This window comes from Heptranchias perlo, unplaced genomic scaffold, assembly GCF_035084215.1.
Source record: "Heptranchias perlo isolate sHepPer1 unplaced genomic scaffold, sHepPer1.hap1 HAP1_SCAFFOLD_56, whole genome shotgun sequence".
Classification (NCBI taxonomy): domain Eukaryota; kingdom Metazoa; phylum Chordata; class Chondrichthyes; order Hexanchiformes; family Hexanchidae; genus Heptranchias; species Heptranchias perlo.
Window position 1 is genome coordinate 3,509,442 of NW_027139581.1, and position 288,358 is coordinate 3,797,799.

General features: G+C 45.9%; 1 protein-coding gene, 7 non-coding genes, 3 pseudogenes and 3 gene segments (V, D, J or C); 2 read left to right on the forward strand and 12 right to left on the reverse strand.

Moving 5' to 3' along the window:
* Positions 1 to 3,471: 3,471 nt before the first annotated feature.
* Positions 3,472 to 12,238, reverse strand: LOC137315760 (zinc finger protein 615-like; annotated as a pseudogene).
* A 3,704-nt stretch (positions 12,239 to 15,942) lies between these two features.
* LOC137315687 (zinc finger protein 850-like) lies at positions 15,943 to 216,328 on the forward strand (annotated as a pseudogene).
* On the reverse strand, positions 44,360 to 44,442 carry trnal-uaa (transfer RNA leucine (anticodon UAA)). The gene has a single exon. It is a non-coding gene; the product is annotated as a tRNA-Leu (tRNA).
* Positions 54,304 to 72,727, reverse strand: LOC137315688 (Ig heavy chain C region-like). The segment is given in 7 exon segments: positions 54,304 to 54,754; positions 62,172 to 62,480; positions 63,499 to 63,819; positions 63,933 to 64,241; positions 70,711 to 70,760; positions 72,009 to 72,330; positions 72,618 to 72,727. Coding segments are annotated over 7 exon segments (1,749 nt in total).
* On the forward strand, positions 136,751 to 136,822 carry trnat-ugu (transfer RNA threonine (anticodon UGU)). Its single transcript has one exon. It is a non-coding gene; the product is annotated as a tRNA-Thr (tRNA).
* Positions 144,878 to 144,959, reverse strand: trnas-aga (transfer RNA serine (anticodon AGA)). Its single transcript has one exon. It is a non-coding gene; the product is annotated as a tRNA-Ser (tRNA).
* trnal-uaa (transfer RNA leucine (anticodon UAA)) lies at positions 145,631 to 145,714 on the reverse strand. The gene has a single exon. It is a non-coding gene; the product is annotated as a tRNA-Leu (tRNA).
* Positions 147,909 to 147,990, reverse strand: trnas-aga (transfer RNA serine (anticodon AGA)). Its single transcript has one exon. It is a non-coding gene; the product is annotated as a tRNA-Ser (tRNA).
* trnal-uaa (transfer RNA leucine (anticodon UAA)) lies at positions 148,654 to 148,736 on the reverse strand. Its single transcript has one exon. It is a non-coding gene; the product is annotated as a tRNA-Leu (tRNA).
* Positions 158,693 to 162,083, reverse strand: LOC137315714 (probable G-protein coupled receptor 139). The gene is made up of 3 exons (XM_067980223.1): positions 162,007 to 162,083; positions 161,899 to 161,918; positions 158,693 to 159,630 (listed from the first exon to the last, which is right to left on the reverse strand). The coding sequence occupies exons 1-3, from the start codon at positions 162,081 to 162,083 to the stop codon at positions 158,693 to 158,695; spliced, it is 1,035 nt and encodes a 344-aa protein (XP_067836324.1).
* On the reverse strand, positions 201,616 to 203,736 carry LOC137315716 (zinc finger protein 615-like; annotated as a pseudogene).
* Positions 216,329 to 243,628: 27,300 nt separating the features above from the next.
* On the reverse strand, positions 243,629 to 243,711 carry trnal-uaa (transfer RNA leucine (anticodon UAA)). The gene has a single exon. It is a non-coding gene; the product is annotated as a tRNA-Leu (tRNA).
* Positions 243,712 to 250,959: 7,248 nt separating this feature from the next.
* On the reverse strand, positions 250,960 to 270,070 carry LOC137315782 (Ig heavy chain C region-like). The segment is given in 7 exon segments: positions 250,960 to 251,420; positions 251,560 to 251,687; positions 253,694 to 254,023; positions 261,441 to 261,749; positions 262,768 to 263,088; positions 263,202 to 263,510; positions 269,980 to 270,070. Coding segments are annotated over 7 exon segments (1,425 nt in total).
* A 1,152-nt stretch (positions 270,071 to 271,222) lies between these two features.
* LOC137315761 (Ig heavy chain V region-like) lies at positions 271,223 to 271,932 on the reverse strand. The segment is given in 2 exon segments: positions 271,223 to 271,599; positions 271,887 to 271,932. Coding segments are annotated over 2 exon segments (423 nt in total).
* Positions 271,933 to 288,358: the final 16,426 nt, after the last annotated feature.

Here is a 288,358-nt window from a genome sequence, read left to right on the forward strand (position 1 = left end):
GATGGTTGCAAACGCTTCAGCCTTGTCTTTTGCACTCATATGCTGGACTCTGCCATCATTGAGGATGGGGATGTTCATGGAGCCTCCTCCTCCCGTGAGTTGTTTAATTGTCTACCACCATTCACGACTGGATGTGACTGGACTGCAGAGCTTTGATCTGATCCGTTGGTTGTGGAATCGTTTAGCTCTTTCGATAGCATGTTATTTCCACTGTTTAGCATGCATGTCGTCCTGTGTTGTAGCTTCAAAAGGTTGGCACCTCAAGATTAGGTACACCTGGTGCTGCTCCTGGCATGCTCTTCTACACTCCTCATTGAACCAGGGTTGATCCCCTGGCTTGTTGGTAATGGTAGAGTGACAGAAGACAGAGCTGGCTAAAGTGAACTGGGAACTTCGGTTAAGGGATATGTCAGTCGAGATGCAGTGTCAGACATTTAATGGGATATTTCATAACACTCAGCAAAGATACATTCCAGTGAGAAAGAAAGACTCGAGGGGAAGGACATACCATCCTTGGCCAACTAAGGAAGTTAAAGATAGTATCAAATTGAAAGAAAAAACATACAATTCCACAAAGATTAGTGACAGGTCAGAAGATTGGTCAAAATATAAAAAACAGCAAAGAATGACTAAAAGAATAATGAGGGAGAGATGTGAGTACCAGAGAAAGCGAGCTAGAAATATAGTAACAGATAGTAAGAGTTTCTACAGGTATTTAAAAAGAAGAGTAAGTAAAGTGAGTGTTGGTCCTCCAGAGAGTGAGTCTGGGGAATTAATAATGGAGAATAAGGAAATGGTGGATGAATTGAACAGATATTTTGCATCCGTCATCACTGTAGAGGATACAAATAACATGCCAGAAATAATTGTGGATCAAGAGGTGAAAGGGAGGGAGGAACTTAAAACATTTACAATCACCAGGGAAAGGGTCTTGAAAAAATATTAAATCTAAAAGCTGACAAGTTCCCAGGTCCTGACGGACTTCATCCGAGGGTATTAAAAGAAGTGGCTGCAGAGATAGTCGATGCATTGGTATTAATTTTCCAAAATTCCCCAGGTTCTGGAAGGGTCCCATCAGATTGGAAAATAGCGAATATAACTCCTCTATTCAAGAAAGGAGGGAGACAGAAAGCCGGAAACTACAGGCCAGTTAGCTTAACAACTGTCATGGGGAAAATGCGAGAATCTATTATTAAGGAGATTCTGGCAGGGCACTTAGAAAATCTCAATGCAATCAGGCAGAGTCAACACGGCTTTGTGAAAGGGAAATCGTGTTTGAATAATTTATTAGAGTTCTTTGAGGAAGTAACAAGCAACGTGGATAAAGGGGACCCTTTGGATGAGGTGCACTTGGATATCCAGAAGGCTTTTGACAAGGTGCCACATCAAAGGTGACGACACAAAATAAGAACTCATGGTGTCAGCGGTAACATATTAGCATGGATAAAGGATTGGTTAGCTAACAGGAAACAGAGAGTCGGCATAAATGGGTCATTTTCAGGTTGGCAAGATGTAACAAGTGGAGTGCCACAGGGATCAGTGGTTGGGCCTCAACTATTTACAATCTATATCAATGATTTGGATGAAGGGACCAAATGTATTGTTGCTAAATTTGCTAATGAGACAAAGGTAGGTAGGAAAGAAAGTTGTGAAGAGGACATAAGGAGTTCATAAAGGGATATAGATAGGTTAAGTGAGTGAGCAAAAATTTGGCAGATGGAGTATAATGTGGGAAAATGTGAACTTTTCCACTTTGGCAAGAGGAATAGAAAAGCAGTATATTATTTAAATGGAGAGAGATTGCAGAACTCTGAAGTACAGAGGGATCTGGGTATCGTAGTACATGAATCACAGAAAGTTAGTATGTAGGTACAAGAAGTGATTAGGAATGCAAATGGAATGTTCTCATTTACTACAAGGGGAATGGAATATAAAAGTGGAAATATTTTACTACAGTTGTTCAGGGCATTGGTGAGACCACATCTGGAATACTGTGTGCAGTTTTGGTCTCCTTATTTAAGAAAGGACATAATTGCTTTGGAGGCGGTTCAGAGAAGGTTCACTCGACTGATTCCTGGGATGAGGGGGTTATCTTATGAGGAAAGGTTGGACAAGTTGGGCCTGTATACATTGGAGTTTAGAAGGATGAGAGGTGATCTTATTGAAACACATAAGATCCTGAGGGGAATAGAAGGGATAGATGCTGAGAGGATGTTTCCCCTTGTGGGAGAGACTAGAACTAGGGGCCACAGTTTAAAAATAAGGGGTCTCCCATTGAAGACGGAGATGAGGAGAATTTTTTTTCCCTGAAGGTCGTGAGTCTGAGGAACTCCCTTCCCCAGAGAGCGGGGGAGGCAGGGTCATTGAATATTTTTAAGGCCGAGTTAGATAGATTCCTGATTATCAAGGGAGTCAAATGTTATAGTAGGTAGATGGGAAAGTAGGGTTGATGTCACAATCAGATCAGCCATGATCTTATCAAATGACAGATCAGGCTCGAGGGGCCGAATGGCCTACTCCTGCTCTTAATTCATATGTTTATACGAGTGAGGAATATGAACACCATGAGGTTACAGATTGTGTTGGATTCCAATTCTGCTGCTGCTGATGGCCCACAGCGCCTCACGGATGCCCAGTTTTGAGCAGCGAGATCTGTTCTGAATCTATCCCATTTAGCACGATGGCAGTGCCACACAACACGTTGGATGGTGTCCTCAGTGTGAAGACGGGACTTGGCTCCACAAGGACTGTGCGGTGGTCACTCCTACCAATACCGTCATGGACAGATACTCGCCTTGTTTGCTCTCCCCAATTGCATTACCTCACACTTCTCTGGATTGAATTCTATTTGCCACTTATCTGCCCACCTGACCAGTCCATTGATATCTTCCTGCAGTCAACAGCTTTCCTCCTCACTACCAAGCACACGGCCAATTTATGTATCATCTGCAAACTTCTTGATCAAGTCCTCCACATTCAAGTGCAAATCATTAATATATACCACAAAAAGCAAGGGACCAATAGTGAGCCTTGAGGAACCCCACTGGAAACAGCCTTCCAGTTGCAAAAACATCTGTCAACCATCACCCTTTGCTTCCTGCCACTGAGCCAATTTTGGATCCGACTGGCCACTTTCCCTTTGATCCCAAGTGATTTAACTTTTTTGACCAGTCTGCCATGTGGGACCTTGTCAAAAGACTTGCTAAAATCCATGGATACTACTTCAAACGCGTTGCCCTCATCGACCCTCCTCGTTACCTCCTCATAAGAGTCAATCAACTTAGTCAGACACGACATTCCCTGAACAAATCCATGCTGACTGTCCTTGATTAATCCGTGCCTTTCTAAATGACGATTAATATTGTCCCTCAGAATTGTTTCCAATCATTTGGCTACCACCGAGGTTCGGCTGACTGGCCTGTAATTACTCAGTCTATCCCTTTCTCCCTTTTTAAACAATGGTACACTGTCTTGAAAAGAAAGCTGATTTATTTGAGACTGATACAGAATATTAAACTCCAGCCCAGTTATAGGGGTTATTATCAGAAACAAACCCCAACTGTCAGAATGAACATGGTTCAGTCCTGGATGTGATTAACAGCAGAATCCAACCCCTGTGGTAACATGTGAACTCGCTGGTGTGACTGCAGGTTGGATGACTGAGTGAATCCCTTCCCACAAACAGAGCAGGTGAACGGTTGGTGTGTCAGCAGTCCGTTTGTGCTTTTAAAGCTCTTCCCACAGTCAGAACATTTAAAAGGTCTCTTATCAGTGTGAACAGGTTGGTGTTCAATGAGACTGGATGAACAAGTGAATCCCTTTCCACACACAGAGCAGGTGAACGGTCTCTCCCCCGTGTGAACTCGCTGGTGAATCAGCAGGGCGGATGACTGAGTGAATCCCTTCCCACACTCTGAGCAGGTGAACGGCCTCTCCCCAGTGTGAACTCGCTGGTGAATCAGCAGGGCGGATGACTGAGTGAATCCCTTCCCACACTCTGCGCAGGTGAACGGCCTCTCCCCAGTGTGAACTCGCTGGTGAATCAGCAGGGCGGATGACCGAGTGAATCCTTTCCCACATGCGGAGCAAGTAAACGGCCTCTCCCCAGTGTGAGTACGTTGGTGTCTCAGTAGAGCATTCCTGCTTTTAAAGCTCTTCCCACAGTCAGAACATTTTAAAGGTCTCTTATCACTGTGAACAAGTTGGTGTTCAATGAGACTGGATGAACAAGTGAATCCTTTCCCACAAACGGAGCAGGTGAACGGTCTCTCCCCAGTGTGAACTCGCTGGTGCCTCAGCCGGTCGGCTGAATGAGCGAATCCCTTCCCACACTCTGCGCAGGTGAACGGCCTCTCCCCGGTGTGAATTCGCTGGTGTCTCAGCAGGGTGGATGACTGAGTGAATCCCTTCCCACACACGGAGCAGATAATCGGTCTCTCCCCAGTGTGAGTACGTTGGTGTCTCAGTAGAGCATTCCTGCTTTTAAACCTCTTCTCACAGTCAGAACATTTAAAATTTCTCTTATCACTGTGAACAAGTTGGTGTGAAATGAGGCTGGATGTGCACGTGAATCCTTTCCCACACACGGAGCAGGTGAACGGCCTCTCCCCAGTTTGAAATCGGTGGTGTCTCAGCAGAGTGGATGACTGAGTGAATCCCTTCCCATATGAGGAGCAGATAAACGGCCTCTCCCCAGTGTGACTGCGTCGATGAGTTTCCAGCTGGGATGGGTAATTGAATCCCTTCCCACAGTCCCCACATTTCCATGGTTTCTCCGTGGTCCGGGTGTCCTTGTGTCTCTCCAGGTTGGACGATCAGTTGAAGCCTCGTCCACACACAGAACACGTGGACGGTTTCTCCCCGCTGTGAATGGTGCGATGTTTTTTCAGGCTGTGTCACTCGGTAAAGCTCTTTCCACAGTCAGTGCACTGGAACACTCTCACTCGGGTGTGTGTGACTCAGTGATTTTCCACTCACAATGAAGTTTGATCTTTTCCCACAGACAGAACAGACAAACATTTCTCCTTCCACATTCAAAGGCCGATGATATTCAGGTCCTGATGAATCGAGTGACTCGGTCAGATTGACTTGAGGTTTGGTTTGATTTTCCCGTCTGTGAATCCTCACCTTCCAATCCCCTGTAAAAGGAGTTTACAAAAGTCCTCACTGTAAATACAGGATAGAAATTCAGAACAGACAATTCTAGTTTCGACAGAATATTCTTCCCGCTCATTCCCCCAGACTGTAAATCCCCGTCCCACACACTCTCCCTCCTCCCTGTGCTGAAATCCAAACACATCGCACCATCCCCAACATATTTCATTCCATCTGAGTTTTCTCTCCCTCCCTCTGAAGGTGTTGACTCTGATTGGGTTCAGTTCTGCACTCACTGGTTCCCCTCTCTCCCTCCCCGTGAAGTTCTCTCCCCCTCTTCCACAACATCTCCCAATTTTGGTGTTGGGCTCTCCTTGACCCAGCTCCATTTTTCCTTCTTATATTCACTGACACACCCCGATTTCTCTATCAAAGAGACGCTCTCTGACCAGTTACCATTCCAACTTCCTTTGCAGACGTTCCCTGATCCGTCGTCATTTGGGTCTGGGGGGAGGGGTTTGGGGGGATAATGTTCACTGTTTTATATTGGGGTCTGGGGGGGATAATGTTCACTGTTTTATATTGGGGTCTGGGGGGGATAATGTTCACTGTTTTATATTGGGGTCTGGGGGGATATTTTCACTGTTTTATATTGGGGTCTGGGGGGGATAATGTTCACTGTTTAATATTGGGGTCTGGGGGGGATAATGTTCACTGTTTAATATTGGGGTCTGGGGGGATAATGTTCACTGTTTTATATTGGGGTCTGGGGGGATAATGTTCACTGTTTTATATTGGGGTCTGGGGGGATAATGTTCATTGTTTTATATTGGGGTCTGGGGGGGATAATGTTCACTGTTTTATATTGGGGTCTGGGTGGGATAATGTTCACTGTTTTATATTGGGGTCTGGGGGGGATAATGTTCACTGTTTTATATTGGGGTCTGGGGCGGATAATGTTCACTGTTTTATATTGGGGTCTGGGGGGGATAATGTTCACTGTTTTATATTGGGGTCTGGGGGGATAATGTTCACTGTTTTATATTGGGGTTTGGGGGGATAATGTTCATTGTTTTATATTGGGGTCTGGGGGGGATAATGTTCACTGTTTTATATTAGGGTCTGGGGGGGATAATGTTCACTGTTTTATATTGAGGTCTGGGGATAATGTTCACTGTTTTATATTGGGATCTGTGGGGCACTCGGTGTTCACTGAAGTCTGCGTCTCCTGCGCCTGCTCAGCTCACACTGTCCAACAATGGGCCTCTCCCACCCCTCAGCTCACACTGTCCAACAATGGGCCTCTCCCACCCCTCAGCTCACACTGTCCAACAATGGGCCTCTCCCACCTCTCTCTGTGAGGCTTTAAACAGATGGAACCCTGTGGGGTGGAGCAAACATTTCAACATTTGTTCGTGAAATGGGTGAATTCAGGACAGACAGCAGGGATTATTTGAGGAATAACACAGTGTGGTGATAAAGGGAATTCAGTGGGTGTTGTGTAGATGGATTGTCTAAAGGTGTTTGAGAAGGTGCCGCACAGGAGGCTTGTTGATAAAATTAAGGTTCACGGAATTGAAGGGAGTGGGGCAGCGTGGACAGGAAGTTGGGGAAAGGGCAGAAAACAGAGAGTCTTGGATAATGTATATTGTTCAGACTGGAGGGATGTGAACAGTGGTGTCCCCCAGGGTCAGTGTTGGGACCATTGCTCTTCTCAATACAGGGAAATGATCTGGGCTCGGGTATATAGGGCACAAGATGAAAATCTCCAGATAATTCAAATGCCACCAAGATAGGTAGTGTGGGGAACTGTGAAGAGGACTGGAAGTGGCTTCAGTGTCACGGACACTGGATAATAAATTGGACAGATAGATGGCAGATGAAATTTAATGCAGAGAAATGTGAAGTGATACATTTTGGGAAGAAGAATAGGGAGAGGAAAAGTGAGAGGCTCCGTTGATGAAGCTGTTCAGAAAATATATCCCAGATTTTAATAAATAGGGGTGAATAGTGTAAATCATTGGTTATTGATTGCTGCACACTGTCCCAAACACTCCCAGGGCAGGTACAGCATGGATTAGATACAGAGTAAAACTCCCTCTGCACTGTCCGAAACACTCCCAGGGCAGGGACAGCACAGGTTAGATCGAGAGTAAAGCTCCCTTGACACTGTCCCATCAAACACTCCCAGGGCAGACACAGCACAGGTTAGATAGAGGGTAAAGCTCCCTCTACAATGTCCCATCAAACACTCCGGAGGCAGTTAAAGCATTGGTCAGATACCGAGTAAAGATCCCTCTACACTGTCCCATCAAACACTCCCAGGGCAGGTACAGCACGGGTTATGTGCAGAGTAAAGCTCCCTCTGCACTGTCCCATCAAACACTCCCGGGGCAGTTACAGCACGGGTGAGATACAGAGCAAAGCTCACTCCACACTGTCCCATCAAACAGTCCCGGGAAGGTACAGCACGGGTTAGGTGCAGAGTCAAGGTCCCTCTACAGTGTCCTAAACACTCCCGGGGCAGGAACAGCACAGTTCAGATACAGGGTAAAGCTCCCTCGACACTGTCCCGTCAAACACTCCCGGGGCAGGTAAAGCACGGGTGAGATGGAGTGTAAAGTTCCCTCTGCACTGTCCCATCAAACACTCCCAGGGCAGGTACAATAAGGTGAGATAGAGTGTAAAGTTCTCTCTGCAATGTTCCATCAAACACTCCCAGGGCTGCGACAGCACGGAATAGATACCGAGAAAAGCTCCCTCTGCACTGTCCCATCAAACACTCCCAGGGCAGGGACAGCACGGGTTAGATACAGAGTAAAGCTGCCTCCACACTGTCCCATCAAACACTCCCAGGGCAGGGACTGCACGGGTTAGATACAGAGTAAAGCTCCCTCCACACTGTCCCATCAAACACTCCCAGGGCAGGGACTGCACGGGTGAGATACAGAGTAAAGCTCACTCCACACTGTCCCATCAAACAGTCCCGGGGCATGTACAGCACGGGTTCGATACAGAGGAAAGCTCCCTCGACAATGTGCCGTCTCACACTGCCAGGACAGGTGCAGCACGGGGTAGATGCAGAGCAAAGCACCCTCCACATTGTCCAAAACATTCCCAGGGCAGGTGCAGCACGGGTTAGATACAGAGTAAAGCTCCCTCTGCACTGTCTCATCAAACACTCCCGGGGCAGGTGCAGCACGGGTCAGATCCCGAGTAAAGCTCCCTCTGCACTGTCTCATCAAACACTCCCGGGGAAGGGACAGCACGGGTTAGATACAGAATAAAGCTCCCTCTGCACTGTCTCATCCAACACTCCCGGGGCAGGTCCAGCACGGGTTAGATACCGAGTAAAGCTCCCTCCACACTGTCCCATCAAACACTCCCAGGGCAGGTACAGCACGGGTTAGATACAGAGTAAAGCTCCCTCTACACTGTCCCATCAAACACTCCCAGGGCAGGTCCAGCATGGGTTAGATGCAGGGTAAAGCTCCCTCTACACTGTCCCATCAAACACTCCCGGGGCAGTTCCAGCATGGGTTAGATGCAGGGTAAAGCTCCCTCTGCACTGTCCCATCAAACACTCCCAGGGCAGGGACAGCATGGGTTGAGATTCTGGGTAAAACTCCCTCCACACTGTCCCATCAAACACTCCCGGGGCAGGGACAGCACGGGTTAGATACAGAGTAAAGCTCCCTCGACACTGTCCCATTAAACACTCCCAGGGCAGTGACAGCACGGGTTACGTACAGAGTAAAGCTCCCTCTACTGTCCCATCAAACACTCCCAGGGCAGGTACAGCACGGGTTAGATACAGAGTAAAGCTCCCTCCACACTGTCCCATCAAACACTCCCGGGGCAGGTACAGCACGGGTTAGATACAGAGTAAAGCTCCCTCGACAATGTGCCGTCTCACACTGCCAGGACAGGTGCAGCACGGGGTAGATGCAGAGCAAAGCACCCTCCACATTGTCCAAAACACTCCCAGGGCAGGTGCAGCACGGGTTAGATCCCGAGTAAAGCTCCCTCTGCACTGTCCCATCAAACACACCCAGGTCAGGGACAGCATGGGTTGAAATTCTGGGTAAAACTCCCTCTGCACTGTCCCATCAAACACTCCCGGGGCAGGGACAGCACGGGTTAGATACAGAGTAAAGCTCCCTCTACACTGTCCCATCAAACACTCCCAGGGCAGGTGCAGCACGGGTTACGTGCAGAGTAAAGCTCCCTCTGCACTGTCGCATCAAACACTCCCGGGGCAGGTACAGCACGGGTTAGATACAGAGTAAAGCTCCCTCTACACTGTCCCATCAAACACTCCCAGTGCAGGGACAGCACGGGTTAGTACAGAGTAAAGCTCCCTCTACACTGTCCCATCAAACACTCGCAGGGCAGCTACAGCACGGGTTAGATACAGAGTAAAGCTCCCTCGACACTGTCCCATCAAACACTCCCAGGGCAGGTACAGCACGGGTTAGATACAGAGTAAAGCTCCCTCTGCACTGTCCCATCAAACACTCCCAGGGCAGGGACAACACGGGTTACGTACAGAGTAAAGCTCCCTCTCCACTGTCCCATCAAACACTCCCAGGGCAGGTACAGCACGGGTTCGATACAGAGTAAAGCTCCCTCTACACTGTCCCATCAAACACTCCCAGGGCAGGTACAGCACGAGTTAGATGCAGAGTAAAGCTCCCTCTACACTGTCCCATCAAACACTCCCAGGGCAGCTGCAGCACGGGTTAGATACAGAGTAAAGCTCCCTCTACACTGTCCCATCAAACACTCCCAGGGCAGGTACAGCACGGGTTCGATACAGAGTAAAGCTCCCTCTACACTGTCCCATCAAACACTCCCAGGGCAGGGACAGCACGGGTTAGATACAGAGTAAAGCTCCCTCTACACTGTCCCATCAAACACTCCCAGTGCAGGGACAGCACGGGTTAGTACAGAGTAAAGCTCCCTCTACACTGTCCCATCAAACACTCCCAGGGCAGGTACAGCACGGGTTAGATACAGAGTAAAGCTCCCTCTACACTGTCCCATCAAACACTCCCAGGGCAGGTACAGCACGGGTTAGATACAGAGTAAAGCTCCCTCTACACTTTCCCATCAAACACTCCCGGGGCAGGTACAGCACGGGTGAGATACAGAGTAAAGCTCCCTCTACACTGTCCCATCAAACACTCCCAGGGCAGGGACAGCACGGGTTACGTACAGAGTAAAGCTCCCTCCACACTGTCCCATCAAACACTCGCAGGGCAGGTACAGCACGGGTTAGATACAGAGTAAAGCTCCCTCCACACTGTCCCATCAAACACTCCCAGGGCAGGTACAGCACGGGTTAGATACAGAGTAAAGCTCCCTCGACACTGTCCCATCAAACACTCCCAGGGCAGGTACAGCACGGGTTAGATACAGAGTAAAGGTCCCTCTGCACTGTCCCATCAAACACTCCCAGGGCAGGGACAACACGGGTTACGTACAGAGTAAAGCTCCCTCTCCACTGTCCCATCAAACACTCCCAGGGCAGGTACAGCACGGGTTCGATACAGAGTAAAGCTCACTCTACACTGTCCCATCAAACACTCCCAGGGCAGGTACAGCACGAGTTAGATGCAGAGTAAAGCTCCCTCTACACTGTCCCATCAAACACTCCCAGGGCAGCTGCAGCACGGGTTAGATACAGAGTAAAGCTCCCTCTACACTGTCCCATCAAACACTCCCAGGGCAGGTACAGCACGGGTTCGATACAGAGTAAAGCTCCCTCTACACTGTCCCATCAAACACTCCCAGGGCAGGGACAGCACGGGTTAGATACAGAGTAAAGCTCCCTCTACACTGTCCCATCAAACACTCCCAGTGCAGGGACAGCACGGGTTAGTACAGAGTAAAGCTCCCTCTACACTGTCCCATCAAACACTCCCAGGGCAGGTACAGCACGGTTTAGATACAGAGTAAAGCTCCCTCGACACTGTCCCATCAAACACTCCCAGGGCAGGTACAGCACGGGTTAGATGCAGAGTAAAGCTCCCTCTACACTTTCCCATCAAACACTCCCGGGGCAGGTACAGCACGGGTGAGATACAGAGTAAAGCTACCTCTACACTGTCCCATCAAACACTCCCAGGGCAGGGACAGCACGGGTTACGTACAGAGTAAAGCTCCCTCCACACTGTCCCATCAAACACTCGCAGGGCAGGTACAGCACGGGTTAGATACAGAGTAAAGCTCCCTCCACACTGTCCCATCAAACACTCCCAGGGCAGGTACAGCACGGGTTAGATACAGAGTAAAGCTCCCTCGACACTGTCCCATCAAACACTCCCAGGGCAGGTACAGCACGGGTTAGATACAGAGTAAAGGTCCCTCTGCACTGTCCCATCAAACACTCCCAGGGCAGGGACAACACGGGTTACGTACAGAGTAAAGCTCCCTCTACACTGTCCCATCAAACACTCCCAGGGCAGGTACAGCACGGGTTCGATACAGAGTAAAGCTCCCTCTACACTGTCCCATCAAACACTCCCAGGGCAGGTACAGCACGAGTTAGATGCAGAGTAAAGCTCCCTCTACACTGTCCCATCAAACACTCCCAGGGCAGCTGCAGCACGGGTTAGATACAGAGTAAAGCTCCCTCTACACTGTCCCATCAAACACTCCCAGGGCAGGTACAGCACGGGTTCGATACAGAGTAAAGCTCCCTCTACACTGTCCCATCAAACACTCCCAGGGCAGGTACAGCACGGGTTAGATACAGAGTAAAGCTCCCTCTACACTGTCCCATCAAACACTCCCGGGGCAGGGACAGCACGGGTTCGATACAGAGTAAAGCTCCCTCTGCACTGTCCCATCAAACACTCCCAGGGCAGGTACAGCACGGGTTGAGATTCTGAGTGAAATATCCTGAAGCCCCGCCCACTCTGTACCTGTAGCAAGGTGGCCGCGCCTGCGCCGTGACGCTACCACATCCTGTACCAAGATGGCCGCGCATGCGCAGTGACGCTCCCTCCTCCTGTACTAAGATGGCGGCCGGTTCCCCCGGTAACCCGGCCGATCTCCGGGGAGAAATCCCGCAGTTGCCGTCCGGCTGCTCACACTCGGGATCAGAGGATCCGACTCGGGTCCTGCGGCCCCGCTCCATGTTTATAAGCCGTGGGGCGCGGCCTCCGCCCGGTTTCTGAGTGTCCTGTCCCCGGCCCCCCGCCTACCTGCTCCCGACCCTCCGACTCCGTCTGGCGACCGCGCGGACCCTTTCCCGCGCCTGCGCGCTGGGCTCCTGGAGACGTCAGAGCCGAGGCCCCGCCCTCACCCACTGGCCCCGCCCCCTCATGGAGCTGCTCCCTCGCGCGAGGCCCCGCTGGTTTTGGGCGGAATGAGACCGCGCGCTGTTCCTCCTGCCACTGCCTGTGGGAATGGGGCTGATATTTAAAGGGACAGGCACTCCCCTTTGTTTATAGTTAAAGGGACAGTCCCGTTTCTCTTTGAATGTCAGGGGATTTCATTAACGGTGCTCCTATTAACAATCGGTCCGTTCTGTCATTAGTGCAGAGATTAGGAACATTTAATCATTATGAACAGGAGGAGGCCATTCAGCCCCTCCAACCTGTTCCGCCATTTAATTGTATCATATCTGATCTGTATCTTAACTCCATCTACCCGCCTTGGTACCATAACCTTTAATACCCTCGCCTCTCAAAAATCTATCAATCTCAGATCTGAAATTTTCACTTGACCCCCAGCCTCGACTGCTCTCAGGGAGAGAGTTCCAGATTTCCACTGCCCTTTGTGCGAAGAAGTGATTCCTGACATCGCCCCTGAATGGCCTCGCTCTAATTTTAAGGTTATGCCCCCTTGTTCTGGACTCCCCCACCAGAGGAAGTAGTTTCTCTCTATCTGCCCTATCAAATCCTTCAATCACCTCGATTAGATCACCCCTTAATCTTCCAAGCTCCACTCAAAACAAGCCTAGTCTATGCAATCTGTCAGTATCACTCTGGTGAATCTGTGCTGCACCCCTTCCAAGGCCAGTATATCCTCCCTGAGGTGCAGTGCCCAGAACTGAAGGCAGTCTCCAGATGGGGTTTAACCAGAGCTCTGTACAACTGTAACATCACTTCCACCCCTTTATATTCCAGCCCCCTTGAGATGAAGGCCATCATTCCTTTAGCCTTTAAAATTATTTTTTGTAACTGTCCACTAGCTTTTAGTGATTTCGGTACTTGGACCCCGAAATCTCTCTGCTCCTCCACAGTTTCTCGCTGCTTGCCGTTTGGTAAATACTCTGATCTCTGTCTTTGGTTCAAAGTGGGTGAATTCACATTTCCCCACATTCAACTCCACCTGCCACCGTTTTGACCACTCACTGAATCTATTATTGCCCCCTTGCAACTTTCTGCTCCCATCTACACTATTTACTGTGCCTCTTTACTCACTGTCATCAGCAAACTTGGATACATGGCTCTCCATTACTTCATCAGAGTCATTTTACTAACAAATGTTGAACTGTTTGCTCGACACCACAGGGTTTCATCTGTTTAAAGCCACAACTGAAAGGTCCAGTTTTCTTCTGGAGTTTTATCTTGAGATGAATCAAGTTTCAAAAATTCGGCAGAGATCCAGACACGGAGCGAGATCCGGGCTCAGACCCTCCGCCGCAAGTCCCACCCCTCACACACTCCAATTGTTTGGAGGACCAACCGCCCGCTCGGTCCTCCAGTCCCTCTCCGCTCTTCCTATTGGTCGGGAGCGCATTTGCTCCGGGTTGACGCTGGGATTGAAGGTCCTGAGCTGCAATTGGAAAATAAACATCAATCCAGCCCGTCAGTTCCAATGTGTAATGAGACTAAATTATTAACAGATTTGTGGAAATATACATTTCCCAAAGTTTTTTCGAGGCGAGGCGGTGCGCGCCTGCGCTGTGAGTGTTTCTGACGGTTTAATGGCGGTCTCCATTACCCAGCGTGCCCCGGGCTCTCGGGTTTATTTTTATTTTATTTTATTTCCGCTCCGCCCTCCGCTGCTCCAAAAGCGCTTTTCCCCCGCCCCCAATCTCAGTCCCATCAGAGAAACTGAGGGTCGGGGCGGAGCTCCAATGGCGGCGGTCCGTCCCCAGACTGCACCGCGCTCCGGAATGTCCCCTATCGATCTGAGAGGAGCGCAGTGCGCCGGCGCAGGAGAGGCTGATTGTTGGTCAGTGTGAGCTGAGCATGCGCGGCCCGAAGGGTCTGAGGCAGAGAGCGCGGTTCGAGCAGGTCAGAGGAGGTGTGGAGAGAGCGGGTTAATAAAGGGCGGGGATCACAGGGCCCAGAAACACCGAGTGTCGGGCCCAGGACCCGAGAGAAAACAGGCGGCATCATCCCCCCTCCACTACCCGCCGCTTCCCGGGATCGGGCCCGACCCAATCTCCGCTCGAACTGAACCCGCACAGTCAACAACAACTTGCATTTCTGTCGCGCCTTTAACGGAGCAAAATGGGTCAAGAGGGTTCACAGGAGCGGGAAGAGGGGAATGAGGAGAGATTAGGACAGGGCACCGAAAGCTGGGTCAAAGAGGGAGGATTGAAGGAGGAGAGAGAGGGGGAGAGGTTCAGGGAGGGAATTCCAGAGCTTGGGGCTCAGACAGCTGAAGGCACGGCCCCCAATGGTGGGGCGAAGGGAATGGGGGAGGAGCAAGAGGCCGGAATTGGGGGAGAGCAGAGATCTGGGAGGGTCGGAGGAGGTGACAGAGATAGGGGAGGGTCGGAGGGCTGGAGGAGGTGACAGAGAAAGGGAGGGACGAGGGCTGGAGGAGGTTACAGAGATAGGGGAGGGGCGGAGGGCTGGAGAAGGTTACAGAGATAGGGGAGGGCTGGAAGAGGTTACAGAGATAGGGGAGGGTCGGAGGGCTGGAGGAGGTGATATAGATAGGGGAGGGTCGGAGGGCTGGAGGAGGTTACAGAGATAGGGGAGGGTCGGAGGGCTGGAGAAGGTTACAGAGATAGGGGAGGGGCGAGGGCCATGGAGCAGGTTACAGAGATTGGGAGGGGCGAGGGCCATGGATGGATTTGGACACAAGGATGAGGAATTTAAATATGAGGCGTTGCTGGACCGGGAGTCACTGTAGGTCAGTGAGCACAAGGGTGATGGTGAATGGGACTTGGTGCGAGTTAGGATATGGGAAGGACAGTCAGCACCTTCAGGGGAGGAGAGAGAGAGGAACCAGTGAGTGTGGAACTGAACCCAGTCAGAGTCAGCACCTTCAGGGGAGGAGAGAGAGGGGAACCAGTGGGTGTGGAACTGAACCCAGCAGAGCAGAGGGAAAAATGTTGGAGATGGTGCAATGGGTTCAGATTTCAGCACAGGGAGGAGGGAGAGTGTGTGGGACGGTGATTTACAGCTTTTGAGGCTCAAAAGATGAAAAAATGATCCAGAAAAACTAGAATTGTCTGTTCTGAATTTCTATCCTGTATTTACAGTGATGACTTTTGTGAACTCCTTTTACAGGGGATTAGAAGGGGAGGATTTGCAGACGGGAAACTCAAACCAAACATCACGTCAAGATCTGACAGAGTCACTCGATTCATCAGGACCTGAAAATCATCAGCCTTTGAATGTGGAAGGAGAAATGTTTGTCTGTTCTGTCTGTGGGAGAAGATTTGAAACATCAGTGTGACTGGAAAATCACCGAAACTCTCAGACCCGAGTGAGAGTGTTCCAGTGCACTGACTGTGGAAAGAGCTTTAACCAGTTACACAGCCTGAAAAAACATCACACCGTTCACAGCGGGGAGAAACCGTCCACGTGTTCTGTGTGTGGACGAGGCTTCAACTGATCGTCCAACCTGGAGAGACACAAGGACACCCGGACCATGGAGATACCGTGGAAATGTGGGGACTGTGGGAAGGGATTCAATTACCCATCCCAGCTGGAAACTCATCGACGCAGTCACACCGGGGAGAGTCCGTTCACCTGCTCCGTGTGTGGGAAGGGATTCAATTATCCGTCCCAGCTGGAAACTCATCACCACAGTCACACCGGGGAGAGGCCGTTCACTTGCTCTCTGTGTGGGAAGGGATTCACTCAGTCATCCGCCCTCCGAACACACCAGCTTATTCACACTGCGGAGAGACCTTTTAAATGCTCTGACTGTGGGAACAGGTTTAAAAGCTCGGAGGGACTGATTCGACACCAGCGAATTCACACTGACGAGAGACCGTTCAGTTACTCTCACTGCGGGAAGAGGTTCAGGCAGTCATCCACTCTCATTGCCCACCAGCGTGCTCACACTGGGGAGAGACCGTTCACCTGCTCCGTGTGTGGAAAGGGATTCATTCAGTCACAGCACCTACTGACACACCAACTTGTTCACACTGATAAGAGACCTTTTAAATGTTCTGACTGTGGGAAGAGCTTTAAGAGCAAATGGGAACTGCTGACACATCATCGACGCACTCACACTGAGGAGAGGCCGTTCACCTGCTCCGTGTGTGGGAAGGGATTCACTCGTTCATCCCACCTTCTGACACACCAGCCAGTTCACACTGGGGAGAGGCCGTTCACCTGCTCCGTGTGTGGGAAGGGATTCACTCATTCATCCCACCTTCTGACACACCAGCGAGTTCACACTGGGGAGAGGCCGTTCACCTGCTCCGTGTGTGGGAAGGGATTCACTCATTCATCCAACCTGCGGAGACACCAGCGAGTTCACCTGTGACTTCCGGGGTTGGATTCTGCTGTTATTGCTGCTGTTAATCACATCCAGGACTGAACCATGTTCATTCTGACAGTTGAGGTTTGTTTCTGATGTTAATAACCCCGATAACTGGGCTGGAGTTTAATATTCTGGATACATGTTAAATGAGGCAGAAGATCAGCCATGATCTTATTGAATGGTGGAGCAGGCTCGAGGGGCCATATGGCCGACTCCTGCTCCTATTTCTGAACTGCTGGTTCAACACAACAGCAGTGATTTGCTGTCCAGATAAAGAAAGACCTGCAGTGTGTTTCCAAGAGTTCCCTGTTTTATTGATCAATTTATCCAGTGCCGTTAACATAGTAAAACGTCCCAAGGCTCTTCACAGGAGTGATTAACAAAATAAATTTGACACTGAACCACATAAGGAGATATTAGGACAGGTGAGCAAAAGCTTGGTCAAAGAGGTAGGTTTTAAGGAGGGTGGACTAGATTCAGTAATGAGTAATGAGCCCAGACTTAGTTAATAATCTAACAGTAAGGGAACATTTATACATGAGCCCACACAGTGAGTGACAGCAGGATTATCCACTGTGGTAGGCATCACGGTCGAGTCCAGTCCTGCCCTCAAATGACAGCCATAAATTTCCCAGTTGAGGTCACTGGATCTCCTTCGAGAGCAGGGTTACTCTTATTTAGCCCAGTGGTACTGAGGCCAATTCCAGCCCCTGAACTGCTGCCTTGGCTGAGATCAAGGATTGGACTTGCGATCTTCCATGTCAGTAGTGCAGAGGGTTTTAAACTGGGCCGGGGGTTAGAACAGAATATTTTGAAACAAATGTCATTCCACCTTTAAACAAAAACATCGACACACAGTAGAAAAATCTGAAGTCTTTCAAAATGAAACAAGTGAGTCAAATGGATCTTCGAAAATAGTGAGAGATTTTAGAAAGGCTGAACTCACTAAAATAGACAGGTTTCCATTCACTGCACTGAATACAGAAGGAAGCGACTGTTAATAGGGACCCTGTTAGTGAAGGATGAAGCAGTGTCTGGCCCTTGATCATAGAATCATTGAATGATAAAGCACAGAAGGAGGCCATTAGGCCCATCATGCCTGTGTTGGCTTTAGGAAAGAGCTATCCAATTAGTCCCATTCTCATGCCCTTTATCCTGCAAATTTATCCTATTCAAGTATTTATCCAATTCCCTTTTGAAAATTATAATTGACTCTGATTCCCCCACCCTTTCATGCAGTGTATTCCAGCTCTAAATAAATGGCTGCGTTAAAATATTCTCCTCATCTCACCTCTAGTTCTTTTCCCAATTACCTGAATGCTGTGTACTCTGGTTACTGATCTCCTGCCACTGGAAACAGTTTCTCACCATTCAGTCTATCAAGACCCTTCATGACTTTGAACACCTCGATTAAATCTCCCCTTAACCTTCCCTGCTCCAAGGAGAACAACTCCAGTTTCTCCAGTCTCTCCATGTAACTGAATCCTATATCCCTGGTACCAGTCCAGTAAATCTCCTCTGCACCCTCTCTCAGGCCTTGACATCCTTCCTGAAGTGTGCTGCCCAGAATGAACACAATACTCCAGCTGAAGCCTAACCAGTGTTTTGTAAAGATCTGGCTTAAATATTTACAATCGATATCAATGACTTGGATGAAGGGAGCGAATGTATTGTTGCTAAATTTGCTAATGAGACAAAGGTAGGTCGGAAAATAAGTTGTGAAGAGGACATAAGGAGCCTGCAAAGGGATAGAGATATGTTAAGTGAGTGAGCAAAAATTTGGCAGATGGAGTATAATGTGGGAAAATGTGAACTTGTCCACTTTGGCAGGAGGAATAGAAAAGCAGTATTTTATTTAAATGGAGAAAGATTGCAGAATTCTGAGGTACAGAGGGATCTGGGTATCGTAGTACATGAATTACAGAAAGTTGGTCTGCAGATACAAGAAGTGATTAGGAAGGCAAATGGAATGTTGGCGTTTATTGCGAGGGGAATGGGGAGGGGCCGTGAGAGACACTCAACACGGCTTCCGGAAAAGAAGGTCGCGTCTTACAAACTTGCTTCAGTTTTTTGATGAAGTTGCTGGGTCAGTGGATGAGGATAATCCGGTTCACATTGTCTATCTCAGGGGGGTCAAACTCATTTTCTATGGTGGGCCTGATCCGATCTCCTGACACTTGGCCTGGGCCACATTCATAGAATAGAATCATAGAAGTTTACAACATGGAAACAGGCCCTTCGGCCCAACATGTCCATGTCGCCCAGTTTATACCACTAAGCTAGTCCCAATTGCCTGCACTTGGCCCATATCCCTCGATACGCATCTTACCCATGCAACTGTCCAAATGCATTTTAAAAGACAAAATTGTACCCGCCTCCACAAAGAAGGCTTCAGCAAAACTTATTGCACTAGAAATAGATCAAGATGAACGATATCGGTCCTCACAGCACACAGAAAAAACGAGGCCTCGAAGTTTCTCTGAGAATGACAGGCCTGAACTCGAGTTGGAAAACACAGTTGGAAAACATTGATCAATTGAACCAGACTGGGCGGGGCCTGAGGTGCGAGTTGGTGAAGGAAAAGTGGCGACCAGTGAACTTCGCTCCCTGTCTGAGGGCCCGGGCACTCGGGATTCTGTATAATTTATTCATTGATTTTGTTTAATGTTTATTGTCCCTCCGGCCCCAATCTCGATGCGATGACGAAATTTCTGTTCACCGATTCGGACCTTCAATGGCGGAGAGTTTACCCAGAATCCCCCGCGGCCCAGAACGTGCCCTATCAGTGACTGCAGGAGCCCAGTGCGCAGGCGCGGGACTGGGCGGTGCTCTGAGCATGCGCGGTGCGAGTGGTGGAGACGGACTGAGGGAACAGGCGGGTCGGGATCCGGTCGGAGACGGTGGGCGCGGGGGAGGAATTGGACCCATGGGTGGGCAGGGAAGCTTCAGAAACACCCGGTGTAGGCCTCAGGCCCCGAATAAGAGACCACAGGCCCCGTGTTTACACCGCGGTGACAGGCCCGACCGGCGGCCGCCCGGGTGAGCGGGGAGCTGGCCGCCATCTTGGTCAGAGTTCAGGGTTCACGGCGCATGCGCGGCCATCTTTGCTCAAGAGTGGCGGGGTTTCAGGGTCCCAGTGACCGGGAACAACGAGTGGGCGGGGCTTCAGGGTCCCAGTGACAGGGAACAAAGAGTGGGCGGGGCTTCAGGGTCCCTGTGACCGGAAACCAAGGGTGGGCGGGGCTTCAGGGTCCCAGTGACCAGGAACAAAGAGTGGGCGGTGCTTCAGGGTCCTAGTGACTGGGAACAAAGAGTGGGCGGGGCTTCAGGGTCCCAGTGACTGGGAACCAAGAGTGGGCGGGGTTTCAGGGTCCCAGTGACCAGGAACAAAGAGTGGGCGGGGCTTAAGGGTTCCAGTGACTGGGAACAAAGAGTGGGCGTGGCTTCAGGGTCCCTGTGACCAGGAACAAAAAGTGGGCGGGGCTTCAGGGTCCCAGTGGGCGGGGCTTCAGGGTCCCTGTGACCGGGAACAAAGAGTGGGCGGTGGCTTCAGGGTCCCAGTGACCGGGAACAAAGAGTGGGCGGGGCTTCAGGGTCCCAGTGACAGGGAACAAATAGTGGGCGGGGCTTCAGGGTCCCTGTGACCGGGAACAAAGAGTGGGCGGGGCTTCAGGGTCCCAGTGACAGGGAACAAAGAGTGGGCGGGGCTTCAGGGTCACAGTGACGGTGGACAAAGAGTGGGCGGGGCTTCAGGGTCCCAGTGGCAGGGAACAAAGAGTGGGCGGGGCTTCAGGGTCCCTGTGACAGCAACAACGAGTGGGCGGGGCTTCAGGGTCCCAGTGACAGGGAACAAAGAGTGGGCGGGGCTTCAGGGTCCCTGTGACCGGAAACCAAGGGTGGGCGGGGCTTTAGGGTCCCAGTGATCAGGAACAAAGAGTGGGCGGTGCTTCAGGGTCCCAGTGACTGGGAACAAAGAGTGGGCGGGGCTTCAGGGTCCCAGTGACTGGGAACCAAGAGTGGGCGGGGTTTCAGGGTCCCAGTGACCAGGAACAAAGAGTGGGCGGGGCTTAAGGGTTCCAGTGACTGGGAACAAAGAGTGGGCGGGGCTTCAGGGTCCCTGTGACCAGGAACAAAGAGTGGGCGGGGCTTCAGGGTCCCAGTGACTGTGAACAAAGAGTGGGCGGGGCTTCAGTGTCCCAGTGGGCGGGGCTTCAGGGTCCCTGTGACCGGGAACAAAGAGTGGGCGGGGCTTCAGGGTCCCAGTGACCGGGAACAAAGAGTGGGCGGGGCTTCAGGGTCCCAGTGACAGGGAACAAATAGTGGGCGGGGCTTCATGGTCCCTGTGACCGGGAACAAAGAGTGGGCGGGGCTTCAGGGTCCCAGTGACAGGGAACAAAGAGTGGGCGGGGCTTCAGGGTCCCTGTGACCAGGATCAAAGAGTGGGCGGGGCTTCAGGGTCCCAGTGACTGTGAACAAAGAGTGGGCGGGGCTTCAGGGTCCCTGTGACTGTGAACAAAGTGTGGGCGGGGCTTCAGGGTCCCTGTGACTGTGAACAAAGAGTGGGCGGGGCTTCAGGGTCCCAGTGACCGGGAACAAAGAGTGGGCGGGGCTTCAGGGTCCCAGTGACTGTGAACAAAGAGTGGGCGGGGCTTCAGGGTCCCAGTGACTGTGAACAAAGAGTGGGCGGGGCTTCAGGGTCCCAGTGACTGTGAACAAAGAGTGGGCGGGGCTTCAGGGTCCCTGTGACTGGGAACAAAGAGTGGGCGGGGCTTCAGGGTCCCAGTGACTGTGAACAAAGAGTGGGCGGGGCTTCAGGGTCCCTGTGACTGGGAACAAAGAGTGGGCGGGGCTTCAGGGTCCCTGTGCCTGTGAACAAAGAGTGGGCGGGGCTTCAGGGTCCCTGTGACTGTGAACAAAGAGTGGGCGGGGCTTCAGGGTCCCAGTGACTGTGAACAAAGAGTGGGCGGGGCTTCAGGGTCCCAGTGACAGGGAACAAAGAGTGGGCGGGGCTTCAGGGTCCCAGTGACTGTGAACAAAGAGTGGGCGGGGCTTCAGGGTCCCAGTGACAGGGAACAAAGAGTGGGCGGGGCTTCAGGGTCCCTGTGCCTGTGAACAAAGAGTGGGCGGGGCTTCAGGGTCCCTGTGACAGGGAACAAAGAGTGGGCGGGGCTTCAGGGTCCCAGTGACTGTGAACAAAGAGTGGGCGGGGCTTCAGGGTCCCAGTGACTGTGAACAAAGAGTGGGCGGGGCTTCAGGGTCCCTGTGCCTCATTTATTTTCCTCTCACTCTGCTCCCAGGGGGTGGAGAACTGAACCCGACCAGAGTAGAGGGAGGGAGGAAACTGGGAGTGGAGGGAAGAAATGATGGAGATGGTGCGATGGGTTTGGATTTCAGCACAGGGAGGAGGGAGAGTGTGTGGGACGGGGATTTACAGTCTGGGGGAATGAGCGGGAAGAATATTTTAACAAGGGATCTGCTGAAACATGAACGAGTTCACACTGTGGAGAGGCCGTTCACCTGCTCCGTGTGTGGGAAGGGATTCACTCAGTCATCCACTTTGCTGAAACACCAGCGAGTTCACACTGACGAGAGGCCGTTTATCAGCTCCGAGTGTGAGAAGGGATTCACTTGTTCATCCCACCTGCTGACACACCAGCGAGTTCACACTGGGGAGAGGCCGTTTAGCTGCTCCGTATGTGGGAAGGGATTCACTTGTTCATCCCACCTGCTGACACACCAGCGAGTTCACACTGGGGAGAGGCCGTTTACCTGCTCCGTGTGTGGGAAGGGATTCACTCAGTCCTCCCACCTGTTGAGACACCAGCGAGTTCACCTGTGATGCAGGGGTTGGATTCTGCTGTTATTGCTGCTGTTAATCACATCCAGGACTGAACCACGTTCTTTCTGACAGTTGGGGTTTGTTTCTGATGTTAATAACCCTGAGAACTGGGCTGGAGTTTAATATTCTGGATATATGTACTCCAGAGGGGCTATGATCGAGGCTCTGTGGAACTGAAGCATAAATTCCTCCCCTTTTTATTCCAGCCCTCGAGATAAAGGCCAACATTCCATTAGTCTTTGTGATTACTTTTTGTATCTGGGCACTAGCTTTTAGTGATTTGTGTACATGGACACCCAAATCCCTTTGCTCCTCCACAGTTCCCAGTCTCTCACTTTAAGAAAATACTCCAATGTTTCCTTCTTGTATCCAAAGTGGATGATCTCACACTTCCCCACACTGAACTCCATCTGCCACAGTTTTGTCCACTCACTTAATCTGTCCCTTTGTAACTTCCTGCTCCCATCCACACAACTTACTGTGTCTCCTAACTTAGTGTCATCTGGAAACTTGGATATAAAACTCTCTCTTCCTTCATCCAAGTTATTGATAAATATGGTGAAAAGCTGAGACCCCAGTCCAGATCCCTGGGGAACACCACTTGTCACATCCCACCAATCAAAGAACGTTCCCTTTATCCCCACTCTCTGTCTCCCACCTCCCAACACAAGTCACAAGGTCACTTTCAATTTTGTGCACTTTTATTTTTGCGAATAATCTCTTGTGCTGAACCCTATCAAATGCCTTCTGGAAATCCGCACAGACAATGTCCATCGACACTCCCTGTCCAGCCTGTTAGTGACCTGAAAAAACTCATCTAGATTAGTCAGACATGACCCACCCTTCACAAATCCACGCTGACTCTCTTTGATCAGCTCAGACTTGTTCAAGTCCTCAATCATTCTGTCTTTGGTGATAGATTCCAGTAACTTCCCCACTCCTGACGTTAAACTGACAGATCTGTCGTTTATTTTTCTCTCTCTTCCTCCTTTCTTAAATATTGGAGTGATATTTTCATATCCAAAGGCACAATTCCCGAGTCCAGAGAGCTTTGGGAAACTATGACTAATGTTTCTGTAATTTCCCCACCTGTTTCCTTTAATACCCTGAGGGAAAACCGTCAGGTCCTGGAGATTTCATTCTTTCTTTGCGGTTATTTATTTATCAATTTCCAGAGATAATTGATTCATATTTTAATATTAAACATTGATTATCAGATGGGTTTAATTTGTATTCTTTTAGTTACTTTTTATTGCTCACTTTAGTATAATTCACCTGTTTCTTTCTTTTATTGAATCAGTTTTTATTAATTTCCTTTTTATTGCTCACTCCTTTCATACAAACCTCAGATTCCCCAGTCTAAGTTCCCTCGGTTAACTCGAGGTTTTCACCACCACCACTGTAACTGGAAGATCAACTTCAGGTAACTACTGGGGAGATCACATGACGGGGCACCGGGGAGATCACGTGACGGCGCACCGGGGAGATCATAAGAGATAGGAGCAGCAGTAGGCCATTCGGCCCCTCGAGCCTGCTCCACCATTTAATGCGATCATGGCTGATCTGATTTTTACCTCAACTCCACTTTCCCGCCCTTTCCCCTTATCCTTTGACTCCTTTGCTGATCAACAATTTGTCTAACTCAGCCTTGAATGTATTCAATGACTCAGCCTCCACAGCTTTTGGGGTAAAGTTTTCCAAAGAATCACGACCCTGTGGGAGAAGAAATTCCTCCTCATTTCTGTCTTAAACGGGCGACCCCTTATTCTCAGACAATGACCCCGAGTTTTAGATTCCCCCTGAGGGGTAACATCCTCTCAGCATCGATCCTGTCGAGTCCCCTCAGAATCTTTTATGTTTCAATAAGATCTCCTCTCATTTTTCTAAACTGCAATGTGTATGGACCCAACCTGTTCAATCTTTCCTCATAAGACAACCCTTCCATACCCGGGATCAACATCGTGAACCTTCTCTGAACTGCCTCCAATGCAAGTATGTCCTTCCTTAAATAAGGGCACCAGAACTGTCCGCAGTACTCCAGGTGTGGTCTCACCAGCACCCTGTACAGTTGGAGCATGACTTCCCTGCTTTTATACTCCATCCCCCTAGAAATAAAGGCCAATATTCTGTTTGCTTGCTGCACCTGTATGTTGACTTTTTGTGTTTCATGTACGAGGACACCCAGATCCCTCTGTACCGTAGCATTTTGTAGTATTTCTCCATTGAAATAATATTTTGCTTTTTTATTTTTCCTCCCAAAGTGGATGACTTCACATTTTCCCACATTATATTCCATCTGCCAAATTTTTGCCCCTTCACTTAACCCGTCAATATCCCTTTGCAGACACTTTGTGTCCTTATCTCAACTTGCTTTTCCACCTATCTTTGTATCATCAGCAAATTTGGCCACAAGACACTCTGTTCCTTCATTGAAGTCATTGATATATATTGTAAATAGTTGAGGCCTCAGCACTGAGCCCTGCGGCACCCCACTAGTTACAGATTGCCATTTTGAAAATGACACTTTTATCCCGACTCTTTGTTTTCTGTTAATTAGCCAATCCTCTATCCATGCCAGTATATTACCCCCAACACCATGAGCTCTTCTCTTGTGCAGTAATCTTTTATGTGGCACCTTACCGAATGCCTTTTGGAAATCCAAATATACTGCATCCATTGATTCCCCTTTATCCACCCTGCTCGTTACATTCTCAAAGAACTCTCATCAATTGTCAGACATGTTTTCCCCTTCATAAAACCATGTTGACTCTCCTTCATTGTATTATGAGTCTCCAAATGTCCTGCTACTACTTCCTTAATAATGGATTCTAGCATTTCCCCCAATGACAGATGTTAGGCTAACTGGTCTATAGTTACCTGCTCTCTGTCTCACTCCCTTCTTGAATAGGGGTGTTATGTTTGCGGTTTTCCAATCCGCTGGGACCTTTCCAGAATCTAGTGAATTCTGGAAGATTACAACCAATGCATCCACTATCTCTGCAGCCACTTCCGATAAGACCCTTGGATGCAAGCCATCAGGTCCAGGGGACTTGTCAGCCTTTGGACCCATTAGTTTACCTGGTACTTTTTCTCTAACCGGTCTCTCTCCGGTGAGACTGTGCCGGTGTGTCAGTAAATGGGATGATCGAGTGAATCCCTTTCCACACAGAGCTGGTGAACGGATTCTCCCCATTACGAAGATTCTGGTGTGGCAGTAGGTGAGATGAGCGAGTGAATCCATTCCAACACTCAGCTGGCGAACGGCCTCTCCCCGTGTGACTGGGTCGATGAGTTTCCAGCAAATGAATCCCTTCCCACAGTCCCCACATTTGCACTGTTGATTCCCGGCACATCTGTGTTTGTGTCTCACGGGATAGACGATTGGCTGAAAGGATGTTCACACACAGAACACGTGACCGGTTAGTCACCGCTGTGATTGGTGATTTTTCCTTCTATATCCAAAGGCCGATGATATTCAGGTCCTGATGAATCGAGTGACTGTCAGACCTTGACGTGATGTTTGGTTTGAGTTTCCCATCTGTAAATCCTCCCCTTCTAATATCCTGTAAAAGGAGTTTACCAAAGTTCCTACTTTAATTACAGGATAGAATTTCAGAACAGACAATTCTAGTTTCTTGTCTCCAGTTTCAAATTCTACTGTCACATTTTATTTGATTTCACTCCTGTGAAGCACCTTGGGATGTTTTACTTCATTAAATGCTCTGTATAAATACAAGTTGTTGGTCTTTCTGTAGAATATTCTGTCCCCTCCTGTCCCTCCTAATCTGTAAATTCCCCATTCTGCACACTCTCCCTCCTCCCTCCATCCTTACTGTCTGAAATCAACATTCATTACACCATCTGTGATTTTGTATAAGAAGATAAGAACATAAGAAATAGCAGCAGGAGTAGGCCATTCGGCCCCTCGTGCTTGCTCCGCCATTCAATATGATCATGGCTGATCTTCGACCTCAACTCCACTTTCCCGCCCGATCCCCATATCCCTTGATTCCCCTACAGTCCATCATGAGGTCAGAATTGGGGATGTTCGCTGATGATTGCACAGTGTTCAGTTTCATTCGCAACCCCTCAGATAATGAAGCAGTCCGAGCCCGCATGCAGCAAGCCCTGGACAACATCCAGGCTTGGGCTCATAAGTGGCAAGTAACATTCGCGCCAGACAAGTGCCAGGCAATGACCATCTTCAACAACAGAGAGTCTAACCACCTCCCCTTAACATTCAACGGCATTACCATCGCCGAATCCCCCACCATCAACATCCTGGGGGTCACCATTGACCAGAAACTAACTGGATCAGCCATATAAATACTGTGGCTACAAGAGCAGGTCAGAGGCTGGGTATTCTGCAGCGAGTAACTCACCTCCTGACTCCCCAAAGCCTTTCCACCATCAACAAAGCACAATTCAGGAGTGTGATGGAATACTCTCCACTTGCCTGGATGAGTGCAGCTCCAACAACACTCAAGAAGCTCGACACCATCCAGGACAAAGCAGCCCGCTTGATTGACACCCCATCCACCACCCTAAACATTCACTTCCTTCACCACCGGCGCACCGTGGCTGCAGTATGTACCATCCCCAGGATGCACTGCAGCAACTCGCCAAGGCTTCTTCGACAGCACCTCCCAAACCCGCGACCTCTCCCACCCAGAAGGACAAGAGCAGCAGGCACATGGGAACAACACCACCTCCATGTTCCCCTCCAAGTCACACACCATCCCGACTTGGAAATATATCGCCGTTCCTTCATCGTCGCTGGGTCAAAATCCTGTAACTCACAACCAAATAGCACTGTGGGAGAACCTTCACCAGACGGACTGCAGCGGTTCAAGGAGGCGGCTCACCACCACCTTCTCAAGGGCAATCAGGGATGGGCAATAAACGCTGGCCTTGCCCGCCACGCCCACATCCCATGAACGAAAAAAAAATGAAAACCGTGCTGTCGTTGCCCTGGGAATGTTTTATTGGACAGTGTAGAAGGAGCTTTATTCTGAATCTAACCCGTGCTGTACCTGCCCTGGGAGTGTTTGACGGGACAGTGTAGAGAGAGATTTGCTCACATATCCTCTCCATCACCAAGACCGCCTACTTCCACCACTGTAACATTGCGCATCTCCAGCCGACTTGACTTCTCCAATGCTCTCCTGGCCGGCCTCTCATCTTCCACCCTCCATAAACTTGAGCTCATACAAAACTCTGCTCCCCGTATTCCAACTCGCACCAAGTCCTGCACATCCGTCACCCCTGTGCTTGCTTTTGGTCGGTCTGGGAACACCTCGATTTTGAAATTCTCATCCTTGTTTCCAAATTCTTCCATGGTCTCGCCCCTCCCTATCTCTGTATCCTCCTCCAGCCCCACAACCCTCCGAGATTTCTGCCTTTCTCCTAAATCACTCCACCATTGGCGGCCGTGCCTTCAGCTGCCTCGGCCCTCAGCTCTGGAATTCCCTCCCTAAACCTCTCCGCCTCTCCGCCTCTCTCTCCTCCTTTAAGACGCTCAATAAATCTTACCTCTTTGACCAAGCTTTTGGTCACCTGTCCTCATATCTCCTTATGTGGCTCAGTGTCAAATTTTGTTTGATTATCGCTCCTGTGAAACGCGTTGGGACCTTTTATTGTGTTAAAGGCGCTATATAAATGTAAGTTGTTGTTGTTGTATGTTAATTGCTCTGTGCCTGACCTGGGAGTCCCGGACACTGACAAGAGGTGCTCTGACTGATTAAATGTCCCATTTCCAGGCTCTGACATCCATCACCTCGATGAGCACAAAGATTCACCTGAAGAAGGTCACACAAATCCATCAGCTTCTCCCCGGACACAGATACTGAGGGACAGGGAGTTTCCGGGACAGTGACAAGTCTTACTCAATAAGCTATAAATTGATCCTGGACCTCTTAGAATCATAGAATTATAGAAAATTTACGGCACAGAAGGAGGCCATTCGGCCCAACGTGTCCGCGCCTGCTGAGAAACGAGCCACCCAGCCCAATCCCGCTTTCCTGCATTTGGTCCGTAGCCCTGCAGGTCACAGCTTTTCAGGTGCACATCCAGTTATTTTTTTACATGAGTGAAGGGTTTCTACCTCTACCAACCTCTCAGGCAGTGAGTTCCAGGCCCCCACCGCCCTCTGGGTGAAAATATTTTCCTCATTTTCGCTCTAATCCTTCTACCAATCACTTTAAATCTATGCCCCCTGGTTATTGATCCCTCTGCTCAGGGAAATAGGTCCTTCTGATCCACTCTACCTAGGCCCTGCATAATTTTGTACACCTCAATCAAATCATCCCTCAGCCTCCTCTGTTCCAGGGAAAGCAACCACAGACTATCCAATCTGTCATCACAGCTAAAATTCTCCAGTCCTGGCAACATCCTCGTAAATCTCCTCTGCACCCTCTCTCGTGCAATTGCATCCTTCCTGTAATGTGGTGACCGGAACTGTGCGCAGTACTCAAGCTGTGGCCGAACTAGTGTTTTATACAGTTCCAGCATAACATCCCTGCTTTTATGTTCCATGCCTCAGCTAATAAAGGAAAGCATTCCATCTGCCTTCTTAACCACCTTATCTACCTGTCCTGCTACCATGTCTAACGAAGCTAGTTGATTTTTTTGAGGAGCTAATTAATGTGGTAGATTAGGAGTGTCAATGGATGTTATTTATATGAACTTCCAGATGACATTCGACAAGGTTCCACATAAGAGTCTGTTCACAAAATCGAGAGTGCATGGAATTGGAGGCAATCTATTGACTTGGACAGGGAATTGGTTATGAGGTAGGAGACAGAGAGTGGGGATAATGGGTATGGACTCAAATCAGCAGGATGTGACTAGTGGTGTCCCCAGGGATCTGTACTGGGGCCTCAGCTTTTCACTATGTTCATAAATGACTTGGATGAAGGAATAGAGAGCCGTGTATCCAAGCTCGCTGACGACAGTAAGTTAGGAAGCACAATAAATATTGTAGATGGGAGCAGATAGTTGCAAAGGGACGTTGAAAGATTAAATGAATGGGCAAAACTGCGGCAGATGGAGTTCAATGTGGGAAAGTGTGAGGTCATCCACTTTCGACCGAAGAAAGATAGATCAGGGTATCTAAATACTGAGATGTTCACAACTGTGGAAGAGCAGAGAGATTGTGGGGTCCAAGTCCAGAAATCAGTAAATGCTAATGGACAGGTACAACAAAATAATCGAAAAGCTAATGGAACGTTGGCCTTTATTTCAGGGGGTGGAAAACAAAAGGGTGGAATTTATGTTCCAGCTGTGCTGAGCTCTGGTTAGACCCCATCTCGAGACTCCATTCAGTTCTGGGCAGCGCACCTCAGGAAGGATATATGGGCCTTGGAGGGGGTACAGCACAGATTCACCAGAATGATACCCGGGCTAAAAAGGTTAAGTTACGAGGACAGACTGCACAGACTAGGCTTGCATTCCCTGAAGTATAGAAGATTAAAGGCTGATCTCATTAAGGTGTTTAAGATGATTGAAGGATTTGATGGGGTAGATGGGGAGAAACTATTTCCTCTGGTGGGGGAGTCCAGAAGAAATGGGCATAACCTTAAAATTTGTGGTAGTCCGTTCAAGGGTGATGTCAGAAAGCATTTCTTCACACAAAGGGCAGTGGAAATCTGGAACCCTCTCCTCCAAAAAGCTGTTGACGCTGGGGTGAGTGGAAAATTTCAAAACTGAGATTGATAGATCTTTGCTCGGTCAGGGTATGAATGGTTACAAATCCAAGGGGGGAAATGGAGGTTAGATACAAGTCAGCCCTGATCTAATTGAATGGAGGAAAAGGTTTAACGGGCTGAATGGCCGATTTCTGTTCGAATGGAAACGTAAAATTATAATTAAAAGATGATTCTCTGGTCCTCACTCCATGGGCTGCATGTGTGCCCCGCCCCGCCGCGTTTGTGTGAACACATGAAACAAGAGCCTGGCGGACGGGAGCTTCATCCACCCGCCCCAGGCCGCACCAGAGGACTGAACGGGGCTAAAAACGAGCAGGAATCAAGCGGGACTGATCTCCGCGGACTTCCCCACCTCGACCGTCCCTGTTAGTCACTAAATCAGGGCGGTGAAAGATGAAAACTGGCCTCACTGTGTTTGTATCACAGAGATGAGGGGATTGGGCAGAACACCAGACCAACACCTTGTGATGATGGAAAGTCTTCTCATTATTTAATGAATTTAACAATTCCAGTCAAGGGATATTTCACCACATTCTTCAACTCCTCTCTGAATTTAGTCTGGGTCACGGCATAAATACACGTGTTGGTGCAGCAACTCAGGAGCTGGAGCATAAATCCCAGTTCTTGTACAAATTCAGAAAGAGACACAGGAATAAAGTCTAACAGATACAATCGGTTCCATACAAAATACAACAGAAACACCGCCCATAACAGGATAAAATTCCCCGATATAACAAACAGTAAAATGATGGATTTCCTTCTCTTCTCCATCTCTGGGTCACTGGGACTCTCCCCACTGCTGTGGGCCCGGAGTCTCCTGCGGACTCTGCTCGACACTAAAATGTGTCTGACGGTTAAAGCATTGAGGAGCAGAATCAGAACAAATGGAACAAATGGGGTTACAATATAATGAAGGAATACAATTACTGTCCACACCTGTGAATAACGAACATCCAATGATACAAAACAAAACCAGGGAGAATTACTCATCCAATATTCACCTCCAAGCATAAAGTACCAGAAAGTGTTCTTCACACAGAACAGCACACTCACTGTTCCCAGAACCACAGCCGCCGTTTTCTCGGTGCAATATTTTGTTTTCAGCTTCTGGCAACAAATCGCCACAAATCGATCAAAGGTGAAAGTGACTGTGAACCAGACTGAACAGTCTGTGGCTGCGTAAAGCAGGACGGCGTGGATATTACACACTTTAAAGTCCCATATGAACTGAAACTGAGTCCAATAAAGAATATGAATTTGCCTGAATATCAGATCAGTGATAACGACCAGTAGATCCGCCGCTGCCATGGACACCAGGTAACGGGTGACACATTTGGAGAGACCGCACCTTCCTCCAGACAGGATCACAATCGTCACTAAGTTCACTGTAAGGAAGAGAAAAACAGGGAATTGTACTTCAGACTGAGAGTAAAACCAGCAGCCTGGTCGCTCATCCCTGGGAACATTCTACTAAATCTCCTCTGCACCCTCTCCAAAGCCTTGAAATACTTCCTAAAGTGTGATGCCCAGAATTGGAGACAATTGGACAGCTGAGGCCTGACCAGAGATTTATAACCAGTGGTTAGTCCACTCTTGGAGTGTTGTGCACAGTTGTGATCTCCATTAATAACAAGGGTTTCGAGGCACTGGACTGAGTTCAAAACAGATTTACAATGATAATACCAGAACTGAGAGGATATACTTATCAGGAGAGGCTGAACAGGCTGGGACTCTTTTCTCTCCTTTTTTTCACTTGTGGTGTAGTGGGGGGACAAAACTAGTGGTCATAAATATAAGATAATGACCAACAAATCCAATAAGCAGTTCAGGAGAGACTGAGTTACCCAGGGACTGGTTAGAATGTAGAGCTCGCTACCACAAGGAATAGTTGAGGCGAATAGAATAGATGCATTTAAGGGGAAGTTAACTAAGTACAAGAGGGAGAAAGGAATGGAAGGATATGCTGATAGGGTGAGATGAAGTAGAATGGGAGGAGGCTCGTGTGGAGCATAAACACCGGCATAGACCAGTTGGGCCGAATGGCCTGTTTGTGAGCTGTAAATTCTATGTAATTCTATGTAACCCGAGTTTAGGAATTTTTAAATTGAGGCTTCGCTCGACCGGGAGCCAATGCAGGTCAGCAAGCAGAGGGGTGATGGGTGAACGGGACTTGGTGCGAGTTTGGATGTGGGCAGCAGAGTTTTGGATGAGCTCAAGTTAATAGTCGAGTCCGGAGGTAACAAAACCATGGGTCAGGATTTCAGCAGTAGATGGGCTGAGGCAGGGGCGGAGACGGGCAATGTTCGGGAGGTGGAAGTCGGCGATCTTGGTGATGGAGAGGATATGGGGTCAGAAGCTCAGCTCAGGGTCAAATAGAACGCCTACTGGTCCGGTTCAGCCTCAGACTGTGACCAGGGAACTGGATGAAATCAGGAGCGAATGAACGGAATTTTTGATGGGGTTCGAAGACAATGGCTTCAGTCTTTCTAATGGACGAAACTTCTGCTCATCCAGGACTGGACGTTGGATTCGCAGTGAAGGGGTCGAGAGAGGCGGTGGTGAGAAACAGCTGGGTATCAGTTCCATGTGGAATCTGACTTTGTGTTTTCGATGTTGTCACCGAGGGGAAGCTTGAATATGTGACATAGGAGGAGGTCAAGGATTGTTCCTTGTGAGACACCAGAGATGACGGTGCGGCGGCGGTAAGACAAATCATTGCAGGAGATTCCCTAGCTAATCCTGAATTGATAGGAATGGAAGCAGGCGAGGGCAGTCCCACCCAGTTGGACAACGGACGAGAGGCGTTGGAGGTGGCTGGTGCGGACACCCGTGTCAAAGGCTGCAGACAGGCCAAGAAGGAAGAGGAGGGATAGTTTTCCACGGTCAGGCACATGGGATGTCATTTGTGACTTTGATTCGGGCCGTCTCAGTGCTGTTACAGCGGTGGAAACCTGATTGGAGAGGTTGCTGATGCATTTGCAGGAAAGATGGGCACAGATTTTGGAAACGACAACACGTTCAAGGAGAGGAAAGGGAGCGTGGAGATGGGGGCAGTAATTTACAAGGACCGAGAGGTCATGGATTTTTTTTGAGGATGGGGTGATGACGGCAGATTTGAAGAGGAGACGAGAGAGAACCGTGAATGAAAGGGTTAAATTTGCCCCTTTGGACATTACATTTGGACATTGTAGGTTTAAACTGCAAAGGCAGCAATGTGCAGAAACTTTGAGAAGCTTCGGTTTTCAACAACAATTGATCTGAATGAAAGCAACGATCAGGAGAAGCTTCGAAAAGCTTCAAACTGGCTTTTGATTCTCAAAACAACTGATAAGAACCTGAACAGATAACAACTTGGAAAAAACAATGCTGAAACAGTTAGAAACCCTTGGGAAAGACAATTCAAGTTACTTGTTCACAGGTAACAGGAGTTTTAAGGTCTGCTGGTTATAGTTAATGACACTGATCTGTGGAAACCAGCGCTGACAGTCAGATCACCAATACACTCTGAAATATTGGACAATATCCAAGAATGATTCAGCTCCAGGCAGCTGTTTTACTCTATGAACACATATTTCTGATCCGATACTAGGGTTCAGTGCAGAGAGCAGACGGCAAACTGTTCAATAAAGAGAATCGTCCACCAACATTCCTTGTGGACGAGACTCAAATAACAGGCAAATCCTAAAAAATGACCATCAGTTGAAGAAAGTTATGAAAAGGAAATGGTGTTCATCGAACTGGGGCAGTGAATCGGGAACTGTTCACATGTTACATGAAGGAAACAAGGTGCATTACCAGACACTGAACAAGAGGATTACACTGAATACAATTAATAACCGGGTCAAAAGGACAAGGACAGTAAATACAGTTAAACATGGTTTACAGAATTAATTGCTGAAATAATGACTTACCAGGAACACCAACAGCAGCGAGGAGCGGATAGTAAATCTTTTGTACATCATGAAATGCCCACAGAATCCGAAGCTCAGTTGGAACATACCAGAACATGATATCATTATCTGTGCGATCCAATGATAACTGTTTGTACTGGAGGCCAAGCTGCATCAAACACTCTGCTGTGACGCCTTGAAAACAGTCCGTATTTGTGGCCTGAGGGAACTCTCCAGTGAGACAATTAAACGACACATTGACATTAATTAAGGTCAGTAAACAAACAAGTCGGGTTAATCCCTTAACACCATCACTCCATATTGAAAATAACAGGTAAACAAGCATTTTACTGATGTGAAGTGAAGCTACCAAAAGGTCTGAATATTACTTAAAGAAAATGATGTAAAAAAAGAAAATAAGAATCCCGCAGTCTTACAGTGCTGATGTGAAGAGAGAGCAGCTTCACTGACAGAGTTCAGATTATTTCTGTGAATTCAGCCGGCAATTTCAGAATTTTTCAAATACGTTTTCTGGGGTGGAGTTCACAAAAGTGCAAAAGAAAACAAGGATAGATTGAAGCAGATAAAGTAATGGTCAGTGAGGATACATGGGGGCTGATAATATGGTGGTCAGTAAGGATACATTGGGGCTGATAATATAATGGTCAGTAAGGATACATGGGGGCTGATAATACAATGGTCAGTAAGGATACACGGGGGCTGATAAAACAATGGTCAGTAAGGATACATGGGGGCTGATAATACAATGGTCAGTAAGGATACATGGGGGCTGATAATTCAATGGTCAGTAAGGATACACGGGGTCTGATAATACAATGGTCAGTGAGAACACATTTGGTGTGATAATGCAATGTCCTTTACGGATACATGTGGGTGACAACTGAATGTTTTGTAAGGATTCTTGAATGCAGGTAATGCAATGATCAGTAAGGAAACACGGGGTTTGCTCATGCAACGGTCAGAAAGAACATAGTTGTGTGATAATGTAATGGTCAGTAAGAACATAGCGGAATGATAATGCAGTAGTCAGTAAGAATACCTGGGGTTTATCCGACAATGGTCAGTAAGGATACGTGGGGTATGATACTGCCATGGTCAGCAACTGGAAATGGGGCAGATAAAATACTGGTCACTAATAATGTGAAGGCGTGATAATACAACGGTCAGTACGGATACTTGAGATGTGATAATGCAATGGTCGATAAGGATACTTGGATGCAGATGATACAATGGTCAATTATGATACATGGGGGTTATAATACAATGGGCAGTAAGGATAGTTGGGGGCTGATAATGTAATGGTCAGTAAGGAGAGATGGGATTGATAATACAATGGTCAGTAATTATACATGGGGTGTGATAATGCAATGGCAGTATGGGTACATCGGTGGTAATAATACAATGATCAGTAAAAATACACGGGGGTGATAATACAATATTCATTAAGGAAACATGGGGCCGTTAATTCAACAGTCGGTTAGAATACATGGGATCTGCCATTTACATGCTCATTTAGGATATTTTACGCAAATAATGCAATGGTCAGTAAGGATACATGGGGGCTGATAATAGATTGTTCTGTAAGAACACATGGTGGTGGTAACACAATGGTCAGTAAAGATACTTGGACACAGATATTACAATTGACAGTGCGAATACATGTGAGTGATAATGCAATGGTCAGTAAGAATACATGACTGTTCATTATACGATGGTCAGTCAGGATACATGGGATTGATAATACAATGGTCAGTAAGGATACATGGGATTGATAATACAATGGTCAGTAAGTATAAATGGGGGTGATCAGAGAATGGTCAGCAAGGACACATATTGTGTGATAATGCAATGGTCAGTAGGAATACTTATGGTCGGATAATACAATGGTCAGTAAGAGTACCTGGGATGTGTCAGTGCAATGGTCACTAAAGATACTTGGATGCAGATAATACAGTTGTCAGTGAGAATATATGTGGGAGAAAATAAAATGGTCAGTAAGAATATAAACAATTGTCAGTAAGGATACATGTGGTGTGCTGATACAATGCTGAGTAAGGATACATGTGGAAGATAATGTAATGGTCAGTAAGAAGATATGACGGTGGTAATGCAACAGTCAGTCAGAATATATGGGAGCGATAATACAACGGACAGTAAGAATACATGGGAGTGGTAATAGAATGGACAGTAAGTAAAGATGGGGGCTGATAATACAATGACCAGTAAGTATGAATGGGTGCCGATAATATAGTGGTCAGTGAGTATACATGGGGCTGATAATACAATGGTCTGGAAGGAGACATGGGGGCTGATAATGCAATGGTCAGGAAGGAGACATGGGGGCTGATAATGCAATGGCCAGGAAGGAGACATGCGGGCTGATGATACAATGATCAGTAAGGATACATGGGGAGTGATAATAGAATGGTCAGCAATATACATGGGGGCTGATAATGCAATGGCCAGTAAGTATACATGGGGGCTGATAATAGAATCGTCAGTAAGCAGACACGGAGGCTGTTAATACAATGGTCATAAGTATACACGGCGGCTGATAATAGAATGGTCACTAATATACATGGGGGCTGATAATATAATGGCCAGTAAGTATACACGGGGGCTGATAATACAATGGCCAGTAAGTATACAGGGGGTATGATAATACAATGGCCAGTAAGTATACAGGGGCTGATAAGACAATGGTCAGTAAGTATACAGGGGCTGATAATACAATGGACAGTAAGTGTACAGGGGCTGATAATACAATGGTTAGTAAGGATAAATGGGGGCTGACAATACAATGGTCATTAAGCACACATGGGAGTGATAATATAATGGTCAGTAAGGATACATGAAGGATGATAATACAATGGTCATTAAGTATACATGTGAGTGATAATAGAATGGTCAGTAAGTATACACGGCGGCGGATAATACAATGGTCTGTAAGTGTACACGTGGACTGATAATACAATGATCAGTAAGGACACATGGGCACTGATAATACAATGGTCAGTAAGGACACATGGGGTCTGATAATATAATGGTCAGTAAGGATACATGGATGCTGATAATACAATGGTCAGTAAGGATACATGGGGGCTGATAATACAATGGTCAGTAAGGATACATGGATGCTCATAATACAATGGTCAGTAAGGATACATGTGGGCTGATAATACAATGGTCAGTAAGTATAAATGGGGACTAATAATACAATGGTCAGTAAGGACACACGGGGGCTGATAATACAATGGTCAGTAAGGATACATGGGGGCTGATAATACAATGGTCATTAAGGACAGATGGGGACTGATAATACAATGGTCAGTAAGGATACATGGGGACTGATAATACAATGGTCAGTAAGGACACATGGGGTCTGATATTACAATGGTCAGGATGCACACATGAGGCAGATCTTGCTAGAAATCGCTCGGAGCGTCGAATCAACGGTCACCGCCGCTCCTTCGATTTAAATTAACTAAATTACTGACGGCGGGCTTTTCTGCGTCGAATTGTTTGAATTGGACCATGAATCCAATCCTGCTCTGTCCCCCGAGCCTCTGAGCAGCGTTGGTTGCCGCGGCTGGAAATGTCTGAGAGGAGAAGACACGCCCACAAAATCTGTCAGGAAGTGAAGTCACGCCCACAGCTCCAGCCTTCATTGCTCAAAGAGGTGAGCAGACTTTTCATTGAAAGTTAGTGTTCTGCATGTAATTGTAAATTAAAAAAATAATCTTTTTATAAAAAGCCGAACTTAAATGAACCGTTTATAAAAAGCAGTGGAATCTTAAATAAACAGTCTTTAAAAAGGAGTGTAAAATAAAATGAACTGTTTTTGAAAAGGCTGTTTTTACACTGAGAAAAATGATGGAACAGCAAAAGATGAATGAGAAGAGGTGAAACAAATGTTGTGATGAAGACCTCTACACACTCCTCAATGAGGTTGAGGTGAGGCTTCGGCGGCTTCTGGGGAACGGAAGTTTCGGGCGGCACAGAAAGTTAGCGTGTTGGTGTGGAAGGAGGTGGCACAGGTTCTGAGCACGAACAGCACCGTGTCACGGAGAGCGGAACAGGGCCGCAAAAAATCAATGATTTAATGCAGTCGGCCAGGATATATGGAGAGTTTTAGAAATTCAAAAGTTCAGATTTAAATGTGCTGAGTTTAACGAATGCATAAACACAGGTTGTTTCTGGGTGGTGTGGTCAAGGTTCAATCTAATGGCAACTGGTCGTAAAACTCAGTTGCCATTGTGGACGGGCCTCACTAAATGCTTTTCGAGATCTTTTATCCCTACTCCAGAGATTTGAGGTGTTACAATTAGTGAATTAGACCCTGTCTCCAAACCCCCAACTTATCTCTCTCACACAAACAAGCACAAACTGATTTTTATTGTTTAATGTCTTTTGGTGAGAGGTCGAAGACCGGCGGCGGTTCAGCCTTTATGAGGGAGATGACCGAGCATGAAGAAAGGGCCACTCAGCTGCAGGGCAACAATTCCAGTTTAGTGCCTGGTGTCCGATCAGACACTGGAGCGAGGAAAGGTGAGTTTGACATTCCTCTATTGGCCAGCTGCATGTTTAAAACCTGCGTGTTGTCTGAAGGATGGGAAAAGGAGATTCGAGTCTGACCATGCTCGTGCAGCGTGTGGGCGTCTGTGATGTGACCGATGAACATGCTTCACCAGTGGAACATTTTGTTCTTCCTTCCCACAGGTTCACAGCCGTCTGAGGACACTCGGGCTGCAGAAGGTGGTGAGTCGGCGGCGGCAGAGGGTGATGGTGTTTGTGCTGCAGAGGGTGATGGTGTTTGGGCTGCAGAGGGTGATGGTGTTTGCACTGCAGAGTGTGATGGTGTTTCAGCTCCTGACCCCACCTGCCACCCTCAGGGTGTTGATGTGGGGGGAGCGCTTGACCATGAGGAGCCTCACCTCACCGCCTCTCCAACTCCAGGCCCCTCTGGCTCTGTGCGAGACACACACAATCCCCCTCTCACAGGCAGCCGCCAGCTGAGTCCGACCTGTCGGGGTGTGAGGAACCGTTGGTAGTTGGGGTAGATGCACCCCAGTCCCCCGTGAGGCGAAGTAGACGTCATCCCCATCCCCCTCCTCCCCCCCCCCCCCCATGTAGATGATGAATTGGGAGAGGACATCAACGGTCAACAAGTGAGACGATTGACGGCTGATGAGAGCGACAAGTACCGTGACTGTTACGTCTCCATGAGACAGGAGATGAAGGATGCTGGACAGAACATTAGCGCCAAGCTGGCCCAGACTGGACAGAACATTCGCGCCAAGCTGGCCCATACTGGACAGAACATTGCCCAGCTGGCCCAGACTGGACAGGACATTGCCCAGCTGGCCCATCTTGGACAGAACATTGCCAAGCTGGCCCATACTGGACAGAACTTTGTCCAGCTGCCCCATACTGGACAGAACATTGCCCAGCTGGCCCAGACTGGACAGAACATTGCCCAGCTGGCCCATACTGGACAGAACATTGCCCAGCTGGCCTATACTGGACAGAACATTGCCCAGCTGACCCATACTGGACAGAACATTGCCCAGCTGGCCCATACTGGACAGAAAATTAGTGCCAAGCTGGCCCATACTGGACAGAACATTAGCGCCAAGCTGGCCCATACTGGACAGAACATTGCCCAGATGGCCCATACTGGACAGAACATTGCCCAGCTGGCCCAGACTGGAGAGGACATTGCCCAGCTGGCCCATATTGGACGGAACATTGCCAAGCTGGCCCACACTGGTCAGAACTTTGTCCAACTGCCCCATACGGGACAGAACATTGCCCAGCTGGCCCATACTGGACAGAACATTGCCCAGCTGACCCATATTGGGCAGAACCTTGGCCAGCTGGTCCATACTAGACAGAACATTGCCCAGCTGGCCCATACTCGACAGAACATTGCCCAGCTGGCCCACACTGGACAGAACATTGCCCAGCTGACAAATATTCACCAGGCTCTCGTACATTTCATGGAGTTGAATGCGAGCACGGCTGTGCTGCACCTGAAGCCCGTGACACCCCCCGTGCCACCTCCTGCCGCAGACAGATTGCAGGCCCAAGAGCCAGGAGCTATTCCTGCACCTAACGCTGCTTTTACTCATGTCCCCGTGGAACAGCAGCACCCCAGCTCCGAACTCCCTGATTACAGCCATTTTGTAAGACACAGATTTCGTGCCCTTGGCTCAAGAGGGGCTCGATCACAGGGAGGGATGGGGGCCTGGAGGAAATAGGATGCTCCTCGAGGACAGAGTTCACCTCCTCTTGTTCAGAGTGTCACAGCGACCCTCGAGCATGCCGCAAGGGGGCGTCTGTAAATCTTATTGCTGTTTGTTCGGTTGATGTTTTGGTTGTTTGTTTTTATTCGCTTGTTGATATTTTGTCATGTGATGAATCTCTTCTGATTGTTTGTGTGATAATTTTTGTTGCTGCTGCTGCTGCCCTTCAAACTTAATCAGAAGTCATTTGTAATTGTTCGAAGATTTTCTGAATATAAACCATGTTAACATCACAAATGCTTTCAAACAACAAAATTAATAAGTTAACCTAATTTTTATTTAAAGTTTTGCACTACACACCTCAATGTTCACAATAAAGTTTTGCAACAACTAAATACCTCAAAATGTTAATGTAAAGTTTTGCACTAATGTTTTGATGCTGCAATTAAGGCTCACTGTTTCACTTTCAATCTTGCTTGTCCTGTTATCTGCTTTCCTGGGAGGGGGCGGGGAGGCAATTACCCATTTTCATCGATGTCAAAAAGCATCAGCCACTGGGTGCTCTCCCGCTGCCCTGTCTCCTGCAGCCACGGTTTCCCCGGGGGTGGGGATGGGGAAACCAACAATGGCCCCAGCAACATCCGGGTTGTCATCCTGCATCTCATCCATTCCCAGAGGCATCTCGTCTTCCTGGTCAAAGGTCAGTCCTTCCCGCAGTGTAAAGTTGTGCAATGCGCATCAGACAACCACAACCCTGGACATCTTGAGAGGTGAGTACGGCAAAGTTCCCCCGACCTGTCCAAGTATCGAAAGCGTGATTTCAGCTCCACCGATTCTCCTCTCCATGACTTGGCGTGAGCACACGTGGGCACGGTTGTTCCTCTCCTGAGCTGCACTATTGGTCCTGCGGTCGGGTGTCATCAGCCACGGCTTCAGCGGTTAGCCCTTGTCACCTGATATCCATCCAGATCCATGCTGCTCTCCGGTGAAGGTATCATTGCAAGTCTGAGTGGCGAAGGACGAAGGCATCATGGGCACTTCCCTTGTGATCTGTATTTACATTCATGATCCACAGGTCGGCATCGCAAAGGATCCTCACATTTAACCAATTTGTGGTTGTCTGATGCGCATTGCACAACTTTACACTGCGGGAAGGACTGACCTTTGACCAGGAAGACGAGATGCCGCTGGGAATGGACCCTTCCTGTTGATTTAAGTGACAGGTGCCTCATTGGGTGCCTTCCATGTCACATGGAATCCGTCGACAGCCCCCTGCAATCTGGGAATCCAGCGATCCTGTGGAACGCGGTAAACCTTTCCCTTTGAGAATCCAGCGATCCTGTGGAACGCGGTACACCTCTCCCTTTGGGGAATCCAGCGATCCAGCAGAACGCCGTAGACCTCTCCCTTTGGGGAATCCAGCGATCCTGTGGAACGCGGTTGATCTCTCCCTTTGGGGAATCCAGCGATCCTGTGGAACGCGGTACACCTCTCCCTTTGGGGAATCCAGCGATCCTGTAGAACGCCGTAGACCTCTCCCTTTGGGGAATCCAGCGATCCTGTGGAACACGGTTGATCTCTCCCTTTGGGGAATCCAGCGATCGTGTGGAACGCGGTAGACATCTCCCATTGGGGAATCCAGCGATCCTGTGGATCACGGTCGACCTCTCCCTTTACTGCGCTGGGGACATGTCAAGTTTGATCAACTGGGAAACCGCGCGGAATATCGCGCCTGTGACCTCATGAATCCACTCTCGCAGGCCTCTGGGTGATTGTGTATCTGTGACCTGATGAATACAGACTCCCGCAGGGCTCTGGATAATGGTGTGTCTGCGACCTGATGAATTCAGACTCTCACAGGGCTCTGGGTAATGGTGTGTCTGTGACCTGATGAATTCAGACTCCCGCGGGGCTCTGGGTAATGGTGTGTCTGTGACCTGATGAATTCAGACTCTCACAGGGCTCTGGGTAATGGTGTGTCTGTGACCTGATGAATTCAGACTCTCACAGGGCTCTGGGTAATGGTGTGTCTGTGACCTGATGAATTCAGACTCCCGCGGGGCTCTGGGTAATGGTGTGTCTGTGACCTGATGAATTCAGACTCTCACAGGGCTCTGGGTAATGGTGTGTCTGTGACCTGATGAATTCAGACTCTCACAGGGCTCTGGGTAATGGTGTATCTGTGACCTGATGAATTCAGACTCTCACAGGGCTCTGGGTAATGGTGTGTCTATGACCTGATGAATTCAGACTCTCACAGGGCTCTGGGTAATGGTGTGTCTGTGACCTGATGAATTTAGACTCTCACAGGGCTCTGGGTAATGATGTGTCTATGACCTAATGAATTCAGACTCTCACAGGGCTCTGGGTAATGGTGTGTCTGTGACCTGATGAATTCAGACTCTCACAGGGCTCTGGGTGATGTTGTGTCTGTGACCTGATGAATTCAGACTCTCACAGGGCTCTGGGAGATGGTGTATCCGTGACCTGATGAATTCAGACTCTCACATAGCTCTGGGTGATGTTGCACATGTCACCAGGGCCTGACTGAAATGACCCACATGCCACTGACGAGGCCCTGCAGGAAGTAGAAGGTGGCTGAAGGTCCTCTTGTAATATCTCACAGAGGCGGCCGATTGCCTCCTTACTGAAACGAAGTCTTCACACAGATATCTCTTCCGATAATAATGTGCTTTCAAAAGGCTTTTGATAAAGTGCCGCATGGTAGGCTTATCATCAGGATTGCGGCCCCTGGAATAAAGAGAGCAGTAGCAACATGGATACAGAATTGACTAAGGGACAGGAAAGAGAGATAACTGGTGAATGGTTGTTTTTCACACTGGAAGGAGGTGTCCAATGGCGTTCCCCAGGGGTCGGTGCTGGGACCACTGCTTTTCTTGATATATATTAATGACTTGGACTTGGAAGTCCAGGGCACAATTTGTAAATTTGCAGGTAACACAAAACTTGAAGGAGTCGTAAAGAGTGCGGAGGATAGTGATAGACTTCAAGGGAATATGGACTGGCTGGTGGAATGGGCGGATACATGGCAGGTGAAATTTAACGCAGAATAATACGAAGTCATACATTTTGGTCGGAAGAATGAGATGAGGCAATATAACTTAGAGGCCAAAAGTCTAAAGGGGGTGCAGGAGCAGAGAGATCTGGGGGTGTATGCGCACAAATCGTTGAAGGTGGCAGGGCAGGTTGAGAAAGTGGTTAAAAAAGCATACGGGATCTTTGGCTTTTTTAATCGAGGCACGGAGTACAAAAGTATGGAAGTCATGACAAAGCTTTATAAAACACTGGTTCGGCCTCAACTGGAGTATTGTGTCCAGTTCTGGGCACCGCACTTTAGGAAAGATGTGAAGGCCTTCGAGAGGGTGCAGAAGAGATTTATTAGAATGATTCCAGTGATGAGGGTATTTAGTTACGTGGATAGACTGGAGAAGCTGGGGTTGTTCTCCTTGGAACAGAGACGGTTGAGGGGAGATTCGATGGAGATCATCAAAATCATGAAAGTTCTGGACAGAGTGGATAGAGAGAAACTGTTCCCATTTGCGGAAGGGACAAGAACCAGAGGACATCGATTTAAGGTGATTGGCAGAAGAACCAAAGGTGACATTAGGAAAATGCACTGCCCGAGGGGGTGGTGGCGGCAGATTCAATCATGGCTTTCAAAACGGAACAGGATATGTACTTGAAAGGAAAAAAATATCAGGGCTGCGGGGATTGGGATGAGCTGGAATGCTCTTGCATGGAGCCGGCACGGACCGAATGGCCGAATCGCCTCCTTCCGTGCTGTCTCCTTTCCATGTTTCTCTCATTCAAATGGAAGAGGAGTGACAATGAGCAGTATCAAAATGGAGCAACTACCAGGAGTGGGGTTCGAACCCACGCGGGTATAAACCCATTGGATCTTAAGTCCAACGCCTTAACCACTCGGCCATCCTGGTCTCTTCACAGTTTGGTGTGGTGTGTAATATTCTTGAGTCTCACTGCTTCATTTTCATTGTCAGTCAAAGTCCAGGATGAAATGATGTGTGGAGCGGGGAATGTGTGACAGAGAGAAACTCTGAGAAGCGTTGAAGAAGTGACACACACGCTCAGACACATGACACACACACATACAGCCAGGTACACCTCTATGTGTGAGTGTGTGATGTGTCTGAAAGTTTGTTGAACTTTCCACGGGCCACTGTTGAAAGACGACTCACTGTTCACATTTCCATCTCTCTGTTAGTTAAGATCCAGAATAAAGTGATGTGAGGTGCGAGGAAAAGAGTGATAAAGAGAGACACTCAGAAAGAGAGAGAGACACTGGGACAGAAAGAGACTCTCTCGGTCTGTCTGAGTCTGTGTCAGTCTCTCTCCCTCCATCTGTCCAATACCCGCAGATTTGAGAATCACAGGGTCAAAGAAGGAAACAGATTGGAACACATTGAGCCTGTGTCCTGTTTCAAAACCGACTCCCAGGAAAACGGCTCCGGTAGAATCGTTAAATGGTCAAAGTTTTTCCGGCGAGTTTGACCTCCTCCCTGAGATGGGGAGACACGGGGACGTGGGGCGATTAAAAGGCTTCAGAAAAATCATTTCGAATTGGATATTCTCCATCGTGGTGAGATATCCCTCCTTATCCAGGGATTTAGCTCCCCGACGGGGAGGGAACATTTTTAAGAGGCCGACTACAATTTTTAATCCTTTGCCTCGCTTCTTCTTCAAAAACGACAGAGAGAAATAGAGCAGAAAAAGAATGAAACAGGTGATTATCATTTTCAGAATATTATTGAGCGGCGACTGTTTGGGGACTGAATTCTTGGGGCCCGTCTGTTGCAGAGCACAAATGTGTTCCGAACTGTTTCCTTCTTGGACCCTGTGATTCTCAGAGAGAGACAGAGGGAGAGAGAGAGAGAGAGAAAGGGGGAGAGAGAGAGACAGAGAGAGAGAGACAAAGACTGATCCTGAGAGATTTAACGATTAAGCCTCTGTTTGCAATGTACCTGTATGTGTGTGTCTCACTTTTTCTAACGTTTTCTGAGTGAGTCTCTGTTTCTCTGTCTTTCTCTCTCTGTCACTCTCTCCCGCTCTCCCCACATCACTTTATTCTCGACCTTGACGAACAGAAAGATGGAAATGTGAAAGGTGAGTTTTCTTTTAACAGTGGCCCGTGGAAACCAGGGTTCAATTTCCCGTCTGGGAGGTTACAGTTTTATTGCCTTTAAAAGCTTCACTTTCATTCCTCTTGCAATTTATCTCCAAGAGGAGGTTTACCAGAAAGATCCCACATACAACAATGAAATGGATGGCCAGTTAATCTGCGTTTTGGTGGTGTTAGTTGAGGGAGGAATGATAATTTCCTTAATAATGGATTCTAGCATTTTCATTTTAGACACACACATACACAGCCAGGTACACACGCAGACACTGATATACAAACAGATACACACACAAAGGTACACACACAGAGAGACAGACACGTACGTGTAGATTGAAAAACAGAGATGAAAGGTCATCAAATAAATGGTTAAAATAGATTCACTGAACTTTCAAGCGTGTCTAACGCCATCTTGGGTGAGTGTCCATTATGGATTTGTACCGATTCCTCGGTCGTCTATATCCCCGCTTATCACGAGGGAAACCTGGGTTCAATTTTTCGACGGGGAGGTTATAAATGTGCTGCCTTTAAAAGCTTCACGTTCATTTCTCTTGCAGTTTTCTGAGTGCTTCTCTCTCGTTCTCGCTGTCACTCATTCCCCCGCTCCCAACAGTGTTTTACTCAGGACCTCTGACTCACAAAGTAGGTTAGTAAGTTTGCAGATGACACCAAGATTGGTGGCATTGTGGACAGTGAAGAAGGTTATCTAGAATTGCAACGGGATCTTGATAAATTGGGCCAGTGGGCCGATGAATGGCAGATGGAGTTTAATTTAGATAAATGTGAGGTGATGCATTTTGGTAGATCGAATCGGGCCAGGACCTACTCCGTTAATGGTAGGGCGTTGGGGAGAGTTATAGAACAAAGAGATCTAGGAGTACAGGTTCATAGCTCTTGGAAGTGGAGTCACAGGTGGATAGGGTGGTGAAGAAGGCATTCGGCATGCTTGGTTTCATTGGTCAGAACATTGAATGCAGGAGTTGGGATGTCTTGTTGAAGTTGTACAGGGCATTGGTGAGGCCACACTTGGAATACTGTGTACAGTTCTGGTCACCCTATTATAGAAAGGATATTATTAAACTAGAAAGAGTGCAGAAAAGATTTACGAGGATGCTACCGGGACTTGATGGTTGACTTATAGGGAGAGGTTAGACAGACTGGGACTTTTTTCCCTGGAGAGTAAGAGGTTAAGGGGTGATCTTATAGAAGTCTATAAAATAATGAGGGTCATAGATAAGGTAGATAGTCAAAATCTTTTCCCAAAGGTAGGGGAGTCGACAACGAGGGGGCTTAGATTTAAGGTGAGAGGGGAGAGATACAAAAGGGTCCAGAGGGGCAATTTTTTCACTCAAAGGGTGGTGAGTGTCTGGAACGAGCTGCCAGAGGCAGTAGTAGAGGCGGGTACAATTTTGTCTTTTAAAAAGCATTTGGACAGTTACATGGGTAACATGGGTATAGACGGATATGGGCCAAGTGCAGGCAATTGGGACTAGCTTAGTGGTATAAACTGGGCGACATGGACATGTTGGGCCGAAGGGCCTGTTTCCATGTTGTAACTTCTATGATTCTATGATTCTATAAAGTGATGGAAAATGACACAGAGCCGCAGAACTGGTCCAGTTATCAGCCGTCGCTCAGTGGGCAGCACTCTCGGCAGCGAGCACACAATCTGCTCAAAGAAGGCTTGTCTTTCACATTTCTATCTCTTTGTCAGTAAAGATGAAATGATGTGCGGAGCGGGGGAAAGAGTGACAGAGAGAAAGAAAGAGAGAGAGACACTCTGAAAAGCTTTGAAGAAGTGAGACACACCCAGATAGACACACAGCCATCATAGAATCTTAGAAAATTTGCGGCACAGAAGGAGGCCATTCGGCCCATCGTGTCCGCGCCATCTGAGAAATGAGCAACCCAGCCGAATCCAACTTTCCCGCATTTGGCCGGTAGCCCTGCAGGTCACGGCTCTTCAGGTGCGCATTCAGGTATTTTTAAAAATGAGTTGAGGGTTTCTGCCTCTATCACCCTCCAAGGCAGTGAGTTCCAGATCCCCACCACATTCTGGGTGAAAAAATGTTTCTACATTTCCGCTAATCCTTCTACCAATCACTTTAAATCTCTGCTGCCTTGTTATTGAAGCCTCCGCTAAGGGAAATAGGTCCTTCCTATCCACTCTATCTAGGTCCCTCATAATTTTGTACACCTCAATCAAATCACCCCTCAGCCTCCTCTGTTCCAAGGAAAACAACTCCAAACTATTCAATCTGTCTTCATAGCTAAAATGCTCTAGTCCAGGCAGCATCCTAATAAATCTCCTCTGCACCCTGTCTATTGTAATTACATCCTTCCTTTAATGTGGTGACCAGAACTGTGCTCAGTACTCAAGCTGTGGCCTAACTCGTATTTTATACAGTTCTGGCATAACCTCCCTGCTTTTATATTCTATGCCTCGGCTAATAAATTGTAAACAATTTTACAACACCAAGTTATAGTCCAGCAATTTTATTTTAAATTCACAAGCTTTCGGCTAATAAAGGAAAGTATCCCGTCTGCCTTCTTAACCACCTTATCTACCTGTCCTGCTATCTTCAGGAATCGGTGGACATGCACTTCAAAGTCCCTCAATTCCTCTACACCTTTCAGTATCCTCCCATTTATTGTGTATTCCCTTGCCTTGTTTGCTTTCCCCAATTGCATTACCTTTACACTTCCCTGGATTGAGCTCCATTTGCCACTTATCTGCCCATCTGACCAGTCCATTGATATCTTCCTGCTTTCGTTTTCCAAACTTCACTGGATACAACCATATTGCCAGAGGATTGGAGGACTGCTAATGTTGCACTGTTGTTTGAAAAGGGACCGAAAGATAGGCCAGTCATTCTCACCTCGGTGGTGGGCAAATTATCGGAATCAATTCTGAAGGACAGGATAAACTGTCATTTAAAAGGCACGGACTAATCAAGGACAGTCAGCACGGATTTGTTAAGGGGAGGTTGCGTCTGACTGACTTGAATGAATTTTTCGAGGAGGTGACAGGGAGGATCGATGAGGGTAGCGCAATTGATGTAGTCTACATGGATTTTAGCAAGGCTATTGACAAGGTCCCACATGGAAGATTGGTCAAAAAAGTAAAGGCCCATGGGTTCCAAGGGAATGTGGCAAATTGGATCCAAAATTGGCTCAGTTGCAGGGAGGAAAGGGTTAACGTCGACGGGTGTTTTTGTGACGAGAAGGCTGTTTCCAGTGGGGTGCCGCAGGGCTCCTGTATTAGGCTCTTTGCTTTTTCTGGTTTACATTAACGATTTGGGCTTAAACGTAGGGGGCATGATTAAGAAATTTGCGGATGACACAAAGATAAGCCGTGCGGTTGACAGTGAGGAAGAAAGCTATAGACTGCAGGCAGATATCAATGGATGGTCAGATGGGCAGAAAAGTGGCAAATAGAATTCAATCCGGAGAATTGTGAGGTAATGCATTTGGAAAGGGCAAACAAGGCAAGGGAGTACACAATAAATAGGATGATACTGAGAGGTGCAGAGGAATTGAGGGACCTTGGAGTGCATGTCCACAGATCTCTGAAGGTGGCAGGACAGGTGGATATAGTGGTTAAAAAGACATACGGAATGCTTACCTTTATTAGCCGAGGCATAGAATGCAAAATCATGGATGTTATGGTAGAACTGTATAAAACACTAGTTAGGCCACAGCTTGAGTACTGCGCACAGTTCTGGTCACCAAATTACAGGAAGGATGGAATTGCACTAGAGAGGGTGCAGAGGAGATTTAGTAGGATGTTGCCAGGATTGGAGAATTTTAGCTCTGATGACAGATTGGACAGGCTGGGGTTGTTTTCCTTGGAACAGAGGACGCTGAGGGTTGATTTGATTGAGGTGTACAAAATTATGAGGGGCCGAGAAAGAGTGGATAGGAAGGACCTATTTCCCTCAGCGGAGGCGTCAATAAGCAAGGAGCATAGATTTAAAGTGATTGGTATTACTTTTAGGATTAGAGCGGAAATGAGGAAAAAAAATTCACCCAGAGGTTGGTGGGGGTCTCGAACTCACTGCCTGAAAGAGTTGTTTGAGGCAGAAACCCTTAACTCATTTCAACAATACCTGGATGTGCACCTGCAGAGCTGCGGACCAAATGCGGGAAAGTGGGATTAGGCCGGGTGTCTCGGTTCTCAGCCAGCGCAGACAGGAAAGGCCGAATGGCCTCCTTCTGTGCCATAAATTTTCAATGCTTCTATAAACAATAAAATGTATTGAGATATTGGAGCAGACTGTAAATATTGTATTGGACATTGAAATTCCTCCAAAGCCGATGAATGAGATGAAGTGATAAAATAATGGGGTCACACTGGAACATAACAGGGGGTTGAAATTAAAGTAAAGAGGGGCATAGATATTTGGATTTTCAATGTGCAGGGTTAGGTTCCTTTGAGTTAAAAATTAAATTGGGCTGGGGGGAAATAATACTCAGCAAAAAATTATCCATAAGGTGGATATTAGCAACAGGATAACTGGAGAATCTTTAAAGTCCATGACTTCTTGATAATATGGCACACCTTAGTTTCCTGTACAGGGTATTATGATTTTCTTTGTCTATATCATAATGTATAATATTAACCAAATGAAACTTGGAGCAATATGTACATGTCTTTCTGTGCTTATGTAAATCTGATGATGATAAAATATAAACTCGGGATGATCTTAGGCAGTGTGGTTTCACTCAGGTTCAAGAGGAGGGACTTTAAGAATATGGTTTAAAACTAGTTAAGTGTCCCACCTCGCATAGCTCGCATAATGCCCGAGACATTTAGCAAGAGGGTGATGTTGAGGGGGGCATGGTTCAGCATCTCAAGAGATGTGGTAACCAAAGACCTCCGCATTCCTCAGAGGAACAAATAGCTTGTAAACAGCGATAAAGGTTAATAACTACTCATATCGGAATCACGTGGAAGTAATTATTGGAGGATTAAAAACCCCTTTGTTGCCACAGTAACAGAAAAATCTGCTAATATTGTGTATCATTTGTCGTTCGGGTTCTAATTATTTGTGGTGCATTGACCACATTAAACAGCTGACTGTTCGCAAACTTGGCGCCCGATTTGACCCTCAGCTGAGCTTCCAACCTCATGTCGTCTTCATCACCAAGACCGCCTACTTCCACTTCCGTCACATCGCCCGTCTCCGCCCTTGCCTCAGCTAACCATGTCTTTGTTACCAATAGACTCAACTATTCCATTGATCTCCTGGATTATCTCGCACGTTGCACCCTCTGTAAACTTGAGCTCATCCAAAACTTTGTTGCCCATAACCTATCTCGCACCAAGTCCCGTTCACCCATCACCCCTGTACTCGCTGACCCACATTGGCTCCCAATCCAACAATGCTTCTATGGCCTCACCCCTCCCTTTGTTTGTAACTTCCTCCAGCCCGAAAATCTCCTGGGATCTCTGTTCCTCTTGCGCATCCCCGATTTTAATCGCTCCACCATTGGCGGTCGTACCTTCGGCTGTCTACGCCCTACACTGTGGAGTTCCCTCCCTAAACCTCTCTGCGTCTCTATCTCTCTCTCCTCCTTTAAGATGCTCCTTAAAACCTTCCTCTTTGATTAAGCTTTTGGTCACCTGTCCTGATATCTCCTTATGTGTCTTGGTGTCAAGTTGTGTTTGATAATCGCTTCTGTGAAGCGCCTTGTGGCGTTTTATTGCGTTAAAGGCGCCATATAAATGCAAGATGTTGTTGTTTGTATTGTTAACAGAATTTAGCATGTGACTGCGGCGGACCATAACGTGAGAGGAGACTGCGAGGTGCGCCTGGTGACTGCACAGTCATTTCGCCTCTGGAGCTTGACATGAAAAGATAGAGGTCGCTTTTCTCTGATGGGACACTAGGTGGCGCAGTGGGTCCTTAACTGAAGGGTCCTGGGTTCAAACACAACCCAAACAGGACGGATGCAAAATATCTGTCAGGGAAAAAGAATTGATATCGGCAAAATGTAACAATGTGGCTTAATCTTGGAGAAAGAAATTCAGCAAAGTCCAAATTAGTCCATTTGTCATTCAAGATTTATTAACAATTTAAAAGTTTACAATTTACAAAGAAGTTTTAAAAAGTTAACACGAACTGAATGTAACAACTCAGTGTCACATTGAGAATAGAACAGAGCCGGTCTGAGCTGCCAGCTGTCTGCACAACTGCAACAGACAGCAGAGAAGGAAAACAGAGGCTCAACATAAAGGGAAGGAAACAATTGTGGATAAGAAATGAGAAAAAATATTTATTTACACATGAATTATTAAAACAAAGGTGAAAGGGGACTCAAACTCTAAGAATCATTTACATTATAGCGATGGTTATCTCACACATTAATAAACATTTCAATCAGAAAGACGGAAATCCCGTTGATGTTTTTCTCAGCTATAGATGTCGATATATTAACTGACGGCGTTTCACTTTGAGATGTTAATAAACAGATGTGCAAAATCCGAAATTCAACCGATCACTTTACCTGTAAAAGAGGGATAAAAGAATGAAGCAGATATTTAGTGGTCCGTGCATTTATCTCAGGGTTTTTATGAATGAAACTTTTAGAGGCTTTTCAAACCGCTTCATTCAGATCAAAGTGTCACTGGATTGAATCTTCTCACCTTCACCAGAGTGACGACAGCGCTGTAGAAAATGCTCAGGAAGAACAGAATGATGAATGTGGAAGCGGTTGTCCAGATGTTGCCGCTCTCTTCCTCATAGTCTTCGACCCAGACCTGGTTTATGGAATCTACGGGGATGGAGAGGAGGAAATATATTCAGATCGTTTATTAAACCAGGATATATTATTATTATTTATTTCTTTCTTTCCTCACTGTATTATTTTGGTCTCTAATTTAATTTCCAAGGTGTATCTTTTGTTCAGTTAATCCCGCTCAGTAATCTGTCTCTGTTCCTAACTTCACAGCCTCGCTTCCTTTATGATCCTCATACATTCCGTGTTGGTAAAGGTGATTTTTTTTCTTAATTGTCAGACACTAATGTATTTTCAATCGATTTCGTAGATCGATCATTCGGGGATATTATGGTGAGATATCGAGGGATGTTCAGTGATTTATGTCGATTATTTTATCGATAGGTTTCGATATCTCCTATTTGACGGCTGGCATGGTGCTGGGTAAGAGATCGGATGTTAGTTCCAATCTTGGTCGTTTATTTGTGATGGAAATACTTTGAACATTATCTATCTGTATCAGTTTCCAACTGAGATAATTGCTTCAGTGCATGTATAGGGAGCAGGAAGATGTTATGGTATCAAAGTTTCTCAGAATACCAAGAACTGGGTTTTAGAAAATCGGTCCATTTCTTGTATTTTTAACGATCAGTTCAGTGAGATTAGTTAGTTTTCCCACTTCAGGATATGAAAGTGGCTTTTCCCGGCTGTCAGAAATTCGGACAGCTCTGGGCACGGCCTGTGACAATGAACGACCACCTGCTCTGGAATATTGATCTCCAGCGGTTTCCAATGTGCTCTGTTTCAGGGACAAAGTGTGGGTGCAATCGTTATCACCTCAAAGACTAGGTCAATGTAGTTTAGATTATTGACGCTAAACCTCTCATCTCAAGTTTAGTCAGGCAATGTTTTCTCAATCCCCCTGAATAGATATTTTTATTCATAAATAGTTATTTAATAAGTTGATTTATTTGATGTAAAGCGACGTTTATATTTGCAGACCATGTGGTTCTGTTATTTAGAAACTGACTGCCCGCTGGTCCCGGGGGTTCGTGGACAACAGAAGGGCAGTGTCTGTCTCTCTTTCATGAGGACAGGAGAGATGGTCTGTGCCGACCAATGCCCTTCCGTCACTACTGTCTACATTCAATGCAGTGAAGATAGAAATGCAACATTTTATTGGATAGAAATGATCCTCTGCATGTTGCTTTAATGGTCTTCTGTTAAATTAGTTGGAGTGGCCTCACAATAGTTCCCAACGGGCATCATCTAACAGCGCAAAACTGGCTTCAATCGGAAGAAATCGGTGTAATGACGAAGAGAAGCCGCAATGTATTGTTTTTGTGGGAATTGGAAACAGCCATTGTGTTGTGTTTGGAAGCGGTTTTCTTATATTAGGGTTAAGGGGTCTGGTAGTGGAAGCACCTTTAGTCTGCATTTAGCTTGTGCTGTAAATAAGCTCGAAGGGCGGAATATCGAAGGTTAACGGGTGATTTGAATGAGATTTTTAAGATTTTGAAAGGAATTGATAGGGTAGATAGAGAGAAGAATTTCCCGCTGGCGGGGGAGTCTAGGACAAGGGGACATAACCTTAAAATCAGAGCCAGGCCATTCAGGAGAGACGTTCGGAAACATTTCTTCACACACCGGGTGGGAGAAGTGTGGAACTCTCTCCCACAAAAAGCAGTCGATGCTCAATTAATAATTTTAAAGCTGATTTATTTTTGCTAACCAAGGGTATTAAGGGATCTGGAGCCAAGGCGGGTGGATGGAGTTAGGATACAGATCAGCCATGATCTCAATGAATGGGGGAACAGGCTCGAAGGGCTGAATGGCCTCCTCCTGTTCTTGCGTTCCAACGGAATGTTGGCGCATTGGGTCTCCAAAGGGAACATATCCTGCTCCCGACCAACAAAAATAATTCAATTCCCATACATTTGACTCGTTAACAGAAAAAGGGTCTTTATTTGCTGTTAATTAAGGAATGGAAATGAGATAATCTCATTGACAAGAATTCACGGTGTCCATCAGTACAAGGGAAATGTTCACAAAACTCGGTTTACCGCTCGATTTATTAACCGTTCTGCTCATTATCTTCAAGGGAATGGCTTCATGTCCGACCACACAGGAGTAAGAAGCACCGCTGGTCCAATCCTCCGTCTTAATGGATAACATGCTGTACATGAAGAAGGAGCTACTCTCGTTCTCCGCCATCACCTCAGTGTTCTTGTAGCCGCTGGAATTCAGCGTCTTGTTATTAACGGTCCACTTGACAAAGATCTCTCTGGGAGAGAAACCTCTCACTAAGCAGGTGAGGGTCATAGACCGCTGAGCGGAGATTTCTTCTGCTAACGGGAGGAGGACAAACACAGACGGTTCCTGTGGATTTGGATCTACAGAAAAAAATGTTTGGATATTAATAAGTGAGAGGCGATCATAGAGGGAATAAAGCGCAGCTTTAGGTTGTGAAGATTCACTTTGCACTCCGAGATATCGTCCCCTTGCCTAATTTTAAAAACTCTGTTTGTTGCTTTGTGCACGAGTCACTTAAGGTGACATCTCTCCTCTCCTCTACGTGCCTTGAGAAGGCCATCGTTTGAGAAATGTAACTGAGTGGCTTGTAGATAATTTGAGAGGACAACTACATCGTCCTGGAGCAAAGCCACATGTGGCGAAGATCGCATAGGGGTGATAGCCTCCCTTCGGATATGGACAGTGAAAGGACAATGGAAAAAGAGTTCGGATTTTTAACGGTCAGTTCAGGAACATAGGAACAGCAGGAGGCCATTCAGGCCATCGAGTCTGTTCCGCCATTCAATTATAACATGGCTGATCTGTTTCTCAACTGCATTTACTCGCTTGGTTCAATATCTCTCAATACCCTTTATCACAGTATCATAATATAGTACAGCACAGAAGGAGGCCATTCGGCCCAACGTACCTATTCCGGCTCTTTGAATGCGCTATCCAATTATTCCCATTACCCTGCTCTTTCCCGATAGCTGTCTATTTTTTCCCTTCAAGTATTTAACCAATTCCCTTTTGAAAGTTACGATTGAATCTGCTTCCACCACCCTTTCAGGCAGAACATTCAGATCATTACATCTCGGTGCGAAAAAAATGTTTCCTCATGTCGCCTCTGGCTCTTTTGCCAACCACTTTAAATCTGTATCCTCTGGTAACCAAACCTTCTGCCACTGGAAACAGTTTCTCCTTATTTACCTGATCAAAACCCTTCATGATTTTGAATACCTCCATAACATCTCCCCTTAACATTTTCTGTTCCAAGGAGAACAATCCCGGCCTCTCCAGTCTCCAAATAACTGAAATCTCTCATCCCTGCTGCCATTCTAGTAAATCTCGTCTGCACCCTCTCTAAGGCCTTGACATCCTTTCTAAAGTGTGGTGCCAAGAATTGAACACAATACTCCAGCTGAAACCTAACCAATGATTTATAAAGATTTAGCGTAACTTATTTGCTTCTGTGCTCTGTGCCTCTATTACAAAAGCCGAGGATCACATATGGTTTATTAACAGCATTCTCAACTTCTCCTTCCACCTTCAAAGATTTCTGTACGTACACCCCCAGGTCTCTCTGTTCCTGCACTCCCTTTAAAATTCTACCATTTAGTTTATATTGTGTCTCTTCATTCTTCCTCCCAAAGAATGCATCACTTCATACTTCTCTGCGTTAAATTACATCTGCCATGTCTCTGCACATTTCACCAGTTTGTCTATGTCCTCCTAAAGTTAGTTACTATCCTTCACATTATTTACATTTCCGAGTTTCGTGTCATCAGCAAACTTTGTAATTGTACCCAGTATACCCAAGTCCATGTCATGCTGATTCCTGGAGAACACCACTCTATACTTCCCTCCAGTCTGAGAAACTATCGTTCAACACTACTCTTTGCTTTCTGTCCCTTAGCGACAAAGGAAAGAAAAGTGGATGAGTTCCTGCGGTCAGTGTTTCAGGAGCGAGGGAGGAAGTTGAAAAGCAAGACCTCAAAGGTAGTAATCTCTGGATTACTCCCAGTGCCACCCGCTAGTGAGTCCAGAAATTGGAAGATAAGGCAGGTTAATTCGTGGCTGCAGACATGGCTCAGGATGGATGGCTTCAGAGTCTTGGGGCAGTGGGACCAGTTTTGGGACCGGAGTGCAAGGGTGGTGGAAGCAGATTCAATCGTGGCTTTTAAAAAGGAATTGGACAAATACTTCAAGGGAAAAAATTGCACTGGTACTGGGCAAGCGTAGGCTAAATGGGACTAAGTGGATTTCTCTTATAAAGAGCCGGCAGGGGCACGATGGGCCGAATGGCTTCAATCTGAGCTGGAACCATTCTATGATTAGACAATTTTGTATCCACGCTGCCGCTTTCTCTTTAATCCCGGGGGCTTTAATTTCGCTTACAAGTCTATTATGTGGTACTTTATCAAATGCCTTCTGGAAGTCCATATACACAACATCAACCACATTACACTCATTAACCCTTCCCGTTACTTCATCAAAGAGCTCAATCAAGTTATCAAACACGATTTTCCTTTAACAAATCCGTGCTGAATTTTCCAAGTGCCAATTAATTTTGTCCCGGATTATTCTCTCTAAAAGTTTCCCCACCACCGACATTCGGCTGACTGGTCTGTAACTGCCGGGTTTACCTTTTTGAACAAGTCTGTAACATTTGCAATCCTCCAGTCCTCCGGTGCCATTCCCATATCTAAGGAGGATCGGAAATTGTGGTGAGAGCCTCCGTAATTTCCACCCTTACTTCCCTCAGAAACCTCGGTTGCATCCCATCTGGACCGGGTGACTTTTCTACTTTGAGTACTGCCAATCTTTTAAGTACCTCGTCTATCTATTTTTATCCTATCCCATATCGCTACTGACCCCCTTTTACTGTTACAGTGGCAGCATCCTTTTCTCTAGTGAAGACCAATGCGGTGCATTCATTTAGTACCTCAGCCCTGCCCTCTTCCTCCACAAGAAGATCTCTTTTTTTTGTCCCTAATCGGTCCCACCCTTCCTTTCACTACCCTTTTACAATTTACATCTTTATAAAAACGTTTGGGTTCCCTTTTATGCTGGCCGCTAATCTATTCTCATATTCTCTTTGCCGCTCTTATTTCCTTTTTAAATCTCCTCTGTACTTTCTGTATTCAACTTAGTCCTAAATTGTATTATGTGCCTTACATTTGTCATAAACCTCCTTTTTCTGTTTCATTGTAATCTCTATATCTTTAGTCATCAAATGAGCTCTAGTTTTGGATGCCCTTCCTTTCCCCCTCGTGGGACTGGATGTGAACCATTTCCTCATTGAAGGCCTCCCATTCTTCAATTACTATTTTGCAAACCAATCTTTGATTCCGATCCCTTTGTAACTCACTGAAATTAGCCCTCCTCCAGTTAAATATTTTCACATTAGATTGTCATTTTCCATGACTATTCTAAATCTCATGATATTATGATCACTGTTCCCCAAATGCTCCCCCACTGAATCATGCTTCACTTCATTCCCAGAACTAGATCCAGCATTGCTTCCTTCCCCGCTGGGCTGGAAACACATTGTTCAACAAAGTTCTCTTGTACACATTTCAGGAATTCCTTCCCGTCTTTGCCCGATACATTGTTGCTGTCCCAGCCTATATTGGGATAATGGAAGGCCCCCCATTATCACTAATCTATCGTTCTTGCATCTTCCCGTAATTTGCCTGCAAATTTGTTCCTGTATCTCCTTCCCATTATCTGGTGGCCTATAGTACACACCCAGTAGTGAAATAGCTCCTCCATTGTTCTTTAATTTTAACCAAATGGATTTTGTCTTTGACACCCCCTCACCTTTATCATCACTTTCCAGTGCTATAATAGTTTAATTGATCAATACTGCCACACCTCCTTTCTTTCCTTCACTATCTTTCCTGAATACAGTGTAGACAGGAATATAAAGTACCCATTCCCCCCAACCTTTGAGCCATGTCTCTGCCATTGTCTCTATATCACAGTCCCATGTGGCAACTTGAGCCTGCAGCTCACCAACCTTATTTACCACGCCACGTGCATTTACACACATGCACTCCAAGCTCATCTTAGACTGCCTAATTTCCCCCTGTCTGATCCATCCTATTTCTGAAGTACTCTTTGCTCAAGTGCTATTTGTCCCTCCCAGTCCTCTGTGCACCTTGCTTCTTCTCTATAATGTTTCATCCTGGTGCCCACCCTATTGTCAAATTTGTTTAAACCCTCGCCCATAGCAGCAGTTAACTTCCCAGCTCTGTTGAGGTGCAACCCGTCCATCTTGATCGGATCCCTCCTGCCTCACAACTGCTCCCAATGTCCCAGGTATCTGAAACCCACACTCCTGCACCATTTCTCCAGCCACGCATTAGCAAATCTTATTCGGCCAGTCCTATACTCACTAGCGCTTGGCTCTGGGAGTAATCCAGATTTTACTACCTTTGAGGTGCTACTTTTGAACTTCCTCCCTAGCTCCTGAAACTCTGACTGCAGGAACTTTTCCTTCCTATGTCATCGGTTCCCACATGGACCATGATTTCTGGCTGTTCCCCTTCCCTCCTCAAAAGGTCCCGCATCTCTCAATGTTGTCCTTTACCCTGGCACCAGGGAGACAACACACATACAGGACTCATGTTGGCCCTTGCAGAAACGCCGGTCTATCTCCCTGAACACAATAATATAAGAACATAAGAAATACGAGCAGGAGTAGGCCATACGGACTCCCGAACCAGCTCCAACATTCAATAAGATCATGGCTGATCTTCAACCTCAACTCCACTTTCCAGCCCGATCCCCATATCCCTTGAATCATAGAAACATAGAAAATAGGAGCAAGAGTAGGCCATTCGGCCCTTCGGGCCTGCTCTGTCATGAAAATGATAATAGCCGATCGTCTAACTCAGTGCCCTGTTCCTGCTTTATCCCCATATCCCTTGATCCCTTTAACGTTAACACATATATCGATCTCCTTCTTGAATACATCTGATGACTTGGCCTCTACTGCCCTCTGTGGTAGAAAATTCCACAGGTTCACCAACCTCTGATTGAAAAAATGTCTCCTCACCCCGGTGAGAAGTGGTATACCCCGTATCCTGAGTCTGTGACCCCTGGTTCTGGACTCCCCAGCAATCGGGAACATCCTCCCTGCATCAAGTCTGTCTAGTCCTGTTAGAATTTTGTATTTTTCGATGAGATCATCTCTCATTCTTCTAAACTCTGGTGAATATAGGCCGAGTCATTCCAATCCCTCCTCATCCTGCCATCAATCCTGCCATCCCAGGAATCAGTCTGGTAAACCTTCGTTGCACTCCCTCCATGGAAAGGACATCCTTCCTCAGATAAGGAGACCAAAACTGCACACAATACTCCAGATGTGGTCTCACCAAGGCCCCGTATAACTATAGTGAGATATCCCTGCTCCTGTACTCAAATGCTCGCTTTTAGCGACTGGTGTGCAAGGACACCCAGGTCTCGTTGCACCTCCCCTTTTCCCAAACTATCACCATTCAGATAATCATCTGCCTTTCTGTTTTTACAACCAAAGTTGATAACCTCACATTTATCCACGTTATACTGCATCCGCCATGTTCTTGCCCACTCACCCAACTTGTCTAAATCACTCTTTGCATCCTCCTTACAGCTCTCATTCCACCCCAGCTTGGTATCGTCTGCAAACTTGGAAATGTTACATTTAGTTCCCTCATCCAAATCATTGATATATATTGTGAATAGCTTGGGCCCAAGCACTGTTCCCTGCGATACCTCACTAGTCACTGCCTGGCACCCGGAAAAAGACCCGTTTATTCCTATTCTCTGTTTCCTGTCTGTCAAACAATTCTCGATCCATGCCAATATATTCCCCCCAATCCCATGTGCTTTAATTTTGCACACTAACCTCTTGTGTGGCACCTTATCAAAAGCCTTCTGAAAATCCAAATACACCACATCTACTGGTTCTCCCTTATCTATTCTGCTGGTTACATCCTCAAAAAACTCCAGTAGATTTGTTAAGCATGATTTCCCTTTCATAAACCAATACTGACTTTGTCCATTCACGTGAATGCCTTCCAAGTATTCTGTTGTCACATCTTTCATAATAGACGATAGCATTTTTCCCACTGTTGATGTTACGCTAACTGGTCTGTAATTCCCTGTTTTTTCTCTCCCTCCTGTTTGAAATAGTGGGGTTACATTTGCCAGCCTCCAGCTGTAGGAACTGTTCCAGAGTCTATAGAATTTTGGAAGATGATCACCAATGCATCCACTATTTCAAGGGCCACTTCCTTTATTACTCTGGGATGCAGATTATCAGGCCCTGGGGATTTGTCAGCCTTTAGCCCAAATAATTTCCGAAGCACATTATCTTTTTACCAATAATTCCCCCAGAGTCCAAAAATCTATCTATCTCAGCCTTGAATATATTCAACGACTCAACATCCACATTCCTCTGGGGTAGAGAATTTCACAGATTCACAACCCTCTGAGTGAAGAAATTCCACCTCACCTCAGTCTTAAATGGTCGACCCCTTATCCTGAGTCTATGCCGCTTAGCTCCAGCCAGGGGAAACAACCTCTCAGCATCTACCCTGTCAAGCCCCCTCAGAATCTTATATTTTTCAATGAGATCACCTCTCATTCTTCTAAAATCCAGAGAGTATAAGGCCATTGTACTCAATCTCTCCTCACAGGACAACCCTCTCCTCCCAGGAATCAATCCAGTGAATCTTCTTTGCACCGCATCAAAGGCAAGTTTATCCTTCCTCAGATAAGCAGACCGAAACTGTACGCAATACTCCAGGTGAGGTCTCAACAAAGCCCTGTACAATTTTAGTAAGACTATTGAACCCCCTATAACAACTGCATTTCGCTCGCTCGCAGTTCAGCCGAGTCTCCCGTGGTGCAGTGGATTTGCTCCGGATTGCACGTAATCCAGCAACAAACTATTAATCTCAGTTTTGAAATTTCCAATTGACCTCCAGCCTCACCAGCTTTTTTGGGGAGAGAGTTCCAGATTCCCACTGCCGTTTGTATGAAGAAATGTTCCCTCGCATCACCCCTGAACGACCTAGCTCTAATATTAAGGTTATGGCCCCTTGTTCTGGACTCCCTCAGTTTCTCCGGTGTCAGCCAGCGAATTTACAGGATTATTGAGTTCAATTTCGCTACTTGCCATGGTGGGGGTAAAAGAGTTTCCTCTAATCCAAGCTCTGCAGAGGGGACCGAGAAGTGAGAAAAGCCTTTCGTTCGGAATAAAAGAGTTTCCTCTCCATTTTATCCATTTACCAACTTTATTGTTTATTCATTCCCGGGATGTGGGCGCCTCTCGTGAGGTCGGCTTTTATTGCCCATCCATAGTTGTCCTTGAGAAAGTGATGGTGAGCCTTCTGCTTGACCCGCTACAGTCCGTATAGTGAAGGTACTCCCACAGTGCTGTTAGGAGGGAGTTCCGGAAATTTGAATGGGACAATGAAGGAATGGCGATATTTGCCCAAATCGGGATGAGTTGTGATTTTAAGGTGAACTTGGAGGTGATGGTGTTCCCATGCACCTGTTGGTAGGGGCCGCGGGTTTGGGAGGTGCTGCCAAAGAAGCGTGCACGAGTTGCTGCAGTGTATCCTGTAGATGGTACACATTGCAACCACAGTGAGCCGGTGGTGGAGGGAATGAATGTTTAAGGTGGTGGATGGACTAAACTATGCCATGGGGATAGACTATGCATATATTTAATGAATAGAAGTCATGTACACGCACTGAGAAGATTCACAATGTGACACTTGTTGCTGCAACCTCACTGCTCACCTCGTTCCTTGTGTATGGACGCTCTTTTAGGAGTTGGAAGATCCTGATGGCTCACCACGCAATAGAACGTATCCCCACTCAGCCACGCTTGTGTCGAGATGTCTACTTTGCTGATCAGGCTGTCGGAGCCCTCGCCAGGTTGGACGGCAATCTCTGATTTTAAAGGCTGCTGTTCTCTGGTCCAGGACACGTTGACCCCATTCGGAGCATCAGACACGACACAGGTCAAAGTCACCGTCGCCTCCAGTAAAACCTGTTCTTGTGATGGTGGCAGAATTGTGACTTCTGGTTCACCGGGTGGAGGACAATCTGTGAGAGGAAAATAAATGTGAACCGATCTATTCTCTGGAGAATTGTGAAGCGAACGTTCAGCCTTTATTTGATTAAAGACAAGGAAAGTCATTTTTACTTTGGGCGATATGGACTCAGCCTCCCATTATACAGTGCGCCTGATTTTCCGTGCCACTAATCAGGAATGTGACCATTGGTGACTCCCCCATTCCCTGGAACAGTTGTGTTGAAGCACAGCTCTGATGCTCTACTTGCGCACCGCCTGATTTCGGCTCACTGAGAACAAAACTGGGACCAGGATCGCAGACTGATCCGATGACATGTGCGCAGAGGAATCCCTTCTGGGGCGGGGCTCTGGAACGTCTGCAGTGCTCACTGAACTGTAACAGAGGCAGAGAGAGTCAGGCCGTCCAGGAGAAGGAAGCAAGTAACTAGATACTCGGTAAAGAAAGAAAGAACTTGCATTTATACAGCGCTTTTCATCACCTCAGGACGTCCCAGAGCGCTTTACAGACAAAAAACTACTTTTGACGTGTGGTCACTGTTGAAATGTTGGAAACTCAGCTATCAATTTGCTCACAGCAAGCTCCCACCAACAGCAATGTGATAATGACCGGGTAATCTCTTTTAGTGATGTTGGTTGAGGGATAAATATTGGCCAGGACACAGGGGAGAACTCCATTGCTTGTCTTCTAGATATTGCTGTGTGATCTTTTCCTTTCACCTGAGAGGGCAGATCGGGGCCTCGGTTTAACGTCTCAACAAGATGGCACCTCCCATAGTGCAGCGCTCCATCAGTCCTGACTGGGAGTGTCAGCCTCGATTTTATGCTCAAGTCTCAGGAGTGGGATTGAACCCACGACCTTCTGACTCAGAGATGATCAATAACATCAATGATATGTTCCTAATAATTGGTGAAAGAAGTTATCAGTCCCCCCACACACCCTCACCCCCACCCCACGGAACACTGACTGTAAATTTCGGTAGAATTTGGCACTTAGATGCATCTGGCCTCAGCTCCCGGTTTGCCTCTTACCAGGAGAACTGGTGATATTTTTGCTCTGGATGCTCTTGCTCGCTTTGTGAGTGACGGAGCAGGTGTATACCGCACCGTTGAACCATTCCCTGGAGGTGATTTCCAGCCGACTACTGACGCTGAAGTTGCCGTTCTCTTCACAGGGAGGAGAGGTGACGAACCCGGACTTCACGGGCAATCCGCCCTTCAGCCACTGCACGTCGATGGGTTTTGGTCGGAATTCGGATATTAAACACACGGCCGTTACATGTTTGCTGGATAAGATTTCCTGAGGTGAACTTTGCGTGAGGATAACAGTTGGAGGGACCGCAGGCAATCTTTCTATGGGAATTCAAGGAAACAAAGGAGATTTCACCATTTCAAAATTAAATAATTCTGTATTGGAAAATTCTGTTATCTTTTCACATCTTGGTCGCCATCGAGCTCACACTAACCTGGAATGGGCAGACTCACTGTCTCCCAGGCAGAACCGCTGTGCCGAACAACGCAGTAGACTTTGCTGCTCTCCATCTCTGACTGGGGGATCGTTAACTGGCTGCTCAGGGTGTAGGTTCCCTTCTTGTTGAACACTGACGGGTAGGTCATGAATCCACTGGTGATGCTTTGGTCATTTTTGGTCCAGGAAAGGATGGCTTTTTCGGGAGAATAGTTCATCGCCAAGCACCCGACCGTCACCAAACCTTCAGTATTGGGTTCTCCACAGGACGATAGCAGGGCGAAGAGTGTCGGAGTAGACGGTTCAGCTGTGAAAGAGGAACAAATTGAACACAAAAGTGAAACTCCGCGATCACATTTACATGAAACGCCCTCATGTTTTGAATATCCGCCAGAATCTGCACCAATTGCATCATTTGAGGATCACAAACAACAGTGAAAAGTGAGCCTCTGCTAATTGTGAGGCCTGACTTGAAATGGGCTCACCGAACCCCAGTCTGGTGCATCCGAAAGTCCGGAGACAGGAAAGTCCATTCGGCCCATCAAGCTCCATCCACCCAGACTCAGTACAAGGAAATTGTATCATTGACTTCGCCGAACTCCTTGTCGCCACTCCAATGACGAGGACATATTTTCTCCCCTAACTGTTCTCAAGTAAAGTTCAGGCAAAAATATTAATATCACAGGTCTGGAAATTCCCCCAGGCTACTCCCTGTAAACGGAGTTTCCACTCCACTTCCCACAAAGTCTCGCAGGCGGAGCGGGAGCAGCTCTGACGAATTTCTCGGCATATAAGTCTGAATATCCATCGAGGCCAAGAGGGGGCTGGATAAAAAATCAGGCGTATACGTTTAGAGGAACTGTGAGCAGCAGGGATGGAAAGTTGGTTGATGGACAGGAAACACAGAGAAACGGTTAACGTGTCCTTCAGATTGGAGAACGGCTGGAAAGTGAAGTCCTCCTGGTGTCAGTATTCGGGGCACTTCTGTTTACATACATTCCATGGTTTACACTTGGCGACAGGGAATAAAATCTCGAAAGTTGCTAACGACAAAAAAGTACATGATTTGGCAAGCAGCGAGGAGGAATGTAAAAGTCTTCATGAAGACAGAGGCAGGATAGGAGAATGGGCGGGCATGTGGCAGATATAATTTAATTAGTGTGCAGAATGTGGGACTGTATACTCAGGGATATGAAACTAAGTGTTCGGATGTGCAAACAGATCTAAAGTGTGAATATATAATTCTAAAAATGCGATTGTACGCCAAAAACATCTTGCAATTATATAGCCCCTTCAATGTCATAAAATGTCACTGAGGCACAGAAGGAGATATTGGGACAGCTGAACAAATGCTTGGTCAAAGAGGTAGGTTTAAAGGAGATTCTTCAAGGAGAGGGAGAGGTAGAGAGGCGGCGAGGTTTAGGGAGGGGATTACAGAGTTTAGGGCCAAGACAGCTGATGGCACGGCCACCAATGGTGGAGCGATTAAAATCGAGGATACGCAAGAGGCCAGAATTGGTGGCCTCGGAGGGTTGTACGGCTGGAGGAGGTTACAGAGATAGGGAGGGGTGAGGCCATGGAGGGATTTGAAAACAAGGATGTGAACTTTAAAATCGAGGCGTTCCCGGACCGACAGCCAATGGAGGTCAGCGAGTACAGGTGTGATGGGTGAACGGGACTTTGTGCGAGTTAGGATACGGGGCAGCAGAGTTTTCGATCAGCCCAGGTTTATGGAGGGCGGGAGATGGGAGGCCAGGAGAGCATTGGAATAGTCAAATCTAGAGGCAATAAAGGCATGGATGAGGGTTTCAGCAGCAGAAGAGCTGAGGCAGGGGTGGAGATGGGTGATGTTACGGAGGTGGAATTAGGCGGTCTTGGCGATGGAGCAGATATGTGGTCCGAATCTCATCTCAGGGTCAAATAGGACGCCGAGTTTGCGAACGGTCTGGTTCAGCCTCAGAGAATGGCCAGGGAGAGGGATGGAGACAGTGGCTAGGGAACGGGTTTAGTGGCGGGGACCAAAGACAACGACTTCTGTCCTCCCAACATTTAGTTGGAGGAAATTTTTGCTTATCCAGCACTGGATGTCGGACAAGCAGTGTGACAAATCAGAGAGAGTGGAGGGGTTGAGGGAGGTGGTGGTGAGGTAGAGCTGGGTGTCGGCAGCTTCCATGTGGAATCTGACTTTGTATTTTCAGATGATGTCGCCGCGGGGCAGCATGTCGATGAGAAATAGGAAGGGTCAAGGATAGATCCTTGGGGGACTCCAGAGATAACGGAGCGGGAAGAGAAGTCATTGCGGATGGTTCTCTGGCTACGACTGGGTAGCTGAGAATTGAACCAGGCGAGCGCAGTCCTACCCAGTTGGATGACGGAGGAGAGGCTTTGGAAGAGGATGATGTGGTGAACCGTGTCAAAGGCTGCAGACAGGTCGGAAAAGATGAGGAGGGAAAGTTTACTCCGGTCACAGTCACATAGGATGTCATTTGTAACTTTGTCAAGGGTCATTTCAGTACTGTGGCAGGGGCGGAAACCTGATTGGAGGGGTCCATAATGGAGTTATGGGAAAGATGGTGACAGGGGTTAGGGAGACGACAACACATTCAAGGACTTTGGAGAGGAAAGCGGGGTTAGAGATGGGGCGGTAGTTTGCAAGGACAGAAGGGTCATGAGTGGGTTTTTTTAGTTGGGGGGGGGGTGATGAGGGCAGATTTGAAGGGGAGGGGGACAATACCTGAGGAGATGGAACCGTTAACAATATCAGCAAACATGTATCGTTCACAATATAAGCTAACATTGGGGCCAGGAAGGGAAGTTTGGTGGTCAGCAGTTTGGTGGGAATAGGGTTGAGGGAGCAGGAGGTGGTTCTCATGGACAGGATGAGAAGTGAGATATTTAAATTCTTCTTTGGCAGTAGCGCAAAATCGACGATAACGAATTGCACCTCATTTTGCAATCCACCCAAATTTCTTTTCCATTTAAGTGAAGAGGAATTTGTTCAGTGTGGGTATGATTTCGGGGCATGAATCCGACTTGGGCAGTGGACAAAGGGGCGGTATCGAATCGGCCGCCTGTTTCTCGCCCCTCCTTATATTCACTCCCATTGAAGTATAACGGGAGGCTGGTGCAATACTGCCAGTTGTGAGCTACCGCCCATTGAGTATCAATTCATCCTTGTCTGTGGTGCAAAATGGGCGACAGCCAATCGGTGCCCCGTTTTGCACTGCCTTAAATCGAAAAGATGCTCGGGCAGGGGGAAACGAGCTGCCGATTGGCTGTCGTTGACATTGCTTTTCTCTCTCAGGGTCGAAAGAACGGTGTATAGAGAAATAATGTCACCTCTTAATGTGAACCCTTTCTCTCTCATGGTCAAAAGAACGGTGTATGGAGAAATAATGTCACCTCTTAATGTGAACCCTTTCTCTCTCATGGTCCAAAGAACTGTGTGTAGAGAAATAATGTCACCTCTTAATGTGAACCCTTTCTCTCTCATGCTCTAAAGAACGGTGTATAGAGAAATAATGTCACCTCTTAATGTGAACCCTTTCTCTCTCATGGTCTAAAGAACGGTGCACAGAGAAATAATGTCACCTCTTAATGTGAACCCTTTCTCTCTCATGGTCTAAAGAACGGTGTACAGAGAAATAATGTCACCTCTTAATGTGACCCCTTTCTCTCTCATGGTCTAAAGAACTGTGTGTAGAGAAATAATGTCACCTCTTAATGTGAACCATTTCTCTCTCATGGTCTAATGAACGGTGTATAGAGAAATAATGTCACCTCTTAATGTGAACCATTTCTCTCTCATGGTCTAATGAACGGTGTATAGAGAAATAATGTCACCTCTTAATGTGAACCCTTTCTCTCTCATGATGCATCGAGCAACTTCTCCCATTTGCTTTCTTGCTGTAATCAAATATTGGGCCAAGTTTCGCGGTATTTACTGTTTACTCCTAATGTCCCAACACTTCAAGATACATAAATAATAATATCAACAGCAATAATAAAGGTATCACTAATAATGTGGTAGTAATAATATTATTATTAACAGCAATAATAATAACTATTAATAATGTCAGCCAAGAAACGCCTTGCAAATGCGGGTAGGACCTTTGGACCAGAACTGTTCCCTGTCCTATTCTCCCGCCGCCCTCAACACATCTGAGTCCGGGGTCTCTGTATTCTTTGTTTACCGCCTGGCTCGGGTCTCAAATCACCAACACAGATGAGCTGCAGAACCTCGATTTGCTAAAGTAGCGCTCTTCCGTTTCTTAAATGATCTGTGCTATAGCCTCGTCTGCAGAGAAACTGTTCAATAAAACACTAAAGGTAGATTTTTGTCTTCGCTGGCTGGGTATTAAGGATAATCTCAGCTTCGCGCTGAACAACAATCTGGGGAAGGGGGAGGGGGGGAGGGAAATCTGATCGGGAAAAAATAGACGTCACTCACAGAATCCACCTGATCTTCCTCCTATTTAAACTAATGGAAGTAAAATCGGGAGAGTTTTGTAGCAGGTGTGCAATCCTCCCCACTCAAATTTCCTCTCTGTGCACAGAGCAGGGATTGTTTAACGCCCAGGCGGGAATCTATATCTTGCACACTTTAACTTCGAAATGTGGAATTCAGTATAATTCAAGTTTAACTGAAACTACACAAGGATCCGTGTAAAACAGAACATCGCTTCGTTTAATTATCAGAGACCCTGAATATAACGGAGCAAATGGAGAAACGAGCCTTTAGGTTCGAACTTCTAACTTCGACGGGAGCGTAATTCAGGGAAAACCAGGCGTTGTGTAATTCGGAAAGCCCATCCGCTACCGCCCGTTTTACGCCCCGCACAAGTTGAATTTTACCTCCAGAGTGCTGATAATAAATTAATGTTGATATTAACGTCATTTTAGTGAAACAAATCTGTTTGAAGTTTAAAATTGTTTCTAGTTTCCTTCCAGCCTTACGAGGTCAGTAGTTTTTAAAATTTAATGAACTAATGTAATTTAATTAAACGAAGATCATTTCAACAATTCTGCTTGATTTCCAGCAATATTCGCATCGCTGCCTCCAACCTTATAATTTCCCCCACTCTGCCTAGTTTATTTCTTGTCTATTTCCAACCTTGTGAAGTCTGAAAGTTCTTTGGTTGAAATATATTGGTGGTAATTTTGACTTGGTGGGACAGTGTAAAACTGGTGATTCACGTCATTGGAAATAAAAGCCGGGAGAGATGTTAAACGGACTGTCGACTCCCCAGCACACGTTTCGCACTGTCGCCAAAATCAAAATTACCCCCATTCATTTTAAAAATGTTGTTTGGCTTCTATAACAGTTTATCTCTTTCTGCCTATGAATTTGCACAATTCTTTAGTAAAGCCTGTCTCACTGCCTAAAAGAGATAATATACAAAGAGCCAACATTTTTGGACAGTTTACTGACAATAAAACTTCCTCCATTGAAGAGTAAGTACTTAATAAACCAAGAGCTATTTTAAATTGAAATCTATCCAGCCACAGGCTCCACATTGTTCATTAATTAAATATAATATATAAAATCATCAAGACCAAACCAGGATACAGCAACTAATTAAAATCTGCAGTGAGACCTTTTGGAGCTCAATCACAACTGAGTAAGAAACACGGTGATTTGTGAAATTAATTGTAACATAATCGATTTATTTTTCTCCCATCTCTGACATTTTCTCCTGACGGTGTTGTGTATGGGACATTTGTGGAAGGCGGTTTGTGTTTAATTGATTATATTGTAAGTTAACATTGATATTAACTGATGCTGTATTAAATTATAATCAAATCCAATATTAATTTTAAACCTGCTTCTGCCCACAACCTTGTGCATTGTGGAAATGTTAACAAACTTTTCGTGACAGATATTCAATATGAACGTATCGAATATTATACTAATAGATGAATACATTAGTTTTATGTAAATAAAGGCACAGAAATGAGTTTTAAATTATGAAGTGAGTTGTAATGATTTGGAATGCAGTGAAAGGGCGGTGGAAGCAGATTTAAAAGTAACTTTCAAAAGGGAATTGGATAAATACTTGAAGGGAAAAAACAGGACTCTGAGAAAAGTACAGGGGGATGGAACTGATTGGAAGCTCTTTCAAAGAGCTGGCAGAGGCACGTTGGGCCGAATGGCCTCCTCCTCTGCTCTACATACTATATGATACTATGATGCATCGAGCTTCTAATAATTTTATGCTCTGTCTCTGCACAATTAGAATCTCTGTAGTTTTCTGAGCTCTCTGAAACAATACAGACTCTGCGGATTTTCACAGTGTCTTTCACATGATGGAGTCAGGAGTGGATTTTTAAGCAGTTTTCTACACGGCCGAGCGAGTACTCTACACTCATAAAGAATTTCAGTATATCCTGAAAGGAGCCCGATGTACATGATCTCGGACTGAGCCCAAAGCACTTGGGACAACATTATAACCGAGAACTGCATTAGCCAGATGTTGTCAAATTAAACATTGCAGAAACAAAAATAAACACAGATCAGCATCAGGTTTCTGGTATCAAATAACCCATACTCGCAGATAAACAAGATCCCACAATAATCAAGGAGAAATGCAAGAGTGATACAGCTGCTTTGATCTATAAAATCTCAGATGCACAATCAAAAGTTACATACCAATAAATCTAAGGAAACAGTACCAACTTCACAGGATTGTGGAAATAATTAACTATTAAAACAACACGAAATACAAGATTAAACATACAAATTAAATACTGCAACTAAATTAGTGCATGTTTCTTACCTGCAGTCACCGTCACCATGGTCCCTTGTCCCCAGTAGCCCCAGTAATCACTGTGTTACATTCCTTCATCTGAGTCACACAATAAGGGGCTCTGCATTCGGTACAGAAAATAGTCTACATTATTTTAAGTTTTGACATTCCAGAGGCAAGGTAATGTTACGATAGATTTATGTGATATTAAAAATCATTATATATAGTAACAAATGGTTCCATTTGATTGTTTATAAATTACTTTGATATTTGCGATCTCATACATTAGTTGATGAACAAGTTTCCAAATCGCCAACAATTTCGTGAATATTTTTTATAGTTGTCCTGCTTAATCCTCGCCAGGACTGCAGTGCGAGATAGCAATACATGAATATTACTTTAATATATTCGCAGTTGTATTCCAGCCGGAGCACTGCCCCAGTTTCACCCCATGAATGTTGAAAGGGTTTTTGTATTGACAGTTAATGCTGTGCCACCCAGGTATACACCATGATACACACCGTGTCAAATACTTCTGCCAACATATAGCTTTCGTATGTAGATCTAAATTCCAAACAGCTTACAAAAAACTCGACTCAGATTCACCAGTGGATGCATTAATGTGATGCTTGTATCAGTATAACTTGTTATATGTTTATAAAAAGCCACGTTTTAGTGTTGAGACACACAACCAGTCTTTGCATGGAATTTAAATTCGTCAGTTCAATTTACACTTTATAGCTGGTTTTATAAACTTGGAGATATTTCTGACAGTGATATATATGGAATGACACTAATGTTGCTGTTCATGATGGTTTTGTGATCACAGATTTCAGCAGGATCCCGCTCAGTGTTACTGTATGACGAGATGTCGATATGAAGCACTGTGGATCCACTGTATTATCACAATGACACACGCCAGCACAAATACTGCACTCGCTCTCTGTTCAGCACTGTCTGTCAAAATTCACTTTCAAAAAACCCTTATTGGGACTGCAACCGGACTAGAAATTCACTCAGGGTGAGAGAAAGAGAACACATCTGTGCACATCAGCGACCAGTGGTAGAATATATTGAAACAAGCATTAACTTCAAATTTCCATTCCTCACACATCGAAGTGCTGGACACCAGCAGAGTCCCTTCTCCTCATTATTACAACAACAGTTCATATTTTAGATCAGTTAACTGTCCTTAAACAAGATGCTTTGGGAAGAAATACCGTCTATTTGAAAGTACTGCAATTAACATTGCACTTTATTTAATTACTAACCGTCAGGTTATATTTGGAACGGTTGGATTTCTCCTCCTGTTTTTGTACAGGTCCAGCCCCGGACCCCCTCCCCGTGGGTATCCTGCACAGTAATACATGGCGGTGTCTTCGGTCTTCAAATTAGTCATTTTCAGATAAAAGGTCGTGCTGTCTTTGGAAGGGGTGAATCGATCTTGAACTCCGGGTGCGTAATAATTCGTGGATGTGGGCGTATAATAGCTCAGTAACCACTCCAGCCCTTTCCCAGGAACTTGCTTAACCCAAGCCATGTAATAGCTGTTGACATTGAACCCACTCACCGAACAGGACAGTGTCTGAGTCTCCGTGGGCTTTGCGGTAACGGAATCCGATTGAGTCAGCACGATGTTGCATTGGACATCTGAGAGTGGGGGGAAAAGATCGGATGTCATTAAAACAGGCAAAATTAAAGATGGTCATAAAAGTAAAACAGAATATTTAAAAGCGAGAACTGGGTTTATCATCCATCTTCTCGTTCTTTTTGTACAATATCTTGAACGAATTATTGAAGGTTTAATTTTGTTGTCATGCTGGAGAACTGATAAATCGGTTCTTTCCTGACGTATTTGCAATTTCGCTAAGATAATCTTCACAGTGCAATCAGAGGAATTTCCCCCACCCTGAGCTGAAAAGGGAAAGAATACTCACAGGTAAAGTAAGACAGAAGTAAACAGAGGTAGAAGCCAAGCGCCATCGTTTGCTTTCTTGATCAAACTCTCTGCTCCCCAGAACAGCCTCCTGATTGCTGACCTGAAGCCGAGCGCTCCACTATTTAAACTGCCTGGAGCTCCGTGAGCTAAAGCCCGGGGCTGGAAATCATCCGCCTCCTTCAGCAGTAGTTTGGCTCCTCCTCTCTTTTCCTTTCTCAGCTCAACGATCTGATTTTCGATCATCAAAAAATTAGCACCAATAATCCATTTTCTGTGCTCACCTCTCAAAACTAGATTTGCTTTGCATTGGCTAGTTATCGATCTAGATAATACAGTTAATCCAAAACAATTTCAGTTTAAAGATAGTATATGGAGTCTGATTCTCCCACATTTTTAATCCCTATTCAGTTGGTGTCACTGAATCGAATGCAAAAGGAGAGAGGAAGTGATTATTATTGTACCAATTCTATCGGATGTTCAACAAATTTTGGGAAACTATTGCCTTTATTTTCAGGTATCAGATATCGTTTCTATGCAGTTCTTTACTTAATGTGAGCTCTCCCCATCACTCGGGCCCCTGATACTAACTTTACTATCGGTAGTGGGGTAAAGTTACTCATATTGAACGATTGTAAATTGTGAAGCAATCCACCTGTCTTTGCAGGAGATTACACAGTTTCTCCAAAACTGTCTCCCTCAGAATTAAATTCTCAAATGCCTTGCTTTCTAATGAGAATTACCATATTGCACATTGTAAATGTCCTTAATACTGCAAAATTAAAGACTATTGAAAAGTGTGAAACAAAAAAATAAACGTAGACATTGTTTTATTAATGTTAGATAGATTTTTAATTTTTACAAGGAAAGTGAGATTATTAGTTCACATGTTCTAGTTAAAGGTCTGATCTTTGATTCATTGTTGGATTAATCAGAGATGCAGCTGTTTTGGTTCCAGTGAACGTGACTCCCAGCGCTGGGTAGAATTCGTGTTGTGGGCAACAGTTCACTTGTTTCCAAATCTGTCTCTCTCTCTCTATTTCTCTCTATATCTGTCTCTATCTGTCTGTCTGTGTCTCTCACTCACTCACTCACACACACACACGCACACACACACACACACGTATATCTATTTCTATCGCAGAAACTGGACATGTAAATTCATTTCAAAATTTACAGCGCCTCTTCTAACTTTTGATTCCAATTACAAATCAACGGAACTGAATAATTACCAACAGATTCTGCACTATGTGCAATTTAATTACACAATCAATGGATGTATATAAACGTATTCTGTGTGTATATATTAAATATATGATATTATACATGGTACGTTCCCTGGATATACATATATATATATATATATAATTTTTAAAAATTTAACTTGAATGCAGTGTTGGAATTACAGTCAGACCAGATCTGTTTGTAACTATATTTCACCGTCTCAGTGTTCGTTGCTGTTGTTCGCTTTGATTATACACGAACAGCTTTCAGTATTCCCGAGTCCTGTAAAGAAAGAATAATTTCATAAAATGCTTGTATTTTATCGGTTATTCTGTTCCTCATATCAATAACCGCCTGTATATTTTTGTGGAAGTAGCACATCTTCCCCAGCCTACTGCCGGATTATAGTAGGTTATGGAAAATATCAAGGCTAGAATGGTCTGTACTCGGGATTGAAAATTATTTCAATAATATCTCAAGGTTCTCACATTCTATAATCGCATTTTATGATATTGTACAGGGGGGATTTGCAGACAATTAGACTTTAGATGTTATCGCATGTAAAAGACGTGTTTTTGCTGAGTAGTTAAACCTCGTTTTGTTGAAACCCAAACTCAAGCCATATCTGTAAAACATTCCTTGGCGGGAAGTCCGTCTTACTGTCGTCAGGAAATGGCGAAAACTCACAATGTAATTTACAAGAAGCATCTGCGGGTTCTGTGGAGTAAATCAATGAGCTGTTTCCTGACAACTGACCGCAGAGCTGAAAGCCGAGTTCAACCTCCATTCATTGTGAGTAAAGCCTAAAGGTACACAGATCTACCCAGCAACAATTGATACTGACTTCACAACGCACCCCATTGGTTATAATAAGTTGTACTGAGATCAATTTTTAAAGCCAGAATTATTGCTCATTGATTGAGGCATTTTCATAAATTGCTGCTGTCATTACTTTTATGGCCGTGGACGGAAGTTAGCTCAGCGCTTCAGTCACCAAGCCGGGCCGAAAACCGGTACAGAAGCTATAATTATGCTCAATGAAGTTGTTAGGTAATTGATAGGTAATTGAGATGGATGGACGGACGGACCAATGGATGGATGGATTGCAGGACGGGTAGATTTGGATCGATTTGTGGGATGTAAAAGGTGCTTATGTCCATTCACATTTTTGCATGAATTTTGTTTCCTAGACTGAGGTCGGCCCCTCATCACTGGCGCTGCCTGAATCATTCCCCCAATCCCTCCTGATTTGCAGGATAATACGGCCTCCTCCAATATCCACATCCAATTGCCTGAGTTGCTCTACCTATTCATTAAGAGAAGGCTGAGGATTTCCATCCGCTTCTTGTAACTCTAGTCTGATCAGGGCAAATCTTCATCAGAAAGAGATGAAGCGGAAATCTGACCGGGGTGAGGAGAGACAGAGTCTCAGACATGCAACATGTATCAATTTGTGTTTGACAAAAGGTCTCACAATGTCTTTATTTGAATTCACTCAATTACAACAGAAACGTGGTCGGTCTTTACAACCCTTTCTTTCTCCATGTTTCCCTTATTCCCATTTTACTGTGAGACTGGTGCAGTTAGACTGTCTGTTGAAAGGATTACTTACGAACAGCTGCCTTAATTCTTTGCCTACCTGTTTAATAAGCATATAATGTACTTCTTCCATTGCTCTCCGTCTCAAATATCCCATCTAATTCATCACAATCTATTTCCTTCAAATAAAATATAAAATTCTGTCACATCTGCTCTAAGCCTGAGTTCACTCATGAAAATAGCTCCAACTCCTTCAGCCCAGCCTGATACCTAAATACCCTGAGACTGGGTGCCATTTTATTGCCCTGGTCTGCACCTCCTTCGGACCATGATATTCCCCTCTATATCCATCTCTATATTTCTTCAATATTCCCCCTCTTCATTCCTCTCTATAATCTACTTTATATTCTCCTCTATATGCCCCTCTCTATTCCCTCTTTACCCCCTCTACATCACCCTCTATATCCCTCTCTAAATACCCCTCTATCTCCCCTCTCTATACCCCTCTAAATTCCTCCTCTCTAATCCTTTCCATATTATCTCGATTTCCCCTCTTTCGTCCCACCTATATTCCCCCTCTATATGCCCCTCTATATTCCACTCTTTTTCGCCCCCTATATTCCCCTCTATATTCCCTCTATATTCCACTCTACATTCCCCTCCATTTTCCTCTCTATATCCCCCTCTATATTCCCCTCTATATTTCCCTCTATATTTCCTCTATATTCCCATCTGTATTCCCTTCTATATTCACCTCTATTTCCCCCTCTATATTCCCTCCATATTCCGCTCTACATTCCCCACATATCCCCTTCATATCTCTCTCTATATCCCTCTCTGTATCCCCCTATAAACTCTCCTCGATATCCCCCTCTCGATTTCCCCTTATACGCCCCTCTATTTCCCACTCTAAATCCCCCAATACGCCCCTCTATAAGGCCCTCTATATCCCCTCTATAATCCCCTCAATATTCCCTCAATATTCCTCTCCCCGTTCCCCTCTGTATCCCCCTCTATTTTCCCCTCTATATCGCCCACTATATCCCATCGACATTGCCCCTCTATAATCCCCCTATATTCCCCCACGATAATCCCTTCGATATTTTCCTCTACATCACCCTCTATATCCCCCTTTATATCCCCCACTATATCCCCTCTATATTCCTCTCGATATTCCACCTCTATAATCCCCACGAAATAACCCTCTATATCCCCCTGTATATTGCCATCTATATTCCCCTCTATAATTCCCCTCTATATTCCCCTCTATCTTCCAGTCTATATCCCCTCTATATCTCCCTCTATATTGCCATCTATTTTCCCCTCTATAATACACATCTATATTCGCTCTATATTCCCATCTATATCCCCCTTTATATTCCACTCTATATTCCCACTTTATCCCCCTCTATATTCCCTCTATTTCGCTCTCCTTATTCTCCTCTATATTCCCATTTATATGCCACTCTATATTCCCTCTATTTCGCCTCGACATCTCCCTCAATATCCTCTGCTATATCCCCTCTACATTGTCCCCTCTATAATCCCCTCTATTTCCCCCTCTCTATATCCCCCTCTATAATCCGCTTTATATTCCCTTCTACATTCCCCTCCATAGCCCCCTCTATATCCCCTTCTATAACCCCCTCTATATCCCCCTCTATATCCCCCTCTATGTTCCCATCTATATCCCCCTCTATATTCCCCTCCATCATGTATGGGCACCAGTATGAATGCAATTCTCCAAGTATGACTTTGTCAAGAACTTGTAGAAAATTAGAAAGTGTTTTGAGTGAGTCCATAAGGGAAGACTATTTCCTCCATTTGGGGAGTCAGTGATGAGGGGTCATCAATTTAAATTGTCTATAAGAGAATGAGGAAGTGACTTGACGGTCTGGAGGTCGGAAGAGAAATAATTGGTAAAGATACTCTGGTTACAATAAGGTAGGCAAGGTTGACCGAAGCAAGGTGAATCCCGCCAAGCTGGACAACAGAGGAATGGCGTTGAAGGATGATGGTGTGATTAAGGCATGTGGATCATAGTCACTGCACTCAGTCACACCTTCATCTTTCTCCCCCTGTTGGTGTCTCTCAGAATCGTTCACTGTACTCAGTCACACCTTTATCTATCGACCTCAGTTGATGTCTCTCTGTATCACTGTACTCAATCACAGCTTGAGCTATCTCCCTCTATTGGTGTCCTTCGAGCCTGTTCCGCCACTACTGGGATCAGAAAGATGGGCTGCAATTACCGTTTCTGTCTGTAATCCTTGTATTCCTATGTACCTATAACAGAGCATACGAATTTCAAATGTCCACTTGAAATGTTACATCCTGAAAAAAGTCAAGAGGTTTGACAAGACAGGATCTGTCCCTCTCCAAATTCCTGGGCTGACACTTCCTGGAGAATTTCGGTACAGCCTCTTCTCAATGTTGTTCTTTCTGGTCCCTTTCAATGATTCTGCTGCAATGCTGTAAAATTAGTTTGCCGAAAGCTAACAATTTGTTTTGTCACCTTCCTTGAAATAGGTCCGACATTGGCGAGTTCTCGTTGCAGTGGAACCTCTCCTGCATTTATTCACTCATTGATTATTACTGTCAACCATTGATAGATCTTGGCCCAGGAGTAATGGTATTGTGAAGTTGGGCCGTATCTCCGACGTTGCGGGATTTCTGCCAACGACAAAGAGGTGACTCTTACCGCTGCCGATTTTCCGCCTCTCGAGATCATTTACAGAATTGTTGGCAGCTCTTTAACCTTTATTGTTGAGGGGGATATAGAGGGAGGGAACACTGGGGTTTGACCTTGGCCCCGCTCAAGCTTTGGAGCCTGAAGTTTACAACATTTGTCCCTGCGGATTTATCGGCTTTGAACCTATAAAGAAGGTCCATGAAAGTTAGATCAAAGTCATTGATTTGCAGAATATCTTTTTATGAGTTCGCTGCTACGAGTAGCTTTTTAGTGATTTTGTTTTCCACGAAATAATGATGACGAACCATTCCCTTTGAAATTGAGCTGCATTTCTATTAATGTCCCGGGCACGCATGCGCACGCTCACACGGGGCCGACAAAGAGCTGACTCTCAGCGACACCGATGCAACCTTTAGAACATCCATTAGGTGCCGCGCCAGACCAAACCAAGTGATTTTCTCCCGCTGCAGCTCTCAATTCGCCGGACAGCAGGGCAGCTGAAATGTGAAACAGGAGGGAAGGGAATCTCCATCCCTCAGACACGCTTCTCTTTGTTTCAATCAGTTTGAACAGATCCCAAAAGATATTACTGAGATTGCGGCATGTGCTTCACGTTGATCAATTTTGGTCAAGCTATTTTCTTCATAACAGTGCACCCTGCAATATCTATCAATCTGTGTATCTGTGTAATATATCCTTCACATAGACACAGACACATATAATATATAGATAGACAGATAGATAGATAGATAGAAACATAGATGGATAGATGGATGGATAGATAGATAGATAGATAGATAGATAGATAGGTACATAGATTGATAGATGGATAGATTGACAGACGGACGGATTCTAATATAAATATAGATATATATATTTGCGAGGGTGGGAGCAGATAATAATTTTTGGTTGGACGCATACGTTTATTCTTGTCAATAGCTATCAGCAGCTGCGTGCAATTTGTAATGTATCTCCTATTATGTCGTAATATTCGCGTTGAAAGGCTGGGGATGCAACAATCTTCCAGAGACGATTGGGGATTGAGGGGGACTATAGAGGAGGGACAGCGCTATTAGTGCTAAAATCTGTTGTGTGAAAGTTTACTAATGCACACTTGTATTGTGCTGTGCCAATTGATCGCAGTTGTTTTTATGTTAAGGATCTTTTTCCTGCAGTATTTTCTAAATAGCTAACACTGATTCTGTGAGGCAGAGCCCGGAACTGTGCACTCACAGCACCGCCGTTTGGGCTGCTGCAGGGTCCTACACCCCTCAAACTGCTCTAACTCTCATCTGGTTCAGAGGAACAACTGAAAAGAGCACAATCAAAGTGTTTGCTTTTTGTAATAGTGTGTGTGAGTGGACAACAAATATCATTCTTAATGGTTAAAAGTACATTCCACATGGATAAATTATTATCTTCACCAATTATTTTCAGCATTTTTTTTTCTGTTATTAATAAATGTCATTGCAGATCGTTTATATCTTTAACATGTTTTTATAACTCTTCGTCAGAAAACGATGTCATGCTGACCATTCTGTTACCAAGGCAAGCTTGTCCCAAGTATTCTGTTGGAAAAGTGATGAGATCACACAATGAATAGCTGAACCTATCCTAGAATCATATAATGTGCGACACTGAAGGCCGCCGTTTGGCAATAGCGGCGCTTCCTCTTCAAATGTGCCTTCGGATCTCATGTTCCTGCGATTTACGGTGTATTTTTGATATTTTTCCTCTCAAATACTTAACCAATTCACCTTCAATCGTCGAGATGGTTAAAACAATCCAGGGACCTTCTGCATGAAAAGAAATCTCCCAGCACATCCTCCTGCTCTCCTCGTGATAACACTGATCCCATACCGCGTGAATGGCCAACCAGTGGAAGCAATCTTTTATTATTTACCCTTTGTGCTCTATGATTCTCGGATGATCTCTAAAACTGTGTTGCTGTTTGGAACATACTATCTATCAATATTTTTTCACAAAAATGTGTTACTTCACATTTCCTTGCATTCAACAGCATTTGTCACCTCTCTCCTCTTTCTACTAACCGGCCTATGTCCTGTAATCTTCTGAATTATTTTTCATAGCTTTGGGATTATAATTTGGAACCATCAGCAAACTGTGATAGCATTCGTCTTTTGTCGATATCCAAACCATTTGTGTAAATGTCAATAAAAACAGAAAAAGAAAAGGGGCCCGAGCACAGATCCCTACAGTCTGCCACTGACCACATCATGTGAATGCAAAAACAAAATCCAGTTACCCCTACACTTTCACTTCAGCCCCTCAGCCACCGCTCTGTCCAGATAGCCACATTCCCTTTACTACCATGTGCCTTGCTTTTTGCAAAAAGTCTCTTATGTGACACCTCAGGAAACGTCTTCTAAAAATCCATAGATAAAAACAGGCCCTTTCCCTTCATCTGTGCTCCAGTTGAAATCCTCAAGCACAACCTGTACTTGATCGATCCACGCTGTCTGTCCCTGATCAGCCCACGCCTTTCTCAGTGTTCATTAATATCATCCCGTATAATGGACTGCAGCGGTGAAATGTTCCTCTTTAATGTTCCAGGGATAGAGTATTCACTGGGGACGGTGCATTGAGGGAACTCAACGCCTGCTACCATGGAGTCTCTCTGGTTTCTTGTCAAGTGATCATCTCAGCATCACACAAAAGTTCCTGATATAAACCTGGAGTGTGTGATGATTTGTGCAAGTGATGGTAAAAATGAAAGTAAGATTAATAAGTGTGTAATTCTCTCACTTAATTATTTCCGTTGATGAAGGGAATGCAACACTTGCTACTATCGAGCGACTTTCGGACTATTTCTGTTTCCACAGCCTTTTTTTGACCATTACCTCCACTATTTCCCTCGCAACCTCTTCCAATTTTTTGGATGCGGAACTACAAGGGCCTGCTGATCCGTGGCAGACGAAATTCAACGCAGAAAGGTGTGAAGTGATACATTTCTGTGGGAAGAACTAGGAGAAGCAATATAAACTAAAGGGCACAATTCTAAAAGGAGTGCAGGAACAGAGAGATCTGGGGGTGCACAAATCGTTGAAGGTCGCAGGGCAGGTTGAGAAAGCAGGTTGATAAAGCATAGGGGATCGTGGTCTCTATAAATAGAGGCATGGAGTACAAAGGCAAGGAGGTTGTGATGAACCTTTATAAAACACTGGTTGGACCACAACTGGAATATTGGGTCCAGTTCTGGGCACTGAACTTTAGGAAGGATGTGAAGGCCTTAGAGAGGGTGCAGAAAAGATTTACTAGAATGATTCCAGGGATGAGGGACTTCAGTTACCTGCATTGACTGGAAAAGCTGCGGATGTGCTCCTGAGAGCAGAGATGGTTTAGAGGAGATTTGAGAAAGGTATTCAGAATCATGAAGGCTCTGGAGAGAGTCGATAGAGAGAAACTGTTCCCATTGGCGGAGCGGTCAAGAATCAGAGGACATAGATTTAAGGCGATTGGCAAAAGAACCAAAGGCGAGATGAGAAAAAACGTTTTTGACACAGCGAGTGGATGTGATCTGGAATGCACTGCCTGAGGGGGTGGTGGAGGCAGATTCAATCATGGCCTTCAAAAGGGAACTGGATAAGTACTTGAAGGGAAAAACATTTCGGGGTTATGGGCATATGGCAGGGGAGTGGGACTCGCTGGATTGCTCTTACAGACAGCCGGCACGGACTCGACGGGTCGAATGGCCTCCTTCCGTGCTGTAATCTTTCTATGATTCCATGATTATGAACGTAGATATTGCCTTCACTTATTTGCCCTATAACTTGTAGAAATGGACCAAAAACAATTGTTGTTTGAATTCGTTGAGACATTTGCATTTCTCTCTCTCTCTTTATTCTGGGTTGTGTTGGGGGAACATGTGGTGCTGATTTTCGGTGCTCAACACTCTAATCTGGGACTTCTATTTCTGTGATTATTTACATAAGCGCCTTTGGTTTCGGTGAAATGTTCACGGCAGCAAACCCAGATCATCAAAGTCAGTTATTGATTTGTTTGAACTCACAAATAGGTTTTATTTTCAGAATATTGACAGTTTGGTCCGAAGAAATAGAAATGTCTCGAACAGTGGCATCAGTGGCTGTTTTGTTCAATTAGAACAGATGTTATTTGTATCAAAGGGGAACACGATTAAAATTAAGAACCCAGTTCGGCTGCAGAAATCAGTCGAACATTCCGAAAGAGGCTGGTGTTCCTCTGGATGTCAACTTTGTGGAACTTTTAACCCATGTAAAGTAAACAGGTTAAAGCAATGACCAGAGCAATGTTCTACAGACGCATTAATCTCTGAGCTTTTAACATATCGCAACTTGTATTTTCAAATGTTGACATTTAAAAAGAAAGACTTGCATTTATATAGCGCCTTTCATGACCTCCGGACGTCCCAAAGGGCTTTGCAGCCCATGAAGTACTTCTGAAGTGTGGTCACTGTTGAATGTCGGAAATACGGCAGCCAATTTGCGCACAGCAAGATCCCACAAACAGCAATGAGATAATGAATACTGAACGAGAGGGATAGAGGGAGCAATAGAGAGAATGGGAGAGAGTGAGAAACGGAAGAAGTGGGAGAGACAGAAGGAAACAGACAGAGAGAGGGAGAGACAGGGAAAAACAGAGATGGAGAGAGAGAGAGACAGGGGGAGACAGAAAAGGGAGATAGGGGCAACAGTGAGAGAGAGAAAGAATGAGAAAGGTAGGTGGAAACAGAAAGGCAGAGGAAGAGATGGGGAAACAGTTAGGGAGAGAGCAAGATGGAGAAAGATACAGCAGCCAATTTTTGAACAGTAAGATCCCACATGGAGCAATGAGATAAATGACCAGATGATCTGTTTCAGTGATGTTGATTTAGTGATAAACATTGGAGCAGGAGAAACCCCCTGCTCTTCTTCAAAATAGTATCATGGGATTTTTCACGTCCACCTGGGAGGACAGACAGTGCCTCAATTTATCGTCTCATCCAAAAGAATGCACTTCCGACAGTGCAGCACTCCTCCGGTACTGCACTGGATTGTCATCCAATATTGGGCTCAATTCTCTGCCTTTGGCCCATATCCCTGAACACCTTTGGTTGCCAAAAAGCTATCTATCTCAGATTTAAACTTAGCAATTGAGCTGAGATAGATTTGTCTTACACTGACCCGTTTCCTCAACTACTTCTTACAACATTCTAACCACTCTTTGAGTAAAGAAGTTTCCCCTGAATTCCCTATTGGATTTATTAGTGACTATCTTATATGTATGGTCCCTTGTTCTGGACTCCCCCGCAAGTGGAATCATCTTCTCCATATCTACCCTATCAAACCCTCTCATAATCTTAAAGACCTCTGTCAGGTGACCCCTCAGTCTTCTCTATTTTACAGAAGAGAGCCTCAGCCTGTTCAATTTTTCCTGAGGTTCAACCTCTCGATTGTGGTATGAGCCTAGTGAATCTTTTCTGCACCTTCTCCAGTGCCCCATAGCCTTTTTATAATATGGAGATCAGAACTGTTCATAGGACTCCAAGTGTGGTCTAACCAAGGTTCTATACAAGTTTAACATAAATTTTCTGCATTCCAATTCTACTCCTCTAGAAATGAACCCCAGTGCTTGGTTTGCTTTTTTATGGCCTTAATAACCTGCATCACTACTTTTAGTGATTTGTGTATCTTTACCCCCAGGTCCCTCTGCTCCTCTCCCCCATTTAGATTCTTATTTGCCAAGGAGTATGTGACCTCCTTATTCTTCCTATCTAAATGTACCACCTCACACTTCTCTCTATTGAAATTCATTTGCCAATTACTCGCCCATTCTGCAGGTTCCTGTTTTATGTCGCAGGAGTGCTGTCCTATCGGAGGGGCAGTCCGGATGGAGTGCTGCACTGTCGGAGGTGCCGTGTTTCTGATAAGAGTTTACCCAGCTGGGTGTAAAAGATTCCCCGGGACTATTGGAGGAAGAGATGGGAAGTTCTCCCTTGTGTCCTGGGCCCAATATTTATCCTTCCACTGCAACAGATTATCTGGTCATTTATCTCATTGCTGTTTGTGGATCCTTGCTGTGCGCAAATGACTGCCGCCTTTCCTACATTACAACAGTTCAAAGGTACTTCTTTGTCTGCAACGCGCTTTGGGCCATCCTGAGGTCGTGACAGGCGCGATTTTACATGCAAGTCTTTATTATGGTTTGAATGAGTTCAAACAGCCTGCATCGAGGCCATCAAAGGGCTCAGATGTTGCATTTCCACATCTATGTGGGAGAAACATAAATTAAAGAGAAAAAGACGGAAAGACACACGCACATATGTGCTACAGACACTCCTCTCTCTCCCTTAGTGGCAATTTTACATTGGCCATTTCCGGTCACCGAGTACCTAACTGGAGGAAATTGTCTTTTTCCTAATCACCTTTTCAATGCAATTCATAATTTTAAAACTTTTGTTAAATTTCCGTTTAGGCTTATCTTCTGCAGTGGAAATAGTTGCAGATTCTAATGTATCTCCTCACACGATAGCGTGCCGTGCCTGGTATCATCCTGGTGAATCTACACTGTATATTCTGTATGGCTTTGGTGTCCTTTTTACAATGGGACTCCCAAAACGATGAAATAAAAACAGAAAATGCTGGAAATACTCAGGAGGCCAGGCAGCATCCGTGGAGAAAGAAACAGAGATAACGTTTCAGGTAGATAGACTTCTTCCAGTTCTGACAAAAGGTTGTCGACCTGAAACGTTAACTCTGTTTCTCTCTCCACAGATGCTGCCTGACCTGCTGAGTATTTCCAGCATTTTCCGTTCATATTTCAGATTTCCAGCATTCGCAGAATTTTACTTTTGATTTCGCCCAAAACTATGAGATGTTTAATGTCCACCCGAACCACCAGAACAGGTACATAGGATGCCAGTTTAATGGGCTATTCGAGTAACCGCACCTCCGTCTATGCAGCTTTAATAATGAGTGCTCTAAGTTCTAGGTCAGAAAGTTGACATCAGCCCAGAACCTCTGATGCGGAGATCATAGTGGTAACTACTGATGGTCACACAAAGAGCCAAACTCAAGTTACTTTATTTTTGTCGGTATCATAGAATCTGCCAATTTACAGCAGGGAGGCAGGTCCTGTTTGGTGCTACTGGCTGTTCACCTGGAATTGTTTACTGCAATCCCATTTTTCTGCCCTTTCCCTATATCATTTTTATAGCCTCCATTTTTAAAAGCCTCTCAATTTCTGTGTGGCCATTCCCGTGCCTCCCTAACTGTTTCTCAATGTATTCATGTATCTCCTTTACCCATCACTATTTCTGTGTCACCTCTGTCTTTCGTTCTTTCTATCCATCTATTTCTTTCTTTCTGTCTTTCTTTCTTTAATTGGTGTTTTATTCTCGACTCAGTATCCACTCTTGGCAAAGCGTTTTACTTTATGATTAACCTTCTTTACCAACAGATTTTTTTCTGTCCCCTGTTCTTCCAGTGACAATCTTCAGCCGATCTCCCCTTTCACTGAATGTGTTAAAACCAAGTTCATATTTTATTCTTTAAACTGAAATGGAGGTAAATACAGTTTTGAACTATAATGGAGATATTCCGGTTATCGAGCTGTTCGGGTCAGCCCGCCCACAGAGACAGGAAGTCTGTTCAGGTTGAAAACATAAAGCTGCTGCCTTTGATTTCATTCTGAGTCAACACACTTCCTGTTTTTCTGCTGCCTGCTCGAAACCACACATCTCACTTCTGAGCAAAAAATAAATACAGGAGCCATAATCTGATGGCAACATCTTACAGCGCGGTCTAAATATGGCCGCAGGGTCGGTGCAGAAGGACAGAGATAAGCATTGCGGTGATATTTGCAAATGAGCCATTCTCTGTTCGAGTCTCCATTGAGGACATGACTGGCGGTATCTTTGGAAACAGTCACTCAGCTTCCTCTGGTATCTGAAGCAGTGACCTGATGGTTCGCTGCCTTTCATTTCATGTCTTTCTCTCTATTACTTATTTCTCTATTCCTCAGCTTTTTTCCCTCTCGCTCCCTCCTGACTCTTTCTATTTTTAAGTCCCTTTCTCCCTCTTTTTCTCTTTCTTAGTTTTTCCTTCTCTGTTTGTCCCTCGTTCTCCCTGTATTTCTCTCCATCTCAGTGTATCGATTCCTTTGTCTCCCGAACTGTTTCTCTCTGTATTTATATCTCGCCTTGTCCCATCACCATTTCTGTGTCTACCACTGTCTTTCATTATTTCACTCTCTCTCTGTTTCTGTCACTATTTCATTCTTTCTTTCTTGTATCTTTTTGCCTCTGTCGTATTTTTTTCTATCCTTCTCTCCCTAACGCTCTCAGTATCTCTCTGTCCTTGTTGCTGTATAATAAACTGAGGCCCGTCTGCCCTCTCAAGTGGACATAAAGATTTCCGCGGCATATTTAGGGAGGTTCTCTCGCTGTCCTTTCCAACAGATACAAAAAGTAATCACAAAGGTTATTGGAAAGTTGGCTTTTATCTCAAGGGGACTGGAATTCAAGGGGGTGGAAGTTATGTTCCAGCTGTACAGAGCTCAGGTTATACCCCATCGGTGGTACTGCATTCAGATCTGGGCACTGCAACTCAGGAAGGATATATTGGCCTTGGAGCGGGTGCAGCGCAGATTCACCAGAATGATACTTTTTCCCATTCCTGGGATGTGGGCATTTATTGCCCATCGCCAGTGGGTGCGGGGCGGGGGGTCTTCTTCTTGAACCGCTGCAGTCCTATTCGTTCTTGCTGTCTGATACAACTAAGTGGCTCGCTCGGCACTTGACAAGGCAGTTAAGAGTCCACCAGGTTGCTGTGGGATTGGAGTTGCATTTGGCCAGACCGGTAAAGGGCGGCAGATTCCCTTCCCTAAAGGCCTTTAGGGAACCAGTTGGGTTTTTACAACAATCCGATAGCTTCATGGTTACTTTTACTGAGATCAGATTTTCATTTAGTGTTTAAACAACTGAATTCAAATTCTCAATCTTTCATATTTGAACTCATGTTCTCTGAATTAATCGTCCAGCCCTCTGTATTACCAGTACAGGAACATAATCACCACACTACCGTGCCCCTAATTATTACACTGCACCCTCTTTCTGCTGTTGTAACGCAACCATGCCTTCATTATTGTTGTTATTTTTATTATTTTTATTACTATTATTCGAATAGATTCTGTCTCTCCTTCATTACACTGGACCCTGGCCTCTGTTATTACTATGATATCAAAACCCTCTGCCCTTGTATTTCAGTGGTTCTTTGTTGTTGTAACAGTAAACCCTCCCTCTGCTCTTATTGCACTAGACCCTGTTCTGTTTTGTTACACTAGACCCTGGGGTAGATTTTAGTTGTCATGGCCTGGAACTAAAGTCAGGCGGGTTCTCCAAAGGCCGTGCGATCCATTCAGCAGATTAGCTCCCAGGTAGTGATGACGGAAGTCTTCCCCAATCTCTGCTATCGTTACACTAAACATCCTGTCTGTTAAACCAGAGGATGAGTTTGTGAATTTTATCGGAGAACAATGCATCTGTTATTGTTACTGTCGACAATTCTTACACCAGACCTCCCTTTGTTGTGGTTACACTAAAAACCCTGGGAGTAATTTTCACCTTCATCGCCTGGATAGTAATTCATTTCCTGTGAACAAACACCATAATCTGTTTAATCTCTGTTCATATTACACTAAGCTCTGCCTCAATTATTAATGCACTAGACCATGTCTCTGTTTATACTGCACCAGGCCCTGCCTCAGATATTACTGCACTCGACCCGGTGTCTTTTTATATTACACTGCACCCTGTCTCAGTTATTACTGCCCAACCATCTTCAGCAGCTTCATCAATGACCTTCACTCCATCGCAAGGTCAGAAATGAGAATATTCGCTGATGATTGCACAGTGTTCAGTTCCATTCGCAACTCCTCAGGGAATGAAGCACTCCTTTCCCGCATGCAGCAAGACCTGGACAACATCCAGGCTTGGGCTGATCACTGGCAATTAGCATTCGCGCCAGACAAGTGTCAGGCAATGACCATCTTCAACAAGAGAGAGTCTAACCGCCTCCACTTGACATTCAACGACATTACCATTCGGTGGCCGAATCCCCCACCATCAACATCCTGGGGGTCACCATTGACCAGAAACTTAACTGGACCAGCCGCATAAATACTGTGGCTACAAGAGCAGGTCAGAGGCTGGGTATTCTGCGGCGAGTGACTCATCTCCTGACTCCCCAAAGCCTTTCCACTATCTGCAAGGCACAAGTCAGGAGTATGATGGAATACTCTCCACTTGCCTGTATGAGTGCAGCTCCAACAACACTTAAGAAGATCGACACCATCAAGGACAAAGCAGCCCGCTTGATTGGCACCTCATCCACCTCCCTAAACATTCACTCCCTTCACCACCGGCGCACAGTGGCTGCAGTGTGTACCATCTACAGGATGCACTGCAGCAACTCGCCAAGGCTTCTTCGACAGCTCCTCCCAAACCCGCGACCTCTACCACCTAGAAGGACAAGGGCAGCAGGCACATGGGAACAACACCACCTGCACGTTCCCCTCCAAGTCACACACCATCCCGACTTGGAAATATATCGCCGTTCCTTCATCGTCGCTGGGTCAAAATCCTGGAACTCCCTTCTTAACAGCACTGTGGGAGTACCTTCACCACACGGACTGCAGCGGTTCAAGAAGGCGGCTCACCACCACCTTCTCAAGGGCAATAAGGGATGGGTAATAAATGCTGGGCGAGCCAGCGAAGCCCGCATCCCATAAACGAATAAAAGGAAAGACAAGGTGTCTGTTTATATTACACTGCACCCTGCCTCATTTATTATTGCACTCGACCAGGTGTCTGTTGAAATTACACTGCATCCTGCCTCAATTCTTACTGCATTAGACCAGGTGTCTGTTTTTATTACACTACAGCCTGCCTCAGTTATTCCTGCACTGGACCCTGACTCTGTTTATATTACACTGCATCCTGCCTCAATTCTTACTGCATTCGACCAGGTGTCTGTTTATATTACACGACAGCCTGCCTCAGTTATTCCTGCACTAGACCCTGTTTCTGTTTATATTACACTGCATCCTGCCTCAATTCTTACTGCATTAGACCAGGTGTCTGTTCATATTACACTACACCCTGCCTCAGTTATTCCTGCACTAGACCCTGACTCTGTTTGTATTACACTGCATCCTGCCTCAATTCTTACTGCATTAGACCAGGTGTCTGTTTATATTACACTACACCCTGCCTCAGTTATTCCTGCACTAGACCCTGACTCTGTTTGTATTACACTGCATCCTGCCTCAATTCTTACTGCATTAGACCAGGTGTCTGTTCATATTACACTACACCCTGCCTCAGTTATACCTGCACGAGACCCTGTTTCTGTTTATATTGCAACAGACCATGTATCATAGTATGATAGCACCATAGCAAGTACAGCAAAGGACGCCATTCGGCCCATTGTGCCTGCGCCGGCTCTTTGAAAGAGCTATCCAATGATCCCATTTCCCAGCTCTTTCGACATAGCCCAGTAATTTATTTCCCTTCAAGTATTTATCGAATTCCCTTTTGAAAGTTAATATTCAATCTACTTCCACCACCCTTTCAGGCAGCGCATTCCAGATATGTAACAACTCGCTGTGTCAAAAAATGATTCCTCATGGCGCTTCTGGCTCTTCTACTGATCACCTTAAATCTGTATCCTCTGGTTACCGACCTTTCTGCCATTGGAAAGAGTTTCTCCTTATTTACTCTATCAGAACCGTTCATGATTTTGAACACATCTATCAAATCTCTTCTTAACCTTCTCTCTTATAAGGAGAACAACCCCAGCATCTTCAATCTCTTCACATAACTGAAGTCCCTCACCCCTGGCACCATTCTAGTAAATCTCTTCTGAACCCTCTCCAAGACCTTGACATCCTTCCTTCAGTGTGGTGCCAAGAATTGAACGCAATACTCCAGCTGCAGCTTACCGAGTGTTTTATAAAGGTTTAGCATAACTTTCTTCTTTTTGTACTCTCAGCCTCTATTAAAAAAGCCCAGGGCCCCATATGCTTTTTAAAAGCCTTTTCAACTTGTTCTGCCACCTGCGAAGATTTGTGTGCATACACCCTCGGTTTTGTCTGTTCATGTACCCCCTTTAAAATTGTATCATTTCGTTCATATTTCTTCTCCTCATTCTGCCTACCAAAATGTATCACATCACACTTCTCGACGTTAAATTTCATCTGCCATGTGTCTGCCCATTTCACCAGTGTGTCCTTGTCCACCTGAAGTCTGTTACGACCCTCCGCATTGTTTACTACATTTCCGAGTTTCGTGACATCAGCAAACTTTGAAATAATACCCTCTACACCCAAGCTTAGGTCATTAATATATTACAAAAAGTAGTTTGATGTCTCAGTTATTAATGCAATAGACCATGTCTCTGTTTAAATTACACTGGGCACTGTCTCAGTTATTATTGCAAGAGGCCATGTCTCAATTTATGTTACATTTCCCCCTGTCTCAGTTATTACAGCACAAGATCATGTCTCTGATTATATTATACTGGACCCAATCTCAATTATTACTTCACTGGACATATGTCTCAGCCATTGCTTCAGTAGACCACGGCTCAGTTAATACTCCACTAGGCCATGACTCTGTTTATATTACACTAGGCGCTGTCTCAGTTATTACTGCACTCGACCATGTTCTGTTGATAATACACTACATCTTGGCTCAGTTTTCACTGCACTAATCCACGTCTCTGTTTATATTACACTGGACCATGCCTCAGTTAGTACTGCAATAAACCATGTCTCTTTTTATAATACACCTGACGATGTCTCAGTTATTACCTCAATAGACCATGTGTCATTTTATATCACACTAGATCCTGTCTCAGTTATTACGGCATTAGGCCAAGTATCTGGTTATATTACACGAGACCATGTCTCTGTTTACATTATACTAGGCCCTCGCTCAGTTATTTCTGCACTAGTACATGGCTCGGGTAAGAAAAAAATGGTAATAAGACAAGTATGGCTAGAGTACAAACAAATGTTAAGATGTCTAAAAATGCGAGAAAGACCAATTTAAAGGCACTGTATCTGATTGCACGTTGCATTCGTAATAAGGTAGATGAATTAACACTGCAAATAGATGCAAACGGATATGATATAACTGCAATTACAGAGACATGGTTGCAGGGTGACCAAGGCTGGGAGCTGAATATCCAAGCATATTCAATATTTAGGAAGGACAGGCAAAAATGAAAAGGAGGTGGGGTGGCGTTGTCAGTAAAGGATGAAATCAGAGCAACAGTGAGAAAGGATATTGGCTCAGAAAATCAAGATGTAGAATTAGTCTGGGTAGAGTTAAGAAGCATCAAGGGGCAAAAAACACTGGTGGGAGTTGTCTATCGGCCTCCAAACAGTAATGGTGATGTAGGGGATGGCATCAAACAGGAAATTAGAGGTGCATGTAACAAGGGTACTCGAGTAATCATGGGTGACTTTATTCTAAATATAGACTGGCCAAACCAAATTAGCAATAATACTGTGGAGGATGAATTCCTGGAGTGTGTACGAGATGGTTTCTTAGACCAGTACGTTGAGGAACCAACCAGGAAACAGGTTATCCGAGATTGGGTATTGCGCAATGAGAAGGGATTAATTAATAATCTTGTTGTGCAGGGTTCTTTAGGGAAGAGTGTTCACAACATGATAGAATTCTTCATTTAGATGCAAAGTGAAGTAGTCCAATCAGAAACTAGGGTCCTAAATCTAAACAAAGGAAACCACGATTTTATGAGGAGTGAGTTGGCTGTGATAAATTGGGAAGTTTCATTAAAAGGCATGACGGTGGATAGACAATGGCTAACGTTTAAGGAACGAATACATGAATTGCAACAATTATACAATCCTTCCTGGCGAAAAAACACAAAACGAAAAGCGGCACAACCATGGCTAACAAAAGAAATTAAGAATAATATCATTAAAATTAGTATCCATATAAAGTTGCAAGAAAAAGTAGCAAGACTCAGGATTGGGAGCAGTTTAGAATTCAGCAAAAAATGATTAAGAGATTGATTAAGAGGGGAGCAATAGATTATGAGAGTAAACTTGCAAGGAACATCAAAGTGGACTGTAAAAGCTTCTGCAAGTATGTAAAAAGAAAAAGATTAGTGAAGACAAATATAGGTCCCTTACAGTCAGAAGCGGGATTATTTATAATGGGGAACAAGGAAACGGCAGAGCAATTAAACAAATACTTTGGTTCTGTCTTCACGGAAGAGGACACAAATAACTACCCAGAAATGCTAGGGAACTAAGGGACTAGTGAGAAGAAGGAATTGAAGGAAATTAGAATTGGTAAGAAAATAGTGCTGGAGAAATTACTGGGACTGAAAGCCGATAAATCCCCAGGGCCTGATAATCTTCAACCCAGAGTACGAAAAGAGGTGGCCATGGAAATACTGGATGCATTAGTTGTCATCTTCTAAAATCTTAGAGATTATTATCAGTTCCTGCTGATTGGAGGGTTGCAAATATAACCCCACTATTTAAAACAGGATGGATAGAGAATATAGGGAACGACAGACCGGTAAGCCTAACATCAGTAGTAGGGAAAATGCTAGAGTCTATTATAAAGGTTGTGATAACAGGACACTTAGAAAATGTCAACGGGATTAGGCAAAGTCAACATGGATTTATGAAAAGGAAATCGTGTTTTGCAAACCTACTGGAGTATTTTTGAGGATGTAACTCGTAGAATAGTTAAGGGAGAACCAGTGGATGTGGTACATTTGGATTTTCAGAAGGCCTTTGATAAAATCCCACATAAGCGAAGAGTGTGCAAAATTGAAGAACATGGGATTGGTGGTAATATACTGGCATGGATTGAAAATTGGTTGAGAGGAAACACAGAGTAACAATAAATGGGTCTATTTCGGGGTGTAGGCAGTGACTAGTGAGGTACAACAGGGACCAGTGCTTGGGCCCCAGCTATTCACAATATATATCAATGATTTGGATGAGGGAACCAAATGTAATATTTCCAAGTTTGCTGACGACACAAAACTGGGTGAGATCGTGAGTTGTGAGGTGGATGCAAAGAGGCTTCCAGGCGATTTAGACAAGTTGAGTGAGTGGGCAAATGCAGTATAATGTGGATAAACGTGAAGTTATCCACTTCGGAAGGAAAAACAGAAAGGCAGAGAATTATTTAAATGGTGATAGATTGGGAAATGTTGGTGTACAAAGGGACCTGGTTTTTTTGGTACACCATTCACTGAAAGCTAACATGCAGGTGCAGCAAGCAGTTCGGAAGACAAATGGTATGTTGGCCTTCATTGCAAGAGGTTTTGAGTACAGGAGCAAGGATGTCTTACTGCAGTTATACAGGGCCTTGGTGAGACCACACTTGGAGTATTGTGTGCAGTTTTGGTCTCCTCACCTAAGAAAGGGTATACTTGCCATAGAGGGAGTGCAGCGAAGGTTATCCAGACTGATTCCTGGTATGGCAGGACTGTCGTGTGAGGAAAGATTGGGTCGACTCGGCCTGCATTCACTCGAGTTTAGATGAATGAGAGGGGATCTAGTTGAAACGTAGAAAATTCTGACAGGGCTAGATAGTCTGAATGCAAGGAGGATGTTTCCCCTTGCTGGGGTGTCCAGAACGAGCGGTCAGAGCCTCAGGATACGAGATAGGACATTTCGGACTGAGATGAGGCGAACTTTCTTCACTCAAAGAGTGGTGAACCTGTGGAATTCTCGACCTAATAAGGCTGTGGAGGCCAAATCCCTGAATATATTTAAGAAGGAGCTAGATTGATTTTCAGACATAAAAGGCATCAACTGGTATGGAGAAAGAGCGGGAAAATTGTATTGAGTTAGAGGATCAGCCATGATCATATTGAATAGTGCGGCAGGCTCGAAGGGCCGAATGGCCGATACCTACTCCTATTTTCTATGTTTCTATGTTTTTATGCCTCTGTTATACTACACTAGACCATGTCACTGTATATAATACACTAGGTCCCCTCTCATTTATCACTGCACTAGACCATGTCTCTGTTTATATTATACTAGGCCCTCGCTCAGTTACTTCTACACTAGAACATGTTCTTGATATACTACACTGGACCATGTCACTATATATATTACACTAGGTCCCCTCTCATTTATCACTGCACTGGACCAAGTCTCTGTTTATATTACACTAAGCCCTGTCTCAGTTACTTCTGCACTCGGCCAAGTATATGTTGATATTACACTCGGCCCTCGCTCAGTTATTTCTGCACTAGAACATGCCTCTGTTATACTGCACTAGACCATGTCACTGTATATATTACACAAGGTCCTCTCTCAGTTATTTCTGCACTGGAACATGCTTCTGTTATACGACACTAGACCATGTCACTGTATATATTACACGAGGTCCTCTCTCAGTTATTACTGCACTAGACCATCTTTCAGTTATTACTGCACTTCACTATGTCTCTGTTTACATTACACTCGGCCCTGTCTCCGTTATTGCTGCACGAGGCTGTATCTCAGTTTATATTACACGAGACACTGTCTCAGTTCTTACTACACAAGACCATGTCACTGCATTTGTTACACTGGACGATGTCTCAGTTATTACTGCAACAGACCATGTCTCTCTTTACATTACACTAGACCAATTCTCTGTTTACATTACACGAGAACATGCCTCTCTTTATATTGCACTAGACCCTCTCTGAGTTAGTATTAAATTAGACCATGCCTCTGTTTATATTACACCAGAACATGTCTCTGTTTATGTTATACTAGACCCTGTCTCATTTATTACTGCATTAGACTATGTCTCCGTTTCTAATACTCGAGACCATAATCTTAGTTATTACTGTACTGGACCATGTTCCTTGTTATGTTACACTGGTCTCTGTCTCAGATATTACTGCACTAGTCCATATCTGTTTATACTGTACTAGATTATGTCTTCGTTTCTAATGCTCTAGAGCACGTCCCTCGTTGTGTTACACTCAGCAATGTCTCAGTTATTACTGCACTAGTCCATGCCTCTGTTAATAGTACACTATAGCCTGACTCATTTATTGCTGCACCAGACCATGTCTTTGTTTATATTGCACTAGACCATGTCTCTGCTTATGTTACACTGTGCCCTCCCTCAGTTATTACTGCACTACAACATGTCACTGTATAATTTACCCAAAACCATGTCTCAGTTATTATTGCATTAGACCATGTATCTCTTTAAATTACACTAGACCCTGTCTCATTTAATACTGCACTGGACCATGTCTCTGCTTATATTACTCTAGAGCCTGCCTCAGTTAGCACTGCTATTAGACCATGCCTCTGTTTATGTTACACTTGACCATGTTTGAATTATAACTGCACTGGAAAATGTCACTGTATTTCTTACCCAAAACCCTTTCTCGGTTATTACTGCATTAGACCATGTCTCTTGTTATATTGCACGAGGCCCTCTCTCAGTTATTACTGCACTAGTCCATGTCTCTGGCTATTTTACACCAGATTCTGTCTCAGTTATTACTGCAGTAAGCTATGTAACTGTTTGCATTACACTAGACCCTGTTTCAGTTATTACTTCAATAGTGCATGTCACTGATTATGTTATTCTGGACCATTCCTCTGTTATTACTGCACCAGATCCTGTGCCTTTTATTCACACTGTAGACCCTGTGTTTATTATTACATTATGCATTATCTCCATCACTGATACATTTCGCAATACCTCTGTTAGTATCACCGCACATATCTGTTAGTATTGCACTGGTATCTGGCTCCTTTATTATTACCCTAGACACTGCCTCTGTTAGTGTTATACCAGATCTTGTTTCTGTTATGATTTCACGAGAGATTGCCTAATGTCATTATTACACTGGACACTGCCGAATGTCATTATTACACTAGACACTGCCTCTGTTGGTGTTACACCAGGCCCTGTTTCTGTTATGATTGCACTAGAGACTGTCCAATGTCATTACTACATTCCACCGTTTGTCCTTACTCCAATCAGGCAATATTATGATCTCATGCCATTAACCGTCCAGATAAATTTACAGGAATTTTATTCGGAACATAGGAACAGGAGGAGGCCATTCAGCCCCTCGAGCCGGCTCTGCTTTCAATGAAATCATGGTTGATTTTCACCTCACCTCCATTTGCCCACCTTTGCTCCACATCCCCTGAAACCCTGACCCAACAAAAATCTATCGATCTCAGTCCTGAAAGTTCCAATTGTCCCAGAAATCACAGCCTTTCGAGGAGAGAGTTCCAGATTTTAATTGCCCTTTGTGTGAAAACGTGCTTCCTGATTTCAGACCCGAACGGCCGAGCTGTAATTTTAAGATTATGTCTCCACATTATTGATTCCCCCACCAGAGGAAACAGGTTCTCCGTATGTACACTATTAAATCGTTTTAACATTTTGAACACTTCGTTCAGTTCATTACTGTATGTATCTGTTATAAGTTCAATGTGATTGAATTGAACAGATTATTTTTAACCAGCGCCCACACTCTGCACTGAGGCCAACAACCCGTGCTGAAGACTGTTTTAAGTTTGGAGTCAGACCTCTGAACTACATTTTATTGCAGTACTGGAATTGATGTCTCATTTCCTGATCCAGTCCATGTCTCAGAGTAATATTTGATTCACCGCACTCATCTACACATAGTTCGTTTGAGTGTGGCAGAAGTGAGGCATTCTCCACCTGCAAGTAAAAAACTGCATGGATCTTTCGGCTTCATTGTTTGCTGGCACCTGGTGGGCACGATTGGCATTTACACCAATTGATAATATGAGCTTGGAAATGACATTTCTATTACTGGCTGCTAAGAAGGAATATGCATTTGTGCGCCATCTTATCACGTCTTCCGAAGGAGGAGAGGCAATATAAACGAAATGGTTCAATATTAAACGGAGTGCAAGAACAGAGAGACCGGGGGATTCACATACATCTTTGAAGGTGGCAGGACAAGTTGATAAGGCTATTAAAAAAACATGGAAGTATGGAAACATTTAGGACACAGAAGGAGGCCATTTGGCCTACCATTGAAGTGCAGGCCGAAAAAGAGCTACTCAGGCTAAGCCCACTTCCCAGCACTTGATCCGTAGCCTTGTAGATTCTGACACTTCAGGTGAATATCCCAGAATTTTTAAAACTGTGATGAGGGTTTCTGCCTCCATCATCCTTTCAGATACTGAGTTCGAGACGCCTACCACTCTCTGGCTGACAAAAAAATTCCTCAGCTACCGTCTAATCCTTCTACCAATGACTTTAAATCTATAACCTCTGGTTATTGACCTCTCTGCTAAAGGAAATAGGTCCTTCCTATCCACTCTATCTGGGCCCCTCTTATTTTATACACCACAACTTAATCACCCCTCAGTCTCCTCTGTTCCAAAGAAAACAACTGCTGCCTGTCCAATCTTACCTCACAGCTAAAATTCAACAGTCCTGGCAACATCCTTTTAAATGTCCTCTGCACCCTCTCTCGTGCAATTACATCTTTCCTGTAATGTGGTGATCAGAATTGTACGCAGTACTCAAGCTGTGGACAAACTAGTGTTTTATAAAGTTCTAGCATAACCTACCTGCTCTTATATTCTATACCTCGGCTAATAAAGGAAGGTATCCCGTATATCTTTTTAACCACCTTATCCACCTGCACTGCTGCCATCAGGGATCTGTGTACATACACTCCAAGGTCCCTCTCTTTCACTACATCTCTCAGTATCCTCCCATTTATTGTGTATTCCCTTGCATTGATGGTCCTCCCGAAATGCATTACCTCACACTTCTCCGGATTGAGTTCCATTTGTCACTGTTCTGCCCACCTGACCAGTCCATTGATACTTTCCTGCCGTCTACAGTTTTCCACCTCACAAGCAAACACACGGCCAATTTTTGTATCATTTGCAAACTTCTTCGTCATGCCCCCTACTTTTAAGTCTAAATCATTAATATATACCACAAAAAAGCAAAGGACCTTGTACTGAGCCATGCAGAACCCCACTGGAAACAGCCATCCAGTCATTAAAATACCCGTTGACTAATGCCCTTTGCATCCTGCCACTCAGCTAATTTTGGACCCAACTTTCCACGTTCCCTTGGATTCCATGAGCTTTTAATTTTTTGACCACTCTGCCATGTGGATCTTTGTCAAAAGCCTTGCTAAAATCCATGTGGACCACATCAAACGCACTGCCCTCATTGACCCTCCTTGTTACCTCCTGAAAAAGTTCAATCAAACTAGTTAGACACGACCTTCCCTTAACAAACCCATGCTGACTGTCCTTGATTAATCCGTGCCTTTCTAAATGATGGTTCATCCTGTCCCTCAGAAATGATTCCAATAATTTGCCCACCACCGAGTTTAAGCTGACTAGCCTGTGATTACTCGGTCTATCCTTTTCTCCATTTTTAAACAACGGTACAACGTTAGTAGTCCTCCACTCCTCGGGCACCACTCCTGTAGCCAGAGAGGATTGGAAAATAATGGTCAGAGCCTCCGTTATTTCGTTCCTTTCTTCTTTTAACAGCCTGGGATAAATTTCATCCGGGCCTGGCGATTTATCTACTTTCAAAGGTGTTAAACCCATTAATACTTCCTCTCTCACTATGCTTATCCCATACGGGATTGTGGCTTTATAAATAGTGGCAAAGTGGACAAAAGCAAAGAAGATATCCTCAACCTTATAAAGCACTGGTTACAGCTTAACTACAGTATGGTGTCCAATTCTGGGCACCACGATTTAGGATGCATGTCAAGGCCTTAGTGAGGGTTTCAGGGGAGGTTTGCCAGATTGAGACCGGGGAAGATGGACTTCAGCTATGTGGAGAGATTAGAGTAGGAGGGACTGTTCTCCTCGGAGCAGAGAATGTTAAGGGGAGATTTAATAGAGATGTTTAAAATTATGAGGCGATGTCATAGAGTAGAAAGGGAGGAACTGTTTCCACTGTCAGGAGGGTCTGTAACCAGAGGACACAGATATGAAATAATTGGCAATGAACCAAGAGGGAGATGAGGAGAGTTGTTTTTACGCAGTGAGTGATTATGATCTGGAATGCACTGCCTGAAAGGGTGGTGGAAGCAGATTCAATAGTAACTTTCAAAAGGAAATTGGATAAATACTTGAAAAGGAAAAAGTGCAGAGCTCTGGGGAAAGAGCAAGGGAGTGGGATTTATTGGATAGCTCTTTCAAAGAGCCAGCATCGGCACGATGGGCAGAAAGGCCTCCTTTTGTGCTGCATGTTTCTCTGATTCTGTCATTCTATGAACTCACACAAACTAGCAATGATGTGTTTATTTGATATACTGCTCCCCGCTGTTTTATCATTACACAAGTTAGCCCCTTGTCACAGTGTCCAATCTCTGATCTCACAAACAGACACTTCCAAAGATCGATTTCGAATCTTTTAAATGTAATTGACATTAAGTCCTCGTTAGTTTCCGCCTGCTGTTTGAATCCATATCCCCTTCAAAGTGGATCGAGTGGTGATAATATTGATGATGATAATAAAATGTGCAGTGAACTGTTCCTTATGTGTTCAGAGATGCGCGCTTCGGTACAGTTCCGTTTTACAAAGATCTTTGTCACCATCTTCTGATGAAGGAACCACACTACATGCACCAGAGTAATTTTCTGAATTTTATTTATTATTGCCCATGCAAGAATTGGCATTCAAAAAGCGTCCACCAACTAATAGAACGTCTCACAGCGATTAACAGGAGCAGGGCAATGGGAGAAAATGATGAATGGGGAGGAACGAAGGGAATTTCGAAGAATCTATCTATCTCTTTATACATCCATCCATCTATCTATCTCTCTATCCACCCCTCCATCCACCTATCTATCTCTGTACCTATCCATCCATCTATCTTTCTCACTATCTATCCATCCACCCATCTCTCTATCTATCAATCTATCTATCTATCTCGGTATTCATCTATCTATCTCTCTATCTATCCATCCATCTGTCTATCTGTCCATCCAACTATCTATCTCTCTTTCTAGCCAATCATCTATCTATCTATCCATCCATCTATCTATCTCTCTATCTCTCTATCCATCCATCTATCTATCTCTCTATCTATCTCGCTATCCATCTATCCATCTCTCTCTCTATCCATCCATCCATCTATCTATCTCTCTACCCATCCGTACATCTATCTATCTATATGTTCATCCATCCATCTATCTATCTCTCTATCTATCCACCCACTTATCTATCTATCTCTCTTTCTATCCATCCATCTATCTCTTTCTATCTATCCATACATCTATCTGTCTATCTATCTATCTCTCTCAATCTATCCATCCATGCATCTATCTAACTGTCATACTCTCTCTATCTATCTATCCATTTATTGATCTATCTGTATTTCGTTCTCTCTCTATCTATCCATCCACTCATCTATCTATCTCTCCATCTATTCATCCATCCATCTATCTATTTGTCTTTCTCTATATATACATACATCCATCTATCTATCTCTCTACCCATCCGTACATCTATCTATCTATATGTTCATCCATCCATCTATCTATCTCTCTATCTATCCACCCACTTATCTATCTATCTCTCTTTCTATCCATCCATCTATCTCTTTCTATCTATCCATACATCTATCTGTCTATCTATCTATCTCTCTCAATCTATCCATCCATGCATCTATCTAACTGTCATACTCTCTCTATCTATCTATCCATTTATTGATCTATCTGTATTTCGTTCTCTCTCTATCTATCCATCCACTCATCTATCTATCTCTCCATCTATTCATCCATCCATCTATCTATTTGTCTTTCTCTATATATACATACATCCATCTATCTATCTCTCTACCCATCCGTACATCTATCTATCTATATGTTCATCCATCCATCTATCTATCTCTCTATCTATCCACCCACTTATCTATCTATCTCTCTTTCTATCCATCCATCTATCTCTTTCTATCTATCCATACATCTATCTGTCTATCTATCTATCTCTCTCAATCTATCCATCCATGCATCTATCTAACTGTCATACTCTCTCTATCTATCTATCCATTTATTGATCTATCTGTATTTCGTTCTCTATCTATCTATCCATCCACTCATCTATCTATCTCTCCATCCATTCATCCATCCATCTATCTATTTGTCTTTCTCTATATATACATACATCCATCTATCTATCTCTCTACCCATCCGTACATCTATCTATCTATATGTTCATCCATCCATCTATCTATCTCTCTATCTATCCACCCACTTATCTATCTATCTCTCTTTCTATCCATCCATCTATCTCTTTCTATCTATCCATACATCTATCTGTCTATCTATCTATCTCTCTCAATCTATCCATCCATGCATCTATCTAACTGTCATACTCTCTCTATCTATCTATCCATTTATTGATCTATCTGTATTTCGTTCTCTCTCTATCTATCCATCCACTCATCTATCTATCTCTCCATCTATTCATCCATCCATCTATCTATTTGTCTTTCTCTATATATACATCCATCCATCTATCTATGGATGTATCTTTCTCTCTCTATGTATCCATCCATACATCTATCTATCTCTCTAACGAAACATCCATCCATTAATTTATCTCTCTATCTATCGATCCATTCATTCATCTATCTGTCTATCTTTCTCTCTCGATCTATCCATCCATCTCTCTGTCTATTCCTCCATCCATCCATCTATCTATCTATCTTTCTCTCCATATAAATCCATCCATCTATCTATGTATCTACCTTTCTCTCTGTATCTATCTATTCATCCATACATCTATCTATCTATCTATCTATCTATCTATCTATCTATCTATCTATCTATCTATCTATCTATCTCTCTAACAATCCATCTATCTATCTCTCTAACGAAACATCCATCCATCCATTCATCTCTCTATCTATCTTTCTCTCTCCATCCACCCATCCATTCATCTCTCCATCTATCTTTCTTTCTCGATCTATCCATCCATCCATCTATCCATCTGTCTTTATAAATCTATGTATCCATTCATCTCGCAATTCCCTGGACGGAGCCTGTGGGCTCTTATTCAGAGCCTGAGGCCTACACTAGGTGTTTTTAAGCTTCCCTGCCCACCCACAGGTCCTATTCCTCCACCATGCCCACCATCTCCGACCGGAAACCGACGCGTCTGTTCTGCCTCAGTCAGCCGCCAACATTCGTACTGCGCATGCTCAGAGGCCAGAGTCTGCTCACCAGGCGCCTGCAGTTGTCAAAAGGGCTCATTCTGCCGCGCGGGGGAATTCTGGGTAAGCACATCACCACTGAAGGCCCGAATTCGTGTCCGGAACATTATTTTACCTCCAATCGGGATTGGGGCCGGAGGGTCAATGAACGAAATTAATAAATACATTGATAAATAAATTATGCAGGAACCCGAGTGCCCGGACCCTCAGCCATGGAGTGATGTCCGCTGGTCGCCAAGTTTCCTTCACTAACTCGCACCTCAGCCCCTCCCCGCCCAGTCTGGTTTAATTGCGAAATGTTTTCGAACTGTGTTTTCTAACTCGAGTTCAGGCCTGTCATTATGAAGGAAACTTACGAGGCCCCATTTTTTTGTGTGGCCGACCCGATAATAAGCTGGCAACACTTGGAACAATCAGAAAATAATCAATAAGGCCTTTATGCTGGCCTTTATATCCAGAGGACTAGAGTACAAGGGGGCAGAAGTTATGCTGCAGCTATACAAAGCCCTGGTTGGACCGTACCTGAAGTACTGTGAGCAGTTCTGGGCACCACACCTTCAGAAGGACATATTGGCCTTGGAGGGAGTGCAGCGTAGGTTTACTAGAATGATACCAGGACTTCAAGGGTTAAGTTACGAGGAGACATTACAAAAATTGGGGTTGTATTCTCTCGAGTTTCGAAGGTTAAGGGGTGATCTGATCGAAGTTTACAAGATAATATGGGGAACAGACAGGGTGGATAGAGAGAAACTATTTCCGCTGGTTGGGTATTCTAGGAGTAGGGGGCACAGTCTAAAAATTAGAGCCAGACCTTTCAGGAGCGAGATTAGAAAACATTTCTACACACACAGGGTGGTAGAAGTTTGGAACCCTCTTCCACAAACGGCAATTGATGCTCCCTCAATTGCTAAATTTAAATCTGAGATAGATAGCTTCTTGGCAACCAAAGGTATTAAGGGATATGTGCCAAAGGCAGGTGTATTGAGTTAGATCACAGATCAGCCATGATCTTATCAAATGGTGGAGCAGGCTCGAGGGGCTGAATGGCCGAATCCTGTTTCGATATTCCTATGTTCCGAACAAGTTGTTTTTTAAGATGGAAAGGAAGTGCCACTCGCAATCTCATTGAAACGTATAAGATTGTGAGAGGGCTTGACAGTGTAGGTGCTGAGAGGCTGTTACCCCTGGTTAAAGAGTCTAGAACTCGGGGGCATAGTCTCAGGATAAGGGGTCGGTCATTTAGGACTGAGATGAGGAGAAAATTCTTCACTCAGTGGGTGGTCAATGTATGATAGAATGGATAGTGAGGACTTATTTCCCTTAGCAGAGAGGTTAATAACAAGGGGTGACTGATTTAAAGTGAGTGGTAAAAGGATTAGACGGGAGCTGAGGAGAAATCTTTTCACCCAGAGTGTGGCGGGGGTCGGGAACTAACTACCTGAAAGAGTGGTCGAGGCAGAAACCATTATAGCATTTAAAAAGTACTTGGATGTGCACTTGAAGTGCCATAAGTTACAAGGCTACGGACCAAGTGCTGCAAGGTGGGGTTCGGCTGGATAGCTCTTTTTCGGTGGGCACAGACATGATGGGCGAATGGCCTCCTTGTGTGCTGTAAACTTCGACGATTCTATGATTTCTATGATTCAGGGTCCCAGTGACCAGGTAAAAAGAGTGGGCGGGGCTTCAGGCTCCCAGTGACCACGTTCAAAGAGTGGGCGTGGCTTCAGGGACCCCTGACCGGGAACAAAGAGTGGGCGGGGCTTTCGGGTCCCAGCAACCAGGAACAAAGTGTGGGCGGGGCTTCAGTGTCCGAATAACCAGGAACAAAGAGTGGGCGGGGTTCAGTGTCCCCGTGACCAGGAACAAAGAGCGGGCGGGGCTTCAGTGTCCGAATGACCTGAACAAAGAGTGGGCGGGGCTTCAGGTTCTCAATGACCAGGAGAGAAAATCATTGAATAGAATCATAGAATGGTGACAACACAGGAGGCCATTCAGCCTATGAAGCTTGTGCTGGTTCTTTGTAAGAACAATCCAGTCAGTCCCATTCCTCCGCTCTTACCCCACAGCCTTGCATTTTTTTTCCTTACAAATATTTATCGAATTGCTTTTTGAAAGCCACGATTGAATCTGCATCCACCACCCTTCCAGGCAGCTCATTCCAGATCATAATTACTTATTCATTTTATTCTCATTCTGCACACGGGGTGTAGAACTGAACCCAACCAGAGTGGAGGGAGGGAGAAAACTGGGAGCAGAGGAAAAGTACGTTAGAGAGAGTGAGATGGGTTTGGATTTCAGCACAGGGAGGAGGGAGAGTTTGTGGGAAAGGGATTTACAGTCTGGGGGAATAAGAGAGGAAAGAATGGTTCATAGAAACTAGAAACTGGCAAATGGTATGTTGGCCTTCATTGCAAGTGGATTTGAGTACAGGAGCAAGGAAGTCTTACTGCAGTTATACAGGGCCTTGGTGAGGCCATACCTGGAGTATTGTGTGCAGTTTCGATCTCCTTACCTAAGAAAGGATATACTTGCAATTGAGGGAGTGCAGCGAAGGTTCACCAGACTGATTCTTGGGATGGCAGGACTGTCATATGAGGAGAAATTGGGTCGACTCGGCCTGTATTCACTCAAGTTTAGAAGAATAAGAGGGGATCTCCTTGAAGCATAGGGCTGGACAGACTGAATGCAGGGAGGATGCTTCCCCTGGTTGGGGGGGGGAGGGTGGGGGTCCAGAACGAGGGGTCACATTTCAGGTTACAGGGTAGGACATTTAGGACTGAGATGAGGAGAAATTTCTTCACTCTGAGGGTGGTGAACCTGTGAAATTCTCTACCACAGAAGGCCAAGTCACTGAATATATTTAAGAAGGAGCTAGATAGATTCGTAGACGCAAAAGGCATCAAGGGGTATGGGGAGAGAGCGGGACTATGGTGTTGTAATAGAGGATCAGCCATGATCATATTGAACGGCGGTGCTGGCTCGAAGGGCCGAATGGCCTACTCCTGCTCCTAGTTTCTAAGTTTCTATGTTTGCCTGTGCTGAATTTCTATCCTGTATTTACAATGATGATTTTTGTAAACTCCTTTACAGGGTATTAGAAGGGCAGGATTTGTAAACGGGAAACTCAAACCAAACATCACATCAAGATCTGACAGTCACTCGATTCATCAGGACCTGAATATCATCGGCCTTTCAATGTGGAAGGAGAAATGTTTGTCTGTTTCGTCTGTGGGAGAAGATTTCAAACATCAGTGTGAGTGGAAAATCACCGAGACACACACACCCCAGTGAGAGTGTTCCAGTGCACTGACTGTGGAAAGAGCTTTAACCAGTTACACAGCCTGAAAAAGCATCGCAACATTCACAGGGGGGAGAAACCGTCCACGTGTTCTGTGTGTGGACGAGGCTTCAACTGAACGTCCAACCTGGAGAGACACAAGGACACCCGGACCACGGAGAAACCGTGGAAATGTGGGGACTGTAGGAAGGGATTCAATTACCCGTTGGAACTGGAAACTCATCAACAGTCACACCGGGGAAAGGCCGTTCACCAATGTGAACTCGCTGGTGTGTCAGCAGTCCGTTTGTGCTTTTAAAGCTCTTCTCACAGTCAGAATATTTAAAAGGTTTCTTATGAGTGTGAACTAGTTGGTGTTCAATGAGACTAGATGGAATGACTGAGTGAATCCCTTCCCACACACAGAGCTGTCTGTTGGAAGGGATTCACTCAGTCATCCAAACTGCTGAGATAACAATGAATTCACCTGTGAGTGCAGGGGTTGGATTCTGCTGTTATTGCCGCTGTTAATCACGTCCACGACTGAACCATGTTCATTCTGGAAGTTGGGGTCTGTTGCTGATGCTAATAAGCCCTATAACTGGGCTGGAGCTTAATATTCTGGATAAGTGTCAAATAAACCAGCTTTCTTTTAAACACAGTGTGTCTGATCCTTGATATCTCGATGATAAGACAAGCCGATCGAGGACTCATTACAAAGTGAGTGGAATCCATCTTAGAACTGAGTTCCTACAACTTTTTAAAAGATGGATCTGCAAAATGTCGAAGTCTGAGAGGACAGAAAATTCTATTATATCACAGGGTCCACTTCAATCAGCCTGAGCAGATTTCCACGACCCGTGTGTGATAAAGAGCTTCCTGATTTCACTCCGAGACGCCCGAGCTCTAATTTTAAGGTCATGCCCTCTTGTTCTGGATTCCCCTACCAGAGAAAATAGTTTCTATTTGTGCCCTATCGAATCCCTTTATCATTTGAAATCCCTGGATCAGATCACCCCTCAACCTTCGAAACTCAAGGGAATACAAAACAAGTTTCTGCAACCTGTCCTCATAACTGAACTCTTCAAGCCCCAGTATCATTCTGGTGAATCTACACTGTCCACCCTCCAAGGCCAATATATCCTTGTTGAGGATCAGTACACCAGAGGGGCTCTGACCGAGGCTCTGTGGAACTGAAGCATAACTTCCTCCCCTTTGTATTCCAGCCCTCGAGATAAAGGCCAACATTCCATTAGACTTTGTGATTACTTTTTGTACCTGTGCACTAGCTTTTAGTGATTTGTGTACAAGGACACCCAAATCCCTTTGCTCCTTCACAGTTCCCAGTCTCTCACTTTAAGAAAATACTCCAATGTTTCCTTCTTGCATCTAAAGTGGATGATCTCACACTTCCCCACACTGAACTCCATCTGCCACAGTCTTGTCCACTCACGTAATCTGTCTCTTTGTAACTTCCTGTTCCCATCTACACAATTTACTGTGCCTCCTAACTTAGTGGCATCTGCAAACTTGGATATAAAACTCGCTATTCCTTCATCCAAGTTGTTGATAAATATGGTGAAAAGCTGAGACCCCAGTCCAGATCCCTGGGGATCACCACTTGTCACATCCCGCCAATCAAAGAACATTTCCTTTAACCCCACTCTCTGTCTCCTGCCTCCCCACCAATTCCAACCCAAGTCACAAGGTCACTATCAATTTTGTGCACTTTTATTTTTGCTAATTATCTCTTATGCTGAACCTTATCAAATGCCTTCTGGAAGTCCACACAGACAATGTCCATCGACACTCCCTGTCCACCCTGTTAGTGACATCAAAAAATTCCACTAGATTTGTTAGGCATGAACTACCTTCACAAATCCATGCTGACTCGCTGACTATCTTTGATCAGCTCAGACTTGTTCAAGTCCTCAATCATTTTATCTCCGATGATAGATTCCAGTAACTTCCCCACAACGGATGTTAAAATGAAATATTTTCCTTGTTTCTCTCTCACTCTTTAAATAACGAAGTGACATTTTCAATTTTCATATCCAGAGGCACAATTCCCGAGTCCAGAGAGCTTTGTGAAACTATGACGAATGTTTCTGAAATTTCCCCACCTGTTTTCTTTAATACCCTGAGGGAAAACCATCAGGTCTTGGAGATTTCATTCTTTCTTTGCAGTTATTTATTTATCAATTTCCAGAGATAACTGATTTATATTTAATATTTAACATTGATGATCAGATGAGTTTTATTTGCATTATTTTAGCCACTTTTTATTGCTTACTTTAGTATAATTCGCCTGTTTCTTTCTTTTATTGAATCAGTTTTTATTAATTTCCTTGTTATTACTCACTTCTTTCATACAAACCTCAGATTCTCCAGTCGAAGTTCCCTCGGTTAACTCGAGGTTTTCACCTCCACCACTGAAACTGGAAGATCAACTTCAGGGAACAACAGGGGAGATCACATGATTGGGCATTGGGGAGATCACATGCTGTAGTACTGGGGGGATCACATGGCGAGGCACTGGGGCGATCACATGACGAGGTACAGGGGCGATCACATGGCGAGGTACTGTGGAGGTCACATGTCGATTTACTGTGGACATTTCAGGTTTCCTGATCTGGGGTCTCCCTCCATCAGCTGCCCCTGATCGTGCAAACAAGCCTGACTTCCTGATCCTGACTGCATTATCCACTCATTATACCCGTGATAGCCGCAATATACACCCCTGCCCCTGCACCACCACCCCCCGCCGTGTGTCTCCGTCTCACTTCAGACGCTCAGTCCAGAAGGTGCCGGCTGTGGGCATTGCTTGACTGGTGTCCCATTGCCTCTGTGGAGATCACAGACTGCTGCATGGAGTCAGGTGAAATAGAGAGCGGCGGACACGTGAAATGTAACATCAGCCCTGTAATCCCCACCCCCTGACCCTCAAAGTGTACCTGTCTGTGGACAGAGTTCTGTGTCTGGGAGTCAGACCGAGTGTCTGTGAGCAGCCGTTCTGTGGGGTTTTCACACGGTAGGAGGGCCGGTAACTGTCTTCCCCGGAGGGCAGGGGAAGGGGGAGAGTAAGGAGTCAATAAGAGGGGGTTCATCCTATGACATGTGCATGTCACTGCACCATTTTAAAGTTGGGTCTCCCCTAAACGGACACCAAGTGATTCATTGTAAAGTTTGTGTATCTCCGAGCCCCAGACAGCTTCCTTCAGACATCATTCAAACCAAAGGTGATGTGTGAAGGGGAAGCTCTGTTTGAAATGATGATTCTCGGTCAAACACAGAGCAGGGACTGGTCTGCACGGCACGTCTGTGATGTCACAATACTCAGGGACAGTGTCATGGAACCGTCACAGCTTTATGACATCACTGATAATGCAGTTCCTTGCAACCAACCTCGGAAACAACCTCACAGAACACTGCATATTATGGGTTGTGTACAGCTCGGGGCCTTATCCGGAAGTCATGATGTGGAGATGCCGGTGATGGACTGGGGTTGACAATTGTAAACAATTTTACAACACCAAGTTATAGTCCAACAATTTTATTTTAAAATCACAAGCTTTCGGAGGCTTCCTCCTTCCTCAGGTGTATGTGGAAATGAAATCCTCGAAACTTTCGCATTTATAAATCACAGAACAATACCTGGTGATTACCGACAGTCTTTCCAACTGCCCGTTGCCAAGGCAATCAAAGTGTTCAGACAGAGAGGTGTTACCTATAGGGCCACCGAATATACAAACAACCAAAAAAAAAACAGAGGAGGAGAGGCAGAAGGATAGAAACATCCGGAAGGAAGAGAAAGACAGTAAATGACCCATTATATTAAAAACAGATAACTTTTGTTGCTGGTGGGGTTACATGTAGCGTGACATGAACTCAAGATCCTGGTTGAGGCCGTCCTCATGGGTGCGGAACTTGGCAATCAATTTCTGCTCGACGATTTTGCGTTGTCGTGTGTCTCGAAGGCCGCCTTGGAGTACACTTACCCGAAGGTCGGTGGCTGAATGTCCTTGACTGCTGAAGTGTTCCCCGACTGGGAGGGAACCCTCCTGTCTGGCGATTGTTGCGCGGTGTCCGTTCATTCGTTATCGCAGCGTCTGCATGGTCTCGCCAATGTACCATTCTCTGGGGCATCCTTTCCTGCAACTTATGAGGTAGACAACGTTGGCCGAGTCACAGGAGTATGAACCATGCACCTGGGGGGTGGTGTCCTCTCGTGTGATGGTGGTATCTGTGTCGATGATCTGGCATGTCTTGCAGAGGTTACCGTGGCAGGGTTGTGTGGTGTCGTGGACGCTGTTCTCCTGAAAGCTGGGCAATTTGCTGCGAACGATGGTCTGTTTGAGGTTGGGTGGCTGTTTGAAGGCGAGTAGTGGAGGTGTGGGGATGGCCATAGCGAGGTGTTCGTCGTCATTGATGACATGTTGAAGGCTGCAGAGAACATGGCGCAGTTTCACCGCTCCGGGGAAGTACTGGATGATGAAGGGTACTCTGTTGGTTGCGTCCCATGTAAGTCTTCTGAGGCCCTAATAAGAACGGGATATGATGCTCGACTCATCGATCGACAGTTCCGACGGGCCACAGCGAAAAATCGCATAGACCGCCACATGCACCTGAGAAAGGAGGAAGCCTCCGAAAGCTTGTGATTTTCAAATAAAATTGTTGGACTATAACTTGGTGTTGTAAAATTCTTTACAATTGTCCAGGAGTGAAAGATGAGCTGTGTTCAATGTGTGTGGAGATCATTTTATACCCTGTACATCAACATTTTAAACCCGGTACATCACCACTTTATACCCTGTACATCAACATTTTAAAACCGGTACATCACCACTTTATACCTGGTACATCACCACTTTATACCGTGAACATCACCACTTTATACCCTGTACATCACCACTTTATACACAATACATCACCACTTTATACCCTGTACATCACAACTTTATACCCTGTACATCACCACATTATACCGGATACATCACCACTTTAAACCCTGTACATCACCACTTTATACCCTGTACATCACCACTTTATACCCTGTGCATCACCACATTATACCCACGACATCACCATTTTATACCCTGCACATCACCACTTTATACCCTGTGCATCACCACATTATACCCTGTACATCACCACTTTATACCCTGAACATCACCACTTGATACCCTGTACATCACCACTTTATACCCTGTACATCACCACTTTATACCCTGTACATCACCACTTTATACCCTGTGCATCACCACATTATACCCACGACATCACCATTTTATACCCTGTACATCACCACTTTATACCCTGTACATCACCACTTTATACCCTGTGCATCACCACATTATACCCACGACATCACCATTTTATACCCTGAACATCACCACTTTAATACCTGTACATCACCACTTTATACACAATACATCACCACTTTATACCCTGTACATCTCCACTTTATACCCTGTACATCACCACTTTATACCCTGAACATCACCACTTTATACCCTGTACATCACCACTTTATACCCTGTATATCACCACTTTATAACAAGTACATCACCACTTTATACCCAGTACATCTCCACTTTATACACTGTACATCACCACTTTATACCCTGTGCATCACCACTTTATACCCTGCACATCACCACTTTATACCCAATGCATCACCACTTTATAACCTGTGCATCACCACTTTATACCTCGTGCATCACAACTTTATACCCTGCACATCACCACTTTATACCCTGTACATCACCACTTTATACCCTGTACATCACCACTTTATACCCTGTACATCACCACTTTATACTCTGTACATCACCACTTTATACCCTGTACATCATTACTTTATACCCTGTACATCACCACTTTATACCCTGCACATCACCACTTTATACCCTGTACATCACCACTTTATACCCTGTACATCACCACTTTATACCCTGTACATCACCACTTTATACCCTGTACATCACCACTTTATACCCAATACATCACCACTTTATACCCTGTACATCACCACTTTATACCCTGTACATCATGACTTTATACCCTGTACATCACCACTTTATACCCTGTACATCACCACTTTATACCCTGTACATCATTACTTTATACCCGGTACATCGCCACTTTATACCCTGTACATCACCACTTTATACCCAATACATCACCACTTTATACCCTGTACATCACCACTTTATACCCTGTACATCATGACTTTATACCCTGTACATCACCACTTTATACCCTGTACATCATGACTTTATACCCTGTACATCACCACTTTATACCCTGTACATCACCACTTTATACCTTGTAAATCATCACTTTATATCCGGTACATCGCCATTTTGTACCCTGTACATCACCACTTTATACCTCGTGCATCACAACTTTATACCCTGCACATCACCACTTTATACCCTGTACATCATTACTTTATACCCTGTACATCACCACTTTATACCCTGCACATCACCACTTTATACCCTGTACATCACCACTTTATACCCTGTACATCACCACTTTATACCCTGCACATCACCACTTTATACCCTGTACATCACCACTTTATACCCTGTACATCACCACTTTACACCCTGTACATCACCACTTTATACCCTGTACATCACCACTTTATACCCAATACATCACCACTTTATACCCTGTACATCACCACTTTATACCCTGTACATCATGACTTTATACCCTGTACATCACCACTTTATACCCTGTACATCACCACTTTATACCCTGTACATCATTACTTTATACCCGGTACATCGCCACTTTATACCCTGTACATCACCACTTTATACCCAATACATCACCACTTTATACCCTGTACATCACCACTTTATACCCTGTACATCATGACTTTATACCCTGTACATCACCACTTTATACCCTGTACATCATGACTTTATACCCTGTACATCACCACTTTATACCCTGTACATCACCACTTTATACCTTGTAAATCATCACTTTATATCCGGTACATCGCCATTTTGTACCCTGTACATCACCACATTATACCTTGTACATCACTACATTCTACCTGGTACATCACCATTTTAAAACTTGTGCATCACCACTTTATACCCTGAACATCATCACATTTTACCCTGTACATCAACTCTGGTGGGAGAGTCCACAGCAAGTGGGTGTATCCTTAAAATTACAGCTAGGCTGTTCAGACTTGATGTCTGAAAGCATTTCTTCACACAAAGAATGGTGGAAATCTGGAACTCTCTTCCCCAAAAAGCTGTTGCGACTGGGGTCAATTGAAAATTCAGAACTGATATCGATAGATCTTTGCTAAGCGAGGGTATTAAGGGTTCCAAAACCAAGGGGGAAATGGAGTTCAGATTCAGATCAGCCATGATCGAATTGAAGGAGGAACAAGCCGGAGGGGCTCAATGGCCTCCTCCGGTAACTATGTCTCTGAGGAGAAGTGAAATGATTACTCAAAGATGACTCTCTGGTCCTCACACCATGGGCTGCATGTGTTCAGGGTGAGCTGGGTACAGTTCATAGTTCATCCTCCCCAACCGCAGTCTTCAAAGGGACATTTTATTTGGTGAATTACATAAAAGTCCATGGGACAGATAGACCAGGGGCCTTTAAAAGGCTGAAACCACTGATAATTGTACGCCTTCCTCCCTGGCTGCAGGTTGGTCCGAGGCCTTTTCCCCAATTTTTCCCTGGGGTTGCTGGGTACTCAGAGGCCTGTCCCCTGGGGCCTCTAAAATGACACAGCGACCTTCCCCGCCACGCCCGCTTTGTGTAAACACATGAAACAAGAGCCTGGCGGACTGGAGCTTCATCAACCCGCCCCAGGCCGCACCAGAGGACTTAGCGGGGCTCAAAACCAGCCGGAATCAAGCGGGACTGATCTCCGCGGACTTCCCCACATCTACCGTCCCGGTTAGTCACTTCATCAGGGCGGTGAAAGATGAAAACCGGCCTCACTGTGTTTGTATCACAGAGATGAGGGGATTGGGCAGAAAACCAGACCAACACCTTGTGATGATGGAAAGTCTTCTCATTATTTAATGAATTTAACAATTCCAGTAAAGGGATATTTCACCACATTCTTCAACTCCTCTCTGAATTTAGTCTGGGTCACGGCATAAATACACGTGTTGGTGCAGCAACTCAGGAGCTGGAGCATAAATCCCAGTTCTTGTACAAATTCAGGTGGAGACAGAGGAATAAAGTCCAATGTATACAATCGGTTCCATACAGAATACAACAGAATTACCACCCATAACAGGATAAAATTCCCCGATATAAGAAACAGCAAAATGATGGATTTCCTTCTCTTCTCCATCTCTGGGTCACTGGGACTCTCCCCACTGCTGTGGGCCCGGAGTCTCCTGCGGACTCTGCTCGACACTAAAATGTGTCTGACGGTTAAAGCATTGAGCAGCAGAATCAGAACAAATGGAACAAATGGGGTTGAAATATAATGAAGGAATTCAATTACTGTCCACACCTGTGAATAAATAACATAATCTGATACATAACAAAACCAGGGAGAATTACTAAACCAATATTCACCTCCATACATAAAGAACCAGAAAGTGTTCTTCACACAGAACAGCACACTCACTGTTCCCAGAACCACAGCCGCCGTTTTCTCGGTGCAATATTTTGTTTTCAGCTTCTGGCAACAAATGGCCACAAATCGATCAAAGGTGAAAGTGACTGTGAACCAGACAGAACAGTCTGTGACTGCGTAAAGCAGGACGGCGTGAATATTACACACTTTAAAGTCCCAAATGAACTCAAACTTATCCCAATAAAGAATAGGAATTTGCCTGAATATCAGATCAGTGATAACGACCAGTAGATCGGCCGCTGCCATGGACACCAGGTATCGGGTGACACATTTGGAGAGACCGCACCTTCCTCGAGACAGGATCACAATTGTCACTAAGTTTACTGTAAGGAAGAGAAAAATAGGGAATTGTACTTCAGCCTGAGAGTAAAAGCAGCAGCCTGGTCGAATTCAGGGTGAAATGTTCAGCGTTATTATTGAATCCAGGGCGAGAATCTAATTCTTTTATCTGTGGCAGAACGTTCTGCTGTGGAGAGGATTTGTTTTAAAGCACCGCCCTGGTGTAGCAGGAAACCAAAACCACCAGCAGGCCCCAACTCCAATCCAGGGCCTGTACTGGGTCGGCAGTTGGAAGTTACAATGGCCTCAATGACCTTGGGTTAGGAGGGAAATAACCCAGGGTTCCGAGTCCTGATCACTGTCCTGTTTCCCTGCTGGAAACTGCGCATGTGTGGACTTTGGGTCAGCATATTTGGACTTGGCTGTGATTCCCTCCGAGGGGAAATTGTTCCATTTCTAAAATGATCACTTGAATGCAAGAAAATCTTGCATTTATATCACGCCTTTCACGAACTCAGAACGTCCCAAAGCGCTTCACAGCCAGTGGCTTAGTTTTGAAGTGTGATTCAATCAATAATTAATTTCACTGCAATTTGTACCATACAGTTGCTTTAACAAACATCCCAACGAACTTCACAGAGGCGTGATGAAAATGGACGCCAAGTCAAAGAATGAGAGATTCGGAGCTGTGAACGAAAGCTTGGGTGTATAGGAGGGTCTTAAAGGGGGAGATGGAGGTGGAGAGGAAGAAGAGTTTAAGGAGAAAATTTCAGAACGTGAGACGTCCGCGGCTCAACTCACGGCCACCACGAGTGGAGTGAAGGGAGTGGAGGATGGACAAGAGACTGGAGTCACGGCCACCACTGGTGGAGTGAAGGGAGAGGAGGATGGACAAGAGACTGGAGTCACGGCCACCACTGGTGGAGTGAAGGGAGAGGAAGATGGACATGAGGCAGGAGTCATGGCCATTATTGGTGGAGTGAAGGGAGAGGAGGATGGACAAGAGACTGGAGTCACGGCCATCACTGATGGAGTGAAGGGAGAGGAGGATGGAAAAGAGACTGGAGTCACGGCCACCACTGATCGAGTGAAGGGAGAGGAGGATGGACAAGAGACTGGAGTCACGGTCACCACTGGTGGAGTGAAGGGACAGGAGGGTGGACAAGAGACTGGAGTCACGGTCACCACTGATGGAGTGAAGGGAGAGGAGGATGGACAAGAGACTGGAGTCATGGCCACCACTGGTGGAGTGAAGGGAGAGGAGGATGGACAAGAGACTGGAGTCACGGCCACCACTGGTGGAGTGAAGGGAGAGGAGGGGGGACAAGAGACTGGAGTCACGGCCACCACTGGTGGAGTGAAGGGACAGGAGGGTGGACAAGAGACTGGAGTCACGGCCACCACTGATGGAGTGAAGGGAGAGGAGGGTGGACAAGAGACTGGAGTCACGGCCACCACTGGTGGAGTGCACGACGAGGCATGTGGGTAAGACACTGGATTCACAGGACTGGAGAGTTGAGATTGAAGTGTGGGCCGGAGTTTTGTGGGATGTGATACAGGCAGCATAGTTTTGGATGAACTGAAGTTTACAGAAGATGGAGGATGGGAGACCAGCCGGGGGTGTATTTTGATCATCGAGTCTGGAGGTGATAAAGATTTGGTTGAGGGTTTCATGTGTTGATGTTGGGGCGGAGGCAGGTGATGTTTCAGCGGGAATGTCCTGGTACTGGGGGAATAATCCTGGAGTCGGTTTTTCAAATCCCACCAAGGCAAATCGTGAAATTCAATTGATCAAACCTGGTAATTTTATCAAAAAAATAGACGTGAAGAACTGCGGGATGGTTTGTAAAACCCCGCTGCCTCCCATTCTACCCAGTCAGACCGACATGTAACTCCAGACCCAAACCATTGGTCGACTTTTAATGTCCTCTGATGTTATCCAGCAAGGCAGCCAATTGTAAACAATCGTCACAAGTTTCAGTAATAGCAATACATTCCGATGGATCTGCCATCAGCGACCAAGGGATCGTAAAAGTAAACCAATCTCAGCACGTTCGGCCCTTCAAAGTTCTCTTCAATAACATCTGAGGGATGGTTCTCACGTTGAAAATTTTTCCCTAAAACGAGTTCAGGAACAGCCTGACATAATCGTACTCACAGAATCATGTCCATGAGCAAACATCGCTGATTCGTCCATCTTCATCTTGTCCCACCAGCAGGATAGACCCAAAAGAGGTCGGGACCAATGATACAAGAGGCCAGAGTTGGAGGAACACAGAGTTACCGAGACAGGGAGGGGAGAATCCACGGAGGGATTTGAACACGTGGAGAACAATCTCAGCTTCTCCAGTCTCTCCACATAACTGAAGTCCCTCATCCCTGGTACCATTCTAGTAAATCTCCTCTGCACCCCCTCCAAAGCCTTGACATCCTTCCTAAAGTGTGGTGCCCAGAATTGGACACAATTGGAGAGCTGAGGCCTGACCAGTGATTTATAACTAATGGTTAGTCGACACTTGGACGATTGTGCACAGTTTTGGAATCCATATTATAAAAAGGGAATAGATGCACTGGAAAGGGTGCAGAAGAGATTTACAGGGATGATGTCAGAACTGACAGGATATACTTATCATGAAAGGTTGAACAGGCTGTGGGTCTTTTGTCGAGGAAAGAGAAGGGTGAGGGGTGACATAATACAGATCTTTAAAATTATGAAGCACTTGAGAGGATAGACGTAGAGAAGACGTTTCCATATGTGGGAGAGGGGGAACAAAACTAGGGGACATAAATATGAGATAGTCACCAATAATCCAATAAACAATTCAGGAGAAACGTATTTATGCAGAGAGTGGTTAGGATGTAGAACTCGCTACCACATTGAATAGTTGAAACGAATAGAATAGATGCATTTAAGGGGAAGTACATGAGGGAGAAAGGAATAGAAGGATATGCTGATATGGTGAGATGAAGTTGAATGGGAGGAGTCTCATGTGCAGCATAAACATCAACATTGGCCAGTTGGGCCGATTGGCCTGTTTGTGAGATGTAAATTCTATGTGAATCTATGAAACATGAGGATAAGAATTTGTAAATCGAGGCGTTGCTCGACCGGGAGACAATGTAGGTCAGCAAGCATAGGGGTGATGGGTGAACGGGACTTGGTATGATTTGGGATACGGGCAGCAGAGTTTTGGATGAGCTGAAATTTATGGAGGGGGTAGGCGGGAGAGCATTGGAATAGTCGGCTCTGGAGGTAACAAAACCATGGGTCAGGATTTCAGCAGTAGATGGGCTGAGGCAGGGGCGGAGACGGGAGATGTTAGGGAGGTGGAAGTAGGCGGTCTTGGTGATGGAGAGGATATGGGGTCAGAAGTTCAGCTCAGGGCCAAACAGAACGCCTACTAGTCCGGTTCAGCCTCAAAGTGGCCAGGGAGGGGGATGGAATCAGTAGCGAGGGAATGGAATTTGTGATAGGGGCTTCAGTCTTCCTAATTGGATGAACGTTCTGCTCATCCAGGACTGGATGTCGGAGAAGCAGTGTGACAAATCAGAGAGAGCGATGGGGTCGAGAGAGGCGGTGGTGAGGTATCGCTGGGTGTGTCAGTTACATGTGGAATCTGACTTTGTGTTTTGGATGATGTCGCCGAGGGAAAGCTTGAATATGTGAAATAGGAAGGGGTCAAGGATTGTTCCTTGTTGGACACCAGAGATAACGGTGTGGGGGCGGGAAGATGAATCATTGCAGGAGATTCTCTGGCTCAGCCCCGATTGATAGGAATGGAAACACGCGAGGTCAGTCCCACCCAGTTCGACAAGGACGAGGGGCGTTGGAGGAGGATGGTGTGGTAACCCGTGTCAAAGGCTGCAGACGGGTCGAGAAGGATGAGGAGGGATAGTTTACCACGGTCAGTCACATGGGATGTTATTTGAAACTTTGATTAGGGCCGCTTCAGTGATGAATCAGGGTGGAAACCTGATTGGAAAGGTTCCAAATGCAGTTGTAGGAAAGATTGGCACGTATTTGAGATGCGACAACAGGTTCCAGGAGAGGAATGGGAGCTTGGAGATGGGGGCTGTAATTTGCAAGGACAGAGGGGTCATGGATGGGTTTTTTGAGGATGGGGTGATGACGGCAGATTTGAGGAGGGTGACACTACCAGACAAGAGAGAACCGTGAATGAAAGATTTAACTTTACCCCTTTGGGCATTACATTTGGACATTGTAAGTTTAAACTGCAAAGGCAGCAATGTGCAGAAACTTTGAGAAGATTCGGTTTTCAACAACAACTGATAAGAATGAAAGTAACGGTGTGTAGAAGCTTCGAGAAGTTTCATAGAGTCATAGAGTCATAGAGTCATACAGCACGGATAGAGGCCCTTCGGCCCATCGTGTCCGCGCCGGCCATCAGCCCTGTCTACTCTAATCCCATATTCCAGCATTTGGTCCGTAGCCTTGTATGCTATGGCATTTCAAGTGCTCATCCAAATGCTTCTTGAATGTTGTGAGGGTTCCTGCCTCCACAACCCTTTCAGGCAGTGAGTTCCAGACTCCAACCACCCTCTGGGTGAAAAAGTTCTTTCTAAAATCCCCTCTAAACCTCCCGCCTTTTACCTTGAATCTATGTCCCCTTGTTATAGAACCCTCAACGAAGGGAAAAAGCTCCTTAGTATCCATCCTATCTGTGCCCCTCATAATTTTGTACACCTCAATCATGTCCCCCCTCAGCCTCCTCTGCTCCAAGGAAAACAAACCCAATCTTCCCAGTCTCTCTTCATAGCTGAAGCGCTCCAGCCCTGGTAACATCCTGGTGAATCTCCTCTGCACCCTCTCCAAAGCGATCACATCCTTCCTGTCGTGTGGCGACCAGAACTGCACACAGTACTCCAGCTGTGGCCTAACCAGTGTTTTATACAGCTCCATCATAACCTCCTTGCTCTTATATTCTATGCCTCGGCTAATAAAGGCAAGTATCCCATATGCCTTCTTTACCACCTTATCTACCTGTTCTGCCGCCTTCAGGGATCTGTGAACTTGCACACCAAGATCCCTCTGACCCTCTGTCTTGCCTAGGGTCCTCCCATTCATTGTGTATTCCCTTGCCTTGTTAGTCCCTCCAAAGTGCATCACCTCGCACTTTTCCGGGTTAAATTCCATTTGCCACTGTTCCGCCCATCTGACCAACCCATCTATATCGTCCTGCAGACTGAGGCTATCCTCCTCACTCTTTACCACCCTACCAATTTTTGAATCATCAGCGAACTTACTGATCATACCTTTTACATTCATATCCAAGTCATTAATGTAGACCACAAACAGCAAGGGACCCAGAACCGATCCCTGTGGTACCCCACTGGCCACAGGCTTCCAGTCACAAAAACAACCTTCGACCATCACCCTCTGCCTTCTGCCACTAAGCCAGTTTCGTATCCAAAGTGCCAAGGCACCCTGGATCCCATGGGCTCGTGCCTTCTTGACCAGTCTCCTGTGCGGGACTTTATCGAAGGCCTTACTGAAATCCATGTATACCACATCCACTGCGTTACCCTCATCCACACGGCTAGTCACCCCCTCAAAAAATTCAATCAAATTAGTCAGACATGATCTTCCCTTGACAAAGCCATGTTGACTATCCCTGATTAATCCTTGCTTCTCCAAGTGGAGACTAATTTTGTCCTTCAGAATTTTTTCCAATAATTTTCCTACCACTGATGTTAGGCTCACTGGCCTGTAGTTCCCCGGTTTTTCGCTACTCCCCTTCTTGAATAATGGTAGTACATTAGCGGTTCTCCAGTCCTCTGGCACATCCCCTGTGGCCAGAGAGGTTCTGAATATATGTGTCAGAGCCCCCGCAATCTCCTCCTTTGCCTCACACAGTAGCCTGGGATACATTTCGTCCGGGCCTGGGGATTTATCCATTTTTAGGCCTGCTAAAACCGCCAATACCTCCTCCCGCTCGATGTTAATATGTTCGAGAAGATCACAGTCCCCCTGCCGTATTTCTATGTCTACATCGTCCTTCTCCATAGTGAAAACAGATGCAAAAAATTCATTTAGATGCAAACTGGCTTTGGTTCTCAAAACAACTAATAAGAAGCTCAACAGATAACAACTTGGAAAAACAATGCTGAGAGAGTTCGAAATCCTTGGAAGAGACAATTCAAGTTACTTACACCTGGTTTCAGACGGCCGAGAGGCTGCAGGAGGATTCACACGGTGGTTTAACACGGTGGTTTCACTCGGTGGTTTCACACGGTAGAAAGGCTGCACCTGGGGCCACATGGTTTTGAGTGACCCAGCAAACCGTCCATCATTAATGCAACAGTGTGTGAGTGGCCAAAATGGAACTTCTCTTAACTTTTACTCACACCCCAACTGGCAAAATCATATAAAGATGGGACATCGTGGCAGATTCTTTAATGCATTTGGAGGAACCTTAAGAAGCTTCACCTGGAGGAAGGACGTCCAACAACAAAAGAAGAAAACTTCAAGAGAGAGAGAGAGAGCTGATCGCTCTTCTGCCTTGATGTTGAAATCCTTGGTTTTAAGGTTGTATGTAATATTTGATTTGGTTGATGCTTGTGAGAATTGTTTAATTCATTAAATAATCATTTTGATTTACGAACCTCCAACATACGTGTGACTTTATTTGAACGATAACGGTACATTCGTTTTCATTATCAGTTCGCACCGGGGTCAGGAAGTCAAGGTTGGTAGTCAGCAGTTTAGTGGGAAAGGGGACGAGGGAGCAGCAGATTGTTTTTTGGTGAAGTCGAGCTCGGAGAGGGCATGAGGGGAGATAGAAGAGAAACTAGAGAAAGATGTGGATTCAGGGCTAGGGCTGGGGCGCGGGGACCTTGGGGAAGTTTGGCTCGGTGGGCAAGGGGAAGGGAGAGTAGCGGCAGAGGCAGCTGAATGAATGGTCTCAATCTTAGTGACAAAGAAGTCCATCAGCTCCTCGCACTTGTTGAAAGTGAGGGTGGAGGGGACAGGGGAGAGGGGTTTCAGAAGGCGGTTTGTAGTGAAGAGAAGCCGGGGTCATCTCTGCATTCCAGGGTGATCCTGGAATAGTGAGGAGTTTTCACAGAGGAGAGCAGGTCCCGATAGTGCTTGATGAGGTCCAGCGAGATCTGGCGATAAATGGCCAATCCAGATGTACGTCATAAGTGTTCAAATCTGGGCGCCTCGGACTGAAGCGAGCAACAGTGAGAGTCGTGCCAAGGAGAACGAACAGGGTGAGAGAGTGGAAGGTGTTTACTGGGGTCAAGGGTATCAAAGGTGGAGATGAAGGTGAGATTCATCAAATCAGTATCTGCAGAAGTATCGTGGCGAATGGAGGGTCAAAGATGAAACAGTTGGGAATTTCAAAGTGATTTGAAGAAATGGGATTGAATAAAAAAAAGGAAATAAATCAATTCAAACATAATTGAATAAACAACAACAATTTGCATTTATATAGCGCCTTTAACATAGTGAAAGGTCCCAATGCGCTTCAACAGTAAATGTTAGATAGTCCATGTGGACATCACTGAGATCTCCTGTAATGTGGCCCAAGGGAACGGGACTAAATCAAAACAGTGGAAATAAATCAACTCAAACATAACTGAATAAACAATTTACTGGAACATATATTATAGTTTAAAGCCTGTCCTGACCATCCAGCACCAATGACCATAAGGCAGAGTGGCAGACGGTTGAAAGTAAGACAGCTGCCTGGAGCTGAATCATTATTGGATATTGTCCAATATTTCAGAGTGTATTGGTGATCTGACTGTGAGCGCTGGTTTCCACAGATCAGTGTCATTAACTATAACCAGCAGACCTGAAAACTCCTGTTACCTGTGAACACATATTTCTGATCCGATACTCGGGTTCAGTGCAGAGAGCAGAGGGCAAGCTGTTCAATAAAGAGAATCGTCCACCAACATTCCTTGTGTACGAGACTCAAATAACAGTCAAATCCTAAAAAATGACCATCAGTTGAAAAAAGTCATAAAAAGGATATAGTGTTCATTGAACTGGGACCAGTGAATCGGCAACTGTTCACATGTTACATGAAGGAAACAAGGCGCATTGTCAGACACTGAACAAGAGGATTACACTGAATGCAATTAATGACCGGGTCTGAAGGTCAAGGAAAATAAATACAGATAAACATGGTTTACAGAATTAATTGCCGAAATAATGACTTACCAGGAACACCAATAGCAGCGAGGAGCGGATAGTAAATCTTTTGTGCATCATAAAGTGCCCCCAGAATCTGAAGCTTAGTTGTGACATATCCCATGCGAGCTGATATTGTAAACGATTATAGGGCCTGTGCAATAGTCGATCAAACAAAGTCACACATATTCGTTCGTTAGTCAAAGTGAATATTTAATGATTTATACAATTCTAACAAGCATCAAATAAATCAAATAATACATACAACCTTAAAACCAAGGATTTCCGCATCAAGGCAGAAGAGCGATCAGCTCTCTCTCTCTCTCTCTCGCTTAAAGTTTTCTTCTTTTGTTCTTGGACGTCCTTCCTCCAACGAAGCTTCTTAAGGTTCCTCCAACCGCATTAAAGATTTGATCACTGTTTGTACTCGAGGCAATGCTGCATCAAACACTCTGATGTGACACTGTGAAAACAGTCCCTATTTATAGCCTGAGGGAACTCTCCAGTGAGACAATTAAACGACACACTGACTGACATTAATTGCAGTCACGAAACAAACAGGTAAGGTTGACCGCTTAACTCCATCACTCTGTATAGAAAATTATCGGTAAACAAATATTTTACTGACATGAAGTGAAGCTACCGAAAATTCTGAATATCACTGAAATAAAATGACATGAAAAAGAAAATATGAATCTCACCATCTTACAATACTGATGTGAAGAGAGAGCAGCTTCACTGACAGAGTTCAGATTATTTCTGTGGCACTAATTCAGCCTGCAATTTCAGAATGTTTCAAATCAGGTTTCTGGGGTGGACTAAACAAAAGTGCAAAAGACAACAAGGATGGATAGAAGCAGATCACATAATGGTCAGTAAGGATACATGGGGGCTGATAATACGATGGTCAGTAAGGATACAATGGGTGAGATAATGAAATGGACGGCAAGAATACATGGGGATGGTAATACAATGGTCAGTAATGATATTTGGATGCAGATAATACAATGGTCAGTAATAATACATGCGAGAGATAATGCAATGGTCAGTAAGGATCAATGGAGTGTGTCAATGCAATGGTCAGTAATAATACATAGCGTTGATAATACAATAATAAATCAGAATACATGGGGGTAAGAAGACAATGAACAGTAAGAATGCTTGTGGTGTGATAATGCAATCGTCAGTATGGATACGTGAGGGCCGATAATGCAATCGTCAGTAAGGATGCATCGGGGGTGATAACACAATGGTCATTAAGGATAAAAGGGGTGTGATAATGAAATGGTCAGTAAGGACTCATGGGGAGTAACAATACAACGGTCAATAATGATACGTGAGTGTGATAATGCAATGGTCAGGAAGAAATCATGGGGGTGATAATACAATGGTCAGTAAGGTTACTTTGATGGAGATAAGACAATGGTCAGTAAGAATACTTGGAGTTGATAATACAATGGTCAGTAAGAATACATAGCGGTGGTATTGCAATAGTCAGTCAGGATACTTGGTTGCGGAAAATACTGTGGTGAGTAAAAATCCACGGGGGTGATAATACAATGGTCAGTAAGAATACCTGAGGTTGACACTACGATGGTCAGAAACGATACATGGGGTGTGATACTGCAATGGTCATTAAGTGTTAATGGGGCAGATAATGCAATGGTCACTAAGAATGTTTGGGTTGATAATACAACGGTCAATAAGGATAGTTAGGATGTGATAATCCAATGGTCGATAAGAATACTTGGAGTCAGGTAATGCAATGGTCAATTATGATACATGTGGGTGATAGTACAATTGTCAGTAAGGAAACATGTGGGTGATAATTGAATGGTCACTAAGGATACATGAGGTGTGATAATGCCATGGTCTCTAGGAATACATGGGGGTGAAAATATAATGCTGTGTAAGGATACATGGGAGTGATAATCTAATGGGCAGTAAGATACATGGGGCTGATAATACAATGTTCAGTAAGGATAGATGGGGCTGATAATAAAATGGTCTGTAAGGATACATGGGGGCTGATAATACGATGGTCAATAAGAATACATGGGGGCTGATAATACAATGGTCAGTTAGAATACCTGAGGTTGATACTACAATGGTCAGAAACGATACATGGGGTGTGATACTGCAATGGTCAGTAAGTGTAAATTGGGCAGATAATGCAATGTTCACTAAGAATGTTTGGGTTGATAATACAACGGTCAATAAGGATAGTTGGGATGTGATAATGCAATGGTCGATAAGAATACTTGGAGTCAGGTAATGCAATGGTCAATGATGATACATGTGGGTGATAGTACAATTGTCAGTAAGGAAACATGTGGGTGATAATTGAATGGTCACTAAGGATACATGAGGTGTGATCATGCCATGGTCTCTAGGGATACATGGTGGTGAAAATATAATGGGCAGTAAGGATACATGGGGTGTGATAATGCCATGGTCTCTAGGGATACATGGGGGTGAAAATATAATGGGTATTAAGGACACATGGGGTGTGATAATGCCATGGTCTCCAGGGATACATGGGGGTGAAAATATAATGCTCTGTAAGGATCCATGGGAGCGATAATCTAATGGGCAGTAAGATACATGGGGCTGATAATACAATGTTCAGTTAGGATACATGGGGCTGATAATACAATGTTCAGTAAGGATATATGGGGCTGATAATAAAATGGTCTTTAAGGATACATGGGGGCTGATAATACGATGGACAATAAGAATACATGGGGGCTGATAATAGAATGGTCAGTAAGTATATTTGGTGCCTGATAATCATGTGGTCAGTAAATATACATGGGTGCTGATAATACAACGGTCACTAAGTACACATGAGGGCTGATAATATAATGGTCAGTAAGGATACATGGGGGTTGATCATGCAATGGTCAGTAAATATACATGGCAGCTGATAATACAACAGTCAGTTAGAATACATGGGGCAGATAGCACAATGTTTCAGTCAGGATACATGGGGCTGATAATGCAATGGTCAGTAAGTACTCGTGAGGGCTGATAATATAATGGTCAGTAGGGATACATGGGTGCTGATAATACAATTGTCAGTAAGTATGTTTGGGGACAAATAATACAATGGTCAATAAGGATACATGGGAGCTGATAATACAATGATCAGAAAGTATACATTGGGGCTGATAATACAATGGTCAGTAATAATACATGGGGCCTGATGGTACAATTGTCAATTGGTAAATATGGTTGCTGATAATACAATGGTCAGCATGTATACATGGGGGCTGATAATACCATAAGTCGTACCAGCGTGCGGTAGCATTGTGGATTTTTGAATGAATTAGTAATCTGTAGTTTTAAGTTCAAATCCCGATCACAAGAAGTGGGGAATTTAACATCAATTAATTAAATCAAATCTGGAATTAAAAAAAAAACTAGTATCAGTGAAGGTGGCCATGAAACTACCGGATTGTCATGAAAAACCCTTCTGGTTCACTAATGTCTTTTAGGGGAGGAATCCTGCTGTCAATAATCGGTCTGGCCTTTAAGTGACCCCAGATCCACAGCAATGTGGTTGATTCTTAATCACACTATGAAATGGCCAATAAAGTCACTCAGTGGTGCAATCTAGCTTAAAAAAAATCACAATAAGAATAAAACCGGGCGGACCAGCCGGCACCAGACACGACAAAGGCAAACCAAGCCCAGTCGACTTTGCAAAGTCCTCCTCACAAACAGCTGAGGAATTGTGCCAAAATTGGGAGAGCTGTCCCACAGCCTCGTCAAGCAACTGCTTGACATAGCCATACTCATAGAATCATACCTTTCGGCCAACGACCCAGATTCTTCCATCACCATCCCTGGGTGTGTTCTGTCCCACCGGCAGGACAGACCCACCAGTGGTAGCGGTACAGTGATATACAGTTAGGAGAGACTGGCTCTGGGAGTCCTCAACATTGACTCCGGACCCCATGGCATCAGATCAAACATGGGCAAGGAAACGTCCTGCTGATTACTAACTACCGCCCTCCCTCAGCTGATGAATCAGGCATCCTCCATGTTGAGCACCACTTGGAGGAAGCACTGAGGGTAGCAGGGGAAAAAATGTACTCTGGTGGGGCGGGGGTGGACTTCATTGTCCATCACCAAGTGTGGCTCGGTAGCAGCACTACTGACCGAGCTAGCCGAGTCCTGAAGGACACAGCTACCAGACTGGGCCTGCGGCAGGTGGTGAGCGAACGAACACAAGGGAAAAAACCTACTTGACCTCGTCCTCACCAATCTACCTGTCGCAGATGAATCTGTCCATGACAGTTTTCGTAGGAGTGACCACCGCACAGTTCTCGTGGAGACGAAGTCCCGTCTTCGCACTGAGGACACCATCTAACGTGTTGTGTGGCACTATCACCGTGATGAATGGGATAGATTCAGAACAGTTATTGCAGCTTAAAACTGGGCATCTATGAGTCGCTGTTTGCCATCAGCAGCAGCAGAATTGTATTCCAGCACAATCTGTAACCTCATGGCCCGGCATATTCCTCACTCTACCATTACCAACAAGCCAGGGGATTAACCCTGGTTCAATGAGGAGTATAGAAAAGCATGCTAGCAGCAGCACCAGGCATATCTAAAAATGAGGTCCCAATCTGGTGAAGCTACAACTCAAGACTACATGCATGTGGAACAGTGGAAGCAACATGCTGCAGTCTGAGCTAAGCGATTCCACAACCAACGGATCAGATCAAAGCTCTGCAGTCCTGCCACATCCAGTCGTGAATGGTGGTGGACAATTAAGCAACTAATGGGAGGAGGAGGCTCTGTAAACATCCCCATCCTCAATGATGGCAGAGTCCAGCACGTGAGTTCAAAAGACAAGGCTGAAGCGTTGCCGATATCCTCACCATCACAGAAGCCAGTCTTCAGCCAATTGGATTCACTCCACGTGATATCAAGAAAAGGCTGAGTGCACTGGATACAGCAAAGGCGATGGGCCCCGACAACATCCCGGCTGTCGTGCTGAAGACTTGTGCTCCAGACCTAACCGCGCCTCCAGCCAAACTGTTCCAGTACAGCGACAACACTGGCATCTAACCGACAACGTGGAAAATTGCCCAGGTATGTCCTGTCCACAAAAAGCAGGACAAATCTACTCCGGTCAATTACGGCCCCATCAGCCGACCCTCCATCATCAGCAAAGTGATGGAAGGTGTCGTCGACAGTGCTATCAAGCGGCACTTACTCACCAATAACCTGCTCACCGATGCTCAGTTTGGGTTCCGCCAGGACCACTCGGCTCCGGACCTCATTACAGCCTTGGTCCAAATATGGACAAAAGTACTGAATTCCAGAGGTGAGGTGAGAGTGACTGCCCTCGATATCAAGGCAGCTTTTGACCGAAAGTGGCACCGAGGAGCCCGAGTAAAATTGAAGTCAATGGGAATCAGGGGGAAAACTCTTCAGTGGCTGGAGTCATTCCGAGCACAAAGGAAGATGGTAGCTGTTGATGAAAGCCTATCATCTCATGCCCAGGACATTGCTGCAGGAGTTCCTCAGGGCAGTGTCCAAGGCCCAACCATCTTCAGCTGCTTCAGAAAAGACCTTCCCTTCATCATAAGGTAAGAAATGGGGATTTTCGCTTTTGATTGCAAAGTGTTCAGTTCCATTCGCAACCCCTCAGATAATGAAGCAGTCCGTGCCCGCAGACAGCAAGACATGGACAAAATCCAGGCTTGGGCTTATAAGTGGCAAGAAATATTTGCGCCACACAAGTGCCAGGCAATGACCATCTGCAACAAGAGAGAATCTAACCACCTCCCCTTGACATTCAACGGCATTACCATCGCCGAATCCCCCACTATCAACATCCTGGGGGTCACTATTGACCAGAAACTGAACTGGACCAGACACATAAATAATGTGGCTACAAGAGCAGGTCAGGGGCTGGGTATTCTGCGGCGAGTGACTCAACTCCTGACACCTCAAACACTTTCGACCATCTACAAGGCAGAAGTCAGGAGTGTGATGGAATAATCTCCACTTGCCTGGATGCGTACAGCTCCAGCAACACTCAAGAAGCTCGACACCATCCAGGACAAAGCATCCCGCTTGATTGGCACCCCATCCACCACCCTAAACATTCACTCCCTTCACCACCAGCGCACCATGGATGCAGTGTGTACCATCCACAAGATGCACTGCAGCAACTCGCCAAGGCTTCTTCGACAGCACCTCCCAATCCCGCGACCTCGACCGCCAAGAAGGACAAGGGCAGCAGCCACATGGGAACAACACCACTTGCACGTACCCCTCCAAGTCATACACCATCCCCAATTGGAAATATATCGCCGTTCCTTCATCGTCGCTGTGTCAAAATCCTGGAACTCCCTTCCTAACAGCACTGTGGGAGAACCTTCACCACTTCGACTGCAGCTGTTCCTGAAGTCGGCTCACCACCACATTCTCCAGGGCAATTAGGGATAGGCAAAAAATACTGGCCTCGCCAGCGACGCCCACATCCCATGAACGAATAAAAAAAAAAGTAAGGATACATGGAAGTGATAATACAATGGTCAGTAAGGATACATGCGTTTTGAAAATACAATGTTCAGTAAGTATACAAGGGGGCTGGTAATACAATGGTCAGTAATTTTTTGATGAAGACCTCTCCACACTCCTCAATGAGGTTGAGGTGAGGCTTCGGCGGCTTCACGGAACGGAAGTCTCGGGCGGCACAGCAAGTTAGCGTGTTGGTGTGGAAGGAGGTGGCACAGGTTCTGAGCACCAACAGCACCGTGTCACGGACAGCGGAACAGGGCCGCAAAAAATCAATGATTTAATGCAGTCGGTCAGGATGTATAGAGAGTTTTTGAAATTCAAAAGTTCAGATTTAAATGTGCTGAGTTTAACTAATGCAGAAACACAGGTTGTTTCTGGGTGGTGTGGTCAAGGTTCAATCTAATGGCAACTGGTCGTAAATCTCAGTTACCATTGTGGACGGGCCTCACTGAATGCTTTTACAGATCTTTTATCCCTACTCCAGAGATTTGAGGTGTTAAATTACAATTAGTGAATTAGACCCTGTCTCCAAACCCCCAACTTATCTCTCTCACACAAACAAGCACAAACTGATTTTTATTGTTTAATGTCCTGTAGTGTAAAATGGCTATTAACAACCGTGAGAGGTCGAAGACCGGCGGCGGTTCAGCCTTTATGAGGGAGATGACCGAGCATGAAAAAAGGGCCACTCAGCTGCAGGGCAACACTTCCAGTTTCGTGCCTGGTGACCGATCAGACACTGGAGCGAGGAAAGGTGAGTTTCACATTCCTCCATTGGCCAGCTGCATGTTTAAAACCTGCGTGTTGTCTGAAGGATGGGAAAAGGAGATTCGAGTCTGACCATGCTCGTGCAGCGTGTGGGCGTCTGTGATGTGACCGATGAACATGCTTCACCAGTGGAACATTTTGTTCTTCCTTCCCACAGGTTCACAGCCGTCTGAGGACACTCGGGCTGTAGAAGGTGGTGAGTCGGCGGCTGCAGAGGATGATGGTGTTTGGGCTGCAGATGGTGATTGTGTTTGTGCTGCAGAGGGTGATGGTGTTTGGGCTGCAGAGGGTGATGGTGTTTGGGCTGCAGAGGGTGATGGTGTTTGAGCTGCAGATGGTGATGGTGTTTGGGCTGCAGAGGGTGATGGTGTTTGGGCTGCAGAGGGTGATGGTGTTTGGGCTGCAGAGGGTGATGGTGTTTGGGCTGCAGAGGGTGATGGTGTTTGGGCTGCAGAGAGTGATGGTGTTTGGGCTGCAGAGGGTGATGGTGTTTGTGCTGCAGAGGGTGATGGTGTTTGGGCTGCAGAGAGTGATGGTGTTTGGGCTGCAGAGGATGATGGTGTTTGGGCTGCAGAGAGTGATGGTGTTTGGGCTGCAGAGGGTGATGGTGTTTGAGCTGCAGGGAGTTTTGACGATTAGTGAGCGGGAAGAGGAAGAACGTTGACGGTTTCTGGAGGATGAGGACGATGCGGGCCCTGTGGGGGGCGGGACGGTGGTGGGAGTTGGGAGGTGAGGGCAGGTGAAGTGGTGTCTTCACTCCTGAGCCCACCTGTCAACCTCAGGGTGTTGATGTGGGGGGAGCGCTTGACCATGAGGAGCCTCACCTCACCGCCTCTCCAACTCCCGGCCCCTCTGGCTCTGTGCGAGACACACATAATCCCCCTCTCACAGGCAGCCGCCAGCTGAGTCCGACCTGTCGGGGGTTGAGGGATCGATGCGAGTGGGGTAGATGCGCACCAGTCTCCCGTGAGACGGCGTAGATGTCAGCTCCCCTGCTCCTCCTCCCCCCACCCCACCCTGTGGATGATGAATTGGGAGAGGACATCAACGGTCAACAAGTGAGACGGTTGAGGGCTGATGAGAGCGACAAATACCATGATTATTTCGCCTCCATGAGACAGGAGATCGAGGACGCTGGACAGAACATTAGCGCCCAGCTGGCCCATACTGGACAGAACATTGTCCAGCTGGCCCATACTGGACAGAACATTGTCCAGCTGGCCCATACTGGACAGAACATTGTCCAGCTGGCCCATACTGGACAGAACATTGCCCAGCTGGCCCATACTGGACAGAACATTGCCCAGCTGACAAATATTCACCAGGTTCTCGTACATTTCATGGAGTTGAATGCGAGCACGGCTGTGCTGCACCCGAAGCCCGTGACACACCCCGTGCCACCTCCTGCTGCAGACAGAGGACAGGCCCAAGAGCCAGGAGCTAATTCTGCACCTGACGCTACTTTTGCTCATGTCCCCGTGGAACAGCAGCACCCCAGCTCCGAGCTCCCTGATTACAGCCATTTTACAAGACACCGAGGTCGTGCCCTGGGCTCAAGAGGGGCTCGATCACAGGGAGGGATGGGGGCCAGGAGGAAATAGGATGCTCCTCTCGGACAGAGTTCCCCTCCTCTTGTTCAGAGTGTCACAGCGACCCTCGAGCATGCCGCAAGGGGGCGTCTGTAAATCTTATTGCTGTTTGTTCTGTTGATGTTTTGATTGTTTGTTTTTATTCGCTTGTTGATATTTTGTTATGTGATGAATCTCCTCTGAATGTTTGTGTGATAATTTTTGTTGCTGCTGCTGCCCTTCGAACTTAATCAGTAGTCATTTGTAATTGTTCCAAAATTTTATGAATGTAAACCATGTTAACATCGCAAATGATTTCAAACTAGAAAATGAATAAGTGAACGCAACTTTTATTTAAAGTTTTGCACTACACACCTCAATGTTCACAATAAAGTTTTGCAATCACTAACCACCTCAAAATGTAAATGTAAAGTTTTGCACTAATTTTTTGATGCTGCAATTGAAGCTCACTGTTTCACTTTCAATCTTGCTTGTCCTGTTATCTGCTTTCCCGGGTGGGGGCGGAGAGACAATTCGTCACTTTCATCGATGTCTGAAAGCATCAGCCACTGGGTGCTCTCTCTCTGCCCTGTCCCCTGCAGCGACGGTTTCCTCGGGGGTCGGGGTGGGGTAAACAACAATGGCCCCAGCAACATCCGGGTTGTCATCCTGCATCTCATTCATTCCCAGCGGCATCTCGTCTTCCTGGTCAAAGGTCAGTCCTTCCCGCAGGGTAAAGTTGATCCACAGGTCGGCATCGCAAAGGATCCTCCCATTTAACGAATTAAACCCCTTCCTGGTGATGTTAGTGACAGGTGCCTCATTGGATGCCTTCCATATCACATGGGTTCCATCGACAGCACCCTGCACTCTGGGGAATCCAGTGATCCTGTGGAACACGGTAGATCTCTTCCTTTGGGGAATCCAGCGATCCTGTGGAACACGGTAGATCTCTTACTTTGGGGGATCCAGTGATCCTGTGGAACACGGTAGATCTCTTACTTTGGGGAATCCAGCGATCCTTTGGAACACGGTAGACCTCTCCCTTTGGGGAATCCAACGATCCTGGGGAACACGGTAGACCTCTCCCTTTGGGGAATCCAGCGATCCTTTGGAACACGGTAGACCTCTCCCTTTGGGGAATCCAGCGATCCTTTGGAACACGGTAGACCTCTCCATTTGCGGAATCCAGCGATCCTGTGGAACACGGTAGACCTCTCCATTTGCGGAATCCAGCGATCCTGTGGAACACGGTAGACCTCTCCATTTGCGGAATCCAGCGATCCTGTGGAACACGGTAGACCTCTCCATTTGGGGAATCCAGTGATCCTGTGGAACACGGTAGACCTCTCCATTTGGGGAATCCAGTGATCCTGTGGAACACGGTAGACCTCTCCATTTGGGGAATCCAGCGATCCTGTGGAACACGGTAGACCTATTCCTTTGGGGAATCCAGTGATCCTGTTGAACACGGTAGACCTCTCCATTTGCGGAATCCAGCGATCCTGTGGAACACGGTAGACCTCTCCATTTGCGGAATCCAGCGATCCTGTGGAACACGGTAGACCTATTCCTTTGTCGATCTGGGGACATGTCGAGGTTGATGAACTGGGAAATCCTGCGGAATACCGCGCCCGTGACCTCATGAATGCACTCTCGCAGTGCTCTGGGTGATGGTGTCTCTGTGATCTGATGAATTCAGACTCTCACAGGGCTCTGGGTGATGGTGTCTCTGTGATCTGATGAATTCAGACTCTCACAGGGCTCTGGGTGATGGTGTCTCTGTGATCTGATGAATTCAGACTCTCACAGGGCTCTGGGTGAGGGTGTATCTGTGGGCTGATGAATTCAGACTCTCACAGGGCTCTGGGTGATGGTGTCTCTGTGATCTGATGAATTCAGACTCTCACAGGGCTCTGGGTGATGGTGTATCTGTGGGCTGATGAATTCAGACTCTCACAGGGCTCTGGGTGATGGTGTCTCTGTGATCTGATGAATTCAGACTCTCACAGGGCTCTGGGTGATGGTGTATCTGTGATCTGATGAATTCAGACTCTCACAGGGCTCTGGGTGATGGTGTCTCTGTGGGCTGATGAATTCAGACTCTCACAGGGCTCTGGGTGATGGTGTATCTGTGGGCTGATGAATTCAGACTCTCACAGAGCTCTGGGTGATGGTGTATCTGTGGGCTGATGAATTCAGACTCTCACAGGGCTCTGGGTGATGGTGTATCTGTGGGCTGATGAATTCAGACTCTCACAGGACTCTGGATGATGGTGTACCTGTGACCAGATGAATTCAGACTCTCACAGGGCTCTGGGTGATGGTGTATCTGTGATCTGATGAATTCAGACTCTCACAGGGCTCTGGGTGATGTTGCACATGTTACCGGAGCCTGACTGAAATGACCCACATGCCACTGACGAGGCCCTGCAGGAAATAGAAGGTGGCTGAAGCTCCTCTTGTGATATCTCACAGAGGCGGCCGATTGCCTCCTTGCTAAAACGAAGTCTCCACAGAAATATCTCTTCCGACAACAATGTGGTTGATGTGGTGTTTATGGACTTCCAATAGGCGTTTGATAAAGTTCCGCCTGGTAGGCTTATCATCAAGACTGCGGCCCATGGAATAAAGGGGGCTGTAGCAACATGGATACAGAAATGACTGGGGAACAGAAACAGAGAGAAGTGGTAAACGGTTGTTTTTCGGACTGGAGGAAGGTGTACAGTGGTGTTCCCCAGGGTCAGAGCTGGGACCACTGCTTTTCTTGATATATATTAATGACTTGGACTTGGGTGTTCAGGGCACAATTCCAAAATTTCCAAAACTTGGAAGTGTCGTATGCAGTGAGGAGGACACTGATAGACGTCAAGAGGAAACAGACAGGCTGGTGGCTTGGGCGGGCACGTGGCAGATGAAATTTAAAGCAGAAAAATGCGTATTGATACATTTTGGAGGGAAGAATGAGAAGACGCAATGTAAACTGAAGGGCACAACGCTAAAAGGGATAAAGGAACAGAGAGATCTGGGGGTTTATGTGCACAAATCGTTAAAGGTGGCAGGGTATGTTGAGAAACTGTTTAAAAAAGCAACGGGATCCAACGCTTTACAAACAGAGCCACAAGTACGAAAGTATGGAAGTCATGACGAACCTTTATAAAACACTGGTTTGACCACAACTGGAATATTTTGTCCAGTTCTGGGCACCGCACTTTCGGAAAGATGTGAAGGTCTTCGAGAGGGTGCAGAAGAGATTTACTAGAACGATTCCAATGATGAGGGACTTTAGTTACGTGGATAGACTGGAGAAACTGGGGTTGTGATTCTTGGAACAGAGACGGTTGCGAGGAGATTTGATCGAGGTGTTCAAAATCATGAAGGGTCCAGACAGAGTAGATCGAGAGAAACTGTTCCCATGGTGGAAGGGTCAAGAACTAGAGGACATAGCTTTAAGGTGATTGGCAAAAGAACCAAAGGTGAAGTGAGGAACAGCTTTTTAACACAGCGAGTGGTTGTGATCTGGAATGCACTGACTGAGGGGGTGGTGGAGGCAGATTCAATCATGGTTTCAAAGGGGAATTGGATAAATACTTGATAAGAAAAAAATGCAGGGCTCCAAGAAAAGGGACGAGCTGGAATGATCTTGCACAGCCGAAGCACAGATTCGATGGGCCGAATGGCCTACTTTCGTGCTGTAGCCTTTCTCTGACGGTGTGATGGAAATGGGAAAAGAGTGAAAATGAGACCGTAATAACAACTATCAGGAGGGGGGTTTGAACCCACGCTGGTAAAACCCATTGAATTTTCCGTTTCAACTCTTAACCACTCGGTCATCCTGCGTTTTGAATTTGTGTGTAATGTGCCGGAGTGTCATTTCTTTCATCTCTTCGTCAGTCAAGGTCCAGAATGAAATGATGTCGGGAGTGGAGAAAGAGACTTTGAAAAGCGTTGAAGAATTGACACACGCACCCACACGGACAGATTGAAATACAGAGATGAAAGCTTTGAGAAAGAAAGCTCTGAACCGCAGTCGGCAGGATTCAAACCTGCGCGGGGAGACCCGAGTGGATTTTCAGTCGATCGCCGAAACCACTCGGTCACGACGACTTGATTTCAGTTAAATGCTGTTCACTTAAAATTGCAACGATCCTTCCGTGCGGTAACATTTCTATCATGCAAATGAAGAAGAGTGACAATGAGCAGGATCAAAATGTAACCGAAGTAACAGCTGCGAGGAGTGGGGTTCGGAAACACGCGGGGATAAATCCACTGGATCTTAAATCCAAAGCCTGAACCACTCGGTCATCCTGGTCCTTCCAGCACGACCGCTCGTCTTTAGCTTTTTACATCCCTGTAGAAGCTTTTAGAGTCCGTTCTGTTTCTTGCCAGTTTACTCTCATTTTCTATTTTCCCTCTTTATCAATTTCTTGGCCCTCCTTTGCTGAATTCTCAAATGCTCCCAATCCTCAGGTTTACTGCTTTTTCTGGCAACTTTATTTGCCTCTTCCTTTGATTTAATACGAACTTATATTTATCTTGTTAGCCACGGTTGGACCACTTTTCCTGTTGGGTTTTTGTGCCTTAAGGAATATATATTTGTTGCAGTCTTTCACTGTCCTCCTCGCTGTTTACTGCACTTCCAAGTTTTGTGTCATCTGCAATTTTTAACATTTTGCCCTGTACACCCAAGTCCGCGTCATTAATATATATCAAAAAAGCAGTGGTCCCAGCACCGACCCCGAGGGAACACCACTGTGCACCTCCCTCCGTCCGAAAAACTTTCACTTGCAATTGGTCTCCAATATTTGATGTGGAAAATACATTGAAAGACTAACTCGGATAATCCCACTTTGGACAATTTAATTTCACTGATATTCCAGCGATTTTAAACTCGATTCAGGTCTCTCTCTGCACCCGACCCACCCACCCCCGGCTCCGCCCCGCCCCGCCCCCTTGTCTCCATCTGTGTCTATCTCTCCATCTGTACATCTCTCTCTCTCCATCTGTCTCTCTCTCTGTGACTCTTTCCACAATAGCCCGTGAAATAAACTGTCATGAAATTATTCGTTCAGGCGGAACAGTCGAAATCCATTGTTCCTCAATCAGTCGATTGTCGCAAACAGTTGCCGAAACCTGTTGATCTGACTTCACCCGCTGAAGAACATTATCATCCCATTGTGGATCATGGGGTGCGGTGGCCAAGTGGAAAGGCGTCGGTCTTGTAAACCGATGAACGTGGGTTCGATCCCCGTCCGTACCTGCTTCAGGCTTCAATTTTTAATGAAATGACCAATTTGATGACAGTTTGTTTAACTTTCCACGGGCCACTGTTGAAAGAAGCTTCACCGTTCACATTTCCATCTCTCTGTTTGTTCAGATCCAGAATAAAGTGATGTGGGGTGCGAGGAAAAGAGTGATAAAGAGAGACACTCAGAAAGAGAGAGAGACACTGGGACAGAAAGAGACTTTCTCGGTCTGTCTGAGTCTGTGTCAGTCTCTCTCCCTCCATCTGTCTGATACCCGCAGATTTGCGAATCACAGGGTCAAAGAAGGAAACAGATTGGAACACATTGAGCCTGTGTCCTGTTTGAAAACCGACTCCCAGGAAAACGGCTCCGGTAGAATCGTTAAATGGTCAAAGTTTTTCCGGCGACTTTGACCTCTTCCCTGAGATGGGGAGACACGGGGACGTGGGGCGATGACAAGGCTTCGCAAAAATCATTTCCAATTGGATATTCTCCATCGTGGTGAGATATCCCCACTTCGCCAGGGATTTAGCTCCCCGACGGGGAGGAAGCATTTTTAAGACGCCAACTACAAATTTTACTTCTTTGCCTCGCTTCTTCTTCAAAAACTACAGAGAAAAATAGAACAGAGAAAGAGGTGATTGTCATTTTCAGAATATTATTGAGCGGAGACTGTTTGGGGACTGAATTCTTGGGGCCCGTCAGTTGCAGAGCACAAATGTGTTCCGATCTGTTTCCTTCTTTGACCCTGTGATTCTCAGATCTGCGGGTATTGTAGAGAGGGAGGGGGAGAGACAAACAGAAAGAGAGAGAGACAGACAGACAGACAGAGAGAGAGAGACGGAGACAGAGAGAGAGCGACAGAGAGACAGAGACAGAGAGACACACACAAGAAGACTGATCGTGAGACACACATTGAAACATAGAGGGAGAGAGAGAGAAAGAGATTTAACGATTATGCCTCTTTGTGTAATGTGCCTGAGTGTATGTGTACATATAAATGCCGGTGTGTGTAATGTGCCTGTGTGTATGTTTAGTGCTGATGTTCCTTTGAGAGTGAGGTGCGAGCTTGAGGAAGTTTCCCACTCTCCCTTTGTGCGCAAAGCTTTCCAATAAACTTGAACTTTCGTCTGGTTTTGCTCCAAAAATTCGAGTCTAAAAATATTTATATTTGTATGTATGCCTGCGTGTGTAATGTGTCTAAATTATCTAGGATTGCAACGGGATCTTGATCAATTGGGCCAGTGGGCCGATGAATGGCAGATGGAGTTTAATTTAGATAAATGTGAGGTGATGCATTTTGGTAGATCGAATCGGGCCAGGACCTACTCCGTTAATGGTAGGGCGTTGGGGAGAGTTATAGAACAAAGAGATCTGGGAGTACAGATTCATAGCTCCTTGAAAGTGGAGTCACAGGTGGATAGGGTGGTGAAGAAGGCATTCGGCATGCTTGGTTTCATTGGTCAGAACATTGAATGCAGGAGTTGGGATGTCTTGTTGAAGTTGTACAGGGCATTGGTGAGGCCACACTTGGAGTACTGTGTACAGTTCTGGTCACCCTATTATAGAAAGGATATTATTAAAATAGAAAGAGTGCAGAAAAGATTTACTAGGATGCTACCGGGACTTGATGGTTTGACTTACAGGGAGAGGTTAGACAGACTGGGACTTTTTTCCCTGGAGAGTAGAAGGTTAAGGGGTGATCTTATAGAAGTCTATAAAATAATGAGGGGCATAGATAAGGTCGATAGTCAAAATCTTTTCCCAAAGGTCGGGGAGTCTATGACGAGGGGGCATAGATTTAAGGTGAGAGGGGAGAGATACAAAAGTGTCCAGAGGGGCAATTTTTTCACTCAAAGGGTGGTGAGTGTCTGGAACGAGCTGCCAGAGGCAGTAGTAGAGGCGGGTACAATTTTGTCTTTTAAAAAGCATTTGGACAGTTACATGGGTAAGATGGGTATAGAGGGATATGGGCCAAGTGCAGGCAATTGGGACTAGCTTCGTGGTATAAACTGGGCGACATGGACATGTTGGGCCGAAGGGCCTACTTCCATGTTGTAACTTCTATGATTCTATGATTCTATGATTCTATGTGTGTGTGTCTCACTTTTTCTAAGCTCTTCTGAGTGGGTCTCTCTTTCTCTGTCTTTCTCTCTCTGTCACTCTCTCCCGCTCTCCCCACATCACGTTATTCTGGACCTTGACGAACAGAGAGATGGAAATGTGAAAGGTCAGTCTTCTTTCAACAGTGGCCCGTGGAAACCAGGGTTCAATTTCCCGACCGGGAGGTGACATTTTTATTGCCTTTAAAAGCTTCACTTTCATTCCTCTTGCAATATATCTCCAAGTGGAGGTTTACGAGAAAGATCCCACATACAACAATGAAATGGATGGCCAGTTAATCTGCGTTTTGGTTTTGTTAGTTGAGGGAGGAAGGATAATTTCCTTAATAATGGATTCTAGCATTTTCATTTTAGACACACACATTACACAGCCATGTACACACGCAGACACTGATAAACAGACAGATACTAGCACACACACACACACAGGTACACTCACTGACAGACAGACACACGTGTAGATTGAACCGCAGAGATGAAAGGTCATCAAATAAATGGTTAGAATAGATTCACTGAAATTTGAATCCTGTTTAACGCCATCTGTGGTGAGTGTCCTTTACTGACCCACACCAGTTCTTCGTTAGTGTACTGGTGAGTATCACCGCTTATCACGCAAGTGACCGGGGTTCAATTCTCCAACGGGGAGGTTGCACTTTCGCTGCCTTCAAAAGTTTCACGTTCATTTCTCTTGCAATTTATCTCGAATATTTGATGCGGAAAATACACTGAAAGGCTATCACGGACCACGAGGCAACGGACACAACAAAGGCAAACCAAGCCCAGTCGACAATGCAAAGTCCTCCTCACAAACATCTTGGGATGTAACAAAATTGGGAGAGCTGTCCCAAGAATAGCCTGACATAGCCATACTCACAGAATCATACCTTTCGGCCAACGTCCCAGACTCTTCCATCACCATCCCTGGGTGTGTCCACTCCCACCGGCAGGACAGACCCACCAGAGGTGGCGGTATAGTGATATGCAGTCAGGAGGGAGTCCTCAGCATTGACTCCGGACCCCATGAAATCTCATGGCATCAGGTCAAACATGGGCAAGGAAACCTTCTGCTTATTACCACCTACTGCCTTCGTTCAGCTGATGAATCAGTCCTCCTCCATGTTGAGCAGCACTTAGAGGAATCACTGACGGCAGCAGGGGCACTCTGGGTGGGGAACATCCATGTCCATCACCAAGAGTGGCTCGGTAGCACCACTAAGTTAAACGAATTGTAATGAACTAAATGGTTGAAATAGAGTCACTGAAAATTGGAGCTCATCTTACGCCATCCGTGGTGATTGTCCATGACCGACTCACGGCAGTTCCTCGTTAGTATAGTCTGTCTAGCGGGAGACCGGGGAGGCCCAACTTTAACTGCTTTTAAAAGGCAGAGAAACACTCTGAATTGCGTTGTAAAAGTGAGACACACACAAGCAGACACCCAAACAATCATGCAGATTGAAACGGAGAGATGAAAGGTTTGAAAAGAAAGCTCTGAACCGTAGTCGGCAGGATTCGAACATACGCGGGGAGAATCCAATGGATTTCGGTCCAACAACTTGACCTGTTCGAAATGCTGCTCACATTAAAATTACAAAGATCCATCGGTCTGCAACAGACGAGCATTAAGAATCAGGATGCCTGTGTGTGTAATGTACCTGTATTTGTGTGTCTCACTTTTTCGAAGCTTTTCCGAGTGAGTCTCCGTTCCTCTGCCTTTCTTCGCTCTGTCACTCTCTCCCGCGCTCCCCACATCACTTTATTTTGGACCTTGATGAACAAAGAGATGGAAATGTGAAAGGTAAGTATTCTTTCAACAGTGGCCCGTGGAAAATTAAGCAAATTGTCATCAAATAAATGGTTAAAATAGATTCACTGAAACCTGAAACGTGTCTGACGCCATCTGTGGTGAGTGTCCTTAATTAGCCCACGCCAGTTCCTCGTTGGTATGGTGGTGAATATCCCCGCCTATTATGCAAGAGACCGGGGCTTAATTCCCCGAAGAAATATATCAAATCTTATGGCCTTTAAAAGCTTCACTTTCATTTCTCTTGCAATTTATCTTCAACATTGGATGCGTGAAAAAACATTGAGAAACTAACTCGGACAATCCCACTTTCCACAATATAATTTCACTGATATTCCAGTGATTTTAAACCTTCCTCTCTGCGTCACCTTGATGACAGAACCACAATAATGAGCAAGAAATGAAAGAAACAGTCGCGTTGTTTTATTTTATTCGTTCATGGGATGTGAGCGTCGCTGGAGAGACCGGCATTTATTGCCCATCCCTAATTGCCCTTGAGAAAGTGTTGGTGAGCCGTCTTCTTGAACCGCTGCAGTCCGTGTGGTGAAGGTTCTCCCACAGTGCAGTTAGGAAGGGAGTTCCAGGATTTTGAGCCAGCTACGAAGAAGGAACGGCGATATATTTCCAAGTCGGGATGGTGTGTGACTTGGAGGGGAACGTGCAGGTGTTGTTGTTCCCATGCGCATGCTGCCCTTGTCCTTCTGGGTGGTAGAGGTCGCGGGTTTGGGAGGTGCTGTCGAAGATGCCTTGGCGAGTTGCTGCAGTGCATCCTGTAGATGATACACACTGCAGCCACTGTGCGCCGGTGGTGGAGGGAGTGAATGTTTAGGGTGGTGGATGGACCTGATGAACTTCTGCAGCAGTGTCCTGGGGCTGAGATGATTGGCCTTTGGCAACCACTAACCATCTTCCTTTGTGCTCGGTATGTCTTCAGCCACTGGAGAATTTTCACCATGATTCCCATTGACTTCAATTTTACGAGGGATCCTTGGTGCTCCACTCGGTCAAATGCTGCCTTGATGTCAAGGGCAGTCACTCTCACCCCACCTCTGGAATTCAGCTCTTTTGTCCATGTTTGGACAAAGCCTGTAATGAGGTCTGGAGCCGAGTGGTCCTGGTGTAACCCAAACTGAGCATTGGTGAGCAGGTTATTGGTGAGTAAGTGCCGCTTGATAGCACTGTCGACGACACCTTCCATCACTTTGTTGATGTTTGAGAGGAGACAGATTGGGCGGTAATTTGCCGGATTGGTTGTGTCCTGCTTTTTATGGACAGGACATACCTGGGCAATTTTCCACATTGTCGGGTAGATGCCAGTGTTGTACCTGTGCTGGAACAGTTTGGCTGGAGGCGCCGCTAGTTCTGGAGCACAAGTCTTCAGCACTGGAGCCGGGATGTTGTCGGGGCCCGTAGCTTTTTTTGTATCCACTACACTCAGCTGTGAGACACACACGCACAGACACATTACACACACGCAGCCATGTACAAACAGACACTGATACACAGATAGATAATCACACGTCCAGTTACACACACTGACAGACAGACACACACGTGTAGGTTGAAACGCAAATATGGAAGGTTTGAAAAGAAAGCTGTGAACCGTTGTCGGCAGGATTCGAAGCTGCGGGGAGGCCCCAATAGATTTCTGGTCCATTGCCTTCAGCACAACGACTGAACCTCAACTAAAACCTGCTCACTTAAAATGGCAACGACCCATCGCTCTGCAACACACAGGCACCAAGGTTCACTCGGCCTGTGTGTAACGTGTATGTTTGTCTCACTTGTTCTAAACTTTTCTGAGTGGGTCTCCGTTTCTCTGTCTTTCTCGCTCTCTGTCACTCTTTCCCGCGCTCTCCACATCGCTTTATTCTGGACCTTGACTAACAAAGAGATGGAAATGTGAAAGGTAAGTTTTCTTTCAACAGAGGCCGGTGGAAAGTTTGTGTGCAACGTGCCTGAGTATCACTTCCACGCTTTTCTGAGTGTCTCACAGTCTTTCTTTCTCCCTGTCATTTTGTCCCCAGCTCCCCACATCATTTTGCTCTGTACCTTGACCAACAAAGTGATGGAATTGTGAAATGTAAGACCTCTTTCAACAGAGACCCATGGAAAGTTAAACAAACTATCATCGAATAAATAGTTTAAAAAGATTCACTGGAACATAAAACATGTCTCAGACCACCTGTGGTGAGAGGACATTCTCTTCGTGCATCAGTTCTCCGTTAGTGGGAGCAAGCGGAAGACCGATGTTCAATTGTGGCATTAAAAGTCTCACTTTTATGTTTCTGGCCATTTATCTGCAATATTGGCTGCAGAAAATCTATTGATAAAATGTTCCCACCTTCCCGAAATTAATTGCACTGATATTCCAGCGAATCTCAGATCTCTCTAATCTGCTCCACTCTGGCCTTTGAGTCTGAAGATTGTGGTTTCAAGCCCCACCCCACCAGAGAGCTGAGCAGAGCAGAGGTTCCCAAACCGGGAACCGGACAAGGTGATCAAGGGGTCTGAGAAGAGGGAGGCCGGTGAAACTCACAAAACAGGAGATGCCTGCAATACCAATCGTCTCCAGTGGTGGCGGTGCAGCTCTCCCCTCAACTCTCTCAGTTTGATGCAATCACAATTGCCCACAACAAAAAGTTGCATTGATATCGAGTCTTTAACGCAGCAAAACGCCCCAAGGCGCTTCACACCAGCGTAATCGGACAAACAATTGACGCAGAGCCGCATGACTGGTATAGTTATCAGCCGTCGCTCAGTGGGCATCAGTCTTGGCAACGAGCTCACAATGTGTTGAATGAAGGCTTGTCTTTCACATATTCCATCTCTTTGTTAGTCAAAGTCCAGAATGAAATGATGTGGGGAGCGGGGGAAAGAGTGACAGAGAGACACACTGAAAAGCGTTGAATAAGTGAGACACACACGGACAGACACAATACACACACACTGACTCAGCAGACACTGATACACAGATAGATACTCAAACACACAGGTACACACACTGACGGACAGACACACACATGTCGGTTGAAACGCAGACGTAAAGGGTCTGAAAACAAAGCTCTGAACCTGCACGGGGAGACCCCATTGAATTTTTTATCCATCGCCCGAAACAACTCGGCCACGTCTGCGAGAGCTCAGCTGAATGCTGCTCACTTAAAATTGCAACCATCCATCGCGCTGCAACAGACGGGCACCAAGAACGACCATGCCTCTGTGTGCAATGTGTGTGTGTCTCATTTTTTCTCAGCTTTTCTGTGTGAGTGTCCGTTTCTCTGTCTTTCTCTCAATCGTCCAATATTCCGTTTGCCTTCTGGATTACTTGCTGCACCCGCATGGTGACTTTTTGTGTTTCATGTACGATGACACCCAGATCCCTCTGTACTGCAGCATTTTGTAGTATTTCTCCGTTGAAATAATATTTTGCTTTTTTATTGTTCCTGCCAAAGTGGATGACTTCCATTTTCCCACCTTATATTCCATCTGACAAATTTTTGCCCATTCGCTGAACCTGTCAATATCCCTTTGTGTCACCCTCGCAACTTGCTTTTCCACCTATTTTCGTATCATCAGCAAATTTGGCAACAATACACTCTGTGCCTTCATGCAAGTCATTGATATATATTGTAAATAGTTGAGGCCCCAGCACTGATCCCTGCGGCACCTATCGGTTACCGATTGCCATTTTGAAAATGACCCTTTAATCCCGACTCTTTGTTTTCTGTAAGTTAGCAAATCCCCAATCGATGAGCTCTTATCTTGTGCCTGTTATTCTCTGCGTGGTAAAGGTCAGAAGCAGTGGCAGGAAGCGGCAGAAGGCACGGGTGTGTGTAAGCGTGGAGAATAACAAGCAGCAGGGATATCACCTTTTATGTGGCACCTTATCGAATGCCTTTTGGAAATCCAAATATACTGCATCCATTGGTTCCCCTTTATCCACCCTGATCGCTACTTCCTCAAAGAACTCTAATAAAATTGTCAGACACGATTTCCCATTCATAAAACCATGTTGACTATTCTAGATTGTATGATGAGTCCGCGAATGTCCTGCTCCGACTTCTTGACAATGGATTTTCATTTTGCACACACTCGTATCGGTTGAAACGCAGAGATAAAAGGATAAAATGATAACTCTAAACCGTAGTCGGCAGGATTCGAACCTGCGCGGGGAAACCCCAATGGATTTCTAGTCCATCGCCTTAACCACTCGGCCACGACTACTTGCTAAAAGCACAATGCTGCTCACTTAAAATCGTAATAATCCAGCGCTCTGCGACACCGAGCCGCAGAACTGGTGTGGGTATCAACCGTCGGTGAGGGGGTCGGTTGTTCACGCTCGTTGCTCGTTTGTATTGTGGTGGGTATCCCTACCTATTACATGGTCGACCTGGCTTCAAATACACCTGGACGATGAATTTCTTCTGCCTTCAAAGATATCATTTATCTCGAACATTGGACGTGTGATAAAAAGACTGATGAACGAACTCGGACAATCCCACTTTCCACAATCTAATTTCACTGATATTTCAGCGATTTTAAATCTCACTCTCCGCGTCACCTCGATGTCAGAACCACAATAATGAGCAAGAAATGAAAGGCAGAGTCGCGTTGTGAAGAGACCCGGGCTAATTCAGCATCCCGAGTGGCTGATGGAGGCAGATTCAATGATGGCTTTCAAAACGGAACGGGACAAGTACTTGAAAGGAAAAAAGTTGCTGTGCGAGAGGGATAGCGCGGGGGAGTGGGACTAGCTGGATTGGTCTTGCATAAAGCCGGCACGGACACGATGGGCCAAAAGGCCTCCTTCCGTGCTGTCACCTTTCTCTGATTCTGTGATGCAAATGGCAAAAGAGAGTCAATGATCAGTATCAAAATGTAACGCAAACCGCACCTACCAGGAGTGGGGTTCGGAACCCACGCGGGTATAAAACCATCGGATCTTAAATCCAACGCCTTAACCACTCGGCCATCCTGGTCCTTTCATAATGTTGCTTTATGTGTAATGAGCTTGAGAGTCACTTCTTCTACGGTTTTGTTTGTCATCAAATAAATGGTTGGAATGGATTAAATGAAATTTGAAGCGTGTCCAACGCCATCTGTGGGGAGTGTCCATCAACTGTTCACGCCAGTTCCTCCTTCGTGTTGAGCTGAATATCCCCATTTGTCACGCGGTTGATCAGGGTTCAATTCTCCAATGTCGAAGTCCCGGTGTTTCTGCCTTTAAAAGCTTCACTTTCATTGATCTCCACTATTTGATGTGGAAAATACACTGAAAGTCGAACTCGGACCATCCGACTTTCCACAATTTAATTTCACTGATATTCCAGCGATTTTAAAACCTGCTCTCTGCCTCACTCTTCACCTCGATTTCAGAACACTAATAATGTGCAAGTTATGAATACGCAGAATCGAGCTGTTTGCAGACCCGGGCTAATTCAGCCGCTCCAAATAGAGAGAGAGAGACATACAGAAAGGAATTTATTTCCAATATTTGACGTGGAAAAAACATTGAAAGACTAACTCGGACCATCCCACTTTCCAAAATTTAATCTCACTGATACTCCAACGATTTTAAAACTCTCTATTAAGGTCTCTCTATCTCTCTCTCCCCATGTCTCCATCTCTCTCCCTCGTTTTCTCTCTCTGTCTCTTTCTATCTCTCTCTCTGTGAATCTTTCCACAATGGCCCGTTAAATGAACTGTCATGAAATTATTTGTTCAGGCGGAATAGTCGAAATCCAATGCTCCTCAATCAGTCGATTGTCGCAATCAGTTGCTTCAAGCTGTTGATCTGACTTCACCCGATGAAGAACATTATCATCCGTGTTTGGCTCGTGGGGTGCGGTGGCCAATTGAAAAAGCGTTGGTCTCATTATAATAGAAAAGCGCGAGCTCGAGTCCCGTCCGCACCTTTTTCCAGCTTTAACTTTTAATGAAATGACCTATTTGATGACAGTTTGTTTCACTTTCCACGGGCCACTGTTGAAAGAAGACTCACTGTTCACATTTCCATCTCTCTGTTCGTTAAGATCCAGAATAAAGTGATGTGGGGTGCGAGGAAAAGAGTGGGAAAGAGAGACACTCAGAAAGAGAGAGACACTGGGAGAGAAAGAGACTCTCTCGGTCTGTCTGAGTCTGTGTTAATCTCTCTCCCTCTATCTGTCCAATACCCGCAGATTTGAGAATCACAGGGTCAAAGAAGGAAACAGATTGGAACAAATTGAGACTGTGTCCTGTTTCAAAACCGACTCCCAGGAAAACGGCTCCGGTTGAATCATTAAATGGTCAATATTTTCTTCTTCTTTCTCTCAATAGTCCAATATTACGTTCGCCATCTGGATTACCTGCTGCACCTGCATGGTGACTTTTTGTGTTTCATGTACGATGACACTCATATCCCTCAGTACTGCAGCATTTTGTAGTATTTCTCCATTCAAATAATATTTTGCTTTTTTATTTTTCCTGCCAAAGTGGATGAATTCACATTTTCCCACCTTATATTCCATCTGCCAAATTTTTGCCCATTCGCTTAACCTGTCAATATCCCTTTGTAGAACCTTTGTGCCACCCTCGCAACTTGCTTTTCCACCTATTTTCGTATCATCATCAAATTTGGCCACAATACGCTCTGTCCCTTCATCCAAGTCATTGATACATATTGTAAATAGTTGAGGCCCCAGCACTGATCCCTGCGGCACCCGTCAGTTACCGATTGCCATTTTGAAAATGACTTTTAATCCCGACTCCTTGTTTTCTGTGAGTTAGCAAATCCCCAATCTATGAGCTCTTATCTTGTGCCTGTTATTCTCTGCGAGGTAAAGGTCAGAAGCAGTGGCAGGAAGCGGCAGAAGGCACGGGTGTGTGTAAGCGTGGAGAATAACAAGCAGAAGGGATATCACCTTTTATGTGGCACCTTATCGAATGCCTTTTGGAAATCCAAATATACTGCATCCATTGGTTCCCCTTTATCCACCCTGATCGCTACTTCCTCAAATAACTCTAATAAAATTGCCAGACACGATTTCCCATTCATAAAACCATGTTGACTATTCTCGATTGTATGATGAGTCCGCGAATGTCCTGCTCCGACTTCTTGACAATGGATTTTCATTTCACACACTCGGATCGGTTGAAACGCAGAGATTAAAAGATAAAATGATAACTTTAAACCGTAGTCGGCAGGATTCGAACCTGCGCGGGGAGACCCCAATGGATTTCTAGTCCATCGCCTTAACCACTCGGCCACGACTACTTGTTGAAAGCACAATGCTGCTCACTTAAAATCGCAATAATCCAGCGCTCTGCGTCACCGAGCCGCAGAACTGGTATCGGTATCAACCTTCGGTCAGGGGATCGGTTGTTCACGCTCGTTGCTCGTTTGGATCGTGGTGGGTATCCCTACCGATTGCATGGTAGCCCTGGCTTCAAATACACCTGGACGATGAACTTCTTCTGCCTTTCAAGATATCATTTATCTCGAACATTGGACGTGTGATAAAAAGACTGATAAACGAACTCGGACAATCCCACTTTCCACAATATAATTTCACTGATATTTCAGCGATTTTAAATCTCACTCTCCGCGTCACCTCGATGTCAGAACCACAATAATGAGCAAGAAATGAAAGGCAGAGTCGCGTTGTGAAGAGACCCGGGCGAATTCAGCATCCCGAAGTGGCTGATGGAGGCAGATTCAATGATGGCTTTCAAAACGGAACGGGATCAGTTCTTGAAAGGAACAAAAGTGCATTGCTCGGGGGATAGGGCGGGGTCGTGGGACCAGCTGGATTGGTCTTGCATGGAGCCGGCACGGACACGATGGGCCAAAAGGCCTCCTTCCGTGCTGTCAACTTTCCATGATTCTGTGATGCAAATTGCAAAAGAGAGTCAATGATCAGTATCAAAATGAAACATCTACCAGGAGTGGGGTTCGAACACACGTGGGGATAAACCCATTGGATCTTAAGTCCAACGCCTTAACCACTCGGCCATCCTGGTCTTTTCAGAATCTTGCTCTATATGTAATGTACTTGACTGTCACTTCTTCTACGCTTTGCTTTGTCATCAAATAAATGGTTGGAATGGATTCAATGAAATTTGCAGCGTGTCCAACGCCATCTGTGGGGGATGTCCATCAACTGCTCACGCTCGTTCCACGTTGGTGTCGTGCTGAATATCCCCATCTGTCACGCGGTTGATCAGGGTTCAATTCTCCAATGTCGAAGTCCCGGTGTTTCTGCCTTGAAAAGCTTCACTTTCATTTATCTCCAATATTTGATGTGGAAAATACACTGAAAGTCGAACTCGGACCATCCCACTTTCCACAATTTAATTTCACTGATATTCCAGCGCTTTTAAAACCTGCTCTCTGCCTCACTCTTCACCTCGATTTCAGAACACGAATAATGTGCAAGAAATGAAGACGCAGAATCGAGCTGTGAGCAATCCCGGGCTGATTCAGCAGCTCGCAACAGAGAGAGAGAGAGAAACAGAGAGCGAGACACAGGAAGAGAGACGGAGAGTGAGAGAGGCCCTGATCGGGGCGCAGAGGAGGTTTACGAGAAATATCCCACATACAACAATGAAATGAATGGCCAGTTAATCTGCGTTTTGGTGGTGTTAGTTGAAGAAGGAAGTTTCGCAAATTGTCATCAAATAAATGTTCAAAATAGATTCACTGAAATTTGAAGGGTGTCCAACGCCATCTGTGGTGAGTGTCCATCACCAGATTACACCAGCTCCTCGTTAGTATTGTGGTGAATATCCTCGCCTGTAACTCGAACACCCGCGGTTCAATTCCCCGACCGAAAGTGGAACTTTTGCTACCTTCAAAAGCTTCACTTTTCGTCCTGTGCCAGTTCTTCGTTGGCGTCGTGGTGAAGGACAGGGAGAGACAGAGAGACAAAGACATCGGAAAGGGCGGAGAGGAGATTCACCAGAAAGATCTCACATACAGCAATGAAAAGGATGGTCAGTTCATCTGCTTTTTGGTGGTGTTCATTATCGTCCAGGTTTGGAAATTTGCGACCAGCAACGCCCCACAAACAGCAATGACAGAGTAACAGGTGCATGAGGCAGATGGAACAAGAGTTTCAATGAGCAGTATCAAAATGGAACGGAAATAACAGTTATCAGAAATGGGTTTCGAACCCACGCGGGGATAAACCCGTTGGATTTTTAGTCTAATATTTTAACCCCACGCCTCCATGCTTGTCGATGTGTTGAGATGGTGCTGAGTATCCCCGAGTGGTTAAGGCGATGGATCAGAAATCCATTGGGATCTTTCCGCGAAGGTACGGATCCTGCCGACTGCGGATGCCATTATCAGCGGTTTAACAAGCAGCAAACTTCTCATTCTTCAGTGAATTAAAAATGCACGGCTTTGAACACTTCGAGTTTTATGCTCGTTGGAATTGATCTGCAAGATTTCACGAAATCGACGACAGAAATAGAACAAAGAATGTGCCAAATGACCGATAGTCTGTCTCTCTCTGTGTGTTTGAGTCACCCGATGTGTTTATGTCTGTTTGTGTGTGTGTGCGCGCGCCACACATTTTCTCCGTTATTCTGAGGGGGTCTCTGTCTCTTTCTTTCTCTCCCTCACTCTCTCCCGCGTTCCTCACATAATTTGACTCTGGACATGATCCAACAAAGAGATGGAAAAGTGGTCGTTCATCTTCTTTCACCAGTTGCCCGTGGAAAGATAAATAAAGTGTCATTAAGCACCAGGCCGAGCGGTTCAGGACTTAAGATCCAATTGGTTCACAACCGGGTGAACCCCACTCCAGGCAGCTCTTTAATTTAATCCCGTTACACTTTCATACTGCTCAGTTCCACTCGTTTCCCATCTGCATTATGTACCTATTACTTTGTCATTGCGGTTTGTGGGACCTTGCTGTGCGCATGGCTGGAAACCTGGGTGATAATCTTTCCTCAAACAATACCACCAAAAAACAGATTAACTGTTGGTTCTGATATCGAGGTGAAGGGTGAGGCAGAGAGCAGCTTTTAAAATCGCTGGAATATCAGTGAAATTAAATTGTGGAAAGCGGGATGGTCCGAGTTTGTCTTTCAGTGTATTTTCCGCATCCAATATTACAGGTAAATTACAAGAGAAATGAAAGTGAATCTATTAAAGACAGCAAAAATGTAACCTCCCTGTCGGGGAATTGAATCCTGGTCTTCCGCGTGGATTTTTCTCTCTGAATACACAGATTTCAATGTTGAAAACGTGACAGGAACATTCTCTCCAACACGAATTAAATATAAGACACTTGGAAATCCATGAACAGACATTGATAGCCTCATGGTAGCACTGGGTCTGGATATGGAATGGCCGGTTCAAATCACTGGAGAATGACAAGAATCCCATCGTTTTAATTCTGTTTGGGAATCAAATCACTTATTTAATTTTTTTAAATAAAGCATTAAGCAATATAAGAGCATAAGAACATAAAATAGGAGCAGGAGTAGGCCACTCGGCCCCTCGAACCTGCACCGCCATTCAATAAGATCATGGCTGATTTTCGACCTCAACTCCACTTCCCACCCGATCCCCATATCCCTTGATTCCCCGAGAGTCGAAAAAATTATCGATCTCAGTCTTGAATATATTGAATGGCTCAGCATCCACAGCCCTCTGGGGTTGAGAATTCCTAAGATTCACAACCCTCTGCGTGAAGAAATTCCTCCTCATCTCAGTCTTGAATGGCCGACCCCTTACCCTGAGACTATGACCCCTAGTTCTCGACTCTCCAGCCAGAGAAATCAGCCACTCGGCATGTACCCTGTCAAGTACCCTCAGAATCTTATATGTTCCAATGAAATCACCTCACATTCTTCTGAACTCCAGAAAGTATAGTCCCATTCTACTCAACCTCTCTTCATAGGACAAACCTCTCACCCCAGGAATTAATCTAGTGAACCTTCGTCACACCGCCTCTGAGGCAAGTATATCCTTCCTTAGATAAGGAGAACAAAACTCTGCGCAATATTCCAGGTGAGGTCTCACCAATGCCCTATACAACTGTAGTAAGACTTCCTTACTCTTGTACTCCAACCCCCTTGCAATAAACGCCAACATGCCATTTGCCTTCCTCATTGCTTGCTGCACCTGCATAATCACTTTTTGTGTTTCTTGTGCGAGGACACCCAATTCTCCCTGAACACCAAATTTTACTAATTTCTCACCATATAAAAATATTCTGCTTTTCTATTCTTCATACCGAATTGTAAAACCTCACAATTCCCCACATTATACTCCACCTGGCACCTTCTTACCCATTCACTTAGCCTGTCTATATCCCTTTGCAGACTCTTTGTGTCCTCCTCACAGCTTACTTTCACAACTAGCTTTGTATCATAGGCAAACTTGGATACATTACACTCGGTCCGTTCAACTAAGTCATTGATATAGATTGTAAACAGCTGAGGCCCAAGCACCGATCCTTGCGGCACCCCAATATTTACAGCCTGCCAACCTGAAAATGACCCATTTATCCGTACTCTATTTTCTGTCCGTTAACCAATCCTCTATCCGTGCTGATGGATTATCCCAACTCCATGAACGCTTACATTGTGCAACAACCTTTGATGTGGCATCTTATCGAATGTCTTTTGAAAATCCAAATATAGGACATCCATTGGTTCCCCGTTATCGATCCTGCGAGTTGCATCCTCAAAAAACTCTGATAAATTTGTCAAACACGATTCCCCTTTCATAAAACCATGTTGACTTTGCCGAATCATATTATGATGTTCTAAGTGCCCTGTTACCACTTCCTTAATAATGGATTCCAACATTTTCCCAACGGCAGAGGTCAGGCTAATTGCTGTGCAGTTCCTTGTTTTCTCTCCCCCTCCCTTCTTGAATTGCGGGATAATATATGCTATCTTCCAATCCACGGGGATCATTCCAGAATCTAGAGAATTTGGGAAGATCATAACCGATGCATCTACTATCTCTGCAGCCACCTCTTTTAGAACCCACGGATGTTGGCCATCGGGTTCAGGGGATTTGTCGGCTTTTAGTCCCATTAGTTTGTCCAGTACTTTTTCTCCAGTGATATTAATTGTGTTAAGTTCCTTCCTCTCATTTACCCCCAGGTTCCCCATTATTCTTGTTGTGCTTTTTGTGTCTTCCACTCTGAAAACAGAGAAAAAAATATTTGTTTAACGTCTCTGCCACTTTCTGATTACCTATTTTAATTTCTCCTGTCTCAGCCTGGAAGGGACCAACGTTTACTTTTGCTACTCTCTTCCTTTTTCCATCGAAACATGGAAACAAAGAAAATAGGAGGAGAAGTAGACCATTCGGCCCTTCGAGCCTGCTCTCCCATTCAATATGATTATGGCTGATTCTTTATCTCAATACCATATTCCCGCTCTCTCCCCATACCCCTTCATGCCTTCTGTGTCTAGAAATCTATCAATGTCCTTCTTAAATATATTCAGTGACATGGCCTCCACAGCCTTCTGGGTGGAGAATTCCATTGCTTCACCACCCTGTGAGTGAAGAAATTTCTCCTCATCTCAGTCCGAAATGTCCTGCTCCGTTTCCTAGCCTGTGACCCCTCGTTCTGGACCCCCCCCCCCCAGTCAGGGTAAACATCCTCCTTGCATCCAGCCTGTCTCGCCCTGTCAGAGTTTTATACGTTTCAATGAGATCCCCTCTTATTCTTCTAAACTCTCGTGAATACAGGGTTAGTCGACGCAATATCTCCTCATACGACAACGCTGCTGTACCAAGATTCAATCTGGTGAAAATTCGCTGCACTCCCTCCATGCCAAGTGTATTCTTTCTTAGGTAAGGAGGCCAAAACTGCACACAAACAGGTGTGGTCTCACCAAGGCCCTGAAAACTGCAGTGAGACATCTTATCTCCTGTCCTCAAATCCACTTGCAATGAAGGCCAACATACCATTCGCCTTCCTAACTGCTTGCTGCACCTGCATGCTTGCTTTCAGTGATTGGTGTACAAGGACACCCAGGTCCTTTTTTATATCAACGTTTCCCAATCTATCACTAATTAAATAATACTCTGCCTTTCTGTTTTTCCATCCGAAGTGGATAACTTCACATTTATCCACGTTATACTGCATCTGCCATGTATTTGCCCACTCCATCAACTTGTCTAAATCGCCTTGAAGCCTCTTTGCATCATCCTCACAACTCACCACCCCACCTAGTTTGGTATCATCATCAAACTTGGAAATATTACATTTGGTTGCCTCATCCAAATATGGAGGGCAAAGAACGGATCCCCGCGGTACCCCACTCGTTACCACCTGCAACCCCGAAAAAGACCCATTTATTCCTACTCTCTGTTTCCTATCTGTTAACCAATTTTCAATCCATGCCAGTATGTCACCCCCAATCAATTGTGCTTTAAGTTTGCACACGAACCTCTTATGTGGGAGTTTCTCAAAGGCCTTCTGAAAATCATAATACACCACATCCATTGGTTTCCCCCTTATCTATCCGACCAGTTACACCCTCAAAAACCTCCAGTAGGTTTGTCAAACAAGATTTCCCTTTCATAAATCCATGTTGACTTTGTCTAATCCCATTGATACTTTCGAAGTGTCCTGTTATCATATCCATTATAATAGACTCGAGCATTTTCCCTACTACTGATGTTAGGCTAACCGGTCTGTCGTTCCCTGTTTTCTCTCTCCCCCCCGCCCCCAATTTTCTAAATAGTGTGATAAGCTTTGCCACCCTCCAATCTGCAGGGATTTCTCCAAAATCTATGCAATTTTTGAAGATGACAGCCAATGCATACACTATTTCCATAGATAACTATTTTAATACTCTGGGATGCAGATTATCAGGCCGTGGGGATTTATCGGCTTTCAGTCCCAATAATTTCTCCAGCACTATTTTTTTCCAAACACTAATTTCCTTTCACACCTCCTTCTCACTCGACCCTTGGTTCCCGAGCATAACTGGGAAGATGTTTGTGTCCTCTTCCGTGAAGACAGAACCAAAGTATTTGTTTAATTGCTCTGCCATTTCCTTGTTCCCCATTATAAATTCTCCCGTTTCTGACTGTAAGGCACCTGCATTTGTCTTCACTAATCTTTTTCTTTTTACATACTTGTAGAAGCTTTAACAGTCTGCTTTTTTGTTCCTTGCAAGTTTGCTCTCATGCTCTATTTTCCCCTTTTAATCTTTTTTGATGAATTATAAACTGATCCCAATCCTCAGTCTTGCTCCATTTTCTGGCAACTTTATATGACTCCACTTTGGATCTAAAATTATGCTTAATTTATTTTGTTCGCCATGGTTGGGCCGCTTTTCCTTTTGTGTTTTTGCGCCAGAAAGGAATGTATAATTGATGCAGTTCATGCATTCACTCCTTGAATGTTAACCATTGCCTATCCACCATCATGGTAATCACCAATCTATCACAGCCAACTCACTCCTCATTCTTCGTAGTTTCCTTTGTTTAGATTTGGGACCCTAGTTTCGATTGGACTATTTCACTTTCCATCTTAATGAAGAATTCTATCATGTTATGGCCATTCTTTCCAAAAGGACCACGCAAACAAGATAATTAATTAACCCCTTCTCATTGCATAATATCCAATTAAGGATAGCCTGTTCCCGAGTTGTCTCCTCAACGTACTGGTCCAAAAAACCATCTCAGACTCACTCCAGGAATTCATCCTCCACAGTATTATTACTAATTTGGTTTGGCCAAGTCAAGATGTAGATTAAAGTCACCAATGATAACTACAGTACCCTTGTTACATGCATCTCTAATTTCCTGTTTGATGCCGTTCCCTGCATTACCACCACTGGTATTGATTCATGTTATCATGAAGAATCTTTCTTGTTTTCATTTTATTCCGTTTACCTTATTTTATGGAGACTGTACAGTTGGCGGATGAAAATAAAATCAGCAATCATTTTGAGAGAATTGTTGTAACCTGGAGTTCAGGTTACATGAGCTGATGCCTGATTGCTGGACGCTTAACTTTAATATTTTGATTGGTAAAAAATGGTCCTTGCCTGGGCACAGTTTACACTCCAGGGATTTGAGCAGAAAATCAAGGCTGATACTCCAGTGCAGTACTGAGGGAGCGCTGCACTGTTGGAGATGCCGTCTTTAGGATGAGGCGTTAAACTGAGGACCTCACAGGTGGATGTAAAAGATCCCATGGTACTATTCGAAGAAGAGCAGTGGAGTTCTCCCCGATGTCCTGCCAATATTTATCACTCAACCAATACCTAAAACAGATTATCTCATCATTTTCTTCATTGCTGTTTATGGGAGCTTGCTGTGCTCAAATTGGCTGCCTGCATTACAACAGTGAGTACAGTTAAAAGTATTTCATCGATTGTAAAGCGCTTTGAGACAACGTGACAATGTGAAAGGCGCTATAGACACGCAAGACTTTCTATCTTTCTCATTCTGCATGGGGTCATTTGACAGAGATAATCTGATACACCACTCTACCCATGATTCCTCTCTTGCTTTGTGCTTTTTGCATACATAAATATTGATTTTTTAAATTTATAGAAAAGTGTATATATCCCACGTCTATTTTTTCTGATTGGATGAATTTTGACGAAGAAGATTCTCCACGCCCGAAACGATAACATTTGTTCTTTCAGATTTAGAGCATTTTGCTTTTTGTTACAGTGCTGTGGGACTCTGTCCAGTTTGCTAACACAGCAGAAGGGGTAAGAGTACAGGCTGATTTAATACAGAATACAGCAGGTCACTGGGAAAGTTACACACTGTACAGAGCAGCTGGTAAAACTCCTGCTGTAAATAAAGGGCAGGGTCAGTTACACAAGACTGAGTGACTTTATTGTGCAGCCTCCAGGCATCATCTTTACAACTGTCAAAATTAAACCCAAAATCTGTTCCCCCAGAACAGACATTAACTGGCTCGCCTGCTTCATCTGCTGCTGTTCTGCTTCTGCACTCACCCACTCCAAGCTGATTACAATGAGTTGTTTTATGATTATTTCGTGCTCTCTGTTTGTTGATCACATTCCTGTCTCTACCTTGCTGTTTTTTTTTCATCTGTCTGTCTTTCACTGGTTCTGTCTCTCTGTCAATATATTTATCTTTCTCAGTCGTCTTTCTGGCATTTTTCTGTCTTGTTACTTCACCCTCTTTTAATTTCTGTCTCTGTTTCACTGTTCCATTTCTATATTTTTTCTCTGTCACCCTTTGCTTCTCTCGTTATATCTCTCGGTTTCTGTCTTCCATCTTTATCTCTTCTTTCAATTTGCCTCGCTGTCCCTCTCGCTCGTTCTCTCCCCACTCTCTCTGTCTATCTCTGTCTTTTTTGCCTTCTCACCCCCTTTTCAACTCTTTCTCTCTCTTTCGCTCTGCCTTTCACTCTCTCTGTTCTGTCTCTCCTTTTCTTTATTTCTCTCTTCACTTTCTCCATCTCTTTCTTTTTTATGAATTCACAATCAACTTTAATTTCGTTGTAGGCAGACCAAGTAAATGCATCATTAATTCTTGCATATTAGTCCAACATTATCTTTTATACAAATGAAGACAAAATAACAGTACAATTGGATGTTTGGATATCAACATAAAAGCACCCATTTCTTCTGTTCAGATACATGTATAGGAATTCATTTACACATATGTCTACATAGCTGTCTCCGCTGTTCAGAAGTAATTCATTGTGTAAAGTGTTTTGAGATGTGTTAATTTAAAGGGCACTGTACAAATTCCGTTTTAATGAATTACATTGTCCATTTGTAGACCAGAAAATATCCGCCTCTTGCTTTTGTTGTCTCACTTTGTCTCTTTTGCTGTCTGTCTCTCTCCTGCACTGATTCTTTCTGTTTCTCCAGTTCTCCTTGCTTCACTTCTTTTGTCTCTATCGCCCTGTTTCAATCTCTCTTTGTAATTTTCCCTGTGTGCCTCTCACTTTCTGTCCACTTTCCTTCTGCACCTCTGAGTTTCTTTCACCATTTGTCGACCTGTTTCTCTCAACTTTCTCTCGCTGGTAAACTCCCTCTCTTTCCCTTAATCTGTGTTAATCATTTCCTGTCTCTGTTTTCTGATGGAAAGATGCTCCTTTCCTGTTTGTGCTTTTTCTCCCTGGATTTCTTTCTGATTATATTTTTCTCCTTCCATGTTTTTTCCATCTCTCTTGTCTTTTCTATTTATCTTCCTGTTCCCTCTCTGTTTCTGCCCTTTATTCTTTCTCCCTCTCTCCCTCTTTTCTGTTTATTTCTTTTTCTTTCTGATTGTCTCGAGCTGTTTCTCCATCTAAATCTCTTACTGTGTTTCTTTCCGTCTTTCTCTAACTTGTTAACTGTCCTTTTCTCTCTGCCCCTTTCTGCACTTCAATCACTTTCAATTTATTTTTCTCTACGTCTTCCTTTCTTTCACTTTCTTCACGATTTCATTCTCAATTATCTGCTTTTCTCTCTGTTTATGGCTCTAACGGTCTATCATTTCCCCTTTCTATCTGCCTCTATCTGTAAGGTTATCTCTATGTGTAACCCTGTCTCTTCCTCTCCATGCATCTATCTATCTATCTATCTGTCTATCTATCTATCTATCTATCTATCTATCTATCTATCTATCTATCTATCCATCCATCTGTTTGTTGGTTTGTCTGTCTGTCTATCTCTGTCATTTTATCTCTCCATTTATATGGAGTGCAGCTATTCCGATCAGGCCCACAGCACCTACTTTCATTGACAGGTTTGCCCATTTTGCAGGGCGGCCATTTAGTTGAAGTCCAGCTGAGCTCTTTAGTGCCGCCTGTTTGAGCAACAATTCATGTGTTGTCTGCAGAGCGAATCACGCCTCAATAGGTCAGATTATCAATATGATGTAATATAAGAATCAGATTTGAGATTATGTCAGCTAATATAAAATCTACTTTCCATCCGGTGGGAAGTGCAGCGGGTGGAGTATTAAATGGCTAAAAATAGTTCTAGTGCTTGAAACCCTTCAGCTCTTTCTATGATTTCACTAATTTAACAATTAGATTGAGTGGGTATTTCACCGCGTTCTTCAGCTCTTCTCTGAATTTAGCCTGGGTCAGGACATAAATACACGTGTTTGTGCAGGAACTGAGGAGCTGCAGCATTCCTGATGTGGCTTCTGTGATATAACGAGGGTCAGTGAATGAATTAAAATACCGAATGTCTGTAATTCGCCGATAAATGTTATTTATAACCTGGGTCACCCATAATAGGATAAAACTGCCCGATATACTGAAGAGTAAAATTATGGATTTCTTTCGGTTCTCCATCTCTGGATCCTTGTGATTCTCTCCATTGCTGCGGCCCCGGAGTCCCCTGCGGACTCGACTGGCTGCTAAAATACGTCTGACCGTCAGAACATTGAGCAGCAAAATCAGAAAGAACGGGACACAAGGGGTTAAAATGAGGTGAACGAACTCAAATGCGGTCCACACTGGGGAAGTGCGGAAGTTCAGTTTAAAGACACAATCCCGGGGAACATTATCAATTATAAGGTAAGTTTCATATATAAAGTACCAGGGAACACTCTCTGAACAGCCCAACACACTCACTGTTCCTATAACTACAGCCGCCATTTTCTCGGTGCAATATTTTGTTTTAAGATTCTCACAAGAAATGGCCACAAATCGATCAAAGGTGAAAGCGACTGTGAGCCAGACAGAAACCACCGTGGCTGCAGAACCCAAGAACATAATGGGACGACACACGGGAGTAATGAACAAGAATGAATTGGGGAAATAACTTAGACCAACCCGTGTCAATATCGGATCAGTGATAACGACCAGGAGATCGGCCGCTGCCATTCCCAGCAGGTAGCGACTGATACACTTGGAGAGCCCGCACTTTCCTCGGGACAGGATCACAATCGCCAACAAGTTAACTGTAAGAGAGAGAAAAGGAAGCAGAGAAATTACTGATCAGACCTGGAGCCAAAGCAGCAATTTGACAGGATCTGGGGTTAAATTTCCAGCTTTGTTGCTGCATCGAACGGTGGAAACTGATTCATTCACCTGGACAGCGCTTTCAGGCAGAGAGATGTTTATAAACTCAATGATCAATAATGAATTGTGAAATCGATAAAGAAAGTGAATAAATGAGCACCGGATCCACTGGAAGGGCCGAGTGAGAGCGCAGTGCCGGTGGGGAAGGGAGAAGGAGTTTTACCGAGCGGGAATCCAACGGGTTAAAGCCGAATTTGGGCTCCAGACTGACGGGAAAGAGAGCGAAGGCCGGAAAGGTGAGGGGACAGGGGGAGGTGCAGCTGGTTTGTTGCCCTGGGTTAAGAGAACCGACAGAGGCTGACACAAAACGGGGAAAGGCCGAAAGCGGTGGCCGTGAGTTTGAGGCTTCGGATCGGATTGGAAGAGGCAGCTGGAGACAGAGGCAATGAGTGAGATTGGGAGGGAGACAAGGAAAAGGACATGTCGGAGCAGGAGGGGAGTTAGGAGCAGGTTGTTTGGGAAAGCGGATAAACTGAAGCAATGGATGAGGAGACAGAGGATTCAATGTGGTGGTTGGAGAGGCTGGGATTCACAGGGAGGGACTGCAGCAGAGTGTGAGAGGAAATCTAATCTATCGGTCCCACTAACACAATCCAACTAATACACTGAACGGTTCACTTCAGTGGTTATTGGTGTCAGGGAACAGCTCGTTGGATGTAAAATGTGTTCATTAAATTTACTTTGCACATTCAATTAAAACTAAATTAAAATATATGAATTAAATCAACCACGTTCTTCAGTGAATTCTGCTGATTCTGAGTTTTTGAATACAGTATCCTAATAATTCATTAGGATCAAGAAATCACGAATTCTATTCTTTAAATACATTTGAATTATGTTTATTTATTCAGTCAGTGAATAAGGAAAAGTAACAATCACCAAAATAGACTGAGGTCCTGATAGCGATAAACACACTCAGCGAGAGTGCAATAAAACTCTCACAATCTGACAACTTCCTATTGACATCTTCAAGTCACATTACCTCTTCATAATTGCACTGGAAGCTTCAACAGTTCATTCCGATGAATGATTCACCGCATGACCGCTTTATCTCTGTCTCTCTCCCATTCTCTCTCTCTCTTTCTCTCTCTCTTCTCATGTTCTTTTTCCCCCTCCCTCTCGTTTTCCGTCTCCGTCTCTATCGCTTCTCTATCTATTATTCTGCCATCTCTACTCTTTCTCAATGCCCCTTTTCACATCCGATTCAATCCTAACATCCTGCAGCGCATTCTGTTCACCAGCGCCGTGTTCCACGGATCCGATTCTCAGTTTCAGTTTGTTAAATTGTGAATCCTCTGTGGAATAGTTTAATGTTACTACAGAAGATCCAAGTCTCCACCTGTTCACCTGCACTGTTAACTTCATCTGCAAATCATGGAAGAAACAGAATCAAATGTCTCTTCCAGACAGACCTCACAATAATTGAAATTCCTTCTCCTGTAATTATAAAATGCACCATTAGATGGAGCTGTTGTTCAATTCACAAAACGCCAACATCACAGCTGCTGCAAAGAATCGACAGATAAATAGAAGGGCTCAGGTTTCCAATGGATACAGTGCAAACTGATTTATCATACCCTCAAAACATTGCATTTTACAATGAACTCATCCACCGTGATACAGAGAAGGAGATGTGAAAGAGTCAGCAGCAAACTCAGTTCAGCAGCCAGAACTTTGGAGCTGCGCCAGATACACACAATGAAATAATATTTCATAAGAGTGAGAACCAATAAATACATTGAAATCCCAGTTAAGCTGAACCATGTTACTGGGGAGGGAGGACATTGCGCTGCCTCCTTGTAACACTGAGACCGTGAGCTGTCTCGTTATCAATCACTCAAAACACATTTTTGAAAAAATACTGCAGGACACGTTCTTTCCACAACATGAAACTGTTCCGAGCTCCTGATGGTCTGATACCAGCTCTTAGCCCAGACACCTGATTCCAATACATTTCGTACAGAGAATAATTCAGTGACAATGCCAGGGTTGGACATAAAAAGTTCATTACAGATATAATGGACTTGCTCCAAGACCGAAAGTTTACAATTGAAGAGATGCCATTATTGAACAGTACACTTCGTGCAGACAATTATCCAGTAACAAGGGCAGGGTTGGATATACAAGGATCATTACTGATCAGTCCTGTAACTGAAAGAGCAGAGACTCCATCAGTCAACTGGTAGAACAGAACAGGCGACTGTGTGAGACATTCAGGGAGCAAAAATATTTTGCCAAGTCCAGCAGCACAGTTATCACCGATTTACACCATTAACAGCTGAGATAACAGCTTACCCGGCACTCCAATTACTGCAAGGGCAGGATAGTAAATATCTTCTATCTGATAAATTACTGGATATTCCATTTCTGTGAGAAGCAGTCACTTCCGTTGTTCTGGAAACCATAACTCCGGCAGGTGCTCTGAGCTGATACATTCCAATGAACCCTGATTTATACAGGGGACAAGACTCCACTGACACGGTTATACTCCTGATCATTGCTATTAGTTACAGTCACTTAAACAAACACATTACATCAGCAGCTTTGACTCCGATATAAATAATGTGGTGGATATAATACAAACATCTCAAAGTCCAGGACATTATCCTAATGAGACCTCTCTCAGGAATGAAGTTAAAATCTGTACTCATACAGGACTGATCCAACAATAATGAGCGGCTTCATTTACAGTTTTCATATAATTGTATTGGACATATTAACTCTTAGCGATTCATTTATGATTTATACCGATTTATCCGCAGTGCACATTAAATCCAGTGTCTCAACCAGACCCGTTTCACTCTGGTCCTGCAGTTTACTAGTTATAATATGAATTCTGAGTCTCTAACACGAGGAGATTTAAAGGGCAGGTTGAGGATTGCAGCCTAGAAATGACTGTGGGTGATATTAAGGGACGGAGACTGAAAGTGTCCCATTGAGATTCCTCACTTATCGTAACTTTGACGTCGTATTCGACCCCGTGCTGAGCTTCTGACCCCATATCCTCTTAATCACAAAGACCGCCGACTTCCGGGTCCGGAATTACTCCCGTTCCACTCGCCCTGCCAATCTGCTACTAAAACCCTCACCATGCCTTTCTACCCTCTCTGGCCTTTGTTCACCTCTCCGGCATCTCCAAAAACTTCAACTCATCCAAAACTCTGCTGTCTGTAACCTTTCCCTCACTAACTCCTTCACCAATCATCCAAGCCCTTACTGAGCTGCATTGGCTTCCAGTCTCCTAAGTTTTTATTTTTTACTTTCTTAGAAACTTAAATACATAAGAGCCTCACCCATCCCTATCTCTGCAACCGCCCCCAGCTTTACAGCCCTCTCTCTTCTCCTCCACCCCTGGCTGCTTGTGTCTCCACAGTCTCTTTGGCCGACTTTTGGCAGCTTATTCTTCAGCCACATCCACGCCCCAGAATGTGTTCCCAAACTCTCCCCATCTCCATTAATCCCTTTCAGGTGTCAGCTGTGATTCAGTGGGTAGCACTCTTGCCTCTGAGTTGGAAGCTGTGAAGATTGTGGGTTCATAGACCCATTCCAGACACTTGAACACAAAATGTTCACTTCAGTGCTGTACTGAGGTAATGCTGCACTGTCAGAGGTGCCGTCCTTCAGATGAGATGTTAAACCGAGGACTTGTCCGTCCCCTCAAGTCGATGTACAAAATCCCATGGCACTATTGGAAGAAAAGCAGGGAAGTTCTCCCCGGTGATCTGGCCAATATTTATGCCTCAACCAACATCACTAAAACCAGATGATCTGCTAAATTTCACATTGCTGTTTGTGGGATCTTGCTGTTTGCAGTTTGGCGGCTGTGTTTCTTCCATTACAACAGTATTTCTTCGGCTGCAAAGCACTTTGGAAATAGTGAAATCGTGAAATGCGCTAAAAAATGCAACTTTCTTTCTTTCTTTCTACCCATCACTTGCTCCAAGCTTTTGTCCCTCTACGAATATCTCCTTCTTTGCTGGGGTCCATTTTTGTCTGATTATATCTCTGTGAAGCACCTTTAATTTTCATCCATGTTAAAGGCGCTTTATCAATCCAGGTCGTTATTGTTATACTTTACCATCCTCCTCTGTCTTCATCCCACCATTGGTGGCCATTCCTTCACACAACTAAAACCAACCTTATCCCCTCCGTCTCTCGTTTTACACCCCCCTTAAACCCTCCTTGCCGAAGGATTTCATCAAACCTCCTGATTCCGTTTGTGCCTGTTTTACTTCCCGCCCCTGTGAATCCCCTTGGGAATGTTTATTACATTAAAGGCGGTCTGTGAATGCAAGTTGTTGTTGATTTTCATTGGAATGTGATCATTAGTTGTCCACTGTATGAGCAAAAGTAATTTCTGGGCTAATATTCTTGTATCAGAAAGAGATTTATATAATAGGCGGATTTGATGAGATACATTAACATCGGCAACTACTCGGAGAAATCTTTTTGTTAGAACAACATATGTTGGTTTGTCCACAGACAGCACATTGAAATAGGTTTGTCCCACTGTGAGTCAACCTTCAGGGAGTCTGCTATCGAAGATGAAACCAGCTACAGTGACGAAGATGAAGATTTATTAGTTATTTGTCTTTTTTCTCTTTGGTTATAACTCATTTTACTGCACCCTGGCTGATGACTCGGACGAAGCTTTAATAGTTAGTCTGTTCGGTTAGGGGCTGTTTCACTTTTTGCCATCAAATCTACGATATCACTGCTCCCTGGGGCTGATTGAGAAAGACCCCGTATGTTCTGACATTGTGTTGTCTTGGTGTGAAATTAGATTGTTGTTTTTGGTAGGGGAGGGAGAGAGAAATCCACTGGATACTTGTAGACCAGTGGTTCTAACCTTATTTGTGGAGACACTCTTCGAATCCATCATTAAATCTAAAACTGTGGAGCAGGTAGCAGTGCTCGGGTTAATCAAGGAATGTCCATGTGCCAAACCCCACCAAGTCCCACTGTTTGTAAAGATGATTTTGACTTAGACAATCTCTAATTTTGCTGAGAAACAAAACCAGGGTTTGGCAAAATATGAGGAAGACTATAACAACATTAAAGAACGATGCAGGCAGCTTGTCTGGATTGAGCAGACATGAAGCAGCTGTATTTTAATGTAAAGTGAACGATATTGGAAGCAAATCAATGAATTTGTGTATACAGTTAATGAAAAGACCCCGAATGATGTTGAATAAAATTGAGAATTAAGTACTCAAATGTGTAATTCCATGGAATTGTGACGGCAGCTTCATAAATTATAAACAAATGCAAACAGCATTATGAATTTTATAAGTAGGGTCACACAGTACAAATATAAAGAAGCAATGACAAATTTGTACAAAACATGGGTTGGCCCACATTTCCAGAGTATTGTGTGCAGCTTTGTGCATCCCATTATAGAAACTACATTAAAAACATAGAGAGCACAGTGTAGATTCACTCCAATGAAGCCTAGGAAGGGAAACTGTATTCGGGTTAGATATTGGAACTATTTCCACAGAAATTGGGAAGACTTGGGGAGAAACAGCGTAAAGGGCAAGGAGGATGAAGAATTCCTAAAATGTGCAAAGGGAACTGTCTTAATCTGTATGTTTCTAGCCCAAAGATGAAGGAAGCAGTGCTGGATCCGGTTCTATGGAATGAAGTCGGGCAAGTGGATTGTGTTTCATTGGGACAACATCTGGGTAGTAGTGATCATAATATAGTTAGTTTTAAACTAGTTACAGCAAGGGACAAATGAAAATCAGCAGTGAAAATACCCAACCGGAAGAGAGACAAGGTCAGTGTTTTGAGAAGCGATCTAGCACAGCTGCAAATTGTTGTTGTAACAAGCTGTTGTGGGGGCGGGGTCGACACTATTAGACCCCACTTGTGGTGCTTGCCATATCTCTAACTTTAATCACTCATGAGCACAGGAACAGGAGGAGGCCATTCAGACCCTCCAGCTTGTTCCGCCATTCTATTAGATGGTGGCTGATCTGGACCTCAACTCCATTTACTCGCCTTTGTTCCGTATCCTTTGATCCCCTCACCCAACAAAAATCTTATCAATCTCAGTCTTTAAAGCTTCAATTGAGCCCCAGCATCCACAGCCTTTTGGGGGAGACGGTTCCAGATTTCTGCTACACTGTGTGTGAAGAAATGCTTTCTGACATCTCCCTTGAACAGCCTGGTTACAATTTTAAAATTGGCCCCCTTGCTCTGGATTCCCCCACCAGAGGAAATAGTTTCTCCGTATCTCCCCTTTCTAATCCCCCTCTCATTTTAAACGCCTCGATCAGTTCTCCGCACAACCCTCTAAACTATAGGGAATACAAGCCAATTTTATGCAACCTGTCCTTCTAATGCAGCGATTAAAGCCCCTGTATCATTCTGGTGAATCTGCGCTGCTCCCCCTCCAAGGCCAATATATCCTTCCTGAGGTTCGGTGCCCAGAACTGAAGACAGTCTCCTGATGGGGTCTGACCAGAGCTCCAAACAATTGCAGTATAATTTCCACCCCTTTGTATTCCAACCCTCTTGAGATAAAGGCCAACAGCCCAATGGGCTTTTGATTAATTTTGGTGAATTGTGTACTTGAACCCCGAAACCTCTCTGCTCATCCACGGTTCCTAATCTCTCCCCATTAAGAAAATATTCTCCTTCGTTTTTCTCTGACCTAAAGTGGATGGTCTCACACTTGCCCACATGAAACATAAATTCTCCCCCAGTTTTGCCCACTCACTTAGTCTGTCTGTTTCCCTGGTTTCTAGTTTCTGAACAGGATCAGATTCTGTTTTCAGTACAAAGTAGTAGGTGATTAAAGCTCCCCTTTTATTTGGTCTGGGGTTCGAGGGATATGGAGCTAAGACGGGGAAATGGAGTGAGATACAGATTGGCAAAGATCTAATAAAGTGGCGTTGAAAGGCTCGAGGTGTTGAATGGCCTCCTCCTGTTCCTGTGCAACAGGCTTGAGAGGCAGAATGGCCTCCTCCTGTTCCTGTGTAATAAGCTTGAGAGGCAGAATGGCTCCTCCCGTTCCTGTGTTACAAGCTGGAGGAGCTGAATGGCCTCCTCCTGTTCCTGTATAAGGGGCTCGCGGGGCTCAATGCACTCTTCCTGTTCCTGTGTCACAGGCTTGAGGGGATTAATGGGCATCCTTCTGTTCCGATGTAACAGCGAGGGGATCTGACGAGGCTTCCTACTGTTCCTGTGTTACAGATTCGAGTGGCTGAATCATGGAATCATAGAAAGTTACAGCACAGATGGAGGGCATTCGGCCCATCGTGTCCGTGCCGGCCTAAAAAGAGCTATCCAGCTTACCCCCACTTTCCAGCACTTGGTCTATAGCCGTGTAGGTTACGTCACTTCAAGTGTAAATCCAAGTAATTTTTCAATGAGTTGAGGATTTCTGCCTCTCCCACCCTTTCAGGCATTGAATTCCAGACCCCACCAACCTCTGGGTGAAAAAAAATTCTTCTCAGCTCCCCTCTAATCCTTCTACCAATCACTTGAAATCTATTTCCCCTGGTCAATTACACTTCTGCTAAGGGAAGTAGGTCCTCCCTATCCACTCGATCCAGTCCAGTCATAATTTTATACACCTCAATTAAATCTCCCCTCAGCCTCCTTTGTTCCAAAGAAAACAACCCCAGCCTATCCAATCTTTCCTCATAGCTAAAATTCTCCAGCCCTGGCAACATCCTCGTAAATCTCCTCTGTACTCATTCGAGTGCAATCACGTCGTTCCTGGAACGTGGTGGCCAGAACTGTCCGGAGCACTCAAGCTGTGGCCTGACCAATGTTTTATACAGTTCGAGTATAAGCTCCCTGTTCTTCTATTCTATGCCTTGGCTAATAAAGGAAAGTATTCCATATGCCTTTTTAACCACCTGATCGACCTATCCTGCTACCTTCAGGGGTCTGTGGTCATGCACTCCAAGGTCCCTTTGTTCCCCTAAACCTCTCAGTATCCTCCCATTTATTGTGTACTCCCTTGCCTTGTCTGTCCCGAAATGCATTACCTCACACTTCTGTAGATTGAATTCCATTTGCCACTTTTCTCCCCATCTGACCAGTCCGTTGATATCTTCCTGCAGTCTACAGCTTTCCTCCTCACTGTCAACCACACGGTCAATTTTTATATCATCTGCAAACTTCTTGATCCAGACTTTCATGTAGAAAAACGACCCAAGGCGCTTCGCAGATGCATAATCAGATATAAATGGACACTGAACTACAGAATGAGGTATTAAGAGGATCTGCCGAAAGCTTGGCAGAAGAGGTGGGTTCCAAGGAGGGTCTTGAAGGAGATGGAGCGGTTTAGGGAGTGAATTCCACAGCTTGGGGCCTAGACGGCTGGAGGCACGGCCGCCAATGGTTGGAAGAAAAGTGTGGGGGTGGATAAGACGCCAGAATTGGAGGAGTGCAGAGATCTCGGAGGGTTGTAGGGCTGGAGGAGGTGACAGAGATAGAGAGGAGTGAGGCCATGGAGGGTTTTAAACACCAGGATGAGAATTTTAGATTGGAGGCGTTGGGGAACTGGAATACAATGTAGGACAGCGAGGACAGTGGTGATTGGTGAGCGGGACTTCATCTGTGTGTTCCAAAGCAGACATGTTCATTGTGATGTTTTAATGCTTTTTGTTTACTAACATGGTTAAATAGACATGTAATAATCAAGATCGCTGATTTACAGTTCGCATGCTAATAAGCACAGAATCATCAAATTTGAGCCGAAGAATATCACTAACAATGTCATTGTACCACATTTGGAATGGGAACCGCCTTTGCAACTTGGCACGATGCAGTTGCATTCTCCTGCCAGTGAAGGCGCTGCAGTGCCACTGCTGGTGGGAGGGTGTAATTGCAGCGTGACAAGTTTGCAGAGGCGGTTCCCATTTCAAAAGCGGCCTTGTGCTTTGAAGAACATAGAAATTCCAAAAGGAAAGAAAGACCAAGGTCCATCTAGTTGACCTTCTACCATCCTGGGTAGTCGCATGATATAATGATAATGGAGTTGTTGACTAATCATGACAATCAATCTCTATCAATTAATCTACATCAGACCCAGGCACGTGGAGAGGGAAACCCCAGTGGTGGAGAGCTTGAGGAACCATAGGTCCAAAGTCACCAGTTCCTCCCAACCATGTTACACTTACCACATGTCATGTCCCATATTACTCTTATACTGGATCCGATATTTTCTGAATGAAATCGATCCAACTTACAGTTGAATGAATCGATACCAACTGCTTCCACTGTCTCCCTTAGGGAATTTGTTCCACACATTGGCCACTCGCTCACTGAAATATTGTTTCTGCAGATTAGTTTTGAATTTATCCCCTTCAAGTGCAGACCGTGTCCTCTGGCCCTACTGTTTTGGACAAGGTAGAATAGCTTGCCATGGGAATTTAAAATTAGGGTTGAACGAGGTTAGGACTCCTTGTGCCATTATCCTCTGCCATCTAATCCCTCTTCACCCGATCACCGCTTACGAGCAATGCCACGAGAGGTCGACTAGTCTGTAACAAAGATACAGTCGGACTGGTTCACTGGCTGTGCATCAGTGGGCCAGCTGACGGATGGGAACATGGGATTAACCAGGGTGTTCTCCAGCTCACTTTTGAGCAGCACCAGTGGAGATCCTTAATCTCAATAACTTACCGTTATTTAATGCTGCTGCCACTCTATAATACCCGCATATATTCGACATCAACAACAACTTGCAATTATATGGCGCCTTCAATGTAGTAAAACGTTCCAAGGTGCTTCACAGGAGCGATCATCAAATAAACTTTGACACCGAGCCACATAAGGAGATATTAGGACAGGTGACCAAACGTTTGGTCAAAGAGGTAGTTTGTTAGCATCATCCTAAAGGAGGCGAGAGAGGTCGAGAGGCGGAGAGATTTCGAGAGGAAATTCCAGAACTTAGAGCCTCGGCAGCTGAAGGCACGGCCGCCAATGGTGATCCTGGAAAAGTGAGCAGTTTTGGCACAGGAGATCAGGACCCGATAGTGCTTTATGTGGTCCAGCCAGATCTGGCGATGAATGGCTAAACCAGTTGTCCAGCATAAACTTTCCATTCTGCGTCCCCTGGACTTAAGGGAGCGGAAACAGGGGCCGTACTAGGCGGAGCGACCCGGGTGAGAGAGAATAATTGTTTTAATGGGGACAAGGGCATCAAAGGTGGAGGTGAGGTTGTGACTGAGCAGATCAGTAGCTACAGAAATTTCGTGGAGAATGGAGGGGCAAAGGCTAGACAGTTGTGAATTTGAAATTGCCTTTATAAGTGATTTGGTGTAGAGTTTGTTCCAGGGACGAACACAGCAAGAAGTGCAGTTGGGAGGGGGTGTGGCGATACGGTTGGAGAGGGATACAACTTCGTGGTCAGAGATGGCCTTATCCGTGATTGACACGATAGGAGTAGAGAGGTCACGTGAGATGGCAAGGTCGAGGCGGTGGCTATGAATATGGGATGGGGAATTTATATGGTGGGAGAGCGACCGTATGGTAAAGGATTGGTTAGCTGACAGGAAACAGAGAGTAGGCAAAAATGGGTCATTTTCAGGTTAGCAAGTTGCAGGAAGTGGAGTGCCAGAGGGTCAGTGCTTGGGTCTCAAATATTTACAATCCATATCAATGACTTGGATGAAGGGACCGAATGTGTAGTTGCTAAGTTTGCTGATGACACAAAGGTAGGTAGGAAAGTAAGTTGTGAAGGGGACATAAGGTGACTACAAAGGGATATAAATAGGTTAAATAGGTTGAGTGGGCAAAAAATTGGCAGATGGTGTATAATGTGGGAAAATGTGAACTTGTCCACTTTGGCAAGAGGAATAGAAAAGCAGTACATTACTTAAATGAAGAGAGATTGCAGAACTCTGAGGTACAGAGGGATTTGGGTGTCCTAGTACATGAATCACAAAAAGTTAGTATGCAGGTACAGCAAGTGATTGGGAAGGCAAATGGAATGTTGTCATTTATTGCAATGGGAATGGAATATAAAAGTGGAGATATTTTGCTACAGTTGTACAGGCATTGGTGAGACGACATCTAGAATACTGTGTGCAGTTTTGGTCTCCTTATTTAAGAAAGGACATAATTATTTGGGAGGCGGTTCAGAGAAGGTTCACTCGACTGATTCCTGGGTTGAGGTGGTTATCTTATGAGGAAAGGTTGGACACGTTGGGCCTGTATACACTGGAGATAAGAAGAATGAGAGGTGATCTTATTGAAACATATAAGATCCTGAGGGGACTAGAATGGGCAGCTGCTGAGAGGATGTTTCCCCTTGTGGGAGAGACTAGAGAGACTAGGGCCACAGTTCAAAAACCAGGGGTCTCCCTTTTAAGACGGAGATGAGGAGAATTTTTTTCTCTCAGAGGAACGTGAGTCTGTGGAACTCCCTTCCCCAGAAAACGGTGGAGGCAGGGTCATTGAATATTTTTAAGGCTGAGTTAGATAGATTCCTGATTATCAAGGGAGTCAAATGTTATAGTAGGGAGACGGGAAAGCAGGGTTGATGTCACAATCAGATCAGCCATGATCTTATCAAATGGCAGAGCCGGCTCGAGGGGCCGAATGGCCTACTTCTTCTCTTAATTCGTATGTTCGTACGAGTGAGGAATATGTCGCGCCATGAGGTTACAGATTGTGTTGGAGTATAATTCTGCTGCTGCTGCTGACGGCCAAAAGCACCCCCTGGATGCCCAGTTCGTATGTTCATATGAGAGATTAAGGGAGGATAGGAGGGCAGTGAACTCAGAGAAGAGAGATAATGGTGAGTAAAAATAGAGATTGAAATCACCGAGGATGAGAAGTCGCTCGGTGCAGAGGTTGAGGGAGGGAAGCAGTGACGATATCTCGGTGAGAAACGTGGCGTGGGATTTGGGTGGCGGTGGAGAACGAGGATTTTTTCGGAGAGGTGAGAGGAGCGGAACAACGTGAGATGCTCAAAGGAGGAGAAGGTGCCAGAGGAGTAGGGGGTCAGACATTGGTGAAATTTGGTGATAAGATGCACACCGCCACCGCGGCGGTCAGGGCGGATCAAGTGATAGATATAACCAAGCGTCAGGCTTAATTAAGGGGGAAGGTGTCATCACCCGTCAGCCAGGTTTCTGTCAAGGCCACGATATCGATGCAATCATCGACATTAAGATCATGGATGGCAAAGGCTTTGATCACAAGTGAACGGACACTCTGGAGGGAGATGTGGAGAGGGGCGACGATTGCTGATCCGCTGGCAGAATGGACAGTGTCAGGGCTGGGAGGGGTGAGTGGGACAGGAAGGTTAGCCCGCAGCGGATACGTTGGGTTGGAAGGTCGGTGAGAGAGTCGGAAGGGGCAGTTGGGGTTGCTGCTCACAAGGAGGTAGCGACGAGTGTCTCGATGGGCCCTTCAGAGGATGTCAAGAGAGGCACAGAGGGAAGCTGTGGGATTATCTAAGAGGGAGTCAAGCCTGGGATGGCGGTTGGAGAGCAGGAAGGTGGAGGAGTGCTGAAGGGTTGGGATAGGGATTGGGGGTCAGAGTACCCGAGAGGAGAGAAATGAAAGGAGGCATGACGACAGGAGGGAGGGGCCTAGGAGGGGTAAAGAGAAAAGAAGAAAAAAGAGGAAATAGAAGCGATGGGCTCGGGTCTGGAGCGGCCGCAAAAACACACACGTGAATGGACACAGGGAAACTCAGGTTACATAGGCCCGGTTACAGAGCAAGATTGGGATAGAAATGTCCTGGCAATAAACAGGACATAGAGAAGACAATCGGAGGGAGAACAAAGTTACAGTTGGAAGTCCCTTGGTGGGATAAAGATGACGTAGATAGGGTGGAGTCAGCTTGGAGCATCAACGAACTGATGTCCTGGTTCGGAGACAGGAGCGGAGGGAGAGAGAATCCAGAAGCTGTTTGAAGTTTCAGAGAAGGCACTGATGGAGGTATTTCCGTGAAAATGAAGGGCCCGGATGTGTGCAGAATCGATCGCGGGGCAGAAAAACGGTGGCGAAGTTGGAGGTCATTGTAAGATCCAGAAGCGGTGGAGAGATGGACTACGGCCCAGGAGAGTGAATTTCTGGCCAGGAATTCTCACTTCAGTAAAATAAAACTGAAAAACCAGTAGGACCAATGGGACAGTCATCAGCTCAGCAGATAACAGCAGTGGTGGGGGTTGGGCTGTGGGCTAGACAAAGTTACCTGAAAACTCAAGCAACTGAATAGCAGATCAGAGTCACAGCAGCTGAGTCTTGGAGTGTAGTCCAGTGGAGAAGCGTCGTCTTGACGACAGAGAAGTCCAGAAATTTGGAATCCAAATTTGAGCAAAGATCCTGCGCTCAGTGATGAAAACAAAGAGCAGGCATGGTCGGGGGATGGGCAGTGGGTCCAGATAACTTTAAACTTGTAGCTTGAACTTGTAGGTCGGGCTCAAATGCACCCACTATTGGAGCCAGGGGAACTAAAAAAGTGGAAAAGAGATGATTGGGGGAGAAAGGGCAATGGATAGCAACGGATGACCAAGGATAGAGTTGCAGAGTAAAGGAGCTCCCCAGGGAGCAGCCAAACCTGGGCAGGATCTTCGCCTCAAGAATGTCCGGGTAATAGAGGAATAGGTGATCAATGTATCTTTACCCGAACCCAGGTTTATGGTGAATGGGACAGAAATCCAAGGATTTATCTGCAATTTCAGACTTACTTCCCTTTGGTTTAAACTTCTCATCGAGGCTGCTGCACGGAGTCACTGACAATGCCTCGCGCCTCTTTGTGGAAGGCGGCAGACACTTGTATTCCTGGTAAATGTGGAGGAAGATCATTTAAAATGGGATTAATCTGTCCGTCAGACTCATCTTCGTGGGCACAGGATGGCAGCTGGTGGGCAGTGACCAATGATGGGAGAATAATGGGCGGTCAGTGTGTGTCCCATTTCAAAGACAATCGTTCGTTCAAGAGGAAAACCATTCGCCAGGGTTAAAATAAGTTACCATTGTTGGAAAATAACTGTGGTTCTCTTTTGGTTTTATCATTAAACAATGATAATATGGCTATTACAGGCATTATGGGTAAGTGGAGTTAGCTTCGGAACATCGGAACATGAGGAGGCCATTCAGCCCCTCGAGCCTCTATTTTTTTTTCTGTTCCAGTATTTATCCAATTCCCTTTTGAGAGTTACTATTCAATCTGATTTCACTGTCCTTTCAGGCCATGGATTCCACATCATTACAAAGATCTGTATTAAAACAATGTTTCTTCATGTCGCCTCTGGTTCTTGTGCCAATCACCTTAAATCTGTGGCTTTCGTTACCGACCCATCTGCCAATGGAAACAGTTTCTCCTTGTTTATTCTGTCACAATTGTTCATGATTTTGAACACCTCTATCAAATCTCCACTTAAGCTTCTCGGCACGAAGGAGAACAATCCCAGCTTCTCCAGTCTTTCCACACAACTGAAGTCCTTCATCTCTGGTACCATTTTAGTAAATCTCTTCTGCACCCTCTATAAGGCCTTCACATCCTTCTTCCTGTGTGGTGCACATAACTGAACACAATTGTCCAGCTGAGGCCAAACCAGTGTTTTATAAATGTTCAGCATAACTTCTTTGCTTTTGTACTCTATGCCTCTGTTAATAAAGCCCAGGATCCAATGTGCTTTTTCAACAGCCTTTTTAACTTGCCCTGCCAACTTGAAACATTTGTGTGCATAACTCCCCAGGTCTCTCATTCTTCCGAACAAAATGTATCACTTCACATTCTCTGCATTAAATTTCATCTGCCATGTGTCTGCCCATTTTACCAGTCTATCCATGTCCTCCTGAAATCTGTTGCTATCCTCCACATTGTTTCTTGCATTCCTGAGTTACGTATCATCTGCAAACTTTGAAATTATACCCTGTGTACCGAAGTCCAGGCCATTAATGTATATCACATAGAGCAATGGTCCTAACACCAACCCCTGTGGAACACCACTGTATACTTCCCATCTGTCTGCAAAACAACCGTTCACCACTACTCTCTGCTTGCTGACCGTAAGCCAATATTTTATCCAGCTGCCACTGTCCCTTTAATCCAATGTGCTTTAATTTTCCTAACAGGTCTAATATGTGGTACTTCATGAAAGGCCTTTTGAAAGTCCATGTACACAACATCAACCCCGCTGCCCTTATCAACCCTCTCCATTACTTCATCAAAGAACTCAATCAAGTTAGTGAAACGCGATTTTCCGTTGACAAATCCATGCTGACATTCACTTATTAGTCAATTCTTTTCCAAGTGCAAATTAATTTTGTCGTGGATTATTGTCTCTAAAAGTTTCCCCACCACTGACGTTAGGCTGATTGGCCTGTAATTGCCGGGTTTATCACTCGCCCCTTTATTGAACATGGGTATAGCAATTGCGTTCCTCCAATAATCTGGCATTGCCCCATGTCGAAGGAGGGTTGGAAGATTGTGGCCAGAGTCGCTGCAATTCCTACCCTTACTTCCCTCAGTCACATCGGATGGATCTCGTTTGGATCGGGTGATATTTCTATTTTGAGTGCTGCCAAACTTTCAAGTACCTCCTCTTTGCCTATTTTTGCCCTATCTGATATCGCTGCTACCTCCTCCTTTACTGTGACAGTGGCAGCATCCGCTTCTCACTTGAAGACTGATGCGAAGTTTTCATTTAGTACCTCAGCCTTGCCCGCTGCCTCCACAAGAAGATCTTTTTTGTCCCAAATCAGTCGCACGCTTCCTTTGACTGCCCTTTTACTCATTGCTTTATCAGCCACCGTGTATCCTTTCTGACCATTGTATTATCAGCCCTTATGTATCGTGACTGACCATTGTATTATCAGACCCCATGTACCCTCACTGACAATTGTATTCTCAGGTTGCTGTATTTTTACTGACCATTATATTTTCAGCCCCACCTATCCTTCTGGAACATTGCATTATCAGCCCCATGTATCCTCACTGACCATTGTATTATCAGCCCCATCTATCCTTAATGACCATTGAATTATCAGCACCATGTATCCTAACTGACCGTTGCATTATCAACCCCAGATATCATTACTGACCATTGTGTTATCCTCCTTCGGTATCCTGAGTTACCATTGTATTATCATCCTCTTGTATCCTTACTCACCATTCCATTATCAGAGTCATGTATCCTTGAAGACAATTGCATTATCATCCACCTGCATCCTTTCTGTCCATTGTATAATCAGCCCCATGTATGCTAACTGACCATTGTATTATCATTCTCCTGTATCCATACTGACAATTGTAATCTCAGACCCCGTGTTTCCTTAATGACCATTGTATTATCATCGCTCATTTATCCGTACCTACCATTGTATTATCAGCCTCATTTATCCTGACTGACCATTACCTTATCAGACACCATGTTTCCTTTCCGACCATTGTATTATCAGCCCCCATGTATCCTTAATGACCATTATTTTATCAGCACCCATTTATCCTGACTGACCATTGTATTATCAGCCCCCATATGTCTTTACTGACCATTGTATTATCAGACACCATGTATCCTTACTGACTATTGTATTAACAGCCCCCATGTATCCTAATTCACCATTGTATTATCAGCCCCCATGTATCCTTACTGACCATTTTATTATCATCTCAATGTATCCTTACTGACCATTGTATTATCAGATCCCATGTGTCCTTACTGGCGAGTACTTGATCTGCTTCTATCAATCATTTTTGTCTTTCGCACTATTGCGAAGTCCAACCCAGAAACTGATTTGAAAAATTCTGAAATTGCCGGCTCAATTCGTATCACAAAAATAATCTGAACCTTGTCAGTGAAGCTGTTCTTTCTTCACATCAGTACTGTAAGGCTGCGGGATTCATATTTTCTTCCTTCACGATTTTTTTTGAAGTAATATTTCGAATTATCCGTACCATCACTTCATGTCAGTAAAGTACTTATTTACCTATAATTGACAATATAGAGTGATGGTGTTAAGGGATTAATCTAACCTGTTTCTTCAGTGACTGTAATTAATGTCAGTCAGTGTGTCGTTTAATTGTCTCACTGGTGAGTTCCCCCAAGATATAAATAGGGACTGTTTTCAAGGCGTCACATCAGAGTGTTTGATGCGGCTCTGCCTCCAGGTCAAACAGTGATCATTGGATCTCACAGATAATGAAAGAATGTTCTGGTATGTTCCAACTGAGCTTGGGATTCTGTGGGCACTTCATGATGTACAAAGAATTTACTATCCGCTCCTCGCTGCTGTTGGTGTTCCTGGTAAGTCATTATTTCAGCAAATAATTCTGTAAACCATGTTTAACTGTATTTACTGTCCTTGTCCTTTCGACCCGGTTATTAATTGTATTCAGTGGAAGCCTCTTGTTCAATGTCTGGTAATGCACCTTGTTTCCTTCATGTAACATGTGAACAGTTGCCGATTCACTGGTCCCAGTCCAATGAACAGTCTGTCCTTTTCATTACATTTCATTACTTTCTTCAACTGATGGTCATTTTTTAGGATTTGACTGTTATTTGAGTCTCGTACACAAGGAATGTTGGTGGACGGTTCTCTTCATTGAACAGTTTGCCCTCTGCTCTTTGCACTGAACCCTAGTATCGGATCAGAAATATGTGTTCATAGGTAACAGGAGTTTTAAGGTCTGCTGGTTACAGTTAATGACACTGATCTGTAGAAACCAGCGCTAACAGACAGATCACCAACACACTCTGAAATATTGGACAATATCCAATAATGATTCAGCTCCAGGCAGCTGTCTTACTTTCAAACGTCTCCCGCTCTGCCTTATGGTCATTGGTGTTAGATGGTCAGGACAGGCTTTAAACTATAATGTATGTTCCAGTAAATTATTTATTCAGTTATGATTGAGTTGATTGATTTCCACTGTTTTCATTTGGTCCCGTTCCCGTGCGCCACATTACAGGAGATCTCAGTGAGTTCCACATGGACGATCTGACATCTACTGTTGAAGCGCATTGGAACGTTTTACGATGTTAAAGGCGCTATATAAATGCAAATTGTTGTTGTTTATTCAGTTATGTTTGAATTCATTTATTTCCTTTGGTTTTGATTTAATCCCATTCCTTCAAATCACTTTGAAATTCCCAACTGTTTCACCTTTGACCCTCCATTCGCCACGATACTTCTGCAGCTACTGATCTGCTCAATCTCACCCTCACCTCCACCTTTGATACCCTTGACCCCAGTAAACCCCTTACTCTCTCTCACCCTGTTCGTTCTCCTTGGCACGACTTCCATCGTTGCTCCTTAAGGTCCAAGGGACGCAGATTTGAACACTTCTGGCGCACATCTGGATAAGCCATTAATCGCCAGATCTCGCTGGACCTCATCAAGCACTATCGGGACCTGCTCTCCTCTGTTAAAACTGCTCACGATTCCAGGATCACCCTGGAATGCGAAGATGTCCCGGCTTCTCTTCACTACAAACCGTCTTCTTAAACCCGTCTCCCCTGCCTCGTCCACCCTCACTTCCTTCAAGTGCGAGGAGCTCATGGACTTCTTTGTCACTAAGATTGAGACCATTCATTCAGCTGCCTCTGCCGCTTCTCTACCTTCCTCCAGTCCACCGAGCCAATCTTCCCGACGTTCCCTGCCCCCCAGCCCTAACCCTGAATCCACATCTTTCTCTTGTTTCTCTTCTATCTCCCCTCATGCCCTCTCCAAGCTCATCTTGACCATGAAACCAATCTGCTGCTTCCTCGGCCCTTTTCCCACTGAACTGCTGACCACCCAACTTCCCTTCCTGATCCCCATGCTAGCTGATATTGTAAACGATTTTAGGGCCTGGACTATAGTCAGTCAAAGATGTATGTTGTCGGTTCGTTAATCAAAGTGATTATTTAATGATTTACATAATTCTTACAAGCATCAAACAAATCAAACAATACATACAAACTTAAAACCAAGGATTTCAGCCTCAAGGCAGAAGATCGATCAGCTCTCTCTCTCTCTCTTGAAGTTTTCTTCTTTTGTTGTTGGACGTCCTTCCTCCAGGCGAAGCTTCTTAAGGTTCCTACAACGACATTAAAGAGTCTGCCACGATGTCCCAACTTTATATGATTTTGCCAGTTGGGGTGTGAGTAAAAGTTAAGAGAATTCCCATTTTGGCCACTCACCCACTATTGCATTGACAATGGACTGTTGGCTGGGCCAATAAAAACCATGTGACCCCAGGTGCAGGCTTTCCACCGTGTGAAACCACCGAGTGAAACCACCGTGTGAAATCACCGAGTGAAACCACCGTGTGAAACCACCGAGTGAAACCACCGTGTGAAATCACCGTGTGAAAACTCCAACAGCCTTTTCCCCGTGTGAAACCAGGTGTAAGCAACTTGAATTGTCTCTCCCAAAGATTTCAAACTCTCTCAGCACTATTTTTCCAAGTTGCTATTTGTTGAGGTTCCCATCAGTTGTTTTGAGAAACAAAAGCCTGTTCGAATCTTCTCGAAGTTTCTGCACATTGCTGCCTTTGCAGTTTAAACTTACAATGTCCAAATGTAATATCTAAAGGGGCGAAGTTAACCCTTTTCCTTCCCGGTTCTCTTTTGTCTGGTACTGTCACCTTCCTTTCAAATCTCCCGTATTCCCCCTTCCTCAAAAAAAACCATCCATGACCTCTCTGTCCTTGCAAATTACCGCCCCCGTCTCCAACCTCCCTTTCCTCTCATGAAACTTGTTGTCACCTCCCGAACACATGCCTTTCTTGCCTGAAACTGCACCAGTAACCTCTCCAATCAGGTTCCCGCCCCTCAACAGCGCGGAATCGGGCCGAATCAAAGTCACAAATCACATCCTATGTGACTGACCGTGGTAAACTATCCCTCTTCATCCTTTGACACGGGAGACCACACCATCCACCTCAAACGCCTCTCGTCCGTTGTCCAACAGGTTGGGACTGCCCTCGCCCGGTTCCATTCCTATTCATCCAGGCTTCTTCAGAGAATCTCCTCGATCGGCATATCTTCCCGCCCCCGCACCGTTATCTCTGGAGTCACCCAAGGAACAATCCTCCTATTTCACAAATGCAAGCTTCCCCTCGGCGACATCCTCCGAAAGCACACTGTCAGATTCCACGTGTACACTCACACCCAGCAGTAACTCAGCACCGCCTCTCCCGGCCCCTTCACTGCCTCTGATTTGTCAGACTACTTGTCCGACGTCCAGTCCTGGATCAGCAGAAATTTCGTCCATTTAAACATTGCGACGACTGAAGCCATTGTCTTCGGCCCCGATCACAAATTCCGTTCCCTCGTGACTGAATCCATCCCCCTCCCTGGCCAGGATCTTAGGTTAAATCGGACCAGTAGGCGTTCTACTTCATCTCCAAACCCACGGTCGCTGAGGCCATTGTAATTTCCCACTGCCGACCCACGACAGGCCCTGGATTGGAGCTGGGGCCTGCTGGTGGTTTTGGTTTCCTGCTGCACCGGGGCGGTCCTTTACAACAAACCCTCTCCGCAGCAGAAAGTTCTGTCACAAGGAAAGTACATAAGAACATAAGAAATAGGGGCAGGAGTAGACCATCCGGCCCCTCGAGCCTGCTCCGCCATTCAATAAGATCATGGCTGATCTTCGAATTCAACTCCACGAGTAATTAGATTCTGTCCCTGGATTCAACAATAACGCTGAACATTTCACTCTGAATTCGACCAGGCTGCTGCTTTTACTCCCTGTCTGAAGTAGAATTCCCTGTTTTTCTCTTCCTTACAGTGAACTTAGTGACGATTGTGATCCTGTCTCGAGGAAGGTGCGGTCTCTCCAAATGTGTCACCCGTTACCTGGTGTCCATGGCAGCGGCGGACCTACTGGTCGTTATCACTGATCTGATATTCAGGCAAATTCCTATTCGTTATTGGACTCAGTTTCAGTTCATGTGGGCCTTTAAAATGTGTAATATCCACGCCGTCCTGCTTTACGCAGCCACAGACTGTTCTATCTGGTTCACAGTCACTTTCACCTTTGATCGATTTGTCGCCATTTGCTGCCAGAAGCTGAAAACAAAATATTGCACCGAGAAAACGGCGGCTGTGGTTCTGGGAACAGTGAGTGTGCTGTTCTGTGTGAAGAACACTTTCTGGTACTTTATGCTTGGAGATCAATATTGGATCAGCAATAATCCCTGGTTTTGTGTTGCATCATGGGATGTTCTTTATTCACAGGTGTGGGCAGTAATTGAATTCCTTCATTATATTGTAACTCCTTTTGTTCCATTTGTTCTGATTCTGCTGCTCAATGCTTCAACCATCAGACACATTTTAGTGTCGAGCAGAGTCCGCAGGAGACTCCGGGCCCACAGCAGTGGGGAGAGTCCCAGTGACCCAGAGATGGAGAAGAGAAGGAAATCCATCATTTTACTGTTTGTTATATCGGGGAATTTGATCCTGTTATGGGCGGTGTTTCTGTTGTATTTTGTATGTGAACGAATGTATCTGTTACGCTTTATTCCTGTGACTCTACCTAAATTTGTACAAGAACTGGGATTTATGCTCCAGCTCCTGAGTTGCTGCACCAACACGTGTATTTATGCCGTGACCCAGACTAAATTCAGAGAGGAGTTGAAGAATGTGGTGAAATATCCCTTGACTGTAATTGTTAAATTTATTAAATAATGAGAAGACTTTCCATAACTGCATCCAAGGGTCGTCAAGGAAGTGGCTCCAGAGATAGTGGATTGGAAAACCGCAAACGTAACACCCCCATTCAAGAAGGGAGTGAGACAGAAAGCAGGTGACTATAGACCAGTTAGCCTAACATCTGTCATTGGGGAAAATGCTGGAATCCATTATTAAGGAAGTAGTAGCAGGACATTTGGAGACTCATAATACAATCAAGGAGAGTCAACATGGTTTTATGAAGGGGAAAACATGTCTGACAATTGATGAGAGTTCTTTGAGAATGTAACGAGCAGGGTGGATGAAGGGGAACCAATGGATGCAGTATATTTGGATTTCCAAAAGGCATTCGATAAGGTGCCACATAAAAGGTTACTGCACAAGATAAGGGCTCATGGTGTTGGTGGTAATATACTGGCATGGATAGAGGATTGGCTAATTAACAGAAAACAAAGAGTCGGGATAAAAGTGTCATTTTCAAAATGACAATCTGTAACTAGTGGGTTGCCGCAGTGATCAGTGCTGGGGCCTCAACTATTTACAATATATATCAATGACTTGGATGAAGGAACAGAGTGTCTTGTGGCCAAATATGCTGATGATACAAAGATAGGTGGAAAAGCAAGTTGCGATGAGGACACAAAGTGTCTGCAAAGGGATATTGACAGGTTAAGTGAATGGGCAAAAATTTGGCAGATGGAATTTAATGTGGGAAAATGTGAAGTCATCCTCTTTGGGAGGAAAAAGAAAAAAACAAACTGTTATTTGAATTGAGAAATACGACAGAATGCTGGGGTACAGAGGGATCTGGATGTCCTCGTACATGAAACACAAAAAGTCAACATGCAGGTGCAGCAGGCAAACAGAATATTGGCCTTTATTTCGAGGGGGATGGTGTATAAAAGCAGGGAAGTCATGCTACAACTGTACAGGGTGCTGGTGAGACCATACCTGGAGTACTGCGTACAGTTCTGGTGCCCTTATTTAAGGAAGGACATACTTGCATTGGAGGCAGTTCAGAGAAGGTTCACGAGGTTGATCCAGGGTATGGAAGGGTTGTCTTACGAGGAAAGATTGAACAGGTTGAGTCTATACTCATTGGAGTTCAGAAAAATGAGAGGAGATCTTATTGAAACATATAAGATTCTGAGGGGATTCGATCGGGTAGATGCTGAGAGGATGTTACCCCTCATGGGGGAATCTAGAACTCGGGGTCATTGTCTGAGAATAAGGGTTCGCCCGTTTAAGATGGAAATGAGGAGGAATTTCTTCTCCCACAGGGTCGTGATTCTTTGGAATTCTTTACCCCAAAAAGCTGTGGAGGCTGAGTCATTGAATACATTCAAGGCTGAGTTAGACAAATTGTTGATCAGCAAAGGAGTCAAAGGATACGGGGAAAGGGCGGGAAAGTGGAGTTGAGGTAAAAATCAGATCAGCCATGATCTCATTAAATGGTGGAGCAGGCTCGAGGGTCCGAATGGCCTACTCCTGCTCCTATCTCATATGATCTCCCCAGTACCCCGTCAAGTGATCTCACCGGTGCCCCGTCATGTGATGTCCTGGTCCCCCGTCATGTGATCTCCCCAGTAGTTACCTGAAGTTGATCTTCCAGTTACAGTGGTGGTGGTGAAAACCTCGAGTTAACCGAGGGAACTTAGACTGGGGATTCTGAGGTTTGTATGAAAGGAGTGAGCAATAAAAAGGAAATTAATAAAAACTGATTCAATAAAAGAAAGAAACAGGTGAATTATACCAAAGTGAGCAATAAAAAGTAACTAAAGGAATACAAATTAAACCCATCTGATAATCAATGTTTAATATTAAAATATGAATCAATTATCTCTGCCGTTATTTATTTATCTGTTCCCAATGAAAGAATGAAATCTCCAGGACCTGATGTTTTTTCCCTCAGGGTATTAAGGGAAACAGGTGGGGAAATTACAGAAACATTAGTCATAGTTTCCCAAAGCTCTTTGGACTCGGGAATTGTGCCTTTGGATATGAAAATATCACTCCAATATTTAAGAAAGGAGGAAGAGAGAGAAAAGGAAACGACAGATCTGTCAGTTTAACGTTAGGAGTGGGGAAGTTACTGGAATCTATCACCAGAGACAGAATGATTGAGGACTTGAACAAGTCTGAGCTGATCAAAGAGAGTCAGCGTGGATTTGTAAAGGGTGGGTCATGTCTGACTAATCAAGATGAGTTTTTTGAAGTCACTAACAGGCTGGACAGGGAATGTCGATGGACATTGTCTGTGTGGACTTCCAGAAGGCATTTGATAGGGTTCCGCAAAAGAGATTATTCGCAAAAATAAAAGTGCACAAAATTGAAAGTGACCTTGTGACTTGAGTTGGGAGGTGGGAGACAGAGAGTGGGGATAAAGCGAACGTTATTTGATTGGTGGGATGTGACAAGTGGTGTTCCCCAGGGATCTGGACTGGGGTCTCAGCTTTTCACCATATTTATCAATAACTTGGATGAAGGAAGAGAGAGTTTTATATCCAAGTTTCCAGATGACACTAAGTTAGGAGACTCAGTAAGTTGTGTGGATGGGAGCAGGAAGTTACAAAGGGACAGATTAAGTGAGTGGACAAAACTGTGGCAGGTGGAGTTCAGTGTGGGGAAGTGTGAGATCATCCACTTTGGATACAAGAAGGAAACATTGGAGTATTTTCTGAAAGTGAGAGACTGGGAACTGTGGAGGAGCAAAGGGATTTGGGCGTCCATGTACACAAATCACTAAAAGCTAGTGCCCAGACACAAAAATTAATCACAAAGACTAATGGAATGTTGGCCTTTATCTCGAGGGCTGGAATACAAAGGGGAGGAAGTTATGCTTCAGTTCCACAGAGCCTCGGTCAGAGCCCCTCTGGAGTACATATATCCAGAATATTAAACTCCAGCCCAGTTCTCGGGGATATTAATATCAGAAACAAACCCCAACTGTCAGAATGAACATGGTTCAGTCCTGGATGTGATTAACAGCAGCAATAACAGCAGAATCCAACCCCTGCATCACAGGTGAACTCGCTGGTGTCTCAGCCAGTGGGATGACAGAGTGAATCTCTTCCCACACACGGAGCAGGTGAACGGCCTCTCCCCAGTGTGAACCCGTTCATGTTTCAGCAGGTCCCTTGTCCTCTTGAAGCTCTTCACAGTTAGTACATTTAAACGGTTTCTTATCAGTGTGAACAAGTTGGTGTTCACTGAGGCTGTATGACTGAGTGAATCCTTTCCCACACACGGAGCAGGTGAACGACCTCTCCCTGGAGTGAGCTCGCTGGTGTCTCAGCTGGTGGGATGACTGAGTGAATCCCTTCCCACACACGGAGCAGGTGAACGGTCTCTCCCCAGTGTGAACTCACTCGTGTGTAAGCAGGGTGCATGAATCAGTGAATCCCTTCCCACACACGGAGCAGATGAACGGCCTCTCCCCGGTGTGACTGCGTCGATGAGTTTCCAGCTTAGATGGGTAATTGAATCCCTTCCCACAGTCCCCACATTTCCACGGTTTCTCCGTGGTCCGGGTGTCCTTGTGTCTCTCTAGGTTGGACGATCAGTTGAAGCCTCGTCCACACACAGAACACGTGGACGGTTTCTCCCCGCTGTGAATGGTGCGATGTTTTTTCAGGCTGTGTAACTGGTTAAAGCTCTTTTCACACTCAGTGCACTGGAACACTCTCACTCGGGTGTGTGTGTCTCGGTGATTTTCCACTCACACTGATGTTTGAAATCTTTTCCCACAGACACAACAGACAAACATTTCTTCTTCCACATTCAAAGGCCGGTGATATTGAGGTCCTGATGAATCGAGGGACTGTCAGATCCTGACGAGATGTTTGGTTTGAGTTTCCCATCTGCAAATCCTCCCCTTCTAATAACCTGTAAAAGGAGTTTACAAAAGTCCTCACTGTAAATACAGAATAGAAATTCAGAACAGACAATTCTCGTTTCTACAGAATATTCTTCCCGCTCATTCCCCCAGACTGTAAATCCCCGTCCCACACTCTCTCCCTCCTCCCTGTGCTGAAATCCAAACCCATCGCACCATCTCCATCATTTCTTCCCTCCACTCCCAGTTTCCGCCCTCTCTCTACTCTGGTCGGGTTCAGTTCTCCACCCACTGGGAGCAGAGTGAGAGGAAAATAAATGAGGCACAGGGACCCTGAAGCCCCGCCCACTCTTTGTTCACAGTCACTGGGACCCTGAAGCCCCGCCCACTCTTTGTTCCCAGTCACTGGGACCCTGAAGCCCCGCCCACTGTTTGTTCCCGGTCACTGGGAACCTGAAGCCCCGCCCACTCTTTGTTCACCGTCACAGGGACCCTGAAGCCCCGCCCACTCTTTGTTCACAGTCACAGGGACCCTGAAGCCCCGCCCACTCTTTGTTCCCAGTCACTGGGACCCTGAAGCCCCGCCCACTCTTTGTTCCCGGTCACTGGGACCCTGAAGCCCCGCCCACTCTTTGTTCCTGGTCACTGGGACCCTGAAGCCCCGCCCACTCTTTGTTCACGGTCACTGGGACCCTTAAGCCCCGCCCACTCTTTGTTCCCCGTCACTGGGACACTGAAGCCCCGCCCACTCTTTGTTCACAGTCACTGGGACCCTGATGCCCCGCCCACTCTTTTTTCACCGTCACTGGGACCCTGAAGCCCCGCCCACTCTTTTTTCACCGTCACTGGGACCCTGAAGCCCCGCCCACTCTTTGTTCACCGTCACTGGGACCCTGAAGCCCCGCCCACTCTTTGTTTCCGGTCACTGGGACACTGAAGCCCCGCCCACTCTTTGTTCACTGTCACAGGCACCTTGAAGCCCCGCCCACTATTTGTTCCCAGTCACTGGGACCCTGAAGCCCCGCCCACTCTTTGCTCCCGGTCACAGGGACCCTGAAGCCCCGCCCACTCTTTGTTCCCTGTCACTGGGACACTGAAGCCCCGCCCACTCTTTGTTCCCAGTCACTGGGACCCTGAAGCCCCGCCCACTCTTTGTTCCTGGTCACTGGGACCCTGAAGCCCCGCCCACTCTTTGTTCCCGGTCACAGGGACCCTGTAGCCCCGCCCACTCTTTGTTCCCGGTCACAGGGACCCTGAAGCCACGCCCACTCTTTGTTCATGGTCACTGGGACCGTGAAGCCCCGCCCACTCTTTGTTCCTGGTCACTGGCACCATGAAGCACCGCCCACTCTTTGTTCCTGGCCAAGGGAACAATGAAGCCCCGCCCACTCTTTGTTCCCGGTTACTGGGACCCTGAAGCCCCGCCCACTCATTGTTCCCGGTCACGCGGACCCTGAAGCCCCGCCCACTCTTTGTTCCCAGTCACAGGGTCCCTGAAGCCCCGCCCACTCTTTGTTCCCGTTCACTGGGACCCTGAAGCCCCGCCCACTCTTTGTTCACAGTCACAGGGACCCTGAAGCCCCGCCCACTCTTTGTTCCCAGTCACTGGGACCCTGAAGCCCCGCCCACTCTTTGTTCCCGGTCACTGGGACCCTGAAGCCCCGCCCACTCTTTGTTCCTGGTCACTGGGACCCTGAAGCCCCGCCCACTCTTTGTTCACGGTCACTGGGACCCTGAATCCCCGCCCACTCTTTGTTCCCAGTCACTGGGACACTGAAGCCCCGCCCACTCTTTGTTCCCTGTCACTGGGACCCTGAAGCCCCGCCCACTCTTTGTTCCTGGTCACTGGGACCCTGAAGCCCCGCCCACTCTTTGTTCCCGGTCACAGGGACCCTGAAGCCCCGCCCACTCTTTGTTCCCGGTCACAGGGACCCTGAAGCCCCGCCCACTCTTTGTTCCTGGTCACTGGGACCGTGAAGCCCCGCCCACTCTTTGTTCCTGGTCACTGGGACCATGAAGCACCGCCCACTCTTTGTTCCTGGCCAAGGGAACAATGAAGCCCCGCCCACTCTTTGTTCCCGGTTACTGGGACCCTGAAGCCCCGCCCACTCATTGTTCCCGGTCACGCGGACACTGAAGCCCCGCCCACTCTTTGTTCCCAGTCACAGGGTCCCTGAAGCCCCGCCCACTCTTTGTTCCCGGTCACAGGGACCCTGAAGCCCCGCCCACTCTTTGTTCCTGGTCACTGGGACCGTGAAGCCCCGCCCACTCTTTGTTCCTGGTCACTGGGACCATGAAGCACCGCCCACTCTTTGTTCCTGGCCAAGGGAACAATGAAGCCCCGCCCACTCTTTGTTCCCGGATACTGGGACCCTGAAGCCCCGCCCACTCATTGTTCCCGGTCACGCGGACCCTGAAGCCCCGCCCACACTTTCTTCCTGGTCACTGGGTCCCGAACTCCCCGCCCACTCTTTGTTCCTGGTCACGAGGACCCTGAAGCCCCGCCCACTCTTTGTTCCTGGTCACGAGGACCCTGAAGCCCCGCCCACTCTTTGTTCCCAGTCACTGCGACCCTGAAGCCACGCCCACTCTTTGTTCCTGGTCACTAGGACCCTGAAGCCCAGCCCACTCTTTGTTCCCAGTCACTGGGACCCTTCAGCCCCGCCCATTCATTGTTCCTGGTCACTGGGACACTGAAGCCCCCCCCACTCATTGTTCCTGGTCACTGGGACCCTGAAGCCCCGCCCACTCCTGTTCCTGGTCACTGGGAAACTGAAGCCCCGCCCACTCATTGTGCCCGGTCACTGGGGCAATGACACCCCGCCCACTCCTTGTTGCTGGTCACAGCGACCCTGAAGCCCCGCCCACTCATTGTTCTTGGTCACTAGGACACTGAAGCCCCGCCCACTCCTGTTCCTGGTCACTGGGAAACTGAAGCCCCGCCCACTCATTGTGCCCGGTCACTGGGGCAATGACACCCCGCCCACTCCTTGTTGCTGGTCACAGCGACCCTGAAGCCCCGCCCACTCATTGTTCTTGGTCACTAGGACACTGAAGCCCCGCCCACTCTTTGTTCCTGGTCACTGGGACCCTGAAGCCCCGCCCACTCATTGTTTCTGGTCACTGTGGCACTGAATCCCCGCCCACTCTTTGTTCCCGGTCACTGGGACCTTGTTCCTGGGATTTAAAATGAAATCGTTGGACTATAACTTGGTGTTGTAAAATTGTTTACAATTGTTAACCCCAGTCCATCACCGGCATCTCCACATCCCGGTCACTGGGACCCTGAAGCCCCGCCCACTCTTTGTTCCCAGTCACAGGCACCCTGAAGCCCCGCCCACTACTTGTTCCCAGTCACTGGGACCCTGAAGCCCCGCCCACTCTGTGTTCCCAGTCACTGGGACCCTGAAGCCCCGCCCACTCTTTGTTCCTGGTCACTGGGACCCTGAATCCCCGCCCACTCCTTGTTCCCAGTCACAGGGACGCTGAAGCCCCGCCCACTCTTTGTTCCCGGTCACAGGGACCCTGAAGCCCCACCCACTCTTTGTTCCCGGTCACAGGGACCGTGAAGCCCCGCCCACTCTTTGTTCCCGGTCACTGGGACGCTGAAGCCCCGCCCACTCTTTGTTCCCGGTTACTGGGACCCTGAAGACCCGCCCACTCTTTGTTCCTGGTCACTGGGGCCATGAAACCCCGCCCACACTTTGTTCCCGGTTACTGGGACGGTGAAGCCCCGCCCACTATTTGTTCCTGGTCACGAGGACCCTGAAGCCCCGCCCACTCTTTGTTCCCAGTCACTGCGACCCTGAAGCCCCGCCCGCACTTCGCTTCTGGTCACTGGGACACTGAATCCCCGCCCACTTTTTGTTCCTGGTCACTGGGAAACTGAAGCCCCGCGCACTCATCGTTCCTAGTCAGTGGGACACTGAAACCCCGCCCACTCATTGTGCCCGGTCACTGGGACACTGATGCCCCGCCCACTCCTTGTTCCTGGTCACAGCGACCCTGAAGCCCCGCCCACTCTTTGTTCCTGGTCACTGGGACCCTGAAGCCCCGCCCACTCTTTGTTCCTGGTCACTGGGACCCTGAAGCCCCGCCCACTCATTGTTTCTGGTCACTGTGACACTGAAGCCCCGCCCACTCTTCGTTCCCGGTCACTGGGACCTTGTTCCTGGGATTAAAAATAAAATCGTTGGACTATAACTTGGTGTTGTAAAATTGTTTATAATTGTTAACCCCAGTCCATCACCGGCATCTCCACATCCCGGTCACTGGGACCTTGAAGCCCCGCCCACTCATTTTTTCTTGTCACTGTGACACTGAAGCCCCGCCCACTCTTCGTTCCCGGTCACTGGGACCCTGAAGCCCCGCCCACACTTTGCTCCACAGCCCAGTCCCGCGCCTGCGCACTGGGCTCCTGTAGTCACTGATAGGGCACGTTCTGGGCCGCGGAGGATTCTGGGTAATCTCTCCGCCATTGAAGGTCCTCAATCGGTGAACAGAAATTTCGTCATCGTATCGAGATTGGGGCCGGAGGGACAATAAACATTAAACAAAATCAATCAATAAATTATACAGAAACCCGAGTGCCCGGGCCCTCAGACAGGGAGCGAAGTTCACCGGTCGCCACTTTTCCTTCACCAACTCGCACCTCAGGCCCCGCCCAGTCTGGTTCAATTGATCAATGTTTTCCAACTGTGTTTTCCAACTCGAGTTCAGGCCTGTCATTCTCAGAGAAACTTCGAGGCCTCATTTTTTCTGTGTGCTGTGAGGACCGATATCGTTCATCTTGATCTATTTCTAGTTTAATAAGTTTTGCTGAATGTGGCCCAGGCCACGTGTCAGGATATCGGATCAGGCCCACCATAGAAAATGAGTTTGACCCACCTGAGAAAGACAATGTGAACCGGATTATCCTCATCCACTGACCCAGCAACTTCTTCATAAAACACCCCTGAGACAGACAATGTGAACTGGATTATCCTCATCCACTGACCCAGCATCTTCTTCAAAAAAACCCTGAGATGGACAATGTGAACCGGATTATCCTCATCCACTGACCCAGCAACTTCTTCAAAAAACACCCCTGAGACAGACAATGTGAACCGGATTATCCTCATCCACTGACCCAGCAACTTCTTCAAAAAAAAACCCTGAGACAGACAATGTGAACCGGATTATCCTCATCCAGTGACCCAGCAACTTCTTCAAAAATTGAAGCATATTTGTAAGACGCGACCTTCTTTTCTGGAAGCTGTGTTGAGTGTCTCTAACGGCCCCTCCTCTTTCCCCGTGATCATAAACAGAATCTCTTAGGATTCCTTCAAGAATCTTCCCTCTGGTCGAGGTCTCACTGACGGGCCTCTTGTTCCCTGGCTCGGATTTATTCCCTTTTTTGAGAATGGGAACTCAGTGAGTTACCTTCCAATCTCAGGGAACAATCCCTGACTCTATTGAGCTGTTGAAGATCCAGGCAAGTGGCTCACAGAGCACCCGTCCCATCTCTTTAAACACCAAACATATCTCAGCTTCTCTAATGGCTGATTTTGTCTCCCTCAATTGTGGGTGATATTTGTCCTCGGTCTCCTGTAAACTCCTGTAAACATATTGATCCGAACTGGGTTAATGGTGTCTAACTCACTCACATCAATAAAACAGGGAATCTGGAAACACACTGCAGGTCCTTCTTTATCTGGAGATCAAATGACTGGTGGATAATTGTACCAGCCGTTAACAGGCTCCTGTTAATTCCTCCCTCCGCTATTTTAATGCAAACTTTAACCCATTTATTTTAAACAGGTTTATTTTAAATGAGTTAACACCCGCCTTAATATAGTAGACACAGGACTGTAACACAAACAGGTTCAATCTTTGTAAAATAATTCCCAGTCAGTTTTAGACTGGAAACTTAAACCTGCCGTTTCCCTTTCAGTCAGGAACAGATCCCAGTTTTACACCAATCTCTGATTTACAGCATGTTTCCAGCACTCCCCGTTGTTCTTCCTGATCTAAACACAGTTGTAAAGGAGCCTTCTGTTCCGTGCCTGGAGCTCTGGACCATTGAAGAGAGCGGCTGGGACACATTACTCTCACGCCTCAAGATTAACCCACACGGCGACTCTGCTGTCAATGAAGAGAGAGAAGAAAGCCCAAAGTGCCGTTTGCCCCTCTCAGTGTGGCCCTGAAGGACTGTGTCCGGGCTGAAGTTCCGTTCCCATCGGACGATCCTTCCCCCAGATTGTCCTTTCTGAGCTCCAGTCAGGTGGTGCTAAACATTCAGGTGGGAAAGACCAAAATCTACAACAATGTGTTTAAAACAAAGCTGATTTATTGAACATGTATCCAGAATATTAAACTCCAGCCCAGTTATCGGGGTCATTAACATCAGCAGAAACAAACCCCAACTGTCAGAATGAACATGGTTCAGTCCTGGATGTGATTAACAGCAGCAACAACAGCAGAATCCAACCCCTGCAGTCACAAATGAACTCGCTGGTGTCTCCGCAGGTGGGATGTCGTTGTGAATCCCATCCCACACATGGAGCAGGTGAACAGCCTCTCCCCAGTGTGAACTCGCTGGTGTGCAGTGAGGTTGGATCACATCCTGAACCTCTTCCCACATTGAGATCAACTGAAAGGTTTCTCGTCAGTGTGAACTCGCTGGTGTGGAATCAGATCTGCAGAGTTTTTAAAGCTGTTCCCACAGTCAGAGCATTTAAAAGGTCTTTCAGCAGTGTAGAATCTCTGTGTGTCAGTCGGGTGGAAGACTCAGTGAATCCCTTCCCACACAGAGAGCAGGTGAACGGCCTTTCCCCAGTGTGACTGTGTCGATGAGTTTCCAGCTGTGAGGGGTAATTGAATCCCTTCCCACAGTCCCCACATTTCCACGGTTTCTCCGTGGTCCGGGTGCCCTTGTGTCTCTCCAGGTTGGACGATCAGTTGAAGCCTCGTCCACACACAGAACACGTGGACGGTTTCTCCCCGCTGTGAACGGTGCGATGTTTTTTCAGGCTGTGCAACTGGTTAAAGCTCTTTCCACACTCAGTGCACTGGAACACTCTCACTCGGGTGTGTGTGTCTCGGTGATTTTCCACTCACACTGATGTTTGAAATCTGTTCCCCCGGTTTATTAATCCCCGGCCCCCCGGCTCCCGTCCACCTGCATCCGGACCCGCAGCTCCGACTGGCGACAGCGCAGCGTCTCCTCCGCGCTGGGCCCCTTTAAACGGGATAGGGCGTATTTACTCCCGCGGGGCGTTATGGGTAGTTCCTGCCGCCATTGACTGTCATTAATTGAAGATTTCACTGATCCGACGGGCGGGATCGGGGCGGAGCGGGAATCAATCCAATGGAGAGAAACACAAGAGCCCGCGGCCCAGCGCCACATCGAGCGGTTTCACACCCGCGGGGCCCGCTGGGTGATGGAGATCGGCCTCAATGATCAGAATAAAGAGACTGCTCGCTCTCAGAAAACTTCATCAAGGGATTTCCAGCTCATCCCCTCACTCATTCTGAAAGGGACAGGCGGGCCCTGTCTCCGTGAGGTTGGCACTTGGGTTTCCAGGGCACAATTTCACAGTTTGAAGATGACAAGAAACTGGGAAATGTGGTAAACCAGGTGGAGCACAGGAACAGAGTGAGGGGGACAGAGACAGACGGGTGAAATGGGCAGACACATGGCGGCTTAAATTTAACACAGAGAAGTGTGAAGTGATACAGTTTGGAAGGAATAATGAGGAGAGGCAAAATATAAACTAAATAGTACATTTTACAGGGGGTGCAGGACCAGAGAGACCTGGGGATGTATGTACACAAATCATTGAAGGTGGCAGGAGAAGTTGAGAAGGCCGTTAAAAAACAGACGGGATCCTGGGCTTTATTAATGGAGGCATAGAGCACAAAAGGTAGGAACATCCGAAAATATGAATTAAGAGCAGGAGTAGGCCATTCATCCTCTCGAGCCTGCTCTGTCATTTGATAAGATCATGGCTGATCTGATTGTGACATCAACCCTACTTTCCCGTCTACCTACGATAACATTTGACTCCTTGATAATCAGGAATCTATCGAACTCAGCCTTAAAAATATTCAATGAGCCTGCCTCCACCGCTCTCTGGGGAAGGGATTTCCACAGACTCACGACTCTCAGAGAAAAAAATTCTCCTCATCTCCGTCTTAAATGGGAGACCCCTTATTTTTAAACTGTGGCCCCGAGTTCTAGTCTCTCCCACAAGTGGAAACATCCTCTCAGCATCTACCCCTTCTAGTCCCCTCAGGATCTTATCTGTTTCAATGAAATCATCGTTCATTCTTCCAAACTCCAGTGTATACAGGACCAACTTGTCCAACCTTTCCTCATGAGATAACCCCCTCATTTACCAGACTCCCCATTACAGACCCTCAGTGTCCCTCTCACGGGTGAAGAGGGGACATTTATCAGACTCCCCACTACAGACCCTCAGTGTCCCTCTCACGGGTGACGAGGGGACATTTATCAGACTCCCCACTACAGACCCTCAGTGTCCCTCTCACGGGTGAAGAGGGGACATTTACCAGACTCCCCACTACAGACCCTCAGTGTCCCTCTCCAGGGAGAAGAGGGGACATTTACCAGACTCCCCACTACAGACCCTCGGTGTCCCTCTTACGGGTGAAGAGGGGACATTTACCAGACTCCCCACGACAGACTCTCAGTGTCCCTATCACGGGTGAAGAGCGGATATTTACCAGACTCCCCACTATTGACCCTCAGTATCCCTCTCACGGGTGAAGAGGGGACATTTCCCAGACTCCCCACGACAGACCCTCAGTGTCCCTCTCCCGGGTGAAGAGGGGACATTTCCCAGACTCCCCACTATTGACCCTCAGTGTCCCTCTCACAGGTGAAGAGGGGACATTTACCAGACTCTCCACTATTGACCCTCAGTGTCCCTCTCACGGGTGACTTGTGGACATTTACCAGACTCCCCACGACAGACCCTCAGTATCCCTCTCACGGGTGTGGGGGCGGGGCCTGACTCCGAATGGGAGGCGGGGCCTGACCATGTGTGGAGGGGTCTTTGTGGGGGGCGGGGCCTGTCAGTGTGTGAGGGCGGGGACTGTGGGGGCAGGGCCTGACTGTCTGTATGTGGGTGGGGCATGACTGTGTGTGAGGGCGGGACCTGACTGTGTTGTGGGGGCGGGGCCTGAATGTGTTGTGGGGGCGGGGCCTGACTCAGGGAGTGGGGGCGGGGCCTGACTGTCTGTATGTGGGTGGGGCCTGACTGTGTTGTGGGGGCGGGGCCTGACTCAGGGAGTGGGTGCGGGGCCTGACTGTGTGTGGGGCGGGGCCTGAATGTGTGTGGGCGGGGCCTGACTATGTTTGGGCGGGGCCTGACTGTGTGTGAGGGCGGGGACTGTGGGGGCAGGGCCTGACTGTCTGTATGTGGGTGGGGCCTGACTGTGTGTGAGGGCGGGACCTGACTGTGTTGTGGGGGGGGCGGGGCCTGAAACAGCGAGTGGGCGCGGGGCCTGACTCAGGGAGTGGGGTCGAGGCCTGACTGTGTGGGGGGCGTGGCCTGGCTCAGTGTGGGGGCGGGGCCTGACTGTGTGTGGGCGGGTCCTGACCATGTTTGGGCGGGGCCTGACTGTGTGTGGAGGGGGCGGGCCCGCGGGCTCTGACATTTCATTGACGGTTGGAACCGCCCCTGCTCCCCCGCGCGGGAGACCCCGCTCTTTACCTGTCCCCGGAGCTCAGCGCGCAGGCGCGGGAGAGACTCTGAGCGGCCGACAGACGGAGTCGGAGGTCTGAAGACGGTCGGCGAGCGCCCGGTCCGGAGATTCATAAACAGGAGAGAGGCCCCGCTGTAGGTCGTTTAAAGATGGAGTGCGGCCGCAGGGAACGAAAAGGATCCTCTGGTCCCGCGTGTGTTCAGCCGGGCGGCAGCTGCGAGGCTTCTCCCCGGGGACCGGCCCGGGTTACCGGGGGAACCTGCCGCCATCTTTGTACAGGAGGAGGGAGCGTCACGGCGCATGCGCAGCCATCTTGGTACAGGAAGACAGAGTCCAGGACCAGGGAAATGTGAGAGACTGAGGGTCAACAGTGGGGAGTCTGGTAAATGTCCCCTCTTCACCTGTGAGAGGGACACTGAGGGTCAACAGTGGGGAGTGTGGTAAATGTCCCCTCTTCACCAGTGAGAGGGACACTGAGGGTCAATAGTGGGGAGTCTGGTAAATGTCCCCTCTTCACCTGTGAGAGGGACACTGAGGGTCAATAGTGGGGAGTCTGGTAAATGTCCCCTCTTCACCAGTGAGAGGGACACTGAGGGTCAATAGTGAAGAGTCTGGTAAATGTCCCCTCTTCACCCGTGAGAGGGACACTGAGGGTCAATAGTGGAGAGTCTGGTAAATGTCCCCTCTTCACCCGTGAGAGGGACACTGAGGGTCAATAGTGGCGAGTCTGGTAAATGTCCCCTCTTCACCTGTCGCAGGGGTCAGTGTGAGGAGAGTGATGTTGAGGTGGGGAGAATCATAGAAATTTATGAGATGAAGGAGGCCAATCGGCCCATCTTGTCCATGCCAGTTGAAAAAGAGCTATCCAGCCTAATCCCACTTTCCAGCTCTTGGTCCATCGCCCTGTAGGTGACGGCACTTCAAGTGCATATCCTGGTTCCCTTTAAATGTGATGAAGGTTGCTGCCTCGTCCACCCTTTCAGGTGGTGAGTTCCAGACCCCCACCACCCTCTGGATGAAAAAAAAATTTCAAGTTCCCTCTAATCCTTCTGCCAATACTTTAAATCAATGCCCCCTGGTCACTGACCCCTCTGCCAAGGAAAATAGGTCCTTCCTATTCACTCCATCTTGCCCCTCATAATTTTATACACCTCAATTAAATCTCCCCTCAGCCTCTTCTGTTCCAAAGAAAACAACCCCAGCCTATCCAATCTTTCCTCATAGCTAAAATTCTCCAGCCCTGGCAATATCTTTGTAAATCTCCACTGTACCCTCCCGAGTGCAATCACATCTTTCCTGTAATATGGTGACCAGAACTGTATGCAGTACTCTAGCTGGAGCCTAACTATTGTTTTATACAGTTCGAGCATAACCTTTCTGCTCTTATATTCTATGCCTCGGCTAATTAAGGAAAGTATCCTGTCTCCCTTTTTAACCAACTTATCTACCTGTCCTGCTAACTTCGGGGATTTGTGGACATGCACTCCAAGGTCTCTTTGTTCCTCGATACCTCTCAGTATCCTTCCATTTACTCTATACTTTTTCTTTTTTTATTCGTTCATGGGATGTGGGCCTCACTGGCAAGGCCAGCATTTATTGCCCATCCCTAATTGCCCTTGAGAAGGTGGTGGCGAGCCGCCTTCTTGAGCCGCTGCAGTCTGTGTGTTGAATGTTCTCCCACGGTGCTATTCGGTAGAGAGTTCAGGGATTTTAACCGAGCGACGATGGAGGAATGGTGATATATTTCCAAGTCGGGATGGTGTGTGACTTGGAGGGGAATGTCAGGTGGTGGTGTTCCCATGTGCCTGCTGCCCTTGTTCTTCTCGGTGGTAGAGGTCACGGGTTTGGGAGATGCTGTCGAAGAAGCCTTGGTGAGTTGCTGCAGTGCATCCTGTGGATGGTACACACTGCAGCCACTGTGCGCCGGTGGTGAAGGGAGTGACTGTTCAGGGTGGTGGATGGGGTGCCAATCAAGCGGGCTGCTTTGTCCTGGATGGTGTCAAGTTTCTTGAGTGTTGTTGGAGCTGCACTCATCCAGGCAAGTGGAGAGTATTCCATCACACTCCTGACTTGTGCCTTGCAGATGGTGGAAAGACTTTGGGGAATCAGGAGGTGAGTCACTCGCCACAGAATACCCAGCGTCTGACCTGCTCTTGTACCCATAGTATTTACGTGCCTGGTCCAGTTAAGTTTCTGGTCAATGGTGAGGGATACAGCGATGGTAATGCCGTTGAATGTCAAGGGGAGATGGTCATTGCCTGACACTTGTCTGGCGCAAATGTTACTTGCCACTTATCAGCCCAAGCCTGGATGTTGTCCAGGTCTTGCTGCATGCGGGCACGGACTTCTTCATTGTCTGAGGGGTTGCGAATGGAACCGAGCTCTATGCAATCATTAGTGAACGTCCCCATTTCTGACCTTATGATGGACGGAAGGTTATTGATGAAGCAGCTGAAGATGGTTGGGCCTCGGACACTGCCCTGAGGAACTCCTGCAGCAATGTCCTGGGGTTGAGATGATTGGCCTCCAACAACCACAACCATCTTCCTTTGTAAACGAAAGCTTGTGAATTTAAAATAAAATTGCTGGACTATAACTTGGTGTTGTAAAATTGTTTACAATTGTCAACCCCAGTCCATCACCGGCATCTCCACATCACATCTTCCTTTGTGCGAGGTATGACTCCAGCCACTGGAGAGTCTTCCGCCTGATTCCCAATGACTTCGATTTTACGAGGGCTCCTTGGTGCTGCACTCTTGTCAAATGCTGCCTTGATGTCAAGGGCAGTCACTCTCACCTCACCTCTGAAATTCAGCTCTTTTGTCCATGTTTGCACCATCGCTGTAATGAGGTCTGGAGCCGAGTTGTCCTGGCGGAACCCAAACTGAGAATTGGTGAGTAAGTGCCGCTTGATAGCACTGTCGACGACACCTTCCATCACTTTGCTGATGATTGAGAGTAGACTGATGGGGCGGTAATTGGCCGGATTCGATTTGTCCTGCTTTTTGTGGACAGGACATATCTGGGCAATTTTCCACATTGTCGGGTAGATGCCAGTGTTGTAGCTGTACTGGAACAGTTTGGCTCGAGGCGCAGCTAGTTCTGGAGCACAAGTCTTCAGCACTACAGCCGGGATGTTGTCAGGGGCTTTGTGCATTCAGCCGTTTCTTGATATCACGTGGAGTGAATCGAATTGGCTGAAGACTGGCTTCTGTGATAGTGCGGATAGCGGGAGGAGGCCAAGATGGATCATCCACTCGGCACTTCTGGCTGAAGATGGTTGCAAACGCTTCAGCCTTGTCTTTTGCACTCATATGCTGGACTCTGCCATCATTGAGGATGGGGATGTTCATGGAGCCTCCTCCTCCCGTGAGTTGTTTAATTGTCTACCACCATTCACGACTGGATGTGACTGGACTGCAGAGCTTTGATCTGATCCGTTGGTTGTGGAATCGTTTAGCTCTTTCGATAGCATGTTATTTCCACTGTTTAGCATGCATGTCGTCCTGTGTTGTAGCTTCAAAAGGTTGGCACCTCAAGATTAGGTACACCTGGTGCTGCTCCTGGCATGCTCTTCTACACTCCTCATTGAACCAGGGTTGATCCCCTGGCTTGTTGGTAATGGTAGAGTGACAGAAGACAGAGCTGGCTAAAGTGAACTGGGAACTTCGGTTAAGGGATATGTCAGTCGAGATGCAGTGTCAGACATTTAATGGGATATTTCATAACACTCAGCAAAGATACATTCCAGTGAGAAAGAAAGACTCGAGGGGAAGGACATACCATCCTTGGCCAACTAAGGAAGTTAAAGATAGTATCAAATTGAAAGAAAAAACATACAATTCCACAAAGATTAGTGACAGGTCAGAAGATTGGTCAAAATATAAAAAACAGCAAAGAATGACTAAAAGAATAATGAGGGAGAGATGTGAGTACCAGAGAAAGCGAGCTAGAAATATAGTAACAGATAGTAAGAGTTTCTACAGGTATTTAAAAAGAAGAGTAAGTAAAGTGAGTGTTGGTCCTCCAGAGAGTGAGTCTGGGGAATTAATAATGGAGAATAAGGAAATGGTGGATGAATTGAACAGATATTTTGCATCCGTCATCACTGTAGAGGATACAAATAACATGCCAGAAATAATTGTGGATCAAGAGGTGAAAGGGAGGGAGGAACTTAAAACATTTACAATCACCAGGGAAAGGGTCTTGAAAAAATATTAAATCTAAAAGCTGACAAGTTCCCAGGTCCTGACGGACTTCATCCGAGGGTATTAAAAGAAGTGGCTGCAGAGATAGTCGATGCATTGGTATTAATTTTCCAAAATTCCCCAGGTTCTGGAAGGGTCCCATCAGATTGGAAAATAGCGAATATAACTCCTCTATTCAAGAAAGGAGGGAGACAGAAAGCCGGAAACTACAGGCCAGTTAGCTTAACAACTGTCATGGGGAAAATGCGAGAATCTATTATTAAGGAGATTCTGGCAGGGCACTTAGAAAATCTCAATGCAATCAGGCAGAGTCAACACGGCTTTGTGAAAGGGAAATCGTGTTTGAATAATTTATTAGAGTTCTTTGAGGAAGTAACAAGCAACGTGGATAAAGGGGACCCTTTGGATGAGGTGCACTTGGATATCCAGAAGGCTTTTGACAAGGTGCCACATCAAAGGTGACGACACAAAATAAGAACTCATGGTGTCAGCGGTAACATATTAGCATGGATAAAGGATTGGTTAGCTAACAGGAAACAGAGAGTCGGCATAAATGGGTCATTTTCAGGTTGGCAAGATGTAACAAGTGGAGTGCCACAGGGATCAGTGGTTGGGCCTCAACTATTTACAATCTATATCAATGATTTGGATGAAGGGACCAAATGTATTGTTGCTAAATTTGCTAATGAGACAAAGGTAGGTAGGAAAGAAAGTTGTGAAGAGGACATAAGGAGTTCATAAAGGGATATAGATAGGTTAAGTGAGTGAGCAAAAATTTGGCAGATGGAGTATAATGTGGGAAAATGTGAACTTTTCCACTTTGGCAAGAGGAATAGAAAAGCAGTATATTATTTAAATGGAGAGAGATTGCAGAACTCTGAAGTACAGAGGGATCTGGGTATCGTAGTACATGAATCACAGAAAGTTAGTATGTAGGTACAAGAAGTGATTAGGAATGCAAATGGAATGTTCTCATTTACTACAAGGGGAATGGAATATAAAAGTGGAAATATTTTACTACAGTTGTTCAGGGCATTGGTGAGACCACATCTGGAATACTGTGTGCAGTTTTGGTCTCCTTATTTAAGAAAGGACATAATTGCTTTGGAGGCGGTTCAGAGAAGGTTCACTCGACTGATTCCTGGGATGAGGGGGTTATCTTATGAGGAAAGGTTGGACAAGTTGGGCCTGTATACATTGGAGTTTAGAAGGATGAGAGGTGATCTTATTGAAACACATAAGATCCTGAGGGGAATAGAAGGGATAGATGCTGAGAGGATGTTTCCCCTTGTGGGAGAGACTAGAACTAGGGGCCACAGTTTAAAAATAAGGGGTCTCCCATTGAAGACGGAGATGAGGAGAATTTTTTTTCCCTGAAGGTCGTGAGTCTGAGGAACTCCCTTCCCCAGAGAGCGGGGGAGGCAGGGTCATTGAATATTTTTAAGGCCGAGTTAGATAGATTCCTGATTATCAAGGGAGTCAAATGTTATAGTAGGTAGATGGGAAAGTAGGGTTGATGTCACAATCAGATCAGCCATGATCTTATCAAATGACAGATCAGGCTCGAGGGGCCGAATGGCCTACTCCTGCTCTTAATTCATATGTTTATACGAGTGAGGAATATGAACACCATGAGGTTACAGATTGTGTTGGATTCCAATTCTGCTGCTGCTGATGGCCCACAGCGCCTCACGGATGCCCAGTTTTGAGCAGCGAGATCTGTTCTGAATCTATCCCATTTAGCACGATGGCAGTGCCACACAACACGTTGGATGGTGTCCTCAGTGTGAAGACGGGACTTGGCTCCACAAGGACTGTGCGGTGGTCACTCCTACCAATACCGTCATGGACAGATACTCGCCTTGTTTGCTCTCCCCAATTGCATTACCTCACACTTCTCTGGATTGAATTCTATTTGCCACTTATCTGCCCACCTGACCAGTCCATTGATATCTTCCTGCAGTCAACAGCTTTCCTCCTCACTACCAAGCACACGGCCAATTTATGTATCATCTGCAAACTTCTTGATCAAGTCCTCCACATTCAAGTGCAAATCATTAATATATACCACAAAAAGCAAGGGACCAATAGTGAGCCTTGAGGAACCCCACTGGAAACAGCCTTCCAGTTGCAAAAACATCTGTCAACCATCACCCTTTGCTTCCTGCCACTGAGCCAATTTTGGATCCGACTGGCCACTTTCCCTTTGATCCCAAGTGATTTAACTTTTTTGACCAGTCTGCCATGTGGGACCTTGTCAAAAGACTTGCTAAAATCCATGGATACTACTTCAAACGCGTTGCCCTCATCGACCCTCCTCGTTACCTCCTCATAAGAGTCAATCAACTTAGTCAGACACGACATTCCCTGAACAAATCCATGCTGACTGTCCTTGATTAATCCGTGCCTTTCTAAATGACGATTAATATTGTCCCTCAGAATTGTTTCCAATCATTTGGCTACCACCGAGGTTCGGCTGACTGGCCTGTAATTACTCAGTCTATCCCTTTCTCCCTTTTTAAACAATGGTACACTGTCTTGAAAAGAAAGCTGATTTATTTGAGACTGATACAGAATATTAAACTCCAGCCCAGTTATAGGGGTTATTATCAGAAACAAACCCCAACTGTCAGAATGAACATGGTTCAGTCCTGGATGTGATTAACAGCAGAATCCAACCCCTGTGGTAACATGTGAACTCGCTGGTGTGACTGCAGGTTGGATGACTGAGTGAATCCCTTCCCACAAACAGAGCAGGTGAACGGTTGGTGTGTCAGCAGTCCGTTTGTGCTTTTAAAGCTCTTCCCACAGTCAGAACATTTAAAAGGTCTCTTATCAGTGTGAACAGGTTGGTGTTCAATGAGACTGGATGAACAAGTGAATCCCTTTCCACACACAGAGCAGGTGAACGGTCTCTCCCCCGTGTGAACTCGCTGGTGAATCAGCAGGGCGGATGACTGAGTGAATCCCTTCCCACACTCTGAGCAGGTGAACGGCCTCTCCCCAGTGTGAACTCGCTGGTGAATCAGCAGGGCGGATGACTGAGTGAATCCCTTCCCACACTCTGCGCAGGTGAACGGCCTCTCCCCAGTGTGAACTCGCTGGTGAATCAGCAGGGCGGATGACCGAGTGAATCCTTTCCCACATGCGGAGCAAGTAAACGGCCTCTCCCCAGTGTGAGTACGTTGGTGTCTCAGTAGAGCATTCCTGCTTTTAAAGCTCTTCCCACAGTCAGAACATTTTAAAGGTCTCTTATCACTGTGAACAAGTTGGTGTTCAATGAGACTGGATGAACAAGTGAATCCTTTCCCACAAACGGAGCAGGTGAACGGTCTCTCCCCAGTGTGAACTCGCTGGTGCCTCAGCCGGTCGGCTGAATGAGCGAATCCCTTCCCACACTCTGCGCAGGTGAACGGCCTCTCCCCGGTGTGAATTCGCTGGTGTCTCAGCAGGGTGGATGACTGAGTGAATCCCTTCCCACACACGGAGCAGATAATCGGTCTCTCCCCAGTGTGAGTACGTTGGTGTCTCAGTAGAGCATTCCTGCTTTTAAACCTCTTCTCACAGTCAGAACATTTAAAATTTCTCTTATCACTGTGAACAAGTTGGTGTGAAATGAGGCTGGATGTGCACGTGAATCCTTTCCCACACACGGAGCAGGTGAACGGCCTCTCCCCAGTTTGAAATCGGTGGTGTCTCAGCAGAGTGGATGACTGAGTGAATCCCTTCCCATATGAGGAGCAGATAAACGGCCTCTCCCCAGTGTGACTGCGTCGATGAGTTTCCAGCTGGGATGGGTAATTGAATCCCTTCCCACAGTCCCCACATTTCCATGGTTTCTCCGTGGTCCGGGTGTCCTTGTGTCTCTCCAGGTTGGACGATCAGTTGAAGCCTCGTCCACACACAGAACACGTGGACGGTTTCTCCCCGCTGTGAATGGTGCGATGTTTTTTCAGGCTGTGTCACTCGGTAAAGCTCTTTCCACAGTCAGTGCACTGGAACACTCTCACTCGGGTGTGTGTGACTCAGTGATTTTCCACTCACAATGAAGTTTGATCTTTTCCCACAGACAGAACAGACAAACATTTCTCCTTCCACATTCAAAGGCCGATGATATTCAGGTCCTGATGAATCGAGTGACTCGGTCAGATTGACTTGAGGTTTGGTTTGATTTTCCCGTCTGTGAATCCTCACCTTCCAATCCCCTGTAAAAGGAGTTTACAAAAGTCCTCACTGTAAATACAGGATAGAAATTCAGAACAGACAATTCTAGTTTCGACAGAATATTCTTCCCGCTCATTCCCCCAGACTGTAAATCCCCGTCCCACACACTCTCCCTCCTCCCTGTGCTGAAATCCAAACACATCGCACCATCCCCAACATATTTCATTCCATCTGAGTTTTCTCTCCCTCCCTCTGAAGGTGTTGACTCTGATTGGGTTCAGTTCTGCACTCACTGGTTCCCCTCTCTCCCTCCCCGTGAAGTTCTCTCCCCCTCTTCCACAACATCTCCCAATTTTGGTGTTGGGCTCTCCTTGACCCAGCTCCATTTTTCCTTCTTATATTCACTGACACACCCCGATTTCTCTATCAAAGAGACGCTCTCTGACCAGTTACCATTCCAACTTCCTTTGCAGACGTTCCCTGATCCGTCGTCATTTGGGTCTGGGGGGAGGGGTTTGGGGGGATAATGTTCACTGTTTTATATTGGGGTCTGGGGGGGATAATGTTCACTGTTTTATATTGGGGTCTGGGGGGGATAATGTTCACTGTTTTATATTGGGGTCTGGGGGGATATTTTCACTGTTTTATATTGGGGTCTGGGGGGGATAATGTTCACTGTTTAATATTGGGGTCTGGGGGGGATAATGTTCACTGTTTAATATTGGGGTCTGGGGGGGATAATGTTCACTGTTTTATATTGGGGTCTGGGGGGATAATGTTCACTGTTTTATATTGGGGTCTGGGGGGATAATGTTCATTGTTTTATATTGGGGTCTGGGGGGGATAATGTTCACTGTTTTATATTGGGGTCTGGGTGGGATAATGTTCACTGTTTTATATTGGGGTCTGGGGGGGATAATGTTCACTGTTTTATATTGGGGTCTGGGGCGGATAATGTTCACTGTTTTATATTGGGGTCTGGGGGGGATAATGTTCACTGTTTTATATTGGGGTCTGGGGGGATAATGTTCACTGTTTTATATTGGGGTTTGGGGGGATAATGTTCATTGTTTTATATTGGGGTCTGGGGGGGATAATGTTCACTGTTTTATATTAGGGTCTGGGGGGGATAATGTTCACTGTTTTATATTGAGGTCTGGGGATAATGTTCACTGTTTTATATTGGGATCTGTGGGGCACTCGGTGTTCACTGAAGTCTGCGTCTCCTGCGCCTGCTCAGCTCACACTGTCCAACAATGGGCCTCTCCCACCCCTCAGCTCACACTGTCCAACAATGGGCCTCTCCCACCCCTCAGCTCACACTGTCCAACAATGGGCCTCTCCCACCTCTCTCTGTGAGGCTTTAAACAGATGGAACCCTGTGGGGTGGAGCAAACATTTCAACATTTGTTCGTGAAATGGGTGAATTCAGGACAGACAGCAGGGATTATTTGAGGAATAACACAGTGTGGTGATAAAGGGAATTCAGTGGGTGTTGTGTAGATGGATTGTCTAAAGGTGTTTGAGAAGGTGCCGCACAGGAGACTTGTTGATAAAATTAAGGTTCACGGAATTGAAGGGAGTGGGGCAGCGTGGACAGGAAGTTGGGGAAAGGGCAGAAAACAGAGAGTCTTGGATAATGTATATTGTTCAGACTGGAGGGATGTGAACAGTGGTGTCCCCCAGGGTCAGTGTTGGGACCATTGCTCTTCTCAATACAGGGAAATGATCTGGGCTCGGGTATATAGGGCACAAGATGAAAATCTCCAGATAATTCAAATGCCACCAAGATAGGTAGTGTGGGGAACTGTGAAGAGGACTGGAAGTGGCTTCAGTGTCACGGACACTGGATAATAAATTGGACAGATAGATGGCAGATGAAATTTAATGCAGAGAAATGTGAAGTGATACATTTTGGGAAGAAGAATAGGGAGAGGAAAAGTGAGAGGCTCCGTTGATGAAGCTGTTCAGAAAATATATCCCAGATTTTAATAAATAGGGGTGAATAGTGTAAATCATTGGTTATTGATTGCTGCACACTGTCCCAAACACTCCCAGGGCAGGTACAGCATGGATTAGATACAGAGTAAAACTCCCTCTGCACTGTCCGAAACACTCCCAGGGCAGGGACAGCACAGGTTAGATCGAGAGTAAAGCTCCCTTGACACTGTCCCATCAAACACTCCCAGGGCAGACACAGCACAGGTTAGATAGAGGGTAAAGCTCCCTCTACAATGTCCCATCAAACACTCCGGAGGCAGTTAAAGCATTGGTCAGATACCGAGTAAAGATCCCTCTACACTGTCCCATCAAACACTCCCAGGGCAGGTACAGCACGGGTTATGTGCAGAGTAAAGCTCCCTCTGCACTGTCCCATCAAACACTCCCGGGGCAGTTACAGCACGGGTGAGATACAGAGCAAAGCTCACTCCACACTGTCCCATCAAACAGTCCCGGGAAGGTACAGCACGGGTTAGGTGCAGAGTCAAGGTCCCTCTACAGTGTCCTAAACACTCCCGGGGCAGGAACAGCACAGTTCAGATACAGGGTAAAGCTCCCTCGACACTGTCCCGTCAAACACTCCCGGGGCAGGTACAGCACGGGTGAGATGGAGTGTAAAGTTCCCTCTGCACTGTCCCATCAAACACTCCCAGGGCAGGTACAATAAGGTGAGATAGAGTGTAAAGTTCTCTCTGCAATGTTCCATCAAACACTCCCAGGGCTGCGACAGCACGGAATAGATACCGAGAAAAGCTCCCTCTGCACTGTCCCATCAAACACTCCCAGGGCAGGGACAGCACGGGTTAGATACAGAGTAAAGCTGCCTCCACACTGTCCCATCAAACACTCCCAGGGCAGGGACTGCACGGGTTAGATACAGAGTAAAGCTCCCTCCACACTGTCCCATCAAACACTCCCAGGGCAGGGACTGCACGGGTGAGATACAGAGTAAAGCTCACTCCACACTGTCCCATCAAACAGTCCCGGGGCATGTACAGCACGGGTTCGATACAGAGGAAAGCTCCCTCGACAATGTGCCGTCTCACACTGCCAGGACAGGTGCAGCACGGGGTAGATGCAGAGCAAAGCACCCTCCACATTGTCCAAAACATTCCCAGGGCAGGTGCAGCACGGGTTAGATACAGAGTAAAGCTCCCTCTGCACTGTCTCATCAAACACTCCCGGGGCAGGTGCAGCACGGGTCAGATCCCGAGTAAAGCTCCCTCTGCACTGTCTCATCAAACACTCCCGGGGAAGGGACAGCACGGGTTAGATACAGAATAAAGCTCCCTCTGCACTGTCTCATCCAACACTCCCGGGGCAGGTCCAGCACGGGTTAGATACCGAGTAAAGCTCCCTCCACACTGTCCCATCAAACACTCCCAGGGCAGGTACAGCACGGGTTAGATACAGAGTAAAGCTCCCTCTACACTGTCCCATCAAACACTCCCAGGGCAGGTCCAGCATGGGTTAGATGCAGGGTAAAGCTCCCTCTACACTGTCCCATCAAACACTCCCGGGGCAGTTCCAGCATGGGTTAGATGCAGGGTAAAGCTCCCTCTGCACTGTCCCATCAAACACTCCCAGGGCAGGGACAGCATGGGTTGAGATTCTGGGTAAAACTCCCTCCACACTGTCCCATCAAACACTCCCGGGGCAGGGACAGCACGGGTTAGATACAGAGTAAAGCTCCCTCGACACTGTCCCATTAAACACTCCCAGGGCAGTGACAGCACGGGTTACGTACAGAGTAAAGCTCCCTCTACTGTCCCATCAAACACTCCCAGGGCAGGTACAGCACGGGTTAGATACAGAGTAAAGCTCCCTCCACACTGTCCCATCAAACACTCCCGGGGCAGGTACAGCACGGGTTAGATACAGAGTAAAGCTCCCTCGACAATGTGCCGTCTCACACTGCCAGGACAGGTGCAGCACGGGGTAGATGCAGAGCAAAGCACCCTCCACATTGTCCAAAACACTCCCAGGGCAGGTGCAGCACGGGTTAGATCCCGAGTAAAGCTCCCTCTGCACTGTCCCATCAAACACACCCAGGTCAGGGACAGCATGGGTTGAAATTCTGGGTAAAACTCCCTCTGCACTGTCCCATCAAACACTCCCGGGGCAGGGACAGCACGGGTTAGATACAGAGTAAAGCTCCCTCTACACTGTCCCATCAAACACTCCCAGGGCAGGTGCAGCACGGGTTACGTGCAGAGTAAAGCTCCCTCTGCACTGTCGCATCAAACACTCCCGGGGCAGGTACAGCACGGGTTAGATAGAGAGTAAAGCTCCCTCTACACTGTCCCATCAAACACTCCCAGTGCAGGGACAGCACGGGTTAGTACAGAGTAAAGCTCCCTCTACACTGTCCCATCAAACACTCGTAGGGCAGCTACAGCACGGGTTAGATACAGAGTAAAGCTCCCTCGACACTGTCCCATCAAACACTCCCAGGGCAGGTACAGCACGGGTTAGATACAGAGTAAAGCTCCCTCTGCACTGTCCCATCAAACACTCCCAGGGCAGGGACAACACGGGTTACGTACAGAGTAAAGCTCCCTCTCCACTGTCCCATCAAACACTCCCAGGGCAGGTACAGCACGGGTTCGATACAGAGTAAAGCTCCCTCTACACTGTCCCATCAAACACTCCCAGGGCAGGTACAGCACGAGTTAGATGCAGAGTAAAGCTCCCTCTACACTGTCCCATCAAACACTCCCAGGGCAGCTGCAGCACGGGTTAGATACAGAGTAAAGCTCCCTCTACACTGTCCCATCAAACACTCCCAGGGCAGGTACAGCACGGGTTCGATACAGAGTAAAGCTCCCTCTACACTGTCCCATCAAACACTCCCAGGGCAGGGACAGCACGGGTTAGATACAGAGTAAAGCTCCCTCTACACTGTCCCATCAAACACTCCCAGTGCAGGGACAGCACGGGTTAGTACAGAGTAAAGCTCCCTCTACACTGTCCCATCAAACACTCCCAGGGCAGGTACAGCACGGGTTAGATACAGAGTAAAGCTCCCTCTACACTGTCCCATCAAACACTCCCAGGGCAGGTACAGCACGGGTTAGATACAGAGTAAAGCTCCCTCTACACTTTCCCATCAAACACTCCCGGGGCAGGTACAGCACGGGTGAGATACAGAGTAAAGCTCCCTCTACACTGTCCCATCAAACACTCCCAGGGCAGGGACAGCACGGGTTACGTACAGAGTAAAGCTCCCTCCACACTGTCCCATCAAACACTCGCAGGGCAGGTACAGCACGGGTTAGATACAGAGTAAAGCTCCCTCCACACTGTCCCATCAAACACTCCCAGGGCAGGTACAGCACGGGTTAGATACAGAGTAAAGCTCCCTCGACACTGTCCCATCAAACACTCCCAGGGCAGGTACAGCACGGGTTAGATACAGAGTAAAGGTCCCTCTGCACTGTCCCATCAAACACTCCCAGGGCAGGGACAACACGGGTTACGTACAGAGTAAAGCTCCCTCTCCACTGTCCCATCAAACACTCCCAGGGCAGGTACAGCACGGGTTCGATACAGAGTAAAGCTCACTCTACACTGTCCCATCAAACACTCCCAGGGCAGGTACAGCACGAGTTAGATGCAGAGTAAAGCTCCCTCTACACTGTCCCATCAAACACTCCCAGGGCAGCTGCAGCACGGGTTAGATACAGAGTAAAGCTCCCTCTACACTGTCCCATCAAACACTCCCAGGGCAGGTACAGCACGGGTTCGATACAGAGTAAAGCTCCCTCTACACTGTCCCATCAAACACTCCCAGGGCAGGGACAGCACGGGTTAGATACAGAGTAAAGCTCCCTCTACACTGTCCCATCAAACACTCCCAGTGCAGGGACAGCACGGGTTAGTACAGAGTAAAGCTCCCTCTACACTGTCCCATCAAACACTCCCAGGGCAGGTACAGCACGGTTTAGATACAGAGTAAAGCTCCCTCGACACTGTCCCATCAAACACTCCCAGGGCAGGTACAGCACGGGTTAGATGCAGAGTAAAGCTCCCTCTACACTTTCCCATCAAACACTCCCGGGGCAGGTACAGCACGGGTGAGATACAGAGTAAAGCTCCCTCTACACTGTCCCATCAAACACTCCCAGGGCAGGGACAGCACGGGTTACGTACAGAGTAAAGCTCCCTCCACACTGTCCCATCAAACACTCGCAGGGCAGGTACAGCACGGGTTAGATACAGAGTAAAGCTCCCTCCACACTGTCCCATCAAACACTCCCAGGGCAGGTACAGCACGGGTTAGATACAGAGTAAAGCTCCCTCGACACTGTCCCATCAAACACTCCCAGGGCAGGTACAGCACGGGTTAGATACAGAGTAAAGCTCCCTCTACACTGTCCCATCAAACACTCCCAGGGCAGGTACAGCACGGGTTAGATACAGAGTAAAGCTCCCTCTACACTTTCCCATCAAACACTCCCGGGGCAGGTACAGCACGGGTGAGATACAGAGTAAAGCTCCCTCTACACTGTCCCATCAAACACTCCCAGGGCAGGGACAGCACGGGTTACGTACAGAGTAAAGCTCCCTCCACACTGTCCCATCAAACACTCGCAGGGCAGGTACAGCACGGGTTAGATACAGAGTAAAGCTCCCTCCACACTGTCCCATCAAACACTCCCAGGGCAGGTACAGCACGGGTTAGATACAGAGTAAAGCTCCCTCGACACTGTCCCATCAAACACTCCCAGGGCAGGTACAGCACGGGTTAGATACAGAGTAAAGGTCCCTCTGCACTGTCCCATCAAACACTCCCAGGGCAGGGACAACACGGGTTACGTACAGAGTAAAGCTCCCTCTCCACTGTCCCATCAAACACTCCCAGGGCAGGTACAGCACGGGTTCGATACAGAGTAAAGCTCACTCTACACTGTCCCATCAAACACTCCCAGGGCAGGTACAGCACGAGTTAGATGCAGAGTAAAGCTCCCTCTACACTGTCCCATCAAACACTCCCAGGGCAGCTGCAGCACGGGTTAGATACAGAGTAAAGCTCCCTCTACACTGTCCCATCAAACACTCCCAGGGCAGGTACAGCACGGGTTCGATACAGAGTAAAGCTCCCTCTACACTGTCCCATCAAACACTCCCAGGGCAGGGACAGCACGGGTTAGATACAGAGTAAAGCTCCCTCTACACTGTCCCATCAAACACTCCCAGTGCAGGGACAGCACGGGTTAGTACAGAGTAAAGCTCCCTCTACACTGTCCCATCAAACACTCCCAGGGCAGGTACAGCACGGTTTAGATACAGAGTAAAGCTCCCTCGACACTGTCCCATCAAACACTCCCAGGGCAGGTACAGCACGGGTTAGATGCAGAGTAAAGCTCCCTCTACACTTTCCCATCAAACACTCCCGGGGCAGGTACAGCACGGGTGAGATACAGAGTAAAGCTCCCTCTACACTGTCCCATCAAACACTCCCAGGGCAGGGACAGCACGGGTTACGTACAGAGTAAAGCTCCCTCCACACTGTCCCATCAAACACTCGCAGGGCAGGTACAGCACGGGTTAGATACAGAGTAAAGCTCCCTCCACACTGTCCCATCAAACACTCCCAGGGCAGGTACAGCACGGGTTAGATACAGAGTAAAGCTCCCTCGACACTGTCCCATCAAACACTCCCAGGGCAGGTACAGCACGGGTTAGATACAGAGTAAAGGTCCCTCTGCACTGTCCCATCAAACACTCCCAGGGCAGGGACAACACGGGTTACGTACAGAGTAAAGCTCCCTCTACACTGTCCCATCAAACACTCCCAGGGCAGGTACAGCACGGGTTCGATACAGAGTAAAGCTCCCTCTACACTGTCCCATCAAACACTCCCAGGGCAGGTACAGCACGAGTTAGATGCAGAGTAAAGCTCCCTCTACACTGTCCCATCAAACACTCCCAGGGCAGCTGCAGCACGGGTTAGATACAGAGTAAAGCTCCCTCTACACTGTCCCATCAAACACTCCCGGGGCAGGGACAGCACGTGTTCGATACAGAGTAAAGCTCCCTCTGCACTGTCCCATCAAACACTCCCGGGGCAGGTACAGCACGGGTTGAGATTCTGAGTGAAATATCCTGAAGCCCCGCCCACTCTGTACCTGTAGCAAGGTGGCCGCGCCTGCGCCGTGACGCTACCACATCCTGTACCAAGATGGCCGCGCATGCGCAGTGACGCTCCCTCCTCCTGTACTAAGATGGCGGCCGGTTCCCCCGGTAACCCGGCCTATCTCCGGGGAGAAATCCCGCAGTTGCCGTCCGGCTGCTCACACTCGGGATCAGAGGATCCGACTCGGGTCCTGCGGCCCCGCTCCATGTTTATAAGCCGTGGGGCGCGGCCTCCGCCCGGTTTCTGAGTGTCCTGTCCCCGGCCCCCGGCCGACCTGCTCCCGACCCTCCGACTCCGTCTGGCGACCGCGCGGACCCTTTCCCGCGCCTGCGCGCTGGGCTCCTGGAGACGTCAGAGCCGAGGCCCCGCCCTCACCCACTGGCCCCGCCCCCTCATGGAGCTGCTCCCTCGCGCGAGGCCCCGCTGGTTTTGGGCGGAATGAGACCGCGCGCTGTTCCTCCTGCCACTGCCTGTGGGAATGGGGCTGATATTTAAAGGGACAGGCACTCCCCTTTGTTTATAGTTAAAGGGACAGTCCCGTTTCTCTTTGAATGTCAGGGGATTTCATTAACGGTGCTCCTATTAACAATCGGTCCGTTCTGTCATTAGTGCAGAGATTAGGAACATTTAATCATTATGAACAGGAGGAGGCCATTCAGCCCCTCCAACCTGTTCCGCCATTTAATTGTATCATATCTGATCTGTATCTTAACTCCATCTACCCGCCTTGGTACCATAACCTTTAATACCCTCGCCTCTCAAAAATCTATCAATCTCAGATCTGAAATTTTCACTTGACCCCCAGCCTCGACTGCTCTCAGGGAGAGAGTTCCAGATTTCCACTGCCCTTTGTGCGAAGAAGTGATTCCTGACATCGCCCCTGAATGGCCTCGCTCTAATTTTAAGGTTATGCCCCCTTGTTCTGGACTCCCCCACCAGAGGAAGTAGTTTCTCTCTATCTGCCCTATCAAATCCTTCAATCACCTCGATTAGATCACCCCTTAATCTTCCAAGCTCCACTCAAAACAAGCCTAGTCTATGCAATCTGTCAGTATCACTCTGGTGAATCTGTGCTGCACCCCTTCCAAGGCCAGTATATCCTCCCTGAGGTGCAGTGCCCAGAACTGAAGGCAGTCTCCAGATGGGGTTTAACCAGAGCTCTGTACAACTGTAACATCACTTCCACCCCTTTATATTCCAGCCCCCTTGAGATGAAGGCCATCATTCCTTTAGCCTTTAAAATTATTTTTTGTAACTGTCCACTAGCTTTTAGTGATTTCGGTACTTGGACCCCGAAATCTCTCTGCTCCTCCACAGTTTCTCGCTGCTTGCCGTTTGGTAAATACTCTGATCTCTGTCTTTGGTTCAAAGTGGGTGAATTCACATTTCCCCACATTCAACTCCACCTGCCACCGTTTTGACCACTCACTGAATCTATTATTGCCCCCTTGCAACTTTCTGCTCCCATCTACACTATTTACTGTGCCTCTTTACTCACTGTCATCAGCAAACTTGGATACATGGCTCTCCATTACTTCATCAGAGTCATTTTACTAACAAATGTTGAACTGTTTGCTCGACACCACAGGGTTTCATCTGTTTAAAGCCACAACTGAAAGGTCCAGTTTTCTTCTGGAGTTTTATCTTGAGATGAATCAAGTTTCAAAAATTCGGCAGAGATCCAGACACGGAGCGAGATCCGGGCTCAGACCCTCCGCCGCAAGTCCCACCCCTCACACACTCCAATTGTTTGGAGGACCAACCGCCCGCTCGGTCCTCCAGTCCCTCTCCGCTCTTCCTATTGGTCGGGAGCGCATTTGCTCCGGGTTGACGCTGGGATTGAAGGTCCTGAGCTGCAATTGGAAAATAAACATCAATCCAGCCCGTCAGTTCCAATGTGTAATGAGACTAAATTATTAACAGATTTGTGGAAATATACATTTCCCAAAGTTTTTTCGAGGCGAGGCGGTGCGCGCCTGCGCTGTGAGTGTTTCTGACGGTTTAATGGCGGTCTCCATTACCCAGCGTGCCCCGGGCTCTCGGGTTTATTTTTATTTTATTTTATTTCCGCTCCGCCCTCCGCTGCTCCAAAAGCGCTTTTCCCCCGCCCCCAATCTCAGTCCCATCAGAGAAACTGAGGGTCGGGGCGGAGCTCCAATGGCGGCGGTCCGTCCCCAGACTGCACCGCGCTCCGGAATGTCCCCTATCGATCTGAGAGGAGCGCAGTGCGCCGGCGCAGGAGAGGCTGATTGTTGGTCAGTGTGAGCTGAGCATGCGCGGCCCGAAGGGTCTGAGGCAGAGAGCGCGGTTCGAGCAGGTCAGAGGAGGTGTGGAGAGAGCGGGTTAATAAAGGGCGGGGATCACAGGGCCCAGAAACACCGAGTGTCGGGCCCAGGACCCGAGAGAAAACAGGCGGCATCATCCCCCCTCCACTACCCGCCGCTTCCCGGGATCGGGCCCGACCCAATCTCCGCTCGAACTGAACCCGCACAGTCAACAACAACTTGCATTTCTGTCGCGCCTTTAACGGAGCAAAATGGGTCAAGAGGGTTCACAGGAGCGGGAAGAGGGGAATGAGGAGAGATTAGGACAGGGCACCGAAAGCTGGGTCAAAGAGGGAGGATTGAAGGAGGAGAGAGAGGGGGAGAGGTTCAGGGAGGGAATTCCAGAGCTTGGGGCTCAGACAGCTGAAGGCACGGCCCCCAATGGTGGGGCGAAGGGAATGGGGGAGGAGCAAGAGGCCGGAATTGGGGGAGAGCAGAGATCTGGGAGGGTCGGAGGAGGTGACAGAGATAGGGGAGGGTCGGAGGGCTGGAGGAGGTGACAGAGAAAGGGAGGGACGAGGGCTGGAGGAGGTTACAGAGATAGGGGAGGGGCGGAGGGCTGGAGAAGGTTACAGAGATAGGGGAGGGCTGGAAGAGGTTACAGAGATAGGGGAGGGTCGGAGGGCTGGAGGAGGTGATATAGATAGGGGAGGGTCGGAGGGCTGGAGGAGGTTACAGAGATAGGGGAGGGTCGGAGGGCTGGAGAAGGTTACAGAGATAGGGGAGGGGCGAGGGCCATGGAGCAGGTTACAGAGATTGGGAGGGGCGAGGGCCATGGATGGATTTGGACACAAGGATGAGGAATTTAAATATGAGGCGTTGCTGGACCGGGAGTCACTGTAGGTCAGTGAGCACAAGGGTGATGGTGAATGGGACTTGGTGCGAGTTAGGATATGGGAAGGACAGTCAGCACCTTCAGGGGAGGAGAGAGAGAGGAACCAGTGAGTGTGGAACTGAACCCAGTCAGAGTCAGCACCTTCAGGGGAGGAGAGAGAGGGGAACCAGTGGGTGTGGAACTGAACCCAGCAGAGCAGAGGGAAAAATGTTGGAGATGGTGCAATGGGTTCAGATTTCAGCACAGGGAGGAGGGAGAGTGTGTGGGACGGTGATTTACAGCTTTTGAGGCTCAAAAGATGAAAAAATGATCCAGAAAAACTAGAATTGTCTGTTCTGAATTTCTATCCTGTATTTACAGTGATGACTTTTGTAAACTCCTTTTACAGGGGATTAGAAGGGGAGGATTTGCAGACGGGAAACTCAAACCAAACATCACGTCAAGATCTGACAGAGTCACTCGATTCATCAGGACCTGAAAATCATCAGCCTTTGAATGTGGAAGGAGAAATGTTTGTCTGTTCTGTCTGTGGGAGAAGATTTGAAACATCAGTGTGACTGGAAAATCACCGAAACTCTCAGACCCGAGTGAGAGTGTTCCAGTGCACTGACTGTGGAAAGAGCTTTAACCAGTTACACAGCTTGAAAAAACATCACACCGTTCACAGCGGGGAGCAACCGTCCACGTGTTCTGTGTGTGGACGAGGCTTCAACTGATCGTCCAACCTGGAGAGACACAAGGACACCCGGACCATGGAGATACCGTGGAAATGTGGGGACTGTGGGAAGGGATTCAATTACCCATCCCAGCTGGAAACTCATCGACGCAGTCACACCGGGGAGAGTCCGTTCACCTGCTCCGTGTGTGGGAAGGGATTCAATTATCCGTCCCAGCTGGAAACTCATCACCACAGTCACACCGGGGAGAGGCCGTTCACTTGCTCTCTGTGTGGGAAGGGATTCACTCAGTCATCCGCCCTCCGAACACACCAGCTTATTCACACTGCGGAGAGACCTTTTAAATGCTCTGACTGTGGGAACAGGTTTAAAAGCTCGGAGGGACTGATTCGACACCAGCGAATTCACACTGACGAGAGACCGTTCAGTTACTCTCACTGCGGGAAGAGGTTCAGGCAGTCATCCACTCTCATTGCCCACCAGCGTGCTCACACTGGGGAGAGACCGTTCACCTGCTCCGTGTGTGGAAAGGGATTCATTCAGTCACAGCACCTACTGACACACCAACTTGTTCACACTGATAAGAGACCTTTTAAATGTTCTGACTGTGGGAAGAGCTTTAAGAGCAAATGGGAACTGCTGACACATCATCGACGCACTCACACTGAGGAGAGGCCGTTCACCTGCTCCGTGTGTGGGAAGGGATTCACTCGTTCATCCCACCTTCTGACACACCAGCCAGTTCACACTGGGGAGAGGCCGTTCACCTGCTCCGTGTGTGGGAAGGGATTCACTCATTCATCCCACCTTCTGACACACCAGCGAGTTCACACTGGGGAGAGGCCGTTCACCTGCTCCGTGTGTGGGAAGGGATTCACTCATTCATCCAACCTGCGGAGACACCAGCGAGTTCACCTGTGACTTCCGGGGTTGGATTCTGCTGTTATTGCTGCTGTTAATCACATCCAGGACTGAACCATGTTCATTCTGACAGTTGAGGTTTGTTTCTGATGTTAATAACCCCGATAACTGGGCTGGAGTTTAATATTCTGGATACATGTTAAATGAGGCAGAAGATCAGCCATGATCTTATTGAATGGTGGAGCAGGCTCGAGGGGCCATATGGCCGACTCCTGCTCCTATTTCTGAACTGCTGGTTCAACACAACAGCAGTGATTTGCTGTCCAGATAAAGAAAGACCTGCAGTGTGTTTCCAAGAGTTCCCTGTTTTATTGATCAATTTATCCAGTGCCGTTAACATAGTAAAACGTCCCAAGGCTCTTCACAGGAGTGATTAACAAAATAAATTTGACACTGAACCACATAAGGAGATATTAGGACAGGTGAGCAAAAGCTTGGTCAAAGAGGTAGGTTTTAAGGAGGGTGGACTAGATTCAGTAATGAGTAATGAGCCCAGACTTAGTTAATAATCTAACAGTAAGGGAACATTTATACATGAGCCCACACAGTGAGTGACAGCAGGATTATCCACTGTGGTAGGCATCACGGTCGAGTCCAGTCCTGCCCTCAAATGACAGCCATAAATTTCCCAGTTGAGGTCACTGGATCTCCTTCGAGAGCAGGGTTACTCTTATTTAGCCCAGTGGTACTGAGGCCAATTCCAGCCCCTGAACTGCTGCCTTGGCTGAGATCAAGGATTGGACTTGCGATCTTCCATGTCAGTAGTGCAGAGGGTTTTAAACTGGGCCGGGGGTTAGAACAGAATATTTTGAAACAAATGTCATTCCACCTTTAAACAAAAACATCGACACACAGTAGAAAAATCTGAAGTCTTTCAAAATGAAACAAGTGAGTCAAATGGATCTTCGAAAATAGTGAGAGATTTTAGAAAGGCTGAACTCACTAAAATAGACAGGTTTCCATTCACTGCACTGAATACAGAAGGAAGCGACTGTTAATAGGGACCCTGTTAGTGAAGGATGAAGCAGTGTCTGGCCCTTGATCATAGAATCATTGAATGATAAAGCACAGAAGGAGGCCATTAGGCCCATCATGCCTGTGTTGGCTTTAGGAAAGAGCTATCCAATTAGTCCCATTCTCATGCCCTTTATCCTGCAAATTTATCCTATTCAAGTATTTATCCAATTCCCTTTTGAAAATTATAATTGACTCTGATTCCCCAACCCTTTCATGCAGTGTATTCCAGCTCTAAATAAATGGCTGCGTTAAAATATTCTCCTCATCTCACCTCTAGTTCTTTTCCCAATTACCTGAATGCTGTGTACTCTGGTTACTGATCTCCTGCCACTGGAAACAGTTTCTCACCATTCAGTCTATCAAGACCCTTCATGACTTTGAACACCTCGATTAAATCTCCCCTTAACCTTCCCTGCTCCAAGGAGAACAACTCCAGTTTCTCCAGTCTCTCCATGTAACTGAATCCTATATCCCTGGTACCAGTCCAGTAAATCTCCTCTGCACCCTCTCTCAGGCCTTGACATCCTTCCTGAAGTGTGCTGCCCAGAATGAACACAATACTCCAGCTGAAGCCTAACCAGTGTTTTGTAAAGATCTGGCTTAAATATTTACAATCGATATCAATGACTTGGATGAAGGGAGCGAATGTATTGTTGCTAAATTTGCTAATGAGACAAAGGTAGGTCGGAAAATAAGTTGTGAAGAGGACATAAGGAGCCTGCAAAGGGATAGAGATATGTTAAGTGAGTGAGCAAAAATTTGGCAGATGGAGTATAATGTGGGAAAATGTGAACTTGTCCACTTTGGCAGGAGGAATAGAAAAGCAGTATTTTATTTAAATGGAGAAAGATTGCAGAATTCTGAGGTACAGAGGGATCTGGGTATCGTAGTACATGAATTACAGAAAGTTGGTCTGCAGATACAAGAAGTGATTAGGAAGGCAAATGGAATGTTGGCGTTTATTGCGAGGGGAATGGGGAGGGGCCGTGAGAGACACTCAACACGGCTTCCGGAAAAGAAGGTCGCGTCTTACAAACTTGCTTCAGTTTTTTGATGAAGTTGCTGGGTCAGTGGATGAGGATAATCCGGTTCACATTGTCTATCTCAGGGGGGTCAAACTCATTTTCTATGGTGGGCCTGATCCGATCTCCTGACACTTGGCCTGGGCCACATTCATAGAATAGAATCATAGAAGTTTACAACATGGAAACAGGCCCTTCGGCCCAACATGTCCATGTCGCCCAGTTTATACCACTAAGCTAGTCCCAATTGCCTGCACTTGGCCCATATCCCTCGATACGCATCTTACCCATGCAACTGTCCAAATGCATTTTAAAAGACAAAATTGTACCCGCCTCCACAAAGAAGGCTTCAGCAAAACTTATTGCACTAGAAATAGATCAAGATGAACGATATCGGTCCTCACAGCACACAGAAAAAACGAGGCCTCGAAGTTTCTCTGAGAATGACAGGCCTGAACTCGAGTTGGAAAACACAGTTGGAAAACATTGATCAATTGAACCAGACTGGGCGGGGCCTGAGGTGCGAGTTGGTGAAGGAAAAGTGGCGACCAGTGAACTTCGCTCCCTGTCTGAGGGCCCGGGCACTCGGGTTTCTGTATAATTTATTGATTGATTTTGTTTAATGTTTATTGTCCCTCCGGCCCCAATCTCGATGCGATGACGAAATTTCTGTTCACCGATTCGGACCTTCAATGGCGGAGAGTTTACCCAGAATCCCCCGCGGCCCAGAACGTGCCCTATCAGTGACTGCAGGAGCCCAGTGCGCAGGCGCGGGACTGGGCGGTGCTCTGAGCATGCGCGGTGCGAGTGGTGGAGACGGACTGAGGGAACAGGCGGGTCGGGATCCGGTCGGAGACGGTGGGCGCGGGGGAGGAATTGGACCCATGGGTGGGCAGGGAAGCTTCAGAAACACCCGGTGTAGGCCTCAGGCCCCGAATAAGAGACCACAGGCCCCGTGTTTACACCGCGGTGACAGGCCCGACCGGCGGCCGCCCGGGTGAGCGGGGAGCTGGCCGCCATCTTGGTCAGAGTTCAGGGTTCACGGCGCATGCGCGGCCATCTTTGCTCAAGAGTGGCGGGGTTTCAGGGTCCCAGTGACCGGGAACAACGAGTGGGCGGGGCTTCAGGGTCCTAGTGACTGGGAACAAAGAGTGGGCGGGGCTTCAGGGTCCCAGTGACTGGGAACCAAGAGTGGGCGGGGTTTCAGGGTCCCAGTGACCAGGAACAAAGAGTGGGCGGGGCTTAAGGGTTCCAGTGACTGGGAACAAAGAGTGGGCGTGGCTTCAGGGTCCCTGTGACCAGGAACAAAAAGTGGGCGGGGCTTCAGGGTCCCAGTGGGCGGGGCTTCAGGGTCCCTGTGACCGGGAACAAAGAGTGGGCGGTGGCTTCAGGGTCCCAGTGACCGGGAACAAAGAGTGGGCGGGGCTTCAGGGTCCCAGTGACAGGGAACAAATAGTGGGCGGGGCTTCAGGGTCCCTGTGACCGGGAACAAAGAGTGGGCGGGGCTTCAGGGTCCCAGTGACAGGGAACAAAGAGTGGGCGGGGCTTCAGGGTCACAGTGACGGTGGACAAAGAGTGGGCGGGGCTTCAGGGTCCCAGTGGCAGGGAACAAAGAGTGGGCGGGGCTTCAGGGTCCCTGTGACAGCAACAACGAGTGGGCGGGGCTTCAGGGTCCCAGTGACAGGGAACAAAGAGTGGGCGGGGCTTCAGGGTCCCTGTGACCGGAAACCAAGGGTGGGCGGGGCTTTAGGGTCCCAGTGACCAGGAACAAAGAGTGGGCGGTGCTTCAGGGTCCCAGTGACTGGGAACAAAGAGTGGGCGGGGCTTCAGGGTCCCAGTGACTGGGAACCAAGAGTGGGCGGGGTTTCAGGGTCCCAGTGACCAGGAACAAAGAGTGGGCGGGGCTTAAGGGTTCCAGTGACTGGGAACAAAGAGTGGGCGGGGCTTCAGGGTCCCTGTGACCAGGAACAAAGAGTGGGCGGGGCTTCAGGGTCCCAGTGACTGTGAACAAAGAGTGGGCGGGGCTTCAGTGTCCCAGTGGGCGGGGCTTCAGGGTCCCTGTGACCGGGAACAAAGAGTGGGCGGGGCTTCAGGGTCCCAGTGACCGGGAACAAAGAGTTGGCGGGGCTTCAGGGTCCCAGTGACAGGGAACAAATAGTGGGCGGGGCTTCATGGTCCCTGTGACCGGGAACAAAGAGTGGGCGGGGCTTCAGGGTCCCAGTGACAGGGAACAAAGAGTGGGCGGGGCTTCAGGGTCCCTGTGACCAGGATCAAAGAGTGGGCGGGGCTTCAGGGTCCCAGTGACTGTGAACAAAGAGTGGGCGGGGCTTCAGGGTCCCTGTGACTGTGAACAAAGTGTGGGCGGGGCTTCAGGGTCCCTGTGACTGTGAACAAAGAGTGGGCGGGGCTTCAGGGTCCCAGTGACCGGGAACAAAGAGTGGGCGGGGCTTCAGGGTCCCAGTGACTGTGAACAAAGAGTGGGCGGGGCTTCAGGGTCCCAGTGACTGTGAACAAAGAGTGGGCGGGGCTTCAGGGTCCCAGTGACTGTGAACGAAGAGTGGGCGGGGCTTCAGGGTCCCTGTGACTGGGAACAAAGAGTGGGCGGGGCTTCAGGGTCCCAGTGACTGTGAACAAAGAGTGGGCGGGGCTTCAGGGTCCCTGTGACTGGGAACAAAGAGTGGGCGGGGCTTCAGGGTCCCTGTGCCTGTGAACAAAGAGTGGGCGGGGCTTCAGGGTCCCTGTGACTGTGAACAAAGAGTGGGCGGGGCTTCAGGGTCCCAGTGACTGTGAACAAAGAGTGGGCGGGGCTTCAGGGTCCCAGTGACAGGGAACAAAGAGTGGGCGGGGCTTCAGGGTCCCAGTGACTGTGAACAAAGAGTGGGCGGGGCTTCAGGGTCCCAGTGACAGGGAACAAAGAGTGGGCGGGGCTTCAGGGTCCCTGTGCCTGTGAACAAAGAGTGGGCGGGGCTTCAGGGTCCCTGTGACAGGGAACAAAGAGTGGGCGGGGCTTCAGGGTCCCAGTGACCGTGAACAAAGAGTGGGCGGGGCTTCAGGGTCCCAGTGACGGTGAACAAAGAGTGGGCGGGGCTTCAGGGTCCCTGTGACTGTGAACAAAGAGTGGGCGGGGCTTCAGGGTCCCTGTGCCTCATTTATTTTCCTCTCACTCTGCTCCCAGGGGGTGGAGAACTGAACCCGACCAGAGTAGAGGGAGGGAGGAAACTGGGAGTGGAGGGAAGAAATGATGGAGATGGTGCGATGGGTTTGGATTTCAGCACAGGGAGGAGGGAGAGTGTGTGGGACGGGGATTTACAGTCTGGGGGAATGAGCGGGAAGAATATTTTAACAAGGGATCTGCTGAAACATGAACGAGTTCACACTGTGGAGAGGCCGTTCACCTGCTCCGTGTGTGGGAAGGGATTCACTCAGTCATCCACTTTGCTGAAACACCAGCGAGTTCACACTGACGAGAGGCCGTTTATCAGCTCCGAGTGTGAGAAGGGATTCACTTGTTCATCCCACCTGCTGACACACCAGCGAGTTCACACTGGGGAGAGGCCGTTTAGCTGCTCCGTATGTGGGAAGGGATTCACTTGTTCATCCCACCTGCTGACACACCAGCGAGTTCACACTGGGGAGAGGCCGTTTACCTGCTCCGTGTGTGGGAAGGGATTCACTCAGTCATCCCACCTGTTGAGACACCAGCGAGTTCACCTGTGATGCAGGGGTTGGATTCTGCTGTTATTGCTGCTGTTAATCACATCCAGGACTGAACCACGTTCTTTCTGACAGTTGGGGTTTGTTTCTGATGTTAATAACCCTGAGAACTGGGCTGGAGTTTAATATTCTGGATATATGTACTCCAGAGGGGCTATGATCGAGGCTCTGTGGAACTGAAGCATAAATTCCTCCCCTTTTTATTCCAGCCCTCGAGATAAAGGCCAACATTCCATTAGTCTTTGTGATTACTTTTTGTATCTGGGCACTAGCTTTTAGTGATTTGTGTACATGGACACCCAAATCCCTTTGCTCCTCCACAGTTCCCAGTCTCTCACTTTAAGAAAATACTCCAATGTTTCCTTCTTGTATCCAAAGTGGATGATCTCACACTTCCCCACACTGAACTCCATCTGCCACAGTTTTGTCCACTCACTTAATCTGTCCCTTTGTAACTTCCTGCTCCCATCCACACAACTTACTGTGTCTCCTAACTTAGTGTCATCTGGAAACTTGGATATAAAACTCTCTCTTCCTTCATCCAAGTTATTGATAAATATGGTGAAAAGCTGAGACCCCAGTCCAGATCCCTGGGGAACACCACTTGTCACATCCCACCAATCAAAGAACGTTCCCTTTATCCCCACTCTCTGTCTCCCACCTCCCAACACAAGTCACAAGGTCACTTTCAATTTTGTGCACTTTTATTTTTGCGAATAATCTCTTGTGCTGAACCCTATCAAATGCCTTCTGGAAATCCGCACAGACAATGTCCATCGACACTCCCTGTCCAGCCTGTTAGTGACCTGAAAAAACTCATCTAGATTAGTCAGACATGACCCACCCTTCACAAATCCACGCTGACTCTCTTTGATCAGCTCAGACTTGTTCAAGTCCTCAATCATTCTGTCTTTGGTGATAGATTCCAGTAACTTCCCCACTCCTGACGTTAAACTGACAGATCTGTCGTTTATTTTTCTCTCTCTTCCTCCTTTCTTAAATATTGGAGTGATATTTTCATATCCAAAGGCACAATTCCCGAGTCCAGAGAGCTTTGGGAAACTATGACTAATGTTTCTGTAATTTCCCCACCTGTTTCCTTTAATACCCTGAGGGAAAACCGTCAGGTCCTGGAGATTTCATTCTTTCTTTGCGGTTATTTATTTATCAATTTCCAGAGATAATTGATTCATATTTTAATATTAAACATTGATTATCAGATGGGTTTAATTTGTATTCTTTTAGTTACTTTTTATTGCTCACTTTAGTATAATTCACCTGTTTCTTTCTTTTATTGAATCAGTTTTTATTAATTTCCTTTTTATTGCTCACTCCTTTCATACAAACCTCAGATTCCCCAGTCTAAGTTCCCTCGGTTAACTCGAGGTTTTCACCACCACCACTGTAACTGGAAGATCAACTTCAGGTAACTACTGGGGAGATCACATGACGGGGCACCGGGGAGATCACGTGACGGCGCACCGGGGAGATCATAAGAGATAGGAGCAGCAGTAGGCCATTCGGCCCCTCGAGCCTGCTCCACCATTTAATGCGATCATGGCTGATCTGATTTTTACCTCAACTCCACTTTCCCGCCCTTTCCCCTTATCCTTTGACTCCTTTGCTGATCAACAATTTGTCTAACTCAGCCTTGAATGTATTCAATGACTCAGCCTCCACAGCTTTTGGGGTAAAGTTTTCCAAAGAATCACGACCCTGTGGGAGAAGAAATTCCTCCTCATTTCTGTCTTAAACGGGCGACCCCTTATTCTCAGACAATGACCCCGAGTTTTAGATTCCCCCTGAGGGGTAACATCCTCTCAGCATCGATCCTGTCGAGTCCCCTCAGAATCTTTTATGTTTCAATAAGATCTCCTCTCATTTTTCTAAACTGCAATGTGTATGGACCCAACCTGTTCAATCTTTCCTCATAAGACAACCCTTCCATACCCGGGATCAACATCGTGAACCTTCTCTGAACTGCCTCCAATGCAAGTATGTCCTTCCTTAAATAAGGGCACCAGAACTGTCCGCAGTACTCCAGGTGTGGTCTCACCAGCACCCTGTACAGTTGGAGCATGACTTCCCTGCTTTTATACTCCATCCCCCTAGAAATAAAGGCCAATATTCTGTTTGCTTGCTGCACCTGTATGTTGACTTTTTGTGTTTCATGTACGAGGACACCCAGATCCCTCTGTACCGTAGCATTTTGTAGTATTTCTCCATTGAAATAATATTTTGCTTTTTTATTTTTCCTCCCAAAGTGGATGACTTCACATTTTCCCACATTATATTCCATCTGCCAAATTTTTGCCCCTTCACTTAACCCGTCAATATCCCTTTGCAGACACTTTGTGTCCTTATCTCAACTTGCTTTTCCACCTATCTTTGTATCATCAGCAAATTTGGCCACAAGACACTCTGTTCCTTCATTGAAGTCATTGATATATATTGTAAATAGTTGAGGCCTCAGCACTGAGCCCTGCGGCACCCCACTAGTTACAGATTGCCATTTTGAAAATGACACTTTTATCCCGACTCTTTGTTTTCTGTTAATTAGCCAATCCTCTATCCATGCCAGTATATTACCCCCAACACCATGAGCTCTTCTCTTGTGCAGTAATCTTTTATGTGGCACCTTACCGAATGCCTTTTGGAAATCCAAATATACTGCATCCATTGATTCCCCTTTATCCACCCTGCTCGTTACATTCTCAAAGAACTCTCATCAATTGTCAGACATGTTTTCCCCTTCATAAAACCATGTTGACTCTCCTTCATTGTATTATGAGTCTCCAAATGTCCTGCTACTACTTCCTTAATAATGGATTCTAGCATTTCCCCCAATGACAGATGTTAGGCTAACTGGTCTATAGTTACCTGCTCTCTGTCTCACTCCCTTCTTGAATAGGGGTGTTATGTTTGCGGTTTTCCAATCCGCTGGGACCTTTCCAGAATCTAGTGAATTCTGGAAGATTACAACCAATGCATCCACTATCTCTGCAGCCACTTCCTTTAAGACCCTTGGATGCAAGCCATCAGGTCCAGGGGACTTGTCAGCCTTTGGACCCATTAGTTTACCTGGTACTTTTTCTCTAACCGGTCTCTCTCCGGTGAGACTGTGCCGGTGTGTCAGTAAATGGGATGATCGAGTGAATCCCTTTCCACACAGAGCTGGTGAACGGATTCTCCCCATTACGAAGATTCTGGTGTGGCAGTAGGTGAGATGAGCGAGTGAATCCATTCCAACACTCAGCTGGCGAACGGCCTCTCCCCGTGTGACTGGGTCGATGAGTTTCCAGCAAATGAATCCCTTCCCACAGTCCCCACATTTGCACTGTTGATTCCCGGCACATCTGTGTTTGTGTCTCACGGGATAGACGATTGGCTGAAAGGATGTTCACACACAGAACACGTGACCAGTTAGTCACCGCTGTGATTGGTGATTTTTCCTTCTATATCCAAAGGCCGATGATATTCAGGTCCTGATGAATCGAGTGACTGTCAGACCTTGACGTGATGTTTGGTTTGAGTTTCCCATCTGTAAATCCTCCCCTTCTAATATCCTGTAAAAGGAGTTTACCAAAGTTCCTACTTTAATTACAGGATAGAATTTCAGAACAGACAATTCTAGTTTCTTGTCTCCAGTTTCAAATTCTACTGTCACATTTTATTTGATTTCACTCCTGTGAAGCACCTTGGGATGTTTTACTTCATTAAATGCTCTGTATAAATACAAGTTGTTGGTCTTTCTGTAGAATATTCTGTCCCCTCCTGTCCCTCCTAATCTGTAAATTCCCCATTCTGCACACTCTCCCTCCTCCCTCCATCCTTACTGTCTGAAATCAACATTCATTACACCATCTGTGATTTTGTATAAGAAGATAAGAACATAAGAAATAGCAGCAGGAGTAGGCCATTCGGCCCCTCGTGCTTGCTCCGCCATTCAATATGATCATGGCTGATCTTCGACCTCAACTCCACTTTCCCGCCCGATCCCCATATCCCTTGATTCCCCTACAGTCCATCATGAGGTCAGAATTGGGGATGTTCGCTGATGATTGCACAGTGTTCAGTTTCATTCGCAACCCCTCAGATAATGAAGCAGTCCGAGCCCGCATGCAGCAAGCCCTGGACAACATCCAGGCTTGGGCTCATAAGTGGCAAGTAACATTCGCGCCAGACAAGTGCCAGGCAATGACCATCTTCAACAACAGAGAGTCTAACCACCTCCCCTTAACATTCAACGGCATTACCATCGCCGAATCCCCCACCATCAACATCCTGGGGGTCACCATTGACCAGAAACTAACTGGATCAGCCATATAAATACTGTGGCTACAAGAGCAGGTCAGAGGCTGGGTATTCTCCAGCGAGTGACTCACCTCCTGACTCCCCAAAGCCTTTCCACCATCAACAAAGCACAATTCAGGAGTGTGATGGAATACTCTCCACTTGCCTGGATGAGTGCAGCTCCAACAACACTCAAGAAGCTCGACACCATCCAGGACAAAGCAGCCCGCTTGATTGACACCCCATCCACCACCCTAAACATTCACTTCCTTCACCACCGGCGCACCGTGGCTGCAGTATGTACCATCCCCAGGATGCACTGCAGCAACTCGCCAAGGCTTCTTCGACAGCACCTCCCAAACCCGCGACCTCTCCCACCCAGAAGGACAAGAGCAGCAGGCACATGGGAACAACACCACCTCCATGTTCCCCTCCAAGTCACACACCATCCCGACTTGGAAATATATCGCCGTTCCTTCATCGTCGCTGGGTCAAAATCCTGTAACTCACAACCAAATAGCACTGTGGGAGAACCTTCACCAGACGGACTGCAGCGGTTCAAGGAGGCGGCTCACCACCACCTTCTCAAGGGCAATCAGGGATGGGCAATAAACGCTGGCCTTGCCCGCCACGCCCACATCCCATGAACGAAAAAAAAATGTAAACCGTGCTGTCGTTGCCCTGGGAATGTTTTATTGGACAGTGTAGAAGGAGCTTTATTCTGAATCTAACCCGTGCTGTACCTGCCCTGGGAGTGTTTGACGGGACAGTGTAGAGAGAGATTTGCTCACATATCCTCTCCATCACCAAGACCGCCTACTTCCACCACTGTAACATTGCGCATCTCCAGCCGACTTGACTTCTCCAATGCTCTCCTGGCCGGCCTCTCATCTTCCACCCTCCATAAACTTGAGCTCATACAAAACTCTGCTCCCCGTATTCCAACTCGCACCAAGTCCTGCACATCCGTCACCCCTGTGCTTGCTTTTGGTCGGTCTGGGAACACCTCGATTTTGAAATTCTCATCCTTGTTTCCAAATTCTTCCATGGTCTCGCCCCTCCCTATCTCTGTATCCTCCTCCAGCCCCACAACCCTCCGAGATTTCTGCCTTTCTCCTAAATCACTCCACCATTGGCGGCCGTGCCTTCAGCTGCCTCGGCCCTCAGCTCTGGAATTCCCTCCCTAAACCTCTCCGCCTCTCCGCCTCTCTCTCCTCCTTTAAGACGCTCAATAAATCTTACCTCTTTGACCAAGCTTTTGGTCACCTGTCCTCATATCTCCTTATGTGGCTCAGTGTCAAATTTTGTTTGATTATCGCTCCTGTGAAACGCGTTGGGACCTTTTATTGTGTTAAAGGCGCTATATAAATGTAAGTTGTTGTTGTTGTATGTTAATTGCTCTGTGCCTGACCTGGGAGTCCCGGACACTGACAAGAGGTGCTCTGACTGATTAAATGTCCCATTTCCAGGCTCTGACATCCATCACCTCGATGAGCACAAAGATTCACCTGAAGAAGGTCACACAAATCCATCAGCTTCTCCCCGGACACAGATACTGAGGGACAGGGAGTTTCCGGGACAGTGACAAGTCTTACTCAATAAGCTATAAATTGATCCTGGACCTCTTAGAATCATAGAATTATAGAAAATTTACGGCACAGAAGGAGGCCATTCGGCCCAACGTGTCCGCGCCTGCTGAGAAACGAGCCACCCAGCCCAATCCCGCTTTCCTGCATTTGGTCCGTAGCCCTGCAGGTCACAGCTTTTCAGGTGCACATCCAGTTATTTTTTTACATGAGTGAAGGGTTTCTACCTCTACCAACCTCTCAGGCAGTGAGTTCCAGGCCCCCACCGCCCTCTGGGTGAAAATATTTTCCTCATTTTCGCTCTAATCCTTCTACCAATCACTTTAAATCTATGCCCCCTGGTTATTGATCCCTCTGCTCAGGGAAATAGGTCCTTCTGATCCACTCTACCTAGGCCCTGCATAATTTTGTACACCTCAATCAAATCATCCCTCAGCCTCCTCTGTTCCAGGGAAAGCAACCACAGACTATCCAATCTGTCATCACAGCTAAAATTCTCCAGTCCTGGCAACATCCTCGTAAATCTCCTCTGCACCCTCTCTCGTGCAATTGCATCCTTCCTGTAATGTGGTGACCGGAACTGTGCGCAGTACTCAAGCTGTGGCCGAACTAGTGTTTTATACAGTTCCAGCATAACATCCCTGCTTTTATGTTCCATGCCTCAGCTAATAAAGGAAAGCATTCCATCTGCCTTCTTAACCACCTTATCTACCTGTCCTGCTACCATGTCTAACGAAGCTAGTTGATTTTTTTGAGGAGCTAATTAATGTGGTAGATTAGGAGTGTCAATGGATGTTATTTATATGAACTTCCAGATGACATTCGACAAGGTTCCACATAAGAGTCTGTTCACAAAATCGAGAGTGCATGGAATTGGAGGCAATCTATTGACTTGGACAGGGAATTGGTTATGAGGTAGGAGACAGAGAGTGGGGATAATGGGTATGGACTCAAATCAGCAGGATGTGACTAGTGGTGTCCCCAGGGATCTGTACTGGGGCCTCAGCTTTTCACTATGTTCATAAATGACTTGGATGAAGGATTAGAGAGCCGTGTATCCAAGCTCGCTGACGACAGTAAGTTAGGAAGCACAATAAATATTGTAGATGGGAGCAGATAGTTGCAAAGGGACGTTGAAAGATTAAATGAATGGGCAAAACTGCGGCAGATGGAGTTCAATGTGGGAAAGTGTGAGGTCATCCACTTTCGACCGAAGAAAGATAGATCAGGGTATCTAAATACTGAGATGTTCACAACTGTGGAAGAGCAGAGAGATTGTGGGGTCCAAGTCCAGAAATCAGTAAATGCTAATGGACAGGTACAACAAAATAATCGAAAAGCTAATGGAACGTTGGCCTTTATTTCAGGGGGTGGAAAACAAAAGGGTGGAATTTATGTTCCAGCTGTGCTGAGCTCTGGTTAGACCCCATCTCGAGACTCCATTCAGTTCTGGGCAGCGCACCTCAGGAAGGATATATGGGCCTTGGAGGGGGTACAGCACAGATTCACCAGAATGATACCCGGGCTAAAAAGGTTAAGTTACGAGGACAGACTGCACAGACTAGGCTTGCATTCCCTGAAGTATAGAAGATTAAAGGCTGATCTCATTAAGGTGTTTAAGATGATTGAAGGATTTGATGGGGTAGATGGGGAGAAACTATTTCCTCTGGTGGGGGAGTCCAGAAGAAATGGGCATAACCTTAAAATTTGTGGTAGTCCGTTCAAGGGTGATGTCAGAAAGCATTTCTTCACACAAAGGGCAGTGGAAATCTGGAACCCTCTCCTCCAAAAAGCTGTTGACGCTGGGGTGAGTGGAAAATTTCAAAACTGAGATTGATAGATCTTTGCTCGGTCAGGGTATGAATGGTTACAAATCCAAGGGGGGAAATGGAGGTTAGATACAAGTCAGCCCTGATCTAATTGAATGGAGGAAAAGGTTTAACGGGCTGAATGGCCGATTTCTGTTCGAATGGAAACGTAAAATTATAATTAAAAGATGATTCTCTGGTCCTCACTCCATGGGCTGCATGTGTGCCCCGCCCCGCCGCGTTTGTGTGAACACATGAAACAAGAGCCTGGCGGACGGGAGCTTCATCCACCCGCCCCAGGCCGCACCAGAGGACTGAACGGGGCTAAAAACGAGCAGGAATCAAGCGGGACTGATCTCCGCGGACTTCCCCACCTCGACCGTCCCTGTTAGTCACTAAATCAGGGCGGTGAAAGATGAAAACTGGCCTCACTGTGTTTGTATCACAGAGATGAGGGGATTGGGCAGAACACCAGACCAACACCTTGTGATGATGGAAAGTCTTCTCATTATTTAATGAATTTAACAATTCCAGTCAAGGGATATTTCACCACATTCTTCAACTCCTCTCTGAATTTAGTCTGGGTCACGGCATAAATACACGTGTTGGTGCAGCAACTCAGGAGCTGGAGCATAAATCCCAGTTCTTGTACAAATTCAGAAAGAGACACAGGAATAAAGTCTAACAGATACAATCGGTTCCATACAAAATACAACAGAAACACCGCCCATAACAGGATAAAATTCCCCGATATAACAAACAGTAAAATGATGGATTTCCTTCTCTTCTCCATCTCTGGGTCACTGGGACTCTCCCCACTGCTGTGGGCCCGGAGTCTCCTGCGGACTCTGCTCGACACTAAAATGTGTCTGACGGTTAAAGCATTGAGGAGCAGAATCAGAACAAATGGAACAAATGGGGTTACAATATAATGAAGGAATACAATTACTGTCCACACCTGTGAATAACGAACATCCAATGATACAAAACAAAACCAGGGAGAATTACTCATCCAATATTCACCTCCAAGCATAAAGTACCAGAAAGTGTTCTTCACACAGAACAGCACACTCACTGTTCCCAGAACCACAGCCGCCGTTTTCTCGGTGCAATATTTTGTTTTCAGCTTCTGGCAACAAATCGCCACAAATCGATCAAAGGTGAAAGTGACTGTGAACCAGACTGAACAGTCTGTGGCTGCGTAAAGCAGGACGGCGTGGATATTACACACTTTAAAGTCCCATATGAACTGAAACTGAGTCCAATAAAGAATATGAATTTGCCTGAATATCAGATCAGTGATAACGACCAGTAGATCCGCCGCTGCCATGGACACCAGGTAACGGGTGACACATTTGGAGAGACCGCACCTTCCTCCAGACAGGATCACAATCGTCACTAAGTTCACTGTAAGGAAGAGAAAAACAGGGAATTGTACTTCAGACTGAGAGTAAAACCAGCAGCCTGGTCGCTCATCCCTGGGAACATTCTACTAAATCTCCTCTGCACCCTCTCCAAAGCCTTGAAATACTTCCTAAAGTGTGATGCCCAGAATTGGAGACAATTGGACAGCTGAGGCCTGACCAGAGATTTATAACCAGTGGTTAGTCCACTCTTGGAGTGTTGTGCACAGTTGTGATCTCCATTAATAACAAGGGTTTCGAGGCACTGGACTGAGTTCAAAACAGATTTACAATGATAATACCAGAACTGAGAGGATATACTTATCAGGAGAGGCTGAACAGGCTGGGACTCTTTTCTCTCCTTTTTTTCACTTGTGGTGTAGTGGGGGGACAAAACTAGTGGTCATAAATATAAGATAATGACCAACAAATCCAATAAGCAGTTCAGGAGAGACTGAGTTACCCAGGGACTGGTTAGAATGTAGAGCTCGCTACCACAAGGAATAGTTGAGGCGAATAGAATAGATGCATTTAAGGGGAAGTTAACTAAGTACAAGAGGGAGAAAGGAATGGAAGGATATGCTGATAGGGTGAGATGAAGTAGAATGGGAGGAGGCTCGTGTGGAGCATAAACACCGGCATAGACCAGTTGGGCCGAATGGCCTGTTTGTGAGCTGTAAATTCTATGTAATTCTATGTAACCCGAGTTTAGGAATTTTTAAATTGAGGCTTCGCTCGACCGGGAGCCAATGCAGGTCAGCAAGCAGAGGGGTGATGGGTGAACGGGACTTGGTGCGAGTTTGGATGTGGGCAGCAGAGTTTTGGATGAGCTCAAGTTAATAGTCGAGTCCGGAGGTAACAAAACCATGGGTCAGGATTTCAGCAGTAGATGGGCTGAGGCAGGGGCGGAGACGGGCAATGTTCGGGAGGTGGAAGTCGGCGATCTTGGTGATGGAGAGGATATGGGGTCAGAAGCTCAGCTCAGGGTCAAATAGAACGCCTACTGGTCCGGTTCAGCCTCAGACTGTGACCAGGGAACTGGATGAAATCAGGAGCGAATGAACGGAATTTTTGATGGGGTTCGAAGACAATGGCTTCAGTCTTTCTAATGGACGAAACTTCTGCTCATCCAGGACTGGACGTTGGATTTGCAGTGAAGGGGTCGAGAGAGGCGGTGGTGAGAAACAGCTGGGTATCAGTTCCATGTGGAATCTGACTTTGTGTTTTCGATGTTGTCACCGAGGGGAAGCTTGAATATGTGACATAGGAGGAGGTCAAGGATTGTTCCTTGTGAGACACCAGAGATGACGGTGCGGGGGCGGTAAGACAAATCATTGCAGGAGATTCCCTAGCTAATCCTGAATTGATAGGAATGGAAGCAGGCGAGGGCAGTCCCACCCAGTTGGACAACGGACGAGAGGCGTTGGAGGTGGCTGGTGCGGACACCCGTGTCAAAGGCTGCAGACAGGCCAAGAAGGAAGAGGAGGGATAGTTTTCCACGGTCAGGCACATGGGATGTCATTTGTGACTTTGATTCGGGCCGTCTCAGTGCTGTTACAGCGGTGGAAACCTGATTGGAGAGGTTGCTGATGCATTTGCAGGAAAGATGGGCACAGATTTTGGAAACGACAACACGTTCAAGGAGAGGAAAGGGAGCGTGGAGATGGGGGCAGTAATTTACAAGGACCGAGGGGTCATGGATTTTTTTTGAGGATGGGGTGATGACGGCAGATTTGAAGAGGAGACGAGAGAGAACCGTGAATGAAAGGGTTAAATTTGCCCCTTTGGACATTACATTTGGACATTGTAGGTTTAAACTGCAAAGGCAGCAATGTGCAGAAACTTTGAGAAGCTTCGGTTTTCAACAACAATTGATCTGAATGAAAGCAACGATCAGGAGAAGCTTCGAAAAGCTTCAAACTGGCTTTTGATTCTCAAAACAACTGATAAGAACCTGAACAGATAACAACTTGGAAAAAACAATGCTGAAACAGTTAGAAACCCTTGGGAAAGACAATTCAAGTTACTTGTTCACAGGTAACAGGAGTTTTAAGGTCTGCTGGTTATAGTTAATGACACTGATCTGTGGAAACCAGCGCTGACAGTCAGATCACCAATACACTCTGAAATATTGGACAATATCCAAGAATGATTCAGCTCCAGGCAGCTGTTTTACTCTATGAACACATATTTCTGATCCGATACTAGGGTTCAGTGCAGAGAGCAGACGGCAAACTGTTCAATAAAGAGAATCGTCCACCAACATTCCTTGTGGACGAGACTCAAATAACAGGCAAATCCTAAAAAATGACCATCAGTTGAAGAAAGTTATGAAAAGGAAATGGTGTTCATCGAACTGGGGCAGTGAATCGGGAACTGTTCACATGTTACATGAAGGAAACAAGGTGCATTACCAGACACTGAACAAGAGGATTACACTGAATACAATTAATAACCGGGTCAAAAGGACAAGGACAGTAAATACAGTTAAACATGGTTTACAGAATTAATTGCTGAAATAATGACTTACCAGGAACACCAACAGCAGCGAGGAGCGGATAGTAAATCTTTTGTACATCATGAAATGCCCACAGAATCCGAAGCTCAGTTGGAACATACCAGAACATGATATCATTATCTGTGCGATCCAATGATAACTGTTTGTACTGGAGGCCAAGCTGCATCAAACACTCTGCTGTGACGCCTTGAAAACAGTCCGTATTTGTGGCCTGAGGGAACTCTCCAGTGAGACAATTAAACGACACATTGACATTAATTAAGGTCAGTAAACAAACAAGTCGGGTTAATCCCTTAACACCATCACTCCATATTGAAAATAACAGGTAAACAAGCATTTTACTGATGTGAAGTGAAGCTACCAAAAGGTCTGAATATTACTTAAAGAAAATGATGTAAAAAAAGAAAATAAGAATCCCGCAGTCTTACAGTGCTGATGTGAAGAGAGAGCAGCTTCACTGACAGAGTTCAGATTATTTCTGTGAATTCAGCCGGCAATTTCAGAATTTTTCAAATACGTTTTCTGGGGTGGAGTTCACAAAAGTGCAAAAGAAAACAAGGATAGATTGAAGCAGATAAAGTAATGGTCAGTGAGGATACATGGGGGCTGATAATATGGTGGTCAGTAAGGATACATTGGGGCTGATAATATAATGGTCAGTAAGGATACATGGGGGCTGATAATACAATGGTCAGTAAGGATACACGGGGGCTGATAAAACAATGGTCAGTAAGGATACATGGGGGCTGATAATACAATGGTCAGTAAGGATACATGGGGGCTGATAATTCAATGGTCAGTAAGGATACACGGGGTCTGATAATACAATGGTCAGTGAGAACACATTTGGTGTGATAATGCAATGTCCTTTACGGATACATGTGGGTGACAACTGAATGTTTTGTAAGGATTCTTGAATGCAGGTAATGCAATGATCAGTAAGGAAACACGGGGTTTGCTCATGCAACGGTCAGAAAGAACATAGTTGTGTGATAATGTAATGGTCAGTAAGAACATAGCGGAATGATAATGCAGTAGTCAGTAAGAATACCTGGGGTTTATCCGACAATGGTCAGTAAGGATACGTGGGGTATGATACTGCCATGGTCAGCAACTGGAAATGGGGCAGATAAAATACTGGTCACTAATAATGTGAAGGCGTGATAATACAACGGTCAGTACGGATACTTGAGATGTGATAATGCAATGGTCGATAAGGATACTTGGATGCAGATGATACAATGGTCAATTATGATACATGGGGGTTATAATACAATGGGCAGTAAGGATAGTTGGGGGCTGATAATGTAATGGTCAGTAAGGAGAGATGGGATTGATAATACAATGGTCAGTAATTATACATGGGGTGTGATAATGCAATGGCAGTATGGGTACATCGGTGGTAATAATACAATGATCAGTAAAAATACACGGGGGTGATAATACAATATTCATTAAGGAAACATGGGGCCGTTAATTCAACAGTCGGTTAGAATACATGGGATCTGACATTTACATGCTCATTTAGGATATTTTACGCAAATAATGCAATGGTCAGTAAGGATACATGGGGGCTGATAATAGATTGTTCTGTAAGAACACATGGTGGTGGTAACACAATGGTCAGTAAAGATACTTGGACACAGATATTACAATTGACAGTGCGAATACATGTGAGTGATAATGCAATGGTCAGTAAGAATACATGACTGTTCATTATACGATGGTCAGTCAGGATACATGGGATTGATAATACAATGGTCAGTAAGGATACATGGGATTGATAATACAATGGTCAGTAAGTATAAATGGGGGTGATCAGAGAATGGTCAGCAAGGACACATATTGTGTGATAATGCAATGGTCAGTAGGAATACTTATGGTCGGATAATACAATGGTCAGTAAGAGTACCTGGGATGTGTCAGTGCAATGGTCACTAAAGATACTTGGATGCAGATAATACAGTTGTCAGTGAGAATATATGTGGGAGAAAATAAAATGGTCAGTAAGAATATAAACAATTGTCAGTAAGGATACATGTGGTGTGCTGATACAATGCTGAGTAAGGATACATGTGGAAGATAATGTAATGGTCAGTAAGAAGATATGACGGTGGTAATGCAACAGTCAGTCAGAATATATGGGAGCGATAATACAACGGACAGTAAGAATACATGGGAGTGGTAATAGAATGGACAGTAAGTAAAGATGGGGGCTGATAATACAATGACCAGTAAGTATGAATGGGTGCCGATAATATAGTGGTCAGTGAGTATACATGGGGCTGATAATACAATGGTCTGGAAGGAGACATGGGGGCTGATAATGCAATGGTCAGGAAGGAGACATGGGGGCTGATAATGCAATGGCCAGGAAGGAGACATGCGGGCTGATGATACAATGATCAGTAAGGATACATGGGGAGTGATAATAGAATGGTCAGCAATATACATGGGGGCTGATAATGCAATGGCCAGTAAGTATACATGGGGGCTGATAATAGAATCGTCAGTAAGCAGACACGGAGGCTGTTAATACAATGGTCATAAGTATACACGGCGGCTGATAATAGAATGGTCACTAATATACATGGGGGCTGATAATATAATGGCCAGTAAGTATACACGGGGGCTGATAATACAATGGCCAGTAAGTATACAGGGGGTATGATAATACAATGGCCAGTAAGTATACAGGGGCTGATAAGACAATGGTCAGTAAGTATACAGGGGCTGATAATACAATGGACAGTAAGTGTACAGGGGCTGATAATACAATGGTTAGTAAGGATAAATGGGGGCTGACAATACAATGGTCATTAAGCACACATGGGAGTGATAATATAATGGTCAGTAAGGATACATGAAGGATGATAATACAATGGTCATTAAGTATACATGTGAGTGATAATAGAATGGTCAGTAAGTATACACGGCGGCGGATAATACAATGGTCTGTAAGTGTACACGTGGACTGATAATACAATGATCAGTAAGGACACATGGGCACTGATAATACAATGGTCAGTAAGGACACATGGGGTCTGATAATATAATGGTCAGTAAGGATACATGGATGCTGATAATACAATGGTCAGTAAGGATACATGGGGGCTGATAATACAATGGTCAGTAAGGATACATGGATGCTCATAATACAATGGTCAGTAAGGATACATGTGGGCTGATAATACAATGGTCAGTAAGTATAAATGGGGACTAATAATACAATGGTCAGTAAGGACACACGGGGGCTGATAATACAATGGTCAGTAAGGATACATGGGGGCTGATAATACAATGGTCATTAAGGACAGATGGGGACTGATAATACAATGGTCAGTAAGGATACATGGGGACTGATAATACAATGGTCAGTAAGGACACATGGGGTCTGATATTACAATGGTCAGGATGCATACATGAGGCAGATCTTGCTAGAAATCGCTCGGAGCGTCGAATCAACGGTCACCGCCGCTCCTTCGATTTAAATTAACTAAATTACTGACGGCGGGCTTTTCCGCGTCGAATTGTTTGAATTGGACCATGAATCCAATCCTGCTCTGTCCCCCGAGCCTCTGAGCAGCGTTGGTTGCCGCGGCTGGAAATGTCTGAGAGGAGAAGACACGCCCACAAAATCTGTCAGGAAGTGAAGTCACGCCCACAGCTCCAGCCTTCATTGCTCAAAGAGGTGAGCAGACTTTTCATTGAAAGTTAGTGTTCTGCATGTAATTGTAAATTAAAAAAATAATCTTTTTATAAAAAGCCGAACTTAAATGAACCGTTTATAAAAAGCAGTGGAATCTTAAATAAACAGTCTTTAAAAAGGAGTGTAAAATAAAATGAACTGTTTTTGAAAAGGCTGTTTTTACACTGAGAAAAATGATGGAACAGCAAAAGATGAATGAGAAGAGGTGAAACAAATGTTGTGATGAAGACCTCTACACACTCCTCAATGAGGTTGAGGTGAGGCTTCGGCGGCTTCTGGGGAACGGAAGTTTCGGGCGGCACAGAAAGTTAGCGTGTTGGTGTGGAAGGAGGTGGCACAGGTTCTGAGCACGAACAGCACCGTGTCACGGAGAGCGGAACAGGGCCGCAAAAAATCAATGATTTAATGCAGTCGGCCAGGATATATGGAGAGTTTTAGAAATTCAAAAGTTCAGATTTAAATGTGCTGAGTTTAACGAATGCATAAACACAGGTTGTTTCTGGGTGGTGTGGTCAAGGTTCAATCCAATGGCAACTGGTCGTAAAACTCAGTTGCCATTGTGGACGGGCCTCACTAAATGCTTTTCGAGATCTTTTATCCCTACTCCAGAGATTTGAGGTGTTACAATTAGTGAATTAGACCCTGTCTCCAAACCCCCAACTTATCTCTCTCACACAAACAAGCACAAACTGATTTTTATTGTTTAATGTCTTTTGGTGAGAGGTCGAAGACCGGCGGCGGTTCAGCCTTTATGAGGGAGATGACCGAGCATGAAGAAAGGGCCACTCAGCTGCAGGGCAACAATTCCAGTTTAGTGCCTGGTGTCCGATCAGACACTGGAGCGAGGAAAGGTGAGTTTGACATTCCTCTATTGGCCAGCTGCATGTTTAAAACCTGCGTGTTGTCTGAAGGATGGGAAAAGGAGATTCGAGTCTGACCATGCTCGTGCAGCGTGTGGGCGTCTGTGATGTGACCGATGAACATGCTTCACCAGTGGAACATTTTGTTCTTCCTTCCCACAGGTTCACAGCCGTATGAGGACACTCGGGCTGCAGAAGGTGGTGAGTCGGCGGCGGCAGAGGGTGATGGTGTTTGTGCTGCAGAGGGTGATGGTGTTTGGGCTGCAGAGGGTGATGGTGTTTGCACTGCAGAGTGTGATGGTGTTTCAGCTCCTGACCCCACCTGCCACCCTCAGGGTGTTGATGTGGGGGGAGCGCTTGACCATGAGGAGCCTCACCTCACCGCCTCTCCAACTCCAGGCCCCTCTGGCTCTGTGCGAGACACACACAATCCCCCTCTCACAGGCAGCCGCCAGCTGAGTCCGACCTGTCGGGGTGTGAGGAACCGTTGGTAGTTGGGGTAGATGCACCCCAGTCCCCCGTGAGGCGAAGTAGACGTCATCCCCATCCCCCTCCTCCCCCCCCCCCCCATGTAGATGATGAATTGGGAGAGGACATCAACGGTCAACAAGTGAGACGATTGACGGCTGATGAGAGCGACAAGTACCGTGACTGTTACGTCTCCATGAGACAGGAGATGAAGGATGCTGGACAGAACATTAGCGCCAAGCTGGCCCAGACTGGACAGAACATTCGCGCCAAGCTGGCCCATACTGGACAGAACATTGCCCAGCTGGCCCAGACTGGACAGGACATTGCCCAGCTGGCCCATCTTGGACAGAACATTGCCAAGCTGGCCCATACTGGACAGAACTTTGTCCAGCTGCCCCATACTGGACAGAACATTGCCCAGCTGGCCCAGACTGGACAGAACATTGCCCAGCTGGCCCATACTGGACAGAACATTGCCCAGCTGGCCTATACTGGACAGAACATTGCCCAGCTGACCCATACTGGACAGAACATTGCCCAGCTGGCCCATACTGGACAGAAAATTAGTGCCAAGCTGGCCCATACTGGACAGAACATTAGCGCCAAGCTGGCCCATACTGGACAGAACATTGCCCAGATGGCCCATACTGGACAGAACATTGCCCAGCTGGCCCAGACTGGAGAGGACATTGCCCAGCTGGCCCATATTGGACGGAACATTGCCAAGCTGGCCCACACTGGTCAGAACTTTGTCCAACTGCCCCATACGGGACAGAACATTGCCCAGCTGGCCCATACTGGACAGAACATTGCCCAGCTGACCCATATTGGGCAGAACCTTGGCCAGCTGGTCCATACTAGACAGAACATTGCCCAGCTGGCCCATACTCGACAGAACATTGCCCAGCTGGCCCACACTGGACAGAACATTGCCCAGCTGACAAATATTCACCAGGCTCTCGTACATTTCATGGAGTTGAATGCGAGCACGGCTGTGCTGCACCTGAAGCCCGTGACACCCCCCGTGCCACCTCCTGCCGCAGACAGATTGCAGGCCCAAGAGCCAGGAGCTATTCCTGCACCTAACGCTGCTTTTACTCATGTCCCCGTGGAACAGCAGCACCCCAGCTCCGAACTCCCTGATTACAGCCATTTTGTAAGACACAGATTTCGTGCCCTTGGCTCAAGAGGGGCTCGATCACAGGGAGGGATGGGGGCCTGGAGGAAATAGGATGCTCCTCGAGGACAGAGTTCACCTCCTCTTGTTCAGAGTGTCACAGCGACCCTCGAGCATGCCGCAAGGGGGCGTCTGTAAATCTTATTGCTGTTTGTTCGGTTGATGTTTTGGTTGTTTGTTTTTATTCGCTTGTTGATATTTTGTCATGTGATGAATCTCTTCTGATTGTTTGTGTGATAATTTTTGTTGCTGCTGCTGCTGCCCTTCAAACTTAATCAGAAGTCATTTGTAATTGTTCGAAGATTTTCTGAATATAAACCATGTTAACATCACAAATGCTTTCAAACAACAAAATTAATAAGTTAACCTAATTTTTATTTAAAGTTTTGCACTACACACCTCAATGTTCACAATAAAGTTTTGCAACAACTAAATACCTCAAAATGTTAATGTAAAGTTTTGCACTAATGTTTTGATGCTGCAATTAAGGCTCACTGTTTCACTTTCAATCTTGCTTGTCCTGTTATCTGCTTTCCTGGGAGGGGGCGGGGAGGCAATTACCCATTTTCATCGATGTCAAAAAGCATCAGCCACTGGGTGCTCTCCCGCTGCCCTGTCTCCTGCAGCCACGGTTTCCCCGGGGGTGGGGATGGGGAAACCAACAATGGCCCCAGCAACATCCGGGTTGTCATCCTGCATCTCATCCATTCCCAGAGGCATCTCGTCTTCCTGGTCAAAGGTCAGTCCTTCCCGCAGTGTAAAGTTGTGCAATGCGCATCAGACAACCACAACCCTGGACATCTTGAGAGGTGAGTACGGCAAAGTTCCCCCGACCTGTCCAAGTATCGAAAGCGTGATTTCAGCTCCACCGATTCTCCTCTCCATGACTTGGCGTGAGCACACGTGGGCACGGTTGTTCCTCTCCTGAGCTGCACTATTGGTCCTGCGGTCGGGTGTCATCAGCCACGGCTTCAGCGGTTAGCCCTTGTCACCTGATATCCATCCAGATCCATGCTGCTCTCCGGTGAAGGTATCATTGCAAGTCTGAGTGGCGAAGGACGAAGGCATCATGGGCACTTCCCTTGTGATCTGTATTTACATTCATGATCCACAGGTCGGCATCGCAAAGGATCCTCACATTTAACCAATTTGTGGTTGTCTGATGCGCATTGCACAACTTTACACTGCGGGAAGGACTGACCTTTGACCAGGAAGACGAGATGCCGCTGGGAATGGACCCTTCCTGTTGATTTAAGTGACAGGTGCCTCATTGGGTGCCTTCCATGTCACATGGAATCCGTCGACAGCCCCCTGCAATCTGGGAATCCAGCGATCCTGTGGAACGCGGTAAACCTTTCCCTTTGAGAATCCAGCGATCCTGTGGAACGCGGTACACCTCTCCCTTTGGGGAATCCAGCGATCCAGCAGAACGCCGTAGACCTCTCCCTTTGGGGAATCCAGCGATCCTGTGGAACGCGGTTGATCTCTCCCTTTGGGGAATCCAGCGATCCTGTGGAACGCGGTACACCTCTCCCTTTGGGGAATCCAGCGATCCTGTAGAACGCCGTAGACCTCTCCCTTTGGGGAATCCAGCGATCCTGTGGAACACGGTTGATCTCTCCCTTTGGGGAATCCAGCGATCGTGTGGAACGCGGTAGACATCTCCCATTGGGGAATCCAGCGATCCTGTGGATCACGGTCGACCTCTCCCTTTACTGCGCTGGGGACATGTCAAGTTTGATCAACTGGGAAACCGCGCGGAATATCGCGCCTGTGACCTCATGAATCCACTCTCGCAGGCCTCTGGGTGATTGTGTATCTGTGACCTGATGAATACAGACTCCCGCAGGGCTCTGGGTAATGGTGTGTCTGCGACCTGATGAATTCAGACTCTCACAGGGCTCTGGGTAATGGTGTGTCTGTGACCTGATGAATTCAGACTCCCGCGGGGCTCTGGGTAATGGTGTGTCTGTGACCTGATGAATTCAGACTCTCACAGGGCTCTGGGTAATGGTGTGTCTGTGACCTGATGAATTCAGACTCTCACAGGGCTCTGGGTAATGGTGTGTCTGTGACCTGATGAATTCAGACTCCCGCGGGGCTCTGGGTAATGGTGTGTCTGTGACCTGATGAATTCAGACTCTCACAGGGCTCTGGGTAATGGTGTGTCTGTGACCTGATGAATTCAGACTCTCACAGGGCTCTGGGTAATGGTGTATCTGTGACCTGATGAATTCAGACTCTCACAGGGCTCTGGGTAATGGTGTGTCTATGACCTGATGAATTCAGACTCTCACAGGGCTCTGGGTAATGGTGTGTCTGTGACCTGATGAATTTAGACTCTCACAGGGCTCTGGGTAATGATGTGTCTATGACCTAATGAATTCAGACTCTCACAGGGCTCTGGGTAATGGTGTGTCTGTGACCTGATGAATTCAGACTCTCACAGGGCTCTGGGTGATGTTGTGTCTGTGACCTGATGAATTCAGACTCTCACAGGGCTCTGGGAGATGGTGTATCCGTGACCTGATGAATTCAGACTCTCACATAGCTCTGGGTGATGTTGCACATGTCACCAGGGCCTGACTGAAATGACCCACATGCCACTGACGAGGCCCTGCAGGAAGTAGAAGGTGGCTGAAGGTCCTCTTGTAATATCTCACAGAGGCGGCCGATTGCCTCCTTACTGAAACGAAGTCTTCACACAGATATCTCTTCCGATAATAATGTGCTTTCAAAAGGCTTTTGATAAAGTGCCGCATGGTAGGCTTATCATCAGGATTGCGGCCCCTGGAATAAAGAGAGCAGTAGCAACATGGATACAGAATTGACTAAGGGACAGGAAAGAGAGATAACTGGTGAATGGTTGTTTTTCACACTGGAAGGAGGTGTCCAATGGCGTTCCCCAGGGGTCGGTGCTGGGACCACTGCTTTTCTTGATATATATTAATGACTTGGACTTGGAAGTCCAGGGCACAATTTGTAAATTTGCAGGTAACACAAAACTTGAAGGAGTCGTAAAGAGTGCGGAGGATAGTGATAGACTTCAAGGGAATATGGACTGGCTGGTGGAATGGGCGGATACATGGCAGGTGAAATTTAACGCAGAATAATACGAAGTCATACATTTTGGTCGGAAGAATGAGATGAGGCAATATAACTTAGAGGCCAAAAGTCTAAAGGGGGTGCAGGAGCAGAGAGATCTGGGGGTGTATGCGCACAAATCGTTGAAGGTGGCAGGGCAGGTTGAGAAAGTGGTTAAAAAAGCATACGGGATCTTTGGCTTTTTTAATCGAGGCACGGAGTACAAAAGTATGGAAGTCATGACAAAGCTTTATAAAACACTGGTTCGGCCTCAACTGGAGTATTGTGTCCAGTTCTGGGCACCGCACTTTAGGAAAGATGTGAAGGCCTTCGAGAGGGTGCAGAAGAGATTTATTAGAATGATTCCAGTGATGAGGGTATTTAGTTACGTGGATAGACTGGAGAAGCTGGGGTTGTTCTCCTTGGAACAGAGACGGTTGAGGGGAGATTCGATGGAGATCATCAAAATCATGAAAGTTCTGGACAGAGTGGATAGAGAGAAACTGTTCCCATTTGCGGAAGGGACAAGAACCAGAGGACATCGATTTAAGGTGATTGGCAGAAGAACCAAAGGTGACATTAGGAAAATGCACTGCCCGAGGGGATGGTGGCGGCAGATTCAATCATGGCTTTCAAAACGGAACAGGATATGTACTTGAAAGGAAAAAAATATCAGGGCTGCGGGGATTGGGATGAGCTGGAATGCTCTTGCATGGAGCCGGCACGGACCGAATGGCCGAATCGCCTCCTTCCGTGCTGTCTCCTTTCCATGTTTCTCTCATTCAAATGGAAGAGGAGTGACAATGAGCAGTATCAAAATGGAGCAACTACCAGGAGTGGGGTTCGAACCCACGCGGGTATAAACCCATTGGATCTTAAGTCCAACGCCTTAACCACTCGGCCATCCTGGTCTCTTCACAGTTTGGTGTGGTGTGTAATATTCTTGAGTCTCACTGCTTCATTTTCATTGTCAGTCAAAGTCCAGGATGAAATGATGTGTGGAGCGGGGAATGTGTGACAGAGAGAAACTCTGAGAAGCGTTGAAGAAGTGACACACACGCTCAGACACATGACACACACACATACAGCCAGGTACACCTCTATGTGTGAGTGTGTGATGTGTCTGAAAGTTTGTTGAACTTTCCACGGGCCACTGTTGAAAGACGACTCACTGTTCACATTTCCATCTCTCTGTTAGTTAAGATCCAGAATAAAGTGATGTGAGGTGCGAGGAAAAGAGTGATAAAGAGAGACACTCAGAAAGAGAGAGAGACACTGGGACAGAAAGAGACGCTCTCGGTCTGTCTGAGTCTGTGTCAGTCTCTCTCCCTCCATCTGTCCAATACCCGCAGATTTGAGAATCACAGGGTCAAAGAAGGAAACAGATTGGAACACATTGAGCCTGTGTCCTGTTTCAAAACCGACTCCCAGGAAAACGGCTCCGGTAGAATCGTTAAATGGTCAAAGTTTTTCCGGCGAGTTTGACCTCCTCCCTGAGATGGGGAGACACGGGGACGTGGGGCGATTAAAAGGCTTCAGAAAAATCATTTCGAATTGGATATTCTCCATCGTGGTGAGATATCCCTCCTTATCCAGGGATTTAGCTCCCCGACGGGGAGGGAACATTTTTAAGAGGCCGACTACAATTTTTAATCCTTTGCCTCGCTTCTTCTTCAAAAACGACAGAGAGAAATAGAGCAGAAAAAGAATGAAACAGGTGATTATCATTTTCAGAATATTATTGAGCGGCGACTGTTTGGGGACTGAATTCTTGGGGCCCGTCTGTTGCAGAGCACAAATGTGTTCCGAACTGTTTCCTTCTTGGACCCTGTGATTCTCAGAGAGAGACAGAGGGAGAGAGAGAGAGAGAGAAAGGGGGAGAGAGAGAGACAGAGAGAGAGAGACAAAGACTGATCCTGAGAGATTTAACGATTAAGCCTCTGTTTGCAATGTACCTGTATGTGTGTGTCTCACTTTTTCTAACGTTTTCTGAGTGAGTCTCTGTTTCTCTGTCTTTCTCTCTCTGTCACTCTCTCCCGCTCTCCCCACATCACTTTATTCTCGACCTTGACGAACAGAAAGATGGAAATGTGAAAGGTGAGTTTTCTTTTAACAGTGGCCCGTGGAAACCAGGGTTCAATTTCCCGTCTGGGAGGTTACAGTTTTATTGCCTTTAAAAGCTTCACTTTCATTCCTCTTGCAATTTATCTCCAAGAGGAGGTTTACCAGAAAGATCCCACATACAACAATGAAATGGATGGCCAGTTAATCTGCGTTTTGGTGGTGTTAGTTGAGGGAGGAATGATAATTTCCTTAATAATGGATTCTAGCATTTTCATTTTAGACACACACATACACAGCCAGGTACACACGCAGACACTGATATACAAACAGATACACACACACAGGTACACACACAGAGAGACAGACACGTACGTGTAGATTGAAAAACAGAGATGAAAGGTCATCAAATAAATGGTTAAAATAGATTCACTGAACTTTCAAGCGTGTCTAACGCCATCTTGGGTGAGTGTCCATTATGGATTTGTACCGATTCCTCGGTCGTCTATATCCCCGCTTATCACGAGGGAAACCTGGGTTCAATTTTTCGACGGGGATGTTATAAATGTGCTGCCTTTAAAAGCTTCACGTTCATTTCTCTTGCAGTTTTCTGAGTGCTTCTCTCTCGTTCTCGCTGTCACTCATTCCCCCGCTCCCAACAGTGTTTTACTCAGGACCTCTGACTCACAAAGTAGGTTAGTAAGTTTGCAGATGACACCAAGATTGGTGGCATTGTGGACAGTGAAGAAGGTTATCTAGAATTGCAACGGGATCTTGATAAATTGGGCCAGTGGGCCGATGAATGGCAGATGGAGTTTAATTTAGATAAATGTGAGGTGATGCATTTTGGTAGATCGAATCGGGCCAGGACCTACTCCGTTAATGGTAGGGCGTTGGGGAGAGTTATAGAACAAAGAGATCTAGGAGTACAGGTTCATAGCTCTTGGAAGTGGAGTCACAGGTGGATAGGGTGGTGAAGAAGGCATTCGGCATGCTTGGTTTCATTGGTCAGAACATTGAATGCAGGAGTTGGGATGTCTTGTTGAAGTTGTACAGGGCATTGGTGAGGCCACACTTGGAATACTGTGTACAGTTCTGGTCACCCTATTATAGAAAGGATATTATTAAACTAGAAAGAGTGCAGAAAAGATTTACGAGGATGCTACCGGGACTTGATGGTTGACTTATAGGGAGAGGTTAGACAGACTGGGACTTTTTTCCCTGGAGAGTAAGAGGTTAAGGGGTGATCTTATAGAAGTCTATAAAATAATGAGGGTCATAGATAAGGTAGATAGTCAAAATCTTTTCCCAAAGGTAGGGGAGTCGACAACGAGGGGGCTTAGATTTAAGGTGAGAGGGGAGAGATACAAAAGGGTCCAGAGGGGCAATTTTTTCACTCAAAGGGTGGTGAGTGTCTGGAACGAGCTGCCAGAGGCAGTAGTAGAGGCGGGTACAATTTTGTCTTTTAAAAAGCATTTGGACAGTTACATGGGTAACATGGGTATAGACGGATATGGGCCAAGTGCAGGCAATTGGGACTAGCTTAGTGGTATAAACTGGGCGACATGGACATGTTGGGCCGAAGGGCCTGTTTCCATGTTGTAACTTCTATGATTCTATGATTCTATAAAGTGATGGAAAATGACACAGAGCCGCAGAACTGGTCCAGTTATCAGCCGTCGCTCAGTGGGCAGCACTCTCGGCAGCGAGCACACAATCTGCTGAAAGAAGGCTTGTCTTTCACATTTCCATCTCTTTGTCAGTAAAGATGAAATGATGTGCGGAGCGGGGGAAAGAGTGACAGAGAGAAAGAAAGAGAGAGAGACACTCTGAAAAGCTTTGAAGAAGTGAGACACACCCAGATAGACACACAGCCATCATAGAATCTTAGAAAATTTGCGGCACAGAAGGAGGCCATTCGGCCCATCGTGTCCGCGCCATCTGAGAAATGAGCAACCCAGCCGAATCCAACTTTCCCGCATTTGGCCGGTAGCCCTGCAGGTCACGGCTCTTCAGGTGCGCATTCAGGTATTTTTAAAAATGAGTTGAGGGTTTCTGCCTCTATCACCCTCCAAGGCAGTGAGTTCCAGATCCCCACCACATTCTGGGTGAAAAAATGTTTCTACATTTCCGCTAATCCTTCTACCAATCACTTTAAATCTCTGCTGCCTTGTTATTGAAGCCTCCGCTAAGGGAAATAGGTCCTTCCTATCCACTCTATCTAGGTCCCTCATAATTTTGTACACCTCAATCAAATCACCCCTCAGCCTCCTCTGTTCCAAGGAAAACAACTCCAAACTATCCAATCTGTCTTCATAGCTAAAATGCTCCAGTCCAGGCAGCATCCTAATAAATCTCCTCTGCACCCTGTCTATTGTAATTACATCCTTCCTTTAATGTGGTGACCAGAACTGTGCGCAGTACTCAAGCTGTGGCCTAACTCGTATTTTATACAGTTCTGGCATAACCTCCCTGCTTTTATATTCTATGCCTCGGCTAATAAATTGTAAACAATTTTACAACACCAAGTTATAGTCCAGCAATTTTATTTTAAATTCACAAGCTTTCGGCTAATAAAGGAAAGTATCCCGTCTGCCTTCTTAACCACCTTATCTACCTGTCCTGCTATCTTCAGGAATCGGTGGACATGCACTTCAAAGTCCCTCAATTCCTCTACACCTTTCAGTATCCTCCCATTTATTGTGTATTCCCTTGCCTTGTTTGCTTTCCCCAATTGCATTACCTTTACACTTCCCTGGATTGAGCTCCATTTGCCACTTATCTGCCCATCTGACCAGTCCATTGATATCTTCCTGCTTTCGTTTTCCAAACTTCACTGGATACAACCATATTGCCAGAGGATTGGAGGACTGCTAATGTTGCACTGTTGTTTGAAAAGGGACCGAAAGATAGGCCAGTCATTCTCACCTCGGTGGTGGGCAAATTATCGGAATCAATTCTGAAGGACAGGATAAACTGTCATTTAAAAGGCACGGACTAATCAAGGACAGTCAGCACGGATTTGTTAAGGGGAGGTTGCGTCTGACTGACTTGAATGAATTTTTCGAGGAGGTGACAGGGAGGATCGATGAGGGTAGCGCAATTGATGTAGTCTACATGGATTTTAGCAAGGCTATTGACAAGGTCCCACATGGAAGATTGGTCAAAAAAGTAAAGGCCCATGGGTTCCAAGGGAATGTGGCAAATTGGATCCAAAATTGGCTCAGTTGCAGGGAGGAAAGGGTTAACGTCGACGGGTGTTTTTGTGACGAGAAGGCTGTTTCCAGTGGGGTGCCGCAGGGCTCCTGTATTAGGCTCTTTGCTTTTTCTGGTTTACATTAACGATTTGGGCTTAAACGTAGGGGGCATGATTAAGAAATTTGCGGATGACACAAAGATAAGCCGTGCGGTTGACAGTGAGGAAGAAAGCTATAGACTGCAGGAAGATATCAATGGATGGTCAGATGGGCAGAAAAGTGGCAAATAGAATTCAATCCGGAGAATTGTGAGGTAATGCATTTGGAAAGGGCAAACAAGGCAAGGGAGTACACAATAAATAGGATGATACTGAGAGGTGCAGAGGAATTGAGGGACCTTGGAGTGCATGTCCACAGATCTCCGAAGGTGGCAGGACAGGTGGATATAGTGGTTAAAAAGACATACGGAATGCTTACCTTTATTAGCCGAGGCATAGAATGCAAAATCATGGATGTTATGGTAGAACTGTATAAAACACTAGTTAGGCCACAGCTTGAGTACTGCGCACAGTTCTGGTCACCAAATTACAGGAAGGATGGAATTGCACTAGAGAGGGTGCAGAGGAGATTTAGTAGGATGTTGCCAGGATTGGAGAATTTTAGCTCTGATGACAGATTGGACAGGCTGGGGTTGTTTTCCTTGGAACAGAGGACGCTGAGGGTTGATTTGATTGAGGTGTACAAAATTATGAGGGGCCGAGAAAGAGTGGATAGGAAGGACCTATTTCCCTCAGCGGAGGCGTCAATAAGCAAGGAGCATAGATTTAAAGTGATTGGTATTACTTTTAGGATTAGAGCGGAAATGAGGAAAAAAAATTCACCCAGAGGTTGGTGGGGGTCTCGAACTCACTGCCTGAAAGAGTTGTTTGAGGCAGAAACCCTTAACTCATTTCAACAATACCTGGATGTGCACCTGCAGAGCTGCGGACCAAATGCGGGAAAGTGGGATTAGGCCGGGTGTCTCGGTTCTCAGCCAGCGCAGACAGGAAAGGCCGAATGGCCTCCTTCTGTGCCATAAATTTTCAATGCTTCTATAAACAATAAAATGTATTGAGATATTGGAGCAGACTGTAAATATTGTATTGGACATTGAAATTCCTCCAAAGCCGATGAATGAGATGAAGTGATAAAATAATGGGGTCACACTGGAACATAACAGGGGGTTGAAATTAAAGTAAAGAGGGGCATAGATATTTGGATTTTCAATGTGCAGGGTTAGGTTCCTTTGAGTTAAAAATTAAATTGGGCTGGGGGGAAATAATACTCAGCAAAAAATTATCCATAAGGTGGATATTAGCAACAGGATAACTGGAGAATCTTTAAAGTCCATGACTTCTTGATAATATGGCACACCTTAGTTTCCTGTACAGGGTATTATGATTTTCTTTGTCTATATCATAATGTATAATATTAACCAAATGAAACTTGGAGCAATATGTACATGTCTTTCTGTGCTTATGTAAATCTGATGATGATAAAATATAAACTCAGGATGATCTTAGGCAGTGTGGTTTCACTCAGGTTCAAGAGGAGGGACTTTAAGAATATGGTTTAAAACTAGTTAAGTGTCCCACCTCGCATAGCTCGCATAATGCCCGAGACATTTAGCAAGAGGGTGATGTTGAGGGGGGCATGGTTCAGCATCTCAAGAGATGTGGTAACCAAAGACCTCCGCATTCCTCAGAGGAACAAATAGCTTGTAAACAGCGATAAAGGTTAATAACTACTCATATCGGAATCACGTGGAAGTAATTATTGGAGGATTAAAAACCCCTTTGTTGCCACAGTAACAGAAAAATCTGCTAATATTGTGTATCATTTGTCGTTCGGGTTCTAATTATTTGTGGTGCATTGACCACATTAAACAGCTGACTGTTCGCAAACTTGGCGCCCGATTTGACCCTCAGCTGAGCTTCCAACCTCATGTCGTCTTCATCACCAAGACCGCCTACTTCCACTTCCGTCACATCGCCCGTCTCCGCCCTTGCCTCAGCTAACCATGTCTTTGTTACCAATAGACTCAACTATTCCATTGATCTCCTGGATTATCTCGCACGTTGCACCCTCTGTAAACTTGAGCTCATCCAAAACTTTGTTGCCCATAACCTATCTCGCACCAAGTCCCGTTCACCCATCACCCCTGTACTCGCTGACCCACATTGGCTCCCAATCCAACAATGCTTCTATGGCCTCACCCCTCCCTTTGTTTGTAACTTCCTCCAGCCCGAAAATCTCCTGGGATCTCTGTTCCTCTTGCGCATCCCCGATTTTAATCGCTCCACCATTGGCGGTCGTACCTTCGGCTGTCTACGCCCTACACTGTGGAGTTCCCTCCCTAAACCTCTCTGCGTCTCTATCTCTCTCTCCTCCTTTAAGATGCTCCTTAAAACCTTCCTCTTTGATTAAGCTTTTGGTCACCTGTCCTGATATCTCCTTATGTGTCTTGGTGTCAAGTTGTGTTTGATAATCGCTTCTGTGAAGCGCCTTGTGGCGTTTTATTGCGTTAAAGGCGCCATATAAATGCAAGATGTTGTTGTTTGTATTGTTAACAGAATTTAGCATGTGACTGCGGCGGACCATAACGTGAGAGGAGACTGCGAGGTGCGCCTGGTGACTGCACAGTCATTTCGCCTCTGGAGCTTGACATGAAAAGATAGAGGTCGCTTTTCTCTGATGGGACACTAGGTGGCGCAGTGGGTCCTTAACTGAAGGGTCCTGGGTTCAAACACAACCCAAACAGGACGGATGCAAAATATCTGTCAGGGAAAAAGAATTGATATCGGCAAAATGTAACAATGTGGCTTAATCTTGGAGAAAGAAATTCAGCAAAGTCCAAATTAGTCCATTTGTCATTCAAGATTTATTAACAATTTAAAAGTTTACAATTTACAAAGAAGTTTTAAAAAGTTAACACGAACTGAATGTAACAACTCAGTGTCACATTGAGAATAGAACAGAGCCGGTCTGAGCTGCCAGCTGTCTGCACAACTGCAACAGACAGCAGAGAAGGAAAACAGAGGCTCAACATAAAGGGAAGGAAACAATTGTGGATAAGAAATGAGAAAAAATATTTATTTACACATGAATTATTAAAACAAAGGTGAAAGGGGACTCAAACTCTAAGAATCATTTACATTATAGCGATGGTTATCTCACACATTAATAAACATTTCAATCAGAAAGACGGAAATCCCGTTGATGTTTTTCTCAGCTATAGATGTCGATATATTAACTGACGGCGTTTCACTTTGAGATGTTAATAAACAGATGTGCAAAATCCGAAATTCAACCGATCACTTTACCTGTAAAAGAGGGATAAAAGAATGAAGCAGATATTTAGTGGTCCGTGCATTTATCTCAGGGTTTTTATGAATGAAACTTTTAGAGGCTTTTCAAACCGCTTCATTCAGATCAAAGTGTCACTGGATTGAATCTTCTCACCTTCACCAGAGTGACGACAGCGCTGTAGAAAATGCTCAGGAAGAACAGAATGATGAATGTGGAAGCGGTTGTCCAGATGTTGCCGCTCTCTTCCTCATAGTCTTCGACCCAGACCTGGTTTATGGAATCTACGGGGATGGAGAGGAGGAAATATATTCAGATCGTTTATTAAACCAGGATATATTATTATTATTTATTTATTTCTTTCCTCACTGTATTATTTTGGTCTCTAATTTAATTTCCAAGGTGTATCTTTTGTTCAGTTAATCCCGCTCAGTAATCTGTCTCTGTTCCTAACTTCACAGCCTCGCTTCCTTTATGATCCTCATACATTCCGTGTTGGTAAAGGTGATTTTTTTTCTTAATTGTCAGACACTAATGTATTTTCAATCGATTTCGTAGATCGATCATTCGGGGATATTATGGTGAGATATCGAGGGATGTTCAGTGATTTATGTCGATTATTTTATCGATAGGTTTCGATATCTCCTATTTGACGGCTGGCATGGTGCTGGGTAAGAGATCGGATGTTAGTTCCAATCTTGGTCGTTTATTTGTGATGGAAATACTTTGAACATTATCTATCTGTATCAGTTTCCAACTGAGATAATTGCTTCAGTGCATGTATAGGGAGCAGGAAGATGTTATGGTATCAAAGTTTCTCAGAATACCAAGAACTGGGTTTTAGAAAATCGGTCCATTTCTTGTATTTTTAACGATCAGTTCAGTGAGATTAGTTAGTTTTCCCACTTCAGGATATGAAAGTGGCTTTTCCCGGCTGTCAGAAATTCGGACAGCTCTGGGCACGGCCTGTGACAATGAACGACCACCTGCTCTGGAATATTGATCTCCAGCGGTTTCCAATGTGCTCTGTTTCAGGGACAAAGTGTGGGTGCAATCGTTATCACCTCAAAGACTAGGTCAATGTAGTTTAGATTATTGACGCTAAACCTCTCATCTCAAGTTTAGTCAGGCAATGTTTTCTCAATCCCCCTGAATAGATATTTTTATTCATAAATAGTTATTTAATAAGTTGATTTATTTGATGTAAAGCGACGTTTATATTTGCAGACCATGTGGTTCTGTTATTTAGAAACTGACTGCCCGCTGGTCCCGGGGGTTCGTGGACAACAGAAGGGCAGTGTCTGTCTCTCTTTCATGAGGACAGGAGAGATGGTCTGTGCCGACCAATGCCCTTCCGTCACTACTGTCTACATTCAATGCAGTGAAGATAGAAATGCAACATTTTATTGGATAGAAATGATCCTCTGCATGTTGCTTTAATGGTCTTCTGTTAAATTAGTTGGAGTGGCCTCACAATAGTTCCCAACGGGCATCATCTAACAGCGCAAAACTGGCTTCAATCGGAAGAAATCGGTGTAATGACGAAGAGAAGCCGCAATGTATTGTTTTTGTGGGAATTGGAAACAGCCATTGTGTTGTGTTTGGAAGCGGTTTTCTTATATTAGGGTTAAGGGGTCTGGTAGTGGAAGCACCTTTAGTCTGCATTTAGCTTGTGCTGTAAATAAGCTCGAAGGGCGGAATATCGAAGGTTAACGGGTGATTTGAATGAGATTTTTAAGATTTTGAAAGGAATTGATAGGGTAGATAGAGAGAAGAATTTCCCGCTGGCGGGGGAGTCTAGGACAAGGGGACATAACCTTAAAATCAGAGCCAGGCCATTCAGGAGAGACGTTCGGAAACATTTCTTCACACACCGGGTGGGAGAAGTGTGGAACTCTCTCCCACAAAAAGCAGTCGATGCTCAATTAATAATTTTAAAGCTGATTTATTTTTGCTAACCAAGGGTATTAAGGGATCTGGAGCCAAGGCGGGTGGATGGAGTTAGGATACAGATCAGCCATGATCTCAATGAATGGGGGAACAGGCTCGAAGGGCTGAATGGCCTCCTCCTGTTCTTGCGTTCCAACGGAATGTTGGCGCATTGGGTCTCCAAAGGGAACATATCCTGCTCCCGACCAACAAAAATAATTCAATTCCCATACATTTGACTCGTTAACAGAAAAAGGGTCTTTATTTGCTGTTAATTAAGGAATGGAAATGAGATAATCTCATTGACAAGAATTCACGGTGTCCATCAGTACAAGGGAAATGTTCACAAAACTCGGTTTACCGCTCGATTTATTAACCGTTCTGCTCATTATCTTCAAGGGAATGGCTTCATGTCCGACCACACAGGAGTAAGAAGCACCGCTGGTCCAATCCTCCGTCTTAATGGATAACATGCTGTACATGAAGAAGGAGCTACTCTCGTTCTCCGCCATCACCTCAGTGTTCTTGTAGCCGCTGGAATTCAGCGTCTTGTTATTAACGGTCCACTTGACAAAGATCTCTCTGGGAGAGAAACCTCTCACTAAGCAGGTGAGGGTCATAGACCGCTGAGCGGAGATTTCTTCTGCTAACGGGAGGAGGACAAACACAGACGGTTCCTGTGGATTTGGATCTACAGAAAAAAATGTTTGGATATTAATAAGTGAGAGGCGATCATAGAGGGAATAAAGCGCAGCTTTAGGTTGTGAAGATTCACTTTGCACTCCGAGATATCGTCCCCTTGCCTAATTTTAAAAACTCTGTTTGTTGCTTTGTGCACGAGTCACTTAAGGTGACATCTCTCCTCTCCTCTACGTGCCTTGAGAAGGCAATCGTTTGAGAAATGTAACTGAGTGGCTTGTAGATAATTTGAGAGGACAACTACATCGTCCTGGAGCAAAGCCACATGTGGCGAAGATCGCATAGGGGTGATAGCCTCCCTTCGGATATGGACAGTGAAAGGACAATGGAAAAAGAGTTCGGATTTTTAACGGTCAGTTCAGGAACATAGGAACAGCAGGAGGCCATTCAGGCCATCGAGTCTGTTCCGCCATTCAATTATAACATGGCTGATCTGTTTCTCAACTGCATTTACTCGCTTGGTTCAATATCTCTCAATACCCTTTATCACAGTATCATAATATAGTACAGCACAGAAGGAGGCCATTCGGCCCAACGTACCTATTCCGGCTCTTTGAATGCGCTATCCAATTATTCCCATTACCCTGCTCTTTCCCGATAGCTGTCTATTTTTTCCCTTCAAGTATTTAACCAATTCCCTTTTGAAAGTTACGATTGAATCTGCTTCCACCACCCTTTCAGGCAGAACATTCAGATCATTACATCTCGGTGCGAAAAAAATGTTTCCTCATGTCGCCTCTGGCTCTTTTGCCAACCACTTTAAATCTGTATCCTCTGGTAACCAAACCTTCTGCCACTGGAAACAGTTTCTCCTTATTTACCTGATCAAAACCCTTCATGATTTTGAATACCTCCATAACATCTCCCCTTAACATTTTCTGTTCCAAGGAGAACAATCCCGGCCTCTCCAGTCTCCAAATAACTGAAATCTCTCATCCCTGCTGCCATTCTAGTAAATCTCGTCTGCACCCTCTCTAAGGCCTTGACATCCTTTCTAAAGTGTGGTGCCAAGAATTGAACACAATACTCCAGCTGAAACCTAACCAATGATTTATAAAGATTTAGCGTAACTTATTTGCTTCTGTGCTCTGTGCCTCTATTACAAAAGCCGAGGATCACATATGGTTTATTAACAGCATTCTCAACTTCTCCTTCCACCTTCAAAGATTTCTGTACGTACACCCCCAGGTCTCTCTGTTCCTGCACTCCCTTTAAAATTCTACCATTTAGTTTATATTGTGTCTCTTCATTCTTCCTCCCAAAGAATGCATCACTTCATACTTCTCTGCGTTAAATTACATCTGCCATGTCTCTGCACATTTCACCAGTTTGTCTATGTCCTCCTAAAGTTAGTTACTATCCTTCACATTATTTACATTTCCGAGTTTCGTGTCATCAGCAAACTTTGTAATTGTACCCAGTATACCCAAGTCCATGTCATGCTGATTCCTGGAGAACACCACTCTATACTTCCCTCCAGTCTGAGAAACTATCGTTCAACACTACTCTTTGCTTTCTGTCCCTTAGCGACAAAGGAAAGAAAAGTGGATGAGTTCCTGCGGTCAGTGTTTCAGGAGCGAGGGAGGAAGTTGAAAAGCAAGACCTCAAAGGTAGTAATCTCTGGATTACTCCCAGTGCCACCCGCTAGTGAGTCCAGAAATTGGAAGATAAGGCAGGTTAATTCGTGGCTGCAGACATGGCTCAGGATGGATGGCTTCAGAGTCTTGGGGCAGTGGGACCAGTTTTGGGACCGGAGTGCAAGGGTGGTGGAAGCAGATTCAATCGTGGCTTTTAAAAAGGAATTGGACAAATACTTCAAGGGAAAAAATTGCACTGGTACTGGGCAAGCGTAGGCTAAATGGGACTAAGTGGATTTCTCTTATAAAGAGCCGGCAGGGGCACGATGGGCCGAATGGCTTCAATCTGAGCTGGAACCATTCTATGATTAGACAATTTTGTATCCACGCTGCCGCTTTCTCTTTAATCCCGGGGGCTTTAATTTCGCTTACAAGTCTATTATGTGGTACTTTATCAAATGCCTTCTGGAAGTCCATATACACAACATCAACCACATTACACTCATTAACCCTTCCCGTTACTTCATCAAAGAGCTCAATCAAGTTATCAAACACGATTTTCCTTTAACAAATCCGTGCTGAATTTTCCAAGTGCCAATTAATTTTGTCCCGGATTATTCTCTCTAAAAGTTTCCCCACCACCGACATTCGGCTGACTGGTCTGTAACTGCCGGGTTTACCTTTTTGAACAAGTCTGTAACATTTGCAATCCTCCAGTCCTCCGGTGCCATTCCCATATCTAAGGAGGATCGGAAATTGTGGTGAGAGCCTCCGTAATTTCCACCCTTACTTCCCTCAGAAACCTCGGTTGCATCCCATCTGGACCGGGTGACTTTTCTACTTTGAGTACTGCCAATCTTTTAAGTACCTCGTCTATCTATTTTTATCCTATCCCATATCGCTACTGACCCCCTTTTACTGTTACAGTGGCAGCATCCTTTTCTCTAGTGAAGACCAATGCGGTGCATTCATTTAGTACCTCAGCCCTGCCCTCTTCCTCCACAAGAAGATCTCTTTTTTTTGTCCCTAATCGGTCCCACCCTTCCTTTCACTACCCTTTTACAATTTACATCTTTATAAAAACGTTTGGGTTCCCTTTTATGCTGGCCGCTAATCTATTCTCATATTCTCTTTGCCGCTCTTATTTCCTTTTTAAATCTCCTCTGTACTTTCTGTATTCAACTTAGTCCTAAATTGTATTATGTGCCTTACATTTGTCATAAACCTCCTTTTTCTGTTTCATTGTAATCTCTATATCTTTAGTCATCAAATGAGCTCTAGTTTTGGATGCCCTTCCTTTCCCCCTCGTGGGACTGGATGTGAACCATTTCCTCATTGAAGGCCTCCCATTCTTCAATTACTATTTTGCAAACCAATCTTTGATTCCGATCCCTTTGTAACTCACTGAAATTAGCCCTCCTCCAGTTAAATATTTTCACATTAGATTGTCATTTTCCATGACTATTCTAAATCTCATGATATTATGATCACTGTTCCCCAAATGCTCCCCCACTGAATCATGCTTCACTTCATTCCCAGAACTAGATCCAGCATTGCTTCCTTCCCCGCTGGGCTGGAAACACATTGTTCAACAAAGTTCTCTTGTACACATTTCAGGAATTCCTTCCCGTCTTTGCCCGATACATTGTTGCTGTCCCAGCCTATATTGGGATAATGGAAGGCCCCCCATTATCACTAATCTATCGTTCTTGCATCTTCCCGTAATTTGCCTGCAAATTTGTTCCTGTATCTCCTTCCCATTATCTGGTGGCCTATAGTACACACCCAGTAGTGAAATAGCTCCTCCATTGTTCTTTAATTTTAACCAAATGGATTTTGTCTTTGACACCCCCTCACCTTTATCATCACTTTCCAGTGCTATAATAGTTTAATTGATCAATACTGCCACACCTCCTTTCTTTCCTTCACTATCTTTCCTGAATACAGTGTAGACAGGAATATAAAGTACCCATTCCCCCCAACCTTTGAGCCATGTCTCTGCCATTGTCTCTATATCACAGTCCCATGTGGCGACTTGAGCCTGCAGCTCACCAACCTTATTTACCACGCCACGTGCATTTACACACATGCACTCCAAGCTCATCTTAGACTGCCTAATTTCCCCCTGTCTGATCCATCCTATTTCTGAAGTACTCTTTGCTCAAGTGCTATTTGTCCCTCCCAGTCCTCTGTGCACCTTGCTTCTTCTCTATAATGTTTCATCCTGGTGCCCACCCTATTGTCAAATTTGTTTAAACCCTCGCCCATAGCAGCAGTTAACTTCCCAGCTCTGTTGAGGTGCAACCCGTCCATCTTGATCGGATCCCTCCTGCCTCACAACTGCTCCCAATGTCCCAGGTATCTGAAACCCACACTCCTGCACCATTTCTCCAGCCACGCATTAGCAAATCTTATTCGGCCAGTCCTATACTCACTAGCGCTTGGCTCTGGGAGTAATCCAGATTTTACTACCTTTGAGGTGCTACTTTTGAACTTCCTCCCTAGCTCCTGAAACTCTGACTGCAGGAACTTTTCCTTCCTATGTCATCGGTTCCCACATGGACCATGATTTCTGGCTGTTCCCCTTCCCTCCTCAAAAGGTCCCGCATCTCTCAATGTTGTCCTTTACCCTGGCACCAGGGAGACAACACACATACAGGACTCATGTCGGCCCTTGCAGAAACGCCGGTCTATCTCCCTGAACACAATAATATAAGAACATAAGAAATACGAGCAGGAGTAGGCCATACGGACTCCCGAACCAGCTCCAACATTCAATAAGATCATGGCTGATCTTCAACCTCAACTCCACTTTCCAGCCCGATCCCCATATCCCTTGAATCATAGAAACATAGAAAATAGGAGCAAGAGTAGGCCATTCGGCCCTTCGGGCCTGCTCTGTCATGAAAATGATAATAGCCGATCGTCTAACTCAGTGCCCTGTTCCTGCTTTATCCCCATATCCCTTGATCCCTTTAACGTTAACACATATATCGATCTCCTTCTTGAATACATCTGATGACTTGGCCTCTACTGCCCTCTGTGGTAGAAAATTCCACAGGTTCACCAACCTCTGATTGAAAAAATGTCTCCTCACCCCGGTGAGAAGTGGTATACCCCGTATCCTGAGTCTGTGACCCCTGGTTCTGGACTCCCCAGCAATCGGGAACATCCTCCCTGCATCAAGTCTGTCTAGTCCTGTTAGAATTTTGTATTTTTCGATGAGATCATCTCTCATTCTTCTAAACTCTGGTGAATAAAGGCCGAGTCATTCCAATCCCTCCTCATCCTGCCATCAATCCTGCCATCCCAGGAATCAGTCTGGTAAACCTTCGTTGCACTCCCTCCATGGAAAGGACATCCTTCCTCAGATAAGGAGACCAAAACTGCACACAATACTCCAGATGTGGTCTCACCAAGGCCCCGTATAACTATAGTGAGATATCCCTGCTCCTGTACTCAAATGCTCGCTTTTAGCGACTGGTGTGCAAGGACACCCAGGTCTCGTTGCACCTCCCCTTTTCCCAAACTATCACCATTCAGATAATCATCTGCCTTTCTGTTTTTACAACCAAAGTTGATAACCTCACATTTATCCACGTTATACTGCATCCGCCATGTTCTTGCCCACTCACCCAACTTGTCTAAATCACTCTTTGCATCCTCCTTACAGCTCTCATTCCACCCCAGCTTGGTATCGTCTGCAAACTTGGAAATGTTACATTTAGTTCCCTCATCCAAATCATTGATATATATTGTGAATAGCTTGGGCCCAAGCACTGTTCCCTGCGATACCTCACTAGTCACTGCCTGGCACCCGGAAAAAGACCCGTTTATTCCTATTCTCTGTTTCCTGTCTGTCAAACAATTCTCGATCCATGCCAATATATTCCCCCCAATCCCATGTGCTTTAATTTTGCACACTAACCTCTTGTGTGGCACCTTATCAAAAGCCTTCTGAAAATCCAAATACACCACATCTACTGGTTCTCCCTTATCTATTCTGCTGGTTACATCCTCAAAAAACTCCAGTAGATTTGTTAAGCATGATTTCCCTTTCATAAACCAATACTGACTTTGTCCATTCACGTGAATGCCTTCCAAGTATTCTGTTGTCACATCTTTCATAATAGACGATAGCATTTTTCCCACTGTTGATGTTACGCTAACTGGTCTGTAATTCCCTGTTTTTTCTCTCCCTCCTGTTTGAAATAGTGGGGTTACATTTGCCAGCCTCCAGCTGTAGGAACTGTTCCAGAGTCTATAGAATTTTGGAAGATGATCACCAATGCATCCACTATTTCAAGGGCCACTTCCTTTATTACTCTGGGATGCAGATTATCAGGCCCTGGGGATTTGTCAGCCTTTAGCCCAAATAATTTCCGAAGCACATTATCTTTTTACCAATAATTCCCCCAGAGTCCAAAAATCTATCTATCTCAGCCTTGAATATATTCAACGACTCAACATCCACATTCCTCTGGGGTAGAGAATTTCACAGATTCACAACCCTCTGAGTGAAGAAATTCCACCTCACCTCAGTCTTAAATGGTCGACCCCTTATCCTGAGTCTATGCCGCTTAGCTCCAGCCAGGGGAAACAACCTCTCAGCATCTACCCTGTCAAGCCCCCTCAGAATCTTATATTTTTCAATGAGATCACCTCTCATTCTTCTAAAATCCAGAGAGTATAAGGCCATTGTACTCAATCTCTCCTCACAGGACAACCCTCTCCTCCCAGGAATCAATCCAGTGAATCTTCTTTGCACCGCATCAAAGGCAAGTTTATCCTTCCTCAGATAAGCAGACCGAAACTGTACGCAATACTCCAGGTGAGGTCTCAACAAAGCCCTGTACAATTTTAGTAAGACTATTGAACCCCCTATAACAACTGCATTTCGCTCGCTCGCAGTTCAGCCGAGTCTCCCGTGGTGCAGTGGATTTGCTCCGGATTGCACGTAATCCAGCAACAAACTATTAATCTCAGTTTTGAAATTTCCAATTGACCTCCAGCCTCACCAGCTTTTTTGGGGAGAGAGTTCCAGATTCCCACTGCCGTTTGTATGAAGAAATGTTCCCTCGCATCACCCCTGAACGACCTAGCTCTAATATTAAGGTTATGGCCCCTTGTTCTGGACTCCCTCAGTTTCTCCGGTGTCAGCCAGCGAATTTACAGGATTATTGAGTTCAATTTCGCTACTTGCCATGGTGGGGGTAAAAGAGTTTCCTCTAATCCAAGCTCTGCAGAGGGGACCGAGAAGTGAGAAAAGCCTTTCGTTCGGAATAAAAGAGTTTCCTCTCCATTTTATCCATTTACCAACTTTATTGTTTATTCATTCCCGGGATGTGGGCGCCTCTCGTGAGGTCGGCTTTTATTGCCCATCCATAGTTGTCCTTGAGAAAGTGATGGTGAGCCTTCTGCTTGACCCGCTACAGTCCGTATAGTGAAGGTACTCCCACAGTGCTGTTAGGAGGGAGTTCCGGAAATTTGAATGGGACAATGAAGGAATGGCGATATTTGCCCAAATCGGGATGAGTTGTGATTTTAAGGTGAACTTGGAGGTGATGGTGTTCCCATGCACCTGTTGGTAGGGGCCGCGGGTTTGGGAGGTGCTGCCAAAGAAGCGTGCACGAGTTGCTGCAGTGTATCCTGTAGATGGTACACACTGCAACCACAGTGAGCCGGTGGTGGAGGGAATGAATGTTTAAGGTGGTGGATGGACTAAACTATGCCATGGGGATAGACTATGCATATATTTAATGAATAGAAGTCATGTACACGCACTGAGAAGATTCACAATGTGACACTTGTTGCTGCAACCTCACTGCTCACCTCGTTCCTTGTGTATGGACGCTCTTTTAGGAGTTGGAAGATCCTGATGGCTCACCACGCAATAGAACGTATCCCCACTCAGCCACGCTTGTGTCGAGATGTCTACTTTGCTGATCAGGCTGTCGGAGCCCTCGCCAGGTTGGACGGCAATCTCTGATTTTAAAGGCTGCTGTTCTCTGGTCCAGGACACGTTGACCCCATTCGGAGCATCAGACACGACACAGGTCAAAGTCACCGTCGCCTCCAGTAAAACCTGTTCTTGTGATGGTGGCAGAATTGTGACTTCTGGTTCACCGGGTGGAGGACAATCTGTGAGAGGAAAATAAATGTGAACCGATCTATTCTCTGGAGAATTGTGAAGCGAACGTTCAGCCTTTATTTGATTAAAGACAAGGAAAGTCATTTTTACTTTGGGCGATATGGACTCAGCCTCCCATTATACAGTGCGCCTGATTTTCCGTGCCACTAATCAGGAATGTGACCATTGGTGACTCCCCCATTCCCTGGAACAGTTGTGTTGAAGCACAGCTCTGATGCTCTACTTGCGCACCGCCTGATTTCGGCTCACTGAGAACAAAACTGGGACCAGGATCGCAGACTGATCCGATGACATGTGCGCAGAGGAATCCCTTCTGGGGCGGGGCTCTGGAACGTCTGCAGTGCTCACTGAACTGTAACAGAGGCAGAGAGAGTCAGGCCGTCCAGGAGAAGGAAGCAAGTAACTAGATACTCGGTAAAGAAAGAAAGAACTTGCATTTATACAGCGCTTTTCATCACCTCAGGACGTCCCAGAGCGCTTTACAGACAAAAAACTACTTTTGACGTGTGGTCACTGTTGAAATGTTGGAAACTCAGCTATCAATTTGCTCACAGCAAGCTCCCACCAACAGCAATGTGATAATGACCGGGTAATCTCTTTTAGTGATGTTGGTTGAGGGATAAATATTGGCCAGGACACAGGGGAGAACTCCATTGCTTGTCTTCTAGATATTGCTGTGTGATCTTTTCCTTTCACCTGAGAGGGCAGATCGGGGCCTCGGTTTAACGTCTCAACAAGATGGCACCTCCCATAGTGCAGCGCTCCATCAGTCCTGACTGGGAGTGTCAGCCTCGATTTTATGCTCAAGTCTCAGGAGTGGGATTGAACCCACGACCTTCTGACTCAGAGATGATCAATAACATCAATGATATGTTCCTAATAATTGGTGAAAGAAGTTATCAGTCCCCCCACACACCCTCACCCCCACCCCACGGAACACTGACTGTAAATTTCGGTAGAATTTGGCACTTAGATGCATCTGGCCTCAGCTCCCGGTTTGCCTCTTACCAGGAGAACTGGTGATATTTTTGCTCTGGATGCTCTTGCTCGCTTTGTGAGTGACGGAGCAGGTGTATACCGCACCGTTGAACCATTCCCTGGAGGTGATTTCCAGCCGACTACTGACGCTGAAGTTGCCGTTCTCTTCACAGGGAGGAGAGGTGACGAACCCGGACTTCACGGGCAATCCGCCCTTCAGCCACTGCACGTCGATGGGTTTTGGTCGGAATTCGGATATTAAACACACGGCCGTTACATGTTTGCTGGATAAGATTTCCTGAGGTGAACTTTGCGTGAGGATAACAGTTGGAGGGACCGCAGGCAATCTTTCTATGGGAATTCAAGGAAACAAAGGAGATTTCACCATTTCAAAATTAAATAATTCTGTATTGGAAAATTCTGTTATCTTTTCACATCTTGGTCGCCATCGAGCTCACACTAACCTGGAATGGGCAGCTTCACTGTCTTCCAGGCAGATCCGCTGTGCCGAACCACGCAGTAGACTTTGCTGCTCTCCATCTCTGACTCGGGGATCGTTAACTGGCTGCTCAGGGTGTAGGTTCCCTTCTTGTTGAACACTGACGGGTAGGTCATGAATCCACTAGTGATGCTTTGGTCATTTTTGGTCCAGGAAAGGATGGCTTTTTCGGGGGAATAGTTCATCGCCAAGCACCCGACCGTCACCAAACCTTCAGTATTGGGTTCTCCACAGGACGATAGCAGGGCGAAGAGTGTCGGAGTAGACGGTTCAGCTGTGAAAGAGGAACAAATTGAACACAAAAGTGAAACTCCGCGATCACATTTACATGAAACGCCCTCATGTTTTGAATATCCGCCAGAATCTGCACCAATTGCATCATTTGAGGATCACAAACAACAGTGAAAAGTGAGCCTCTGCTAATTGTGAGGCCTGACTTGAAATGGGCTCACCGAACCCCAGTCTGGTGCATCCGAAAGTCCGGAGACAGGAAAGTCCATTCGGCCCATCAAGCTCCATCCACCCAGACTCAGTACAAGGAAATTGTATCATTGACTTCGCCGAACTCCTTGTCGCCACTCCAATGACGAGGACATATTCTCTCCCCTAACTGTTCTCAAGTAAAGTTCAGGCAAAAATATTAATATCACAGGTCTGGAAATTCCCCCAGGCTACTCCCTGTAAACGGAGTTTCCACTCCACTTCCCACAAAGTCTCGCAGGCGGAGCGGGAGCAGCTCTGACGAATTTCTCGGCATATAAGTCTGAATATCCATCGAGGCCAAGAGGGGGCTGGATAAAAAATCAGGCGTATACGTTTAGAGGAACTGTGAGCAGCAGGGATGGAAAGTTGGTTGATGGACAGGAAACACAGAGAAACGGTTAACGTGTCCTTCAGATTGGAGAACGGCTGGAAAGTGAAGTCCTCCTGGTGTCAGTATTCGGGGCACTTCTGTTTACATACATTCCATGGTTTACACTTGGCGACAGGGAATAAAATCTCGAAAGTTGCTAACGACAAAAAAGTACATGATTTGGCAAGCAGCGAGGAGGAATGTAAAAGTCTTCATGAAGACAGAGGCAGGATAGGAGAATGGGCGGGCATGTGGCAGATATAATTTAATTAGTGTGCAGAATGTGGGACTGTATACTCAGGGATATGAAACTAAGTGTTCGGATGTGCAAACAGATCTAAAGTGTGAATATATAATTCTAAAAATGCGATTGTACGCCAAAAACATCTTGCAATTATATAGCCCCTTCAATGTCATAAAATGTCACTGAGGCACAGAAGGAGATATTGGGACAGCTGAACAAATGCTTGGTCAAAGAGGTAGGTTTAAAGGAGATTCTTCAAGGAGAGGGAGAGGTAGAGAGGCGGCGAGGTTTAGGGAGGGGATTACAGAGTTTAGGGCCAAGACAGCTGATGGCACGGCCACCAATGGTGGAGCGATTAAAATCGAGGATACGCAAGAGGCCAGAATTGGTGGCCTCGGAGGGTTGTACGGCTGGAGGAGGTTACAGAGATAGGGAGGGGTGAGGCCATGGAGGGATTTGAAAACAAGGATGTGAACTTTAAAATCGAGGCGTTCCCGGACCGACAGCCAATGGAGGTCAGCGAGTACAGGTGTGATGGGTGAACGGGACTTTGTGCGAGTTAGGATACGGGGCAGCAGAGTTTTCGATCAGCCCAGGTTTATGGAGGGCGGGAGATGGGAGGCCAGGAGAGCATTGGAATAGTCAAATCTAGAGGCAATAAAGGCATGGATGAGGGTTTCAGCAGCAGAAGAGCTGAGGCAGGGGTGGAGATGGGTGATGTTACGGAGGTGGAATTAGGCGGTCTTGGCGATGGAGCAGATATGTGGTCCGAATCTCATCTCAGGGTCAAATAGGACGCCGAGTTTGCGAACGGTCTGGTTCAGCCTCAGAGAATGGCCAGGGAGAGGGATGGAGACAGTGGCTAGGGAACGGGTTTAGTGGCGGGGACCAAAGACAACGACTTCTGTCCTCCCAACATTTAGTTGGAGGAAATTTTTGCTTATCCAGCACTGGATGTCGGACAAGCAGTGTGACAAATCAGAGAGAGTGGAGGGGTTGAGGGAGGTGGTGGTGAGGTAGAGCTGGGTGTCGGCAGCTTCCATGTGGAATCTGACTTTGTATTTTCAGATGATGTCGCCGCGGGGCAGCATGTCGATGAGAAATAGGAAGGGTCAAGGATAGATCCTTGGGGGACTCCAGAGATAACGGAGCGGGAAGAGAAGTCATTGCGGATGGTTCTCTGGCTACGACTGGGTAGCTGAGAATTGAACCAGGCGAGCGCAGTCCTACCCAGTTGGATGACGGAGGAGAGGCTTTGGAAGAGGATGATGTGGTGAACCGTGTCAAAGGCTGCAGACAGGTCGGAAAAGATGAGGAGGGAAAGTTTACTCCGGTCACAGTCACATAGGATGTCATTTGTAACTTTGTCAAGGGTCATTTCAGTACTGTGGCAGGGGCGGAAACCTGATTGGAGGGGTCCATAATGGAGTTATGGGAAAGATGGTGACAGGGGTTAGGGAGACGACAACACATTCAAGGACTTTGGAGAGGAAAGCGGGGTTAGAGATGGGGCGGTAGTTTGCAAGGACAGAAGGGTCATGAGTGGGTTTTTTTAGTTGGGGGGGGGGTGATGAGGGCAGATTTGAAGGGGAGGGGGACAATACCTGAGGAGATGGAACCGTTAACAATATCAGCAAACATGTATCGTTCACAATATAAGCTAACATTGGGGCCAGGAAGGGAAGTTTGGTGGTCAGCAGTTTGGTGGGAATAGGGTTGAGGGAGCAGGAGGTGGTTCTCATGGACAGGATGAGAAGTGAGATATTTAAATTCTTCTTTGGCAGTAGCGCAAAATCGACGATAACGAATTGCACCTCATTTTGCAATCCACCCAAATTTCTTTTCCATTTAAGTGAAGAGGAATTTGTTCAGTGTGGGTATGATTTCGGGGCATGAATCCGACTTGGGCAGTGGACAAAGGGGCGGTATCGAATCGGCCGCCTGTTTCTCGCCCCTCCTTATATTCACTCCCATTGAAGTATAACGGGAGGCTGGTGCAATACTGCCAGTTGTGAGCTACCGCCCATTGAGTATCAATTCATCCTTGTCTGTGGTGCAAAATGGGCGACAGCCAATCGGTGCCCCGTTTTGCACTGCCTTAAATCGAAAAGATGCTCGGGCAGGGGGAAACGAGCTGCCGATTGGCTGTCGTTGACATTGCTTTTCTCTCTCAGGGTCGAAAGAACGGTGTATAGAGAAATAATGTCACCTCTTAATGTGAACCCTTTCTCTCTCATGGTCAAAAGAACGGTGTATGGAGAAATAATGTCACCTCTTAATGTGAACCCTTTCTCTCTCATGGTCCAAAGAACTGTGTGTAGAGAAATAATGTCACCTCTTAATGTGAACCCTTTCTCTCTCATGCTCTAAAGAACGGTGTATAGAGAAATAATGTCACCTCTTAATGTGAACCCTTTCTCTCTCATGGTCTAAAGAACGGTGCACAGAGAAATAATGTCACCTCTTAATGTGAACCCTTTCTCTCTCATGGTCTAAAGAACGGTGTACAGAGAAATAATGTCACCTCTTAATGTGACCCCTTTCTCTCTCATGGTCTAAAGAACTGTGTGTAGAGAAATAATGTCACCTCTTAATGTGAACCATTTCTCTCTCATGGTCTAATGAACGGTGTATAGAGAAATAATGTCACCTCTTAATGTGAACCATTTCTCTCTCATGGTCTAATGAACGGTGTATAGAGAAATAATGTCACCTCTTAATGTGAACCCTTTCTCTCTCATGATGCATCGAGCAACTTCTCCCATTTGCTTTCTTGCTGTAATCAAATATTGGGCCAAGTTTCGCGGTATTTACTGTTTACTCCTAATGTCCCAACACTTCAAGATACATAAATAATAATATCAACAGCAATAATAAAGGTATCACTAATAATGTGGTAGTAATAATATTATTATTAACAGCAATAATAATAACTATTAATAATGTCAGCCAAGAAACGCCTTGCAAATGCGGGTAGGACCTTTGGACCAGAACTGTTCCCTGTCCTATTCTCCCGCCGCCCTCAACACATCTGAGTCCGGGGTCTCTGTATTCTTTGTTTACCGCCTGGCTCGGGTCTCAAATCACCAACACAGATGAGCTGCAGAACCTCGATTTGCTAAAGTAGCGCTCTTCCGTTTCTTAAATGATCTGTGCTATAGCCTCGTCTGCAGAGAAACTGTTCAATAAAACACTAAAGGTAGATTTTTGTCTTCGCTGGCTGGGTATTAAGGATAATCTCAGCTTCGCGCTGAACAACAATCTGGGGAAGGGGGAGGGGGGGAGGGAAATCTGATCGGGAAAAAATAGACGTCACTCACAGAATCCACCTGATCTTCCTCCTATTTAAACTAATGGAAGTAAAATCGGGAGAGTTTTGTAGCAGGTGTGCAATCCTCCCCACTCAAATTTCCTCTCTGTGCACAGAGCAGGGATTGTTTAACGCCCAGGCGGGAATCTATATCTTGCACACTTTAACTTCGAAATGTGGAATTCAGTATAATTCAAGTTTAACTGAAACTACACAAGGATCCGTGTAAAACAGAACATCGCTTCGTTTAATTATCAGAGACCCTGAATATAACGGAGCAAATGGAGAAACGAGCCTTTAGGTTCGAACTTCTAACTTCGACGGGAGCGTAATTCAGGGAAAACCAGGCGTTGTGTAATTCGGAAAGCCCATCCGCTACCGCCCGTTTTACGCCCCGCACAAGTTGAATTTTACCTCCAGAGTGCTGATAATAAATTAATGTTGATATTAACGTCATTTTAGTGAAACAAATCTGTTTGAAGTTTAAAATTGTTTCTAGTTTCCTTCCAGCCTTACGAGGTCAGTAGTTTTTAAAATTTAATGAACTAATGTAATTTAATTAAACGAAGATCATTTCAACAATTCTGCTTGATTTCCAGCAATATTCGCATCGCTGCCTCCAACCTTATAATTTCCCCCACTCTGCCTAGTTTATTTCTTGTCTATTTCCAACCTTGTGAAGCCTGAAAGTTCTTTGGTTGAAATATATTGGTGGTAATTTTGACTTGGCGGGACAGTGTAAAACTGGTGATTCACGTCATTGGAAATAAAAGCCGGGAGAGATGTTAAACGGGCTGTCGACTCCCCAGCACACGTTTCGCACTGTCGCCAAAATCAAAATTACCCCCATTCATTTTAAAAATGTTGTTTGGCTTCTATAACAGTTTATCTCTTTCTGCCTATGAATTTGCACAATTCTTTAGTAAAGCCTGTCTCACTGCCTAAAAGAGATAATATACAAAGAGCCAACATTTTTGGACAGTTTACTGACAATAAAACTTCCTCCATTGAAGAGTAAGTACTTAATAAACCAAGAGCTATTTTAAATTGAAATCTATCCAGCCACAGGCTCCACATTGTTCATTAATTAAATATAATATATAAAATCATCAAGACCAAACCAGGATACAGCAACTAATTAAAATCTGCAGTGAGACCTTTTGGAGCTCAATCACAACTGAGTAAGAAACACGGTGATTTGTGAAATTAATTGTAACATAATCGATTTATTTTTCTCCCATCTCTGACATTTTCTCCTGACGGTGTTGTGTATGGGACATTTGTGGAAGGCGGTTTGTGTTTAATTGATTATATTGTAAGTTAACATTGATATTAACTGATGCTGTATTAAATTATAATCAAATCCAATATTAATTTTAAACCTGCTTCTGCCCACAACCTTGTGCATTGTGGAAATGTTAACAAACTTTTCGTGACAGATATTCAATATGAACGTATCGAATATTATACTAATAGATGAATACATTAGTTTTATGTAAATAAAGGCACAGAAATGAGTTTTAAATTATGAAGTGAGTTGTAATGATTTGGAATGCAGTGAAAGGGCGGTGGAAGCAGATTTAAAAGTAACTTTCAAAAGGGAATTGGATAAATACTTGAAGGGAAAAAACAGGACTCTGAGAAAAGTACAGGGGGATGGAACTGATTGGAAGCTCTTTCAAAGAGCTGGCAGAGGCACGTTGGGCCGAATGGCCTCCTCCTCTGCTCTACATACTATATGATACTATGATGCATCGAGCTTCTAATAATTTTATGCTCTGTCTCTGCACAATTAGAATCTCTGTAGTTTTCTGAGCTCTCTGAAACAATACAGACTCTGCGGATTTTCACAGTGTCTTTCACATGATGGAGTCAGGAGTGGATTTTTAAGCAGTTTTCTACACGGCCGAGCGAGTACTCTACACTCATAAAGAATTTCAGTATATCCTGAAAGGAGCCCGATGTACATGATCTCGGACTGAGCCCAAAGCACTTGGGACAACATTATAACCGAGAACTGCATTAGCCAGATGTTGTCAAATTAAACATTGCAGAAACAAAAATAAACACAGATCAGCATCAGGTTTCTGGTATCAAATAACCCATACTCGCAGATAAACAAGATCCCACAATAATCAAGGAGAAATGCAAGAGTGATACAGCTGCTTTGATCTATAAAATCTCAGATGCACAATCAAAAGTTACATACCAATAAATCTAAGGAAACAGTACCAACTTCACAGGATTGTGGAAATAATTAACTATTAAAACAACACGAAATACAAGATTAAACATACAAATTAAATACTGCAACTAAATTAGTGCATGTTTCTTACCTGCAGTCACCGTCACCATGGTCCCTTGTCCCCAGTAGCCCCAGTAATCACTGTGTTACATTCCTTCATCTGAGTCACACAATAAGGGGCTCTGCATTCGGTACAGAAAATAGTCTACATTATTTTAAGTTTTGACATTCCAGAGGCAAGGTAATGTTACGATAGATTTATGTGATATTAAAAATCATTATATATAGTAACAAATGGTTCCATTTGATTGTTTATAAATTACTTTGATATTTGCGATCTCATACATTAGTTGATGAACAAGTTTCCAAATCGCCAACAATTTCGTGAATATTTTTTATAGTTGTCCTGCTTAATCCTCGCCAGGACTGCAGTGCGAGATAGCAATACATGAATATTACTTTAATATATTCGCAGTTGTATTCCAGCCGGAGCACTGCCCCAGTTTCACCCCATGAATGTTGAAAGGGTTTTTGTATTGACAGTTAATGCTGTGCCACCCAGGTATACACCATGATACACACCGTGTCAAATACTTCTGCCAACATATAGCTTTCGTATGTAGATCTAAATTCCAAACAGCTTACAAAAAACTCGACTCAGATTCACCAGTGGATGCATTAATGTGATGCTTGTATCAGTATAACTTGTTATATGTTTATAAAAAGCCACGTTTTAGTGTTGAGACACACAACCAGTCTTTGCATGGAATTTAAATTCGTCAGTTCAATTTACACTTTATAGCTGGTTTTATAAACTTGGAGATATTTCTGACAGTGATATATATGGAATGACACTAATGTTGCTGTTCATGATGGTTTTGTGATCACAGATTTCAGCAGGATCCCGCTCAGTGTTACTGTATGACGAGATGTCGATATGAAGCACTGTGGATCCACTGTATTATCACAATGACACACGCCAGCACAAATACTGCACTCGCTCTCTGTTCAGCACTGTCTGTCAAAATTCACTTTCAAAAAACCCTTATTGGGACTGCAACCGGACTAGAAATTCACTCAGGGTGAGAGAAAGAGAACACATCTGTGCACATCAGCGACCAGTGGTAGAATATATTGAAACAAGCATTAACTTCAAATTTCCATTCCTCACACATCGAAGTGCTGGACACCAGCAGAGTCCCTTCTCCTCATTATTACAACAACAGTTCATATTTTAGATCAGTTAACTGTCCTTAAACAAGATGCTTTGGGAAGAAATACCGTCTATTTGAAAGTACTGCAATTAACATTGCACTTTATTTAATTACTAACCGTCAGGTTATATTTGGAACGGTTGGATTTCTCCTCCTGTTTTTGTACAGGTCCAGCCCCGGACCCCCTCCCCGTGGGTATCCTGCACAGTAATACATGGCGGTGTCTTCGGTCTTCAAATTAGTCATTTTCAGATAAAAGGTCGTGCTGTCTTTGGAAGGGGTGAATCGATCTTGAACTCCGGGTGCGTAATAATTCGTGGATGTGGGCGTATAATAGCTCAGTAACCACTCCAGCCCTTTCCCAGGAACTTGCTTAACCCAAGCCATGTAATAGCTGTTGACATTGAACCCACTCACCGAACAGGACAGTGTCTGAGTCTCCGTGGGCTTTGCGGTAACGGAATCCGATTGTGTCAGCACGATGTTGCATTGGACATCTGAGAGTGGGGGGAAAAGATCGGATGTCATTAAAACAGGCAAAATTAAAGATGGTCATAAAAGTAAAACAGAATATTTAAAAGCGAGAACTGGGTTAATCATCCATCTTCTCGTTCTTTTTGTACAATATCTTGAACGAATTATTGAAGGTTTAATTTTGTTGTCATGCTGGAGAACTGATAAATCGGTTCTTTCCTGACGTATTTGCAATTTCGCTAAGATAATCTTCACAGTGCAATCAGAGGAATTTCCCCCACCCTGAGCTGAAAAGGGAAAGAATACTCACAGGTAAAGTAAGACAGAAGTAAACAGAGGTAGAAGCCAAGCGCCATCGTTTGCTTTCTTGATCAAACTCTCTGCTCCCCAGAACAGCCTCCTGATTGCTGACCTGAAGCCGAGCGCTCCACTATTTAAACTGCCTGGAGCTCCGTGAGCTAAAGCCCGGGGCTGGAAATCATCCGCCTCCTTCAGCAGTAGTTTGGCTCCTCCTCTCTTTTCCTTTCTCAGCTCAACGATCTGATTTTCGATCATCAAAAAATTAGCACCAATAATCCATTTTCTGTGCTCACCTCTCAAAACTAGATTTGCTTTGTATTGGCTAGTTATCGATCTAGATAATACAGTTAATCCAAAACAATTTCAGTTTAAAGATAGTATATGGAGTCTGATTCTCCCACATTTTTAATCCCTATTCAGTTGGTGTCACTGAATCGAATGCAAAAGGAGAGAGGAAGTGATTATTATTGTACCAATTCTATCGGATGTTCAACAAATTTTGGGAAACTATTGCCTTTATTTTCAGGTATCAGATATCGTTTCTATGCAGTTCTTTACTTAATGTGAGCTCTCCCCATCACTCGGGCCCCTGATACTAACTTTACTATCGGTAGTGGGGTAAAGTTACTCATATTGAACGATTGTAAATTGTGAAGCAATCCACCTGTCTTTGCAGGAGATTACACAGTTTCTCCAAAACTGTCTCCCTCAGAATTAAATTCTCAAATGCCTTGCTTTCTAATGAGAATTACCATATTGCACATTGTAAATGTCCTTAATACTGCAAAATTAAAGACTATTGAAAAGTGTGAAACAAAAAAATAAACGTAGACATTGTTTTATTAATGTTAGATAGATTTTTAATTTTTACAAGGAAAGTGAGATTATTAGTTCACATGTTCTAGTTAAAGGTCTGATCTTTGATTCATTGTTGGATTAATCAGAGATGCAGCTGTTTTGGTTCCAGTGAACGTGACTCCCAGCGCTGGGTAGAATTCGTGTTGTGGGCAACAGTTCACTTGTTTCCAAATCTGTCTCTCTCTCTCTATTTCTCTCTATATCTGTCTCTATCTGTCTGTCTGTGTCTCTCACTCACTCACTCACACACACACACGCACACACACACACACACGTATATCTATTTCTATCGCAGAAACTGGACATGTAAATTCATTTCAAAATTTACAGCGCCTCTTCTAACTTTTGATTCCAATTACAAATCAACGGAACTGAATAATTACCAACAGATTCTGCACTATGTGCAATTTAATTACACAATCAATGGATGTATATAAACGTATTCTGTGTGTATATATTAAATATATGATATTATACATGGTACGTTCCCTGGATATACATATATATATATATATAATTTTTAAAAATTTAACTTGAATGCAGTGTTGGAATTACAGTCAGACCAGATCTGTTTGTAACTATATTTCACCGTCTCAGTGTTCGTTGCTGTTGTTCGCTTTGATTATACACGAACAGCTTTCAGTATTCCCGAGTCCTGTAAAGAAAGAATAATTTCATAAAATGCTTGTATTTTATCGGTTATTCTGTTCCTCATATCAATAACCGCCTGTATATTTTTGTGGAAGTAGCACATCTTCCCCAGCCTACTGCCGGATTATAGTAGGTTATGGAAAATATCAAGGCTAGAATGGTCTGTACTCGGGATTGAAAATTATTTCAATAATATCTCAAGGTTCTCACATTCTATAATCGCATTTTATGATATTGTACAGGGGGGATTTGCAGACAATTAGACTTTAGATGTTATCGCATGTAAAAGACGTGTTTTTGCTGAGTAGTTAAACCTCGTTTTGTTGAAACCCAAACTCAAGCCATATCTGTAAAACATTCCTTGGCGGGAAGTCCGTCTTACTGTCGTCAGGAAATGGCGAAAACTCACAATGTAATTTACAAGAAGCATCTGCGGGTTCTGTGGAGTAAATCAATGAGCTGTTTCCTGACAACTGACCGCAGAGCTGAAAGCCGAGTTCAACCTCCATTCATTGTGAGTAAAGCCTAAAGGTACACAGATCTACCCAGCAACAATTGATACTGACTTCACAACGCACCCCATTGGTTATAATAAGTTGTACTGAGATCAATTTTTAAAGCCAGAATTATTGCTCATTGATTGAGGCATTTTCATAAATTGCTGCTGTCATTACTTTTATGGCCGTGGACGGAAGTTAGCTCAGCGCTTCAGTCACCAAGCCGGGCCGAAAACCGGTACAGAAGCTATAATTATGCTCAATGAAGTTGTTAGGTAATTGATAGGTAATTGAGATGGATGGACGGACGGACCAATGGATGGATGGATTGCAGGACGGGTAGATTTGGATCGATTTGTGGGATGTAAAAGGTGCTTATGTCCATTCACATTTTTGCATGAATTTTGTTTCCTAGACTGAGGTCGGCCCCTCATCACTGGCGCTGCCTGAATCATTCCCCCAATCCCTCCTGATTTGCAGGATAATACGGCCTCCTCCAATATCCACATCCAATTGCCTGAGTTGCTCTACCTATTCATTAAGAGAAGGCTGAGGATTTCCATCCGCTTCTTGTAACTCTAGTCTGATCAGGGCAAATCTTCATCAGAAAGAGATGAAGCGGAAATCTGACCGGGGTGAGGAGAGACAGAGTCTCAGACATGCAACATGTATCAATTTGTGTTTGACAAAAGGTCTCACAATGTCTTTATTTGAATTCACTCAATTACAACAGAAACGTGGTCGGTCTTTACAACCCTTTCTTTCTCCATGTTTCCCTTATTCCCATTTTACTGTGAGACTGGTGCAGTTAGACTGTCTGTTGAAAGGATTACTTACGAACAGCTGCCTTAATTCTTTGCCTACCTGTTTAATAAGCATATAATGTACTTCTTCCATTGCTCTCCGTCTCAAATATCCCATCTAATTCATCACAATCTATTTCCTTCAAATAAAATATAAAATTCTGTCACATCTGCTCTAAGCCTGAGTTCACTCATGAAAATAGCTCCAACTCCTTCAGCCCAGCCTGATACCTAAATACCCTGAGACTGGGTGCCATTTTATTGCCCTGGTCTGCACCTCCTTCGGACCATGATATTCCCCTCTATATCCATCTCTATATTTCTTCAATATTCCCCCTCTTCATTCCTCTCTATAATCTACTTTATATTCTCCTCTATATGCCCCTCTCTATTCCCTCTTTACCCCCTCTACATCACCCTCTATATCCCTCTCTAAATACCCCTCTATCTCCCCTCTCTATACCCCTCTAAATTCCTCCTCTCTAATCCTTTCCATATTATCTCGATTTCCCCTCTTTCGTCCCACCTATATTCCCCCTCTATATGCCCCTCTATATTCCACTCTTTTTCGCCCCCTATATTCCCCTCTATATTCCCTCTATATTCCACTCTACATTCCCCTCCATTTTCCTCTCTATATCCCCCTCTATATTCCCCTCTATATTTCCCTCTATATTTCCTCTATATTCCCATCTGTATTCCCTTCTATATTCACCTCTATTTCCCCCTCTATATTCCCTCCATATTCCGCTCTACATTCCCCACATATCCCCTTCATATCTCTCTCTATATCCCTCTCTGTATCCCCCTATAAACTCTCCTCGATATCCCCCTCTCGATTTCCCCTTATACGCCCCTCTATTTCCCACTCTAAATCCCCCAATACGCCCCTCTATAAGGCCCTCTATATCCCCTCTATAATCCCCTCAATATTCCCTCAATATTCCTCTCCCCGTTCCCCTCTGTATCCCCCTCTATTTTCCCCTCTATATCGCCCACTATATCCCATCGACATTGCCCCTCTATAATCCCCCTATATTCCCCCACGATAATCCCTTCGATATTTTCCTCTACATCACCCTCTATATCCCCCTTTATATCCCCCACTATATCCCCTCTATATTCCTCTCGATATTCCACCTCTATAATCCCCACGAAATAACCCTCTATATCCCCCTGTATATTGCCATCTATATTCCCCTCTATAATTCACCTCTATATTCCCCTCTATCTTCCAGTCTATATCCCCTCTATATCTCCCTCTATATTGCCATCTATTTTCCCCTCTATAATACACATCTATATTCGCTCTATATTCCCATCTATATCCCCCTTTATATTCCACTCTATATTCCCACTTTATCCCCCTCTATATTCCCTCTATTTCGCTCTCCTTATTCTCCTCTATATTCCCATTTATATGCCACTCTATATTCCCTCTATTTCGCCTCTATATCTCCCTCAATATCCTCTGCTATATCCCCTCTACATTGTCCCCTCTATAATCCCCTCTATTTCCCCCTCTCTATATCCCCCTCTATAATCCGCTTTATATTCCCTTCTACATTCCCCTCCATAGCCCCCTCTATATCCCCTTCTATAACCCCCTCTATATCCCCCTCTATATCCCCCTCTATGTTCCCATCTATATCCCCCTCTATATTCCCCTCCATCATGTATGGGCACCAGTATGAATGCAATTCTCCAAGTATGACTTTGTCAAGAACTTGTAGAAAATTAGAAAGTGTTTTGAGTGAGTCCATAAGGGAAGACTATTTCCTCCATTTGGGGAGTCAGTGATGAGGGGTCATCAATTTAAATTGTCTATAGGAGAATGAGGAAGTGACTTGACGGTCTGGAGGTCGGAAGAGAAATAATTGGTAAAGTTACTCTGGTTACAATAAGGTAGGCAAGGTTGACCGAAGCAAGGTGAATCCCGCCAAGCTGGACAACAGAGGAATGGCGTTGAAGGATGATGGTGTGATTAAGGCATGTGGATCATAGTCACTGCACTCAGTCACACCTTCATCTTTCTCCCCCTGTTGGTGTCTCTCAGAATCGTTCACTGTACTCAGTCACACCTTTATCTATCGACCTCAGTTGATGTCTCTCTGTATCACTGTACTCAATCACAGCTTGAGCTATCTCCCTCTATTGGTGTCCTTCGAGCCTGTTCCGCCACTACTGGGATCAGAAAGATGGGCTGCAATTACCGTTTCTGTCTGTAATCCTTGTATTCCTATGTACCTATAACAGAGCATACGAATTTCAAATGTCCACTTGAAATGTTACATCCTGAAAAAAGTCAAGAGGTTTGACAAGACAGGATCTGTCCCTCTCCAAATTTCTGGGCTGACACTTCCTGGAGAATTTCGGTACAGCCTCTTCTCAATGTTGTTCTTTCTGGTCCCTTTCAATGATTCTGCTGCAATGCTGTAAAATTAGTTTGCCGAAAGCTAACAATTTGTTTTGTCACCTTCCTTGAAATAGGTCCGACATTGGCGAGTTCTCGTTGCAGTGGAACCTCTCCTGCATTTATTCACTCATTGATTATTACTGTCAACCATTGATAGATCTTGGCCCAGGAGTAATGGTATTGTGAAGTTGGGCCGTATCTCCGACGTTGCGGGATTTCTGCCAACGACAAAGAGGTGACTCTTACCGCTGCCGATTTTCCGCCTCTCGAGATCATTTACAGAATTGTTGGCAGCTCTTTAACCTTTATTGTTGAGGGGGATATAGAGGGAGGGAACACTGGGGTTTGACCTTGGCCCCGCTCAAGCTTTGGAGCCTGAAGTTTACAACATTTGTCCCTGCGGATTTATCGGCTTTGAACCTATAAAGAAGGTCCATGAAAGTTAGATCAAAGTCATTGATTTGCAGAATATCTTTTTATGAGTTCGCTGCTACGAGTAGCTTTTTAGTGATTTTGTTTTCCACGAAATAATGATGACGAACCATTCCCTTTGAAATTGAGCTGCATTTCTATTAATGTCCCGGGCACGCATGCGCACGCTCACACGGGGCCGACAAAGAGCTGACTCTCAGCGACACCGATGCAACCTTTAGAACATCCATTAGGTGCCGCGCCAGACCAAACCAAGTGATTTTCTCCCGCTGCAGCTCTCAATTCGCCGGACAGCAGGGCAGCTGAAATGTGAAACAGGAGGGAAGGGAATCTCCATCCCTCAGACACGCTTCTCTTTGTTTCAATCAGTTTGAACAGATCCCAAAAGATATTACTGAGATTGCGGCATGTGCTTCACGTTGATCAATTTTGGTCAAGCTATTTTCTTCATAACAGTGCACCCTGCAATATCTATCAATCTGTGTATCTGTGTAATATATCCTTCACATAGACACAGACACATATAATATATAGATAGACAGATAGATAGATAGATAGAAACATAGATGGATAGATGGATGGATAGATAGATAGATAGATAGATAGATAGGTACATAGATTGATAGATGGATAGATTGACAGACGGACGGATTCTAATATAAATATAGATATATATATTTGCGAGGGTGGGAGCAGATAATAATTTTTGGTTGGACGCATACGTTTATTCTTGTCAATAGCTATCAGCAGCTGCGTGCAATTTGTAATGTATCTCCTATTATGTCGTAATATTCGCGTTGAAAGGCTGGGGATGCAACAATCTTCCAGAGACGATTGGGGATTGAGGGGGACTATAGAGGAGGGACAGCGCTATTAGTGCTAAAATCTGTTGTGTGAAAGTTTACTAATGCACACTTGTATTGTGCTGTGCCAATTGATCGCAGTTGTTTTTATGTTAAGGATCTTTTTCCTGCAGTATTTTCTAAATAGCTAACACTGATTCTGTGAGGCAGAGCCCGGAACTGTGCACTCACAGCACCGCCGTTTGGGCTGCTGCAGGGTCCTACACCCCTCAAACTGCTCTAACTCTCATCTGGTTCAGAGGAACAACTGAAAAGAGCACAATCAAAGTGTTTGCTTTTTGTAATAGTGTGTGTGAGTGGACAACAAATATCATTCTTAATGGTTAAAAGTACATTCCACATGGATAAATTATTATCTTCACCAATTATTTTCAGCATTTTTTTTTCTGTTATTAATAAATGTCATTGCAGATCGTTTATATCTTTAACATGTTTTTATAACTCTTCGTCAGAAAACGATGTCATGCTGACCATTCTGTTACCAAGGCAAGCTTGTCCCAAGTATTCTGTTGGAAAAGTGATGAGATCACACAATGAATAGCTGAACCTATCCTAGAATCATATAATGTGCGACACTGAAGGCCGCCGTTTGGCAATAGCGGCGCTTCCTCTTCAAATGTGCCTTCGGATCTCATGTTCCTGCGATTTACGGTGTATTTTTGATATTTTTCCTCTCAAATACTTAACCAATTCACCTTCAATCGTCGAGATGGTTAAAACAATCCAGGGACCTTCTGCATGAAAAGAAATCTCCCAGCACATCCTCCTGCTCTCCTCGTGATAACACTGATCCCATACCGCGTGAATGGCCAACCAGTGGAAGCAATCTTTTATTATTTACCCTTTGTGCTCTATGATTCTCGGATGATCTCTAAAACTGTGTTGCTGTTTGGAACATACTATCTATCAATATTTTTTCACAAAAATGTGTTACTTCACATTTCCTTGCATTCAACAGCATTTGTCACCTCTCTCCTCTTTCTACTAACCGGCCAATGTCCTGTAATCTTCTGAATTATTTTTCATAGCTTTGGGATTATAATTTGGAACCATCAGCAAACTGTGATAGCATTCGTCTTTTGTCGATATCCAAACCATTTGTGTAAATGTCAATAAAAACAGAAAAAGAAAAGGGGCCCGAGCACAGATCCCTACAGTCTGCCACTGACCACATCATGTGAATGCAAAAACAAAATCCAGTTCCCCCTACACTTTCACTTCAGCCCCTCAGCCACCGCTCTGTCCAGATAGCCACATTCCCTTTACTACCATGTGCCTTGCTTTTTGCAAAAAGTCTCTTATGTGACACCTCAGGAAACGTCTTCTAAAAATCCATAGATAAAAACAGGCCCTTTCCCTTCATCTGTGCTCCAGTTGAAATCCTCAAGCACAACCTGTACTTGATCGATCCACGCTGTCTGTCCCTGATCAGCCCACGCCTTTCTCAGTGTTCATTAATATCATCCCGTATAATGGACTGCAGCGGTGAAATGTTCCTCTTTAATGTTCCAGGGATAGAGTATTCACTGGGGACGGTGCATTGAGGGAACTCAACGCCTGCTACCATGGAGTCTCTCTGGTTTCTTGTCAAGTGATCATCTCAGCATCACACAAAAGTTCCTGATATAAACCTGGAGTGTGTGATGATTTGTGCAAGTGATGGTAAAAATGAAAGTAAGATTAATAAGTGTGTAATTCTCTCACTTAATTATTTCCGTTGATGAAGGGAATGCAACACTTGCTACTATCGAGCGACTTTCGGACTATTTCTGTTTCCACAGCCTTTTTTTGACCATTACCTCCACTATTTCCCTCGCAACCTCTTCCAATTTTTTGGATGCGGAACTACAAGGGCCTGCTGATCCGTGGCAGACGAAATTCAACGCAGAAAGGTGTGAAGTGATACATTTCTGTGGGAAGAACTAGGAGAAGCAATATAAACTAAAGGGCACAATTCTAAAAGGAGTGCAGGAACAGAGAGATCTGGGGGTGCACAAATCGTTGAAGGTCGCAGGGCAGGTTGAGAAAGCAGGTTGATAAAGCATAGGGGATCGTGGTCTCTATAAATAGAGGCATGGAGTACAAAGGCAAGGAGGTTGTGATGAACCTTTATAAAACACTGGTTGGACCACAACTGGAATATTGGGTCCAGTTCTGGGCACTGAACTTTAGGAAGGATGTGAAGGCCTTAGAGAGGGTGCAGAAAAGATTTACTAGAATGATTCCAGGGATGAGGGACTTCAGTTACCTGCATTGACTGGAAAAGCTGCGGATGTGCTCCTGAGAGCAGAGATGGTTTAGAGGAGATTTGAGAAAGGTATTCAGAATCATGAAGGCTCTGGAGAGAGTCGATAGAGAGAAACTGTTCCCATTGGCGGAGCGGTCAAGAATCAGAGGACATAGATTTAAGGCGATTGGCAAAAGAACCAAAGGCGAGATGAGAAAAAACGTTTTTGACACAGCGAGTGGATGTGATCTGGAATGCACTGCCTGAGGGGGTGGTGGAGGCAGATTCAATCATGGCCTTCAAAAGGGAACTGGATAAGTACTTGAAGGGAAAAACATTTCGGGGTTATGGGCATATGGCAGGGGAGTGGGACTCGCTGGATTGCTCTTACAGACAGCCGGCACGGACTCGACGGGTCGAATGGCCTCCTTCCGTGCTGTAATCTTTCTATGATTCCATGATTATGAACGTAGATATTGCCTTCACTTATTTGCCCTATAACTTGTAGAAATGGACCAAAAACAATTGTTGTTTGAATTCGTTGAGACATTTGCATTTCTCTCTCTCTCTTTATTCTGGGTTGTGTTGGGGGAACATGTGGTGCTGATTTTCGGTGCTCAACACTCTAATCTGGGACTTCTATTTCTGTGATTATTTACATAAGCGCCTTTGGTTTCGGTGAAATGTTCACGGCAGCAAACCCAGATCATCAAAGTCAGTTATTGATTTGTTTGAACTCACAAATAGGTTTTATTTTCAGAATATTGACAGTTTGGTCCGAAGAAATAGAAATGTCTCGAACAGTGGCATCAGTGGCTGTTTTGTTCAATTAGAACAGATGTTATTTGTATCAAAGGGGAACACGATTAAAATTAAGAACCCAGTTCGGCTGCAGAAATCAGTCGAACATTCCGAAAGAGGCTGGTGTTCCTCTGGATGTCAACTTTGTGGAACTTTTAACCCATGTAAAGTAAACAGGTTAAAGCAATGACCAGAGCAATGTTCTACAGACGCATTAATCTCTGAGCTTTTAACATATCGCAACTTGTATTTTCAAATGTTGACATTTAAAAAGAAAGACTTGCATTTATATAGCGCCTTTCATGACCTCCGGACGTCCCAAAGGGCTTTGCAGCCCATGAAGTACTTCTGAAGTGTGGTCACTGTTGAATGTCGGAAATACGGCAGCCAATTTGCGCACAGCAAGATCCCACAAACAGCAATGAGATAATGAATACTGAACGAGAGGGATAGAGGGAGCAATAGAGAGAATGGGAGAGAGTGAGAAACGGAAGAAGTGGGAGAGACAGAAGGAAACAGACAGAGAGAGGGAGAGACAGGGAAAAACAGAGATGGAGAGAGAGAGAGACAGGGGGAGACAGAAAAGGGAGATAGGGGCAACAGTGAGAGAGAGAAAGAATGAGAAAGGTAGGTGGAAACAGAAAGGCAGAGGAAGAGATGGGGAAACAGTTAGGGAGAGAGCAAGATGGAGAAAGATACAGCAGCCAATTTTTGAACAGTAAGATCCCACATGGAGCAATGAGATAAATGACCAGATGATCTGTTTCAGTGATGTTGATTTAGTGATAAACATTGGAGCAGGAGAAACCCCCTGCTCTTCTTCAAAATAGTATCATGGGATTTTTCACGTCCACCTGGGAGGACAGACAGTGCCTCAATTTATCGTCTCATCCAAAAGAATGCACTTCCGACAGTGCAGCACTCCTCCGGTACTGCACTGGATTGTCATCCAATATTGGGCTAAATTCTCTGCCTTTGGCCCATATCCCTGAACACCTTTGGTTGCCAAAAAGCTATCTATCTCAGATTTAAACTTAGCAATTGAGCTGAGATAGATTTGTCTTACACTGACCCGTTTCCTCAACTACTTCTTACAACATTCTAACCACTCTTTGAGTAAAGAAGTTTCCCCTGAATTCCCTATTGGATTTATTAGTGACTATCTTATATGTATGGTCCCTTGTTCTGGACTCCCCCGTAAGTGGAATCATCTTCTCCATATCTACCCTATCAAACCCTCTCATAATCTTAAAGACCTCTGTCAGGTGACCCCTCAGTCTTCTCTATTTTACAGAAGAGAGCCTCAGCCTGTTCAATTTTTCCTGAGGTTCAACCTCTCGATTGTGGTATGAGCCTAGTGAATCTTTTCTGCACCTTCTCCAGTGCCCCATAGCCTTTTTATAATATGGAGATCAGAACTGTTCATAGGACTCCAAGTGTGGTCTAACCAAGGTTCTATACAAGTTTAACATAAATTTTCTGCATTCCAATTCTACTCCTCTAGAAATGAACCCCAGTGCTTGGTTTGCTTTTTTATGGCCTTAATAACCTGCATCACTACTTTTAGTGATTTGTGTATCTTTACCCCCAGGTCCCTCTGCTCCTCTCCCCCATTTAGATTCTTATTTGCCAAGGAGTATGTGACCTCCTTATTCTTCCTATCTAAATGTACCACCTCACACTTCTCTCTATTGAAATTCATTTGCCAATTACTCGCCCATTCTGCAGGTTCCTGTTTTATGTCGCAGGAGTGCTGTCCTATCGGAGGGGCAGTCCGGATGGAGTGCTGCACTGTCGGAGGTGCCGTGTTTCTGATAAGAGTTTACCCAGCTGGGTGTAAAAGATTCCCCGGGACTATTGGAGGAAGAGATGGGAAGTTCTCCCTTGTGTCCTGGGCCCAATATTTATCCTTCCACTGCAACAGATTATCTGGTCATTTATCTCATTGCTGTTTGTGGATCCTTGCTGTGCGCAAATGACTGCCGCCTTTCCTACATTACAACAGTTCAAAGGTACTTCTTTGTCTGCAACGCGCTTTGGGCCATCCTGAGGTCGTGACAGGCGCGATTTTACATGCAAGTCTTTATTATGGTTTGAATGAGTTCAAACAGCCTGCATCGAGGCCATCAAAGGGCTCAGATGTTGCATTTCCACATCTATGTGGGAGAAACATAAATTAAAGAGAAAAAGACGGAAAGACACACGCACATATGTACTACAGACACTCCTCTCTCTCCCTTAGTGGCAATTTTACATTGGCCATTTCCGGTCACCGAGTACCTAACTGGAGGAAATTGTCTTTTTCCTAATCACCTTTTCAATGCAATTCATAATTTTAAAACTTTTGTTAAATTTCCGTTTAGGCTTATCTTCTGCAGTGGAAATAGTTGCAGATTCTAATGTATCTCCTCACACGATAGCGTGCCGTGCCTGGTATCATCCTGGTGAATCTACACTGTATATTCTGTATGGCTTTGGTGTCCTTTTTACAATGGGACTCCCAAAACGATGAAATAAAAACAGAAAATGCTGGAAATACTCAGGAGGCCAGGCAGCATCCGTGGAGAAAGAAACAGAGATAACGTTTCAGGTAGATAGACTTCTTCCAGTTCTGACAAAAGGTTGTCGACCTGAAACGTTAACTCTGTTTCTCTCTCCACAGATGCTGCCTGACCTGCTGAGTATTTCCAGCATTTTCCGTTCATATTTCAGATTTCCAGCATTCGCAGAATTTTACTTTTGATTTCGCCCAAAACTATGAGATGTTTAATGTCCACCCGAACCACCAGAACAGGTACATAGGATGCCAGTTTAATGGGCTATTCGAGTAACCGCACCTCCGTCTATGCAGCTTTAATAATGAGTGCTCTAAGTTCTAGGTCAGAAAGTTGACATCAGCCCAGAACCTCTGATGCGGAGATCATAGTGGTAACTACTGATGGTCACACAAAGAGCCAAACTCAAGTTACTTTATTTTTGTCGGTATCATAGAATCTGCCAATTTACAGCAGGGAGGCAGGTCCTGTTTGGTGCTACTGGCTGTTCACCTGGAATTGTTTACTGCAATCCCATTTTTCTGCCCTTTCCCTATATCATTTTTATAGCCTCCATTTTTAAAAGCCTCTCAATTTCTGTGTGGCCATTCCCGTGCCTCCCTAACTGTTTCTCAATGTATTCATGTATCTCCTTTACCCATCACTATTTCTGTGTCACCTCTGTCTTTCGTTCTTTCTATCCATCTATTTCTTTCTTTCTGTCTTTCTTTCTTTAATTGGTGTTTTATTCTCGACTCAGTATCCACTCTTGGCAAAGCGTTTTACTTTATGATTAACCTTCTTTACCAACAGATTTTTTTCTGTCCCCTGTTCTTCCAGTGACAATCTTCAGCCGATCTCCCCTTTCACTGAATGTGTTAAAACCAAGTTCATATTTTATTCTTTAAACTGAAATGGAGGTAAATACAGTTTTGAACTATAATGGAGATATTCCGGTTATCGAGCTGTTCGGGTCAGCCCGCCCACAGAGACAGGAAGTCTGTTCAGGTTGAAAACATAAAGCTGCTGCCTTTGATTTCATTCTGAGTCAACACACTTCCTGTTTTTCTGCTGCCTGCTCGAAACCACACATCTCACTTCTGAGCAAAAAATAAATACAGGAGCCATAATCTGATGGCAACATCTTACAGCGCGGTCTAAATATGGCCGCAGGGTCGGTGCAGAAGGACAGAGATAAGCATTGCGGTGATATTTGCAAATGAGCCATTCTCTGTTCGAGTCTCCATTGAGGACATGACTGGCGGTATCTTTGGAAACAGTCACTCAGCTTCCTCTGGTATCTGAAGCAGTGACCTGATGGTTCGCTGCCTTTCATTTCATGTCTTTCTCTCTATTACTTATTTCTCTATTCCTCAGCTTTTTTCCCTCTCGCTCCCTCCTGACTCTTTCTATTTTTAAGTCCCTTTCTCCCTCTTTTTCTCTTTCTTAGTTTTTCCTTCTCTGTTTGTCCCTCGTTCTCCCTGTATTTCTCTCCATCTCAGTGTATCGATTCCTTTGTCTCCCGAACTGTTTCTCTCTGTATTTATATCTCGCCTTGTCCCATCACCATTTCTGTGTCTACCACTGTCTTTCATTATTTCACTCTCTCTCTGTTTCTGTCACTATTTCATTCTTTCTTTCTTGTATCTTTTTGCCTCTGTCGTATTTTTTTCTATCCTTCTCTCCCTAACGCTCTCAGTATCTCTCTGTCCTTGTTGCTGTATAATAAACTGAGGCCCGTCTGCCCTCTCAAGTGGACATAAAGATTTCCGCGGCATATTTAGGGAGGTTCTCTCGCTGTCCTTTCCAACAGATACAAAAAGTAATCACAAAGGTTATTGGAAAGTTGGCTTTTATCTCAAGGGGACTGGAATTCAAGGGGGTGGAAGTTATGTTCCAGCTGTACAGAGCTCAGGTTATACCCCATCGGTGGTACTGCATTCAGATCTGGGCACTGCAACTCAGGAAGGATATATTGGCCTTGGAGCGGGTGCAGCGCAGATTCACCAGAATGATACTTTTTCCCATTCCTGGGATGTGGGCATTTATTGCCCATCGCCAGTGGGTGCGGGGCGGGGGGTCTTCTTCTTGAACCGCTGCAGTCCTATTCGTTCTTGCTGTCTGATACAACTAAGTGGCTCGCTCGGCACTTGACAAGGCAGTTAAGAGTCCACCAGGTTGCTGTGGGATTGGAGTTGCATTTGGCCAGACCGGTAAAGGGCGGCAGATTCCCTTCCCTAAAGGCCTTTAGGGAACCAGTTGGGTTTTTACAACAATCCGATAGCTTCATGGTTACTTTTACTGAGATCAGATTTTCATTTAGTGTTTAAACAACTGAATTCAAATTCTCAATCTTTCATATTTGAACTCATGTTCTCTGAATTAATCGTCCAGCCCTCTGTATTACCAGTACAGGAACATAATCACCACACTACCGTGCCCCTAATTATTACACTGCACCCTCTTTCTGCTGTTGTAACGCAACCATGCCTTCATTATTGTTGTTATTTTTATTATTTTTATTACTATTATTCGAATAGATTCTGTCTCTCCTTCATTACACTGGACCCTGGCCTCTGTTATTACTATGATATCAAAACCCTCTGCCCTTGTATTTCAGTGGTTCTTTGTTGTTGTAACAGTAAACCCTCCCTCTGCTCTTATTGCACTAGACCCTGTTCTGTTTTGTTACACTAGACCCTGGGGTAGATTTTAGTTGTCATGGCCTGGAACTAAAGTCAGGCGGGTTCTCCAAAGGCCGTGCGATCCATTCAGCAGATTAGCTCCCAGGTAGTGATGACGGAAGTCTTCCCCAATCTCTGCTATCGTTACACTAAACATCCTGTCTGTTAAACCAGAGGATGAGTTTGTGAATTTTATCGGAGAACAATGCATCTGTTATTGTTACTGTCGACAATTCTTACACCAGACCTCCCTTTGTTGTGGTTACACTAAAAACCCTGGGAGTAATTTTCACCTTCATCGCCTGGATAGTAATTCATTTCCTGTGAACAAACACCATAATCTGTTTAATCTCTGTTCATATTACACTAAGCTCTGCCTCAATTATTAATGCACTAGACCATGTCTCTGTTTATACTGCACCAGGCCCTGCCTCAGATATTACTGCACTCGACCCGGTGTCTTTTTATATTACACTGCACCCTGTCTCAGTTATTACTGCCCAACCATCTTCAGCAGCTTCATCAATGACCTTCACTCCATCGCAAGGTCAGAAATGAGAATATTCGCTGATGATTGCACAGTGTTCAGTTCCATTCGCAACTCCTCAGGGAATGAAGCACTCCTTTCCCGCATGCAGCAAGACCTGGACAACATCCAGGCTTGGGCTGATCACTGGCAATTAGCATTCGCGCCAGACAAGTGTCAGGCAATGACCATCTTCAACAAGAGAGAGTCTAACCGCCTCCACTTGACATTCAACGACATTACCATTCGGTGGCCGAATCCCCCACCATCAACATCCTGGGGGTCACCATTGACCAGAAACTTAACTGGACCAGCCGCATAAATACTGTGGCTACAAGAGCAGGTCAGAGGCTGGGTATTCTGCGGCGAGTGACTCATCTCCTGACTCCCCAAAGCCTTTCCACTATCTGCAAGGCACAAGTCAGGAGTATGATGGAATACTCTCCACTTGCCTGTATGAGTGCAGCTCCAACAACACTTAAGAAGATCGACACCATCAAGGACAAAGCAGCCCGCTTGATTGGCACCTCATCCACCTCCCTAAACATTCACTCCCTTCACCACCGGCGCACAGTGGCTGCAGTGTGTACCATCCACAGGATGCACTGCAGCAACTCGCCAAGGCTTCTTCGACAGCACCTCCCAAACCCACGACCTCTACCACCTAGAAGGACAAGGGCAGCAGGCACATGGGAACAACACCACCTGCACGTTCCCCTCCAAGTCACACACCATCCCGACTTGGAAATATATCGCCGTTCCTTCATCGTCGCTGGGTCAAAATCCTGGAACTCCCTTCTTAACAGCACTTTGGGAGTACCTTCACCACACGGACTGCAGCGGTTCAAGAAGGCGGCTCACCACCACCTTCTCAAGGGCAATAAGGGATGGGTAATAAATGCTGGGCGAGCCAGCGAAGCCCGCATCCCATAAACGAATAAAAGGAAAGACAAGGTGTCTGTTTATATTACACTGCACCCTGCCTCATTTATTATTGCACTCGACCAGGTGTCTGTTGAAATTACACTGCATCCTGCCTCAATTCTTACTGCATTAGACCAGGTGTCTGTTTTTATTACACTACAGCCTGCCTCAGTTATTCCTGCACTGGACCCTGACTCTGTTTATATTACACTGCATCCTGCCTCAATTCTTACTGCATTCGACCAGGTGTCTGTTTATATTACACG

Coding starts and splice junctions, on each gene's coding strand:
- LOC137315714 (XM_067980223.1), bottom strand. CDS start 162,083: ATGGAATATCCAGTAATTTATCAGATAGAAGATATTTACTATCCTGCC. Junction 161,919..162,006: donor ATTGGAGTGCCGGGTAAGCT/GTTATCTCAGCT, acceptor TGTCTCACACAG/TCGCCTGTTCTGTTCTACCA. Junction 159,631..161,898: donor TCGCCTGTTCTGTTCTACCA/GTTGACTGATGG, acceptor AGGTCTGATCAG/TAATTTCTCTGCTTCCTTTT.